This window comes from Loxodonta africana, chromosome 3 (assembly GCF_030014295.1).
Source record: "Loxodonta africana isolate mLoxAfr1 chromosome 3, mLoxAfr1.hap2, whole genome shotgun sequence".
Classification (NCBI taxonomy): Eukaryota; Metazoa; Chordata; class Mammalia; order Proboscidea; family Elephantidae; genus Loxodonta; species Loxodonta africana.
The window spans coordinates 111397378-111685735 of record NC_087344.1 but is presented as its reverse complement, the minus strand read 5'-3'; the positions used below and the strand labels follow the sequence as shown (position 1 = coordinate 111685735).

The window sequence follows — 288358 nt, the reverse complement described above, 5'->3', positions numbered from 1 at the left end:
CAGCACCTTTTAGCCAAGCTGACCCCACATGAAATTGTCACTGGACAGCTTTTGGCACTTCCCTATGGGTCAGCCTGGGTTGATTCCAACTTCATACAAGTCACTTTTTAAAATACTGTAAGGCATTAATGCATTACACCCAAGTTCATAAAAATCTCATTAAAGAAGCTTATAATCAGAAAAAGCCTGTGAAGCCCACTGAAAGGGTTATCCAACCAGAAGATTATGTATGCTGAAAGAGACTCCAGCTAAAGAATTCTCTGGAACAATGATGGAAGGAATCCTATTCTACTTTCAAAAGCAAGCTTCAGAGTCTCTTCTGACATCCATTTTGGTCTTTTGGTTCTTTCCTGTCTTTTTAATGATCTTTTACTTTCTTCATGTATAATGTCCTTGATGTCATTCACAACTCGTCTGGTCTTTTGGTCATTAGTGTTCAATGCATCAAATCATTCTTGAGATGGTCTCTAAATTCAAATGGGTTATACTCAAGGTCATACTTTAGCTCTCCTGGACTAGTTTTAATTTTCTTCAGCTTCAGCCTGAAATTGCATATGAGCAATTGATGATCTGTTCCACAGTCAGCCCCTGGCATTGTTCTGAGTGATGATATTGAGCTTCTCCTTTGTTGCTTTCCACAGATATAGTCAGTTTGATTCCTGTGTATTCCATCTGGTGCGGTCCGTGTGTACAGCTGCTGTTTATGTTGTTGAAAAGAGGTCTTTGCAATGAAGCAGTCACTGGTCTTGCAAAATTCTGTCACACAATCTCCAGCATCGTTTCTGTCACCAAGGCTTTATTTTCTAACTACTGTCCCTTCTTCTTTGTTTCCAACTTTCACATTCCAATCATCTTGATTGCATGTTTGATCGATTTCAGGCTGCAGAAGTTGGAAAAATATTCAATTTCTTCATTTTTGGCAAAAGGGCTTGGTGTGTAAATTTAAATAATAGCCTCATTAACTGGTCTTCCTTGTAAGTGTATGGATATTATCGTATCACTGACAGCGTTGTACTTTAGGATAGATCTTGAAAAGTTCTTTTTGGCAATGAATTCGATGCCATTCCTCTTCAATTTATCATTCCTGGCATAGTTGATCATATGATTATCTGATGCAAAATGGCCAATACCAGTCTACTTTAGCTCACTAATGCCTAGGATATCGATCTTTATTTGTTCCCTTTCATTTTTGAAGACTTTCAGTTTTTCTAGACTCATACATTGTACATTCCACGCTTCAGTTATTAGTGGATGTTCGCAGCTGTTTCTTCTCATTTTGAGTCATGCCACATCAACAGAGGAAGGTTCTGAAAGCTTCAGTCCATCCACGTCATTAAGGTTGGCTCTACCTTGAGGAGGCAGTTCTGCCCCAGTGGTACCTGGAGTGCCTTCCAAACTGAGGAGCCTATCTTCCGGGACTATATCAGACAATGTTTCATTACTATTCATAAGTTTTTCACTGGTCAAATTTTTTTTTTTTTTTCTTAGAAGTAGATCGCCAGGTCCTTCTTCCTAGTCTGTCTTAGTCTGGAAGCTCCCCTGAAACCTGTCTACCACAGGTGACCCTGCTTGTATTTGAAATACCAGTAGCATAGCTTTCAGCATCACGGTAACACGCAAGCCACCACAGTATAACAAACTGACAGACAAGTGATAGATGGTAGAAGTCCAAATTCAGGGCACTGGCTATAGGAGAAGACTCTTTTTCTTTTGGGTCTAGGGGAAAATTCTTGTCTCAGCCTCTACAGTTGTGGTGTTCCTCAGTTCCTTGGTAATCTCCACGTGTTTTCTATCCCCCCCGCTCCACTCCCACATTTGTGCTTCCCCCGGTATCTAATTTGCTCTTTTCATCACTCAGAAGTGATTGGATTTAGGACTCACCCTACACTAATATGGTCTCATTAACATAACAAAGAAAACCCTAATTCCAAATGTAATTACATCCACAGGTATAGGAGTTAGGATTCCAACACATATTTTGAGGGGACACAATTCAATCCATAACAAGTAGAATAGTTTTTATTTAAAATAGTCTGAAGTTGTGTTCCCTTATTTATGACTCTATACTTACCTATTAAAAATTTCTTTAATTTTTGCAGAAAATATTTCAAGCACAGATACTTCCCTTGAGATATTTCTTCCCTAAGCAAAAATTCTAAGTCCATTCCCTTGCCTCTAGCTAAATGTTAACTTATTAACAAGCCTTAATGAAAGTTTTATGAATTACAACTGTTAAACTGGCTAATATCACCATCCAGTCATTCATGCAATATTTATTGAATGTCAGTCATATGTCAAACACTGTGGTAGATGCTGAGGCCATTGTAGTCAACAAGGCAAACTTAGTCCCTGGCTTGGAGGATCTTACATGTCTCCTTCTAAGGAAAAATTCCTTCTAAGTGTTTCTAAGTTGGGGAATTAGACCAAACAAATGACTATAATATATGATGTCCTTTTTAAAAAGAACTGCATTCTTACTCATTATGTTATTATATCCAACTGGTATTACCCTTGATTCTTCCATTTAAACCCTGAAAGGCACAAACACCTCTGCTGCCTTCCACCACTCTCTCTCTCGCAGATTGCTGTGACATACCTAAGTAGCCTTTCTCTTTCCCCTCTGTCTTCAACACAGCAGCAGCCTGAGTGATCATTTTAATATGAGTCAGACCATGTAGCTCCTCTGTAAGACCCTCTAGTGGTAAAATTCAAAGTCCTTAAATTGTCCTACAAGACCTCCCTGATCCGCTCTCCTACTATTCTGCCCTCCATTCATAGTGGCCTACTTTCTTTTTGAATAAACCAGGCATGCTCTTGCCTTAGAGTCTTTGCACAGGCTATTCCCTCCTTCCTTCTTGTTCTGTATGTTTCTATAATTGTCTCAAATCCGATAAGTTATAAGTCACTATTATGCTTTCAAAGTACCCTGCTCGTGAAGTGGTTCAAAGCTCGGCTGTTAACCAAAAGATCAGCGGTTGGACTATATCAGCCGCTCCTTGGAAACCTTATGAGGCAGTTCCATTCTGTCTTATAGAGTCACTGTGAGTCAGAATCAACTGGATGGAAGCAGGTTTGGCTTTTTTTTTTTTTTTTTGGAGAAGCACTCATATACTTAGAAATGGGAATATGTCTACCTTTGTGAGGCTGTCTAATATTGACTGTAGGTCATTAGTAACCTTAAGTCATAAGAAAGTTGTTTAGAATATTTCTGAATTTAGACACAGAAACATAGAAGCATGTGATGTATGTAAAGGATGTAAAAACCTTTAAGTTCACTTTGACCCTGCATGCTGTGACATAAGAAAACATAACAGAAATCTAAACAATCTCCCTGATTTCTAACCTTGAAGAAAAGATGTGCTTTTCAGCTACTCTCTGACCCTGGAGATAACACATAGCATACTACTAGCCTTTGACTTCATACTGGCCCTTGTTATGTGGCACTAAGGTAATAAATTCATATATAAACCCTAAATCTTTGCTCATTCACTGAGAGAAGGCAGTTGGAACTGAGATTCTGTCTGCTGCTGCCAACCTTGAACCCTAGCTACGAGGAACCTCTGCTGAGTTCCGAGCCATGGTTAAGCCTTCCTTTCAAGACCTCTTGTTAAAGGTAAAAACCTGAAGTCTAAAGATTTCTACTCTGACCATTGAACTAATATTGTAATAATAATCATTGATTCTAATTCTCTTGTTCTACATGAATGTTGTAAGGTCTTACTTGTGTGCCTTGCCATGACTTTGTTTTGTTGTTGTTAGGTGCTATTGAGTCAGTTCCGACTCATAGCAACCCTATGTACAGCAGAATATGCCCAGTCTTGTGCCATCCTCACAATCCTTGCTATGTTTGAGCCCATCGTTGCAGCCACTGTGTTACTCCATCTCATCGAGTGTTGCGGCCACTGTGTTACTCCATCTCATCGAGGGTCTTCCTCTCTTTTACTGACACTCTGCCTTACCAGCATGATGTCCTTCTGCAGGGACTGATCCTTCCTGATAACATGTCTAAAGTAAATGAGATGAAGTCTCACCATCCTCATTTCTAAGGAGCATTCTGACTGTACTTCTTCCAAGACAGATTTGTTTGTTCTTCTGGTATTTTTTGCTAACACCATAATTCAAGGCATCAATTCTTCTTTGGTCTTCCTTATTCATTGTTCATCTTTTGCACGCATACGAAGTCATTGAACATACCATGGCTTGGCTCGGGTGCACCTTAGTCCTCAAAGTGATGTCTTTGCTTTTCAACACTTCAAAGAGGTCTTTTGCAGAAGATTGGCCCAATGCAATACGTTGTTTGATTTCTTGACTGCGGCTTCCATTGACATCGATTGTGGATCCAAGTAAAACGAAATCCTTGAAAACTTTAATTTTCTCCACCTATCATGAAGTTGCTTATTAGTTCAGTTGTGAGGACTTTGGTTTTCTATGTTGAAGTGTAATCCATACTGAAGGCTCTAGTTTTTGATCTTCATCAGCAAGTGCTTTAAATTCTCTTCACTTTCAGCAGGCAAGGTGGTGTCATCCCCATATTGTAGGTTGTTAATAAGTCTTCCTTCCATCCTGATGCCACATTCTTCTTCACATAGTTCAACTTCTTCGAAGATTTGCTCAGTATACAGATTGAATAAGTGTGGTGAAAAGATACAAGGCTGACAGACACCTTTCCTGATTTTAAACCACAAAGTATTCCCTTATTCTGTTCAAATGACTGCCTTTTCGTTTATATTTAGGTTCCTCATGGGTACAGTTAAGTGTTCTGAAATCCCCATTCTTCACAATGTTATGCGTAATTTGTTATGGTCCATACAGTCAAATGCCTTTGTACAGTCAATAAAACTCAGGTAAACATCTTTCTGGTATTCTGTTTTCAGCCAAGATCCATCTGACAGCAGCAATAATATCATGTCCTCTTCTGAATCCAGCTTGACTTTCTGGCAGTTTCCTGTCGATGTACTGCTACAACCATTCTGAAATTATTATCAGCACAATTTTACTTGCATGTGATATTAACAACATTCTTCGATAATTTCCACATTCTGTTGGATCACCTTTCTTTGGAATGGACAGAAATATGTACTGTTCCAGTCAGTTGGCCATGTAGCTGTCTTCCAAATTTCTTGTCAGAGACAAATGAGCACCGCCAGTACTGCTTCCGTTTGTTGAAACATCTCAATTGGTATTCCGTCAATTCCTGTAGCTACCTTGCAATAAACTAAACAAGCTTATGCATGCCAAACTTGAATAACTATCAATTTTCTAAAATAAAATTCTTCACAACACCTCTACACAGAACACTCTTCCCCCAATTACCATATATCTTATTTCTTTGACTTCCCTTAGGTCTTTGTTCAAGTGTTACTTCCTCTTGACTGAGACTACTCTGACCAGACTGTTTAAAATCTCAACCCACTTCCTCCCAAAACCCTGCTTTCTCTTATTTTGCCCTAGTTTCTCCAAAGCACTTGTCATTTAGTAACTATGTAAATTACTTGCTTGTGTGTGTGTGTGTGTGTGTTTATTAGGTGTTATGTTTCTCCACTACAATTAAGTTTACCGGGTACAATACTTTTTATTTATTATGTTTACTCATACGTATTAAGCACCTAGAACAGACTCTACTACATGATAAGTGTGCAATAAATATTTGTTAAATAAATGAACATAGAAGAACCTCTAGCTTCAGGTTGGACAAAAGTTAGGCTTATGTTTATCCATTTACTGAGCACAAGCTATGATTTAGACACTCTGTAGAAGATGAATAGAACCGTGCCCTTGCCCTGAAAACATCTAAGACTACTGTGTGCCGTTGAGTTGATTCTGACACACAGTGACCCTATACAACAGAGTAGAACTGCCTCATAGTGTTTCCAAGGCTGTAAATCTTTGTGGATACAGATTGCCACATCTTTCTCTCACAAAGTGGCTGCTGGGTTCAAACTGCCTACTTTTTGGTTAGCAGCCAAGCGCTTAACCATTGTGCCACCAGGGTTCTTTTTATAGACTAGTTAGGGAGATATATAAACACATAATTTTGTTTTGTTGGGTTAAGTATCATGACAGAGGAATATACAAGATACCATACCCATTAAAACCCACTGCCGTTGAGTCGATTCTGACTCATAGTGACCCTATATGACAGAGTAGAACTGCCCCATAGAGTTTCCAAGGAGCGCCTGGCGGATTTGAACTCCTAACCTTTGGTTAGCAGCCGTAGCTCTTAACCACTATGCAACCAGGGTTTCTACAAGATACCATAGGAGCATAGAATTCAGAGTACCCAAGTTTAGGAGAGATGCTTATAAGATGCAGAGAATTTTCTAGCTCATAATAATTGTAGTCAGGGGGTGGCTATTTGTGGTTGGTAGTAAAAGTCTTGCTCTAGAGAGGCTAGATAGAATAGTGGTTAATCTACTGAGTCATCAACACACCTGGATTGAAATTCTAATTCTACGCTTACAACAGGTGGTCCTCAACTTACAACATATTCGAGTTACAATGATCCGCACTTACAGCCAGCTCTTTTTGTTTTGTTTTGGGGCATCCTATTGTACAATATGTACAATATACAACATGTACAACATACAACATTGTGGCACATAATTTGCTGATGTTATCATCCTCAAGATGTTCAAAGATTGGATATATAAAGATACTGACAATGAAAGGCAATAATAATGAGAACAAAAACAAACAAAAAGATACTTGACTTACGTCAGAACTGACTTAAGATGGAGTCGTCCAAACAGAACCACATCGTAAATTGGGGAACTACCTGTAGTTTGTGATGTTTGGCAAATTACTGAACTTTCCCAATTATAAAATGGGAGTACTATTATTACCTATCTTTACACCATAGGTGACGTTACAAAGATCCTTACATATTAATCAAAAATAAGGAATCTATCAAAGTCATAGATTTGCTTTGCCTTTATGCAAAAAAGATAAATTCCAGGACGCTTCTATCTGTAAAAGCAAGTAGACCAGTATTCATTCCTTTAGAAATTGGAGATGTTCGTTTGAATATTATTACCCAAGATAACCAATTAACAAGTGAAAGTGCCAATTCAATAAAGCAAAAAAAAAACTAAAGTCAAACTTTCCAAAATAAAGAATACAGGTTTACAAGATGAAGCAATAATCTCTGAAGTGCAGGTGTCTTGAAATAACTTATTTTGCTGTTAATAACAAAAGGAGTCTTTATATATATATATATATATATATGTATATATATATATATGACTTAAAACAATGACAACAGTATTTATTTTGCTCACAAATCTGCAATTTGGGCAGGGTATTTTGAGGATAGATCATCTCTGCTCCACATAGTTTTAGCTGCGGAGCCTAAAGGCCAGGTGCTACAATCACCTGAAAGCTTAAAAAAATACTCATAAATCTGACTGTTGACACTGCTTGTGTGTTAGGATCTTAGCTGGAGCCATCAACCAGAACATCTACATATTGCCTCTCCATGTGGCCTGGGCCTCCTCAAAATTCAGTGGCTGGGTTCTGAGGCAGTGTCCTGAGTCAGTCTGAAGCTGTATTGTCATCTCTATACCATCTCAGAAATCACAAAGCATCACTTCTACTGTTACTGATAGCTAGAAGCAAGTCACTAAGACCAAAGGGACATTTTCAAAGTAACAGAAAAATGAACAAAATGGTTATAGGTATAAATGTGTCTATATTAGAGGAAAGAAGACTGGAGTTCTTGAGAATGTTGTCAACTTCATACATTACTAGAATAATAGGCAGTTTAATTTTTTTTAAACTAGCTTCATTGCTTAGAATTCTCTCTGCTCTCTGCAGCCTCAAAAAAAGTAGCACTCTCTTCTATCTCTCTATAAATTCCTTTCACTATGGTCATTGTCATGGATTGAAATTCCAAAAATATGTGTATCAATTTGGCTAGGCCATGATTCCCAGTATTGTGTGATTGTCCACCATTTTGTCATCTGATGTGATTTTACTGTGTATTGTAAATCCTACCTCCATGATGTTGATGAGATGGGATTAGCGGCAATTATGTTAATGAGGCAGAACTCAATCTACAAGGTTAGATTGTATCTTGAGCCAATCTCTTTTGAGATATAAACAAGAGAAATGAGTAGAGAGACATGAGGGGCCCTTATACCACCAAGAAAGCCTTTGGCAAAACACACCCTTTGGACCCGGGGATCCTGCGTGGAGAAGCTCCTAGGCCAAGGGAAGATTGATGAAAAGGACCTTCTTCCAGAGCCAACAGAGAGAAAGCTTTCCACTGGAGCTGGCATCCTGAGTTTGGACTTCTAGCCTACTAGACTGTGAGAGAATAAACTTCTGTTTGTTAAAGTCATTCACTTGTGGTATTTCTGTTATAGCAGCACTAGATAACTAAGACAGTCATTCACTAGGATGTCTTGTAATCTCAAAGGCCATGTATAGGAATTCCCTTTGTACTGGATGAAAAGTATAGACTTAAAAAAAACTGATGCCCCAAAAAATGGCAAAAAAAAAAATTTTTTTTCCAACTTTTAATGGTTGGAACTTGTGGCGTATAATACTTCACTTCTATACTGAGTTGTTGTATTAAATGCATTAATTCAAAAAAATTAAAAGAATGAAGCTTTTGGAACAGTAACTGGGATAGAATATATGTTCAATAAATGTTACCTATTGTAATCTGGGAGCCCTGGTGGCATAGTGATTAAGAGCTCAGCTGCTAACCAAAAGTTCGGCAGTTCAAATTCACCAGCTGCTCCTTGGAAACCCTATAGGGCAGTGCTACTTTGTCCTATAGGGTCATTATGAGTCAGAATCAACTCAACAGCAATGGGTTTGGTTTGGTTTTGGTTTATTTGCTTCTATAGTTGTACTTACCAAACTGTATTATAATTTACTTGTTTATACATATACCTTCCCTATTATATTGTGAGATCAAGTTGAAGTGCCAGGCCTTCCTTGGTATACTACAGAAGAAGGACTCAAAAGGCTTAGGGAAACTGGCATGTTAGAATGGATATATCAGGTTAGACCCACAGACCCACACATGGAGTGCCCAGAGGACACACCTTTTACCACAGTGGTAAGGAACAAATTTGTGAAGAGAGTCCCAGCACTGTTAAAGACTGCTGTGATTGTTATTTTATGTAAGCCAAATTTGACAGTGGGAACTGCCGTAACTGAATTAAAACACCTAACTATAGTAGGACTGATCGAACCCCATTATAGGGACCAAGTGGCCTCACTCAATCAACAAAAACAAGTTGGGCATGGTTACCATAAAGGACAGCAGAGTTAAAGCAGTGATCAGAATAGCCTGACTCTTATGGACTTATGCCTCTGGATCAACAGGCAAAGAAGGGAGTTATGGTATTGGCTTGTGTGATTGATCTTGATTACCAAGAGGAAATTGGATTAATAGTACATAATGGAGGTAAAGAAGAGTATGTCTGGAATACAGGAGATTTCTTAGGATGTCTCTTAGTATTACCATACCCTGTGATTAAAGTCAATGGAAAACTACAGCAACCCAGTTCTGACATGACTACTAATGGACCCAACCCTTCAGGAATGGTTTGGGTCATCCCACTAGGCAAAGAACCATAATCAGCTGAGGTGCTTATTGCAGATAAAAGGAATTTGGAATGAGTGGTGAAAGAAGGTAGTTCTAAATACCAGCTATGACCATGTGACCAGTTGCAGAAATGAGGACTGTAATTGTTACGAATATTTCTTCCTTGTGTGTATATAATATTTTTGTTTTCTTCACTTACATAATATAAGATGCAAAGAGGGCTAGTGGATTTTCATTTGTACACATTGGTTGTATCATATTAGGTGCAAGTATGACTGTATAAGTTTTTTTATTTAGAGATACGTATGGGTGTCAAGTTGACAAGGGGTGGACTGTGATGGTTAAGGTTGTGTGTAAATTTGGCTGAACTATGACTTTCCGTAGTTTAGCAGTTATGATGTAGTTTGGCAGCTAGGAATGGTGTAATCATCTCCATAATGAGATCTGATATAATGTAATCATCTCCAGGATGAGATATATTATGAGCACCCAGTCAGTTGAAAGGAAGTTTCCTTGGGAGTGTGGTCTTCATCCAATATAGGTGGACTTTCTGGCAAAGTTCATGGGCTTCAGCCTGCTCTGGATCTGCAGCTGGCTCCTGTTCATCTGACCTCCATTTCTTGGAACTGACTTGAGCTAGCAACTCACCGGCCAATCTTGTCAATCTTCACAGCCTGTGAGCCAGAGGCCTGCTGTCTGACCTGCCGATCTTGAGTTCACCAGCCCCTGTAGCTACATGAGTTAGGACAAACCTACAGCCTGACCCACAGACTTGGAACTTTCCAACCTCTACAACTGCATGAGCCATTTCCTTGATAAAAATCTCTCTCTATATATATTTATATGCTTCACTGGTTTTGCTTGTCTAGAGAATCCAGCTTAAGACAGCAACCCTATAGGACAGAGTAGAATTATCCCATAGAGTTTCCAAGGTTGTAATATTTATAGAAATAGACTGCCATACCTTTCTCCCACAGAGTGTCCAGTGAGTTTGAGCCACTGAACATTCAGTTAGCAGCCAAGCACTTAACTACTGTGCCACCAGGGCTTCTTCTAAAAACAGCATATTTCTGGAAATATGGTGACTGGAATGGGGTTCTTGACTCCCACTCCCAATTCCTGTCCATATTCTTCTCCTGAACCAAATGGTGACATGTGGCCTACAGGAAATTGGAAACCAAAGAGGGAGTGGCTGGGAGAGTGTGGAGATCAGGGATCATAAAGGCAGTCAGCCCACACCAGGTACTGACAGCTTACTGCCAGTACATGCAGGTAAAGATAGTCTTGCCTTCCTCTACCTGCAGTATTGCAGTCTCTCAGACTACCATTACATCTAAATCTAAGGCCCAAAGCTTACAAAGAAAAACTCAACATATCCAAGGGGCCATGGTATGTCAAATTCCCCAGAAAACAGTCTCTGAGACTCTGAGATTCACTTATGTGAGTGTTCTTGGGAATAATACTTGTGACAGATGAAGAAAAAGAATTAGACAGAAGAAGTTGAACTGCTATGCAGTTGCAACAGATACCTTAGCAGTACCTATGGTGCTCACCACCAAGAGCCTGTCAGTTTGTTATATTTTGATGGCTTGCATATTGCTATGATGCTAGAAGCTATGCCACTGGTATTTCAAATACCAGGAGGATTACCCATGGTGGTCAGGTTTAGCAGAGCTTCCAGACTAGAAAGATAGACTAGAAAGGCCTAGTGACATAATCCCAAAAATTAGCCAGTGGAAACCTTGTGGGTCACACAATAACATTGCCTGACTCACTTGCTTTGGACATATTATCAGGATCAGTCACTGGAGGAAGACATCACGTTTGGTCAAGTAAACAGCCAGCGAGGGTCAGAGAGACCCTCAGTAAGATAGATTGCCACAATGGCCACAACGATGGACTTGAACATGCCAGCGATCATGAGGATGATGCGGGATTGGGCAGTGTTTCCTTCTGTTGTATGTAAGGCTCCTATGAGTTGGAGGTGACTTGAAGGCAGTTATTTATACATATGGAAGTCCTCATGATGCAGTGGTTAAAAGCACTTGGCTGCTAACAGAAAGGTCAGTGGTTCAAACCCACCAGCCACTCTTCAGGAGAAACATGTGGCTGCCTGATTCTGTAAACATTTACAGCCTTGGAAAACCTATGGGCAGTTCTACTCTGTATTACAGGGTCACTGTGTGTCAGACTCAACTTGATGGGAGTGGGTTTGGTTTTTGTTTGTTTGGTTGGCTATACATACATGTGAAAGGAGCTCCAGTGGTGCTAATGGTTAAGTGCTCAGCTGCTAACTGAATAGTTGGTGGTTTGAACCTACCCAGCAGTCTGAGGGAGAAAGAACTGGTGATCTGCTTCCATAAAGATTATAGCCAAGAAAACCCTACAGGGAAGTTCTACTTTGTGACATTGGGTTGCTATGAGCTTAAATTGACTTGACGGCACCTAACAACAACAACATATATACATATACATGAGTGCTCAGGATCTGGGATGGCCTTTCAGAGTTGTCCTACCTTAATGCAAGAGGGTTGCTTTTACACACACCCCTACCCAAGCACCAGTCACTAAATGTTGTCTGTTCCCCATGGAGGAGGTGTCGCCTTGGGTGAGGTGCTTTTATTTGGCTAGGTGCAATTACCAGAGAGAGTCTAACTTGTGAATCACCAGCCAACACACCTAGCAGCTGGGAAGTGAGTGCCTCAGGCCTCTAGGGGCACCTGGGTAGTGCATCATAGCATCCACTTCAGGGGCCAGGGAGATAAACAGAGCAAGATCAGTCTGATCAAATAGGCTGTTTAGTGAGACAGAGTTGCTAAAGAAGCTAGGTATCAACTTAAATGATAGAACTATAACCATAAATGTAGGAGAGGTTAAAATAATTGTAAGAGGATGAGAACAGTAACTATGGCAACAGACATGATAAGACAGAAGAAATGGATAATATCCTAACAAAATGTGCATTACTAAAATTAACTTAAGGAAAGGGGAGAAACTTGAATAGACCAAATAAGAAAGAAGAGATTAGAAAAGTGACTAAAACTCTACCACTGAAAAATGATCAGATACCTAGCAGGTCAGATCATTTCAGTGTTATTTGAAACAGTGCTTCTGAAACACTAGTGTACCTATAAATCTCCTAGGGATCTTGTTAAATGCAGTTATTGATTCATTAGATCTAATCTGAGGTCAAAGTTTATGTACTTCTAACAAACTCCAGGGGATGCTAATACAGCTGGTCCATGGCTCACACTTTGAGTAGCAAGGATTTAAATTACTGTAGCTCATGAAGGCAACATAACTTTAATATGAAAACCTGACAATAATAATACAAAAAGGAAGGAAGAAAAAAAGAGAGAGAGGGAGGGAAGGAAGAGTGAGGAAGAGAGAGGAAGAGAATAATCTCTTACTTGAAAATAGGCTGCAATATATCAAAAGAAAGATACAGTATGACCAAGTGTGGTTCAAGATTAATCAACCTAATCTATTAAAGCATATAATCATAAAATCTTTGATTATAACAACAGGAGATGAAAAGGCATTTAATAAAATATAGTAGTTATTCCTAATAACAACTCTAAGTAAAATAGGAAACTAAGGGAAGGAAATAAGGAAAATACTTTAATAAAGAATAGATCCAACGTTAAATTCAATTATTAATGTTATCTTAAATGGTAGAACATTCAAACCATTATATTAAAACATATTCTAAATGGTTAAACCTTGAAATCATTTTATTAAAATTTATTTTGGCAGTTTTAGTGAAAATAAGAAGACAAAATCAAACAATTACATAAATAACATTGAAAGAAAAGAGATAACAATATGTCTTTTGGCTCATAATCTGATAGTATTCCCCAAAACACATAAGACTGGTTAAAAACAAAAGCAAACTTCTAGAATGAATATTATAAATTAGCAAGGTGAATGAATAGAAGAAAATGCACAAAAATCAATACCTTGCCACCTAGATAAGCACCTATGGAGGACATGGGAATTGTTCCATTCACAATATGAACAACCATAAAACATGAAATGTTTAGGAGTAGGTAAGATAAGAACAGTAGAGGAAGAAAAAAATGTAAATATTTTTGAAAAAATGCCATGTTCTTGGATTTGATTTCATAAAAATGTCACCAAATTAATATTGCATTTTAATTCAATCCAATAAGAATCCCATTAGTGGTGTTTTTTTTTTCTGTTTTCTTTTTTTTGGGTGGGGGAGTGGGAGAAAATTAAAATAAACTTAAAGGAATAAGTACCTGAAAATAACCAAGAAAACTATAAAAAAGAACAACGAGGAGACATTATTAGATATTTGAACACAATTTAAATCTAAATCTATAGTAAATGGAAAAGAATGTTAAATTTTACTTAGTCTCTATCTCAAAGGTCCAAAATGATAGGTGCCAGGTCTATTTATGCAGGACAATATAAGAGGCTGTAAAATCAGTTTTGCAAACCTGTAGTCCACCTCCCTGCTTGTAAGAGGAAGTGCAGACATTGACCTAGAGGCAGGTAGTAAGGCGTTTTTTGAACAAAATGTCAATGTGCTGTGTATTCATGGTCCCCCTCCTTCCTAAAATGGAGAAGAGGCAGGTATTTCCTGCATTTTCCATGCCTGAGCCAAATAATTGGGATTTGAGAGATTTCGACATGGGTCCCCTGGAGTTTAGGGAATACAGGGACCATTACATGATACTACCCGAAAATTTTTAAAGAGAGTGGCTGGTTGGTATTGGACCCAATGGAAGAACAAAGAAAGAAGGCAACAGTTCAAGCAAAATGCATTTTTATAATAGACAGGCAAAAGTAAATATTTCTCAGAGCCTGATGTAGCCCGCTTCCCCAGTCCCTGGGTGGTGCAAACAGTTAAAGTGCTAGGCTGCTAAAGGAAAGATTGGAAATATGAGTCCACCTATAGGTACCTATAGGGTCACTATGAGTCGGAATCGACTCGACAGCACTGGGTTGAGAAGAAGGCCTGGCAATCTATTTTCAAAACTATAGTGACACACATGGGGTCGCCATGAGTCAGAGCCCATTCATCAGCAGCTGCTTTGGTTTGTTGTTGTTTTCATTGTTTCATTTTGTTTTTATGTAGTCATTACAGAAAGGAATGATAATAAGACGTCTTGAAAAAGAATCCCACCTAAGAAGCCTTTCTAGAGGTATGAGAAAGAGCCTACGTGTAGGTTGTACCACCAGAATCCGCAAGCTGAGAAGTCCTAAGTGGCCAACAGAGGATTGTCTACATCAAGGAAACTTAATTGGACAATCTTTAGTGATGTGTACATTGGGACTACTGATAAAAGATCCTTGGAGACAATTAACATTTGGAAAACTACCAAGACTGACTACATTTGAAAGCCAAGAGAGGACTGTAGATGGCAGCATTTACATAAGGCCTTCCACAGCCCCTCCAACACTGATTATGCTCATCGACCCCAGAGGAGCCGGAATTGGCAAGTGAAGAAGAGACAAATGCAGGGCTCAGAGGAACAGTGATAAAGACAGAACATGTTCACCCCGACCCCTCTGACTTCCAAGCCTGAGTCAGGCTTCAATTAAACATTGTATCTGACCTAGATTTCATGAAGGTAGGGGGGTAGAAGTGGGAGCTGGGAAGGGCACCATTTGGCATAGTGGGTTTAATGGCGTAGAGATGAGAAAAAATAAATTTGCTTCAGCTTGCACCTTACAAATCCAGTTCGTTCAATAAATTGCTTATATGATTATATCAGTACGGTATTGGTTTCATTGTTAAGTGATATCTCACAACCCTGTGTGTTACAGAGTAGAACTGCCCCATAGGATTTTCTTGGCTGTAATCTTTATGGAATAAGATCACTAGGTCTTTTTCCTGCAGAGCCACTGGGTGGGTTCAAACTGCCCACCTTTTGATTAGCAGCTGAGCTCTTAACGGTTTGTGCTACCAGAGCTCCTTTTATAAAATGCAAATAGATCAGTGGGCAGAAGTGAGAGTATAGAAACAGATGTATGGTAAAATGATGGATTATTTAGTAAATTATGCTGGAGTACAATCTAGGAGACCAGAAATACAGTCTTGGAGTCAGAGAATCCTCCATCACTAACCTGGAAACTCAGAAACTAAAAATATATTTGACTATGTATATAAAAAGAAAAGAATTTGGTATGGCAAAAGAAATTACAAAGGTCAATAGACGAATGTTTGGGAAACAATTCTCAGAATACTGCCAACAAGGGCTTAGTATCTATAGTCTACAGCGAGCTCTTATACAAGTTGGTCAGAAAAAGGAAAACAACATCCTCCTCCTAAAAAAAAAAAAAGGACAGAAATACTGACTAGGTAATTCATTGAAGAGAAAATTCAGAAAACCAATAAGTACATGAAAAGTTGTTCACATTTTTCACTAATGGTCAGAAATTTTGAGTTACAGTGACAACAAGGTATCATTTTACACTAATGGAGATATCAAAAGCCAAAAAGAAGACAACTTTTGGGGAATATTGACTACTTACTTTATACCAGACCCTGTTCTTTGTGATTTGCATGTATTGGCTCATTTAATCCTCAGGACAACCCTATGAGGAAGGTACTAGTATTAAGATCCTCATTTTATGAATAAAATAACATGGGCATAGAGAGTTCGAGGAATTTGGCAGTGCTCACCCAGCTAGTCAATGACAGAGCAAGGATTCACGCTCCAGCAGCTAACTCTAGTGTAAACACTGCTATCCACTACACTATTCTGCCTGGCCCATATGGGAAAGGGCAACCACATTACTCACGTAAATGCGATTACAGCCTTTTTGGAAAAACATCTGGCAACACCTGTTAAATGTAAAAATATATGTAGCCTTTGACACTGCAATCCCACATCTGAGAATCTATCCCATTTAAGCAGCCATCACGTAAAGACATATGTACAATATTTATAAAGCCTTGTTAGTAAAAAAATTTTTTTTTTGTTAGTAGTAATGAGGCCTGGCGGTGCAGTGGTTAAAGCCCTCAGCTGCTAAATGGAAGGTCACCAGCTGATCCACAGGAAAAAGACATGGCAGTTTGCTTCCGTAAAGATTACAGCCCCCAAAACCCCCTGGGGCAGTTCTACTCTGCCCTTTGGGGTTGCTATGAGTCAGAATCAACTGGGCAGCAAAGGGTTTGGTTTGGTTTTTTTTGGTTGTTAGTAGTAGCAAGGAAACCCTGGTGGCGTAGTGGTTAAGTGCTACAGCTGCTAACCAAAGGGTCGGCAGTTTGAATCTGCCAGGTGCTCCTTGGAAGCTCTATGGGGCAGTTCTACTCTGTCCTATAGGGTCGCTATGAGTCGGAATCGACTCGACAGCACTGGATTAGTAGTAGCAAAACAATAACAACAACAATGGAATGCTCATCAGATGAGAATTGGTCAATTAGATGACAGTATATCCAGACAATGGAATACTATGATCACAGTAAAAAACAATGGTCTGTCTCGGGGGACATCTATGTCAATTGATCTAACACAGTTCATAAAGAAAATGTTTTATATCTTACTTTGGTGAGTAGTGTCTGGAATCTTAAAAGCCTGAGAGTGGCTATCTAAGATACAGCTACTGCTCCTATCCCAAAGGAAAATGAAAAAGTCCAAAGACACAAGGAAAATATTAGTCCAAAGGACTAATGGGCCACATGAGCCACAGCCTCCACTAACCTGAGCCTAGAAGAACCGAATGCTGCCCAGCTACTACCACCAACCCCTCTGACAGGGATCACAATAGAGGGTCCTGGACAGAGTGGGAGAAAAATGCAGAACAAAATTCAAATTCACACAAAAAAAACCAGACTTACTGATCTGACAGAGACTGGAGGGACCCCTGCAACTATGGCCCCAGGACACCCTGCTAACTCAGAACTGAAGTTACTCCCAAGGTCCCCCTTTCATCCAAAGATTAGACAGACCTATAAAACAAACAATAACACACATGAGGAAGCTGCTTCTTAGTTCATTCAAGCATACAAGACCAAATGGGTAACCTCTGCCCAAAAGCAAAGACAGGAAGGCCCCGTAAGGGACAGGAAAACTGGACAAATGGACAAGGAGAGCCCAGGGTTTTCAAAAGAGAAAGGAGGAGAGTGCTGACACATTGTAGGGATTGCAACCAATATCACAAAACAATTTGTATATAAATTTTTGAATGAGAAACTATGTAGTAAACTTTCACCTAAAACAAAATGAAGTTAAAAATTAAATAAATAATGGTTTAAGCTATAGCAATTAACTTATAAAATGTCTTTGAGGTATTGTTGAATGACAAAAACAAGATGGAGATAAGTATATATGTAATATAATACCATACTTTTAAAAACTGACAAATAAAATCTATATGTGTGTATGTATATGATAGGTAATAAAATCACAGGAGCCTGGAAAAAAAATTAACCAAAGAAAGCCATATAAAGTCGTTGTAAAATAATGGCAAGGAGCTTAAGTTTAGAACCAAACTTTTTGAGTTTGAACACAAGATGTACTGCTTAATGGCTATGGTGCCTTAGGCAAGTTACTTAACCACTTCGTGCCTCAGTTTCTTTACCTGTAAAATGGACATGATATTGGTATTATTAAATGAGTTAATGCACATAAACAGACAGTGCCCGGCACAAAATAAGTCATCAACAGAGGTTAGCTATGTTACATTCTTATTATATTGGATTGTTAACGTGGGCAGTAGGAGGGACAGCTGATGTACTTTAAGAGAAAGAAGACAAGCTAGCCAAAGGGAATTTTTTTAAAGGCTGACCTAAAAGCAAAAGTATGATACAATTGAATTTACATAAAATTGTACATGTATACATGTTTTTAAATTGTTTGATGCTATTTTTTCAAGAGCCATGTTATATTTAAATCTATTTCTTGAGAATTTCTCTCTCAAATTACAAAGAATTATATAAAACTTTGAGTTTTATATAAAATTCCAAATGTTCATCAATTTCTAATCTTAAGAAAAAGTCACAGTAGAAATGGGCCACAGTTAGATGATAATCATTTAACGTTGATTGCTCAACCTGACCAGCTCTGTCCCATGCATCTCAAAAGAAGGCTGGATGTGGGTCAATGACAAAAAAAAAAAAAAGATAAGCTTACGTTTTCTCAACATTTACTAATATGAAATTACATGATATGCTTCATATTTTCCAAGGGAGAAATAATTTAGGTCATTGCAGAACTCGTTGTTCTTGTCAAATGAGTCAGTAGAGATGAGCTGTTAATTTATTTGAAAAAATTTGTGTCAGCATCAACCTGGTGTCTATACTGATACATACAGGGTTTTTGTTGTTGTTAAAGCGCTGTTCATTAATTGCAATAATAACTTAAAGACCTAGCCTTGTGTATAGTACTCTCAATTTTCAAACAATTCTTATGCACACTGTTTTATATAATTCTTACACCAATCCGTTGTTATTGTTGTTAGGTGCCATCTAGTCAGTTCTGACTCATAGCAACACTACGTACAACAGAACTAAACACTGCCTGGACCTGTGCCATCCTCACAATCGCTGTTACACCTAAGCCCATTGTTGCAGCCACTGTGTCGACCCGTCTCAATTGAGGGTCTTCTTCGCTGACCCTATACTTTACCTAGTATGATGTCCTTCTCCAGGGCCTGATCCTTCCTGATAACATGTCCAAAGTATGTGAGACATAGTCTCGCCATCTTTGCTTCTAAGGAGTATCCTGGTTGTATTTCTTCCAAGACAGATCTGTTCATTCTCTTGGCAGTTCACAGTATATTCAATATTCTTCTCCAACACCACAGTTCAAAGGTGTCAATTCTTCTGCGGTCTCCATCCAGCTTTCACATGTATAGGAGGCGATGGAAAACACCATGGCCTGGGTCAGGCACACCTTAGTCTTCAAGGCGACGTCTTTGCTTTTTAACACATTAAAGCGGTCTTTTACAGCAGATTTGCTCAATGTAATGTGTCTTTTGATTTCTTTTTTTTAATAATTTTTATTGTGCTTTGAGTGAAAGTTTGCAAATCAAGTAAGTCTCTCACGTAAAAACTTATATACACCTTGCTACATACTCCCAATTACTCTCTCCCTAATGAGAAAGCCCACTCCCTCCCTCCACTCTCTCTTTTTGTGTCTGTTTTGCCAGCTTCTAACCCCCTCTACCCTCTCATCTCCCCTCCAGGGAGGAGATGCCAACCTCGTCTCGAGTGTCCACCTAATCCAAGAGGCTCACTCCTCACCAGCATCCCTATCCAACCCATTGTCCAGTCCAATCCATGTCTGAAGAGTTGGCTTCAGGAATGGTTCCTGTCCTGGGCCAACAGAAGGTCTGGGGGCCATGACCACGGGAGTCCTTCCAGTTTCAGTCAGACCATTAAGTATGGTCTTTTTATGAGAATTTAGGGTTTGCATCCCACTGCTCTCCTGCTCCCTCAGGGGTTCTCTGTTGTCTTCCCTGCCAGGGCAGTCATTGGTTGTAGCCGGGCACCATCTAGTTCTTCTGGTCTCAGGATGATGTAATCTCTGGTTCATGTAGCCCTTTCTGCCTCTTGGGCTTGTGATTACCTTGTGTCCTTTGCATTCTTCATTCTCCTTTGATAGAGGTGGGTTGAGACTCATTGATGCATCTTAGATGGCCGCTTGCTAGAGTTTAAGACCCCAGGCGCCACTCTGCAAAATGAAATGCAGAATGTTTTCTTAATAGATTTTATTATGCCGATTGACTTAGATGTCCCCTGAAACCATGATCCCCAAACCCCTGCCCCTGCTATGATGGCCTTCGAAGCATTCAGTTTATTCAGGAAACTTCTTTGCTTTTGGTTTAGTCCAGTTATGCTGACCCCCCGTATTGTGTGTTCTTTCCCTTCATCTAAAGTAGTTCTTATCTACTATCTAATTAGTGAGTACTCCTCTCCCACCCTCCCTCCCTGCCTTGTAACCACAAAAGAATGTTTTCTTCTCAGTTTAAACTATTTCTCAAGTTCTTTTAATAGTGGTCTTATACAATATTTGCCCTTTCGCAACTGACTAATCCACTCAGCATAATGCCTTCCAGGTTCCTCCATGTTATGAAATGTTTCACAGATTCATCACTGTTCTTTATCGATGTGTAGTATTCCATTGTGTGAATATACTATAATTTACTTATCCATTCATCTGTTGATGGGCATCCTGGTTGCTTCTATCTTTTTGCTATTGTAAACAGTGCTGCAATAAACATGGGTGTGCATGTATGTTCGTGTAAAGGCTCTTATTTCTCTAGGATATATTCCGAGAAGTGGGATTGCTGAATCATATGGTAGTTCTATTTCTAGCTTTTTAAGGAAGTGCCAAATCGATTTCCAGAGTGGCTTTACCATTTTACATTCCCACCAGCAGTGTATAAATGTTCCAATCTCTCCATAGCCTCTGCAACATTTATTCTTTTATGTTTTTTGGATTAATGCTTTTGGGTTGTTGGAGTGAGATGAAATCTCATTGTAGTTTTGATTTGCATTTCTCTAATGGCTAATGATTGTGAGCATTTCCTCATATATCTGTTAGCTACCTGAATGTCTTCTTTAATGAAGTGTCTGTTCATGTCTTTTGTCCATTTTGTAATTGGGTTATTTGTCTTTTTGTGGTTGAGTTTTTGCAGTATTATGTAGATTTTAGAGATCAGGCGCTGATCGGAAACGTCATAGCTAAAAACTTTTTCCCAGTCTGTAGATAGTCTTTTTACCCTTTTGGTGAAGTCTTTGGATGAGCATAGGTGTTTGAATTTTAGGAGCTCCCAGTTATCTAGTTTTTATTCTGCATTCTTAATAATGTTTTGTATACTGTTTATGCCATATATTAGGGCTCCTATTGTTGTCCCTATTTTTTCTTCCATGATCTTTATCATTTTAGATTTTATATTTAGGTCTTTGATCCATTTTGAGTTAGTTTTTGTGCATGGAGTGAGGTATGGGTCTTGTTTCCTTTTTTTGCAGATGGATATCCAGTTATGCCAGCACCATTTGTTAAAAAGACTGTCTTTTCCCCATTTAACTGTTTTGGGCCTTTGACAAATATCAACTGCTCATATGTGGATGGATTTATGTCTGGATTCTCAATTCTGTTCCATTGGTCCATGTATATGTTGTTGTACCAATACCAAGCTGTTTTGACTACTGTGGCAGTATAATACGTCCTAAAATCAAGTAGAGTAAGGCCTCCCACTTTGTTCTTCTTTTTCTGTAATGCTTTGCCTATCCGGGGCCTCTTGCCCTTCCATGTGAAGTTGGTGGTTTGTTTCTCCATCTCATTAAAGAATGTCATTGGAATTTGGATCAGAATTGCATTAAATGTACAGATCTCTTTTGGTGGAATAGACATTTTTATAATGTTAAGTCTTCCTACCCATGAGCAAGTTATGTTTTTCCACTTATGTAGGTCTCTTTTGGTTTCTTGCAGAAGTGTATTGCAGTTTTCTTTGTATAAGCTTTTTACATCTCTGGTAAGATTTATTTCTATTTTATCTTCTTGGGGGCTACTGTAAATGGTATTGATTTGGTTATTTCCTCTTCGATGTTCTTTTTGTTGCTGTAGAGGAGTCCAACTGATTTTTGTAAGTTTATCTTGTATCCCAATACTCTGCTGAACTCTTCTATTAGTTTCAGTAGTTTTCTTGAGCATTTCTTAGGGTTTTCTGTATATAAGATCATGCCGTCTGCGAATAGAGATAATTTTACTTCTTCCTTGCCAATCTGGATGCCCTCTTTTTCTTTATCTAGCCTATTTGCTCTGGCTAGGACTCCAACACAATGTTGAATAAGAGTAGTGATAAAGGGCATTCTTGTCTGGTTCCCAATCTCAATGGGAATGTTTTCAGGCTCTCTCCACTTAGGCTGATATTGGCTGTTGGCTTTGTATAAATGTCCTTTATTATGCTGAGGAATTTTCCTTCTATTCCTATTTTGGTGAGAGTTTTTATCAAGAATGGGTGTTGAACTTTGTCAAATGCCTTTTCTGCATCAATTGATAAAACCATATGATTCTTGTCTTTTGTCTTATTTATGTGATGGATTACATTAATTGTTTTTCTAAAGTCGAACCATCCCCGCATACCTGGTATGAATCCCACTTGGTCATGGTGAATTATTTTTTTGATATGTTGTTGAATTCCATTGGCTAGAATTTTGTTGAGGATTTTTGCATCTAAGTTTATGAGGGATATAGGTCTGTAATTTTCTTTTTTTGTGGTGTCTTTACCTGGTTTTAGTATCAAGGATATGCTGGCTTCATAGAATGAATTTGGGAGTATTCTGTCCTTTTCTGTGCTCTGAAATACCTTTAGTAGTAGGGGTGTTAACTCTTCTCTGGAAGTTTGGTAGAACTCTGCAGTGAAGCCATCTGGGCCAGGGCTTTTTTTTGTTGGGAGTTTTTTGATTACCTTTTCAATTTCTTCTTTTGTTATAAGTCTATTTAGTTGTTCTACCTCTGTTTCAGTTTAGGCAGGTAGTGTGTTTCTAGGAAACCATCCGTTTCTTCTAGGTCTTCAAATTTGTTAGAGTACAATTTTTCAAAGTAATCTGATATGATTCTCTTAATTTCAGTTGGGTCTGTTGTAATATCGCCCATCTCATTTCTTAGTCAGGTTATTTGCTTCCTGTCCTGTTTTTCTTTTGTTAGTTTGGCCAATGGTTTATCTATTTTGTTGATTTTTTCAAAGAACCAGCTTTTGGTCTTGTTAATTCTTTCAATTGTTTTTCTGTTTTCTATTTCATTTAGTTCTGCTCTAATTTTTATTTTCTTTTGGTGCCTGAAGTTTTCTTTTATTGCTTTCTTTCTATTTGTTCAAGTTGTAGGGATAATTCTTTGATTTTGGCCCTTTCTTCTTTTTGGATGTGTGTATTTATCGGTATAAATTGACCTCTGAGCGCTCCTTTCTCTGTGTCCCAACGGTTCTGATAGGAAGTGTTTTCACTCTCATAGGAGTCTGAATTTCTTTATTCCATCCTTAATGTCTTCTACAATCCAGCTTTTTTTTAGCAGGGTATTGTTCAGTTTCCAAGTTTTTGATTTCTTTTCCCTGATTTTTCTGTTATTGATTTCTACTTTTATGGCCTTATGGTCAGAGAAGATGCTTTATAATATTTCGATGTTTTGGACTCTGCTAATGCTTGCCGTATCACCTAATATCTGGTTTATTCTAGAAAATGTTCCATGTGCACTGGAAAAGAAGGTATACTTTGCAGCCGTTGGGTGGAGTGTTCTGTATATGTCTATGAGGTCAAGTTGGTTGATTGTGGCATTTAGATCTTCTGTGTCTTTATTGAGCTTCTTTCTGGATGTCCTGTCCTTCACCAAAAGTGGTGTGCTGAAGTCTCCTACTATTATTGTGGAGCTGTCTATCTCACTTTTTAATGCTGATAGAGTTTGTTTTATGTATCTTGCAGCCCTGCCATTGGGTGCATAAATATTTAATATGGTTATATCTTCTTGGTATTTTTTTTTCTTGATATATCGTCCTTTTAATCATTTTATAGTGTCCTTCCTTATCCTTTATGATGGATTTAACTGTAAAGTCTATTTTGTCAGAAATTAATATTGCCACTCCTGCTCTTTTTTGATTGTTGTTTGCTTGATATGTTTTTGTCCATCCTTTGAGTTTTAGTTTGTTTGTGTCTCTAAGTCTAAGGTGTGTCTCTTGTAGGCAGCATATAGACGGATCTTGTTTTTAATCCATTCTGCCACTCTCTGTCTCTTTACTGGTGCATTTAGTCCATTTACATTCAACATAATTATGGATAGCACGAATTTAGTGCTACCATTTTGATGTCTTTTTTTGTGTGTTGTTGACAGTTTCTTTTTCCCCCTTAATTTTATGTGCTGAGTAGATTATCTTTATGTATTGTCCTTTCCTCATATTCATTGCTGTCGATTTTTTTTCTGCTGAGTCTCTATTTTTTATAATATTTTATTTTGTTGAGTAGGACAGTTTATCTCCTTTGTGGTTACCTTATTATTTACCCCTATTTTCCTAAATTTAAACCTAACTTTTATTTCTTTGTATTGCCATATCTTCCTCTTTTTATAGAAGATCTATGATTACATTTCTTAAAAAAAAAAAAAACTCCCTCTTTATTGTTTTAATGTTATCTTCTTTTATATAATAACAGCACTGTTGCCCTGTTTTGAGCTTTTTTTTTATATATATATAATCTTTCTTTGTTTTTTTAATTTCCCTCTCTGGGTTGACTTCTGATTGCTCTGCCCAGTGTTCTAGTTTTGGGTTGATACCTGCTATTATTGATTTTCTAAACAAAGAACTCCCTTTAGTATTTCTTGTAGCTTTGGTTTGGCTTTTACAAATTCCCTAAACTTCTGTTTATCTGGAAATGTCATAATTTCACCTTCATATTTAAGAGATAGTTTTGCTGGATATATGATTCTTGGCTGGCAATTTTTTTCCTTCAATTTTTTCAATATGTCATCCCACTGTCTTTTTGCCTGCATGGTTTCTGCCGAGTAGTCCGAGCTTATTCTTATTGGCTCTCTTTTCTAGGTGACTTTTCGTTTATCCCTAGCTGCTCTTAAAATTCTCTCTTTATCTTTGGTTTTGGCAAGTTTGATGGTAATATGTCTTGGTGACTTTCTTTTAACATCTACCTTATGTGGAGTTCGAAGAGCATCTTGGATAGATATCTTCACATCTTTCATGATATCAGGGAAGTTTTCTGCCAACAAATCTTCAGCAATTCTCTCTGTATTTTCTGTTTATCCCTCCCTGTTGTGGTACTCCAATCACTCCTAGGTTATTTCTCTTGATAGAGTCCCACATGATTCTTAAGGTTTCTTCATTTTTTAAAATTCTTTTATCTAATTTTTCTTCATATATATTAGTGCCAAGTGATTTATCTTCGAGTTCAGAAATTCTGGCTTCTACTTGGTGAATTCTGCTCCTCTGACTTTCTATCGAGTTGTCTACTTCTGTAATTTTATTGTTAATCTTCTGAATTTCTGATTGCTGTCTGTGTATTGATTTTTCCAGCTTATTACATTTTTCATTATGTTCCTGAATAATTTTTCTAATGTCTTCAGTTGCTTTATCTGTGTGTTCCTTGGCTTGTTCTGCGTATTGCCTCATTTCCTTCCTGATGTCTTGAAGGGTTCTATATATTAATCTTTCATATTCAGGCTCTGGTAATTCCAGGAAGGCACTTTCATCTAGAAAATCCTTGGATTGTTTGTTTTGAGAGCTTGTTGAAGTAATCATGGTCTGTTTCTTTATGTAACTTGTTATTGACTATTGTCTCTGAGCCATCTATAAGTTATTGTATTAGTTTATGCTTGCTTACTGTGTCATAGCTTCTTGCTTTATTTTGTTTTGGTATACCCAGATGGGTTGCTTGAGTGAGCTAGCTTGATTATTTTCACCTTTCGAGTTCTGACATCCTGTCCCCAGATGGCTAGAGCTGTTATCAGGTATATCAGTATAGGAGTCCATTCACTTTTCTTGTATGAATTCAGCTCAGGTGTCCAGGTAGCTGATCATCAAGTGTGTGGTACAGGCTCTGTGCTACAGTCTTAGAGGGGCAGGGGAGAGTCATGTATGTACCAGTATCTGATTGCAGCAGGAGGTCACCCTCTGAACAAGGCAGGGGGCTGAGAACCAACCCTCGAGAGTGTCTCTGAGGAAAGCAAGTCCCTGTTCCCTAAAGCGTGCAGGTGGGTGGGTTCTGCAGATGGACCATGGGCACCCAGTGTTTTTGGTTGTAAGGACTGGGAGGTACCAGTCATCCTTAGACCCCTGTCGTGGGTGGTTGGGTGACCTGAGTGAAGCTACCAATCCTTAGGTCCCTGATGTGTGTAGGTGAGGACCTTGTTTAATAGGGAAAGCAATGTCAAACATCATGTACCCACCTCTCCACCACGTACCTGAAATGGTTGGAGTCTGCCAACAAGGGCCTATTCTCCTGAAATAGGTCTACACAGGTCTGTGCAGAAAGGAAAGGTGCTCAAAGTCCATGGACTGTTTATGCCTGGACAGGAGCTGCTTCTGTCCCAAGCTCCCCAGTTAGTAGAGCTGGCAAATTATGTTTTTCCCGAATTGCAAATTTTTTCCTTCTTCAAGGCCAGAAGGGTGGCCCTAGGTGCTCAACAGGGCCTATCTCAGGTCCAGGGAATTCAGCCACTGAAGCTGGCTTGGGCTTGCAGGGGTGCGGTAAAATGTACTCAAGTACTTAGGTTTGGCCGTGAGCTCTGTTCTTCTAGGTTCCGGAGGTGTGAGTAGCCTGTGTGGCTGGATGCTTCTCCCTGAGGAAACTGCAGCTGAACACCAGTACCAGCCCGCTGCCACTGCAGCTCTGGGAATGGTGCCTGAGTGCTCCCCGTGATTCAAGTCTGGTAACTCCTCTCCACTTCTGAACAGTTTCTTCCTCCCCCTGCCCCTCAGTTCGTTTTCCAAGCTTGCCTTTGAAGCTCAGGGCTCCCAGCTTGTCATAAATGTAGTTGTTTCACTTGTTTTTTCGGGTCTTTGTTGTAAAGGGATCTCACCGGAAGCATCTGTCTATTCCTCCATCTTGGCTCCGCCTCCGTCTTTTGATTTCTTGACTGCTGCTTCCATGAGTGTTGATTGTGGATCAAAGTAAAATGAAACCCTTGACAACTTCAATCTTTTCTCCATTTATCATGATGTTACTTATTGGTCCGGTTGTGAAGATTTTTATTTTCTTTATGTTGAGCTGTAATCTATGCTGAAGGCTGTGGTCTTTGATCTTCATCAGTAAGTGCTTCAGGTTGTTTTCACTTTGAGCAGGCAAGATTGTGTCATCTGCATAATGCAGGTTGTTAATGAGTCTTCCTCCAATCCTAATTCCCCATTCTTCTTCGTACAGTTCAGCTTCTGAGATTATTTGCTCAGCATACAGATTGAATAGATATGGTGAAAGGATACAACCCTGACACACACCTTTCCTGACTTTAAACCATGCAGTATCCGCTTGTTCTGTTCAAACACTAATCCTACGATGTTAATATTGTCATGATCCTGTTGTATAGATGAGCCTTGGTGGTGCACTTATTAAGAGTTTGGCTGCTAAGCAAAAGGTTGACAGTTTGAATCCACCAGCCACTCCTTGGAAACCCTATATGGCAGTTCTACTCTGTCCTATAGCATCACTATGAGTCAGAATTGACTCGATGGCAATGGTTTTATTATTATCATTATATAGACAGAGCCCTGGTAGCACATTGATTAAGAGCCTGGCTGCTACCCAAAAGGTCAGCGATTTGAATCCACCAGCTGAGCCCTGGAAACTTTATGGGGCAGTTATAGATGGTATAACTGAGTTTGAGAGTAGTTAAATAGCTTGCTTGAACTTATGCAACCAATAAATAAATGAATGTGCCTGACTCAAAACCAGGCTTTTTGATCCCAGATTCTAACTCTTACTCATTAACTTCTGATTCGTCTGTAAAAACATTATAGAAAAATAGAAAGAATGAAGTAGAAAAGCATTCTAACAAAATGTATAGGTAGAAAGTGGAGGTTTCTATCTTCTTCTTACCTTAAATGAAGACATCAGAGGAGAGTGGATGGGAAAAGGAGCAGGACAGGGATAGTTTAAAATACGTCTGCAAATTCTTTAACACTCCTCACTTCAAGAGATGGAACTTAATTCCTCCCCCCTTGAGTGTGGACTGGATTCAATGACTGGGTTTTAACAAATGAGTAGAATGGTGTTGTATGACTTTGAAGTACTAGGTTATAAAAGACACTAGGGCTACCTCCTTGCTCTTTCTCTCGTTTGGATCAGTTACTCTGGGAAAAGCCATGTGCCATATTATAAGGATACTTTGGAGTCTTATGGAGAGGCCTCCATGGTAGGGAACTGAAGCTTCCTGACAACAATCAGCACTAACCTGCCAAATATGTGAGTGAGTCGTTTTGAAAATAGATTCTCCAGCCCCAGTCAAGCCTTCAGATGATTGTGGCCCCAGTGACATCTTGACTCCAAGCCAAAACTACCTAGCTAAACTGCTCCCAAATTCTTGACCCACTGAAACTGTATTAGATAACACCCACTTATAGTTTAAATCACTAAGTTTTGGAACAATATTTCACACAGCAATAGACAGCTAATACAAGGATTTTGGCATCAAAAAGTGAAAGTATAAACTAGGACACCAAAATGCTTCTAGAAAATCAGAGGGGCCAAGCCAGAGGCTATACAGTAAGAAAGATGTTGTTTAGGGTTCATATCCTACTTGTTAGGGCTGCTATGAGTCAGAATTGACTTGAGGGCAATGGGTTTGGTTTTTTGTTTTGTTTGGGTTAAGAGTCAGCAGGAAATTATATATGTTGAAAATAGCATGTGAGTCAATTTCATAGGTCACTGGGATAGCTATTCATCACATTCCCTTCTGGTTGCATGCTATGAGTCATTGTCCAACAAGCGCTGGCCTCTTTCCAGTCTGGAAACTGAATTACAAAACCATGTTAGTTATTTGCTCTTTTCAATGATCAAATGGGCTCTTTAGCCCTAAGCCTCTTTACTGCTTCCATGCATTCCCTACATCTCTATTCAAAGCATACTAGAAATAAAGGGTCACACTTTCAAAAATTGGCAAATACTTGGACCAAGCTGAGAAAAAAGAGGTATGGTAAAACTTTCAAGGGTTCTTTCCATTTATCTAGTCTAATTCATTGGGTGAGTGTGGAGAAATGGCAACGGATGATAATGGGTGTGGTGTTCCTCTGTGGAGAGTCTGTTAATTATGGTGATGGCTGCACAATTCTGTGAATATGCTAAAACCATCAAATTATGCACTTTAAATGGATGAATATATGGTATGTGAATTACATCTGAAGGCTGAAATGAAGGAGGAGGAGGGAGAGGAGGAGGAGAAAGAGGAGGAGGAGTCAAAAGGACACAATCCTGAATACCCAGTGGTCAAAAACCCTACTCTGACTTTGCAGTGACTTCATTGCTGATCTAAGAAGGCACAATTTTTGAAAATATACTCTTAGTTACTATCAATAAAGACTCAGCTAAATTTATTTATAGCCCTGAGAAACAAATAGACACCTGAATGATGCATATGTTACTATTTGAGGGAGAGAAGGAAATGAATATTTATTCAGTGACTGCTATGGATCAGGCAGTCTTTGACACAGATTATTCATTTAATTACTGTACAAACCTATAAGTATTATTATTATTCCCATTTTAAAGCTGAGAAAAGTAGAGCTCATAAAAGTTAGGTGTCTGTTTATAGGTTTAGTGTTCTTCCTACAAGATTATAAAAGTACCATACAATTTGTTTAGCTGTCATATTCGGCTAACTTCAACAGCATTGCTTTTATTTATTTATTTTTTTAATGTATGTATTCTCTCTCCCTTACTAAATTTTAAGCATCTTTATTGGAAGAAACCTTTTTTGTGTGTGTGACTTTTATAACTCTTTTTATTCTAAACAATTATCCCAATGTCTTGACCACATAAATATTGACCTATGATGATGAAAACTCTAAGTTTGGAACAATGATAATAAGTTTGGGATGCTGATTTACATATGTATTGTTACGGATTGAATTGTGACCCCTAAAAATGTGTGTCGGCTTGGCTAGGCCATGATTCCCAGTAACCCACTGTCGTTGAGTGGATTCTGACTCATAGCGACCCTATGGGACAGAGTAGAACTGTCCCATAGAGTTTTAAGGAGTGCCTGGTGGATTTTAACTGCCAACCTCTTGGTTAGCAGCTGTAGCACTTAAGCACTATGTCATCAGGGTTTCCGATGATTCCCAGTATTGTGTGATTTTCCACCATTTTATCACCTGATGTGATTTTCCTGTGGTATAAATCCTAGCTCTATGATGTTAATGAGGTAGGAGTAGAGGCAGTTATGTTAATGAAGCAGGACTCAATCTACAAAATTGGATTGTGTCTTGAGTCAATCTCTTTTGGGATACAAAAGATAGAAGTGAGCAGAGAGACTGAGGGAACTCATACCACTAAGAAAGCAACACTGGGAGCAGAGTGTGTCCTTTGGGTCCAAGTTTCCTGCACTGAGAAGCTCCTAGACCAGGGAAAGATTGATGACAAGCACATTCCCCCAGAACCAACAGAGAGAGAAAAACATCCCCTAGAGCTGGCACCCTGAATTTGGACTTCTGGCCTCCTAAACTGTGAGAGAATAAATTTCTCTTTGTTAAAGCCATCCACTTATGGTATTTCTGTGTATATGTAAAACCAAAAAACCAAAACCGTTGCCATCAAGTCAATTCCAACTCATAGTGACCCTATAGGACAAGGTAGAACTGCTCCATAAAGTTTCCAAGGAGTACCTAGTGGATTTGAACTGGTGGCCTTTTGGTTAGCAGCTGTAGCTCTTAACCACTACGCCACCAGGGTTTATATATCTAGATCTAGATATACATATTGGTGATACATAAAAAACCAAAACAGAATCTGATATATCGATACTGAGAACCTTTACAATCTAAAACATTGTGCCATAAAAATAAAATAAGATTGGGTAGATGACTCAAAATTTAAGCAAATCTATGACCAGAGTACTGTAAAAAATACAATTGGTCCCTCAAGAGAAACTTTGGACAGCCGAGACTGTCAACTCAGTGTGTCTGGAGGATGGCTACTTCAGGGGACCTTGAGAATGCAAAGGCACTATAGAGTAAAAATGCTGGCATGAAGGTTCAGAGATGATGAGAATAGAAAAAAGAGTTCTGAGCTGGAGGGGTTGCCATTAAGGTGGGCAGAGGAGAGAATTGAACTTGCCGTTAGTTGATATCTGAGCAAAAATAGAGATGCACCTCTCTGGGAGGGAGCTATGGGAACAATACAAAAGAGAGCTGAAAGGGCTTCTGCCTAAGTAGTGGCCAGGCTGAGGAAATTTCTCTTTCTTGCTGTAGGTTATAATTCTACTAATGTTATCCAGCTCCCTTGCCTAAGAAAGTTGCTCCAAACAAACCCAACTTACAGTTTATACTGATGATATTCCCTATGTACTAAATGTATAGATGCTATATAAATACATGCTATAGCAGAACAGACTGTACCTTGCTGGTATAGAGACAATTATCAGCACATGCTCTGAACCCAGGCTGCCTGGTTCCAAACCTGTATCCACCATTTATACCTTTTTGACCTTGGACAAGTTACTTAATTCCATGGAACCTCAGTTTACTCAACTGCAAAAGGGGCTAATTCTAGTACCTGACTCATAGGGTTGTTATAAGGATTAAATGAGTTAATATACGCAAAACCTATATCCCATTACCCATTTTGACCATAGCCACCCTGTAGTGCAGAGTAGCATGACCCCACAGGATTTCCAAGGCTGTAAATCTTTACAGAGCAGACTGCCACATTTTTCTCCCACAGAGAAACATTTGAACAGCCAACCTTTCGGGGTAGCAGCTGAGAGCTTAACCACTGTACCACCAGGACTCCTCAAAGCCTACATAGTAAGATCTAAATAAATGTTACTAGAGCCCTGGAATAACTGTTAAGACCAGCCAAAGATACAGAACCTGAAGTAAAAGCAGCACTTTTCTTCTGGGCCCTGGATGAGGGTAGGCTCCAGAAACAAGTGGAGAATAAGAATTTGATCTAAAGTGGAAGGTCTTTCAGAGAGAACAAGCAGGTTTGGGAGACAGATCCTGGAAACATTCCTATAGGCAACAGTAAGTTTTAAAATAGAGCTTTTGGGATGTCAGTGGGAATGAGCAAATGAAGGGAATTTTATTCTTAGTTAAACCTTCTATGTGTATTTAGCACAGAATCCACAACCCAAATTCAGTAAACAAAGATTGGTCAATAGCTGAATGAGAGTAATATTTTTATTTCTACAAACAACAATAACAACAAAATTTCCCATGTTAAAGAAAGGCTAAACCAAAACAAAAACCAAAAAAAACCCAAATCCCTTGCTGGTCCTGTGTATTCTGACTCATAGGGATCCTATTGGACAGGGTAGAACTGCCCCATGGGGTTTCCAGGGTTACGTTCTTTGTGGAAGCAGAATGCCACATCTTTCCCCCAAAGAGCAGCTGGTGGATTTGAACCGCCGACATTTCATGGCAGCAGCGGAGTGTTCAACTACTGTTAGGGGTTTCCATAGTCCAGTCTTTTTGGCATGGTTTCATTGAGAGTCTATCATCACTTTGTTTCCTTTAAATTCCTGCAATTAAATACTACTGGATTTAGGGTAAAGAATTTTACCCTGGAAACCCTGGTGGCGTAGCAGTTAAGTCCTACAACTGCTAACCAAAAGGTAGCAATTCAAATCCACCGGGAACTCCTTGGAAACCCTATGGGGCAGTTCTACTCTGTCCTATGGGGTCGCTATGAGTCAGAATTGACTCGATGGCAATGGGTTTGGTTTTCTTAATTTTTTTTTTTTTATTTTACCCTAATCTGGTAGTTTTTACTCAGATGAAGAACTCTTGTCAAGGTTAGCTAAATTCACTGTATATGTGGTCCGGAGTTTCTGAGTGTGCAGAGGGATGGGGGAGCTAATTCCTGAGAAAGTAACCCAAGATAGGGAAAAACCTCCTGAAGGGACAACCTTTAACAGGCATACCAACAGCTTTAAAAATTATATTTGCCCTCTCAGTTGGCCCCTAGTGTTGGATTTGGGGATGCGCTATGCACTGAGTCCATTCAAGCAACAGTTAGATCCCAGAACCAAAAAGTGAACCCAATTCCTATTTTCACACTGTCTAGGGTTGCAATAACCTTATATTCCTTTTCTTTCCTCACACTGCCAAACTCCCAACCCTCTAAAGGCCTCAACTTCCTGTCACAGGATTTAGGTTGTTGAAGGATTGTTTCTTGGTCAAGATATGGAATTTGGTTGTATAACCCAGGGGAACTCATATCTAAGCTATGGTTGTTAGACAGCAACCCTTTTTAACAATAAAACTTCATATGTCACCTTAACGGAACTTGCAAGTCTACATCTTTCACACAGATTTTAGTCTTTCGTGAAACGAAGTGTTTCCCAGAAATTACAATCATGGGCTAGGCACTGTTCTAGGTGCTTCACATTTATTCATTTATTTAATCCTCTTAACAGTCATATGATATGGGAACTATTGTAACTCACATTTTAGCGAAAAGGAAACAGATACTGACCTGAAATAAACTGCCTAAAGAAAGTTATTTTGAATCCTAGCTGTCTGACTCCAGTGTCTTCTTCATAACCACTAAGCAACCACGCTCTTTGACATGATGATGTGGTGATAGTAGGTCTAGTCTGATACTAATACTGGAAATTTTGTAAGTCATACGAGAATCTCATTTATAAGTAACTGAGTAGAGTCATTTAAAGGTTTTTTTCTACAAGGATATCAGTAATCCACTCTTCAGTTAAATTTTACATTTAGCATAGTTGGTTGTTTTATTATTTTAACATATTTTGAACTTTCTTTAAATGATTATAGTATATATAACCAACAGTGGGAATCAACTGCTAAATACTCTTTCTGGTTAATTGTTATATATGACTGATGGGGCCAATCAGTCTGTTCAATTCTGACATGGAACCTACTTTTTCCAGAAGCATTTGCTTCACTTAATATTCCCTATGTATGTTATGTCCTGCTTATATAGACAGAAAACAAAAGTATATTTTTATATACATATATTTTTATAAAAAGACACATACTTAACACAGTAAAAAAATATAGCTATATTAACATCTATACATCTATTTATATTACAATCGATAAAAATTGAACATGTCCTATTATACACACCCTTTTATATTAAAAGTACCTTTTTGCACAAAGTATATTAATCTTTCTTTTTTAGTATCATTACTGAATTCATGAGCTTTCATACTCAATTTGTTCCAAATAATAATAATGTCTTAGGCTGGGTTCTCTAGAGGAGCAAAACCAGTGAAGCATATATATATTATTTTATATATACAGAGAAATTTGTTTCAAGGAAATGGCTCCTGCAGTTGTGGAGACTGGCATATCCCAAATCTGTGGGTCAGGCATTGGGTTGGAGGCGTCTCTTACTCACATGGATACAGGGGTTGACAAGCGAATCCAAAATTTGAAGGTCAGATGCCAGGCTGCTGGCTCATGTCCCGAGAACCGGAGGTCAGAGGAAGACAGAATGTATGTGGGATCTAGAAAGAGGGAGCTTCGCCAGAACATACATATATATTGGATGCAGGCCACACCCCCAAATAAACTCCCCTTTCAACTGATTGTCTGCTCACATCAGATCATAAAATGGAGGGTGATTACATAGTATCTGCCAAACCACTAATAATCATGACCTAGCCAATTTGACACATAACCTTGATTGTTGTTGTTAGGTGCCATCGAGGTGGTTCCAACTCACAGTCACCTTATGTACAACAAAGCAAAACATTGCCTGGTCCTGCACCATCCTCACAGTTGTTGTGGCCATTGTGTCAATCAGTCTCTTCAAGGGTCTTCCTCTTACTAAGCACATTGTCCTTCTTCAGGGACTGGTCCCTCCTGATAACATGTCCAAAGTATATGAGACAAAGTCCTGCCATCCTTGCTTCCAAGGAGCACTCTGGCTGTACTTCTTCCAAGAAAGATTTGCTTGTTCTTCCGGTAGCCCGTGGTATATTCAATATTCTTCATCAATGCCATAACTCAAAGGCATCAATTCTTCAGTCTTCCTTATTCATTGTTTAGCTTTCCCATGCATATGAGGAGATTAAAAATATCACAGTTTCAGTCAGGCTAACCTTAGTTCTTAAGTAACATCTTTGCTTTTAAACACTTTCAAGAGGTCTTTTGCAGCAGGTTTACCCAATGCAATATGTCATTTAATTTCTCAGCTGCTGTTTCCATGGGCATTGATTGTGCATCTAAGTGAAATGAAATCCTTGACAACTTTAATATTTTCTCCGTTTATTATGATATTGCTTATTGGTCCAGTTGTGAAGATTTTTGTTTTCTTTATGTTGAGGTGCAATCCATACTAAAGGCTGTAGTCTTTGATCTTCATCAGTAAGTACTTCAAGTCCTCTTTGCTTTCTGCAAGCAAGACTGTGTCATCTGCATAACACAGGTTGTTAATGAGTCTTCCACCAATCCTGATGCCATGTTCTTCTTCATATGGTCCAATTTCTCAGATTATTTGTTCAGCATACAGATTAAATAAATATTGTGAAAGGATACGACCCTGACACACACCTTTCCTTGTTTTAAACCATGCAGTATCCTCCTGCTAGGTTGGAATGCCTGCCTCTTAGTCTATGTACAGGTTCCACATGAGCACAATGAAGTGTTCTGGAATTCCCATTCTTTGCAATGTTATCCACAATATCGTGTTTTATAACACACACAGTCGAATGCCTTTGCATAGTCAATAGAACACAGGTAAGCATCTTTCTGATAGTATCTGCTTTCAGCCAAAATCCATCCAACATTAGCAATGATATCCCTCATTCCACAGCCTCTTCTTAACCGTCATAAATAATAATTTGGATACTCTAATTGTTACAACTTGGTCAGTAGGAACCCCTTTAAGATGGCTCTGTTGTCTTATAAAAAATTGCCCCAGAGTTCTTGAAATTATCCTTGTTTTCTGATAATGACAGATGTTCTAGACTCATTTTAGGTTTTTTTTCCCCCATCCTTAAAGTCAGAATCAGCCATCCTTTATTATTTCATTATATATGATGTATTGGAGGTATCATATATACAACACATGTATATTGCATTATTATAAAAATTTTATGTATTTTTTCCTAAGTAGCCTTAGAGACAAAAATCTGAGCTGCTAGGGGTGCACAGGAATTTTGGTGATAGGCAAAGGGGCTACTGCTGCTATTACCGCTGGGCCACTTTTAGTATAAAAATGAAAAAAGCTTTGTTTTGCAAGTTTATGAATCCACATTGGTTTTTCCAATTCAACATTTTATGGTGTGGTATACTATTTTTTGGAAACCCTGGTGGCATAGTGGTTAAGTGCTATGGCTGCTAACCAACGTATCAGCTGTTCGAATCTGCCAGGTGCTCCTAGGAAACTCTACAGGGCAGTTCTACTCTGTCCTATAGGGTCGCTATGAGTCGGAATTGACTCATTGGCACTGGGTTTGGTTTTTGGTTTTGGTATACTACCTTTTATAATACCAAGTTTCAACAACCACTGAGACATTCTACTTTGCTCTAACACTCTGAAGCCTCAGTTGCTTCAAATCCTTCATTTGTAAAATTGGCGCCTTCATAGTACCTACTTCAAAAGATTATTTGGCATACTGGATGAGATAACACATGTAAAGTAGTGTACAAAATGTTAGGTAGGTAGCGAACATGCATCAAACGTTGACTATATCTATAGCTGCACCCTCACAACTATTTCCTCTTCCTTGTAACTGCCCTTCTCCTGCTCTGCAGGGTGTGCTACAAGCAGCCGTGTTAGTACAATGTGGCCTCACCACTGACTATAGTTGTTTGAATTGGGCTGAATATTGTAAGATACTTTTTATCAAATTCTTTGTTATGGGCCTTAATGTTTTCTTTTCTCTTGAGAAACAAATGGTATTAGTGAATTCTGAATGCTTGCTATTTCATCAGTGTAAGTCATTTTAAGACCTGTGTGCACCTTCTTCTAAAGAGAGACATTTATCTGGTTTGGCTTTAGTGAGAAGCCCACAGCTGGTCCAGTGGCCATGTCTGGAGTGGTCAGTGCCATGAAGGATAAAAACTATCTTGTTTTGTGGATCAGGAATGAGGGGCCAGGTCCTTGAAGAAGGAAGGAGGAGGTTATTGAGTGCCAAGCAGGCAACCCAAAAGTGTCTAATGCTAACTTAGAAAAGAAATAAATGATATCCAAGAGGAATTGTTGAAATTCTAGAGCAGCAATCTTCAATAGAACTTTCTGTGATGATGCCAATGTTCTCTCTATCTGTAGTGTCTAATATGGTAACCACTAGCTACGTGTGGCTTTTGAAGAATTTGGATGTCAGTAGAGCAACTGAAGAACTGAAGAAATAAAATTAATTTAATTTTAATTTATTGAAATTAATATTTAAATAGCCACATGGGGCTAGCAGCTACCATATTGAACAGTACCATTTTAGAATTTTAGCTTAACCACAATGAGACGGTATATCTTACTGATTTAAAACTTCAGAATTTGGAATCAATCCTGAATGCAAATTTGGTGTTTACAAGTAATTACCTGCATGACTTCAAATAAGTTATTTTACTTACCTAAGTCTCAGTTTTTTTTAAGAGTAGAATGGGAATAATAATGCCTATTATAGGATAGTACTTTCCTTCAAAATGTGGACTGTGGATCAGTGTCAGTTGGTGAATATTTGTTGCCAGTCAGAAATTAGGAGTCAATGTTTAAACCTTTTATAGAAAATGGACAGAGTGATTTTATATATTTTGAATCTAATAGTAAATATAATGATGAAATAATCTAATAATAAAATTTTGTATGACATTTAATATTTTCATTTTCCTGCCAATTTGTTTTTATTATATTTTACAAAAGTATTAGTCTGCAAATATGCAGATTACAAATTTAAAAAAAAAGCTGGTTTTCACCACAGATGGTTTGAGAAGCACTGTCAGAGATTCGCTGTGAAGGTCTGGAATGTTATGTAGCAAGGACTGGTAAGTGACTATTACCATTAAGTCAGCTTTGTAATTTCTCAGTGTCTAAAGCCACAGAATCAGCTTCTCCTTTGGGCTGCTCAGAATACAATCCCATTGGTTCATTCTGTGAGCTGGCTAATCACATCCATGCCTATGTGTCTCAGCTTCTCTGAACACCAATGAGGCACAATGAATTAGAGCCTCTGTGAGTTAACAGGGTTCTGGTGACATAGTGGTTAAGAGCTCGGCTGCTAACCAAAAAGGTTGGCATTTTGAATTCACCAGCCACTCCTTGGAAATCTATGGGGCAGTTCTACTCTGTCCTATAGGGTCACTATGAGTTGGAACTGACTCGGCAGCACCTAATAACAACATGAGTTAGTAGCAATGTATTTCATTCTAATGATTGATTGCTCTTTTGATTTAAGACTGTGTTGTTAATAAAGTATACAAGAAATACTGTTTTTTACTCCTCATGCTCAAGGAACAATATGTACTTGAGTGAGTAAAATAGATTACTGTAACTGTATAAATGAAATATATCCAATCAAGAGGTTTTGATTATAAAACAGTCACTCAGAGAGCATATGTGCGTGATAAAATGCTTGAGTGAAGAATCTTGGAAAATAAGGAAATGCTGAAGTAACTTAATTTGTAGATAAAAAAACATGTACAGATATACGAAACAAAACATATGATAAATAGTCAAAGCATAAAAAAACTGGAATTAAGTTCAAAATTAAATAATCTTTGCACAATGAACAATAGAGCATTCAAACAAACATAGCTCTAGGACTCGTTGAAAATTTAGGAACACATACCAATAGGAAATGCCTGCGATAGCAAAGGATACAGAAAACATGTTTAAAAAAAAAAAAAAATAGGGAAATTAGAGACTGTCATCAAAATGAAGCTTCACATATGTTGCAACGTGTTTTGTTTAAAATTAATCTGAGTGATTGAGTTTTTACTCTTTTCCCTCCCCCTTCTCTCCTTCCTTTTTCTCTTCCTGCCTAAGAAAGCCAAAAACCAAACTCAGTGCCAGCGAGTTGATTCCGACTCATAGCGACCCTATAGGACAGAGTAGAACTGCTCCGTAGAGTTTCCAAGAAGCGCCTGGCGGATTCAAACTGCTGACCCTTTGGTTAGCAGCTGTAGCAGTTAACCACTACACCACCAGGGTTTCCATAAAGTTCCCAAGGAATGCCTGGTGGATTTGAACTGCCAACCTTTTGGTTAGCAGCCTTAGCACTTAACCACTACACCACCAGGGTCTCTTCCCGCCTAAGAGTATTTAAAAATGATTAGAAAAGCTTAAAGATCTAAGTATAATTTTCCAGACTCTGTATGTCTGTGTGTATACATGTGTACATGTGTGCACATGCAGAAGAGTGATTTATAATGTCTCATAAATATTTCAGTTGGTAAATCACATTTGTAGTTATCCTAATTCCTATGTCTAAGATGAAACATTAAATTGTTTTTCCTTTTTATTTTATGTTTTCAGTATATAGACACCATAAGAGGCCTTCCCGAAGCATAATAAAATAAGCAGCTATTTGAAAGTCAAAGTTTAAAATCACCACACAGTACATTGGAGTTGTTGTTAGGTGCCATTGAGTCAATTTCAACTCATAGTGTCCCCATGTGACAGAGTAGAACTTCCCCCACAGGTTTCCTAGGCTATCATTTTTAGAGTAGATTGCCTGGTCTTTCTCCTGTGGAGCTGCTGGGTGGGTTCAGACTGCCAACCTTTTGGTTAGATGTGCAAAGCCACCTCAAGAGGCATAATGGCTTCCTGGGTCAGACTTGGCAATAACCGTGGTGAATGGTTTAACACATCTAAAGGAAAATAAAACTAACAACGAAAAGGAATTCACATGGAGGATAGGGATGTTAACAATCCAAGAATGCACAGTAAAAGGAGTCACTGCAGTTCCCATGCAAGCACGATGTGATAGAACTGGCTGGTGCTCCTCAGCTCTTGTGAGTCCCCATCTGCCTCACAGAAAGAAATTTTGCTCCTGTGGAACAAGACACACCAAGCTTCCCAAACACGATGCCGTTAAACATTAGAATCAAATGACTGACTCGCTTCCTCTGGTTCTACGCTCCCCAAGCAGCCTTCTGTTTATTTGGCTTTATTTGCAGTTTGTGTGAAATTATTTTGGCTTTATTTGCAGGATGTGATGATGGGTAATTCTGTCCACTTGGCCAATTATATTTTTTGTTTTAGAGTAATGGATTGGAATTTCGATATTTCAGTCTTTTATCTTTATCTATCTGAAGTCCATCACTGGGAAATTGACCTACTATCACCGTGCTGACAAAATTAGATTTCTTTACTTGTATGCCTGAGGACCAGCTCACCGACTATGCTAAGTGTCACCATATAAGCTTCTTGACTGTTAGCACTCTCCAAGCAATACCTTTTTGCAGTCCTGGGACAAATGGGACGAGTCAAGGAAACACATTAGGTTTAGATTTTAGCAATAGTTGGTATCAATAATTATGTGATTGCTTGGTTTATTTTTACTTTTTACTCTTACTATTGCCTCAACATCTGGGAGATGATACTATTTTGGAAGCAGGAGAAGTATAACAGGAGAATCAGGATCACCTAAGAGAGCTGGAGTTAGAAAGTTGGAGAAAAGATGGCATCCTCCTTATACCTGTCTCATGTACTCTGTTCCTCTCTGTGTCAACTGCTTCAGCCTCAACTCTTCTCCAGTAGAGGATTCCACTAAAGAGAGTAAGGAAATGCTGAGGGGAAAGCAGATAAACAGGAGAAAACTCAAGGAGGCAAACACATAGAGAGGAAATTTGTATTATTTATTAAGGTATAATGTTTTATTTTTATTTTTTTATTTTGGGTTTTTCATATGGGGTTAGGAACTGTTAGCAAATCAAAATATTTAGTTAGCATCACGTGGACTCTAAAGGAAATGAAGAAAAAGCAGACTGTGAAGAAAATATCGGATACAATGAAATTTTTATTATATTCCATGAATGCAAGTGGTATCAGCATATAATACCATATAATAAAATTATATATGCTGTAGTCATCAGATTTGAACTTAAGAAGCAAAAAGGCAATTTTAAGAACTTTGTTTACTACATATGTGGAAGAGTGGTTTGTACACGCTAATGAACTTGCTGTGTGTTCATCCCAAATAAATCCTGCCCCCCTGAAAAAAAATCAAGACCTAGTTTCAACATTGACGTACAATGTTGAATGCAAAATTTGCAATATGAATGACTGAAGAGAACTTCTTTACAGGCAATGACTTCTAATCTACACGCTATGGGGTGGTAAGAGTTTACAATTTCATCTAAACACTGATTATAAAACAAGGTTCACAGTAAAAATAAAATTATAGCATATCTCAAGAATGTTAAATAAAAAAGTCCGTCATTAATTAACCAATTAATTCCTATGGCAAAAATTTAATGAGTGTCCACTAGTACCAGGCAAATAGCCAGAGATATTAGGGTGATTATGACATAGTCTCTATAAAAAAAAAAATACTTTTGGCATTTCTAGTATATGTGTTCGCTATGAGTCAGAATTGACTCGATGGCAGTGGTAAAAGTATATACGGATGTACAGAGAGAGAAGTAAGCAATTACAATGTGGTGTAAGTGGTAAATGATGAGAGAAGTACTACATGTTCTAGAAGTACATAGGAGAAGTATCCAAATAAGGTACCAGAGAATTTTTGCTGAAAAATTGACAATTAAATTGAGACTTAATAACAAGGGGAAGGAATCCGGGTGGGCGAATGGATGTTCTAGAGAAAAGGAATAGTATAAACAAAGGCTTGGAGGTCTTTTCAGGAAAATTGGTCAGCATGGCTCGACTGTTTTGTAAAAAGGGGAAGTGGAAAAATCAGAAAAGGTAAACAGAGAAACCATGAAGGTGTTTGTAATCTATTTTAGCTTTATCTAGAGGTCTACTAAAGGTTTGAAAAATATTTACTACAATAAAGCATAGTAATATAATAAACATCTACAGGTATACCATCAGTTCAAGAAATAAAACAGATATGTGCTTTTAAAAAAGGAAGGGAAAGCCCCAAAAGCAAAAATTAAAAATACTTACATAATACAAACACATATATGGCTGTATTTTCCTGTATAACTCTAACTGACGGCATTTTTCTCCTTCCTGTTCCATAGGAGCCACTCTTGGGTGTTATTATTCCTACAAATTTGGCTCTATACTTTCACTACATATATAACTCTAAAGAACATAAATAAATGGTTGAGGGCAGAGTAGAATTGTCTGATAAAATATAAGATGCCCAGTCAAATTTGAATTTTAGACAACAAATACTTTTTTAGTATAAGTATGCCCCAGATATTATATGGATATTTACAATATTGTCTCATGCAATATTTGGGACATACTTATACTAAAAAATTATTTGTCGTTTATCTAAAATCCAGATTTATTTGGTTGTCCTGTAATTTTATTCAATAAATCTGGCAGTCCAAGGGCTGAGTATCAGGATATGGAGTTCTGTGTACACATATGTGAGTGAAAAATGGGATCTAGAGACAGAACAGTTTGGAGGCAGTTTCAATAACCTAGTGAGCCACAATAGTATGGCCAGTTGAAAATCAAGAGAAATGGTTCAATTTGAGAGCTGTGTAGGAGTTAGAAAGGTTATAATTTGGTAGCTGGTTGAATGTAGGTCTAAAGGAAAGCGAGGAGTTAAGGATAATGAAGGAGTCCCTGGATGGTACAAAAGTTTAAGGGCCCAACTACTAGCCAGAAGGTTGTTGGTTCATAACCACCTAGAGGTGCCTGAGAAGGCAAGCCTGGTGATCGGCTTCTGAAAGGTCATGGCCTTGAAAACTCTATGGAGCAGTTGTATTCTGCATGCATAGTGCCTCCGTGAGTCTGAATTAAGTTAACAGAAACTGACAACAAAAAGGATAATTAAAGTGAAATACAGGTTTGGCGAGTTGGATTACTGATTAGGATGATTCCATTTTGGACATATTGAGTTGGATGTTTTTGAGAAATATCTCAGATAATTGATCTGCCCATAATTGAATGTATTCTGGGCAAGGAAGTTGTAATCTACTAGCGTCAGAGCCAATCTACATTCAGGAGGAGGGATGAGAATCAAGATCAGCATAAAGCTGATTCCTACAAGGTGGAGTTCAGACATACCTCTACTCTCCGACTTTTTCACTATTTCTGACACTAGCTGTCCCTGCCATGGTACTCTCTACTCTGCTGGCTTCAATTAATTTGTTGCAATGGCCACAGAGAACTCACAGATTATGTGGTTTACAAGGCTTCAAACCAGTTTGTTCTGGTTTGAGCCCTTGCTGAGAATTTGCATTTCCACTCCAGATATACTGAATCAAAATCTACATTTTAACAAGATTCTGAGGTCATTCTGACATATAATAAATTTTGAGAACCACTGCTCTAGTAGTGGTTCTCGGAATTGGTCCCTAACCAGGAGCATTAGTATTGCCTAGGAACTTGTTAGAAATGCAAATTCTCATCAGGAGTTTGAACCTGAACAAACAGGTTAGAAGCCCTGGTGTTTTTTTTATTGAACTAACAGGCTACAACTAGGGATTAGGATCAACTTGGAAGTAACAGGATACAATTCAGGAGACAGGATACAGTTCTTCGGTCAGGGCAGCTTACAACCAAGACAGCTCTCAGTTTCTTCTTGGCAGTGCCCATAGGCAGGTAGCCCTTCTCTCAGCTGTGCAAGCTGATAGGCCCTTCTCTGGGCCTCTGCTCTGTGTGGGCAAGGGTTACAGCTGTTTAGCTCCACCAACCAGTGCTCAGAAGGCACTCAGCTCTTTCTCTCTCTCACACTTGTTCGCTCCATGGGTTGGCAAACCCACTGGAGCCACCTTGCACTGGTCTCCTGGTTTCCACCGCTCATACTGTGCTGCTGTTTCTCTGCCACTGGGCTCCCTGCTGTGGTTGCTCCCATTTCTTGCCATCTGCTGCCATCTTCAGTGTTACAGTTCTCTCTGTCCTGTGTCTAGGCGGTTCTCAGCACAGGGACACCAGGTCCAAAGGACATACTTCATACCAGGCTCTTCTTGGTAGTAGTAAGGTCCCCCTAGACCTCTGTGGGATTGGCCCTTAGATTCAATTTCAAAGCGTAGTCCACCCAGCCAGACCACAAACTGACCAATTCCCTTAAAAAAAAAAGTAGACGACAATTGCTTAATTTGCATAGTAATCAACCAATCCCCTCTAGATCACTTAATCTTATTGAGTGGTTTTCACACCTTATTTGCATAGTAGACTAAGAATCCCTTGCAAGATTGTGCCCCAGTTAATCATGTTTAGGGTCAATCACATAGGGTTTCCAAGGAGTGGCTGGTGGATTTGAACTGCTGACCTTTTGGTTAGCAGTTGAATGTTTAACCACTGTGCCACCAGGGCTCCATATGTGAAACTATAAAAGCGATTGAAAATAAAACAGAAACCACTGACATGTGTACTGACACTTACCCATACACATACACCATTTAATCTCTTACATACTTACCTATTGTATCTTAACCTCTTCTTTCACTGAAAACTCATTTTTATCCCTGTTCTAATTCTCTTGTTCCAAACCTTTGTAAGTGATCTAAAAATAATTGCATTTATAAAGGTTGTACTTTGTGTTTTCATTCAGCCTCATATTGACCTCTCCTCTCATTATGTTTCTGCCATCTTTTTTCCCTATTCCCTCGTATCAATCTGTGTTTTATCTGTCTCAGAGGAACTGCTTCCTTCTAGAACTTCTGAAGCTATTGGTTTTGGTTTCCTTGGCAACCCTTTTCTCTCAGTTTTTTTTTTTCTTTTCTGATTACTGAAGAGAAACCTTACTAAATCACTAATGAGAAATTGTGGAGGTAAAGCAAAGTGCTCAGCATTGCCTCTCAGAAAGGAAGTGAGCAGATTTAGACGGAATAGAAAATCATTAAACCTAAGCAGATGGATGTAAATTGTGTGAAGAAGGAATCGATTGACATGGTTTGTTATTTTCATTTGTCAGTGGACTGTTGTGAATGTTGTCAGGGTATGTTGAAGAAGATAACCTCATCAGCCCCGCAGCTCTATCACCTATTCAACCAAAATGCTCCTAGGCCTGGTCCTACCAATATGGAGTGTAGGAAACATACTCTAGATTATTGTGATAGTATGAAATACAAACCTTCAGAGAAGGAAGAAAAAAGATGTAGGCTAAATTTGCATGAATGTTTACATTAGAAATATGAGTATACAATGTAAGGAGAATTAGATTAGAAATTCTCAACTTTAATGGTAGGTCTGTTGATGCATTTATAAAACATAACTAGTGAGATTTTACTATTTTGTAGAGTGTTGCTATACTTTATCACATACTATGATATTCTTGCTTTTACTAAACTAGTAAATAGAGGCAGAAATTAGGTGCTTTGTCTAAGGAAAATGCAGATAAATAAATTTCTTCTAAAATTCAGAAATACTAATTCTTAGAACCAGGCTTAATCTGTAAGTCAATATTGGGTGTTAATGAACACATAATTCAACAAAATCCTCATTAGAAAAAGTTGAAAGGCACCAATTTACCAGAAGGCACTTCTTTCTGCTATTAAAGCCCAATCAAACATTATTTGGATTCTTACCCACACTAGAACGGAAAGTAAGATGTGTTTCTCTATAGAACCAGACCTAATAAATACTGTAGTTAAGCTGTTGTTGGTACATTGAATAAAGAGTAAATATGTTGTTTGTCAACGAATTATATGTCATTACATATTGATATAATTGATAATCAGTACATACTTCGTTGGAAACACTGGTGGTGTAGTGGCTAAAAGGTACAGCTGCTAACAAAAAGCTCAGCAGTTCGAATCCACCAGATGCTCTTTGGACACTCTATGGGGCAGTTCTACTTTGTCCTGTAAGGTCACTATGAATCAGAATCGACTCAATGGCAATGGATTTACATTTAATCCATGACACTGGTATGAACAGGAAAGCTTTTTTGCGCCCCCCCCCCCACCCCCAGGAAATATCACTAAGTCTCTGGATGCAGTATTTTTGCAGACCCTTCTTGTATGTGTCTTCCCAACATCTCTCCTACCTCATTGCCATTACGAATTAGTTTTGCAGTTTGGAGGTATTTGCCTCACCCCTGGCTTAGAGATGAGTCCTGATTAGACAAAACTGGCAGGGCAGTCACTTCCTTCACAGGGATAGCTCAGGTAACCCACCCTGAGTCAATTAGCATTCTCCTGGGTCTTGGACAAGGCTGTTTTATCCATGCCAAGCTCCTGACTTCTTTGGTCACAGGGTCTCTTCAGGCCTGAAGGAGAAAGCACAGTGACCCACGTTACCGCTGGTAGTCATTCTGTGTCCTTGAGGAGGACACTTCAGCGGGGAAATATATACAGAGAGTCATGAAGAAATTGAAATAGAGTCTGGAAGGAGAAGTTTTATCTCTGTACCTTTTTGATATGTAAGTCAATGTTGTTGTTACTCTCATTAGGTGCCATTAAGTGAGTTCCAACTCATAGCTACCCTATGTACACCAGGAAGAAACACAACTGGGTCTGGTGCCATCGTCAAAATTGTTGCTGTGTTTAAGCCTGTCGCTGCAGCCACAGTGTCAATCCATCTTATAGAGGGTTTTCCTCTCTTTCACTGACCCTCTACTTTACCAGGCATGATGTCATTCTCCAGGGACTGGTCCCTTCTGTTAACATGTCCAAAGTAAGCAAGACAAAGTCTCACTATGCTCACTTTTAAGAAGCATTCTGGCTGCACTTCTTCTAAGACAGATTTGTCCTTCTTCTGGAATGCACTGTATATTCAATATCCTTAGCCAAGACCATAATTCAAATGCGTCGATTCTTCTTCTGTCTTCCTTATTCATTGTGCAGCTTTCACATGCATATGAGGTGACTGAAAATACCATGGTTTGGGCCAGACACACCTCAGTGCTCAAGGTGACATCTTTGCTTTGTAACACTTTAAAGAGACTTTTTTCAGCAGATTTGCCCAATGCAATATGTCATTTGATTTCTTGATTGCTGCTTCCATGGGCATTGATTGTGGATCCAAATAAAATATAATTCTTGACAACTTCAATATTTTCTCCATTTATTATGATACGGCTTATCCATCTGGTTGTGAGGATTTTTGTTTTCTTTATGTTGAGGTGCAATCCATATTGAAGGCTATAGTCTTTGATCTTCATCAGTAAGTGCTTCAAGTCCTCCTTGCTTTCAGCAAGTAGGTTGTGACATCTGCATATCGCATGTTATTAATGAGTCTCCCTCATATCCTGATGCCATGTTCTTCTTTATATAGTCCAGTCTCTAGAATTATCTGCTCAGCATACGGATTGAATAAGTATGGTGAAAGATACAACCCTGATGCACACCTTTCCTTATTTTAAACCAGGCAGCATCCCTTTGTTCTATTTGAATGACTGCTTCTTGGTCTATTTACTGGTTCCTTATGAGCAGAATGAAGTGTTCTGGAATTCCCATTTTTCACAATGTTATCCATAATTTTTATGATCTACACAAATGCCTTTGCATAGTCAAATAAAACATAAACATCTTTCTTGTATTCTCTGCTTTCAGCCAAGATCCACCTGACATCAGCAATGATATCCTGGTTCCATATCCTCTTCTGAATCTGGCTTGAATTTCTGGCAGTTGCCTGTCAACTTACTGCTGCAACCATTTTAAAATTATCTTCAGCATAATTTTACTCGCATGTGATGCTGATGATATTGTTTGATAATGTTCACATCCAGTTGGATCACCTTTCTTGGGAATAGGCATATAGATCTTTTCCAGTCAGTTAGCTAGGTAGCTGTCCTCAATATTTCTTAGCATAGACAAGTGAGCACTTTCAGCGCTGCATCCGTTTGTTGAAACATCTCAATTTGCATTCTGTCAATTCTTGGAGCTTTGTTTTTTTGCCAATGCCTTCAGTGCAGCGTGGACTTCTTCTTTCAGTACCATCAGTTCTTGATCATATGCTTCTTCCTGAAATGGTTGAATGTCAAGCAATTCTTTTTGATACACTGACTGTGTATTTCTTCCATATTTTGTGTATGTGTGTGTGTGATTTAGGTGGAATTTTACAGAGCAGATTAGTTTCTCATTAATTTTCTTTTGATGCTTCCTGCTTTGTTCAATTTTTCGTCCACAGAATTCGTCAATATTACAACTGAAGGCTTGAATTTTTTCTTCAGTTCTTTTCAGCTTGAGAAATGCTCAGGGTATTCTTCTCTTATGGTTTTCTAACTTTAGGTCTTTGCACATTTCGTTATACTTTACTTTGTCTTTTCGAGGCACCCTTCGAAATCTTCTGTTCAGCTCTTTTATTTCATTATTTCTTCCATTCGTTTTAGCGACTCTACAACCAAGAGCAAGTTTCAGGATCTCTCCTGACATCCATTTTGGTCTTTTCTTTCTTTCCTGTCTTTTTAATGAGCTTTTGCTTTCTTTCTGCATGATGTGCTTGATGTCATCCCACAACTCATCTGGTCTTCGGTAATTAGTGTTCGATGTGTCAAATCTATTCTCGAGATGGTGTCTTAGTGATCTAGTGCTGCTATAAAAGAAATAACATAAGCAGATGGCTTTGATAAACAGAAGTTTATTCTCTCACAGTCTAGTAGGCTGGAAGTCCAAATTCAGGGCATCAGCTCCAGCGAAAGGCTTTCTTTCTCCATCAGCTATGGAGGAAGGTCCTTGTCATCAATCTTCCCCCGGACTAGGAACTTCTTAGTGCAGGAACCCAAGGTCCAAAGGATGCCCTCTCCTCCCAGTGCCGCTTTCTTGGTGGTATCAGGTCCACCTGTCTCCCTGCTCACTTCTTTCTTTTATATCTCAAAAGATATTGGCTCAAAACACAATTCAGTCTTGTAGATTGAGTCCTGCCTCATTAATGTAACTGCCTTTAATCCCATTTCATCAACATCGTAGAGAAAAGATTTGCAACACATAAGAAAATCACATCAGATGACAAAATGGTGGACAGTCGCAAAATACTAGGGATCATGCCCTAGCCAAAGTGATACACATATATTTTGGAGGACACAATTCAATCCATGACAGTGTGTAAATTTGAATAATAGTTGTATTAGCTGGTCTGGCTTGTAGGGGTATGGATATTGCCCTATCACTGACAGTGTTGTACCTCAGGATACATTTTCAATTTTTTTTTTTTAATGATAAATGCGACACTGTTCCTCATCAACTTGTCATTTCCTGCAGAGCAAACCATATAATTGTCTGATTCAAGTTGCCAATACCAGTCCATTTCAGCTTACTAATGACTAGGATACTGATCTTCAAGTATTCCATTTCATTTACGACAATTTCCTGTTTTGCTTGTATACTTTGTATGATTCACCGTTTGCGTGTCAGTTCGTTTCACTGTGGTGGTTTGCGTGTTACTGTGATGCTGGAACCTATGCAACTGATATTTCAAATACCAGCAGGGTCACCTATGGTGGACAGGTTTCAGCAGAGCTTTCATACTAAGACAGGCTGGGAAGAAGTACCTGGCAATCTACTTCTGAAAAAATTGGTCAGGGAAAACCTTGTGAATAGCAGGAGAAAATAGTTTGATAGTGCCGGGAGATGAGCCCCTCAGGTTGGAAGGCACTTAAGACACGACTGGGGAAGAGCCGCCTTCTCAAAGTAGAGTCGACCATAGGGATTGCATAGAGTCAAGCTTTTGGAACCTTCATTTGCTGATGTGATACAGCTCAATGCGGGAAAGAACAGCTGCAAACACCCCTTAACAATTGGAACATGGAATGTACAAAGTATGTAAGTCAATAAATTCCTTTCATTTAAGCCAATTTCAGTTTAACTTACTGTTATTTATAAGTGGAAAAAATTATAAATTCTTCTCCTGCGCCTCACGTAAGAATCCAAGAACGTATAGCTTCAGTGTCATCAGATTAGTTTTATTAAATTCATTTAGCATCTCAACAGTAAATTTGCAGTTGTCTTATTACATCGTAGATACTTTGGGGTTTTATGTCCTAACTGACCGATTAATGCAACAACTGTTCATTATTAATATTAAGCATTCACTATCTGTAAGACAGTGTGCTTGTTATTCGGGATATAGCAGGAACATAGTCCCAGGCCTGAGAGAGCTCAGGGTACTAATTGAGGAGGAGGAGAACAATATCAGGAAGATGTGCAGAAGTTATAATGGGAAATCAGAAAGAGGGTGAAGGAAGGACACCTAATTCAATCTGGTGGGTGTGGGATAGGAATGCTGGGAAGGAAGGGGTATCTGTCATTAAAGACTCCTAAGGAAGGGTTTACTATTTTGTTTTTGTATGTTTGTTTGTCTGTTTGTTTTTTTGGTGCCACAACCTTATTGGCAGTGTGGTGAGGCCTGGGACCCATTTTTCAGTACAATGTTTTTAAATGCGTAAAATAAAATACTTTGTATTACAAAAGAAACACAGTGTACTGAAATAGCTATCAGAACATTTAAAAAACAAAGTAATATTTGTACTTCTTTATTAACACATTGAAGAACAAGGTCTAGCAGTGGGCATAATTCTTAACATGATTTTGTGGTAGTGATGAGTGTAAATAATATTTTGGATTTTCTGTAGCAACTCTAAAGTGACATGAAAATATCTGTGGTTTCTTTTGGTTGCAAAGTCACAGGTACTGTTAATACTGTTGTGGTTTGTGGCCTATTTTTATAATAGAAGGATGTACTAAATTTCATTTAGAGGTTTACTTTGATATAATTTCTTGGACCTCTGAATTCTATGCCAAGTAAAAACTCTTGTGCTAAGAGATACAGTTTGAACTGATCCTTGATGGTTTGAAGGGGTTATCTAGGTGGATGAAATGGAAATGAGTTCTGAACATATGGAACAGTATGTACAAAGGCATAGAGGCATGAGAGAGGATAAACAACTGCTAACAGGTTAGAACGAAGAGTGAATTTGGCAATGTGGTAGGATGTGAAGCTGGAAAGATTCTGTCTCTCCTGTATCTGAAATCTGTTCGCAAACTTCTATTACTTAGCATCTATAGTACGAGTTTCTTGCAGTTGCTTGTTGTGATTCAGCTCCTGCATTCCTTTCTAAGTCTCATTCGCCCCATGTGCTGTGATGATTCTCATATACCATGCTATATTTATACATACCATTCTCTGTACCTCTACTTATTACCTGGGTGATCCCTTATTGTGTCTTGGTTTTCTCATTTGTAAAATAGGGACAATAAATACCTCATAAAATTTTGAGGACTAATTCAAATAGTTCCTGAAAAGTGCTTGGCACAACACCCAACAGATGATAAGCTATCAATAAATGATCGTTGTTATTACTCTTGTTATTATTATTACTACCTATAATGTCTTTTTCCCCTTTCCAATTGGCCAACTGTTATATATTCTTTAAAACTCACTGCAGATATCACCTTCTAGAAAGATTTCCTCATCACCTGACTTTCACTTCCTCTGAATAGAATTAATAACTTCCTTACATATCCTATATTGGGATCTTACAAAATTTCAGTTCTTGTATTTTTCACAATGGTACTGTGGTCATTGTAGTCTTACATTTCTATATTATCTTTCCCTGTTACACTGTAAGCACTTTAAAATTAAGGGCTTACCCACTGCCATTGAGTCGATTCTGAAGTAAGGGTTAGGTATTATGATTTTTGCCCTTGGTATTTATTTATTTTGGTGAAAATATATACAGAGAAGCTTAGGGGCAGTGAGTTTATGTCAATGGTAGTGAAATATTTTGGAAAAGGATAATGAGAATGGTTTCACAACTTGTAATCAATGTCACTGAATTGTATATAGAAATCATTGAATTGATGTATGTTTTGCTAGGTATTATTTTTTACATCTATGGTGTTCGATTTTACTGAGGGAATATTTAGGTGCTTTAAATTCATCCTTGGGTGGTAGACACTAACAAAAAACCTAACCAGTTGGTGTGAAGTTGATTTTGACTCATAGCAACCCTGTGGGACAGAGTAGAACCGCCCCCATAGGTTTTCCAAGGAGCAGCTGGTGGATTCGAACCACCAACCTTTTGGTTAGCAGCCAAGCTCTTAACCACTGTATCACCAGGGCTCCAGACACTAATAAAGTACTTTAAAATCTAGATCTCATGATAAGGTACTTCACAGGTGTAAAGGTAGGATATTTGGTGTGGGATTGTTGATAACAGGATGACAGCTAGTCTTCCTATACACACTTTAAATACTGGTATTTTCAAGGTTTTGTTCTAGACTAGAGCGTCTTAATTTCTTACTCCTTGCACTCTTCCTTTGGGAACTCAACCACTTCTGGAACATCGATTATTGTGTAATGATAACTCCTGACTCTAGATTGAACCCAGATCTTTGTCTTCTAACATTTATTTCCAAATACTCAAAATTTATACCATCTAACTTCCTCTGGATGAACAACAACCTGAAACTCAAGATGCCAAAATTAAACTCATTGTTTTTAACTCTTAAAAGTTTTCCAGCCCTACCCTTAGTAGGTTGTCTCTCACGTGAATTACTGCATATTTCTTTTAAAAATTAATCTATTATTTTTTTCTGCTTAATGAAAAATTAATACTTGCTCTTTGTAAAAACAAATTCAAACAATGCAGGGAATATGATTTAGCAATTCCATCTCAGAGAGATAACCACTGTTAACTCTATGTGGTGTATATTCTACCAGGCTTTTATATGCATATATTTACACTCTCATTATTTAATTATGCAGCTGTCTCTTAGTGTAATTCCTTGTATCCTTGTTACATACCCAGAGCGAGTTACTTTTCTAAAAAACCAATCTCATCCTACTATTCTCCTGCTTAAAATCCCTGGAAAGTCTAAATTTAAAATGACAAATGAAGACCTGCATGAACTGGTCCTTTCCTATCTCTCTAGCCGTGGAATCTGATAGACATAACTTCGCCACATCCTAGCTTTGAGGCATTGGGCATGTTTTTTTCCCTGTCAAGTGAATATAAAAATAATACCTATCACAAGGAGATAACAGCATATAAAACGCCAAGAACAGTGCCTGGCTTAGAGTTAACAATAAATATTAGACACTGTTGAAGAACAAAATGTTATACAATGTGTTCAATCACTCCTGCTTTCTGAGAAGCTTCATTTGATGTGCTGATTTGGTACTGTTGGAACATAGTTGGACACCCTCTCCAGCCTTGTCTGCCCACCCAAACAAACCAAGAGCAAGAAAGAAAAGAATGAAAGGAAGAAAGACAAACGGATTGATTTGAATAGACTGGGAAGAAGATGGGAGGTGAAAACCTGTGTGACAGGAGAGGATGAAGAGAGGCCAGTTCCCACAGATTATTATTATTTTTTTGCGGAGGGGGATAAAGCCTGAAGAAAGATTTGAGAGAAGCAGCTATCTAGTAAATGGGTCTTAAGGAAGATAAATGGTGAAGATCTTTGGGAGTTTTATAAATGCTCTTCCCTCCCCTATTCCCTGCAGCTTTAATTACTTTATCAAGCTTTACGGATATCAGATATAAGTTTCTTTAGAATGTAATACTGGATTGAGGTTGGCCATGAAGGGTCCAGTGATACTCCAGTTACACAGTTATTTGCCTTCCATGAGCACACACTCCCCTACATCTTATCGTAACCTGACCTTACTAATGACAGTAAATTTTTATTGGTTCTTGAACTAGCTCAAACCAGATTCGGCCTCCACCGCATGCGAGAAGGGCCAGCTGTAACTGCTAATTGACCTCCACAGAAGACCCAGCAACAGGAGGAAGGAATCGTAAGGAAAATCACAACCCGGACCCTATTTTGAAGCAAGAGGTCCAACAAGATCCACGTTATGTCCTGTTTTCTGACCACCTTCTACAGTTTTCCCTCTCCAAAACACCTGTGCGCTGCCATTTTGCTGCCCAAATCACTTAAGCCCGGCCTACCCATAGCTGGAGGAGCCCGGATCCAAGGAACTTCCTCCTGACTCCTTGTTCTGCCCATTGCAGTACTTCCTTTGTTAAAGACCAGTGTCCAGATAATTCGCAAGTCTGAGTGCTCCGGACGGTGACCCCCCCCCCCCGCTTTCCAGGTTCCGTAACATTAACTCTGACATCTGTTTGAAATTCATTCATTCAGCGAGAATATTTGAGTGCTCTTCTCCCCATGCCTGCTGAATAGCCCATCGTTTTCCAAGGTCAACCCGTAAACTCTTCCATAATGACTTTTCTGACATCCCAACAAATATTTACCCCAACTCTTCTTTTTCTTTTGGTGCAACCTGTATCCATTTCATTCGTTGCAAAGTTAAATATTGTACCCAATTGTTTGTCTTCTCTACTGACTCCTTGGAATCAGGGGTGGTTTTTATAAATCTACTGGCTCAGCATATGGCACGAAGTAGATGCTTAGTAAATATTTATTGAATGAGTGTCCCGTGTCCCTCAGTGACAACACATCCTGCGTGCACTGGCGTCATTCTGCACTGGGAGGCCCAGGGGACACAGGGTTTAAGTCATTGTTTATAACGTGCACCGAATATCTCCAACGCAGCCTGAGGTTTCAGTCCGCCCACCACAAACGCATACACAGGGAGGGTTGGGTCTCCGTCCTTAAACAGTCGTCTGAAATGCAGACTCCAGCTGCGAGCGGAAGCTAGCTGTCTAGTAGGCACCAGCACTCAGTTACTCTCTGGGAATAGAAGGAGCGAGAGTGGGGAGCCCGGAAACTCACTTATCGCGGTGTTTCTTCCCTCTTCACTCCCGAGGGAACTCTCGCGAGAGGAGCTTGGAGAAGATGGCGGTCGCCTGTTTTTCGGAGTGAGGTAGAGGTGGTGGTGGCGGCTGCAGGAACTGGGATCCTGGTGTCGTGGGCACTTGAAGCTCTAGCTCCCTCCAGCGAGCGCGCCTCCCTTCGTGCCTAGGCGAGAGCCTGCTCTTCTTCCTCTGGGAGATGCGTTTGTCCCGGGCTAGGGGACGCTCTGGGAGTTCATGCTGCGCTGGAGGCTCCTGGCCGCCGCTCTAATCGTCTTGTGCCGCCGCAGCGCCAGCTCGGTCTCCGGCGGTGAGCCTCCCGGATACTCCCCCTGCCCCTGGCGGAGGCAATGACCGGGGAGAAGATCCGCTCATTGCGGAGGGACCACAAGCCCAGCAAAGAAGAGGAGGGGGACCTTTTAGAGCCCGGGGATGAAGAAGCGGCGGCTGCCCTCGGCGGCACCTTTACGGGAGGCAGGATTGGCACAGGCGGGAGCGGCAAGGGCGGCAAAGCCTGTCATAAGATCTTCAGTAACCATCACCACCGGCTACAGCTGAAGGCAGCTCCGGCCTCCTCCAATCCCCCCGGCGCCCCGGCTTTGCCACTGCACAAGTCCTCCGTGACTACCACCTCCCAGTCCCCGGCTGCTCTAGCGGGCACCCATCCCATTGCTGTCGTCGCAGATGGAGGTAGTTGTGCCGCACACTACCCGGTGCACGAGTGCGTCTTCAAGGGGGATGTGAGGAGGTTGTCCTCTCTCATCCGCACTCACAATATCGGGCAGAAAGATAATCACGGTGAGGAGCTCGCCCCTCTCCACCTCTTCCTCCAGCCTAGTGTTTGCCCACCCACGCCTCTGGTATCCTAGGTTTCCCTCCAACAGACCCTTCTTTCCTTCACTTTGTTCATGATTCGGGCCAAATGCCGGATCTTCACCAATTCAATAATAGCGTGTTTATTGGTTGGGGCCGGGGGTTGCGGGGGGAGTTGATTCCCGTGGGTGCAAAGGAATGTTTTCTTTCTTGTCCACTTGAAAGTTTCCTGTGAGCAGCTGTTTTATCTTTGAGACAGGCTTTCAGTGTGCTGATTCTCGACTGTAAGAAATTTTAGGTTTTCTCTTACCCAACCTAGCCTTCTTCCTTTGTTTATGGAAGTGTTTCTTTTCATCTTCCTCCTCCCACCCAGGAATGTTTAATTTTGAATACATACATTGCCCTCTTCCCTTTATTACTCACGCTCAGATCCCAACCTGACTGCAACTGGTTGTGATTTCCGCTTGCCATCAGGTTGTCTGTTCCTTTGCTTGCAGGAAACTTAGTTCGATACAAGTGCCTGCAATTTTCATTTAAGATGAATTATAGGATGCTTCAATTTCTGAAAGCCACACAATAGAAATTTGTTGGTGTTTGATATCTAGGACAACTAAATGATTTCTGAGTAGCTAAATTTTTGTTGAAGTAGAGTTTTGAGTTTTTTTTGCCTGTTTTGGGTAGTTAATTGGCTAGTAGTAATGTCTTGATGACTATGACTAAAAATAGTAACTTCATCATAGTTTATGTGACAAGGTATAGTATCAGTTGTTATTGAAGGACTGTGTTTCTACTTTTTGTTTTGTCTTAATATAACAGCTGAGTTTTTCCCCCGTTTCTCTGATTCTAATAACATGTGATCAGGTTGACTTTTAAGCAACAGTAAACTTATTAATGAAAACTAATTTGAACATACGACTTATTTTCAATATTTAATAGGCCATGTTAAACTGAGTAGTTGGCAGATATTGTTGATAGCTGTGCTTTTTAACATAATTATTGTATACCCAAAAATTATTGTATACATTCTTTTAAAACCCTGTGCTCAAAATGATGTAAGACATTGATTGAAATACTTGCCTATGGAATAAAAAAAAAAAAAATAAGCTCCCTTAATTCCTTTTGATTCTAGGTTTTTCTTATAAAAAATTAGGACACAAATTGATATTTAGGAATTGAGTAAGGTTCTTATTGGTTACTTAATAACTGCCTTGTTTTCTGAATTTACAGTATTGTGATAATTGTAATACCTGTCATTTATCACTATTCCCCAAAAAGTTCCTCAAAGCTCCACACAATTTTTCATCTGCTTTTTATTTGTTTCATCATTTACTTTTGTCATAATAAGGATAACATTTATTGATGGTAATTGTATTCTAACCTTTGAGAAGCAGTCGTTAGTAGGATGTGGGTTGTAGCCTACAGTTATTAGTCTATTATTAGGAAGTTTTTCAATTTTGTCTGCATAGTAGCTATATATTTTATTTTATGACCATTGCCTTTAAAATATAGAGTTATATTACCTTGAAATATTCCTGAAAACAGACAAAATGCTCCTTTTGAGAGTAACTCTCTTTAAAAGAGGAGAAAAGTGCGTATGACTGACAAAGTACTAATAGGAAGATAGTTTAGAACTGATTTTCTTGGCTGATCACAGAAGGTGCTTTTCATATTTGTTAATCCATGGACTACATGTGTTAAAGAAGAAATTCTGTTCAGTGTAATCAGAGTCTTAAATATTCTTAGTTCTCTGAAATTTATGTATTTAAACGACTCTGATATACCAAATGTTTACATTGTACTTAAAAAAAAAAAATTAGCTGCACTTAATATTGCCGATACTTCTGATAAATGTACCCGGTGGTTCACATACCTGTGGAAAGTGTAATTGGAGTTTCCCCCTCAGTGTACGTTCTCATCTCCTACACTGAAGTCTCCTGTGAAGAATAGTTTCTGTTGCAGGTGCTGCTTCTTTAGGCCCCTCTTGTCCCCTGTAGGAGCCTTGGTGGCACAGTGGTTAAGAGTTTGGCTGCTAACCAAACAGGTCAGCATTTCAAACCTACCAGCCAGCTCCTAGGAAACCCAGTGGGGCAGTTCTACAGGATCGCTATGACTTGGAATCGACTTGATGGCAGTGGGTTTGGTTTTTTGGTTTTTCCTCCATAGGAGCCCTGGTGACACAGTGGTTAAAGCACTCGGCTGCTAACCAAAAGTTCTGTGGTTCAAACCCACCAGCTGCTTGTGGGAGAAGGATGCGGCAGTCTGCTTCTATAAAGATTTACAGCCTTGGAAATCCGATGGGGCAGGTCTGCTGTGTCCTGTAGGGTTACTATGAGTCAGAGTCAGCTTGACAGCAGTGGATTTGCTTTGGTTTTTTCCCCTATTGCTTCATATTTTCCCCATTACATTATATTGCTTTCACTCTTCATATTTTACTAACCTGGATGTTTTCTTTAGATTTTTAGGATATTTTTCCGTTCAAATTACAAAAGACACATATTTTTAAATCACCCAGACAAAAACAGATTACGTATTATATTTGGATTATTGTAACTTGATAGGTTCTTAGCAAAATTATATACTCAAAAAGGTTCACAACTGCCGTATAGTCATACCACATCATATCACATAGTTTTGTATTCACTGTAGAAATTCTTTCCACAGCATGATGGAATATCATTTTTCCAAAAAAACAAAAACATTGCTTTTAAGTCGATTCTGACTAATAGCAACTCTATAGGACAGACCAGAACTGCCTCATAGGGTTTCCAAGGCTGTAATCTTACAGAAGCAGATTGCCACATCCTTTTCCCATGAGGTATCGTTATAGATACAATTTATTGACTGTGTCAGCGTTATGATAAGTAGTTACATAGATTATCCCATGTAATGCTCGCAGCAACCCTGCAAAGCAGGTGCTTTAATCTTCATTAAAGACAAAGAAAGTAGAGCCCAGAGACACAAAGAAAGTTTGCTAAAGTTGTATACTTAATATAAGTGACAAAGCTAGGAATTGAATAATGGCTAGGACTCCAAAGCCCATGATCAACCTCTTTGTAAATATTTCTGCTGATGAGGATCTACTGTATTGTAAGGCATCAGTTCTAGTAATGTATGAATGTTGTGGTTTACAGAAAACAAGGTTGTTTTATGCATTTTTCTTATCAGTCCATACATTAGCCTTGTAGAGAGATTCTGTCCTTGCACAGCTATCAGTTTTCTGTAGACCCCAAATCTCACACTCTGTTTTGTTCCATTTCTGTTTTATGTAGTGGCATGAATAAGTGGGCTGTGTTGTCCGCACAGTAACCCTTTAGATATTTGACAAGAGCTATCACGTACCTCTTACCTTCAAATTAAACATTCCTAACTTCTGTATCCATTCTTCATATGACATGGTTTATAAAATGTTTAGGATGTTTTGGAGAGCATAGTAAATGCTATATAAGTGTGTTAAATAAATAAGAATATGAAAATCTTAATTTTCTCCTTTTAGTAAAATTCTTGTCAGTTCTTTGCTTTGTTGGATGGTGCCCAGAACTAACCCTAGGGCTCAAGCTATATAGTAGCCTAGTAAGCATAGACAACAAGGACACTATCTTCATTTTCTAAAGTTTACCCATTTAATACAACAGTGCAGGACACTGCTAATGTTTTCATGTTTTTTCTCAAATGGTAGATTGTCTTCCCGTTCTATCCCTTTTTGCATTTATTTTTCTAAACCTATTTTAAACTGTTTTTTCAAAACAGGACTTTATATTTAGTAAATTTTATCTTGTTGGATTTTGATCTTTCATTTTACCTACCTTGAGAGTTTACTGAATCCTAATCTGGTTACTATTGAATTTATTAATCACTGGCTCTTTCGGTTTTTGGTGATCTCTGACTTGACAGACTTGCATATGTGTATGTGTTTGCACATTACTGATTTCAGTTGAATAGGAGCAAGGACAGAGTTTTTTCTTTTATAATAAAATCTTGTATGAGTAGGAATTCCTTTTTTTCAACCATCAGTTATTTTGAGAAGTGTTGTATCCTGGGTGCAAACACACCTCCTGAAATGTGGTTTAAATACATTAACAGCCTGGTCTCACATGTATTTACTGTGTTCATGTGTGCCAAATGATTGTGATTCATCATTTATTTCATCGATTTTCTTTGAGTATAGAAAAGGGAACATAACATTAAATGCACACAGGTTTATTAAGCTTTGTATCTGTAATACACCTTTAGTTACTTACCTTTTTTTCCCCTTTAGTAATTGAAATTTGAGTCTAAATCTTTTTTTCACATTCATCATGTAAAGATTTTTAAAAAATTTTTATTGTTTTAATTGAAAGTTAATCAAGTCAGTCTCTCATACAAAAATTTATGTACATCTTGTTGTATACTCCTAGTTGCTCTCCCCCTAATGAGACAGCCCACTCCTTCCCTCCACTCTCTATTTTTGTGTCCATTCGGCCAGCGGCCAGCGTCTGACCCCCTCTTCCCTCTCATTTCCCCTCCAGACAGGAGCTGCTCTGTCATGTGTCTACTTGATCCAGGAAGCTCACTCTTCACCAGTATCATTTTCTATCCCATAGTCCAGTCCAATCCTTGTCTGAAGAGTTGGCTTTGGGAATGGTTCCTGTCCTGGGCTACCAGAGACCATGACCTCCGGTGTCTTTCTAGTCTCAGTCAGATCATTAAGTCTGGTCCTTACGTAAAGATATTTTTATGAATCACTTTTGCCATTGGTGGTTAGGCATCGTGATGACATGCCGTTTTTTAAATAATTGATACTACTTATTTTTACTTTAGGATTAAGTATGAAGTGCACGGAAGGCTGTTGGTTTTTACTGCATTTCCTATTTGTAAAACTTTTTATTTTTTTCCTTAATTAAGTAAAATACCCTTAGAAGTTAAAAAGCTTCTTTTGGACATTAGTTAGAAGCGTTTAGGTACTGGAGTGATGATACTCCTTCTTGATATGTGAATTGCTAGAACAGTCTTTCTTAGATATGAAAAATTTCTGACCTATTGGGAAAGATTCGGCAGTTTCTACTGCCTTCAATTATATTGCCAGGCATGTAACAAGCCATCTTCTACATACACAGTTATTTTTTCATTTTTACTGAAACTTCTTGAACCTATTTCTTAAAATGATCATTAGAGATTTCAAATTTAAGTTAAGTTCAATGGAGGGTATTCCTGGCAATGCAGATAACTCAGTGAAGTGATGTGAAATGGTTAATATGTGTAACATATGTGCCTGGTGGCTAGCAGGTTTCTTTAGATAGAGATTTTAAGGCATACTTAATTTCAAAAAGATTGAAAATGTGTATCTAAAAGTTGAGGAAATAGGTTTATCTGTTTGGTGACCATACAGTATTTTGACTTATTCAGTATAAATCTTTTAAGTTTTGATATTATTTTCTCTACCCACTGTTTTGTCACTAAAATCTTCATGATAATTGTTAAAAAGAATAATATATAATAGGTCTGTTTGAGAAGAGGCAGATATAAAGCTAAACTCTGAATGGGAAAAACAATTTTTAATTAATTCTCCATTGAACAGTTTTAGCCAGGAGAGAGTTGAAATGATGGTTAGCCTTTAGAAGAACACTAGTAGTTTTATATTTGTTTTTCTCATATTTTGTCATCTTTCAGTACTTTGTTTTTGAAAGGTAGACTTTAGTTTCCCTTAGGAAAAAAGGGGTATCTAGAGGCCCAAGATAATCCACTAACATGTGTTATGCACCTTTGCTGGGTGATCTGGCAGAGAAAGGTATCTCACTCCATGAATGTACCAGGGTTGATTCAGTTGATCTTTATGACTATATGAATGAGATCTTCCTTGCTTCTTTTTTGCTCCATGTGCATCTCCAACCGAGTAGGACTGTCCTTAGGTTAAGTGGCTGTGTTTCTGGATGGCATAGTTATTAACACTATAGAACTTGACCCACTATTATAATATTGAGATGTAAAAACATTGACAGAACTGCCTCATAAGAAGAAGGAGGTCCTCTTCTCCTCTTTCCTGCATTGAGCTAAAATTGGAGTAGGAATTCTGACTTACCAACTTTGGCAGAAAGGCAGGAGAAAAGGGTAGTTACTGATGATGGTGAGCCCTGGACATCTTTAGGCAGTATAATTTTGAAGGACTCATTTGAGAATTGAGTTTTAGGCAGTATGGCTGCCCCAAGTTAATATCATTCTGAAGTCATGGGCACTCCACATTAATACAGTGTGGTTGTAAAGATGCTTTGGGTCATAGAAAATAAGTGCTCTTGAAAATATGAGAAAAACAAATAGTTATTAACACTATAGAACTTGACCCACTATTATAATATTGAGATGTAAAAACATTGACAGAACTGCCTCATAAGAAGAAGGAGGTCCTCTTCTCCTCTTTCCTGCATTGAGCTAAAATTGGAGTAGGAATTCTGACTTACCAACTTTGGCAGAAAGGCAGGAGAAAAGGGTAGTTACTGATGATGGTGAGCCCTGGACATCTTTAGGCAGTATAATTTTGAAGGACTCATTTGAGAATTGAGTTTTAGGCAGTATGGCTGCCCCAAGTTAATATCATTCTGAAGTCATGGGCACTCCACATTAATACAGTGTGGTTGTAAAGATGCTTTGGGTCATAGAAAATAAGTGCTCTTGAAAACTGGGATGAGAGCAGGGCAGATAAACATGTTCCTATTCGTAAGATGAGCAAATGAGGAGAGATGGGAGATCAGTTTTTGTTTTTGATGGGAGATCAGTTTTAAAGCAAGACTGAAGTGTGTAAAATGTGGTAGGAAGATGGGAAAAGGTTGTTTTTCTGCTTGAGGATTATGATTGGTTTTTATTTATCAGGATACGTGAAGTTTAACTGTTGAATTTCTTCTGTTGAGCCTGTTATTCTTGTTGCAATCCCAAAGATCATCTGCAAAACTAAAATGCCATTTCTGTGTTTGGAATGAGATCTGAGCTTGACACCATGTTGTTAGGTGCCTTCGAGTTGCTTCTGACTCATAGCAACCCTATGTACGATAGAACAGAACAAAACACTGCCTGGTCCAGCCTCTTCCTCATAATTGTTGCTATATTTGAGCCCATTGTTGCAGCCACTGTCAGTCTGTCCCCTTGAGGGTCTTTCTTTTTCTCCCTGACCCTCTACTTTACCGAGCAAGATGTCCTTCTTTAGGGAATACTCCCTTCTGATAGATAACATGTCCAAAGTATGCGAGACAAAATCTTGCCATCCTCACTTCTAAGGAGCATTCGGACTGTACTTCTTCGGAGACAGATTTATTAGTTCTTCTGGCAGTCCGTGGTATATTCAGTATCCTTCACTAACACCGTAATTCAAAGGCATCGATTCTTCTTAGGTTTTCCTTATTTATTGTCCAGTTTTTGTGTGCATATGAGGTAACTGAAAACACCGTGGCTTGGGGCAGGTGCACCTGAGTCTTCAAAGTGACGACTTTATTTCTAACACTTTGAAGAGGTCTTTTGCAGCAGGTTTGCCCAGTGCAATGCATTGTTTGATTTCTTGACTGCTACTGCAATGGGCGTTGATTGTGGATCCAAGTAAAATGAAATCCTTGACAACTTTAATATTTTTTTCCGTTTATCATGATACTGCTTATTGGTCCAGTTGTGAGGATTTTTGTTTTCTGTATGTTGAGGTGTAATTCATACTGACGGCTGTAGTCCTTGCTCTTCATCAATAAATGCTTCAAGTCCTCTTTGCTTTTAGCAAGCAAGGTTGTGTCATCTGCGTATTGCAGGTTGTTAATGAGTCTTCCTCCAATTCTGAAACCACATTCTTCTTCACATAGTTTAGCTTCTCAGATTGTCTTCTCAGCACACAGACTAAGTCTGGTGAAAGGATACAACCCTGACACACATCTTTCCCGATTTTAAACCACACAGTATCCTTTTATTCTGTTTGAAAGACTGCCTCTTGGTCTGTGTACAGGTTCCTCATGAACACAATTAAGTGTTCCGGAATTACCATTCTTCCAAATGTTATCCATAAATTCTGATGGTCTGCACAGTCAAATGTGTTTGCATAGCCAGTAAAACACAGGTAAACATCTTTCTGGTATTCTCTGCTTTCAGCCAAGATCCTTCTGACATCAGCAGTGATATCCCTTGTTCCATGTCTTCTTCTGAATCCAGCTTGAATTTGCTGCAGTTCCCTGTTGATGTACTGCTGCAGCTGTTTTTGAATTATCCTCAGTAACATTGTATTTGTGTGTGATATAAATGATATTGCTCAGTAACTTCTGCATTCTGTTGGAATGGATACAGACATGGATCTCTTCCAGTTGGTTGGCCAGATAGCTGTCTTCCGCATTTCTTGGCATAGATGAGTGAGTGCTTCTGGCGTTGTATCTGTTTGTTGAAATATCTTAATTGGTATTCAGTTAGAGCCTTGTTTTTTGCCAGTGGCTTCAGTGCAGCTTGGACTTCTTCCTTCAGTACCACTGGTCCTTGATCACATGCTACCTCCTGAAATGGTTGAACGTCAACCAGTTCTTTTTGATACTGACTCTGCATTCCTTCCATCTTTTGATGTCTCTTGCGTCATTCAGTATTTTGCCTATAGAATCCTCCGGTATTGCAACTGGAGGCTTGAAGTGTTTCTTCAATTCTTTCAGCCTGAGACGTGCTGAGTGTGTTCTTCCCTTTTGGTTTTCTGACTCCAGGTCTTTGCACATTTCATTATAATACTTTGTCTTCTCGAGGCCTCTTTGAAATTTTCTGTTCAGCTCTTTTATCTCATCATTTCTTCCATTTACTTTCGCTACTCTGCATTCAAGAGCAATTTTCAAGTCTCTTCTGGCATCCATTTGGGCATTTTCTTTCCTTCCTGTCTTTTTAAGAACATTTTACTTCCTTCATGTATGATTTCCTTGATGTCATCCCACATCTCTTTGATCATTAATGTTCACTGCATCATATCTGTCTTGAGATGGTTTCTAAATTGAGCTGGAATATACTCAGGCTCTTGTGGACATGTTTTAATTTTCTTCTGCTTCACTTGAATTTGCAAATGAGTAATTAATTGTCTGTTCTGCAGTCAGCCCCTAGCTTTGTTCTGACTGATGATATTGAGCTTCTCATCGCCTCTTTCCACGGAGACAGTTGATTCGATTCCTGTGTACTCCATCCAGCAAGATCCATGTGTATAGTCTCCATTTATGTTGTTGAAAAAGGTATTTGCAACGCAGAAGTCATTGGTCTTGCAAAATTCTGTCATCCGATCTCAAGCATCATTTCTATCACCAGGGCCATATTTTCCAATTATTTATCCTTCTTGTTTCCAACTTTTGCATTCCAATCACCAGTGATTATCAGTGCATCTTGATTGCATGTTTTATTAATTTCAGACTGCAGAAGTTGGTAAAAAATCTTCAGTTTCTTAATTTTTCACGTTAGCAGTTGGTATGTAAATTTGAATAATAGTTTTATTAACTGGTCTTCCTAGTAGGTGTATGGGAATTATTCTATCACTGACAGCGTTGTACGTCAGGAGACATCTTGGAACTATCTTTTTGATGTCGTCTGTGACGCCATTACTCTTATATTTGTTATTCTCTGCATAGTACACCATATGATTGTCTGATTCAGAATGGCCAGTATCAGTCCATTTCGGCTCACTAATACCTAGGATATCGATCTTTATTCATTGCATTTCATTTTTGATGGCTTCAGTTTTCCTAGGTTCATACTTTGTTCATTCCATGTTCTGATTATTAATGCATGTTTACAGTTTTTAACTTCTCATTTTGAGTCCTGCCACATCAGCAAATGAAGGTCCCAAAGGCTTGGTTCCATCCACGTCATTAAGGTCAACTCTACTCTGAAGAGACAGCTCTTCCCTAGTTTTGAGTGCCTACCAATCTGAGGGGCTCATCTTCTGGCATTGTATCAGGCAGTGTTCCACTGCTCTTCATAAGGTTTTCACTGGCCAGTTTTTTCAGAAGTAGATTGCCCTGTCCTTCTTCCTACTATTAGTCTGGAAGCTCCACTGAAATGTGTCTGCCATCCGTGACCCTGATGGCATTTGAAGTACTTGTGGCATAGCTTCCAGCATCACAGCAACATGCAAGACCACCACAGTATGACAAACTGACAGATGAGTCTGAAATAAGTAGATATACTAACACCTACCTCTTGGGACGTTATGGTCTCATAGGAGAGTGAAGTTGAAAATATTTTATTAACCTTGAAGGGTGATACAGTAATGCTAAGAGTATTAATATCTTGCTCTCACCTTTCGTATTAAGTACCTTCCAGCCATTCTTGCTGCTGAGGTTTAGACAGGACTTTGATTAAGGTTTTATCTGATGCTTGAACTCATACTATCTCTGTTAGGTAGTTAGGTTTAGGGTTAGGGTTAGATTTAGTTGACTTTCCTGTAAGTCACTTTTAATCTGCTAGTGATCAATGCATTTGAATTCTTGGCTGTAGATATCTATCAGACTTGTTAATGCATGTTCTCTCTTACTCAGCACTGCACTGAGTTCTGTAAAACCGTTCATGATGTGGTGCATATCCTCTTATGCATATGTATCTTTTGGCTGGCTCTCACAGGGTATCATGTGGAGACCTGCATTGTCCTTGGGTGAAATGGTTTCTGGGAAGTAAAAACAAATTTTGGCATTGTTCTTCTGGTTTTCTATAGCTTTATTTTCTTTTTTCATTCATTCGTTTGTTTAACAGATATTTACCGAGCTCGTAATATGTGATAGACACTGTTTTAGGTGCTGCATTATAGCAGTGAACAAGATGGACCAAGTCCCTGCTCTCATGGAGCTTATGTTTTAATGGCAGGTAGACATAGTAAACAAACAAATATACGGTATGATTAACTGAAAGGTTCGTGGTTTGAATTCACTCAGCAACGCCTCAGAAGAAAGGCCTGACAGTCTACTTCCATAAGATTTCAGACGTTGAAAACAGTGTGGAATACAGTTCTACTCGGACACATGGAATTGTCAGAATCGACTTGATGACAACTTTTTTTTTTCCCTAAATAGACTAAAATAATGCAGGGTAAGGATCCCTGGTGGCGCAATGGTTAAGTGCTTGGCTGTGAACTGAAAGTTCGGCACTTCAAACCCACATCCTGTTATTTATCAATCAAACCCATATTTATCAATTGAAGTAAAAAAAATAAACTTTTGAATCTTCTTTTGCAAAAGGAAGCTCGTGCTTTTATTTCTCCTGTATACCTGCATTTCTGTTTCATCAGTTTAATCAGTGGTTAAAAGTCTTGACCTCTTTCTAAGAAATGTCTTTATATAAGAAATCTTTTTCAAAATTTGAGGCAAAAAAATTGGCTTTTGAAAATCTGCTCTAAAGATTATAACCATATTTGTTATGATTATTGGATTTATCTCTGGCATATTTAACTAGTTTCCATGTTCACTATCAGCCCTTTTGTGTCATAGCTTCTTTCCTGGGTTAAATTCATCTCTTATGACATGGGAGATACTTTGAATAATATTTTTCAGGAAAGCTCCATGTGGTAAGAAGCCCTGGTGGTGGTCCAGTGGTTAAGCATTTGGCTGCTAACCAAAAGGTTGGTGGTTTGAACCCACCAGCCACTCCGTGGGGGGAATGATGTGGTAGTCTGCTTCTGTAAGAATTATAATTTTGGAAAATCTATAGGGCAGTGCTGCTCTGTTTTATAGGGTTGCTGTGAGTCAGAATTGACTTGACGGCAAGGGGTTTTGGTTTAGCACTATGCCTAGCATAATATCTATGAGTGAAAATGAATGGTAAGATGGAAGAGAAATAACAGAGCCTACAAACTCTTTTCTAACTTTATGTTGAAGTACTATAATATGCTAGAGTTAAGTAAACTAGATTATGAACATTTTTAATAATAGTAAGGCAGTGTAATTATATATAGAAAGTATATTGATGACTGACAGGTGTTCTGCCCTCAAGGCAAGATAATACAACATGAAACCCTTACTCGTTAGGGCATGGATCTGCAACATTTTATTAAAGGGCATGATTGTAATTATTTTAGGCTTGCAGGCCATACCATCTTTTGTGTATAAGCAGCCATAAACAATACATAAATGAATGAGAGTGGCTGTGTTCTAATAAAACTTAATGTTGTATGTAGGTCCCTGAATTAGAGAATGAGAAAGCTTCTAACATGAAAAACAGATGGCACGAGCAAGTTCATGTTCTACAGCAAATTTACTCTTTCCTTTGGCCTTATTTATTGGTATCATTAGAATTTTGGTATACATAAAACTAAAAATAGAACTATCATATGACCCAGCAATTCCACTCTTAGTTATATACTGATAAGACTTGAAGGCAGAGATTCAAAAAGAGTCTTGTAGACCAGTATTCCTTGTAGCAGTATTCACAATAGCCAAAAAGTGGAAACAACCTGAATGCTTATCAGCAGATGCATGGGTAAACAAAAGGTGGTACATGCATACAATGGAATACCACTCAGCCAGTTGGAGAAATGAAGTCTTGAGACATGTTACAATATGGATGGAGCTTGAAGACATGCTGAATGGAATAAGTCAGTCACAAAAAGCCAAGTACTGAATGATTTCACTTACATAAAATGACAAGAAAATGCAAATGTATAGAGACCAAAGTTTATTAGTGGTTACCAGGGGTAGGAGGGAGTGAGAAAAGGGGAATTAAAGTGATGGAAGAATCCCATTAAGCATAGCGTTGCATAGCCGATTATTGTAATTGCTGTCAATAAGTTGAACACTTGTAAAAAGTTGATTGGCAAAAGTTGTGTGAGAGATTCATTTACAACAATGACAAAAAGAAAAAAAATGTTGAGGCTGCTTATGTGCAGTCAAATACCTTAGGGGATTTGGTTCCTTGGTTTGGAGGTTTAGGGTCATGGTTTCATGGGACATCTCAGTTAATTAGCCTGCTAGCCTGTTTGGTTCTTTTGTTTTACCTCCTAGTTCATTGTGTAGTGCCTGGAGTCTTAGAAGCATGCAAGCAGCCATGCAGGGCACAGCAGTTGGTCTCTTCTCCTGGAGCAATAGAGAAATAATGAGAACCAGGAATAGGAGGACGATATGGAATGTGTGGCTAATTGCCTCAGTGAACAACTGCCTCCTTTGCCATGAGACCAGAAGAACTGGATGGTGCCTGGCTGCAGTTACTGAACATTTTGATAAAAGATTCCATAGAAGAATCCTCATCAAAAGAGGGAAAACACGCAACAGAATTACAAATTCTCATCCACTCCAGACTTTTTGGAGCCGATGAGGGTGGATAAACTCCTGAAACTCTTGTCCTGAGATTAACCCTTAAACCAAAAATATCCCCTGAAGTCGTCTTTAAACCTAATAATAGTTAGCTTAACTTCTAAAAAATGTCTGCCCTTGATCATTATGCTCTTTTAAGAATGATATAGGATCAAATTGAAGACAGCAACTCAATAGACAGGAACCTTAGGAGTTAGTGAGGTTGTGTAATGGGGGAGGAACGTCTTAGAAAAGGAGGGTGAGAATGGTTACACAACTTGAAGAATGTAATCAATGTGTCACCAAATTGTACATGTAAAACTATTGAATCGATGTATGTTTTGCTGTGTATATTCTCAACAACAAGAAAGTAAATTTAGAAAAAAAAAATTCTTTCTAGGCAAGTATTCATATGTGAAAGCAATAGTGATGTTCTGGAAAATACAAAGCCTCAGAAAATACACCAACTACCCTGGAGTTGATTCTGACTTACGATGATCTCCTGTAATGTCAGAGAAGAACTGGTTTTTCGGAAGTAGGTTGCTAGGCATTCTTCTGAGACACCGCTGGATTGACTCTAACTTCTAACCTTTTTGTTGCCAGCTGAGCATGCTAGCCATTTGCACCACCGAAGGGTGGTTGTGTGTCCCTTTGTTTTGATTCTGAGTTATAATGACCCTATAGGATAGAGTAGTACTGCCCCATAGGGTTTCTGAGGCTGTAATCTTTATGGAAGCAGACTGCCACATTTTTCCCCCATGGAGCGACTGGTGGTTCTGACAGCTGACCTTTTGATCAGCAGAATGCTTAACTACTGGACCACTAGGGCTCCTTACCAATTTTTCAAGTAGCCTTCCTGAAAAATATTATTCAAAGTATCCCCCCATATTGTAAGAGATGAATTTAAAATAAATAACCCAAGAAAGGAGAAGTTGTGACACAAAAGGGCTGATAGTGAACATGAAAACTAGTTAAATATACCAGCGATAAATCTAATAATCATAGCAAATATGGTTATAATCTTTGGAGCAAATTTTCAAAAAAATTTTTTGCCTCAAATTTTGAAAGACAGCCTACACTTTTTTTTTTCAATTGTGCTTTCAGTGAAAATTTACAAATTAAGTCAGCCTCTCATACAAAAACTTTTACACACCTTGCTATGTAACCCTAGCTGCTCTCCCCCTAACGTGACAGCGCACTGCTCCTCTCCACCCTGTGTTCCCTGTGTCCATTGAACCAGCTCCTGTCCCTCCCTGCCTTCTCATCTCACCTCCAGACAGGAGCTGCCCTCATAGTCTCATGTGTCTACTTGAGCGAAGAAGCTCACTCCTCACCAGTATCGTTTTCTGCCTTACAGTTCAGTCTGACCCCTGTCTGAAGAGTTGGCTTCAGGAATGGTTCCAGTCTTGGGCTAACAGAACCTCCAGGGTCTCTCTAGTCTCAGTCAGTCCATTAAGTCTGGTTAAAGACATTTCTTAGAGGTCAGGATTTTTAACTACTGATAAAATTGGTGACACAGAAGTGTGAGTTATACAGGAGAAAATAATAGCACTGACTTCTTTTTGCAAACGAAGAATCAAAAGTATTTCCTTTTTTTTTTACTTTGATAAATATGGGTTTATAAATGTTTTTTACAAAGTATTAATTTGCTACAAATAGAATTTAAAATACACCTACATTCTGTATTTTTGTGTAAGATAAAAAAATAATCCAAATAAGAAAGACTAGAAAGAAAAAGCAAAAGCACTTAAAAAATGTGAATCCTCCAAAGTATGATAATGGCAGATAAAGCTTTATATTCCTGTATTGTATTAGTAAGAACTTTTACAGTTATAAGTAATAGAAACTCATTGTAAACTAGCTTAAGCCCAAAAGTGTTTATTGATTCATATGACTGGAAAGAGTAGGGTAGGAGCCAGTATTGGCTGTGATTGTACTTGGAGCTCCTATAGTGTGGTCAGGACTTTGTCACAATCTCTCAGCTCAGCTGTTATGGAGAGCTTTATTTGTTCTTACTGCAGCTGGGCAGAGTATGCCAGAGTTTTTCAGACTTGCCACTTGACATTTCGGGCTGGTTAACTTTGTTGTGGCAAGCTGCCCTGTGCATTGTAGAGTGTTTAGCAGCATCGCTGCCCTCTACTTGCTAGATTTAGGGAGCGTTTCCCACCCCCCAGCTGTGATAACCAAAAATGTCTCCAGACATTGCCAAATATCCCCTGGGGGACAAAATTGGGCTGATTGGGTACCACTGGCCTATGTGATAGAGAACATAGAGCACCATACTCAAAACTTTGGGGCACTGGGATTCCAGTGGCAAGAGCACAGTGGTCCTTACCAGCTTAACAACAAAAAAAATACCCTGTTGTCGTCAAGGCGATTCCAATTTACAGCGACCTGATAGGACAGAGTAGAACTGCCCATAGGGTTTCCAGGGAGTGGCTGATGGATTCCTATTGCCGACTTTTGGTTAGCAGCCGTAGCTCTTAACAACTGTGCCACCAGGGTTCCCACCTTAAGTACTCCCCCGTCCAAAAAAATGCAAAGAAGGTCCTTTCTCCAAAACCAAACCAAACCCACTGCCGTTGAGTGGATTCCGACTCATAGTGACCCCATAGGACAGAGTAGAACTGCCCCATAGAGTTTCCAAGGAGCACCTGGCGGATTCGAACTGCTGACCTCTTGGTTAGCAGGCCTAGCTGTTAACCACCATGCCACCAGGGTTTCGGGTCTTTTGTCGGGGCGGGGGTGGGGGTGGGGGTGGGGGTGGGAGGGATGGGGAATTGTGCCCTTCCCTGAAATGATCTTGTGGTCAGGTATCAAATGGCTGAGTTTGAGTCATGTGTCCACCTTTGTTCCTGTACTCCAGGTATGGGTTTTGTTACTAAGAGAAAGGAGTAGGGAAAAAATGCACATGGCCAAAAATAATAACTGGACAGGACTTTCATGGATAAACCTGAAGCAGAATGGTAAAAAGTAAAATGAAAATTTCATTCCTGAGTCAGTGATGGAATGGCAGGACTAATGACTGATAAAATTGAATTTAAGGCAAAAATGATTTAAATATGCTAAGAATAATTTTGGTAATAGGTATGATCATTAATACTTACGAAGTTATCACATCTTTATGCACGGGATAACAGAATCAAGAAATAGAAAGCAAAATATTACAGATATGGAGAAAAGTTAACAAAATTAATTAAGATTTCTGCCTTCAGTGATGGTGGACTCTAAATCATTAGGATCGGTCTTACTTAGTAGAGAACAGGAATAAAATTTTTTTATTTAAGGCTTTGGAGAGCTGACAAGGTAGGAAGGAATTCCTGGGCCAAGATCTGGCAGAAGATGATACTTCAAAGATGTGAACCTAGCCTTTTTTTTTTTTTTTTGTTCTAGTAGCTTTTGCCAACCCAGAAGTCGCTGAGGCAGCACTTTTTTTTTTTTTATTAACTTTTATTGAGCTTCAAGTGAACATTTACAAATCAAGTCAGTCTGTCACATATAAGTTTATATACATCTTACTCCATACTCCCACTTGCTCTCCCCCTAATGAGTCAGCCCTTCCAGTCTCTCCTTTCGTGACAATTTTGCCAGCTTCCAACTCTCTCTATCCTCCCATCCCCCCTCCAGACAAGAGATGCCAACACAGTCTCAAGTGTCCACCTGATATAATTAGCTCACTCTTCATCAGCATCTCTCTCCTACCCACTGTCCAGTCCCTTTCATGTCTGATGAGTTGTCTTCGGGAATGGTTCCTGTCCTGTGCCAACAGAAGGTTTGGGGACCATGCCCGCCGGGATTCCTCTAGTCACAGTCAGACCATTAAGTATGGTCTTTTTATGAGAATTTGGGGTCTGCATCCCACTGATCTCCTGCTGCCTCAGGGGTTCTCTATTGTGCTCCCTGTCCGGGCAGTCATCGATTGTGGCCGGGCACCAACTAGTTTTTCTGGTCTCAGGATGATGTAGGTCTCTGGTTCATGTGGCCCTTTCTGTCTCTTGGGCTCATAGTTATCATGTGACCTTGGTGTTCTTCATTCTCCTTTGCTCCAGGTGGGTTGAGACCAATTGCTGCATCTTAGATGGCTGCTTGCTAGCATTTAAGACCCCAGACGCCACATTTCAAAGTGGGATGCAGAATGTTTTCATAGAGAGGCAGCACTTTTGATAGCCTTACAGAGCTAAGAGGATAAAAGATGGAGATCAGGGCCTCCTAGGTGTGGGAAATCTGGTAAACACACTGCTCTTTGGGCTAGAACCTTGAAGGGCTGAGTCTTAGGAATACGGGTGAATAGAAGTAAATCATCTCTGGTATATACAGTAGTGTAGCTCTGAGTCATTTGTGAGGTCCAGAAGCAATATAAATCCCTAGATTAGGTGATCCTGGAGTCTAGTACACCAGATACATGGCAAAAAAAAAAAGAAAAATTCTGAGGGATTTATTTCTTAGGCATCAAAATTTTTATACAAAGAGTTAATTAATGGACAGCCTCATGTGGAAACTGGGCAACATGAATGAGAACCAGGGAGAAACAAGAGAAAATGGGCCCACTAGGGCTTTATTTATTATACTTACTAGACAAAGACTTAAAAGCTCATGTATACTATGATTTGGGGGGTAATTTAATATTTTAGCAGAAAACTGGAATTGAAAAAATTGAAATTGCAGATTGGAAAAACAACTAAATAGAAAATCTCAAAAGGAAAAATACAATAACTAAGTAAATGGGCTTTGCAGTTTAGACCCTGCAGATGACAGAACTTACGATCTAGGAGATAGGTCAGAAGAAAATAGTTATAGTGAATGATACAGAAAGGAATTAAAACAAAGCCAACAAAGAAAATAAAAGGGAGAGAGGGTAAGAGAAGTTCTACATTAATTAAACCCCAGGAGAGAAGAGAGAGAATGGGTGATAAAGCAGTATTTGAAGAGATAATTGCTGAGAATTTTCCAAAATTGTCGAAAGACACTAATTCAGAGATTCAAAAAGTCCAACCCAAGCAGAATTTTAAAAAGGAATCCACATTGGAGTGAACTGACTGAAAAAGTTAAAAAGAAAATCTAAAAAGCAGCCAGAAACAAAAGTCACATTACTTTCAAATGGATCAAGATAGAACTATTGCTGACTTCTCAACAGAAACAAAGGAAACCATAGACCATCTAGAATGCTCAAGAAAATAGCCAACCAAGAATTTATATATCCAGTGCAAATACACTTCAAGATTGAAGTTGAGATAGACATTTACAAACAAAAACCTGAGAAAATTTATTAGTTAACAGACTTGCACTAAAAGAAATATTAAATAATGTGCTTCAGGTAGAAGGAAAATGATTCTGAAGGTTAGAGATGTAGAACATCAAAAATGGTGGGCAAACCTAAATGAATTATTGACTCTATAAGACAAAAGTAAAAGCTTATTGGGACAAGATAACTATAGCATGTAAGCCTGGATGGAGGGAATAAATTTAGTGTTCTAAGGTGTTGCATTGCTCCGGGAGGAGGGGTAAAATACCAGTTAACATTAAACTTTAATAAATCATGGACGTGTGTTGTAAATTCTAGAATAGCTCTGTATAATAGAAACATAATGCAAGCCACATATGTAATTTAAAATTTTCTAATAGCTACATAAAAAGTGAAAAGAAATGGGTGAAATTAATTTTAATAATGTATTTCATTTAACCTAACATATCAAAACACCATTTCAACATGTAATCAATATAAAACGTTATTAATGAGATATTTTACATTATTTTCATACTAAGCCCTCAATCCTACTTACAGCACATCTCAATTTGGACTAGCCATGTTTCATATGCTCACTAACAATATGTAACTACCATGTTAGACAGCGCAGCTCTTGGGTGACCACTAAAAGATTCGGTATCTTCCATCTAACAGATGAAAAAACAAATGAAATGATAAAAATAATCTAGAAGAATGTAAGAAAGGTGAGAAAAGGAACATAGGACAGAAAAATTATAACAAACAAAACAGGATGGTGGGGTTAAACCCCAATACATTGGTAAGTACGTTAAATGGAACTGGAATAAATGCAGAGCCCTGGTGGCACAATGATTAGGAGTTTGGCTACTAACCAAAAGATCAGAAGTTCAAATCCACTAGCTGCTCCTTGGAAACCCTGTGAGGCAGTTCTACTCTGTCCTGTCTGGTTGCAGTGAGTGGGAATTGACTTGATGGTAATGAGTTTTTTCTTTTTTTCCTTGAGAAATGAATGCTCCAGTTAAAAGACAAATATTGTCGTACTGTATGGAAAAACATCCAAACTATGTGCACCTAAAATGGTACAGAAAAATTGAAAGTTGTTGTGGTTGTTAGGTGCCATTGAGTTGGTTCTGACTCATATTGACCCTGTGTACAACAGAGCGGGACACTGCTCGTTGTGCACCATCCTCATGGTCATTGCTATGTTTGAGCCCATTGTTGCGGCTGCTGTGTCAGTCTGTCCCCTTAAGGGTCTTCCTCTTTTTCGCCGACCCTCTGCCTTACCAAGCATGATGTCCTTCTCCAAGGACTGGTCCCTCCTGATAACATGTCCAAAGTAAGTGAGACAAAGTCTCACTATGGCTTGCTTTTAAGGAGCATTCTGGCCGTACTTCTTCCAGTACAAATTTGTTCATTCTTCCATTAGTACGTGGTATATTCACTATTCTTCACCAGCACCATAATTCAAATGCATGAATTCTTCTTTGGTCTTCCTTGTTCATTGTCCAGCTTTTGCATGTGTATGAGGCAATTGAAAATACTGTGACCTGAGTCAGGCACAGGTTAGTCCTCAGTGTGACATCTTTGCTTTTTAATACTTTAAAGAGGTCTTTTGCAGCAGATTTGCTCTATGCAATATGTCCTTTGATTTCTTTTTAATTTTATTGTGCTTTAGATGAAAGTTGGAGCCTTGATGGTGATGTGCTTAAGAGCTCAGCTGCTAACTAAAAGGTCAGCAGTTTGAATTCACCAGCAGCTCCTTGGAAACCCTATGGGCCAGTTCTACTGTGTCCTATACCAAAAAAAAAAAAAACAAAAAAAACCCAGTGCCATCGAGTCGATTCCGACTCATGGCGACCCTATAGGACAGAGTAGAACTGCCCCATAGAGTTTCTAAGGAGCACCTGGTGGATTCGAATTGCTGTCCCTTTGGTTAGCAGCCGTAGCACTTAACCACTACACCACCACCGTTTCCCTGTCCTATAGGGTCACTAAAAACCCTATAAAAGAAACAATAATGTATATGTGAGGAACATGCTTCTTAGTTCAATCAAGTATCCAAAACCAAATGGGCAACACCTGCCCAAATGCAAAGACGAGAAGCAGGAAGGAACTGGTAAACTGGATGAATGGACACGGGGGAACCAGAGTGGAAAGAGAAAGAGGGAGAGTGCTGACACACTGCGGGGATTACAACCAATGTCACAAAACAATTTGTGTATAAATTTTTGAATGAGGAAATTGAAATTTGCACTGAAACTTTTACCTAAACCAAAATCAAGCCAAACCCATTGCCATCAAGTCAATTCCAACTCTTAGCAACCCGATGGGAAACCCTGGTGGTGTAGTGGTTAAGACCTACAGCTGCTAACCAAAAGGTCTGCAGTTCAAATCCCCCAGGCATTCCTTGGAAACCCTATGAGGCAGTTCTACTTTGTCTTGTAGGGTCTCTATGCGATGGAACCAATGGCAGTGAGTTTTGATGGGTTTTCTGTGTCCTATAGGGTTTGTTTGCTTTTTTAACTTTATTTTACTCAAAAGTAGAAGGAAGGATATAATTAAAGAGCAGAAATTATTGAATTATGAAACAGAGAGCAGCAAAGCCAAAACTTTGTTCTTTGAAAAGACCAGTAAACCTCTGATAAGAGAAAAAGGAAAGATACGACCAGTCAGGAATGAAAAACAGGATACTAGTACAAATGTTTATGTCATTAATAAATTGTAAAAGGATATTGTGAACAAAATGTATGCAAATAAGTTTGAAATTTTAGATGAAATGGAGAGAATATTAGAAAAATATAATTTGTCAAAATGAACACAAAAAGGAATTAGAAAATATAAATACTCATAATTATTAAAGGCAGTGAATACATAATAAAAAATTTTGTCAGTGGAAAGTTCAGGACTAGATGGTTTTACTAGTGCAGTCTTATAAACATCATGGAAAAATAACATGAAAACCATCCCACTTCCATGACCTAACTTGTGAAGCAATTGAGTTTGTAACTTTTGTCTAAGAGAATTCCTGTTGCATTTAATTATCAGGTTTATGTAATTATTGTTCAGATCGTTTAATATGATGAGTCTTAAAATGAGAGTTTTTTTCTCATTCTTCCTTCATAAATGCTTATTGACTGTCTTTTGACAGATGCTGTATATGAAGCATTTGGTATTCATAGATGAACAAAATATGTAACTTGTCATCTTGAGTTTAATATTAATGAAGGAGGCAATTGTTTATGCATAAAATTACAACTACAGTTTAGTCTGAAAAGTGCCGCAATAAATAGACGGAAATAGAGGACTTTGGGAGCAAAGAATGGGGCATCTGATTGCCCTAGGACAGGCCAAGGAGGACTTCAGAGAGAAGGCGATGTTTAATTTGAGCCCTGAAAAGTGAATGTTGATGATACTGAGCAGATGGCGACTAAACATTTAGGTAGGGTTAACAGTATGTGTAAAATCATGAGAACCTGACTTATTGGGGAATTTAATTTTTAGAGTCAGTATAAGAGCCCTGGTGGCGCAGTGGTTAAGAGCTTGGCTGCTCACCAAAAGGTCGGCAGTTTGAATCCACAAGCTGCTCCTTGCCTATGGGGCAGTTCTGCTCTGTTCTGTAGGGTCGCTAGGGGTTGAATTGACTTGACAGGAACATGTTATGAGAGGTAGGAAGAGGCAGGAAATAAGAGAGGAAAGGAAGGTAAGGGCTCATCATCAAGAACTTTTTATACCATGTTGAAGAAAAAATATCTTTAAGGCTATGGAGAGTTTCTAATCTTTTAAAAGAGTTGCAACATGTTTAAGTTTTTATTTTAAAATGATTATTCCAGTAGCTTTAGATAGGAGATTGAAATGGGGGCATGACTGGAGGCAGGGAGACGATTAGAAAGATGTTGCGATAGATATTCAGGTAGGAGATGATGGGAACTTAAACTAGGACAGAGGCAATGGAAATTAAGAATGATGTCCTAAAGTAAAGGCATCGATTGGTTTCTGACATTAGTCTTCAACAAGTTTACTTTTTATGACTACTTTTTGATCTTGGTAAATTGTAATGGGATATGCTGTCATAGAAGGTGAATCTAAACTTATCTAAAAGTTATGAAGCTTAGTTCAATATTTTGAACAGGGAGAAGACTTTATTCTAGACCAGTTAAAATTGGGTATTGATACTTATCCATTTTTTTTTTAACCTTAATATTATGGTGAAGGCTTCGAAGACACTGAGCAGTTTATTAATAAGCTGACCCACAGATGGTTCCTAGTATGATGTCATTGTATGACTGAGAGTCGGTTAATTCTTAACTCATTATTCAAAGTTTAAAGTTCGTCATAAGCATTTTCATTTAATGTTTGAACTGAGCATAATATTGGTCAATAGTAGAAAAATTGTGTCTTACCAAGAATTCTTTATGCAGTAAATTCAATTGAGAGTCACCCTACAGGTTTTTTTTTTTTTTTTTTTAAAGAAAATAGCTGACATAGAGTTTTTTTTTTCCCCCACCCAGGATTTTTCTTTAGTGTCTTTACGAGATAGGTGTGTGATTTCAGCATGGGACAAGGAGGAAATCAGTTTTACTATCTTTGTATATGAAGATATCTGCAGTGAAAAATACTTTTCTTTATTGCATATTCCATATTAAACTAGCTATCTACAATGCTTTTCTAAAACCAAAGTACTTTTTAAGTCTGCTTTGTCATTTTTATACTTATCCATGTAAGTTTTATTAGCATTATGGCATAGAATTTTGAAGAGACAGCTAGATCACGAAAGGTTCTGAAATTTTGGGAGGACCAAAGATTGTCTTTTTGGAAAATATCTTGTACCAATAACTTGGCAACTATTGAGGCTCGCTTCTTAAATATCATGGGAAAAACTTTTCTGCCAGGTAGATGAAGTAGAAACATTTAGATATGGTTTTTTAAAGTATGATTATCAACAATGTGTATTGTAGTGGTTTTCATATCTCAACTGGAAGAATTCTGAAATCTGAAAACTGTGGATATGTGTATATATCCCAAAACCATAGGATTAGCAGTTATCATTTGTCAAGTCACTAATAGAAATTTGTACTTACAAATTTTGAATTCTATTTCTGAAAAACATAATGTGAGATTATATCCCCAAATCTGTCTGGCTTTTTTGTTCCGAATAGTTAAGCTCAAAAGATTTACTGTAACCTAGATTTTTTTTTTTTTGTAAAATTATTCTTAGAGGGAATTTAAATTTCATCTGTTTATTTGTCTTGTAATTTTTGCTCAAAATAGTATTTTACTGGCTTTGCAACAATCCCCATTCCATTTTGCATTTATTGAGTAAAGTATGTGTGTATGTGTATCTTAATCATCTTGGTAGGTTTTGTCAAGTTAAGAGATTTGAGTAGATGAAATACAGGTTTCTTAGTAAATGTAATCAGGTCTTATTGTAGCCTGCTTATGATCTCTTGTTAAGATTATTTTATTGGCCAGGAATGTTGATGTGGTGACATACTAATATTTCTAACCTGAAAATTAGTGTATATATAGCTTGCATTTTTTCAATAACTTGTTTTCAAATATTTTTATAAGTTTGTTTTCTTTTATAGTTTAAAGGCTTTTAGGCTATAAGTGGACACGCTGGTGGCGTAGTGGTTAAGTGCTATGGTTGCTAACCAAAGGGTTGGCGGTTTGAATCTGCCAGGTGCTCCTTGGAAACTCTATGGGGCAGTTCTACTCTGTCCCATAGGATCACTATGAGTTGGAATCGAGGGCACTGGGTGGTGGTGGTGGTACGCTATAAGTGTGACTTGAGGTATTCTGAAATGAAATTAGTCATTCTAGAATATCAACTATAGGTTAGAGTCCAAACTCTATAGCATAGCCTACAAGTCCTGTTTAATTTGCTTTTGCACATCTTTCCAATTTCATTATTTACCATTCTTCTACAAGCTTTTTTACCCCCAATAATCATAACATTTATAAAAAACAGACTTTATATTTTAGAGCAGTTTTAGGTTTGCCAGAAAGTATAGAGTTCCCATATATCCTTCTCCCTAGAGTTCCCGTATATCTTTCTCCCTCCGTGTCATTTCTCCTATTAACATCTTGTATTCTTGTGGTGTATTTGTTGCAATTGATGAAACAATATTTATACTATTATTAACTAAAGTCCATAGTTTACATTAGTGTTCTCTGTCTTTGTCGTATGTTCTATGGATTTTGGCAAATACTTACATTAGAGTTCACTTTTTGTGTTGTACAGTTCTTTGAGTTTTGACAAATGCTTAATGAAAAATTTCTTTTTTGTGGGGAGGAGGGGAGGCTTCCCAAATATAATACTTCTTACGTTTGAATGTGATTTTGGAATTGTCCCTCCGCCACCCCGCCTCACCCACCACCACCCTCACATTTGGATGCAAATCAGTGTTGCTTTGCTCACTTACAAATTCCTCACTTATTTTGCCAGACTCATTTCAGTGTGGTCCATCCTTCAATATTTAACTCTGTCCCCTCAGGCAAAATTAGGAGCCCTATGCTCTGTGCACCACTATGCTGTACCACTTTCTATTCTAACAAGTGATAATTATAACTTTATTTCTGTGTCAGTCTCTAACAGAAGGCTTCTGAATAACTTCAGGGCTGGGATTGAGTTTCATTGATTTCTACCCCCAAGGCTTAATCCATAGTTGAATCAACAATTTATAGTAGAGAAATAAGCAACAAAAAGAACCTTTGAAATCTGTTTGGAGGAGAAATTCCAAAAGCAAAATGAGTGCCCATTTTTGAGGGGAGGGGAAAGGAATGGGATACATTGTGCTTAGAAACCATGGCATCCTGTAATTTAGAATTTGCCATGTAAGTGGTGCATTTTGCAGTCACGTTAACTTTACTTAAAACCTGCCAGTGAAATTTCTGAAGGAGTTGAAACCACTTAAAAAATTTTTTTTCTTACACCTACTAATTTAATTTTTTTAATTTTAGGAAACACTCCTTTACATCTTGCTGTGATGTTAGGAAATAAAGGTTAGTAAATATTTTCTTATTTATGTTTAATCTCACTCATGTATAGTAAATTAAAAAATTTGAAGATGAATTTTGTCTTTTGAGTCTTTTTAGATTAGCCTGGTTATTTTATTTGCTAATTGAGCTTAGGATTCAGTATATTAAAACTAACATGTTTTCTCATTTTCCATTGCACTTTTTTTTTTTTTTTTCAGAGTCAGAGGAAATTTGGTACTAACTTTCATGCCTTTTAAAGCTATGTTTTTTACTTATTTGGTTATTTTTATCTAGAAAGTATTTATAATTTCAGGGGACTCTTATTTCTGGATATTAAGGATTCTTAATTATGATCTGTAAATACACGTAGTCCCCCACTTTTGACGTATTCGAGTTATGACGAATCGTGTTTACAACTATCATTTTTTTCGATTTGTGTATTTTTTATGTTTATGTGTAATGTTTCCAACCCTTAGAGACAAACATTGGATTTATAAAGATACTGATAATAAAAGGCAATGATAATGAAAACTAAGACAAAATGACGTACTGATTTTTGGGTGTGGTTGGCAAACAAATGTAGAAGGTGCACGTTATGTGTTTAAAAACATGGTATTTGAGCTATATCAGAACCGATTTATGACTGAGTCATCAGAACAGAACCCTGTGGTAAGTCAGGGTCTACCTGTATTAGAACAGTTTTATAAGATTCTTTCGTATGGAGTAATTTGCATATCTAAACTCATAAGTCTAGCCTTTTTTATGGTATAGAATTTGAAAAATTTTATACCTTTTTATTCTTTTATAATGCTTTTTTGTTCTTAATTAAAAAAAAAAGACTCATAGGTAGGTAATATAAAAGATCTACTTTTTGGGTTATTCCTAGATGCAATAAAGTCTCAGTTATCTGGATGCCCAGTTATTTTGGAAAGTGAAGGTTGTAGATAGCTGATTAGTAACCTTTTGAGTGCCAGATTTTTTTTAGAAACATATACGCCTGCATTTTTAAACAGGGTAGTGAATTTATGTTAACATTTTTCTTTCTGTTGATCTAGAAGTATCATTATAAACATCTTTTATTGTTATATGCTGTAATGTAGCTGTATAAATGTCTGATGTGAATGTATACTAATCCCAGGGGTGCCACTAGAACTTGTTTAGTTGGAAAACAAAGTTCTGCTAGTTTGGTTTTTCAGTTCACATGCTTAGGTGAAACATATGATCTATAAAATAATATAATTGCAGTTGCATTTCTATATAGTTAATTTGGTGACTCAAATCTTCAGCGTTCTGATTATGCAATTTTTTTCTCCTTTCAAGGAACAGACTCACTCCAGTAACTTCTAAGTAAAGAGAGAGTCTTTAAGAAATTACATATTACAGAAACTCAGGAAATGAAATTAGCCAGGTCTCAGAAAGGGCAGGAACCCAGACAGTTTGGGGGATCAGCCATTCCTCTCTCCTCTCTCTCTCTCAGTGTGTCTACTATTTTTTTACATATGTGTGATATTCTTTTAGAAACCCTGGTGGCGTAGTGGTTAAAAGCTGTGGCTGCTAACCAAAAAGTTGGCAGTTTGAATCCACCAGACACTCCTTGGAAACTCTGTGGAGCAGTTCTGCTCTGTCCTGTAGGGTCACTATGAGTTGGAATCGGCTCGGCAGCAACGGGTTGGTAATATTCTTGCCTTTCTAGACTGACTTTCTCTCTTTATTGAAATTGAACATGACCCGAAATAACATGGCAAGCTCATGAATTATCTGATCTTGGCATAGGCATTCACTTCTGTGAAATTAGCTTTGGCTAGGCTGGCTTGGGTTGGGAGTTGGGTGTAGGAGAAGGAATTATGAATACACAGAAAGTATAGCAGAAATGTGTTTAGTTTAGCAGAAATATGGGCAGGGCAAGGTATGATAACCATCTCTAATACAGCTACCCTGGGGACATAACTATAATACATTATCATGCCTAAGAAAATAATATTGTTATAATATCATCTGATATCCAATCCATATTTAAGTTTCTCTAGTTGTTTCCAAAATGTCTTTTATAGTTATTTTATATTGAATGAGGATTCAATCAAGGTTCATTACATTTGTTTATGTCTCTTTAGCTTATTTTAATCTAGAATAGTTTGCCCACTTATTTTTTTTTTTCCTTTGTGACTTTTTCAAGAGTCTTGGCCAGTTAACTTGTAGAATGTTTCTTATCCTGGATTTGTCTCATTATCTTCTCATGATTTTTTTTTTTTAAACTTATTCCTTATCCTCTGTCCTTTCTGAAAGTCAAAAGTTATCTATAGAGGCTGATTAAACTCAGGTTAAACATTTCTGGAAGGAATACTTTATAGGTGATGTTATGAGCTTTATATTGCATCTCATTAGAAAACACATAATTCTAGGCTATCCTACTGTTTACAAATGCTAAGTTGGATCACTTATTTAAGGTGATGATCTCCAGATATTTCCACGTAAAGGAACATGGTTTTTTCTTTGCAGTTATTAACTAATCTTGGGATGGTACTTTGGTGCCATGTAAATATCCTATTTTCTAGCACATAGTCTTGTACCTGATGGTTTTGACATTTATTGAGGACCTTTGCCTACATGAGTTATTATATTGAGTGTTGTAATATATTACAATATTATTCCCTCTATATTTTTAGCTGGTATTTTATAAATTAGAACTCACATCCCATCCTTCCTTCAAATTTTTGATGCCATTATGAGCTTATTGATTATTTTTTTCAATGTGTTATGGCCAGTCTTTTTGATGCTCAATTTTCTAGTTTCGGCTAGTGGCTGACCATACAAGCTGGCCTCTGTGTGCTTTTGATATGACTCTGTTCTTCAAAAATAGCTGCTTGTTACTCCAGTGATGTAGATGTACCATAGCCTATAATTCCCCATGATTGACATTCACTTTCTTTCTCAAATTTTTGTCACTACAAACAACATTACGATAAACATCCTTGTACATCTTTTCCTATCTACTACTAGCAGACTTTCTTAAACATCTTTGTGAAATTTCTATTTATTTTACTTTAATAAAGATCCCTGCTAGTATAGATATTCCTTCTTTCACTAGGAATAATGACACTACTGACTAGGAATATTATACTGTCTTAACACCCTTGTTTCCTTCAGAGCACTTATTATCTGAATTTCTCTTTTTTATTAGTTTACTTATTGTCTTCCAGCATAGGATATAAGCTCTGTGATACATGTTGCTGTTGAGTTGATTCTGATTAATGGCAACCCCATGTGTTATAGAACTGTTCCATAGTTTCTTGGCTGTAATCTTTATGGAAGCAGATCTCCAGGCTGGGTGGATTTGAACTGACAACCTTCTAATTGGTAGTAAAGCCAAAGCTCTTTGCGCCTCTAAGGGACCCTTAAGCTCTCTGATAGCAAGACCTTATCTTTCTTTTTCATTTAAAGTTTTCTCAACCTGTAGAAGGGACTATATACCTTAAACTTATTTTGATTACTTGAAGACTCTCCGGGTTTATCCTTATAATATAAACAGATTCTTGCTCCTTTTCTGAATTAAAAAATAATAATAATAAATTTGAAAAATAATGGTTTATAGAAACAACATTACTGATATTTTTTTTGAAAACACGTTTTTAAATGTCTGTATAATAACCCTTCTATTTGACATTATAGAAGTACAAATGCTCTTTCATATCTTACTAGGTGGTAGATATTTTGATGTAAATTACTCTTGATGTTATTGGGTTTTCTTTTAGAATACGGAAACACTCTCAAAATACTCTTTGGAATAATTATTAGAGAAAAAATATTTTCTTTGAAGACAGATCCAATTTATTTTTAGGTAGCAGAATGGATACTTATTGAATCTGGGGATCTGAAACAACCTGGTTTAGATACACAGGAATTTTAAAAGTTTAATTCTATAATTAGCACACTGTCTCATAAATCTGTTTATATTAATTTTGTTTCTTGTCTTTTTACGTGATTTTTGTATTTACAGATTCTAAAAATTGAATGACATTTGATATTATTACCACTTTATGTTGCAGAATGTGCCCATTTACTTTTGGCTCACAATGCTCCGGTAAAAGTGAAAAATGCTCAGGGATGGAGTCCTCTGGCAGAAGCCATCAGCTATGGAGATAGACAAATGAGTAAGCATTATAAATCACTGTTGTTAATATGTATTGTAAAAATAGGAAGTGATACTTTTGAAATGTTTTTCATTTAGTATAACTTCCCATACTATGAAACTTTGAGGTTGTTCATAAACTTACATATTAATTATTCATGATTTAGGAACTTGAACATTGAGTAGGGCACAAAAAGAATTGAGGAAGCATGTTTAAAAGTATGTTTATTATTTTTTCTGTTTTCAAAGCATCTGCCTTACTAATATTTTTAGATTTTTTTTTTTATTCATCCAGAATAAAGTTGGTACCTGTCCCACTTCTGGCAACTGCTTAATTATTTGGAATGGGAAATAATTACAATGTGTTACAACAAATATCTCTTTAATTGATGGCTATAGGTTTTATTAGATGTGAGGAGCAAATCTGTTTCTTTTGTTTTAGTCTTTAAATGAGTATTTCCCAAAAATGTCACATACTTCTTCACAATATACAGTGTGTTCAAGTACTCCACTCTCCTTCCCACTAATTTTTTTCCAATTTCGCTTTCAGGCCTTATTTTTGTCAAGCACATCTCAATATAAAAAACTTGTATCTGGATCTGAATCTTATATTATCAATATTATCTTTCTGACATTATTATTTTACCTTTTTAAAGTTTGAGCCTGAAAATAATCAATTAAATCTAGACTTGTAGAAGGAACAATAAAAAATCTTGGCAGTTTTATTAAAGAAATGTGTGGCATTGAACATTCCCTGCATGTTACAGGGATCTATCTTATTATTTTGATGCTAAGTTTTGAGTTCTTCTGGGCTGTTTCTAATGTTTTAGTTTTGTGTGTAATACATGAATTATATTTTTGTGGATTTTCTGAACATATTTGATAACTTAATGGTGAAGTTAAATTTAGTATTAAATACTAAGATTTAACATGAGATAAAATGATTTTTTTTGAACAGCTGTATGAGTGTATATATATATTATGTTATTCGTTGACAATTAGGGAGCCAGATGCTGAGGAAATTAGATGGACTCCTGGGTTTCTGATGCACAGTGAGGCTTTTGTTACTTTCAAGAATTCTCTTTTTTACTGAATATTTACTGAGCCCTTAATATAAGGCATGTGTATATAATAAGGTGTAAAGAATAAAGACAGTCTCTGTGCTTTAGGAGTTCGTAATTTATTGGGAAGGCCAAGAAACAGTTTTCCTGGAAAATCAGTTACAGGATATTTAGCAATACATTTTAATGTAAAAAAGTGAAGTCCCTAGTGGTTGAGATATGGTCTTAAAGTGACTTTCCTGTATTGGGTGATATTTTAGAAAAGTATCCCATTATCAGCTATGTATCCATAATTATTTAGTGCTTATATTTTCATTACTTCCCAGCACATGAAACAAAACTATTCAACCATTAATTTAAAAGGTAATTAATGCAACAACTCTTATGATACATACTTAGAAATGTTAATGTAAATGTATTTATGATGGTGTTAAATGTCTATACTTTGAAATTATATTTTAAATGACTGTGATTTAAGTTTTTGATTGTCTAGCTTGTGTTACATTGAAATATTCTGGACAGAAGATTACAAAAATTGGAAAATCAAACAATCTAATATTGTAGATTATTAATGAAAACTTTGTGAACTATTTGTCTTTTTTTGTCATATTTCTGACAATTTCATTAGTGTTCTTATGCTACAGAACAGTGAGATAATACTAAACTACTCATCAGACACTATTTAGAATTACTTCACTTTAATAAAATTTCAAGATTATGTTGCTTTTTTGCCTTACAGTGGTTACCTGGTGGACAGAGATCAGCTCAAGCCAGGGAGAGATATGGATAGAACTAAAAAGCCTTTCCCCAGCCTGTTCCTCACCATGGGTCCCCAGTTTTGCTCTGATCTATACAGCTTTTTTTTTTTTTTTTTTTAAGTCTACCCTGGGATCTAGCTATATTTTGTTTCCCAGGAGTTGCTCATAGTTTGTACAGATTTATGTTATGATAGTTTTGGGAATTCTGTCAGCCTCTGTCTTATTTTTGTGGTGCCCTTTATCTCTGGCTCCTAGAGCAGTATTTGGCACATTATTATTTGTTTAGCACATCAATGAAGAAATGAATAAAAAAGGCAAAATTTGAGACTACTTATTAAGAATTAATTCTTTATTAAAAGTATTGTATCAGAATATTTATTTACCACAACTCACATGAGTTGTTCAAAACTGTTTTGGATTTCACAGAAATCCAAAGAAAAAAATTTTATTTGAGGATTGACGTAAGGTATTCACCTTTTCTCATTTTAACATGGTTATCATTTCATTTAAAAAAGATATTTTGAAACTAAAAATAGTAGGAATAGTCTTTAAATTGAAAATTCAGCAGCCCTTATATTGAAGGAAAAAATCTATTTCCTAATTTTCCTTCATATCAGGGGAAACTTGAACAATTGGGCACTGAAGTATAGGCTAGTATCTGGGAAGTGGAGCCCTGGTGGTGCAGTGGCTAAGAGCTTGGCCGCTAACTAAAAGTTCAGCAGTTCAAATCCACCAGCTGTGCCTTGGAAACCCTATGAGGCAGTTCTGCTCTGTCTTTTAGGGTCACTGTGAGTTGGAATTGACTTGATGGCAACAGGTTTGGTTTTTTGGTTTTACCTGGGAATTACAGATCTGGGTCAAAAAGCTAGTTAGTAGGATAACTGAGACTAGGCCCCAAGTTTCCTGACTTTTAGGTCTCAGCTTCTTCTACTGTTTTAAAACACCTTTAGTAATTTGAACATTGCTACTCAGATTTTTGGGTAATATTTAAAAATTATTGGAGTTGTAGTGACACCTATGGTTTAAGATTGGAATAGATCCTTCTGTTTTTCATGTTCTTTGGGCTTTTCATCATTTGGCCTATGTGTACAAAACAATCTGGCACGGTATTTCACTACCATCTTCATTCCTTTTTTTTTTTTTTCATCTTCCACTTGTATATTCCACGTGGAGCTTGAAGTGGTTTATGAGAATGCTAATGTAAAATAATTAAAATAATAATAAAAAGAACTGCAGGAGGTATATATATATATGTATAGGAAAAACACGTCAGGTCCAGAAGAAAGTCAGCATACATCAGTGTATGCCTTTCTTTTCCTACAGCAAACATTTTGCATTCTCTGTCTTATTTTCACCAAGTCTAATGTTTTTCCGTATTTTGATTAATGTTAGGGATTAATTGATTGATTTTTGACAGCCGATTTTAGACCTTCACTCTAGTAGATAAAAATTGTATTACTTTATTGCAGCCATAGTTATAAGCACCTTATATTCAGTCTTTACAAAACCCCTGTGTAGTAGATTTTACATTGTTATTACTTGCCAAATGAAACATGAAACCCAAGTTTAGGGAAGTAACTTATCCAAGGTTACACACAGCTAATAAGTAGCAAAACCGGGGTCAAAACTCAGGCACTGTGTCTAAAGCTCAAGCTCTTAACTATTGAGAAAGTACTATGGAAGGCTTTAGGTTTTCTTTTAAAAGTTAGAAGTTCTTTCAGTTGATCCAAATAAGATTCATTTTTGTATTGTTTAATACTGTGTTGGTTTGTGAGGGTATAACCTCTAGTGTAAAAGGAACAGACATGCCTGATAACAGCTGCAAGGTAATTGTATGTTTTTTAGAAAAGTGGTATCCAACGGGACTTTTGAGATCACTGTCTCATAGTCTTCTCTGAGATTAATGTTACATCATTGGACTGAGATTAGTAGATCTTGGCACAATCAGGCAAATTAAAAACTGGGAAAATGGGTGTGAATATGTTATCAGTTGATGTGAAATATCTTTTCTTAATATTCCTCGGGGATCATATCAGTTTTCCTAAATAACTTATTCACCATATTGCTTTATATGTATCTGTCAAGCCTATGATATTTTTTAGCATGGTGAAAATGACTTTAATTTTTTTTTTCCTTTTAAACTTTAGTTACAGCACTTTTAAGGAAGCTTAAGCAGCAGTCCAGGGAAAGTGTTGAAGAAAAACGACCTCGATTATTAAAAGCCCTGAAAGAGGTAGGCTATACTTCTTTACTGATTGTGTATCTAAAGTGTAAGTTTAAGCATTTTTTATGTAGTCTAAATTCTCACTGTGTGCTATTGTAATGTTTTAAGTAATAACCATATTATTGTTCTCTTTCTAAAACTCCAAACATTGAGATTAGTTTTTTTAATACTTCCTACCTGTCTGTAGACCTTTGATAACATTTTTTTTAAAGATATTAAAAAGATATAAGAACTGTTAACTAAAATACATATAGTAATTATTCACATTTCATTTCTCAGCTAGGTGACTTTTATCTAGAACTTCACTGGGATTTTCAAAGCTGGGGTAAGTATGCATTATGTTTTACTATAAGATATGTATTCATGCAGAAATGCAAGTACAAAAATAATTATGTAGAAATATTAACATTACAAATTTGACACTGGGCCTAAAGAAATTGAAATAGTTTTTATAATGTTGAATGCAGTAGTTAATTAATTATCCGAACTTGATTAGTAATTTTCAAAATTTTTATTTCTAAGGCTGGAAACGGCTTTTTTTTTTAAAACAAAAATCAAATTAAAAATTATAATAATTTAACATAAGGCATTTTTAGAAGGAAGAATAATTATGAAATTACTGAACTACTGAATTTAAAGGAGTTTGAAATATAGTGTTTAGATCCCTGAATGTGAAAATTAACACCATTTGTATATATTCATTTTATTATCTTTCAATCATTTTTGCCATTTTTTGGGCATACTTCGTAGCCACTGTCTTAAAACACTATTTAGTTGCAAACTGTTAGTAATTTATGAAAGCACTTAATTTCTAGATCTTCGCAATCACTTATTAATTTACTTTGGCAAAATAAGTTTCTCTCATCTTCATTTTAAACGTGAGATCACTTAGGGCAAAAACCTTCATGTCCAAATAGGAAGTTTGATCCTTGTGAACTTTCCTTTAGTAATCTTTATACTTTCTCCATAGTTCATAATTTAATCATCTCTTTTATAACATATTAACCTCTATTATATATCACTTACTTCCAATGAGAATGTAAGGAGCCCCAAGCCAAGCCCAAATGTAAGGAGAGGAGTATATAGTAACTGTCATTATATTTTTGATATATGATTTAATCATTATACATATTCCTAAATAACTTAAAGATAAAAAATTTAGTTATAATTTAACTTATTACCAACAGAAGAGAACTAGTTTTCATTGCAAAATATTATATATACACCTGACTAGATTTTATTTTTTAAAGTTTTTTTTTTACTGTAATACATAAAGGTTTGCATATAATGAGTTTACATGTGTTTTTAAAAGCATCTGAAATCTGAGTTAATTTTTATGATATGAAAGTGTTTGAATGCTCATTGATACTTATCCCCAAAATAATCATAAAAACAAATCAGATGTTGGACAACCATGTGAAGTATATTGCATTTTATATAATTTTTTAAGTTATATGATTGTGTGCGCATATGTGTGCATAATTATACATTGTATACATTGGACTGTTGCAATTAGGCATTTCTAGTTCCTACCACTTAAATAAAAATATTAATTACTATTAAAGAGTTAATAGAAATTTCACAGTTTTTGGCCCACTGTAGGTAAAAATCTTGGTGGCATACAGGTTAAGTGCTATGGCTGCTAACCAAAAGGTTGGCATTTCAAATCCACTGGGTGCTCTCCTTGGAAACTCTGTGGGGCAGTTCTGCTCTGTCCTATAGGGTCACCGTGAGTTAGAATTGACTCAACGGCAATAGGTTTGGTTTTTGATAGATTAACAAATGCACCTTAATGTGAAACAGATACATCCTGACATTCGTTGACCTGTAATGAAGTTATGATATTCTCAGGTTGTTACTGTATGCACTTGGGTTTGCAAATTTAGCTTCAAAATAGAAAATAGAAGTTGTATACTATAAAGTTTTATACTGTACAACCTGGCATGAATTGCTTGCCAGGTTACCAGTTTTAAACTTTAAATAGCTGGTCATACTTGTCATTTATTTCTTCTCATTCTTTCTTATGTCCTCTGATTTCTTCTTCTGAAAAAGTAAATCAGTCTGAAGTCCACTAACACGTTTCTCTTTACCATATTAAAAGTTAGTAATTTCATGCTGTCTTTAGAAGGAAGTTTCTGTCCTTTTCTCAAATAGTGATATCTACTTTTTCTAAAAATAATATTTTTGATAGACTGCCTTTTTTATTTGGAGTTTTTAAAAACATATCAGACTTCTTTCTAAACTTATGTAAATTAGAAAGTTACTGTTTTTAAACACCAAAAGATTTTATAAAGCTTTTTTTTTCAGTTCGTATATACTTCTAAAGAATTTAGTACCTTTTTTAGTAATCTTTGACTAATGTAATTCATAAGTTACTACTAATGTCAGTCTCAGGTTTCAAGATGTTTATTTTTTATAGAAATACTATAAGAGTTCTTGAACATTGTAGGAAATTATCAAGTATTTTTAAGTTTCCTCATTACTACTTTCCAGAGGCAACCACTGATTAAACATTTCATGTGAGTACTTTCAAACCCTTTCCAGGGTTTACAAACATGTGTGTGTACCTCAGCTTTAGTTTAAAAAAATTTTTTTTTTATGGAATTAACTATTATGTCATTATGCAATTTTTTATTTTTACTTAATATAGCGTGGACATCTTACCATATTAGTCCATTGTTATCTCAGTAATTTTAACAGTTCATAATATTTTATAGTATGGATATTTAGAGTATTCCTGCTGTGTTTAATCCTCCCATTTTTCCCAGTTGCAGTCAAGTTGATTCTGATTCATGGCAACCCCACGTGTTTCAGAGTAGAACTATGCTCCATAGGGTTTTCAGTTGCTGGTTTTTTTGAGCTGGAACTCCAGGCGTTTCTTCTGAGGTGACTCTGGGTGGACTTGAACTTTTAACTTTTTGGTTAGCAGCAAAGTACGTTAATCATTTGTACTACCCAGGGACTCCATTTAATTCCTAAGTGTAGTGTTTTAATTCGTAAAGGTCATGAATTTTTAAATATATTGTTAAAACTCTAGCTCATTATGCTAATTTTGGCCCTATCAAAATCATTCATGGCCTCATTACTCTGATAGTCCTGCTTTGCCTAATAGATTATTCGGAATGCCTGATGTCCTAGAACGTAGAGAGAAAAAGAGGTACCTGTAGGGTCGCTATGAGTCAGAATCGACTCAATGGCAACTAGTTTGGCTTTTTTGGGTTAGTAGCTCTGTATAATTGAAGAGCTCTAAGTCCCATTCATCTAAAGTCTGAGTGTTATTTTTCCCCTGGTTTATTTTTTATTTTTTCCATCTGCAGAGACCCCATTCCTTCTTTGATTTTATCCCTTGAATATATTTGCTCTTTAACTGATTCTCCTAGTATTTATTAAAAAAAAAAAAAAAAATTATTTATTTATTAGTTTGAATTAAAAAATAGTCCATTTTTCTTGCTGAGCTAAATGTTTTAAAATATTTTAAAAAGGTATTTCAGTTACATGAAGAGATAGAAATAGACGTAATCACTCTTGAAATTATGTATATACTTACAGTTAAAAACAAGACATTATAAACATCACGTAATGAAATTCGTGAGGCAGCCACTGAGGTACTTGTTAAAAGTATTCCTGCTGTCAAACTCGAATTGATGCAAAACAAAAAACAAAAAAAGTCAGCACATCTGTTTCCTTGTTGATAAAGGATTTTACTGATTTACAGTCAAAATTATCAGCATCTCTTGGTGAGATGTCATATGTAAGTCTAAAAAAATAAAACTCATTGGTTTATATTTACCCTGGACACTTGGATTAAAAAAAAAAGCAGTGAATAGTATCTATTATTAGATTTCATTATCAAGCTTTTTTCTCTAAAGGTTAGGCATATTCCTCCCTTTTGTCAAGATCCTTAATATTAAAAAGAAAAAAGCAAATCAAAAATACGAATATTGAGACCCAGGGTAAGTTGAATTTATAGGTAGTACTCTTCATTCTCGTGTTCTTATAGTCCATCTCTGGCTGAAAATAGCTTCAGATTTAGAGTCTGAAGGCAGCTAAACTATTGCAGCCTGGGTTTTTAGGTATAGAAGGCTTTGAACTGGAATCAGAGTACTGGTTCTTAACTATTTAATAAGGCAAATTATATCTCTTCTGAGCTTCAGTTTTTGTTTTTTAAATTTTTTAAAGTGGAGGTAATAATGACTGCCACATTTATTACCAAGTTTTGTTAATGAAATCATGTTTTTGAAGGGAGCCCTTTGTATACTGTAAAGTGTTAAATAATTTATATTTCAATCATTACCTCAAGTTAGCATTGTGCATATAGCACATTTCAACTGCAAAACCAATAGTTTTTTTTTTTTTTATCTTTTTATTCACAGAATCTGTCCTGTATTAGGGACTATTATTTGCATATTATAGATGGAAAACATTAGGCTCAGAAATTCTTCATAGGATCAGGGAGTTAGTGGTAGCAAAATAAAAATTAAGGTACAGGTGACTCTTCTCATTACTTAGTTCAGTGAATTATGCTACCTCTGGAATAATGTCTTAAATTCTCAGATTATGCTGAGATAAGATATAGAGAGCTTAATTGATCAATTTACATGAGTGAGAAAACAGTCATTACAGAACTGAAAAAATGTAAATTGATATATTTTTGGAATGCATTAAAATCTAGGAGAAATCTTTTTTGCTCATGAGGATTTTTCTTTTTTCCTTTTGTTGGTAGCTTTTGCTCCTCAGTCCCAGTTTCTTATCTTCTTTCTGCATTCTCGTCTTCCTCCTCCTCTAATTTATTTACTGCTTGGGTATTGATATATGATTCTAAATTTTAGTTTTGTAGGTTATTATAACCACTTCATTTGGCTTTAATCATTTTTGGCTCATGGTTTGCCAAATGCTTAACTACAGGAAAGCTGTGTGTCAGGTAATGAGCATGGAGGAAGATCTTTGATTGTTTATGTAGTTTGACACTACTCTTGCTTATTCCAACTTGCATTGTTTCTTATAAGGAAAAATTTAAAAAGTAAATTATTTCTTATGTTCTTTAACTAGGCCAACTCTTAGTTGATATTCCCTCTAGGCAATACATTTTTCTTTTTTTTATACAATAATATGTCATTCTAGAAAACTATTTTCAAGGGTGGAATTTATTTTGGATTGAATGACTTCTGAAGCTCTGGTTGCATAGTGGTTAGGAGCTCGGCTGCTAACAAAAGGTCAGCACTTCAAATCCACCAGCCACAACTTGGAAACCCTGTGGGTTGGCTCTACTCTGTCCTATAGGGTCACTATGAGTTGGAATTGACTATGAGTCAACTATGAGTCGGTATCAACTGGTCTGCAATAGGTTTTGGAGTCCTGGCGGTGCACCGGTTAAGAGTTTGGCCACTAACCAAAAGGTTGGCAGTTCGAATCCACCATCCACTACTTGGAAAGTCTATGGGGTAGTTCTACTCTGTCTTATAGGGTACCTACAAGTCGGAATTGATTTGACGTCAACAGGTTTTTTTTTTTTTTTAAGGATCTAAACTAAAGGTTGGTGGTTAGAACCCACCCAATGCAGCCGCAAAAAAATAGGTTGGCAGTCTGCATCTGTAAGAATTACAGCCCAGAAGACCCTGCAGAGCAGTTTGATTCTGTAACACATGGGGTCACCATGAGCCAGAATTGACTCGACGGCAGTGGATTTGGGTTGTTTTGAAGGATCTGAAATAGACATTGATGATTTGGCATACCTTTAAGTGTTAATTAGAAAATATTGATGCTTATGAAAATGTTAACTCAAAAATTAGCTTTTAATTTTCTCGAAAGTTTTTGTTTCTTAAGTTAATTTTTTACCACCCATTTTTAAAACAGTTTTGTAAGACGTGTATCTATTTTAGACATACCCACAAACATGTACACATGTATTCATAATACACATATACGAGTGACATGATCTTAATTCCAAGAATTCTTAACTTTACCTTTTTTTGGTAGTTTATTATGACCTGTTATGCAGATTTATTCATCCATAGAATAACTCATATTCTCCAAAACTCAGCAGATAATAAATAATAAAAAACCATTAGAATTTAGCTTGTGCTATGAATATGAGTTATAGCTAGTGACACTGCAATGTAGAAATCTATAGGTAAATAGTATGATTAACATTTTACAAATTTTGAAGCTTGAGGTCCAGAAAGCTTAAGTAAAACTAAGGTCATATATTTGAGATTCAAACTTGAATATCACTATCTAGCTTCAAAAATTGTGCCCTTTCTATTATACATTACTTTTCTGCCATTTTATTAAATTATATTTAAAGGATCAGATAGGATGCAGGTCCATTTGGTTAACCATTCAGTACAGTTTTGTTACTAGAGGGCATTGTTTTCTCATCTATAATAATATCCTGTAATTCGTACCCAGGAGTGGCCTTGAATTGACTTTGCTACTTTGTATGTGGTGAGGGTGGAAAAGAGGGAGATATAGTTTACTATACAGCAATTACAATTATTTTAAGATGATAAAAAATGCTTTATATATTATTTTTTAATTGGAAAATACCATTTTAAGGGAAATTATTACAATTCAGGTCAATTAGTGACTTACTTTACTGTTCTTAAATTTTACAAGTTTGTCTCAGAACTTTAAGTAGTTTTTTTTTTTCTTACCTTTTAAAAAATGCAGTGCCTTTACTTTCCCGAATTCTGCCTTCCGATGCATGTAAAATATACAAACAAGGTATCAATATCAGGTAAGATGATTTGATTCTTTTCTGAGTAACAGAAAATTGAGATTTAGAGGAAGCTTCTTTCTGTAATAATAGCTTACACTTATATGAAGTGTTTTATAATTTTAAAATGCTGTGATATAGTCACCGTATGTTATCTCATTTGGGACATACTCCGTATATGGAACCAAAGGCATGAAATTTTGACTAAAGCAAAGATATTATTCTCATACAACTACAGGCAAACAGTGAGAATCATGGTATAATACTAGGAAGAGTTAAGATGGTCACATTCCTGATTTTGGATTTATTAAGGAATAAGGGACTCATAGGGAAGACCCAACTCTTATCCTTTTTTTCTACCTCTCCTATACTCTTTCCTCCCGTATTCATCCATCTCTGTATCCAGCCATTCATTTATTCAGTTTTCTATCCACTCTGATGAGCACCTTTAATTTTTTTCTGTTCCCTTTTATAACTAAGGTTGAATGTTTGGATCTGATGGGAAATTAGCCTATTTATTTTACTAATTGCAGAATTTTACTTTTTATTCTTTTTATCTTTACTTTATATTAGTACAGTTATATATTTAAAATATAATATGAGTGACTATGCCAATAATATCTTTATATTAATATTTTTATAAATTATATATGTTTTGTATATCTATATATATCTCTAGAATTTTATTTTGAATATGTAAGGCTCTAGAACTAACTTGAAAGATTATCTCATATAAACTCTTCAATTCAATAGATGAGAAAGCTCAGAAAGGTGAAGTAAGTTTTTAAAAGAGCATATTGTAAATCAGTAGCTGAGCCAGGACTTCTGACTTTCAGTCTTTTCTTTTTACCATGTCACAAGGTGGAATTTTTTAAAAAATTAACTACTTATAAGAAGATTTATTATACAACATGTTGAATTACAGCAAAGAGATAACTTTCATTTGGAAGCAAGCCTAGGAAAATTATCCTCACGCAGTAGAATTTGATTAAGGTGGAAGTTTCTGAGTTTTTTGTTTTTAAAAATAACCCCGTCAAGTGTTTCTCATTATGAAAGTGCTTGTGGACATATAATGCATGTTTATTATAGAAAACTTGGAAAATAAAGAAGAAAATTAAGTAGGAAAGAATTTGATACAGATGTAAACTTAATTCAGCAGTCATTTTTAGGAGTATATTATGATTTTATCATTAAAACCATTAGTATAGATGTTTGCCAGAGGTAGTCAATGATTTTGAAGAATGAAATAATAGTATTACTTTCCCTGTGTTATTTTTAAAAAAGGTTAATTTTAGTTCTTTTTTCATTCTTAGGTTTAGGTTTTACTTAACCTAAACTTCTTTCTGTTAAAAAAAAATGGTTTCACATTTGTACTTAGCTTTTAAAATTAAATGGTCTGATCATATTACATAAAAATCGTAGATAATAAAACCCCGTAATGGTTAATACAGGGGCACAAGAATAAGAACCTGGGGGAGAATAATTGCTTAAGGTAATATAGGTTAAAGAGAAGCTACTGGGTCTCTTGTCAGCTGAGGGTGAAGGCAGGAAATCATTAAAGTTTACTTTATCATGTCAGCCATATGATCATTTAGTATATCATCTCTGGTGTCAAGAAAAATTTTATATTTCAGTAGAAACAGGAGAGTATGAGCAACATTATTGTTTAGAGTATTAGCATGAACATTTTCACTATTAATAACTATGAGGTAATCTATAGCCACTGATTGAAATATTCATTGTGAACTTTGCCTCATTTCAGGCTTTTCCTGTCTGAAAAGAAAAAACAAAAAAATCTAAAACCCGTTGCCGTTGAGTTGATTCCGACTCATAGTGACCCTATAGGACAGAGTAGAACGGCCTCACAGGGTTTCCAAGGAGCAGCTGGTGGGTGTGAGCTGCCAACCTTTTGGTTATCAGCCGAGCTTTTAACCACTGCACCACCAGGGCTCCTTCCTGTCTCAAGGGAAGGCTATATTTCCTTTTTTCAGTGTTACTTGGCATTTTTCAAACTTCTATCTTAAAGGAGTGTTTTTTATTAAAATCTTCTCATTGATATAAAGAACTTTTTGTTCTTCATGGCTGATTGCATAATAAAAATTAAAAATATTTTGACTTATAGACTTAGAGCCAAGGGCTAATTAGTGCATTAAAGTACCATCATGAAGAATTATATCATTTATAAAGCATGTATGATATAGCTTACTAGGCCACTTAATGTCAGGGAAATTGCAGAAGCTGTGCTAGATAGTCTTCTTTCAGTTGCAAATTATAGAAACTCAGATGAAATAAAATTGACTATATTAACTTTTATGTTAATTTATATAATTGGGAAGTTTCTATGACTGATTTTAGGTTTGGCTAGATCTAGGAGCTCAAATGTCACCATGTCAGTCTGTCTTTCTCTTTCTTTGTTTCTGTCTCTCTGTGTACCTCCTTCCTCACTATTCCCAACCACTACCCCTGTCAGCTCAACACCACTGTCACCTAGGATGGGCAAGAAGTGAGTGAAGGCAGAAGACTGTTAATGGCCTATTGCTTGTTTTATGGGGAGCATAGAGTTCCTTAGTAGCTGAAGTTGGGAGCCCAAATAGGCCACTTATATATAAAAGGATCTGTTCTTTTTGATAATACCAGGAGCCCACATCTTATAGAGATAGGGAATGAGCCCCTGTTTTGATGGCATTATTTCCTCTTAGACCACAGGCATAATCCATAGGCCAAAGATGTCAGTCATAGGCATCACACCACTGGGAATGTACCAGGAGCTAGAATTTAGCTGTATGGCAGTAGGCTGGGTCCACACTTACAGGAGTCTATGAGCTGCTTTTCATTCTGAAGACATGTATATATTTTATGTGGCTTAGAAAAGAGCTCCTTAATACATGAGCTAAAAGTTAATAATTGTGGAGATAGATTATATGTAACCCTGGCATGTGAGATATGTTCCATTTCTCATCTTGTCCTGTGTACGGAAACCAAGGATGCCCTTGTCCGTAATGAGAACTGAAAAACCTGTAATGAGTTCTTATAGCTATGTTAGAAATTCTAAGTAGCCAGGGTGGATCTTTCATAAAGGCTTAAAGAAACTTTCTGCGGTGTGATCAGTGTGACTGCTGGGCCAACCACTTTCTTGGATTAAGTACTATGTGTTTTGAGCAGCAGCCAGTTAAGGTGATTCTGATCTGGTGATCTACAAAGCCTTGTGTAAGATTGAAACACTTCAGGAACTTGTGAACTTTTACATTACTGTATTCTCCCAAATTACAGCAGGTAGTGATTTGTGGAATGCTATTTGAGACCAGCTTATTGGGCTAGATCATGTCAGGTTTGTGTTACTAAAGAGCACAGTAAACACACAAGGGTACAAATCCATGAGTATTTGGCACAGAAAATGATCCCTAATGTTTTCAGACTGTGCAGATATTGGCTGGAAAGAGAATGCTAGTCTTGAATCTGGAAAGTCAAATAGAATTTGGAATAAGTTAAATGGTTTGTCAGGTTGAAGGCTTGGTACTGAATGGTTAGGCCTAAGGCATGGAACAAAAGGGCAGTTCTAAATCTGAGGCTGTGGTCCAACCATTACGGTACCCCACTTATACTTCACTGAGCTATCAACATACCTTAAAGGGTCAAAGAGTATTAAATAGATCTGCTTTCCTTTTCTGAGCTTTCCTGCTTGAGTTAACTTTTATTGAGTAGCCATAGTAAAGAAAGTGGCATACTTCAGTAATGGGAAAACTTTTTTTTTCTTGCTGTGATAATGAAGTATATGTTCAGAAAAGTGAAATATTGGTAAAAATGGAAGAACATATTTAAATATTGTTTTGGTGTTTTTTAATAAACTATTTTAAATATTGCTTTTATCTATAAATTTCACTTTGACATGGTATTAGCATCTTGGTTTGAGTTTAGAAGGAACAAAGCATTTAAAATTATTAATGGAGTTTTATTGAAATTTTGTGAGAATTTCTCATCTACCATTTTTCACAGGCTTGACACAACTCTCATAGACTTTACTGATATGAAGTGCCAACGAGGGGATTTAAGCTTCATTTTCAATGGGGATGCTGCACCCTCTGAGTCTTTTGTAGTATTAGACAATGAACAAAAAGTTTATCAGCGAATTCACCATGAGGTGAGCATGTGTCTTGTCAATATTCCTCTGAATGGTTAAAAAAAAACTGTGTATGAAGCCACACCTCAGTGTAAAGGTTTCCCCGCTATCCGAAAATAGATTGTTCCTATGGAAACTTTCATAAGCCGAATGGCCATAATGTGAAGTAATTATCATTAATTTATAAGGGAGAATTTTTTGAGTGTTCCTAGACCCAAAATATAACCTACCAATCATACCAAATAACATGTAAAACCCAGGTGGGAGCTAGGGAGGATGGTCCCGGCGGGCAGGGGCTATCCTGCAAGGATCGGGCAGCCACTGCTGCCTCATACTGTGTGAGGATGAGGAGCCAGAAGAAGAGGAGGAGGAGATGGTGGCATTGCAGGAGGAGCTCCTGGGCTTTCTGACTGAGCTGGCCCCTGGCCCCACTGGCCTTGACTGCAGCATCCTGGACCATGACTTGGACCTGCCACCCCCTTCGGGTACATTACGCTTTGAGTTCCCGGATTACTGCACCTACGGGGTCACCGAGATGAATGAGAGGGACTGGCACTCAGCTAGCACCGCTGACCTGGTTTTCACTTACTGAGTCGACCATCACTGGGGCATACAGGCCCCTCAACCAGCTGTTTACATACAGGAACACTGTTTTCCGCTTTTCGTCTTTTTTCGTAAGGAGATCTGTCTGATTGGAGTGAAGATTACTCTTATTGAGCAATGGGAAAGTAGTTTATGGAAGGCCTTAAAAGTCAGGTAAGATAATTTAGGATTCTTTGCCACTGGCAACAGAGAATCATAGATTCTTAAACAAGGTATTGATGTGATGCAAAAGTAGTTTAAGTGAATTAATCTTACGTGTTTCTTTTACTTTCCCTCCCTTTCTCCCTTCCTTCCTCAGACATTTATTGAAGAACCTAATAGAAGCTAGACACTGCTAGGTGCTGTGAATTGTGGTATTGTAGTAATTGTTATTGTTGCTAGATATGGTTGCGCCATCCTCACAATAGTTGTTATGTTTGAACCCACTGTTATACCCACTGTGTCAGTCCATCTTATTGAGAGTCTTCCTCTTTTTCACTGACCCTCTACTAAACATGATGTCCTTCTCCAGGGACTGGTCCTCCAGAAAACACGTCCAAAGTACTTAAGATGAAGTCTCACCATCCTCACTTCTGAGGAGCATTCTGGCTATACTTCTAAGACAGATTTGTTGTTCTTCGGGGCAATCCAGGGTATATTCAGTATTCTTTGCCAACACATAATTCAAAGGAATCAATTCTTCGGTTTTCCTTATTCCTTGTCTAGCTTTTGCATGCACACAGGGCAACTGAAAATACCGTGGCGTGGGTCAGGCATACCTCAGTCCTCAAAGTGACATTTTTGCTTTTAACACTTTAGATTTAGAGGTCTTTTGCAGCAGATTTGCCCAATGTAATACATCATTTGATTTCTTGACTGCTGCTTCCATGGGCCTTGATTATAGTAAAACAAACAAAAACCAAACCCGTCGCCGTTGAGTCGATTCCGACGCATAGCCACCCTGTAGGACCGAATAGAACTGCCCCATAGGGTTTCCGAGGAGCAGCTGGTGGATTCAAACTGCCAACCTTTTGGTTATAGTGAAGTTGTTAAGAGCTCAGGCTGCTAACCAAAAGGTCAACAGTTTGAATATACCAGTTGCTTCTTGTGCTCTTCTCCATGGCACAGTGCTTCCAGTTGAGAAGAGGGGCAGAGGAGTACCCGTGGCGCTGGTACCGCTTCCCCCTTAGGCTATTGCAGTGGTGGGAGCTGAAAGCTAAGCTCAGAGCGAGGGTCCGTAGCCCTGTGATCTGACTGGGCTTCCACCCTGAGACCCCCCACCCCGACTTGGACATGGTCATGGGGTCTCAGGTGTACCCACCTTCATGAGGCCTCGGGGAAGATGGTGGCCCTAGGGGACAATCTGGAGTCCCCTCCTGCCACACTCCCTGTCAGTCTCTCATCACCGGGGACACCTCTGGAGCCCACCACCACCATGAGGCCATGTTTCACCTCTATGATCATCAACATGACACCTCTCCCCACCCCAGCCACAGCCGGAGGAGGAGCTGTCCGACCTGGGTCCTCAAAATGTCCAGAAGTTGAGAGTGAGAGAAACACCACCAGATCTGATTCTGAGTTGGAGCCTGAGAAGGCTTGATCGACTCCCAGCCAAATGTTCCTGAAGTGGGGGTAGGCCAGAATGCAAGGGTGCTGAAGAGCCTGCTGTAGGCTGGTCCCCAGAGGTCCAAGTGTGGGTACAACTTTGGCCCAGTGGCTAGCTTGGAGCGGCTGGGGGGCCAGTCACCAGAGGCTGGATGCTGCATGCAGAAGAGGGGTGCCTGGCACACGCGGGGAGCCCTCGGGGACTGCGGCGGCCCCAAGTGGGCTGAGCTGGGCAGCGGCTTTGGCCTGGGTGTGGGCTTCAGGGACGGGCAGGGTGGTACGCTGGGCCTGCTGTGAGACCTGCCACAGCTGTAAGAGCTTCAGCTGCAAGAGCTTCAGCTATGACTTGTTGCTGCTGAAGCACCGTCACATCCTCATGGGCAGGAAGCCTTACTTCTGCCATGTGTGCAGCAAGTGCTTCCACAGCTGGCCAGTGCGTCAAGGCCTTCAGCTACAGCTCACACTTCATGCAGCACCTACACACCCACAACAGGGAGAAGCCCTACAAGTGTGGCTAGAGCTTGCAGCTCATCCAGCAGCAGAGGAGCCACTACCCGGAGCAGATGGGGCAGCCGGGCAAGGCTCCGAGGAACACTGGCCCACATTAAGGCTCCAGGGGGAAGAGCTCCTGCCCACCCACCCTTGCACGCAGCCGCCCAGCTCCGCATGCCCAATGTCCCTGATAAATCCTTTCTGGTTGCTGAATAAAAACTTTAGGGGCCCACAGATGTATATGTGGTGGGATGTTGTTCCAACGGACATTGTACGTTGCATACCTGTATACCTGAAAGCTCTTTTAAAACTTAACTCATTGTTTTACCCCCATTCCTTCCCGTTTTTCTGCTTTCTTTTTATGAATGACATCATTCTTTATTCAGCCAGAAAGCCAGGAATTATTTTCCTGTACTCTGTGTTTCCTGACTAGAAAACACATCTGGTCATTTTAATTTCCTTAATATCTTCTATGGACTTTTTTATTCTCATTGTTACTGCCATATTTAGGTATTTGTTGTCTTTCAACTGGATTGTATAAATGTCGTAAATGATCTTCCTGGTTCCCTCCTTGTTGACTTGCAAATGACATATTGGAACCAGACTGAACTTTAAAAAACAAGCTCCTGGTGCGCTCTTTATTTAAAGACACCTTAAAAGCCTAAGGGGTAAAATTCCAACTTAATATGGTATGGTTCCTTTTGTGATCTGGCATTTGTTCACTTTTGCAACCTTCTGCTTACCTTGCTATTTTAGATACCCTTATGCTGAACTCTTGGCAGTTTGTTACATGTGCCTTCCTATTCACGCTTCATTCCTTTGTTTGTTTTTTCCACTTCCTAGAATGCTCTTCTTACACCTTCACACCTGTTGGGTGCTTAAATCTCCACCCCTGCCAGGTCAAAGTGACCATTGTGTTTTTTATGCTACCGCAAAATCTGGACCCATAGAGCTTTTAATTCCAGATTTAGCTTCTCCTTCTATTAGATTATGCTCCTCAAGGGCATGGGTTCTTTGAGTTGTATTCTCTTCAGTACCTCGTACAGCACCAGCACATACTAGACCAGTGGTCAGCCAGGATTTTTTGTAATGGGACAGATAGTAAATATTTTAGATATTTAGATATATTTGCAGACCTTTGGCACAACTACTAAACCCTGCCACTATTAGCATAAAAGAACCCGTAGATAATACATAAATGAATGAGCATGGCCATATTCCAATAAAATTTTATTTATAAAAACAGTAACAGACTGGATTTGGCTTGCTGGCCATAGTTTACTGACCCCAGTTCAAGACTCTGATATATTTACTAAATAACGTGACCTACTGCATAACAAATGACAATAGGGTAGCTAACTAGGCAACAGGTAGGTTGAAAATAATGGTACTGAAAGAAACCAGAGATGATGGCTAGTAGCATAAGTATTAGCTAATATAGTATTGATGAGATCACCAAAAGACAGATATTTAGGGTAGTTGTTTGAATTTGTGTATCTTGTAGTGCCTAAACCCAACCCAACCAAACCCAGTGCCGTCGAGTCGATTCCGACCCATAGCGACCCTACAGGACAGAGTAGAACTGCCCCATAGAGTTTCCAAGGAGCGCCTGGTGGATTCGAACTGCCGCCCTTTGGTTAGCAGCCGTAGCACTTAACCACTACGCCACCACGGTTTCCTTTTGTAGTGCCTAAGATACAGAAAAGGTAGATTTTGAGCAGTACTCCTCAGGGCGGGAAATACTTGTTGTTTATCCTAATATGCATATGTAAACAATAACAAGTAAATGTTATGCAGCTTACAGCAGTTCTTTTTCAGTAATGTTAGGAGGTGGTCAGTCTCTGATTTATAGAAGAGTTCTGTCCCCAAAGTTTATTTGAAAGTAGGGTATTTGGAACTTAAGGCAAACTTTGATAAATGGTATTATATGGAGTGTTCAGTTCTCAAGCTAATCCATAAAATCCTGGTTGATTCGTAATGTATTTGAAGTATAATTTTTAATAGTCTGTACAGCCTAATTCAGCCGATGTTTTTCTTCAGAAAATTGTGTACAGAATTAGTTTGGGTTACCAGGAATACAGTTTCACCAATTAGTGCCTTAGGTGTAATGTCAGGATTTTCCATCCCTCACTTGTAATGGTGGAGGAAATGTATCAGTGCAACTTTTGCTGTTTTCTATAGATTCAGAGGTTGAAGAAGGGACTGTATCTAAGTGAAAGTTTGATGGTGAAGAATAGAACAGGATGGGAGAATAGAGCCTCTAGCCAGTGTCAGGCCTGTGGACAGTTCTTTTTTCCAGATTCTGCCTTTTTTCCCCCTCTTGCAGGGTCCTAAAAATTGGAGTCTCTCCTGGCCTATTATGAAATAGAACTATTATACCTGTTCCCGTTACCTTTCTGTACTTGATCATTTATTCTTCTGCCCTTGAAGCAATCACAAAGCTGCTCTTCTGTTTCTCTCTCATTTCACAAATAATTATCGATAGTTATTATATATCAGCCTTAGGGATTATGTAGAGGGTAAACATGCTGAAGTAAGGTTACTCATTAAAGGTTAAAAACTGTGGGTTGATATTCTTTCCTTTCTGTAAGGAATACAAAGAAAATCTTTCCCCCTCCCTACTCTTCCACACCCTTCTCCACTCCTCTCCCCTCTTTTTTCACTCAGAACTTATTTGGGAAAGAAAGGTTCAAGTGATAATGGTGGGTCTTTGGATTGAAAAGAACTAGAGTGAGATTGATCTATGTTAAAAATAAACAAACAAAACACCATGTAGGTATTTTGTCTCAGGTCTGTGAACTTAATTCTTAAAGTAATCTTTTAAAATTGTTCTACAGACAGACTGCGTATTTCTGTAATGGAAGTCTAGTATTGTTTCCATTACAGATCTTTAACGTAAAGGAGTTCTCTGTATTTCATGTGTCCTGCTTTATAGATTCAGTCTTTGAAAGTAAATAAATTCTAATTTTAATTTATGTGAGAAGATACTAGATATGTGAAGTTTAAATTTCTGTATTATTTTTATACTAAGTGGCACTTCCTATTTTTTAGAATTTGTCTTTTTTTTTTTTTTAATCTGTAGCATTTTAATTGTTGGTATTTTCATACATAGCATGAAAAACCCAGATTCATACATTGAACTTTTGCCCCCCCTTCCACCCTAGGAATCAGAGATGGAAACAGAAGAAGAGGTTGACATTTTAATGAGCAGCGATATTTACTCTGCAACTTTATCAACCAAATCAATTTCTTTCACACGTGCCCAAACAGGATGGCTTTTTCGGGAAGATAAAACAGTATGTGCAAATCTAGATTTTTAAACTTAAAAATTTGTTTAGTATTTAATGTCACCAAATAATGTGATGAAAATGTTAGAAGAAGTAGCTTACTAAATTATCAGTTTATTCTCTCTTCCTGGGATTATAATCACAATTCAGATAGATAATTATAATGATTAGGTACAGAGTTGGGATGTATTCTTAGAGAAGCCAAGGGAGAGAGTTTAGCTCATATGAATTCTATGCTGAAAAGGATTCTTGCTGTCACTTGCCTTGTTGTTATACAGGAAACGGTGTCTTTATATGATTCCATTACAGTTCTGACGTTCCATAAGAAGACCCTAAAGAGGAATGCACTTGAATTTATTTTCCTGGACCTTTTTGTATCTCTGCTTTTAGAGTTTTAAGGCATTTATTTACTCAGTATCTGTTTGTCAGTATCCTGTGTATAGGATTCAGATTAAATAATCTTACATTTCTATAGCACTGTCATTAAATTTAATCTCAGTGGAGGTTTCCCCATTAGTGAATTGTAAAATCTTCCCGTAATTCCCATTTATTTCTGTCAGCAGCCGGTTATTTAAGAGTGTTCTAAAATATATTCAAATATTTTTAATTTTATGTATGAAGAAGCATTTTTATAAAATTTTAAAGTCAAGAATAAGTAACTGCATCAGGTAAGGGGCAGGATTTATTGGTGTAAAAAATTATATTTAATAGACATGGTAGACATAAATATATTTCCATTGAAAAAACCACCTTACACATAAAACTAAAAACTACCCACAATCCCAGTGCCCCTCCCAGAAGGTTATCGGTTTGTATATCCTCAGGCCTTTTGTATGCTTTACATACATAACTGTATACCCATAGTAATCTGTATCTTTTTTTGGTTTTTATTTGTTTATTTTTACATAAATCGTGTCATGTTTTATCTACTATTTTACAGCTGGCTTTTTTTCTTTCTTAAGTATGTCTTAGTAGCCTTTTCTTGTCAGTGTATATCTTCTGAGCAACAGCATAGTGTTCCATAGTATGGATATACTGTAATTGATTTACCCAGTCCCTTATTTGTAGACATTTAAATTATGTCCAGTTTTTTTGCCATTATAAGTAATGTTGTGTTTACCATCCTTTTACATGTCTTTGCATGAGATATTATCTGTGATAGATAGCGAGAAATGGAATGGTGGGGTCATAGAGAATACACACTTAAATTTTTAATTTTTATGATAATTCTTAATGTTTTTTCATTGTAAGGTTTGAGAAATGGGTAATTAACAACCAAATATCTCCCAGCCACAGAAAAATTCTGACTATGAGATTTAGGCTTATTAAATTTTGTCTCTAAGCCTATTTGGCAACAAATGGCATTAAAGGATTCCCAGTTGTGAGATCCTACATTGCAATCCATTTGTTGGCTTTGAAGTCTTACTCGTTTGTACTCTATTCTTCTGGACAGCATTAGATGGATCACTTCGAGAGAAGATAAAAATTGAAACTGCTATTCATCTAGTGCTACTGCTAAGCAGCTTAAAGCTCTTGAACAGCATCTAGGTGATCTTCTTAAATCTTTGACAGGTAAGGAGGGAGTCAGTAATTCTTATGGTTCCCATTTTGTAGGTAGAAACAGGTGAAGAATTCTTTACTTTCTGGTGACCTGTACAGAGGCCACCGAAAGCAAGGTAGACATGGAAACAACTCTAAATACGTAGTTTTGAAATGCTAGAAAACAGCAGCAGGATGATAGCCAGGTGATTTGCAGGCAGGTAGAGATGGAAGGTTTTCAGTGAAGTTATTGATGACTTTTTTTCCTAAGTATTTCAAACTCTTACCATTTGTAGGTCTGAAAAATGTTAACATTAGTGTTGAAGAATTAGGAGGACTTTATTGAAAGAAAATAACTATTTTCTTGATACCCTTTATTCCACTTGGGTTTCCCCATGCCCAGCTTACCTCCTCATCCATGAATGTAAATACTTAGTGATATTGGTGAGGAACACTCTTCTCTTGTTCTGCCTTCTTTGTTGAAAGCAGCAAACAACTTTAACTTGAAGTTTAGTCCTATTAGAGAATAGAGTATTGAAACAGGTAATTAACTGTAAATGTAATAGAGATTCTTGTGTAACTTGACCATTTATTTCTATACCATATTTTTTTTTCTATCTATAAAATGGGAACAGTAATTATCCCTGACCCCTCCTTATTACTTGTATTTGACTATCAACTTAATAAGATAGCTTTGTGCTATTTGGGAGTAGATTCTAAAAGAATATTATGTGATATTTTTATTTAGTTCTAACTCACTTGCTGAGTAATTGTCATACTTCTTTGTGCATTTAAAATTTTCCTTTAAAATTTCAAGTGTAAAAACATATGTATATATATATTTTTTTCACTTAATAGAATGCATAAACAATAATTTAAAATACTAAAGAGATATTTCTTTTTACCTAAGTGTTACGTGTTTATGGAAAAATATATTTGAAACTTTTTTTTTTTAATCTAAGGGAAGCTTACCTTAAATTTTATTGTTTTGAAATATTTGATTTTGTTTTAGGAAAGAGTAGGAAACTTTTTGGCAGACTTTTATCTGGTGAATGGACTTGTTTTAGAATCAAGGAAAAGAAGAGAACACCTCAGTGAAGAGGATATTCTTCGAAATAAGGCCATCATGGAGAGTTTGAGTAAAGGTGGAAACATAATGGAACAGAATTTTGAGGTATAATTAATTTATATATGTATTTTTTAACTTCTCCTAATTTATAATGTTGTAAGGAGAGAGGTGGTAGATTTCATTCAGTGCAATTTATATCAGTATACTCACAGGTTTTGTTTACTACGATTACCTTTTATTTTTCTGTGGATCTTTATTTTCTTGATGTCATCGTTATGGAAAAAAAGAAAATAGGGCCTTTTGTGATTTTTTTGTGAGTCAGTTTTTGGTCTTATAGCTTTCATTTATTAATAAGTAGATTAAAGTCATTTTGTAAGCTTGAAATCCAGCATTAATTTTTAAAATCCATGTCTTTGTATTTATCCTTCCTGCTTTACCAAATGAAAGCTGCTCCTGTGAAGGCCCAGCTAAGGATCCACCTGCTTTGTGAAATCATCTCTAGCTTATACCTTCCCTTTTAATTTGCCATATGTTCATGAATTGAATACATCAGCCATAGTTTAGTTAAATAAGTACAGTATTTAAAGTGTTCTAGAAGCTCTATTATGGTAAACATTTATGTTAAAATTGTGATCATGCCAGTTTACAGTAATCTTATCCCCTTCCTGCTGAATTCTGTTTGCGCTTCTCATTTTTTTTTTCTGGCCTTAGGGTAGAGCCCCACCAGACTTCACTTCCTGGAAGCCCCTTGTATTTACTGATCTCTTGGTCGGTAGGAGATATAGGATATGACTGCTCAGGAGACAGAAACAGAGATCAAATTGAGAGAGGGAATGGGAATGTTGAACTCAATCCGTGTCAAAGCCTTTCTGTCTTCCATTGCTGACCAGACAGAAAGACCTTTTTGTAATTCTATTGTGATTTAAGTTTTACTAGTGTTCTTTTAAAAATTATTTTATCATTGTGGTGGTTATTGCTGCCTTTGTCAGTCAACCATTTTGAGTTGAGTACACACAGTTTAAGCAAAACTTTATAGCATGGGTCATTTGTTAGTTGTTTCTAATTGTGTGATGTGTAAATATTTAAACTTGTTAGACAACTTGATTTCTTTAAGGACAGAGATTGAGTACTTCAATTGTGAGAGGGGTCTTTAATATTTTAAGGATCTGTAGTTTTTCAAGTTGAAATTAATCCCAGGTAACTGTATAAATAGAACAAAATAATATGAATTGAAATAAATAAGCTTTCAACTTCTGATCAGAAATTAAAATAGACAGTTCCTTTGTGAATCATATAGCACATTGAACTTTATCGTGTTTGGTGAATATTTTAGAATCAGTTTTACCAATTTCTACTAAAGAAAGAACACCCTGGTGATATTTTGATTAACGGGATGTTGGAGCTATAGATCAATTTCTACATGAAAGCCTACTGGAGTCTTTCTTTTTTCTTTTTTTTATTGTGCTTTAAGTGAAAGTTTACAATTCAAGTCAGTTTCTCATACAAAAACTTATACACATATTGTTATGTGACCCTAGTTGCTCTCCCAACAGTGTGACAGCACACTGTTTCTCTCCACCCTGTATTTCCTGTGTCCATTCAACCAGCTCCTGTCCCCCTCTGCCTTCTCATCTTGCCCCTGGATGGATGTCTACTTGAGCTACGAAGCACACCTCTTACCAGTATCATCTTATGTCTCATAGTCCAGTCTAATCTTTGTCTGAAGCATTGGCTTTGGGAATGGTTTTAGTTCTGGGCTAACAGAGAGTCCGGGGACCAGGTCCTCTGGGGCCCCTGCAGTCTCAGTCAGACCAATAAGTCTGGTCTTTTTATTAGAATTTGAGTTCTGCATCCCACTTTTCTCCTACTCCATCAGGGACTCTCTGTTGTGTTCCCTGTCAGAGCAGTCATTGGTGGTAGCTGGGCACCTTCCAGTTCTTCTGGTCTCAGGCTGATGGAGTCTCTGGTTTCTATGGTCCTTTCTGTCTCTTGGGCTCATATTTTCCTTGTGTCCTTGGTGTTCTTCATTCTCCTTTGTTGTAGGTGGGTTGAGACCAATTGATGAATCTTAGATGGCCACTTACTAGCTTTTAAGGCCCCAGACACCACTCATCAACGTGGCATGCAGAATGTTTTTTTAATACACCTTGTTATGCCAGTTGACCTGAATGTCCTCTGAAAGCATAGTCCCCAGACCCCCGCCCCTGCTATTCTGTCCCTCGAATGTTTGGTTGCATTCAGGAAACTTCTTAGTTTTTGCTTTAGTCCTGTTGTGCTGACTTCCCCTTATTGCGTTGTCCTTCCCTTCATGTAAAATAATTCTTGCCTGCTAATGTGTTTAAACCTTTTTTTTGAGCTCTTATAATAGTGGTCTCATATAATATATGTCCTTTTGCAACTGACTAATTTCATTCAGCATAATGCCTTCCAGATTCCTCCATGTTATGAGATGTTTCGCGGATTCATCATCATTCTTTATCGTTGCGTAGTATTCCATCATGTGAATATACCATAGTTTGTTTATCCATTCATCTGTTGATGTGCACCTTGGTTGTTTCCATCTTTTTGTTAATGTAAACAGTACTGCAGTGAACATGGCTGTGGATATATCTATTCATGTGAGGGCGCCTATTTCTCTAGGATATATTCCAAGGAGTGGGATTGCTGGAGCCTGTTGGAAACCCTGGTGGCGTAGTGGTTAAATGCTGTGGCTGCTAACCAAAGGGTTGGCGGTTCAAATCCTCCAGGTGTTTCTTGGAAGCTCTATGAGGCAGTTCTACTCTGTCCTGTACGGTTGCTATTAGTCGGAATTGACTCGGCGGCACTGGGTTTGGTTTTTTGGTTTTGGTTACACATCAAAATAAAAAAGAGAAAAACATAAAGATGCAGTAAATACAAAATCAACAACAATGAAAAGGATGAAAAAAAACTACGTAAAGAAAAATGACCCAGCACAAAAAATTAAGTGGATCGAACGGTCAACAACACACACACAAAAATACATCAAAATCAAAACACTAAACTCATTTTTCACAATGCATGAACATGCTCCTTATTTCTGTTCTGGCTGTTCTGTTTCTGTTAATCTAGTTTCCCTGCCACCTTACATTCTCATCTTTGTTTTAAACTAATTGTAGATAGAATTTTTTTTTGTTGTTATTCTTTTTTCCTTTTTAAAGAATATTTTACTATGTTTTCGGTGAAAGCTTATATAGCAAATTAGGTTCTCATTTAGCAAGTTTTTGTAAAAATTGTTCCTTAACATTGGTTACAATTTTTGCAGTGTATCAGCATTCTCATTGTTTCCATTCTGTTTGTTCTGTTTCTATTTGTCTAGCTTCTTGGCCCCTCCTTTCCTGCTTATCTTTGTTTTTGGTTAAATGTTGATTGTTTGGCCTTGTATAGTTGATTGTTTAAGGGAGCACATTCCTCATGGTGATATTGTTTATTTTATAAGCCAGTCAGTTATTTGGCTGAAAGGAGACCTCCGTAATTGGATTCAGTTCCAAGTTAAAAGGGTATCTTAGGGCGATAGTTTTGGGGATTCCTTTAGTCTCTGTTAGTTTAGTAAGTCTGATCTTCTTTTAGGAATTTGAGTTTTGTTTTACATTTTCCTCCTGTTCTACCTGGAACCTTCTATTGTGTCCCTAATCAGAGTGGTTGGTAATGGTAGCCGGGCACCATCTAGTTCTTCTGGTCTCTGGCTAGAAGGGGCTGTGGTTCGTGTGGGCTGTTAGTTCTGTGGACTAGTTTCTTCTTTGAGTCTTTGGTTTCCTTCATTCTCTTTTACTCCAGACAGGAGGAGACCACAGCTGTATGTTAGATGATCACTCTCAAGGTTTTAAGACCCTAGCTGCTACTCGCCAAACTAGGATGTAGAACATTATCTTTATGAACTATGATGCACCAGTTGACTGAGTTGTCCCATGAGACTATGGTCCCGAGTCCTTTAACCCAGAGAACCAATCCTGTGAGGTGTTTGGATATGTCTAGGGGGTCTCCATAACTATGTCTCCATGTGCTTTATTATATATGAATGTATATGTAGCAACCCAGACATGTATATACTTATGCCTACAAATATACCTATATATGCACATGCGTGTGCTCACATATACCTTCCTATACACATATTAGGGAAACCCTGGTGGCGTAGTGGTTAAGTGCAACGGCTGCTAACCAAAGGGTCGGCAGTTCACATCCGCCAGGCGCTCCTTAGAAACTCTATGGGGCAGTTCTACTCTGTCCTATAGGGTCGCTATGAGTCAGAATTGACTTGACGGCACTGAGTTTGGTTTTTTTTGTACACATATAGGAGTCCTGGTGGTGCAGTACTTAAATGCTTGGCTGCTAATCAAAAGGTCAGCAATTAGAATCCACCAGTTGCTCCTTGGAAACTCTGTGGGAGAGTTCTGCTCTGTCCTATAGGGTCACTATGAGTCAGAATCGACTTGACAGCAGTGGGTTTGGTTTTGTGTTTTATACACATATGGCGTATACATCTACCTCTGTAGCCACACACGTATTTTTTGGTTGTTATTAGTGTCGTTGCAAAATTGTATATGTTCTAATAGTTACCATAATTGTCCTTTATTCTTGCGTATTTCTCATTTACCTTGGTCAGGTTGTGCTGACTCCCCCCATATTGTGTATTGCCCTTCTCATCACCAGAAAAAAAAAATATTTTTTATTTTTACTGTTTAGCAAGTGATTCCCACTCCCTACCTCTCCTATCCCTGGTAACCACCAAAAAACATTGCTTTCTGTGTGTATACCTATTCTTGACATTTTCTAAGTGACTCCATTCAATGTTTGTACTTTTTTTTTTACATTTTTTTTTTTTATTAACTTTTATTAAGCTTCAGGTGAACGTTTACAAATCCAATCAGTCTGTCACATATAAGTTTACATACATCTCACTCCCTACTCCCACTTGCTCTCCCCCTCTTGAGTCAGCCCTTTCAGTCTCTCCTTTCATGACAATTTTGCCGGCTTCTCTCTCTCTCTATCCTCCCATCTCCCCTCCAGACAAGAGTTGCCAACACAATCTCCAGTGTCCACCTGATATAATTAGTTCACTCTTCATCAGCGTCTCTCTCCCACCTGCTGACCAGTCCCTTTCATGCCTGATGAGTTGTCTTCGGGGATGGTTCCTGTCCTGTGCCAACAGAAGGTCTGGGGACCATGGCCGCCGGGATTCCTCTAGTCTCAGTCAGACCATTAAGTTTGGTAATATTTGTACTTTTGTAGTTAACTTATTTAGTTCAGCATAAAGACCTCCAGGTTCATCTATGTTATAGGATGTTTTGTGGACTTGTTTTTCTTTATAGTTGTGTAATATTCCATCATATGTTTGTACCACAGTTTGTCTTTCCATTCATCCATGGATGGCCATTTAGGTTGTTTCCATCTTTTTGCTATTGTGAATAACACTGCAATGAATATGGAACCTTGGGTCCAATGGACACGCTCTGCTCCTAATACTGTTTTCTTGGTGGAATGAAGTCCCCCTGTCTCTCTGCTCGCTTCTCTCTTTTATATATCAAAAGGGATTGGTTTAAGTTGTAGATTAATCTTGTAGATCTGAGTTTACATAGCTGCCACTAATCCCATTTCATCAACTTCATAGAGATAGGATTTACAACACATAGGGAAATCACATCAGATGACAAGATGGTGGACAATCATGCAATACTGGTATCATGACCTAGCCAAATTGACAGATATTTTGGGGGACACAATTCAATCCATGACAACGCGTCATTTGATTTCTTGACTGCTGCTTCCATGGGTGTTGATTTTGGATCAAAGTAAAATGAAACCCTTGACAACTTCAATATTTTCTTTGTTTATCATGATGTTGCTTACTGGTCCAGTTGAGAGGAATTTTCTTTTTCTTTATGTTGAGGAGTAATCCATACTGAAAGTTGTAGTCTTTGATCTTCTTCAGTAAGTGCTTCAAGTTCTCTTTGCTTTCAGCAAGCAAGGTTGTGTCATGGTCATATCTCAAGTTGTTAATGAGTCTTTCTCCAGTCCTGATGCCACATTCTTCATATAGTCCAGCTTCTCGGATTATTTGCTCAGCATACAGATTGAATAGGCACGACGAAAGGATACAACCCTGATGCACATCTTTCTTGATTTGAAACCACGTAGCATCCTGTCTTTCTGTTTGAACAACTGCCTCTTGGTCTATGTACAGGTTTTGCGTGAGCACAATTAAGTGTTCTGTAATTCCAATTCTTCACATATTATTCATACTTTCTTATGATCCACGCAGTCAAATGCCTTTGCATAGTCAACAATACACAGGTAAACATCTTTCTGGTATTCTCTGCTTTCAGCCACGACCCATCTTACGTTGGCAATGATATTCCCCATTCCACGTCCTCTTCTGAATCCAGCTTGAATTTCTGACAGTTCTCTGCCAGTGTATTGCTGCAACCTGTTTTGAATTATCTTTAGCAAAATTACATGTGATATTAATGTGAGATAATTTCCACGATCTGTTGGATTGCCTTTATTTGGAATGGACACAGATATGGATCTTATCCGGCCAGTTGGCCAGTAGCTGTCTTCCAGATTTCTTGGATTAGACAAATGAGTACTTCCAGCGTTGTATCCGTTTGTTGAAACATCTTAGTTGATATTCTGGTGCCTTGCTTTTCACCAGTGCCTTCATTGCAGCTTGGACTTCTTCATTATCGTCGGTTTTTAATCATGTGCTGCGTTCTGAAGTGCTTGATTGTTGCCCAGCCCTTTTGGTACAGTGGCTCTTTGTATTCCTTCCATCTACTTTTGATGCTTCCAGCATCCAATATTTTGCCCATAGAATCCTTCACTATTGCAGCTTGAGGCTTTTATTTTTTGCTTCAGTTCTTTCAGCTTGAGAAATAACGAGAGCGTTCTTCCCTTTTTGTTTTCCAACGGCAGTTCTTTGCACGTTTCATTATAATACTTGACTTTGTCTTCTCTGCTGCCCTTTGAAATCTTCTATTCAGTTCTTTTACTTCATTTCTTACATCCACTTTAGCTACTGTGCATTCAGGAGCAAGTTTCAGAGTCTCTTCTGACATCCATTTTGGCCTTTTCTTTCTTCCTTCCCCCCTCCCCTCCCCCTCCCCTCCCCCCTCCCCCCTCCCCTCCCCCTCCCCTCCCCCCTCCCCCCCTCCCCCCTCCCCTCCCCTCCCCTCCCCCCTCCCCTCCCCCCTCCCCTCCCCCCTCCCCTCCCCCTCCCCCTCCCCTCCCCTCCCCCCTCCCCCTCCCCTCCCCTCCCCCCTCCCCCTCCCCTCCCCTCCCCCCTCCCCCTCCCCTCCCCTCCCCCCTCCCCCTCCCCTCCCCTCCCCCCTCCCCCTCCCCTCCCCTCCCCCCTCCCCTCCCCTCCCCTGTCCACTAATGCCTATGATATAGATCTTTTTGTGTTGCATTTCATTTTTGACGATTTCCTGTTTTCCTACATTCGTACTTAGTGTGTTCTGTGTTCTGATTTTTGATGGATGTTTGCAGCTGTTTCTTCTTATTTTGCATTGTGCCATATCAGCAGTTGAAGGTCCCGAAAGCTTGACTCCATCCGCATCCTTAAGGTTGACTCTGCTTTGAGGAGGCAGCTCTTTCCCAGTCATATTTTGAGTGCCTTCCAACCAGAGGGACTCATCTTCTGGCGCTGTATCAGGCAGTGTTCCATTACTGTTCATAAGGTTATCACTGGCCAGTTTTTTAGAAGTAGACCACCAGGTCCTTCTTCTTAGTCTAGTCTAAACAAAAAACCAAACCCAGTGCCGTCGAGTCGATTCCGACTCATAGCGACCCTGTAGGGCAGAGTAGAACCGCCCTATAGAGTCTAGTCTAGGACAGCTAAATATATCCAGTATTAAATTCAGTGGAACTAAGAGCAGACAGATTTTATCATCTGCTCTTAGTTCCACTGGTCTGAATGAAAGATTGATAATGGCCTGCTTAGTAGATAGTGATTTGGATAGAGGTGGGATTAGCTTTTGTTCTGGTTCTAGCTTGAAGTAACACTGTTAAATTTTTTAAACTTTTTCCCTAAAATTACACGTGCTGTTACCATATGTCTGCCTTCTAGAGCATCACCAGCTATCCTTTTACCTCGTGTTTTGCTACAGCATTAATGAAGGTCACTAGTTTTTTTTGTCTGCTTGCCATTCTATGATTAAGCCATTTCTACATGTTTTAGGCTCTATTATGTATATAATCCCACCGTAGGTATTAAATTTAATATTGTTTATGATATAAAGTTTGATCACTTGTAAGAGATCCCGAAATAAGAATGGCTTAAACAAATAGAAGTTATTTTTCTTTCTAGTAAAAATCTTGTCTTGTTTTTTTGTCCTGTGGGTTCTTTTCATCCCAGCCTTTTTGTCTTATTTCTCTGCTATTTGTAAGGTTCCTTGGTGGCCATTCTTAGGTTGTAGCCCTCATCTTCATTGTATAAAATGGTTTATCACCAATTTTGTATTCCAATAGTAATTTCTGATAGTAATTAGGAAGGAGAAGATGTGCCTTTTCCATTCAAAACCCAACCAGAAGCCACACATGTCAATTTGCTTACATCCCATTGATTAGAACTTCATCACGTGGTAACACCTAGCTTCAAGAATGGCAAGAAAAGAAGTTTTTATTCTGTGAAGTCATGTACCCAGTCAACAATTTTACAAGAAGAGTGGGAGAACAGATATTGGGAAGATTACTAGCAGTCTCTGAGACCTCAGTTACCACATAAGCACTTGTTACTCTTACCCAGATATATACCTTCAACTCTGATCTTTCTCCTAAACACCAGATCTATAGTGCTTTTGTCTACCTCCACTCAGATAAACACGTTAGGTGCCATCGAGTTGGTTCCAACTCATAGTGACCTTATGTACAACAGAACAAAACACTGCCGCGTCTTGCATCATCCTCACAGTGATTGCTATGCTTGACCCTATTGTTGCAGCCACTTTGTCAATCCAGCGTGTTGAAGTTCTTCTCTTTCGCTGACCCTCTGCTTTATCAAGCATGATGTCCTTCTCCAGGGACTGGGCCCTCCTGATAACATGTCCAAAGTATGTGAGACAAAGTCTCACCATCCTTGCTCCTAAGGAACGTTTAGGCTGTGTGTCTTCCAAAACGGATTTGTTCATTCTTCTGGCAGTCCATGGTATATTTAATATTCTTTGCCAACACCATGATTCAAAGTCACAAATTCCTCTTCTGCCTTCTTTATTCATTGTCTAGCTTTCGCATCCGTGGATAAATATAGGTGTTTAAATTTAGTATGCTTAAATTTGATCAATTTCTCTTCTCTTTCTATATTGTGTTGAGAAGTGGCACTACTCAGTTACCCAAGCCAGCAACCTGAAATTTTTCCTTAGACTTCTTAGCTTTCACTTACTCTTATATCTGACCAGTCGTGAAGTTCTAAGATGCCTTAAATCTCTTTCTTTCCATCTATTTCCAAACAACGTGTTCTTTCCATTTTTCATTTGAATTACTGAGATAGCTTTCTAATTTACACACTGCTGCCAGAATGACCTCCCTGAAATAGATTGAACCATGTAATGGCTCTGCTCAGTAACTAAAATATAGAGTACTTACTGTGTGTAGGCACTGGTTTAAGGATTTTAACAACACAATTTTATTTCACAACAACCCTATTATATTGTTCAAAATATTTGAATGTCGGTTGCTTCCTGAATAAAACACAATCTATTTAGTACACAAAACTACTCTACTGTATCTTCCCACTTACTCTCACCTTTTGCTACTTTTCCTTCATACATTTAGTCATATGAACAGGGTATGCTAAATTTATAGCTCTCTAGTAGACCAAGATTTAAAAAAAATTTTTTTAACCATTGTGCTTTCCCCCCGTTTCCTTCAGCTGGTTATTTTGGCATCTTCTTTTAGGCCCATTTAATGAAGAATCACTATTGTGGGTGCATCTTTCTGGCTCCCCAGTCTGAGTCAGAAACCCCTTGTCTGTGCTTTTATGCCGTCCTCTACATCCTTCTACATCCTTCTATCATAGCCATAGCCCCTGTCATCGTGATTATCATCATTTACTTTCTATGTGTCTCCTTGTAAGCTTCTCAAGGACAGGAATGTTGTCTCTCATAATGCCTGATGCTGAAAAACTGTTAGTATCCTTTCTTCCTGTGTCTTTCTGCTTCTACTTAAAGATCATCACTGGCATCTCATCAACAGGGTTTTGTTTTGCTTTTTTCAGACTTCTTTCTCTTTTTCCTAATGTATGTCGTTTCTGGGACTCAGTCATCAATGCTCTGTTACTATTTTTCCTCTAGTCAGAGAATTCCTAAATCTGTATCTCTAATTCTGATTTCTTTCCTTTTCTCTCTGTAACTGCTTTCTAGGAGTTTCTTAGTGTGTAATAGTTACTTAAAACTTACTGAACCCTTTTTTCTGTGCCACATATTAAGCTCTTTACATACATTATCTCCTTTAATACTTAAAAGTATGAGGTAAGTGATAATTTTCCCATTTTGCAGGTGAGTTAAATTGACGGAATAGAAAGTAACTTGCCCAGACTCAAGCAGCTGCCACGTAGTGGAGCTGGGATTCTGTTTTGTGTCTTCAAAATCCATGATTATTTTTTATTGTGCTTTAAGTGGGAGTTTATACTTCAAATCAGTTTCTCTGCATACAAAAACTTCTACACACGTTATGTGACCCTAGTTGCTCTCCCTGCACAGTGACAGCACGCTCCTTCTCTCCACCTTGTATTTCCTATGTCTGTTCAGTCAGCTCCTATCTCCCTCTGCCTTCTCATCTCACCTCCAGACAGGAGTTGCCCACATAGTCTCATGTGTCTACTTGAGCTGAGAAGCACATTCCTCACCAGTATCATTTTATGTCTTATAGTCCAGTCTAATATTTGTCTGAAGAGTTAGCTTCAGGAATGGTTTTAGTTCTGGGCTAACAGGGAGTCCAGAGGCAATGACCTCTGGGGTCCCTCCAGTCACACTCAGACCATTAAGTCTGGTCATTTCACTAGAATTTGAGGTCTGCATCCCACTTTTCTCTTCCTCCATCAGGGACTGTCCATTGTGTTCCCGTCAGGGCAGTCATTGGTGGTAGCCGGCACCATCTGCTTCTTCCGATCTCAGGCTAATGGAGTCTCTGGTTTCTGTGGGCCTTTCTGTGTCTTGGGCTCATATTTTCCTTGTGTCTTTGGTGTTTTTCATTCTTCTTTGCTCCAGGTGGTTTGGGACCAATCGATGCATCTTAGATGGACACTTGCTGTAGTGTTTAAGACCCCAGATGCCACTCGCCAAAGTGGGATGCAGAATGTTTTCTTAATACACTTTGTTATGCCAGTTGACCTAGATCTACCCTGAAACCATGGTCCCCAGACCCCCACCCCTGCTACTCTGTCTTGAAGTGTTTGGTTGCATTCAAGAAACTTCTTAGCTTTTGGTTTAGTCCAGTTTTGCTGACTTCCCCTGTATTGTGTGTTGTCCTTACTATCTATTAGTAAATACCCCTCTCCCTCCCTCCTCGCCCTTGTATCCATCAAAGAATGTTTTCTTCTGTGTCTAAACCTTTTTTGAGGTCTTTTAATAGTAGTCTCATACAATATTTGTCCTTTTGCGACTGACTAATTTCACTCAGCATAATGCCTTCCAGATGGACCCATGTTCTGAGATGTTACACGAATTCGTCAGTGTTCTTTATCGTTGCACAGTATTCCATTGTATGAATATGCCATAATTTGTTTATCCATTTGTTGGTTGATGGGCACTTAGGTTGTTTCCATCTTTTTGCTATTGTGAACAGTGCCACGATAAACTTGGGTGGGAATATATCTATTCACGTGACTGCTTTTATTTTTCTAGGATATATTCCAGGGAGTGGGATTGCTGGATAATATGGTAGTTCTATTTCTGGCTTTTTACGTAAGTGCCAAATCGATTTCCAAAGTGGCTGTACCCATTTTACATTCCCACCAGTGGTGGATAAGTTTCTAGTCTCTCAACAACCTCTCTAACATTTATCGTTTTGTGTTTTTTGGATTAATGCTAGCCTTGTTTTTTTGTTGGGGTGAGATGGTATATCATTGTAGTTTCGATTTGCATTTCTCTAATGGCTAATGATCTTGAGCATTTTCTCGTATATCTGGTAGCAGCCTGAATGTCTTCTTTGGCGAAGTGTCTGTTCATATTCTTTGCCCATTTTTTTTTTAAATTGAGTTGTCTTTTTGTTGTTGAGGTTTTGCAGTATCTTGTAGATTTTAGAGATTAGACACTGATCGGATTTATCGTACCCAAGCATTTTTTTTTCCCAGTCTGTAGGTTGTCTTTTTACTCTTTTGATGAAGTCTTTTGATGAGCATAGGTGTGTGATTTTTAGGAGCTACCGGTTGTCTAGTTTTTTTCCTGGTGTTTGTGCATTATTAATAATGTTTTGTATTCTGTTTTTGCCATGAATTAGGGCTCCTAGCATTGTCCCCAATTTTTCTTCCATAATGTTTATCGTTTTAGATTTTATATTTAGGTCTTTGATCCATTTTGAGTTAGTTTTTTGCATGGTGGGAGGTATGGGCCTTGTTTCATTTTTTTGCAGGTAGATATCCAATTATGCCAGCACCATTTGTTAAAGAGACTGTCTTTTCCCCATTTAATGGACTTTGGGCCTTTGTCAAGTATCAGCTGCTCATAGGTGGAGGGATTTACATCTGGATTCTCAATTCTGTTCCACTGGTCTATGTATCTGCTGTTGTGCTAGTACCAGGCTGTTTTGACTACCGTGGCAGTATAATAGGTTCTAAATCTGGTAGCGTCAGGCCTCCCACTTTGTGCTTCTTCTTCAGAAATGCTTTACTTATCTGGGGCCACTTACCTTTCCACATGAAGTTGGTGATATGTTTCTCCATCTCATTAGAAAATGTCCTTGGATTATGGATTGGGATTGCATTGTATCTGTAGATCACTTTGGGTAGAATAAACATTTTCACGATGTTAAGTCTTCCTATCCATGAGCAAGGTATGTTTTTCCACTTATGTAGGTCTGTTTTGGTTTCTTGCAGTAGTGCCTTATAGTTCTGTTTTTATAGGTCTTTTTCATCTCTGGTTAGATTTATTCCTAAGTATTTTATTTTCTTGGGGGTTATTGTAAATGGTATTGCTTTGGTGAGTTCCTCTTCAAAGTTTTCTTTGTTGGTGTAGAGGAATCCAACTGATTTTTTATCTTGTATCCTGATACTTTGCCAAATGCTTCTTTTAGTTCCAATAGTTTTCTTGTGGACTCCTTAGGGTTTGCTGTGTATAAATTCGTATCATTTGCAAATACAGATACTTTTACGTCTTCCTTACCATACTGGATGCCCTTTATTTCTTTTTGTAGCCTAACGTGCTCTGGCTAGGACCTCCAGCACAGTGTTGAGTAAGAGTGGTGATAAAGGGCATCCTTGTCTGGTTCCTGTTCTCAAGGGGGATGGTTTTAGACTCTCTCCATTTAGGGTGATGTTGGCTGTTGATTTTGTAGAAATACCCTTTATTATGTTGAGGAATTTCCCTTCTATCCCTATATTATGGAGAGATTTCATCATGAATGGGTGTTGGACTTTGTCAAATGCCTTTTCTGCATCAATTGATAAGATCATGTGGTTCTTGTCTTTTGTTTTATTTATGTGATGGATTCCATTGATTGTGTTTCTAATATTGAACCATCCCTGCATACCTGGTATGAATCCCACTTGGTCCTTGTGAATTATTTTTTTGATATGTTGCTGAATTCTATTGGCTAGAATTTTGTTGAGGATTTTTGCTTCTAAGTTCATGAGGGATATTGGTGTGTAATTTTTTTTTATGGTGTCTTTACCTGGTTTTGGTATTAGGGTTATGCTAGCTTCAGAGAATGAGTTTGGGAGTACTCTGTCCTTTTTTATGCTCTGAAATACCTTTAGTAGTAGTGGTGGTAACTCTTCTATGAAAGTTTGGTAGAATTCTCCAGTGAAGCCATCAGGGCCAGGGCTTTTTTTGTTGGGAGTTTTTTAGTTACCTTTTCAATCTCTTTTTTTTTATAGGTTTATTTAGTTGGTCAATCTCTGTGTTAGTTTATGTAGGTAGTGTGTTTCTAGAAATTTGTCCATTTCATCTAGATTTTCAGATTTGTTAGCGTGTAGTATTTCATAGTAGTCTGTTATGATTCGCTTAATTTCGGTTGGGTGTGTTGTGATATCACCCATCTGACTCCTTATTTGGGTTATTTGCTTCCACTCTTGTTTTTCTTTTGTCAGTTTGGCCGGTAGTTTATCAATTTTGTTGATGTTTTCAAAGAACCAGCTTTTGGTCCTGTTTAACGCTTTCAGTTGTTTTTTTTTGTTCTCTTATTTCATTTAATTCTGCTCTAATTTTTATCATTTGCTTTCTCTGGTGCCCGAGGGCTTCTTTTGCTGTTCGAGTTGTAGGGTTAATGTTTTGATTCTGGCCCTTTCTTATTTTTGGATATGTGCGTTTATTGCTATCAATTGAGCCTTCTTTTTGCTGTGTCCCAAAGGTTCTGATAAGAATGTGTTTTCATTCTCATTTGATTCTATGAATTTCTTTATTCCATCCTTAATTTCTTCTGTAACCCAGTAGATTTTGAGCAAGGTGTTGTTCAGTTTCCATGTGTTTGAATTTTTCCTTGCTTTTCCTATTATTCTGCTTTTATGACTTTACGGTTAGAAAAGATGCTTTGAAATATTTTGATGTTTTGGATTCTGTTAAGGCTTCCTTTATGGCCTAATTTGTGGTCTCTTCTGGAAACTGTTCCATGTGTGTTGGAAAAGAAAGTATGCTTTGTTGATGTTGGGTGGAGTGTTCTGTATATATCTATGAGGTCACATTGGTTGATTGTGTTATTTAGATCTTCCGTGTCTTAATTGAGCTTCTTTCTGGATATACTGTCCTTCACTGGAAGTGGTGTGTTGGTCTCCTACTAATATTGTGGAGCTGTCCATTTCTCTTTTCAATACTGTTAGAGTTTGTTTTATGTATTTTAGAGCTCTGTCTTTGGGTGTGTAAATATTTATTATGGTTATGACCTCCATGTGTGTTGACCCTTTAATCATCATATAGCGTCCTTCTTTATCCTTTGTGGCAGACTTTATTTTGAAGTCTCTGTCAAAAATTAATATTGCCACTCCTAGTCTTTTTTGATTGTTGTTTCCTTGATATATTTTTTTCCATCCTTTGAATTTTAGTTTATGTCTTTAAGTCTAAGGTGTGTCTCTTGTAGGCAGCATATGGATGGATCATGTGTTTTTATCCATTCTGCCACTCTCTGTCTCTTTATTGATGCATTTAATCCATTTACATTCAGTGTAATTATTGATAGGTATGAGTTTAGCTCTTTCGTTTTGATGTATTTTTGTGTGTGTGTCGGTGATGGTTTGTCCCACTTAATTTTCTGTGCCGAGTTGTTTTTCTTTATATATTTTCTTTTCATTGTTGTTGATTTTGTATTTGCTGAGTCTTTATGTTTTTCTTTTTTTTTTTAGTTTGATGTGTAGGATCATTAATTTCCTTTGTGGTTACCTTAAAGCTTAGCCCTATTTTTCTAAGTTTAAACCAATCTTTTATTTCTTTACATTGCCTTAATTTCTCTCCATATGAAAGATCTATGACTACATTATGTGGTCCCTCTTTTTTGTTTTATTGTTGTCTTCTTTTGCATATTGTCATCTCTCTTACCCTATTTTCAGAGTTTTAACTTTGATTTATTTGTGAGTTCTTTATCTAGGTGGATATCTGGTTGCCCTTTCCTGTGTTTTAGTCTTGGGTTGTTATCTGATGTTACTGATTGTCTAATCAGAGGACTCCCTTTAGCCTTTCATGTAATTTTGGTTTCGTTTTTGCAAATTCCCTAAACTTCTGTTTATTAGGAAATGCCCTTATTTTGCCATCATATTTGACAGACAGTTTTGCCTGATATATAATTCTTGGTTGGCAAGTTTTTTCCTTCAAGGCTTTATGTATGTCGTGTCATTGCCTTCTTGCCTCCTTGGTTTCTGCTGAGTAGTCCGAGCTTAGTCTTATATTGATTCTCCTTTGTAGGTGACTTTTCATTTATCCCTAGCAGCTTTTAAAATTCTCTCTTTATCTTTGGTTTTGACAAGTTTGATTATGATATATCCTGGCCACTTTCTTTTGGGGTCTTCCTTGTATGGGGTTTGATGAGCTTCTTGGATAGGTATCTTTTCATCTTTTGTGATATCAGAGAAGTTTTTTTGCCAACAAATCTTCAACAATTCTCTCTATATTTTCTGTTATCCCCCCCTTCCTGGTACTCCAGTCATTTGTAGGTTATTCCTCTTGACAGAGTCCCACATAATTCTTAGGGTTTCTTCATTTTTTTTTTAAATTCTTTTATCTGATTTTTCCACAAATAAGTTGGTGTGAAGTGCTTTATCTTCAGTTTCTCTAATTGTGACTTCCATTGTCTCAATTCTGCTCCTCTGACTTTGTCTTGAGTTGTCTAATTCTGAAATTTTTTTGTTAATCTTCTGGATTTCTGTTTGCTGCCTCTGTGGATTCTTGTAGTCTTTTAAATTTGCCATTGTTCTCTTTTATAACCTTCTTTAGTTCCTCTATTGTTTTGTGTTTTTGTTCCTTGGCTTGTTCTGCGTGTTTCTTGATTTCCTTTCTCATCTTCTGAAGATCTCTGTATATTAATCTTTTGTATTCTCCCTCCGGTAATCCCAAGAAATTTCTTCCTCTAGAAGGTTTGTTGATTCTCTGTTTTGGGCATTGCTGCAGCCACCGTGGTCCTCCTGTTTATGTGATTTGATATTGACTGTTGTCTCCAAACCATCAATAAGTTATTATATTTATTTATTTTATGTTTTTTACTGTGTCCTAGCTTCTTGTTTTCTTTTGATATGCCAGATAGTTTGATTGTTGGTGCCTTTGAAGCTCTCACGTCGTGTCACCAGGTGATTACAGCTGTTACTAGTATGTGAGCCCAGGAGTCTGTTTAGTTTTCTTGTATGGATTCAGCTCAGTTGCCCAGGTAGTTGTTCAACAAGTGTGTTGTTTAGGATCTTACCTACAGTCCTAGATGGGGAGGGGTGATTGAAGTAGGCATAGGTATCTGGCCTGCAGTAGGTAGTCATACAGTGAGCAAGACAGGAGGGTGACAGCTGCCCCTGAGTGACTGGGAGGAAAGCACGTCCCTGTTCCCTAGAGTGCGTAGGTGGGTGAGTTTTCCAGCTGGGACTCTGGACAACCAGTGCTGTTGGCTGTAAGGACTGGGAGGCACCGCGTATTCTTAGACCCCAGTCGCAGGTGGCTAGGTGGCTTGGATGAAGCCACGAGTCCTCAGGCCCCTGATGTGGGTAGGTGAGGACACCCTGCTTAAGGTATAGAACAGTGTCAAGTGCCACGAATTGGCCACTACACGTTATAGCTGATGGAGTTGACAGTAGGGTTCAGGTATATACGCTGTTGTACTGTGCTAATGAGGACCCGTACTGTTGAAAGGGGCCCACACAGGTCTATGCAGGGGTAGAAGGCATTCAAAGTCTGTGTACCCCTTATGTCTGTGCCTAGGCAAAGAGGCTGTGCCTGCCCTGAGTTTCTGGCTTAGGGGAGCTGGCAGATTATTTTTTTCCTGTTTGCTAATTTGTTGCCTCTCCAAAGCTGGAAGAATGGTTCAGGGCACATGATACATCCTACCTCCGGTCCAGGGGATGTGGTAATCGCTGAAGCTGGCTCAGGACCCTGTGCAGAGCAGGGAGGGGACAGGTAGATGGGAGAGAAGGTCTTCTCAAAGGGGGTGTTTTTTGATCTGCGTGGTAGGTTAGGTGCACGCACTTATCTTTTGGCGATTTAGGCCTGCTTTTCACTGGTTCTGGAGGCTTGAGCAGGCTGCCCTCCTCTCGGTCTTTCCTGATGTAGAAAACGTGTCCCGAGCGCCACTGGTTGCCTCACCGTGCACGTCAGCCAGTCCAGCCTGCAGGGTGCCGGTTCCTGCCATGTCACATCTGGCAACTCTTTGCTGCTTCTGAACTGTCTCTCCCTCCGCCTGCCACTCAGTCCAGTTCCTCAACTTTGCTTTTGATGTTCAGGGCTCCTAGATTGTCATATATAATTGATTCCCTTGTTTTTTGGGGTCTTTGTTGTAAGACGGACCACAGGAAGCTTCTGACTACTCTGCTATCTTGGCTCTGGCTCCTTCCCAAAATCCATGATATTTAGTAACTCTGATATTTGGTAGGAAACCCTGGTATCCTATTGGTTAAGAACACAGCTTCTATCTAAAAGGTTGGCAGTTCGAATCCACCAGTCATTTCTTGGAACCTCTATGGGGGAGTTCTAGTCTGTCTTATAGGGTCGCTGTGAGTCGGAAGTGACTTGATGGCAACAGATTTCTTTTTTTTTTTAAATATATTATCTGTTATGCTCATACCCAAACTTCTTTGATGCCCCTCTTTCCTGGTATTACTATGTATCTTGCTGTTTATATCAATTATCCACTTATTGCCCTTTTGCTCCCCAGTCTGTCCTGTTGGTTTTTCCTTAGTAGTTTTCCATTTCTGTTGTCACTCCCTAGTTTAATACCTTATTGCAAATTTATCCTATAGTGATCCAAATTCATATTTAACAAAGACAAAGTGCAAGCTTTTAGATCCAACATGTAAGGTCATTACTATGTATTTTTTGATCTCCCTTTTGAACTTCCCTTCCTAGTTTAAGTAAGTCAGTCCACTTGTGTTTTTTTTCCTTTGTGCATGAAATTTTCCATGCCTTAAATACTTTTTATTTTGTCTTCATTTAAATCTGAGCTCTTATCCCGTAGTCTCAATTTACTGATGTAGATGATTGCTACCTTTTCTGAACTCCTGAGCTATTCAGTTTTTGTAAGCTCATTTGGCCTTTATTCATATACTTCTGTATTTCTGTTTAACAGTTTATATCTGTATGTTTTATTTATTTATTTTTGTTTCCAACTGAGTCACAAACTCCTGAAGTCAGAGTTAGTTTTAATACTCCCCCGTGGCTCCCATGTCTGGCATTTAGTATGATGTGAAGAACATTTTAGATAATTGATATATTGAATGAGTGGATTACTTTGGTACTTGTCTTCTTATTTGGAATTTAGAAAAAAATTGACAAAAAATGTTACTGGTATTGCTAAAATTACCAAGGAACTGTTCTGCAAGGAACCTCTCAAAGTATGATATAGAGGCAATTAAGTAGATTGGTAGTTTAAATAGTTTTTTAAAAATATTTTTAAAGATGTGACATTTTTCTCTTCTTGATTTTGGTTTTTTGGCAGCCGGTTCGAAGGCAGTCCCTTACCCCTCCTCCTCAGAACACTATTACATGGGAAGAATATATATCTGCTGAAAATGGAAAGTAAGTGTTTGTTTATATACAGTTTGTTCTTTTACAAAGAATGATTTGTAAACATTTATATATGAATCCTTAGGTGTAATAAGTATTTTTAAGAGAAAATTATTAGTATATTTTTGGCTGGAGCAATTTTTTTAAAGAACATTTCAAAATATGGATTAAGCATGATGAAGAAGAGGAACCCCAAATTATATATACTTTTTGAGTAAGGCTATAGAGCCTTCTTTTACATTCCTCCTGCCAATTTACACACAGCAAAAACCTATAGGATATTGTTCTCAGTGAGTATATATATGCGTATATATATGAAAAACCCACTGTTGTCAGGTTGGTTCCAACTCATAGCCACCCCATAGGATTCCCAAGGCTGTAAATCCTTATGGAAGCAGACTGCCACATCTTTCTTCTGTGTAGCTGCTGGTGGTTTTGAACTGCTGACCTTTTGGTTAGCAGCTGAGCACCTTAATCACTGTGTCACCAGGGCTTCTAAGGAAATAGAATATGGAGAATTACGCAGTACAGTTGCTTCTTTGTAAGCTTCCATTTATGATGAACTTTTGTATCCCGTGATTATTCTGAGTCTTTAATTGGTATATAAGGCCATTCACTATTTGTCTCCTCTTTGCCTTTCAAAGTTTCTATCCTGTCATTATCTTTGCTTCAGCCTCTGCCACACCCCTTCTCACCATCCTACCTCAGAACTTTTGTTTAATGTTACATTACTAATACTTAGTGGAGTGCCTAGCACATAGTTCATGTTCAGTAGATATTGAATAAAGGGTCAACAAATGAATGAGTGGATAAATGATTTAGTTTGAATGAATGAGTGAATAAAATGCTCTGGTCAACGTGTCAAGGGAAGTATAGACTTTGTCAAAAACATTATTTCCTTCTGGTGCAGAATAAAATATTAATGAACCCCCATTTTAGGAAGTTGTCATGATTTTTTTATTTTTGAAAGGTTCGTTATATTTTTCTAACTTCTCCAAAAATCTTTTCGTGTTAATATTCTGCAATTAACATGATTGGAATTTATGTCTGATTCTTTCTTTTCATAACGCTTCTTATTGATTAGTGCTGAGATTGTAGTAAAGGAGTTTGAATTGAATAAGTGATTTTAAAGATACACAACGATGTTTTTAACATTTATATTTCTAGCAACTTGCTTTGTTCCTAAAAATAGTGATAATTATAATTATATTCAGTGTGAAAGTAGTTGAGTTCTAAAAATTTTTTTTCTCTGAATCTTTACACTTTCTGTTTTCTTATTTTTGTTACTTTTGTCTTATTTTTCATACATGTCTAATTCCTTAGCATAATTTTATTTCTATACACAGAATAAGAAATACTGGAATATTAATAACTGGAAAATGATAGATTCTTCTTTAGGAAGGTGATAGCATGTGAAAAACTTGCTAACTTTTCCTTTTTTTCCCATTTTAGAGCTCCTCACCTGGGTAGAGAACTAGTGTGTAAAGAGAGTAAGAAAACATTTAAAGCGACAATAGCCATGAGCCAGGAATTTCCCTTAGGAATTGAGTCGTAAGTTTGTAATTATTTATACATGTTTATGAAAGAAGCTACTAAACTTACAGGCTAATAATGTTTTCAGATGAGGGGTGCATATGAGGCTTTTGAAATGTGAGGGCAAATAATCATTCCTTTTGATAGTCTGTACACCCTTCTAGACATTTTCTGATTCACAAAAGTGTTACTATTTTTACCAGCTAAATTTTTGAATAGTTTTTTTTTTTTATTATAAAGTAATACATGGATACATGTCTGTTGTGAAAAAGAAGTCTAACAGTGTAGAAGTTTAGAAATTAAAAGTGACAGTTTTTTTTTTTTTTTCCACTGCTTAATAGTTAATAACAGTTTGGTGTACTTATGTCTAGATTTTTATCTGTGCTTTTATAGTTTTTATAAAAATGAGGAAATAATCTGTTTTATTCTGTGAGTTCCTTTTTTTCCTCTTAAACATTTTTATCGGAGTTCTTACCATAATGACATTTTTATCTTTATTTTTCTTTTTTCTTTGATATTTCATAGTATGGATATATTATAATTGCTTTTATTGTTTCCCTACTGATAACCATTTTGGTTTTACAGTTTGTCATGCTTATAAACAATACTACAGTGAACATATTGAATATATCCTGTCAAATCTGTACTTACCAGATGTTTCTTTTTCTAAAGCTTAAATTTGGAATGATGTTTAGAATGAGTAGTATGTAGCTGGTACTGACTCTGATTTGAAGTCCCAGAGTATTTTCTCTCTCTGCATTCTTCCTCTTCCAATATGGCATAATACTTTAAAAAAAAAAAAAAAAAATTCCAATGAAGAGAGCAGGACCTATATTTTTTAAGTCCACACATGGAGCTGAGCACTATCCCTCACCTCTGCTCTGTACCCAAGCTTTAGAAAAGTAGATAGAATGCCCCGTGCAGTCACAAACTATAGCTCAAAGAGGGAGATAGATAGGTCTCAGGAAATGTGGACAGGGAGTGAGCCATACATACAGTCTGTCACAATTCATTATATCTGGCACCCCATTGACTCAAAGATGTATCCGTTTTATATTCTACTGTGAAAGAAGAATTCAGCTAATTATATAAGGTGTCATCAATTTTAGCAGTTATCCCATTTCAGAGATGTTATATGTGAAAAAATGGATATCTTAGAATTGATAAAATGTGGCAATTATAATCATTCTCTCTGAAAAAAAAGTAATTAAAGGAAACATAGCATGTGAAAGCGAGACAAAGAACTCATTTTAAAATAAAACATAGGCAGAAAAGAAAGGAAAATTCCCCTGTAAATGTTATAGAAAACCATGAAAAAAACGTGAAATCAGTAAACTCAAATATTTTAAGATGAACTGATAAAACTGCAGAATGAAATGAAAAGGAGATTGCAAAAATAAGGAGATAAATTGAGTATAAGCAGAATTATTACAAAACAAATACATTTGAAATGACAATGAACAGAAGAGATGTGGCTGAAAATTAAATTTTGACAGATCGTAGTGAAGGCAGAACAAAAAGAGATTTTATAAAAGAATTAGCAGTAATAGATATAGAGGACAAAGATAGCTCAAATTGAGGATCACTGGTGTCCTGAACTAGAAAGGCTCCAAAATGTTAACCAAAATAGTTTTCATAATATCATAAAAGAAAATTTCTCTGTAATAAGAACTAGATCTGTAGGACAACATTAGTTTCTAAGAAAAACTGATACAGAATGATCAGGTATAAGAATTATCTTGGTTAACTTACTAGGCAGAACAAAACAAACACCAAGCATGTTGCCGTCGCTTCGATTCTGACCCATAGCAACCCCAGAGGACAGAATAGAACTGCCCCATAGGGTTGCCAAGGCGCAGCTGGTGGATTTGAACTGCCTACCTTTTGGTTAGCAGCCATATCACTTAACCACCATCCCACCAGTGAATAAGGAGGACCGAGGAAGAATTGAGGCCTTTGAATTATGGTGTTAGTGAAGAATATTGACTATACCGTGGATTGCCAAAAGAATGAACAAATCTATCTTGGAAGAAGTACAGCCAGAATGCTCCTTAAAAGCAAGGATGGTGAGACTACGTCTCACCTACTTTGGACATGTTATCAGGAGGGACCAATCCCTGGAGAAGGACATCATGCTTGGTAAAGTAGAGAGTCAGTGAAAAAGAGTAAGACCCTCAATGAGATGGGCTGACACAGTGGCTGCAACAATGGGCTCAAGCACAACGATTGTGAGGATGGTGAAGGACCAGACAGTGTTTTGTTCTGTTGTACATAGAGTCGCTATGAGTCAGAATTGACTCAACAGCACCTAACAGCAACAACAACAAATTGCTAGACTTCAGCTGTTAATGAGAATATCTAAAGGCGTTCATGTAGAAAAGGCAGATTGGTTGCCAGAGGGATAATCAGTCTGCCTGTACATTTTTTCACGTTCTTGACACTTCTGAGGCAAACAAAGTGTGAGCTGATAGGATGTCTAGCTAAGATGGCATCAAGGCAACTGAAGATAGACACACAAGAATTTAAGAAATATAGCTGCCATTGGCCTTTCTTGTAAGAAAATTAAAATTACTTGAAAATGAAATCTGTCTAATCACAAAGATTAGAAAAGTTGTTTAATGACTAGTGTGAAATTAAATGCTAGGAGGTATGAAATTATAACTTGGTAAGTTTGGAGGGAAATATAGTATAACCTGAAATTTTATGTCAGCCAAATTTCCCTATAAGTATAAAGACAAGAAACACTTGTCAAATGTGTAAGAATTTAAGGATTGCTGAGCACATCAGAACCCTTCACAAATAAAGAAATTGACAATGAAATCCAGCCAACTAAATGATTAGTCCAATTAAAGAAAGCAGGAATGTGTATACTTTAGTAAGAAGACAGGCATAAGCACTGAGTCTATTTAAATACAGAACTAAAACAAAAGACTGGAAATTATGGCTGCAAAATTAAATATAAAAGTTATAAACCTCAACATAGAGGAATAATAAAACAACAACAACAAAATCAGAGGAGGAGGAAGGAAGTGTGTCACTTCCTCATCCTCAGTAGCTAAAAGTCTATAATATTGTCTGAAGTTTGAAATGTAGTTAAAAAATAAGGACACAAAGAAATCAATTTAAACCATGAAAATGTTTTTCTTCCATTTTTCAGATTGTTGAATGTTTTAGAAGTAATAGCTCCCTTCAAGCACTTTAACAAGCTTAGAGAATTTGTTCAGATGAAGCTTCCTCCAGGCTTTCCTGTAAAACTAGGTAAGAGAAGAATTTAGATGTATTTTTAGTCGCTTTGAAATATGGAGCTGTTTATTGTTTAATAAGAAATATGCTTTGAAGGAAAATAGATTTCCTAGTTGCTTACATTTTCATAAAGTTTTTCTGTAATTATATGCGTTAGTACTCTTGTTAAATATATAAGTTGCCTTGTCAGAGTACTGAGGAGCCCTGGTGGTGCAGTCGCTAAAGCACTTGGCTGCTAATCAGAATGTCGGTGGTTCCAACCCACCAACTGTTCCAAGGGAGAAAAACGTGGCAGTCTGCTTCTGTCAAGACTTACAGCCTTGGAAACCCTATGGGGCAGTTCTACTCTGTCTTAGACAGTCGCTATGAGTTGAGATTGACTGGACGGCAGTGGGTTTGGGTTTGGTTTATGGGAGTACTAGTTGTACTTGATTTTAATTAAACGTAAGGAATATGAAAATATCTAACACAAGAGAGTGTGGGTGAACTAATGATGTACCATGATAATGTTTTTAAGGTGAACTAGGGAGATTAGAATTTAGCCATAATTTTCAGAAATCTCTTGAGTTTCTGAATAATAAGAATGTTTCTGGAACCTACCATCATTATGCATGGATAAAGGAATGTCTGTTTATTTTATTTTTCAGTCTTAAGTGTTTAAACTTAAATTTCATTTTAAACAATGTTCTTTAGAAACAGTAAACTGTCATTTTTTGCACATATTTATCTTTCTAATTTGTATTAGAGAACTGGGAACAAGAGAATATTAAAAGGTGTTTTGGTTGTTTAGGCTTAGATTTAACAGTAAGATAAGCTTCAGGACAGTCCGTAAACAGTATTCATCCATCCTGATATTCATCCAGTGTCTTAGTTATCTAGTGCTGCTATTAATAGACAAACCACAGGTTAGTGGCTTTAATGAACAGGAATTTATTTTCTCACAGTTTAGGAGGCTAGAAGTCTGACTTCAGGATGCTAGCTCTAGAGGAAGACTCTCTCTGTCGGCTCTGGTGGAAGGTCCTTGTTCCTTCGTTCCTTGGTGATCTTCATGTGGCTTGACATCTTTCTTCCCCCATCTCTTCTTGCTCATTTTATCTGCTCTTTTATATCTCAAAAGAGATTGATTTAAGACACACCTGACACTAATACTCTTTCATTAACATAACAAAGAAAACCTTATTCCCAGATGGGATTATAACCACAGGCATAGTAGTATTTACAGCATGTGTTTTTGGGAGAACACAATCCATAACATCCGCCTAGTATTTTATCAGTGCTTGTTATGTGCTTTCTATGTGCTAGATGTTCTTATAGGGACTGGAGACTGAGCAAAAGCCCCTGCCCTCGTGGCATTTACATTCTAGTGGGGGAGATAAATAAATATGTAGTAATAGTGTAGGGTATCTCGTAAGTCAGTCTCTTTCGAGATATAAAAGAGCAGATTAAGCAGGTAAGCAGGCAAACACAGAAAGAGGTGAAAGTACGTGCCATGTGATTGCCAAAGAACGGAAGCTGAAAAAAGACAAGGACCTTCCCTCAAAGTGGACAGAGAGAGAGAATGTTCCCCTAGAGCCGGCACTCTGAATTTGGACATCTAGACTCCTGTGAGAAAATAAATTTCTGTTCGTTAAAGCCACCCACTTGTGGTATTTGTTATAGCAGCACTAGATAACTAACAGAGCAATGTATCAAAATTTGTGAACTATAGCTAAATAAAGCAGTGCCAAGAGGAAAATTTATAGCACTTAAATGCATCTCCATCAATAAAAGAAGAATAATCTCAAATCAAGAACCTAGAAAAAGGAGCAAAATAAACCTAAACCAAGCAGAAGGAAGGAAGTAAATAGAAATTAATGAAACTGAAATCAGAAAAAGCATGAAGTCAGTGAAATGAAGAGCTAGTTCTTTGAATAAATCAGTAAAATTGACAAACTTCTAGTAAGACTGATGAAAAAAGAGGGAAAACAAAGATTACCAATATAAGGAATGAAACAAGATAACAACACAGACCCTGCCAACATCAACAGGATAATTAGAGAATACCATAAACATTTCTACACACATAAATTTGATGACTTAGACAAAATGCACCATTTCCTTGAAAGACACAAACTACTACAACTCCCTCAATATGATATAATTTGAATAGTACTAGAGTGATTAAGAAATTGAATTTATAAGTTAAAAACTCTCCAAAAAGAAATCTCTGCCCAGATAGTTTCACTGGAGAATTCTACTAAATGTTTAAATTTATACACTCTTTTAGAAAATGAAAGAGGGGAGGGAACACTTCCTGATTTATTTTGTGAAGCTAGTGTTATCCTGATAGCAAAACCAGTCAAAAAACAGCACCAAAAATGAAAACTTCAGACCAATAACCCTCATGAATATAAATGAAGAGTCCTTAAAAAAGTAATAGCACATAGAAACCAGCAAGGTATACAAAGAATTAACACACCATTATAAAGGAGGCTTATTCCAGGGACGTAAGTTTGGTTCATTGTTTGAAAATCAGTGTGATACATCATTATTAACAGACTACAGAAGAAAAATCACCTGATTATGTCAGGCAAAGCAGGAAAAGCATTTGACAAAATTCAACATCCCTTTATAATAAAAGTCTCAGAAACTTAGGAATGGAGGGGAACTTTCTCATTTTGATAAAGAGCACCTGTAAATACATATTTAATGGTGAAAGACTAAATGCTTACCTCTAAGAGTGAGAACAAAGCAAGGGTGTCAGCTCTCAGCATTCTTACTCAATACAGCTTTAGAAGTTCTAGCCAGTGCATTAAGGCAAGAAAAGGAAATAAAAGGTATGCAGATCAGAAAGGAAGAAATAAAACTTCACAGTTTGCAGATGATATGTCTCTAGGTAGAAAATCCTAAATATGCTACAAAAAACAAAACAAAACAAAACAAAAAACTCCTAGACACTAAAAAGTGAGTTTAGCAAGGTCAGAGGATACAAATTAAATACAAAAATCAATTGTATTTTTATATACTATTATTGAACATGTAGACACCAAAATTAAAATTACCATTTATAATTGTTCACAAAAAAAAGAAAATACGTAGGTGTAAGTCTAACAAAACATGTGCCGGGCTTGTATGCCAAAAACCACACAACACATAAAAGAAATCAGAGAAGATCTAAACAAATAGAGAGAAACACCATGTTCATGAATTGGAAGACTCAACATAATAAAAATGTCAGTTATCTACAGATTGATACATGGGTTTAACATACTTCTTACCAAAATCCCAGCAAGATTGTTTTGTAGATACAGACAAGATTAAAATTTATATTGAAAAGAAAATAGAATAGCTAAAATAATTTTGAAAAAAAGAATAAAGTGGGAAGAATCATTGTACTTGATTTCAGATTTATTATATAGCTACTATAATCAAGACTGTGTGGTATTAACAAGAAGGATAGACATATAAATCAATGTAACAGAACAGAGACCCCAGAAGTAAACCTACACAAATATGTCTAGCTGATTCTAGACAAAGGTGCAAAAGTCATTCAGTGATAGGCTTTTCAAGAAATGATGCTAGAATAGTTGGTGAAAAAAAAATGAAACTTGATCTAAACCTTACTACTTTACAAAAACATTAACATAAGATGGATCATGAACTCAGATATAAAATATGAAACTATAAAACTATTAGGAAGAAAATAGGGGAAAATCTTTGGGATTATATAAAGAGTTATATAAAGAGTTCTTAGATTTCACACCAAAAGGATTATCCATAAAAGGAAAAATCAATAAATTGCACTTCTGCAAAATTAAAAACACTTTGCTCTGTGGAAAGACCTCAGAAAATGAAAACTTAATCTGCACAAAGAGAGAAAATATTTTCAGACCATATCTGAAGAAGGTCAAGTATCTAGAATATATAAAGAAGTCTCAAAATTCAAGAGTAACTAAATAAGCTGTTTAGAAAATGGGCAAAAGACAAAGACAAAATTACACTAAAGAAGATATTGTTGTTGTTAGGTGCCATCAAGTCTGTTCCAATTCATAGTGAACAAAACACCTCCTGGTTCTGCACCATCCTCACAACCGTTGCTATGTTTGAGCCCATTGTTAGAGCCACTGTCTGTCCATCTCGTTGAGGGTCTTCTTTTTCGATGACCCTCTATAATAACCAAGCATGGTGCCCTTCTCCAGGGACTAGTACCTTCTGATAACATGTCCAAAGTATATGAGACGAAGCCTTGCCATCCTTACTTCCAAGGAATACTCTGGCTGTACTTCTTCCAAGACAGATTTGTTCATTCTTATGGAAGTCCATGGTATATTCAGTAGTCTTCACCAAAACCGTAATTCAGAGGCATCAATTCTTCTTCTGTCTCCGTATTCATTGTCCAGCTTTCCCATGCATATGAGGTGATTGAAAATACCATGGCTTGGGTCAGGTGCACCTTAGTCCTCAAAGTGACATCTTTTGCTTTTTAACACTTTAAAGAGGTCTTTTGCAGCAGATTTGCCCAATGCAATATGTCATTTGATTTCTTGACTGCCGTTTCCATGGGCATTGACTGTGGATCCAAGTAAAATGATATCCTTGACAACTTCAATGTTTTCTTCATTTGTCATGATGCTGCTTATTGACCCAGTTATGGGGATTTTTGTTTTCTTCATGTTGAGGTGCAGTCCATACAGAAGGCTGCCCTTTTCTGAATCTGGCTTGAATTTCTGACAGTTCCCTATTGATGTACTGTTGTGGTCATTTTTGAATTATCTTCACCTTTCTGGGGAATGGGCACAAATATGGATCTCTTAGTCAATTGGCTAGTAGCTACCTTCCAAATTTCTTGACAGAGACCACTGAGCACCTCCAGCACTACATCCATTTATTAAAACATCTCAGTTGGTTTTCCATCAACTCTTGGAGCTTTGTTTTTCACCAATGCCTTCTGTGAAGCTTGGACTTCTTCCTTCAGTACCATATGATTCTTAATCATATGCTGCCTCCTGAAATGGTTGAATGTCACTCAATTCTTTTTGGTTGGTACAGTGACTCTGTATATTCCTTCCATCTTCTTTTGATGCTTCCTGTGTCGTTCAATATTTTGTCCATAGAATCGTTCAAAATTGTAACTCAAGGCTTGAATTTTTTCTTCAGTTCTCTCAGCTTGAGAAATGGTGAGTGTATTCTTCCTTTTGGTTTTGTAATTCCATGTCTTTGCACATTTAATTATAATATTTAAGTTTATCTTCTCAAGCCGCCCTGTGAAGTCTTTTGTTCAGCTCTTTTACTTCATCATTTCTTCTGTTTGCTTTAGCTACTCTGTGTTCCAGAGTCAGTGTCAGAGTCTCTTCTGACATCCATTTTGGTCTTTTCTTTTTTCTTGTCTTTTTAATGACTCTTGCTTTCTTCATGTATGATGCCCTTGATGTCACCCACAACTTGTCTTTGATAGATATACGGAGGATATACGGATGGCAAATAAGCCCTTGAAAAATGTTCGGTATTTTTAACCATTATGGAAATGCAAATTAAAACCACCGGACATCCCTGGACACCTACCAGAATGACTAAAATAAAAGTGACAACACCAAATGTTGGTGAGGTTGTGGAGAAACTGAATCGTTCGTATATTGCTGGTGTAATGTAAAATGGTACAGCAAGTCTGGAAAAGTTTAGCAGTTTCTTAAAAACTAAACATGCAGCTATGTATGATCAAGCAATTGTACTCTTAGGTGTGTATCCCAGAAAAAGGAAATTATATGTTCAACAAAAACCTGTATACAAATATTCATTTTATAGCAGCTTTATTTGTAATAGCCCCAAACTGAAAACAACTCAGGTGTCTTTCAACAGGTGAGTGGTTAAACAAATAGTTGTACATTCATGCCATGGAATACTAATTAGCAATAAAGAGGAGTGAACTATTGATACATGTAACAACCTGGATGAATCTCCAGAGAATTATTCTGAGTGAGGAAAAATCTCAAAGGTTATATTTTGTATGATTGCTTTTATATGAAATTCTTGTAATGACAAAGCTGTAGAAATGGAGGACAGATTAGTGGTTGCCAGGGTTTACTAAAAGAATGGGGGCAGAAGGACAGTGAGTGTGGCTATAAAAGGGCAGCATGAGAGATTCTTGGCGCAATGGAAATGTTCCTTATCTTGTCTGTATTGTTATTATCCTGGTTCTGATCCTGTACTATTTTATTTGCAAGATGTTACCATTGGGGGACACTGTTGGTAAAAGGTACAAGGGATCTCTCATTTCTTACAACTGCATGTGAATCTACAATTATCTCAAAGTAAAAATTTTGCTCATCTCCACAGCCCATTGCAGATTCTCTTTATCTCTTCCTGCTCTTACTAAGTTTATTATTGATATTCATAAGGTGTCTTTGTGGCACAGTGGTTAAGAACTTAACTGCTAACTGAACTTGTTGGCTTAAACTCAACTGCTAACTGAAAGAAAGGTTGGTTTGAACTCACCCATCCGCTCTGTGGGAGAAAGACTTGGTGGTGATCTGCTCCTGTAAAGATTACAGCTAAGAAAACCCTGTGGCTTAGTTCTACTCTGTCGCATAGGGTTGCTATGAGTCAGAAATCAATTCAGTGGTGCCTAGCAAAAACAACAAACATACTGGGCACTTTTCTGTCTTTATCTTACTTAATCTCTTCAAGATTTGACCTCTTTTGTGGGGGGGGGGGGATTCATTGTCTCAATGAGTGATAGCAATTTTTCTTCAGATTTTCTCGGACATCTCTGATAGTGTTCTTTCTCGGTTTTGTTTTCTTTCTGGCTGGTCCTCCTGGAGCACATCTTCCCTTCCACACTTATCACTCTATTTTATAGTCTCATTACAGCTGATAAAACTTAAGTTAAATATGTCACGCCTCTGCTCAAAATCCTCCGTTGGCTTTCTGTCTCATCCAGAGTAAAAGCCAAAGTCTTTTTCTTGACCCAACCCCACGTGATCTGGCTGCCTCTGATATTTGCTCATCTTCCATTCATTCAGGTGCAGCCACACTAGCCTCCTGCCTTTTCTCAGGACAAATCAAACCCTCTTTAAGGCATTTGTGTTTGCTATTCCCTTTGAATTATCTTCTTCTAGATAACTGCATGATTTGCTCTTATGTCAGGTCTTGGCTGAAAGGTCACTTCATTCAGGGTTTCCTTTGACCATCGTTTTCAGTAACTCAGTGCAACTCCCTGTTCCCCCAGCATACTGTACTTTTCTCTGTATGCTTTCACCATATTATACTTACTTATTGCCTGTCTCCCCCAACCAGAATGTAATTTCCATAAATGCATGAAGTTTTTCTCTTGTTTGCTGATGCATATCCATTGCTCAGAACGGGAATCAATACACTTTTTCTGAAAGGCCAGATAGTAAAATATTTTACATGAGGCCTCTGTCACAAGTCCTCATCACTTCTGTTGGAGAGTGAAAATAGCCATAGATAAGAAGTAAATTGGGTATGGCTGTGTTCCAACAAAACTTATTTATGGACACTAAGGTTTGAATTTCATGTAATTTTCACATTACAAAGTATTATTCTTTGGCTCTTTTCCGAACCATTTAAAAAATGTGAAATCCATTCTTAGATCAGGGTCCTTACAAAAACAGGCCAGGCAGTAAGCCATAGTTTGGTGACCCTGGATTAGAAGAGCATCTGCACATAGTAAGCACAAATAAATGATTCTTACCCCAGAAATAACTGGGGATTCTGCAATTTTTATGTTTACTTCGGTTTGAGTCTAAGTTTTTCTTTTTTTTTTAACAGGAAAATATTGCTTTCTGAAATAAAAACTAGGATTGTAACAGAAAATAGACTTAACTTATTCTATGTGTTTATCCTAGGCAGGTACTCAGCTTTCATAGAATCGTCTTAGCTTTAAGGGAGCTTCAGATTTTATTTTACAGATGAAGTCTGTGAGGCCCATCGAGGTAAAATGACTGGTAGGAATTAGCACTCAGGTGCATAGTGTATGAGCCTGCGGTGGGGTGGCATTACTCCAATTCTGAGGAGACTGTTTTTATCCTACTTATTTAAGGGATGGATTGTTTTTAGTGTTGTTTTAAAATAAAAAAGGTTTACCGTATTTCATTTGGATTAATTAGAATGAAAATAGAGCTTGGCTGAGAGTCAAAATAACCTGTGCACTATAGTGTGAAGAAAAGATGTCAGAATGTAGAAAGTGCAAAAAGAGCTGCTCTCCTGCCACCCAAGAAAAAGACTGTGGAATCTGACATTATACTTTTAAAATTAAAAAGAAATGGAATTGTGAGCTTTTGATGTCATTCTTGATGCCTAGGTCTTTCCCTCCTCATGTGCAACCAAACCCTCACTTGAAACACACATATTCAGTATTAGACATATATTACGGTTGGTCTGGTATTTGAATAATGCCTTGTTATATTTCAAGTAGTATGGACATATAGTAAAAATCTATAAATAGACCCACATTTGATTTTACAGTGTTATCAATGATTGTTCTCTCTCTGTAGATATACCTGTGTTTCCCACAATCACAGCCACTGTGACTTTTCAGGAGTTTCGTTACGATGAATTTGATGGCTCCATCTTCACCATACCTGATGACTACAAGGAAGATCCGAGCCGCTTTCCCGATCTTTAACTGACCTGGAAAATGATGTCTCTTACCAATGAAAGCAAGAGAATACAGAGAACCCAGAACTGGATCCAAATAGAAGGGATAAATGGTTTCAGCAAAGAAAAGGGAATTACACATTGAATTGATACATCAGTTATATTGTATAATGAAATGGGCATCTAATAAGAATTTCAGCATTTCTTGATGTGCCATTTTCAGTCTTTTTAAAAATATATGTATTGTAAGTATGATAGTTTGACACCTTAATAACCCTAATACCTTCTCATGTAAAACAGCTATGAGTGCTGTGATTTGTTTTTAAAAATTTTTACACTTCTTGTCGAAATATATATGCATATAAATATATATATATATATCTATATAAAAAACACTCCTGGACCATTAACATAAATTAAATGTCTTAAGAGATATGAAGTCTTTTTAAACTTGTCATCTTATATTCAAGGTGACATTTATAAATATTCCTTCAAGCTTTGTTTTCATAAAATATAAACTATGTAACATTATGTATAGTTCAGTAATTTGAATGTTTGTTCAATATAATGAACTAGAAGGAATGCAGTTTTCTGTAGATGAATGAACCAAATGGTAACCATTAAACAATTGCATTTATATGTTGCAATACATTTCAGAAGGAGTGTTCACTCTGCAGGGAATAAGGTACCTCCTTTAGCACCTTAGTGCAATTCATTGTGGTGCTATTTGTTTTTACCTGAATTCTTTATTCAGTGGAAAATGTTTGTTACTAATCTTCCTTTCATAGAACCTCTCTCTTTTTTTTTTAATTTCTGAGTTTAAAAGTCCTTGTTATATGTTCATAAGGTATGGTTAGCATGCTTAAAAATATTTATCATCCAAATCATAGCACTTTAAAAAAAATTCCAAATTTTTTAACTTGCTTCTTAGTAAGTGCACATCAGTCTTATTTTGTATATAGTGGACTGTCAATGGGTTGGTGTCAATTAAAAAAAAAAAACCACATATTTTGGACATCCCTACATATTTAATGCTTTCAAAATAAGGTAAAAAACATTTTATATGCTAACAGAATGTATTTGTTACAAGTTAAATTCCAGAAACCTACATAAGAGTGACAATTCCTATTGTTTATTTTTTTAAGTCACAGGGAAATATTAATTTTAATTGTCTCCAAATGTTATAATCATGCGTTACTAATTTTGCACTTAAAATATTTCATGTTTATTCCAGTATGGTTTGAAGGTCCAATAATGAAAATAAATTAGGGAGAATAATGTTTAACAGTCATTAAGTGTCACGTTGTATTAAAGAGTTTAGTTAATTTTTAAAAAATGTATCCTGATGAGTTGTCAGAATGCATCTATCAAATTTTTTAGAGTGACCAGCAGTTTAAATGGTTCCCAGGATTTTAGAGAATTTGAAATGGGTTTAGAGACCTTTATAGTATCTTTAAATATAACAATTTAATAATAGACGTCTTTAAAGTTGCATAATCCATGCTCATGCATGCTACATTATATATGTTGATATTTTATCAAATACATTTTATAATGAAGAAAAATAATCATAGTTAACAATTCAGAGACCTAAATTTGAGGAAAAGTTGGTAAACTCAGACTAGCTTTTATTGCATAGAAAGTTGGTCCCTATTATTTTGGGAATAGTTGTTAGATCAAGTGAGTTGGAGACTGAATTATCTTTTCAGGGGTTCTGTGAAGTTTGAGACACTGAAAGCCTGATCGCTGTTGCCCTTAGGCTCCCTCTGTGGTAACAGAGGACTAAATCTCCGGACTATACTGCAGATTTTTTCGTAAGTGCTGACACCCAGAGGAGAAAAAACACGGTTAATTGCACCTGAGATTTATTGACTTTGCTGTGATACCCCGGAGGTAGGAAGACTACTGACAACTTCTGCACTTGGATTTTATTTTTCATACCTTTTCTTTCTAAACGAACCTTAGGAAGAGATTACCCATTCCAAAATGTTTTTTCTCTGGTCACAAAGGACAAACAAATGTCAGTATCTCTTATTATGGTGACTATAAGGAGATAATGCAAATAAACTTTTCACATCATTAGATATTTCAAAATGTGCCTTTTAATCCAGTTAGTGAATGAAGCTCTGTCTTGTGTTTCAAATGAGCAGATGGGATGACCATGCATTTTGGTAATCTTACATGAAAAGCTAGATTTTGTAGTGTAGATCATTCTTCCGTTTGTGATTGAAAAAACTAAGTTGGGGGAATCATAAGATCATTTAGTGGCCATTTAGAAATGCTGAATATTCCTGCTGCCAGTATGGGATCAAAAAGATATTCCTGTCTTCAAGAACACTGTTCTGTAGACAGAAGTTGCCTCTGTCTGTAGACATTCATATACAGAGAATTGTCAAACTTGATAAAAGGGAAGCATAAAGCAGATGCCCCAATTATTGTGAATGTAAGTAATATGATGGTCTGGAAATTGACATAGACTTCAGCCCTGGTGCTGTACAGGTTAAGTGCTACGGCTGCTAACCAAAGGGTCGGCAGTTCGAATCTGCCAGGGGCTCCTTGGAAACTCTATGGGGAGCAATTCTACTCTGTCCTGTAGGGTTGCTATGAGTTGGAATCGACTCGACAGCACTGGGTTTGGTTTTGGTTTTGGTTATCACCCTGATAGCTGACAGAAGGTGAAAAAGTAGCTTTCCCATCCGGCTTCAAACTGGTTATTGAATCCCACTCATGCAATTAAAAGTGAGTTTTTGTAATGGTACTCATATATTATTCACACCTCGTGGGAAAGTGGTGGATGACTATTTATAAGGCCTGCTCTCTAGTTTTGCTAATTCTGTAGCAAAGATGGAAGGAAACCCGGTGCCATAGTGGTTAAGTGCTACGGCTGCTAACCAAGAGGTCGGCAGTTCAAATCCGCCAGATGCTCCTTGGAAACTCTGTGGGGCAGTTCTGCTCTGCCCTATAGGGTTGCTATGAGTTGGAATTGACTCGATGGCAGTGGGTTTGGTTTGGGTTTTATAATAAAGACCCTGTTTTGAGGTAATGAAAGTAATGGAGTAAATTCTGTCAGTAAATACAGTAAATGCTTCCCTCTGCTCAGAGCTAGTGGGTAGTACAAATATGCTTGGCTGTTAGCTGAAAGATTGGAGGTTTGAGTTCACCCAGAGGTGGCTTGGAAGAAAGGCTGGTGATCTAGTTTCAAAAAATCAGTCACTGAAAACCCTGTGGAGTGCAGTTCTCTGCACACATGGGGTCATCATGAGTCAAAACTGACCTGACGGCAAGTAACAACCAGTGATAAGCGAGCTTTAAAAGTTGTTACAGCTTTATAGATTTTTTAGCCACATTGGCCCCTAGGGTACATAGAATTACATATTTCATTTTTGCCATGGCTGCCAAAAATATTGAAGCAAATTGTTTAGTTTTCAAGAAAGGTACTTATCAGTCAGTGCTGGTTCTGATCATGGTTTGCAGATGAAAGAAAATTACTTTAAAATAGGAACTATTAAAAAACCAACCAACCAACCCACCAATTTTACCTGTACCTGCCATAATTAGAGTTCTTGGTCACTAAGGGGGAATGACAACTAGGTGGGCTGTTTTAAAGGGAAATAATTAATGCAGGTGGTGCAGGAGTTTTGGGACGCAGAGTGTTGGCAAAACCATTTTGTGGCTTATCTGCTGGCTCACCTCATTGGGATGAGAAAGCAGCTGGGCCTGCAACATTCCACCTTCCCCTGGAACCTCCTTCAGCTTCTCAGACTTCTAGGCTGCCTATTGAAGGATTCCCTGGCCAAAAAGCTTAAAAAGCATCAAGACCTGACCCAGGTTTCAGTCCATCCTTGTGGGCTCCAGCTCGTGCTGTGGTTCCAGGTAACTGTTCTCTCCCACCAATCATACATCTTCCCTTCCCGACTGCCTGTGGACTTCAAGTTCCAGCTTCAGATACAGACTGTTTAACCAGCTCCTACAGTTGTTAATATCAAATCTCTTTACCAGTCTCTCCTAGTGATTCTGCTGCTGCGATGAAACCTGACTGAACAAATTTTGCAGAAAGAAAAACGTTCTCACTGTACATGTTTGTCTACCACAACTTGGCATTTAAGCAAACCTAAGTTTGTGAGCTTGTTCACAGTGAATGAAAAGGTTTTACATTTAGTGTATCATTAAAATTAACATGTTTCTGCAGAAAGCACATCTGATTTACTCAGGATACTAGGCAGAAATATTCTTTAAAAATTACATCTTGGGGTAACTGAACAATAATATTAAACATCCTTTGGAACATTCCATTTGTGGCCATCCAAAGATCTTAAATATCTCACGCACAAAAACTTTTAGCTAAGTAGCTTTTAAAAAAAATAAAAGGCATCATGATACTATAAATTTTAGCGGCTCTGCACTGGGAAAATGATTTTTGAAAAGGAATTGTTTCACTTCTCTTGTTATTTTTGTGAGGACACTACTGGTTATTTTAAAAGGTTTGGTTAATTAGTTCATATCCATTCTCTGTGAATTGTCTTAGATTATTAGTAATTATGTTCAAAGAAACACCCTAATATATTCTTAAGTATATTCCCAATGGTAAAAAATAGCAATGGTCAACATCTTAGTCTGCTAAGTAACATCTAAGTAAATTTTACATATACTTACTGTGACATAACAAAATGTAAATGCGAATAAAAATGAGAATACCAGAGTACACATTCACAACTTCAGAATTAGCTCTACTTAGAAAATAGTTAACTATGTCTACTAATAAAGCCTTAATAGTAAGACATATTCTGGATGCTCTTCAAGTATCAGTAACCACAGTATCACATCCACATTTAAGTAAAAAACTACATATACTTGATTAGAGAAATATTTTAAGTAGGGTAGGGATAAAATACATTAGCTAGATTTGGGAGAGACTGAGGAACAGGAATTTCAATTCCAGTTTAAAAGATAAACGTATCAATCTTCAAAGACAGACGAGGAAGGGGCCCTAAACACTTCTGGTGCCCAACTGAGGAAAGTGATATTGCGTGATATTATGTGGGCTATATGGTGCCCACATGACCCAGTTGTTAAGGAGCAATATCAGGTTAAAATCAGTTTTTACCTTTCTAATGGAAGACTAGTTTCTCTTCCTCCAAGTGCTTACTTCTCCATGTTTCTACCTCCATATAATTACTAGTAGGAAACTTATTACCAAAAACAGTCTTCACAAAAATGTAAAGGACAACATAGCCTTCTCAAAGCTTAATACGCACACAATTTCCCTTAGTGCTTTTAACATTACCCCAACAAATTGTTTTAAAAAGCCCCACAATCCAATAATAGCTACCATTTATTGATTCAGGCATCGTTACATTTTTTTTTTTCCCTAACTAGCAAATTGCAAAGTAGGTATCACATTTTGCAGACAGGAAACTGAAGAAACACGTCTCTCAGCTCTAAAAACCCAAACTTAACTTCCAGTTTAAAAAGGCTTGTTACCTGGCCACTACCTCTCGTTCATTCCTGAAGCATTTAAGCAAATAAATAGGGCAAACGTTTTTCTAACAAAACCACTTTTATTTTTATTTTTACTACCAAATACAGAACAAAACTCATTGTGGAGGCAGTTAACTTGATTTCAGCTGGTTACTCTGTATGTGTTAAAAGCTTGTGTCCCAACGCAGCCCTACCTTTGTGCAGAAAATGTTCACTGAAAATACCCAAAGTATAGATTCCCTTCACTGCAGCATTTTAAGTCAGTGGACTATTTTACAACCAGTTTTTCAATTCTTTTTAAAAAGTATATTTGTAGTCAGAGGTTACAAGTGAGAGAACAGACTAATAATAGGTTTAACCACATGAAATTGCCAATATATTCGATTTTGACTTACAAAAATGGCAATGTTGTATGGTCCAACCTTTTATCTACTAAAAAAGCTTAAGTTCAAATAAATGTCATTTGTGTTCAACTTCGTTTTTACAATGCAGTGATTATTAGGACTATTAACTTCTTATACTATATAGACAAAATTCCTTTTGATAAAATCTCTAAAAAGTTACTATAAACTGTAAAAACACTGTTACTTTTGTATACGGCGTTTCAGTTTTAAAAGTTAAAAAAAAAAAAAAAAAAAAAACTGTACTCAAACCTGGATAAAAGCTGCAAGTTCCAAGTCTTATTTTCTCTTAATCCCAAGTATCCAAACACTACTCATTTCATAAATGAATAAATATACTATTTAGTACTTTACAGTAGATATATACCATTGACAGCTTTGATACTATTCCAGAAAAAGCATTTATATTTTGATGAAAATATAAACTTACTAGATATAGGTGGGGTATTTCATTTATCCTAAAGTTTATCACTTTATTCAACCCCATTCCCACACCCGAAATATAAAATTGCACTAAAAGAAAAATTAGAAATGAAATCAACTTTGACAGTTTTGATGGCAACTCATCACTACAGTGATGGATTTCATCTTGCTACCATATTTAAACGTGGATAGAACGGGGAAAGAAAAATGAGGTAAATGCCATACATTCAATAGCGTAAATAAATACAAGTAGTTTTACAGAAACATGAACATAAGTTTAAGGGTTTTATTATCAAAGTCTTGTAAAACAATTTCAGAAACTGTACATCAAGATGGCACAGACCGTAGCCTACTTTTGTTTTCACTGCACAAAAGTGAAGCTTGAAACTCCTGTAACTAAGAAAACAGTTGCCTACTTTGCATATAACATGGAATCACTGTGCATTAAGATTACTACTGCAGTAACACAAATTTATTGGTTTTATACAACTTGAGATCAAATAAAAAGTACATTATCAAGTCGATTTGTCTTATTTTAAAAGCATATGAAGGTCAATTTAAAATGCACTACCGCTTTTTTCTAACACTGAGCTTAAAACAAATGAATAAAAGTGGAAAACTGAAAATCAGGACAAGATATAACTTTCTTTTGCAGAGGGATTAAGGAGAGGCAGGCAGCTTTCACTGATGTTGATGTGGAATAAGTCATTGCAGGAAAAAGAAAATCCCAAACATTTTATGGAAAAGCATACAATGCTTATTTCAAAATATGCTGCTACTCAGCTCACTGCCAAAAACATTTTGTTTGAAATCTTGTGTTTCTGTAATTAAAGTCTAATTAGCCATCAAAAATGGTTAGTGCATTTATAACCTTTCGAAGTTAAACAAAAGCCACAAAAATTCAGCCACAAGGCTTAAAAGGATTATCTATTTCAAATGTTCATTTTCAGATATAACTATAAGAATGTTAATTTGTCATGTCAACAAACAAGACCATAAATAGATCCATCATGTTGAAGGATTTTAATGACATTTAGGATATTCCTGCCACAATTAACATGCAATCAGTGCATTCCCTACATGGCTCTATTACGGCAATGAATCAAGTTCTAAAAATACTATAAGTGAACTTACTTAATAAAGAAGATCATACAACATAAACAATCCATGCCTGCTGTAGATGCATGCAGCTTTTCATTTTTGTTATGAAGCAGCACCAGAATAGTAAGACTGCTTATTTACTCAATCAGATTTCACCATGAGAAGAACTGGTTACCCATGTACCATTTTCTAAAAGCTTTTGATGTGAATAAGTATCAGTATCAGGAGCTTTATATAACCATTTATAACTCAGAGCTGTATACATCTAGATTTGAGATGAAGAAATACAGCATTAAGAAATCACACAAAGGAATGACACCGATGCATGTATACAGTTGGATTCCTGTAGAGGTGATACTCAGTCACTCATATCCATGTCTTCTTCATGATGATCATCCCCGTTCACTTTGGATTCTCTTAATGCATCACCAGTTCCCTTTTCCACAGAACACTCCTTTGTTTTAGGGGAACCTGGTTCTGTTGGCTTTTCTTCTTTTTTCTCTTTCTCGCTGTCATACCCCTGTTCCTCTTCATCGTAATCTCGTGTAACCTGCTTTGCCAAGGAGAATAAACAACGTAAACTTCTTCAAAGAAAAATGACTTCTTATAAGTACCAACTCACCCAAAATACCAAAATAAGTTAGTTTGTAAACATACTTTTACATCTTTATCACTCTCTGATTTTCTTTCCCGATCTTTTTCCTTATCTTTACTCTTCTTCTTCTTGCTTGTTGATCGTTCTCTTTCATCTCTACTTCTCTCTTTGTCTTTCTTCTTCTCCTTTTTATGTCTAGGAGGACAATAAAATGTGCTCAAAAAAAGACGCTTTAAAGAAATTTCTCAAGAGGTTTCATTCTGAAGTGTAGAAATAAGTTTTGACTTGTTTAGATGGAGAGCTTGCCCCAAGTTCACATACTATAAGCAGGACAGCAAAGATTAAATCTCAAAACAATGGACAATAAAGGTACAAGCTGTGCTTGAGAAATACAGGCAAGATCCTAACTTGGGTAATCCTAAACAGTTTTTATTAACAATGTCTCAAATCGTAAAGGTAATGTGTTAATATACTCTTAAGCACTTTTATTCCTGAAAAGGAAGACAAAGTATAGAGCAGTATTTAAAATATAAACCCACAACTTCTGAAAAACGAAAGGACAGATCTGAACGGTTAATGTTCTTACCTCCTAGGTGATGGTGAGCGAGACAACTTTCTTTTAGGAGACCTGGGCTTCTTAGGAGACCTTGTTCCACTCCGGCTTCTTCTTCGTCTTCTTTCTCTAGAACCACAAAGGAGCAAACTGGGCTTTAAAATACAGCATCATCTCAAAAATGCAGATACATGGTAACATGGTAAAGAAGCACCACGTGGAACTCCCACAACATTCTGATAATGAAAGACCTGTTTTCACAATATTGCTCTGAGCTAAGAATCAAATGTATAATGAAGAAACAACTGGAAATCGCTAGCATAGTGTGCCTTTCCTTTATTGCCCTAAAAAAAAAAAAAAAAACAAAAAAAACCTGGCAATTTTTCTTAAAGACATTATGATGACATCAGGACATCAGAATCAAGACATTAGAAATACTAAGCTTGAGAGCAAATTGATTAACAAAAGCGCTCTCTAATGCAAGAGGAAAAAACAGCTTGAAGTATATTATTTAAGAAGCTGGTTTTAGATTTAAACATTTAGTGGCCAGAACAGATACAGGATAATTCAGTAATTCTCTGACATGGAAGGCATTTATTAGTAAGATATCCAGAAATAACTTCTTGATCATTAGGCAAAATACAGAGAATGAGTGTTAGTGTTAAGGTAGAAATGAAACAGATTCCCTATATTCTAGCAAATACATGCCCCTCAATCATGCTGTGAGCAATTTAGTTTTAAGAGATAAAAGCCTCTCTATCTTTAAGTTATGCATCTTTTTGTTTTGTTTTGTATCCTGCTTTGTCACTTATTCTCAAAAGTTCTTAAGGACCTGCAAAATGACCACTATGATTTAGGTGCAAATGAATCAAATAAATAAAACCCTAAACACATATGCACATGTACTTTCAGTTGTCCAGTTTTCAAATGAAGCTTTTTTCTACCCCTGCATCTGTCTGACCTCCTCTCCTGGAAATCTCAGCACAGCAACACTCTTCATCAAATTTTAAGTTTGTCAAGACTGTATTTTATACTTTTTGCTACAGTTTTGTGTGACTAATGCTGCAAATTCCCTAGATGCAAAGATGTTTTATACTCCACTTCTATACCCCTCCAAAGAGTGTATCACAACTGCAAACACAAAGTAGTTATTCAACAAAAACCCAGAGAACATGCCTTAATTTTGAATGAGCCAATAATCCAGCAGGTGCATGTGCTCATAAATAGGTACTTTAAAGCAACAAGCATGAACATGACTCCAGTTTTTAATGTTAGGAAAATATCTGTCACATTTCCATCTTTCATGCCCTTTTGCCATCTATCCCTCAGACCAAGTTTGGTATTCTGTTCAGTATGTATACCTGGATTCACTTTATTTCTTAAACGCTTACTTAAAACTTTTCTCCTGGTGATCTTCCCACCCCCAACTCCTTTAACGTATGGTACAATTCATGCATTATATAATTCGCCCATTTCAGTGCTACACTTCAAGGGCTTTTAGTATACTCTGGTTGTGCAAACATCACCACAACCAACTTTAGAACAATTTCATCACTCCCCCAAAAAACCCTGTGCACTTTAGCTTTCACCCTCCAATCCCTCCACCCTCCCACCCCTCACCCATACCCCAGCCCCAGGCAACCAGCTAATCTACTTTCTAGTCTACAGATTTGCTTATTCTGGACATTTCCTATAAATGGAATCACAGAATACCATCTTCTTTCAGTCAGTATGTTTTCAACGTTCACTCATGTAGTAGCATATGTCAGTACTTCATTATATTGCCAAATACTACTACCTTGCATTTTATTTATCCATGTATCAGCTGATGGAAATCTGGGTTGTTTTTGACTTTTTGGCTATTCAGAACATTGCTGCTACTGACACTTGTATACAAGTTTTTGTGTGGACATGTTTTAATTTTTCTTGGGCATTTACCTACAAGCGACATTGCCGGGTCAAATAGTAACTCAGTTTACTTTTTTGAGGAACTGCCAGACTTTTCAAAAGTGGCTACACCATTTTACATTTCCATCAGCAGTATAGGAGGATTCTAACTTCTCCACATACTCAATTAAGACTTACTATGTATCTGAATTCCTTGTGGGCATGAAATGGTCTCTCATATTGGTTTTGATTTGCATTTCCTTCACGACAAATGATGCTGAGTATCTTTTCATGTGCTTTTTTGCGATTTGCATAGCTGTAGTGAAATGTCTATTCAGACCCTTTGCCCATTTTTTAATTGGGTTGTCTTTTCATTATTGTAAGAGTTCTTTATATATTTCTGTTCCTTATTAGACATATGATCTACAAGTATTTTCTATTGCTCTGTGTCTTTTCAATTTCTGGCTAACAGCCTTTGCAGCAAAAGGTCATAATTTTGATAAAGTCCAATTCACCTGTATTTTTTTTGTTGTTGTTGTTGCTTGTGTTTTGGTGTCATATTTAGGAAATTGTTTACAAATCACAAAGATTTATTCCTATGTTTTCTTCTAAGACTTATATAGTTTTAGCTCTTTTAGGACTTGTATTCATTTTGAGCTAATTTTTACAAATGGTCTGAGCCTCCCAGTGAATTTAAACATGCTACATAAATAAATACTGCTGCCAAACATGTATAAATAAGATTGAAAGAAAATGGAAGTAAGTATGGTCAGCCCTTACATCACGAATTTCACGTTAAATATAAAAGTATTTTTTCTGTGGAGTAATGCTTGCAACACTGTTTGAATTTTACTATGAAAAATTAAAGACAGAATTACTACTCTAAGGATGACACAAATCAGAACTTGAATTGCTTCCCATTAATATATGAATAAACCATAGTATGGAAATGAAAAATTATTCTGAATATTAACATGTGGATATGTTAAATATAACTTACTACAATAAAACCAATTTAATGCAACAATTCAGTATGCTTTAGCCACCAAAACTTAACTGTTAGAATAGGAAAAAACAGAATGTGGGAATGCATATAGCAAAAACAGAAACTGACCTCGGTTGAACTCCGTGTTGTTTCAAATACCCTCTACACCATAAAATACTAAGTAAAAAGAGAGATGAACCTCAGGTTATTCTTTACAAATTGCCTTTAAAAAAAACTTTCAATGTAACGGCAAAGACTAACTTCTTTCAACACTGAATTATGTATCTATGTTCTGGAAAACACTTCATGTTCACAGGCTATCAATATTCTTGCAAAGTTTAAAAAAAAAAAGCTGAGAAGTCATGATGCTACCTTACCTGCTTGCACTTCTAGAACGTCTGGCTGTGCTATAACTTTTTGGTGGTGTTTTGGAACGTTTCTTTTCTTTGTCTTCTTTCTTTTTGTCTCTAACAAATGAACACAACTTATGAATTAAAAGACTCAGATAATATAAATTTATGTAGTGCTACAAATAAAAACAAAAGTACAGTTAGATCTAGTTTTATACTTGAAAACACTAACGTTATCCTGACATAAATGGTTTAGATATAACAATGTTGTTTGTTGTTAGGTGTTATCGAGTCAGTTCCAACTCAGTGACACAACAGACGCAACAGAAAGAAACACTGCCTGGTCCTGCACCATCCTCACAACTGTTGGTTTGTTTGAGTCCACTGTTGCAGCCACTGCATCAAACCATCTTATTGAGGGTCTTCCTCTTTTTTGCTGATCCTTTACCAAGCATGATGTCCTTCTTCCAGAGACTGCACCCTCTGGATGGTATGTCCGAAGTATGTGAGACGAAGTCTCGTCATCCTCTCTCCTGAGAGTATTCTGGTTGTACTTCTTCCAAGACAGCTTTGTTCATTCTTCTGACAGACCACAGTATATTCAGTATCTTCACCAATACCATAATTCAAAGGTATCAATTCTTCTTCCATCTTCCTTAATCATTGTTCAGCTTCTGTATGCTTATGAGGTGACTGAAAATACCACGGCTTGGGCCCTGCGCACATTAGTCCTCAAGGTGACATCTAATGTTATTCTGACAGAAACGGTTAAGCTCAAGAGGCATATTTGTGGTAAATGACTTCTTTAAAAGTCCTATTTTCCTAGTACGCCATATAAAACTTCCTCCTGTAGAGCAAAGTAGACTATGTAATGAGAAAAGAATTACGATGTTGGCCAGTTTCTTGGTATGTTAGGTGGTGAACATCAATAGGTTTAGTAACTGTCTCTAGGCCTTGAACACTCTTTTTTCCCTCTCAATTGATTATCAGTTTCCCAACTCACGATGGTCAAAATTACTCATCAGCATCACCCTAATTATTCTTCCAAAGGAAACATTCCAAGTTAACCAGGCCACCTTTTTACCTTTTATCTGTTGCAACATATTCTAGACTATTCAATGTTATTAGAACTGTATTTCATCATGATGGACTGATACTACGACCATAGCTGAGCTCTAAATCTTTTTAGATTCCTATAAAATTACTTTTAGTACCCAGAGCACTTTCCCAAGATTACCATTCTCCTCAAGATCCTAGGCAAAAAGTAGGTGATCAACATGTATTTGCTGAAGGAGAAGTCCCTTCATCCACAAATATATATACCCCCATCTATCCTCAACCATTCTATAATTTTAGGACGCTTTTGTTGTTCTAAGCTAAACCCTCTACCCCATGTTCTCTACTCTACCCCCCGCCTTCTCTCATCAGCCTATTCCATCAGTTATCCTCCCTCTTCATTAAGTCTTTATCATCTAATTCCTAGCTTACTGTCATCAGCCCTTTAATGAGTCTCAGTCGTGTCTTCCACAAATTAATTCTGAACCCTCTGTCAGAAGTTTTTAAAGTGCAAACCTGAAAATATTCCCCCTTTCAACATTTTTCGATGCCTTTCCATTGCTTCCTGGATCAAATGCAAACTCCTTAGTATGAACTACAATGACTCCTGAGATCCATTTCCTTTTCTGACCTCATTTTCCGGCACTCCTACATCAAAATGTAGAATTCATGCTAACGTTTTTTTTTTTTTTTTTAATTGTGCTTTAGGTAAAAGTTTACAGCTCAGTTTCTCATACAAAAATTTATACACATATTATTATGTGACATTAGTTGCAATCCCCACAATGTGACAGCATACTCCCCGTTTCCACTCCAAGTTTCTTGTGTCCTCTCCATCAGTTCCCATCCCTTCTTGCCTTCTCATCCTGCCTCCTAACAGGAGCCGCCCATCTGGTCTCGTGTACCTGCTTAAACCAAGAAGCACACTCTTCACGAATATGATTTACAGTCTAGTCTAACTTTAGGTCTGAAGAGTGGGCTTCGGGAATGGTTTTAGTTCTGGGTTAACAGAGCATCCAGGGGCCACGGCTTCGGGGCAAGCTAACTTTTGTAAACACCATTCTCTGCCTGAAACCATGTCTTGACTGAGTCTAGTCAAATCTATCAAAAGACAGCAGTCAATTCTCAATAAGTCTCTTCCAAACATAAGTGGTAAGTCAGGTAACAATGGTCCTTCCCTTGTAACCACATTCATCTCTCTCCTATCACACAGAATGAGAGAAGGAATGCCTGATTCCTCTTTGCATGACTCATTAGCACACAACAAAACAGATAATCCATTGAACAACCTTGTTTGTCTGATTAACTGGTGATTTCCTATGCAAATCATAATGACTAAAAGCCCCATAATAGGCTGAATACTCACAGACAGCAAAGCTACCCGAGTACCTCTGTTCCCATCAGTTGAGTTATATACTTGCCAAGAATAAATTTTGAGTTCCAGCTGCACTTATTTTAACTACATAATAAAATAAACGGACAAGCTAAAAGTATAAAGCTGCTTCTAGAAAATAAGATATTAGAAATATTAGAGACAAAGGGTAACTGCTAAAGAAAATATGCACTGTTAATATCCGTGTGTGACAACTGTAAATAACTGGGAAAAAATAAATATCTAGGTAGGTACTGCTTAAATGACAAAGTTCCCAGGCCACTTTAAAAATAGACTAAGCGTACTAATTTAAAAGATTTTGGACTTATAATAAAAGACTGGGTATTGAGTATATGTTTAAGTTGAAATAAAATATGAACCTGTGTTTCAATTTTCAGGAATACTCAACTTTTTAGTTGTCCCAAATCATGGGACAAAAGCCCCTCTTGGATGGCTCTGAATGTGGCATATAAAATCCAAACCAACTGCTGTCAAGTCAATTCCGACTCATAGTGCCCCTGTAATACAGCCTAGAACTGCCCCATAGAGTTTCCAAGGCTGCAAATCTTTACAGAAGCAGGCTAATACATCTTTCTCCTGTGGAGTGTCTAGTAGGTTTAAACCACTGATCTTTAGATTAGCAGCCGAGCGCTTAACTGCTGTGCCACCAGGGCACCTGGGTGGCATACAGTGATCCTAATAAAGACTTGTTAAGTTACTTATAAAGAGAAATATAAAGTGAATAAAGCATGGTTGTCTGCCTTACATTCTTTGGCATACCATGAGAAATTCTTAGCAGTGGTTGAGGGAAAGAATTTATACTTACTAAAAATTTTACCTAGGCCTTCAGCTTATAGCTGAAGATTCAGTTTACAAGGGAGGACAAGAAAACAACCCCCGAAAATTTCAATTAACTTCTTCGCAAGTCCAGCACTATCCACCAACCGCCCCCCGCCCCGTCCACCTCTTTCATCATTAAGTAGCAAAGTGTTTGGGGTCATAGAAGCTCTGAAATTTGTCTCCTCACTCAATGTTAAAAATCTGCTATACCTGGTTTTTGATGTACTCCTTGACCTTCTACCTCTTTCTCTGGAATGAGATCTTCTCCGTCTTGGACTTTTGGATCGTCGCCTACTCCTTGACTTAGAATGTGATCTCCTCCGTGATCTGCTTCTTGATCGCCTAATGATGTAAAAGTGCAATACACATATATAAACATAAAAAACCTGTATCTCACTTAGTATCAAATTAAGAGAAAAGATTCAGATATACAGGCTAGCCACCAATAAACGGGAAAAATTTCCTTCCAGTTGCTACCACTGTTCATTTATTCGATATGATAAAAACCTTTGATATTCTAGAAACTAGCAATACTTTTTAACATCTTTATTTTTTTTTACCTCTTAATCTTCTGCTTAACCTGTCACACCAGTCCTATGTCCACTCTCCATTTATACATTTCTGAATTCTAATTCATGTACTACGTTACAGCACTGTTTACTAAAATGTTTTTTATCTAGGAACTAGTGGATTAACAGGTAGCAAATTAAGGATGTGATAAACAGAAATTATCTTTGTCTAAGGTACAAATGCATACAAAAAGTAATCTAACCTGTGCCTTGAAGATGAGGGAGTCCTCCTTCTCCTAGAACGTGATCTTGACCTTGAATGTCTTCGTTTTTCTTCTTTTTTATCTGGATTTAAAAGAAATCTGGATTTAGAAATCTTTGAACAAATAGGAAGATCATTCCAGTTCAGGAGTTATTCTAATAGTTCATTTTATTTCAGTTTTTACATATTTCCTTCAACATAAGAAGTGATTATTTTCCCTTCAGAATGTTCAAGTTACTGAAGTGATACAAATCATCCAGGCTTTCAGCAGACTCAAATTAGACTTCTGATTCTCAGCTAAAGGTTCTTTTCATTAACAAATGGTGCTGGCAAAACTGGATGTCTATCTGTAGAAAAACGAACAGGACCCACATTTCATACTACACATAAAAACTAGCTCCAAACAGTTCAAAGGTCTAAATATAAAACCTAAAACTATAAAGATAAGGGAAGAAAAAACAGGGACAATGCTAGGGCCCTAATATATGGCATAAATCAAATACCAAACATAACTAAAAATATACAAACAGCAGAAGATGAACTAGATGAATGGAACCTCCTAAAAATTTAAACACATGCTCATTGAAAGAATTCTCCAAAAGAGTGCAAAGAGAAGCTACAGACTAGGAAAAAAGATTTTGGCTACATGTAAAAGACAAGGATCTAATCTCTAAAATTTACAGAAAACTTCAACACATCAACAATAAAAAGACAATCCAATTAAAAATGAGCAGAGGATATGAACGGACATTTCACCAAAGACATTCAGGAGGCTAACAAACACATGAAGAAATGCTTGTGATCATTAGCCATTAGAGAGATACAAACCAAAACTATAATGAGATACCATCTCACCTGGACCATATGGCACTAATCAAAAAAACAGAAACAACAACAAATGTTGATGAGGTTGTGGGGAGACTGAACTCTTAGTACATTGCTGGTGGGAAAGTAAAACAGTACCACCACTAAGGAAAACGATATGGCGCGTCCTTAAAAAGCTAGAAATAGAAATGCCGTATGGTCCAGCAATCCCACCCCTAGGTATACACCCTAAAGCAATAAGAGCCATGACATAAACAGACATATGCATACTCATGCTCATTTGAGCATTATTCACAGTAGCAAAAAAGACGGAAACAACCCAAGTGCCCGACCGTGGATAAATGGATAAACTGTGGTACATACACACAACGGAGTACTATACAAGATGAAGAATAATAACAAATACATAAAAACATCGCACAACATGGATGAATTTGGAGGACATTATGCAGAGTGAAATAAGTCAATCACAAAAGGAAAATACGTTATGAGACCACTATTATAAAAAACAAGAAAAAGTTTACACACTGGAAAAAAAATTTTTTTTTGATGGTTACCAAGGATGAAAGGGGTAGAAGGGAAAATTACTAACTAGATAGAAACACATGTTAACGCTGGTGAAGGAAAACAATACACAATCTGGGGGGAAGCCAGCACAATGTGACCAAGGCAAAGGAAGACCCCGAGAGGAACACAAGAATAAAAGGCAACCATGGTAATTATTTTAACACAGACAATTCTGCAACAAGAGTATTAACAATTTATGAATGGATACATAGGTAGATAAGTACGTTAAAGAACTGTGGAAAGGTATAAGGGAGCATACCTACCTGCTGCAGATAGAGGTTTTGCTGAAGGTATTTCTACATATATAATTGTAGGTGCTGCATGTATATTAATAGAGATAATACAGCACACCAGGGGCACAGCCATGGAAACTTCTTAGATACAACAAAAAAGCTCACAGGACAATGTTCCCAGGCTCAAAGGCAAAGGACCATAGACTCGGGGGACATCTACATCAACTGGCACAATATAGTTCATAAAGATAAAATTTTACATCCTGCTTTGACTTTGGAGAGTAGCGTTGGGGTCTTAAAAGCTTGTTAACGGCCATCTAAGATATAACTATGGGTCTCTTCCCATCTGGAGCAAAGCAGAGTAAAGAAAACCAAAGACTCAAAAAGGACTAATGGACCACATGAACCACAGCCTACACAATCCTGAAACCAGAAGAGCTAGATGATGCCTGGCTACCACAACAGAGGGTCCCAGAGAGTGTGAGGGGAAAAATGGAAAAACAAAAAATCAAATTCACAAGAGACTGGACTTATTGGTCTGACAGAGACTGGAGGAACCCCTGAGACTATGGCCCTAAGACACACTTCTGACCTGGAACTGAAGCCCTTCCCGGACACCTTTCAGGCAAACAATAGACAGGCCAAAAAAAATAAACAACAGTACCTAAGAGGAACATGCTCCTCAGAACAATCACTTATATGATTGATCAAAAGGACAACATTTGCCCAAAAGCAAAGATGAGAAGGCAGGAAGAGAAAAAAATCCATACAACAGGAAACATGGAAACTCCCAGGGTGGAAATGGGGAGACTACTAACACATTGTGGGGAACGCAACCTATGTCACGGAACACTTTATGTAGAAACGATGGAATGCTCTGTAAACTTTTACCTTAAGCACAATAAAAAATTTAAAAAAATAAAGGTTGCTTTTACTTGCCAGGCTAGGGAGACTATGAAAAGTTGCCTATAAAACAACCTATGAAAAGGAGTATTTTTCTCATTCTTCAGATCTGATTTATCCTTCAGAGGGCTTTAAAGAAGGAGTCACTTTCTCCTTTCCCAGGTTCTGTTGTTGTTACGTGACACTGAGTCAATTTCGGCTCACAGTGACCCATGTGACAGAGGAGAACTGCCCTGTTTGGTCTTCTTGGCTGTACTCTTTATGGAAGTAGATCACTGTATCCTTCTCTCACTGAGCCACTGGGTGGTTTCAAACAGTCAACCTATCCGTTAGCAGCTGAAGATTTAACTGTTTGGGCCACCAAGGCTCCTAGGTTCTACCTTCCCAAATGTAGCTACGATTTAGCAAGATTGACTTTTAATTTTTATGATGATGTATTAATAACATCTTTCCAGTCAGCATTTAACCATAAAATGTATAATAAGCTTATAATAAATATTACATTCAGCTGCCATCCAGCAGGCCCCCAAATCATGGCGGCCCCGTGCACAATGGAACAAAATGCTGCCTGATCCTGCATTATCTCCATGACGGGTTTGTGGATTGGACCATTGTGATTCATGGGGTTTTTACTGCCTGATTTTGGGAAGTAGATCACAGGGCTTTGTTCCTAGTCTTAGTCTGGAAGCTCCGCTGAAACCTGTTCGGTATCACAGCAACATGCATTCCTCCACTGACATATGGGTGGTGGTGCGGGCTGTGCATGAGGTGCAATGATCAGGACTCAAACCACGATCTCTTGCATGGAAGGTGAGAATTCTACCACTCAACCAACCAATCCTCCAAATAAAAGCAAATTTTAAACTCTTGGTCATGCAAAATGTTTCTTACCATGCATGTATTTGTGTGCACATGTGCATGTCTGGGGGCAGGACAGGATAAGTCTTCTGTGTTCTAATAAAGAGGCTCAATATTTGGCCCCCAAATTCCAGAAAGTCTTAATTCATTCACTGTTTACTGTACTTCTGATACAGAATTAGCTTTAAGTACGCCAGCTCTCTTCTTGAAATCTACCTCTTGTTGTTCTTCCCTGCACAATTATCAACTGTGTTAAGGACCAGATCTAGAACTGAATTCTTATTTCCTGGGTTTTAAACAACACGGAAGAAATTCCTTTAACTTAGGACCTAATGAAAGAAATAAAGTCACTGTATTCTTCATAACAGACTATGATAAAAATGAGATTGAGTTTCTTTCACATTTAGATCATCTCATTAATATGATTCAATTTATTGTGAATGTCATCATCGTTAACAAAAAACTCGAAAAACTAACAATTCATAAACTACTTTCAGGCAAGAGTTTTCAATGAAAATTAAAAAAAAAAAAAAAAAGGCATAGTGCACTGGCTTTGGAATTACACAGATCTAGTCAGGTATAGTTGCTGGAGCCCTGGTAGTGCAGTGGTTAAAAGCTCAGCTGTAACCAAAAAGCTGGCAATTCAAATTCACCAGCTGCTCCTTGGAAACCCTATGGGGCAGTTCTACTCTGTCCTGTAAGGTCACTATGAGTTGGAATCAACTCAGTGGCAATGCGTTTGGTTTCTTGGTTTTAGTTGGGTATGTATTTAAGTTTAGGGTCACTGTGAATCGGAACTGACCCAATGGCAAGGGGTTCAAAGAGTTCACGTTAGGCGTTTGGAGCCCTGGATCTTGGCTGCTAACCAAAGGTCAGCAGTTCTAATCCACCAGCTGCTCCTTGGAAACCCTACGGGGGTAGGTTCTGTCCTATAAGGTTGCTGTGAGTCAGAGTCGACTTGAAGGCGACAGATAGTTAGGTACTTAAAAGCTTCTACCACTTGCTGGTTATGTGACCTTGGGCAAATTAAACTTCATTAATTAAATGAGATAACACACATAAACCATTTTTTTTATTAGTTCATCTAAAATTATAACCTAAGATTATTTCCCTAATGCTATATATATAGGGCCCTGGTGGCACAACGGTTAAGCGTTTGGCTGCTATCCAAATCATAGCCAGTTCCAACACACGCGCGTGCGCTCTGTTAACCGAGAGGTGAGCAGTTCAAACCCACCATTTGCTCTCTGGGTTAAAGACGTGGCAACCTGCTTTAGTAAAAATTACCTACAGCCTTGGAAACCCTGTAGGATAGTTCTACTGTCCTATACGGTCACTATGACCTGGAATTGACTCAACTGCACACAACAAACAACATATATACCCTAAAAACAGTCCAGTTTATTAAGAAGAGTAAATCAGAACACTTAATGGGAACAAAAATCCAAGACCCAAAATATGCAGATAACGGGATAACCAAAGACAACATGCAAATGAAGTGTTTGCTCTTCTTAAACAAATGGCATTAAGAGAAGCATCTTTACTAGCTTCCCTAGGCCAAATAAAAGGCAAAAATCAATCAGGCTATCTCAACTATGCAAATACGAATGATTATAAACAACCAAAATATCATCCCAAGTATTAAACAATCCTAGGCACTACTGACATTTTGTGCTGGATTGTTTTTTTGTCGTGGGGAGCTGTTCCATGCATTGTAGGATATTTAGCAACATCCTTGGCCTTTACCTACTAGATGCAGTTGGTACCAGTGTAAGAACCTAAAATGTCTCCAGACATTTCCAAATATGTCTCTGTGGTAACCCTGCCCCAGTCCAACTGAGTATCACTGCACCATGTGATTTTTATATATTGGAATTTAGAAATTCAGAAAATGATTTACAGTATTTGGTAATACATCTCCTCATGCACGTCAATCATTTTTTGCCAAGAATCATACTTTAATTTAACACAATTGCATGAACACATTTTACCTGGTTCTATAGCAGCAGAAATTAGGGACTGTGCTTCTCGTACTCTTTTCATGGCTTCCTCTATTTCTTTACTAGAGGTATCTGATTTCAGACTTGGTGAAACAAGACCAGCAGCTACATGATTCAACCTGAAACAGAACCAAGAATTGAAATGTGAAGTTTTTTTTTTCAGATACCAAAAAAACACACCCACTGCTATTGAGTCGATTCTGATTTACAGAGTAACATGCCCCATAGGGTTTCCAAGGAGCACCTGGTGGATTTCAACTGGTGACCTTTTGGTTAGCAACCTTAAGCTCTTAACCACTATGCATACCATGATTTCTAACGTAACATAAATACAGGATATTCAAAGAACGTCAAGAGTACTGGTGATATTTTACAAGCTAAGTGGTGGCTACAGGCTTGGTTTTTATCTTAATTATAATATAAAAAAGGGCTACTAACTATAGTTGAATGATTTTGTCCTTCCTGCACCTGCCTGGCCCCTCCCCAACTTATCGATAATGACTTTCATCAAGTTAAGGGGAAAAAAAGCATAAAGTTGAATATACCAAGGAATCACCTATTCAAAAATATCATGAATTTATTATATATTGAGTAGGAGACAGTTTTGATTATAGCATAAACAACACTTATCATCAAAGCACCTAATAGAATATGTTGGCTATTATTTTGTAATATGTACTACACTTTCCCTCACCTCTGACTAGCTCTTATTTATCCTCCAGAGCTCAGCCTCTTTGATCCTCATACTGATTTCCATAGTTCTTCTGTACTTTCCCTGAGTATACGTGCTTTACTATACAGTAGTCCCTTGGAGCCCTGGTGGCCTAGTGGTTAAGAACTTGGCCGTTAACCAAAAGGTCAGCAGGTGGAATCCACCAGATGCTCCTTGGAAACCCTATGGGGCAGTTCTACTCTGTCTTATAGAGTCACTATGAGTCAGAATAGATGGCAACCTCTTATCCATGGTTTTGTTTTCTCTGGTTTCAGTTATTCTTGGTTAACTGCATTTCGAAAATATTCAACGGAAAACTCCAGAAATAAACCGTACATAAATTTTAAATTGTGAGCCGTTCTGAGTAGCATGATGGAATCTTCTGCCATCCTGCCCAGGATGTGAATCATCCCTTTGTCCAGTGTATCCATGATGTATATGCCTCTAGCCTATTAGTCACTTAGTAACTGTCGCGGTTATCAGATCGACTGTGTATCCCAGTGCTTGTGTTCAAGTTAACTCTTATTTTACTTAATAATGGCCCCAAAGTGCAAGAGCAGTGATGCTGGCAATTTGGATATGCCAAAGAGACACTGTAAAGTGCTTCCTTTAATTGAAAAGGTCAAAGTTCTAAAAATAAGGAAAGAAAAAAAATTGTATACTGAGGCTGCTAAGGTCGGCAGTTAAGAAATAATCTTCTATCTGTGAAATTGTAAAGAAAGAAAAACAAATCTGTGCTAGTTTTGCTGTTGCACCTCCAACTGCACAAAGGTAAATACAGTACAGTAAGATTTTGAGAAACTTCGTTCACATAACTTGTTACAGTATACTGTTATAATTATACTGTTTTATTGTTATTATTGCTAACCTACTGTGCCTAATTTATAAATTATACTTTATCATAAATATGTATGTATAGGTAAAAACATAGTATATAGAATTCAGTACTATTCTTGGTTTCAGGCATACACTGGGGGTCCTGGAATGTATCCCCGCACATAAGGGGAGGGGTGCTAGTGTATTTAAACTTTTAATGTTTTTCTTTCAAAGTATAAATCATGTGGTGGTAAGGACTCATAAACACTCGATATATGTATTTTTTAAAATGAATATACTAAAGATAATACTCTTTTCCTGTCATCCTGAAACAATGTATGTACAATTTTTATAAAAACCCCAAATTACATTAAAACAAAACCTTTATAGGTGGAATTACTTTTCCTTGTTTCCAAAGACAGAAAACAATATATTGCATGCTTAAGACTAGGTAAGTTTCTTTTTAGTTGAAAAAATAATTGGCTCTCGAGATACTGAACACCCATATCCATGTAATCCCTGGAAACAGAGAAAAACCCTTACTTGGGATCGACAGTACTCATAAGCTTCAATAATTGATCTGCGGCAAGAGACTGCAAAAACAAAAATACAAGAACAGTAATAATACATAAAACAATATATGACTGACACTTTATTTCTCAGTATGGTGAAATGTCTGTAGACAAGCTGCTGAATCTACAAAAAGTAGCATACTTTAGAGTGCAACACTTTCCAAAGGACACATAACAGAAACCACACTTGTCATACTGAATTTTCCAGTAGCCACATTTTAGAAAGTTAAAGAAAGAGATAACATTAGTGGCTATGGTACTGGACCATCTCTATTAACTTACATCTGAACATTATGAGGCTGAACAGTCTAGATGTTATAGAACAATTACCTCTTGCTTATTTTAAGACTTTCTGAAGATGTTTGAAAAAAATGTAAAACAAAAATACGTAGCCAGTACATCAAAAGGCCTCTACAAAGACCACCTCCCCCCCCAAAAAAGCTAAATTGCAACAAAAGAAACATTTCCAAGTGAGTCAAAGATAGGAAAACAAATTACAAACCTGCTTTTCCATCCTTTCATGCCTGTTTTCTCTGACTCCATGACATACTGATGTGCAACTTTTATATCTACCGTGAACTACATAAAACAAACTCTTTAAAGAGAAAATGACTAATAATTCAGCCACCTTTTAAAAATTCTTTTTAACAAGTTTACAGTAGAATAAATTACTTTTCTTGAAATGAAAAAGAATAGTTATTAAAATCTACTCTTTAATTATACAAATGCGCTCAAAAGTTGAAGCGTAAAAAGTTATACCTGAGAGTTCAAGTTTGCTCCAGGAAGCCCAAGTGCAGCAAGGGCAGGATCAAGAGTAGGAGCCCCCAAAGCAGCCAATGGAACAGCGCCAATCTGTGAAATTTCACATTTATTAAAACTTCATTTCTATTCTCTACACCAGAGGTCAGCAATTTTTTCTGTGAATGGCCACACAGGAAAGTTTTTAAGTACGCATGCCACGCAGTCTCTGTTGCAGCTACTCAACTCTCCCATTATAGCTCGAAAGCAGCCACAGACAATACATAAATGAACACGCACAGTTGTGTTCCAATAAAAATTTATTAACAAAAGTAAGTGTCTGGCCCCTAGGATGTAGTTTGCTGACCCTTGATCTATACAGTGGAAGCCCCATTTTTTTCACTCACTGGAGAACATTTTATCCCTAAAACTAGATTTAGGACAAAAAAAAAAAAAAAACTTCCAATATATTTTTGTGCCAATTATAAATATTGCTTTTCACTTCCAAATACACCCTCTTTGCCTTGCTTTGTGATACTGGAGGAAGGACTCTATAAACATTTTTCCTTTGACAGCTGGCATAACGATAAGCTTTGTCTGGTTCCTGTGTTCCATTTCGGTTTGTTCCTGAAGCAACAAGTGGGACACTCGGTAGCCTTCACCTCTCAGTGCTTGCCAGTGACATCGTTTGGGCAGCTTCCTAGCAAATTACATGGACATCCTGAGAGCTTTTCCACTATCCATTCTGTCAAAGGAGATCTAAATTTAAGCCTTGAAGGAGAACTTCCTCATCTAAATGGGTTTCTTCCTTGTGTTCTTTCTGTCTCAGCCCTAGAGACAGTGGTTGCTTTCTGTAACTGCTATTTATATATTCTTTAGCATTCCCGATAGTTAATATTCTGTTAACCAAAAACTAAACTCACTGCCATCGAGTTGATTCCGACTCATAGCAACCGTTTAGGACGGAATAGAACTGCCCCATAGGGTCTCCAAGGCTGTAAATCTTTACAGAAGCAGACTGCCACATCTTTCTCCCCCAGAGTGGCTGGTGGGTTTGAATTGCCAGCCTCTTGGTTAGCAGCTGAGCACTTTAACTATACCCTGTTACTAGTTTATAATTCTTTATATATCACACTTTCCGTGTTCAAATTACTATGCCGTTGTCTTCTGATACAATTCTTGTTAATGAATAATTAATTGGTATAAGCCATGTAAAATCCTAGCTTTAATAGAGACAGTCTGCCGTACTACACAAGCACTTTTTCAATTAGTGTAAGATACTATAAGGTATCAAAGTTTCTGTGATTTAACTATTAACTGATTAGAAGAAAAATACTGTGGTAATACTACTATAAAAATGGCTAAGACTATTTTATAGTTATTATACCATTCTATACATCAAAGTATCTAGAAATCATCTAGATCTTTATTCTACAGGTAAAACACTAAAGATTAAGAGATAATCAACCTCATACCCGAAAACGTGGGAACGCCTCACCTCATGTTCTAAAAAGCTTGGGAACCCGATGTCACGCTTTTTCCATTATATTGCATCCTACCATTCACTTAAGAGTTAACATAACTGATTATTTACACAGGCATGATGACATGATGAAAACAATGCTGTTATAAAATTCTAGTTGAGGCTCTTTATTCAATATATTTATTTCACTTTGAGAAACCTCTGACCAGTACCACTTATAATCTCTTCGACTGGTTAGAATGGATGATATTTAAAATGCTCTTTTGTTTGAAAATCATACATTCCTTACATTTTCAGGGTTAGAAATATAATCCAGTAGTAACTTCCTCCAACTCTATTTCCTCTCTCCATATCATATACACCCACCAAGAATCTATCTTTATTTTAAAGCCACATACTTAATTCAAACCCCAAGATACAGCTGAAGATCAAAAGGCTCGGGGGGAGGGGGAGGGGAAAAAAAAAGGCTGTATAGAAAGCATTCACTTAAGGTCTGAACTTCACCTTTATTTACTTTCATGGTCCTAATGAGCATGTTATTTTTAACAACCGCAAAAAGTGCAAAGTTCCAAGAGATTTTAATTATTTATGACTATAACTGTTTATAATACTGTGCACATGTGACATTGGTCTATGAAGAACCAGAATCACAATAGCAACTGAAAAGCTCAAACAGGTTTAGCTGTATCCACAACTTAAAAACTTCATAGAACTTATACCTGGGTAAGTGGGTTAGGAGTAGGCAGGAGTCCACCACCAGGCAGAAGACCTGCCACTGCATTAGCTGGTGCCAACAGAGACAAAGCCTTAGTCTCATCAGGAATAACTCCTGCAGAGAAACATCCCTGCATTAGAACACATTCTTTTGCAAGACAGAAAACACACAAAAACACCCAGAAAATGTCTCCCTGATACACCACCTGAGTTTGCTGAAAGTACTTATGTTCGCTAAAATATAAAGCTTGATTTCTATGATTATTTATCATTAATTTTATGTCAGAATGAAACTTCAATGTGTGAAAATTTGTTTCCTTTTTCTCTACAACGGTTAAGTTTCTAGAGTAAAAAAAATAGCACAATACACACTACTTTTTTGTTAACACTGCCAAGATTTCATCACCTGTACTCGATTTTTAAGTCATGAACCAAACGTAAGCAAGCACAGTCGGTTCTCCAGGGGTGTGCTCTCAACTTTCAAAAGCTGTTTTATGAACAACGACTCGTGTCGGCTGCTTCACTATAAAGCACACAGAAAAATCAAGATACACAAGACAAAAAAAGTTTGATTTAGGGGTTAATAATATGGTACAATAACTATGATTTTTTTTTTAAACCTACCATATAAATTTTGTAAAAATTAAGAGAAGAAAAGTATGTAAAGGAAATACTCTGTTGGAATCAAGCGTAGGGCTTTTGCTGACTCATGAAAATGAATTATGAATGTTTCTGAAGGTCTCTGAATACACTCGGGATGCGTGTGTGGGAGTGAGAGAGAGAGAGAATAGGTAAAACAACATGGCACATTCCTTACCTGTACAGTAAAATGCATTATGTTCCATTATGTGCCATGCTAACCATACCAAAAAATGCTGCTATATATAGTCAGTTCAAAAGCTAACTCAGCCAAACTCCTTAAGCCAAAAAAGACATGTATGTCTGTTTTTAAAAGCCTAATGCTGTGTGTATTCAGATAAATCTAAGGGTCCTAAGACAAATATTTATGCAGACAATTTAAATTCTATCCAATAGCAAAAGCCCTATACAGATGGATTAATCTGTTAATGTGCCCAAGCCCCCAAAATGAGAGTTCATAATACAATTAAACTACATATTTGCAAATACCAGTAGTATTTCTGTAATACATATTAAGAAACTGCATCTCATCATAAAACATACAATATGTACAGGGCACTTAAGAGAAACTGGATAAGCTGCAGAAGAAAACTGTTGGGTGGTATTTTCAGCAGGGCCTGGTATATAGTTCAGGCTGAACCAGGGAAAAGAACTGTAAAACACAACAACAAAAAAGAAAAACCACTGTTAAATAAAGGTAATGGTTCCTTCCACCTATACTGAGAAGTGCCGATAATATAAACAAATGTATACTACACAGCACTGTTATCTTGCTTGTGTCAGAGCTGTCATCAGTTTAGATACCAAGAGTTATGGAGGGGGAGAGGGGAAAAGATAATTTAGATACAGGGCATTAATGCATCAATATTAACAAACCTACAAAGATTATGGGATAATTTTGCATGCAAAATTATGTCAAGAGGATATATCAACATCTTACTCAAATTAGTGCATTTGCAACATTTCTGACAAACTAAAATCCTCTTGAATTTATTGTGAAACACTTGATAGAAGATCTGCATCCATTAAAAAAATCATGCATCTGATCCTCTGATTAAAAAAAGACTATTTAAAAATAAAACTACAATTTAAAAAATAGCAATGAGGCCCCTCACCAGTTAATTTTCATGCGTCAAGAGTATTTTTTTTACTGCTGCTTTGATAGAACCATGAAATACTGCATGAATGTGTAGAAATGAAAGGAAAAGAAACAGACAAAAGAAACAAACATTAACCAAGGAACCTAAATCACCCCCAAATCCATTACTATTAAGAGTTCCTTCCAAATCCAGCTATCTCAGTTAAGACTATTCTTTACCAGATACTTTGTGTTTATTATTCTAAAAACACTAACCAAGAGCCAACACCAAAGTGTAAAAGAGCTAAAATTTAGTGAATGGGTGATAAAGGGACTGAGTATATTATTTAGTAGATACAACATTAATACAGCATATCATACCAGAAATTAAATACATGAAAGCAGATTTCTGTACTAAAGATATCTGTAATTCTCCATTTACTCCCAAATATTTCACTTTCATAAACATATCTAGAAAATTATAGTTTAAAAATATTTATGAAAGTCAGTTATGATATACTGTACTATGTTCAAGGTATGTGAACTATGACATAATACTTAGCCAATACAAATTCTTTAAACTTAAAGGCTAAAATGTTTTGCACATTATTTATATGATCTGACCCTTTTCCCAAGACCTATCGTCAATTTTACTCATCCTGAATTTAAATTTTATATATTTTTTCTTGGTGACATGTCTTATCCTCCAACAAGCATACTAGTACAAAAGAAACTGCTTAATCAAAACACATTAACTCAAAAGTTTGTTTTTTCTTTTTTTAACTTTAACGCTTGGCCCATACACTTTAAGACGGTGGAGACAGATGTAGTTACTCTATAGCATGCCTTAACCACTCTACGAATATTAACTTCTTAGAAAACCACAGAGGCAATTTCTCTACGTTTTAAGGACTAGACATTTCACAACTTTTACAAGGCATGGTGTTTAATGTTCACATTGGTATTCAAAGATCTATGATAGCATCTAAAAACAGTAAGTATCGAGATTCAGCTTCCAATGACCAGTTCATTAAGGAAAAGGAAAAAGCATTTAAATCCTGGTCAGTATATTTATTAAATTAACTTAAAATCCAGTAATTCCATCATAGTTAAGTGATTTCTTTGATCAAAATTTATAGTTACCAAAGAGCAAATCAAGTAACAGTACATTGGGAACAAACTAATTATAAAATATGCCTTAGAAAATTTTACAAAATGGCATTAAAATAGTGCTGTCTTGTCACAGTGGCTTTTTAGATCCAAAAAACCTGCTCATTTTTTTTCTGTCAAATTACTTTAACAGCCTAAAATGTAAAAAGAGAGAAAATGTAGTTAACAAATGGTTACACCAGGAAAACACTTGGGGGGACTTGAGTGCTTGCTGGCCTTTAGTTAATGTCTAGAATCCCCTGTAGCTGCAGAGGACCCACTGTTTTTCAGTCATCTGGAAGGGTTTTGCATTTGCCTTCTCCACTACAAAAATCACACACACAAATAACAGAGAGAAGAATTTATTATTTAGAGATTCTAGAAAATATAACAAGAACGAACAAGAAAATCTGGCATAAAAACAAAATACCCAGTGCCCATCTGGCACCTAAGCTATAGGAAATATTGAACTTTTTGCAGAAACAAAAACATTGCAACCCTTGGTATACTGGAAAAATTTAATGCAGGACTTTTTTCTTAAGTTATTAGGGAGAGGGTATGCTAAAAAAAAATGAAACTAACTTATTTATTTCAAACAGAGAAAACAGTCATGCATTTATTTGAAGGTTTCTGTATATGCAAACCATCTGTATGGAGTGAACCATTTGCCATCAGGACTTATTTCATAAAACTCAACATTAAATTTACTAAATTGATACATCTTAAAGAATTACAATTAGGGACATGGTTTTAGTGAACTTAAAAAATTTTAAAAGAAAGCAAAAGTTAAGTATCTTATAAAAGCAGATCTGATTTGTAGTTTTTAGAATTAAAAAAAAAAATCTGCAGGTAAAAATTACAGACCACAGTATAACAAGGGTTTCAAAATGTTAATAACTTAGATTTTTAACATGTGACTAATGCTCACTCTATAACTATACTGAGGTAGATTAGATGGTCATCATAGGATGCCCACATAGGTAGTTAAACAAAGCACAAACCTTCTGCATATGGTACGACTATCAAAGCTCTGTCAACGAATACAGTGTTTGTCAGATGCTGTGCCACAACTGCTGAGTCGGGATCATGGAACTTAACAAAGCAGACGCGGGATGAGACTGGCAAAGGTGAATCACTAAAAAATAAACAAATAACATGAAAGAGAAAAAGAATTATCAGCTATAACACAAACCATTAATTCACAAACTAACACTTGCCTTCCAAAAGTAGAATGGACTGATAAAAACACATAATTGCACATATAATAATGTAATTAATTAGATCAAAAGAAAATGGCATTTCAAGTAAGGTACTGTGCACTGAACTCACGTAGAAATTACAGCATAAACACTTGTAATTACTGTTTACAGTGTATCAAGTCAAAAAGAGTTTGAAACTGAAGTCTCATAGTTTGCACAAATTCTAGGTATTTATCACCAGATGGTCAACGTTTTTTTTTCATAATACTAATACCAAACATTTTAAAACACAAGTAACTAGTAATTAGTTTTGGCTTAGAAAACTTACTATAGCTCACTTTCGTCCTCTCTGCCTTGTGTATTTCCCTAAGTTCTCCAGAAATATTCCCTAAGTGGAAGCTGTTGTTAGTTGCCACGGAATCAATTCCTACTCATGGTGACCCCCATGTGCGTAGGTAAGAACTGCACTGCCTCAGATGTATTACAGCTAACGTTTCAGAGTTAAAAACATGAAGAGTTTTCCACTTCAGGGACAAAAGAATACCCTAGCAAAGTGCATTTACTTGACAATCAATGAGTTTTCCTGACCTGCATACTAGAACTCTTTCACCCACAGAATGTAAGAACTCCTAGGCTTTGAAAATAATTAAGGCTTTCTGACTTAAAGCACTTTCAGAGAAAAAAAATTAAGCACATATGGGGATACTACCCCATACCCCTAGTACTACTTTGTAGAATTCCGAAAGCAAAAGAGCCACTTCCCTCAGCAAATTGCTTCTTTGGTTAAGACAAAAACAAATGGACGACACGGCAGTGTAAGTGGATAGACAGTGCGGGGAGTCGGGATGTTTATATGTGGCAGTGAAAATTTCTGCCATGAAACTGTGAAAAGAAAACATTAAATAAAGGGAGAGCATGGGCCCTAACACCTCACCAAATGTTATTTGAAAATCAGTGCCCTAAGGTAGTAGTAATTACCCCTAGTTGTACATTTTAATTATCTGTGGGAAAAAAATATCTAGGCTCTCTAAAAAAGGCTCTCTACTCCACATCAATTAATCAAGATCTCTGATGGATCGGAGGCCAAGCAGCAGCTTTTCTTAAATTCTCCGACAGTTTTTATATGCAACCAGGGTAGAAAATCACTGCTTTAAGGAGCTTGAAAGCCTTATTACAACAAGCCTAACTGTTAAGCCTGAATAGTGAAATGAGAAATCCAATATTTTAATGCCATTAGAATGAGGTTTCATTGATAAGTTTTCTAACAAATAAGACATTTTCACATGTACATAAAAATGTAATTACATCAGATTTGGTTCACTAGGTTATTTCAGAGATACATATTTGTTGATACAAAGATACAATTTTTTTCATCATTTGGGTACTAACTTGAAATTTTTTCCTCATAACCCGAAGACTAACAGGCACATATGGCCTGAGAACTCAAACTCCTAAGAACGTCTAATGCAAGTTTCTCTAAAGACATCTCCCTTAATGAATACAGATTCTAATCTAATTTCAAACCAAAGGTGACAATATATCCAAGTCGGATTTAAGCCACTTTGTTACAGATGCTTAGTAATAAATTATTTGAAAAGATGCAGTGTGGTATATATACATACACATTTTTAACGTGAAGCACTACCCATCTAAAATTGAAGAATATTACACCCTGAATTAGAGATACATGAAGTAGTAGGAAAAAGGCTGTTTTAGCAATTCCAGTACTAAAGCTATGGCATTGTTTATTTCTTTTCTGACATCCACTTTTTACCACTAAATTAAAAAGTCCTTTTTTTTTTTTTTTTTAAATGTGAGTATCGTCTTACGTTCTTATTACCTAACACAATGCCTTGGGAAATAGTATATACCTAAATTTTTTTAAAGAAGTGATCTCTACCAATTCTTTGACATTGTCTATTGTTATATGACTGCAATAAAACATGACTCAAATGTAAGGTTCTTCAAGACTATAATGAATAGCTCTTTCAAAAAATTTTAAACACACCATCTTCAAATAAGTCATGTGATTACAATGTATTTTCATTCACTTGGGAAGATTAAAATTAGTTCATGTTTTGTTCTACTCACTCATGTCGTAGGAATGCTACATTATTACTTTGGCTACATAAAAACCTAGAAGTAGCATGCAGGTGGCAGAGTTAAAGAGAAAATATGAATAATTTAAATACTATGGAAAAATTAGTGACAGAATAAATTCATATCTTTCACCTCACTGCAAATGGTCTCATTTAAACAGGTTTTTAATGAGGATTTTTTGTTGCTGTTTAGTCCAACACAACTATATTTTTATAATTTCTCAGTTAAAAAGATTTGCTAATGAAAGACACATGCTAATATAAGACAGAAGATTGTTGCATGAAATCAATTTTCATACCCCAGAATTTTGTGCAAGTAACACTTCTAAAAATGTATATTCTATACTCCCTATCTTTAAAAATTAAGAGATGAGGCAGGGCAGTTGGAAAGGACTGCTGAGTAATACAAGGAAAAAGGGTCCCTGAACGACACTTTTGCCCTCCGCTTAACGTGTGGTGGTATTATTTCCAACGTTTCTTAAAGTGTCCTTTGAGAGCTGTCTGAGACTTCTATCTCAAGCCTACTGAATTAGGATCCCTGATTCTTAACAAGATCTTCAGTTGATATTTATGCCCACGAGAATCTCTGGTTTACGCCACTGATGATCACTTTCAGCTCCCATTTTAATACTGTGCCAGTAACTTCTAAGAATTCTGAGCTTTTAATCAAATATATACCCTAAACTCAAATATGCAGCAACTGTATGACAAAGGAGATTTTCACTGATAATTTGACTTGGTGTACCTCACATGTTCCCTCCCTCACTGTGTTGTGTTCTCTTTATTCAGTCCTAAAAAAACTGCAGTAAAATGTTACATTTATTTTTAAAAATATTTTTTAAAACGTGAACTGAGGTTCTCCCTTACCTAATTACACTGCTATTTATACATATGTGACCATTAAAGTCTCTATTTTTTGTCACTGAAAAGTTACTAAAGAATTTTATTTATACTCACACAGTAGATTTCAGTTACTGTGTAACTTTGACATATGCTTTACTGGGATCATTACTGGATGAACAGTCCAGTTAGTCTCCATTCTGAAATCCCATTAAAAACAAATGTTTGAAGAATACTTACTAAGCGTAAAGCATAATGCTACTTAGGAGTTGGTTAGCTAAACTAAAAAACTCAAGTGGTAAAAGAGAATCAGAACACAGGTTCAAATACCAGTTCTGACACTTACTGGTAGTGTGGCTTGGGCACACAAAACCACCTATGTGAATTTCAGTTCATGATTCGACACCACCTAACAACAACAATAATCTGTAAAATGGGGTCAAATACACTCTTCCTCCAAATTTGAAGAATTGGATAAAATAGGAAAGCACCTATCCTAATAATGTTGACTTTCCAATATTTTTTAAGAACGACTATAATCAAAATAACTATATTTTTTTCTTTAGAAGAGAATAAATGTGAGGGACACTGTTAGCTGCTTTCAAGTACATGCAGGGCTATCACACTGAAGAGAAGGTTAGATATATTATGTAGTATGAAGACAAACAACACCTACACTACTGGGTGAAATTACAGGTTAGCATATTTGTATTTAAAAGAACCAAGAAATAGATGAATTCAATGAAACAAAGGTGGGAATCCTCTTGAACAGACTGTCACCGAAATATCTAGCATAATTTAGGGGATGTTTCCCCGCAAAACACACATTTAGAATTGAGACCAGAGATTCAATAGGTGTTGGGTGGGGCTCAGACATACAGGTAACTTTAAAAAACACCCTTCACGTGATGCTGATGCCCCTAAAATTTTTTTTTATATTCTGCAGAAGAGAGGGACTTAACCTGTCAGTTGGTGACAGGCACTACAGAGAAAAACAAAGCAATGTAAGTATGCTAGAGAAGGCAAGAAGTAGATATGTTTTATTTTTATATGGGGTAGCTAGAGAAGGCTTCTGTGATTAAGGTGACATTTAAGCAGCAAAAGGAAGCAAGCAGGTCATGCAGGTATCGAAGGAAAAAAGTGTACCAAATGGATAGGAATGCCTTTTGAGGTAGGAAAAAAATTCAGGTGGCAAACGTATTTAAAACACAATTTTATGTAACCCGATCCATTCAAATCTTGTGTAAGAGGGCAGTGTTTTTGGAATGACGAACCTTTTCTGGACCACTAGAGGTCCACAGCACATTTTTCCTGGCAAACTAATGCTGAAAACTAGAGTTTATAGAAACCATCAATAAGGGAATAATCACAATATTCCCAAATTGTGTAGGTCATATCAGCTATTGAGATTTAAACTAGTAAAGATCAACATTAAATGAACAAAATACACATTCAAGTAAATACTGTTCAAAACTACAAGGCCAGTAAAGGTACTGTAACATTCACTATACTGTAACCTTGTTATACTTTCAGAAGAGAAAATGACCTGTACGTGGTAACACAGACGAAGAAGCCAAAAACCAAAGGGTGTGGTAATATTTATCTCCTCCTCCCAATGCATGGAAAGAACTCCTCTTAATTGTAGATCATGTATAAGGACGAGCAGTTCTCCAGTGCACATCAGATATCCTGGTTATGAACGAACTACTCTGACTACAAAGCTAAAAGCCAGACTCTGATTAATAACTCTCAGATACTGCCCACGCGTGACGTAAAGGATAAATCACTAAACTGCCTACGCCTCTCTGTCTCTTTATAAATGCATCATAAAGAGAGATCTTCAGAGGATAAAAGCAACATTTTAAAGTCAGCAACTGCAAGAATAAAATTCTTAATTTGTGGGATTGTAAAGAATTATGTCATAAATCTAATCTCACTTAGGGTAATAAAATGATTTCAATCAACAAATGTATCATTGAGTTGCTCTCATTTTCTTCTATTTTATTATGTATTAATTTTATAGTCACTTAATAAAGAGTATCTTGTGAGAACATTGAACAGCACATCTACTTCTGTATGTTCATATCATGCAAGCTATTTCGTCTTTTATTACCAAAGCAAGTCATATATCTGTTCAGAATAACCAAATTAACACAGCTGTTTTTGCCAGAACTCTACACCAGATGCAAACAGTATCTGAAACTTCTCTCCCAATGCATGTTTCCTTAAAAATTAAATACAGCATACCAATTTGAAAACATTAATCATTTAAAAATATTTTAAGTGAAAATGACAAAATATGCTAGATGTTTATTAACCAACTTTTAGAAAAACAGACTAATTAAATGATTACATCTACCAACAAATCCTTTAGGATTTCAATTTCCTGTTTTGTACTTAAGTGACATCATAAAACTCTCAACATACAGTGGGCAACCAGTTGCCATCTAGTTGAAACTTATAGTACCTACTGAGAATTTTCACCAAAAGTCTTCCCAAAGAACACACTAGTATTTTATTATTTCAATAAGGTTACTCTAAAAATTTATTACGCTTTATCTTTTACTTCATAACTTCTTTATTTTTTCTTAAAGTTTAATTCACTCATTCACTACTTTTACAATAAAAATAACTTTTAAGATGAATGTAAGACAGGATAAAAACAAAAACCATACACTCTAGCTCAAAGTTTAACATTCTATAAAATTCCTTCTCAAAAACAATAGTGAAATAGGATAAATTTGCACATTATTTTAAAAAAGGAAAAACCCATGTTTCAGCTATAACCTGTTTTTGTCATTACAAAAACCAAGCATTCAGATTCATTGAAGAGCCTGTCAAAAGAGAGAAAGATCTCTGAATTGCATTCCACGGTCCAGAATCATTGAAAACAGTATTTAGCAACAAGTGAACCACCGCCTACGTTAAACACCAAATTAACAAAGAAGTGGATAATTCTGTTATTTTTCGTTCAAAGAAGGAAAAGAACATTTGATTTCTTTCTAAAGGGGTTAAGCCTACATACAAAATACAAAAAGTGCAGTTTTTAGTTTTACCTGCCCAGAGTTAAACGACCACGTCGACACAATTTTGAGAGAGGGGGAAAAATTTCTGACATCAAGAGCCAGTGTCTGCTATTCCCCAAAGGCCCTCGCTCTGCCTTTCTACATGATTTGTAGGCCTAAGACGCAGACTGTTGCAGAAGTAAACGAACTAGCCTCAAAAAGGCAACCTGGCACAGGGGACGCAAAGGCAAGGGCCTAGTGAAATGGTGTACGGTAGGCCCAGGCTGGGGCGACGTTAGCAAAAACGGTGATGGTGGGCCATACTCACTCCGGCGGGAAGAGGCGCAGTTCGTCGATCTTGCCTAGGAAACCGAAGAGGGTCCGCATCTGCTCAGAGCTAGCGCTCGGGGAGACATTAGTCACCTGGATTACCTCGGTGCCGCCGCCTCCGCCGCCGCCACCTCCGCCACCAGGCCCGCCGCTGGGGCCTGGGCCCGCCGTGCTGGGGACGACGGTGGTGTTGCTCATGGCGCTGCTCGCGTTCTCGCTCCTGCTTTAACACATCAAAAACACAACAAACAGTGAGAGGGAGAGGGAAGAGGAACCCGTTCGCGGGAGAGAAAAGAAAAGAGTGTCCGCTGCTAGAGCCGCTACAGCCGCTGCCGCCGCCACCGCCGTTTTTCCGCCCCGCCGCTCGCTGGGGGGAGGGGAAGAGAGCGCGCGAGTTCGAGATGGCGAGAAAACAAACGGCCGCCCCCACCTAACCTACAACCACCTCACTAGCGGGCCCGAGCTCCCCACAATGCCTTGCGGCACAAGGGCGCGTCACCGCCGGCCCGGCCCCGCGCAGGCCCAGTTGGCCTCGCTGCAGCCACAGAAACGCGCGGGCCACAGCGGTGTGGTGAAAGGCGTCATTCTCCCCTCCCTCTTTTTTTCACTATTATACAATTTTCTGACACTTTACTATACATAGATTTTGGTAGCATTAACCAATATGTTTCTCACTAAAGCCTTCGGAAAAGATATAAGTTTTTTTTTTTTTTATTTCACAGTAGTTGACTTTCAAAAAGCACATTTTACAGCAGCCTGGAGGACATCCTGCTTAGTAATGTGGAAGGTCAGCGAAAAGGAGGAAGACCCTCGAGGAGATGGATTGACACAGAGGCTACAACAAATGGGCTCAAACCTAACGATTGTGAGGATAGTGCAGGACTGAGCAGTGTTTTGTTCGGTTTTATGTAGGGCCCCTATGAGTCTGCACCGACTTAATGGCACCTGACAACAACAACGAGTATATTAAAGTACATGATCTGAACTTTTCTAGAGAAAGGTTTGCTTTATGTGTATATTCTTGCTTAAAATAATTTTGAAACTTGGGACTATACAAAATTGATGCTTGCCTATTCAACCTCATCTGAATGAACTATTCCCACACCTTCATCCAGTGTTATTCAATGACATGTAGTTGTCCAACAGGACAAAAACCTTCCATTTCGTTGTGCAGACAAGTTACCAAAGCCCTCCATTTTATCCAACTGACATCCTCCCGTGGAGCTTTCTTTCACTGCCACCATTCTCAGGTAGAGTACATACTACCATGTAGAGTTAGAACTTCCTCTTCTCTGCAGGATAATAGGTGATACGTGTATGTTATATTGACCTCAAAAAACCGTGAGCTTTCTGGGTCAGTCCAGAACCTGGCATAATGTCACACAGTTAGTGCCCAATAAATGTACTGAATACATTGCACAAATAGGCCTTAATGACAGTCATTTATTCTAAGATACTTGCTAAATAATTTACTTCACCCCATATATTTTTTGGGAGCCCTTGTGACGCAGTGAGTAAGCAAGCATTTGACTGCTAACCAAAAGGTCAGCTGTTGGAATTTACCAGTCACTCCTTGGAAACCTTATGGGGCAGATCTACTCTGTCCTATAGGGTCGCTATGAGTTGGAATCCACTCGACAGCAAGTTTTTTTTTGATGTATATTTTTGGAGACTAAAACCTGAGGCCTTGTAGAATATCTGTGATGTGAATTCCTCTATGGCATAATACAGTAAAGAGTGTAATTTTTGAGAGATTAAAGCACATAGTTATTGAGATTTGGGTGTGAAGCTAATCAGCTAGGTTGTGCAAATGGTGGACTACTAGTTGAAAGGTTGGCAGTTCAAACTCACCCAGAGGTGCCTCAGAAGACAAGCCTGGCAATCTGCTTCTAAAAGGTCACAGCCTTGGAAACCCAAAGAAGCAGCTCTTCTCTGGATACGCAGGGTTGCCATGAGTTGGAACACAATGGCAACAAACAACAACAATCTATTAGCTAAGTAACTTGTTAGTTCCTATACAGAAGAGGGATGGGGGTGACTGAATGTAAGCCTCAGCAAAATTACAAATTACTAGTTGCTTGCCAGTCATAAATGTGTATCTGTGAATATAAAGAATGTCAGGTAATTTATTGTCTCATTTTGAAATCAAACGTGTAACAATCAGTTAGGCACTCCTAATAAATACCCAACTGTGAAAATATCAAATTAGAAAAGCCCTGAATTTATAAACAAGTTTAGAGTTTTTAAGAAACATTAAGAACAACATGGTTGAATGAATGATTTCCAGGTTATAATTCAGAGAGGGACTTATAAAGAGTTCCTGTCAATATAATATAGAAAATAAAGTGAAAGTGCACAGGGATGGGTCATTTAGCTCATCCTGGGGAGTTATATCTTGAATGGTAAATATTATCAGTGTCATGGATTGAATTATGTCCCCCCAAAAATGTATGTATCAATCTGGCTGGGCCATGATTTCCAGTATTGTGTGGTTGTCCTCCATTTTGTGATTATAAATTTGTTAAACAGGATTATGGTGGGATTGTAACACCCTTACCTTTCCCTAGGGTGTGCCTTGCACCACCTTTTATCTTACAAGAGATAAAAGGGAAGCAAGCAGAGTTGGGGGACCTCATACCACCAAGAAAGCAGCACCAGGAGCAGAGACCGTCTTTTGGATCTGGGATCCCTGTGCTGAGAAGCTCCTAGATCAGGGGAAGATTGACGACAAGGAATCTTCCTCCAGAGCCAACACAGAGAGAAAGCGGTCCCCTGGATGTGACACCCTGAATTTGGACTTGTAACCTACTAGACTGTGAGAGAATAAATTTCTCTTTGTTAAAGCCATCCGCTTGTGGTATTTCCGTTACAGCAGCACTAGATGACCAATACAATCAGTGTTACTAAATACAATTTCTAATCCAGAAAAAAACCCCAACCGTCATTTTGGCCTATATAGTTATATTACGGGAAGTTAAATTATTTCTGATAGACTTTTTGAAATACAGAAAACAGCTAACAGGCCCTCCACAGTACTTTAAAGATCCACAGGGTCCTACTTATCATAGATACTCTCAGATTAAAAGGACTAACAAGAATCTAAACTGGTGCTTGATACTGACAGAAAAGTCTGTCAGAGAATATTAGAAAATAATGCTTCATACAAATCCTCAAAAGTCATACCAATCCTCTCAGTCATAAAGGGAACAAGACTTAGTTCTTTCCAGTCTCAAGTTTCTAAAAGCTCTCATACATTTAGACAGAAATCCTTCAACAAAAGAATGGGCACACAATACAATCACTCTACCTAAGAGACACCAAGTTTTTGGTTGGATATGGCAAGTCACCGTGTTTTTTTTTGGCCATCTTTATTCACACTTACGGAAAAGACGGTGGAGTCGTCTCAGCTGATACAATTGTGCAAATCTACACAAGCATCAAGCTTCTGTCAAATTAGCTGTTAAGCAACTCTTCAGCCAGTATATCAACTTTTTGAGGAAGGGAAAGGAATGTATTAATCTTTGTATTTCTAATGTCAAACAACATTATATTGAAACAGTCAGCATTCTGACAAAAATTTACTATCACTTATGCACAAGAAACTTGACAAATGCCTCATGTAATCTTCTCAACTCTGTAAGGCTATTACTGAAATATACACCAAGGTATGCACACAAGTGGGCAGTGGTGGTTCAGTGGTACACTACTTACCTTTCATATGGGAGCCCAAGGTTTGTTTCCTGGCCAGTGCACCTCAAGTTCAGCCACCACCCCTCAGTAGAGGCTTGAGTGTTGCTATGATGCTGAATAAGTTTCAACAGAGCTTCCAGACTAAGCAGACTAGGAAGAAAGGCCTGGGGATCTACTTCAGAAAAATCACCCAAGGAAAACCCTATGGGTCACAATGAACTCATCCTGTTGTGCACGGGGTCACCAAGAGTCATTGGCCCATTCAAAGGTATAACAACAACATGCATGTAAGAAATGCTTGGAGAATGAAGACAGCAATGTATTTGTTATATCTGCAGGGAATTTGTTTGAGGTAAACTCTCAAAAGTATTTGGCTTTTTTTTATCCTCTATAGCCAGAGGGAGCAATAAGAAAAACTTAGAAAATAAATTGCTGTTTACAAATATACATCTTTTAAAATATTTATCTGCAGATCTGTTTTAATTTCCTATGTGTTAATTACCCCACGTGTCTGTCAGTTTGTCATACCGTGGGGGCTTGTGTGTTGCTGGAAGCTATGCCATCGGTATTCAGATACCAGCAGGGTCACCCATGGAGGACAGGTTTCAGCTGAGCTTCCAGAATAAGACAGACTAGGAAGAAGGACCCGGCAGTCTACTTCTGAAAAGCATCAGCCAGTGAAAACCTTATGAATAGCGGCGGAACATTGTCTGACATTGTGCTGGAAGATGAGCCCCCCAGGTTGGAAGGTACTCAAAAGATGACTGGGGAAGAGCTGCCTCCTCAAAGTAGAGTCAACCTTAATGACGTGGTTGGAGTAAAGCTTTCGGGACCTTCATTTGCTGATATGGCATGACTCAAAATGAGAAGAAACAGCTGCAAAAATCCATTAATAATTAGAACCTGGAACGTATGAAGTATGAATTTAGGAAAACTGGAAATTGTCAAAATTGAAATGGAATGCATAAACATCAATATCCTAGGCATTAGTGAGCTGAAATGGACTGGTATCGGCCATTTTGAATCGGACAATCATATAGTCTACTATGCTGGGAAGGACAACTCGAAAAGGAATGGTGTTGCATTCATCGTCAAAAAGAACATTTCAAGATCTATCCTGCTTGAAGTACAACGCTGTCAGCAATAGGATAATATCCACACGCCTACAAGGAAGACCAGTTAATACGACTATTATTCAAATTTACGCACCAACCACTAGGGCCAAAGATGAAGAAATAGAAGATTGTTATCAGTTGCTGCAGTCTGAAATTGATCGAACATGCAATCAAGAAGCATTGATAATTAGTGGTGATTGGAATGCAAAAGTTGGAAACAAAGAAGGATCAGTGGTTGGAAAACATGGCCTTGGTGATAGAAACAATGCCGGAGATCAAATGATAGAATTTTGCAACACCAACAACTTCTTCATTGCAAATACCTTCTTTCACCAACATAAACGGCGACTATACAAAAAAAAAAAAAAAAATTTTTTTTTTATATACACATGGACCTCGCCAGATGAACACACAGAAATCAAATTGACTACATCTGTGGAAAGAGACGATGGAAAAGCTCAGTATCATCAGTCAGAACAAGGCCAGGGGCCGACTGTGGAACAGGACCATCAATTGCTCATATGCAAGTTCAAGCTGAAACTGAAGAAAATCAGAGCAAGCCCACGAGAGCCAAAATATGACCTTGAGTATATCCCATCTGAATTTAGGGACCATCTGAATAACAGATTTGACACATTGAACGCTAGTGACCGAAGACCAGACAATTTGTGGAATGATATCAAGGACATCATCCATGAAGAAAGAAAGAGGTCACTGAAAAGACAGGAAAGAAAGAAAAGACCAAGATGGACGTCAGAGGAGACTCTGAAACCTGCTCTTGAGCGTCGGGCAGCTAAAGCAAAAGGAAGAATTGCTGAAGTAAAAGAACTGAACAGAAGATTTCAAAGGGCCTCTCAAGAAGACAATGTAAAGTATAATGACATGTGCAAAAAGCTGGAGATGGAAAACCAAAAGGGAAGAACACGCTTGGCGTTTCTCAAGCTTAAAGAACTGAAGAAAAAATTCAAGCCTCAAGTTGCAATAGTGAAGGATTCCATGGGAAAAATATTAAACAATGCAGGAAGCATCAAAAGAACATTAAAGGAATACACAGAGTCATTATACCAAAAAGAATTAGTCAATAGTCAACCATTTCAAGAGGAGACATATGATCAGGAACCGATGGTACTGAAGGAAGAAGTCCAGGCTGCTCTGAAGGCACTGGCAAAAAACAAGGCTCCAGGAATTGATGGAATATCAATTGAGATGTTTCAACAAACAGATGCAACGCTGGAGGTGCTCACTCGTGTATGCCAAGAAATATGCAAGACAGCTTCCTAGCCAACTGACTGGAAGAGATCCATATTTATGCCTATTCCCAAGAAAGGTGATTCAACCGAATGTGGAAATTATAGAATATCATTAATATCACATGCAAGCAAAATTTTGCTGAAGATCATTCAAAAGCAGCTGCAGCAGTATTATCGACAGGGAAGTGCCAGAAATTCAGGCCGGTTTCAGAGGAGGACGTGGAACCAGGGATGTCATTGCTGATGTCAGATGGATCATGGCTGAAAGCAGAAAATACCAGAAGGATGTTTACCTGGTTTTTACTGACTGTGCAAAGGCATTCGACTGTGTGGATCAGAACAAACTATGGATAACATAGCGAAGAATGGGAATTCCAGAACACTTAATTGTGCTCATGAGGTACCTTTACATAGATCAAGAGGCAGTTGTTCAGACAAAACAAGGGGATACTGACTGGTTTAAAGTCAGGAAAGGGGTGCATCAGGGTTGTATTCTTTCACCATACCTATTTAATCTGTATGCTGAACAAATAATCCGAGAAGCTGGACTATATGAAGAAGAACGGGGCATCAGGATTGGAGGAAGACTCGTTAACAACCTGAGTTATGCAGATGATACAACCTTCCTTGCTGAAAGTGAAGAGGACTTGAAGCACTTACTACTGAAGATCAAAGAGCACAGCCTTCAATATGGACTGCACCTCAACATAAAGAAAACAAAAATCCTCACAACTGGACCAATGAGCAACATCATGATAAATGGAGAAAAGATTGAAGTTGTCAAGGGTTTCATTTTACTTGGATCTAGAATCAACACCCATGGAAGCAGCAGTCAAGAAATCAAAAGACGCATTGCATTGGGTAAATCTGCTGCAAAGGACCTCTTCCAAATGTTGAAGAGCAAAGATGTCACCCTGAAGACTAAGGTGAGCCTGACCCATGCCATGGTATTTTCAATCGCATCATATGCATGTGAAAGCTGGACAACGAATAAGGAAGACCGAAGAAGAGTTGACGCTTTTGAATTGTGGTGTTGGCGAAGAATATTGAATATACCATGGACTGCCAAAAGAACGAACAAATCTGTCTTGGAAGAAGTGCGGCCAGAATGCTCCTTAGAAGCAAGGATGGCAAAACTGCGTCTTATATACTTTGGACATGTTGTCAAGAGGGATCAGTCTCTGGAGAAGGACATCATGCTTCGCAGAGTACAGGGTCAGCGGAAAAGAGGAAGACCCTCAAAGAGGTGGATTAACACAGTTGCTGCAACAATGAGCTCAAGCATAACAATGATTGTAGGATGGCTCAGGACCGGGCAGTGTTTCGTTCTGTTATGCATAAGGTCGCTAGGAGTCGGGACCAACTGGACGGCACCTAACAACAACATCAACAACAACAACAATCTGTTAACTAAAAATGTAAGTCTCATGTCCCCCTGTTCAGCCCCAATTTAAATGAAGGAGAGAGACTAAGGAATGAGTTAGCACTAGGAGACATGGGACACATAACCTACACCAGGACAGAGAAGAGTCTATTTAAGGTTATTTTCAAATATTTATTTTGTATTGTTTAATCTATATTGTCTGTCTATAGCAGGGATTCTATACCTACTTTTTAACTAGATACCAAATGATCTGTGAGCACCTTGAAATTATAAGCAAAAATCTATAGGTGCCCATATTTATTTTTCTGGGGACATTCTCTAGCTTTCATTAAGAGTCTCAAACCTAAATCTAAAAAGAATTAGTATCTAAAAAGATTAAGAACACACTGGGTAAGGGGCAGTGTTGGTTTAGTGGTAGAATTCTCACCTTCCACATGGGAGAGCCAGGTTAGATTCCCAGCCAACGCACCTCATGTACAGCAGCCACCTTTCAGTGGAGGCATGCATGCGGTTATGGTGCCGAACAGGATTCAATGGAGCTTCCAGACTAAGAAGAAAGGACTTCCAAACTCAGCCAATGAAAATCTTACGCATGATCTGTAACTGACTGATCATGAGGATGGATGGTGCAGGACCAGGCAGCATTTTGTTCCACTGTGCATGGGGTCACCACGAGCGTAACTATGTGGCAGCTAGGAACAACAACAAGGTGGAAGGCCTAGGAAGACAAAGTTCCTTTTTCAAAGTTTTGTTTTTATGATTAACAGAGGAAAAAAGCAGTAGCTTGAGCGTTCAGTGACTGTTGCCTATATCCACATGCACAACATCCTTAGCTACTGTACATATGTATCACTTGGAAAAATCAGTCCATTTATTTGTACAGATTTGTTAGGCTTTTGGGATTCAACGGGGTCAACAGAAAGCTAGCTGGGAACATCAGAGGCACAAGTATTCAATATTATTCTCAATGCTATATAATGATTATTTTGCAGTCTCAATTGAGAAAAGGCCATTTGAGTCAACAGTTTACCACCTTTTTAAAAAAAAAAAAAAATCAAGTTGAAAAAAATCCAGTAATCTATTTTTAATACTTTAAAGCACTTTAATATTTTTTTCTTAATCAAGAAATTAGCTATTTGTAGCACTTCAGCTTTAGCTCTTTTTTCTATGTTGTTACATTAACTTTTTCATTATAAAAGAAAATTATTTTCAAAGAGTCATAAAACTAGAAAAAATGAACATATACTCAAATCAGAAATACATATCTACATTAACTGAATGCTTCAAAAAGTCACATTTAATCCTTACAATACTTAAAAGGTGCTGGAGTGATTGAGAATGCTGGCCCTAGAGTGAAACTGAATGGGCTCTACCACCAGTTAGATAATCTTGTGACCTTTGACCTATCACTTTATACTTCAATTTCATCATCTGAAACAGTAATTCTCAACTCACTAGATTGTCGTGAGGACAAAGAATATTAACACAATTGCTTAAAAAGATAAACATTAGCTACTACTATTATCCCTGCCGTACAAAAGGCTTAGACAAGTTAAGTAACTTGTTTAAGGTTATAACAGCAAGGAATGGTGGGGCAGTCTGGGGTTAAAAAAACAAAACTGGGTGTCTGACTCCAAAGCTCAGATCACCATTGTGCTGACATTGTTTTCTACTATTTTTTGTCATAATAAATCCAACACAAATTAAACTTGTAAAATGGGAATGATAAATCTCAGGTTCTCTATTATTTGATCTCCTTTCATTTTAAAACTAAGCTCCATTTCATACCATTATTCTATTTTAGATTAATACCCTGGACTAATTCTATTTCATCGTTCACAGTAAAGATATGAATCAGAAGAGTTAATTAGTGAGAAGAGATTCTTATCTTAGATAGTATACCTTGACATAGGTTTTCTGTGACTTTTTACCATTTTTTATTATAAAGTAACACACCCACTCATTTATCGACATGGTTAGGTTCCAAACCAGGTCATTATGTTAAAATCGGCATTATGCAAAAATGGAGAACGACCACATCAGATCACAAAACACAGAATGGCTACAAATCATTACCCGAAATCAAAGAAACCCACTGCCGTCAAGTTGATTCTGACTCATAACGACCTCATAGCGTTTCTTAGGCTATAAATCTCTATGAAGCAGGCTGCCATATCTTTCTCCTGTGGAGCCGCAAGTGGTTTCGCACTGCCTACCTTTCAGTTAGCAGTCAATCGCTTTAGCCACTGCGCTACCAGAGCTCCTTATATCGTTACATAACCATCAAATTATATCACTACGTAACTGTCAAATTACATCATTACCTAACTGCCAAACCACTAAGAATCATGGCCCAGCCAAGCTGACACATAACCTGAACCATCACAGCCAGTATTACTCTCCTCATGTGTCGGTGTTCGTCACTGCCAGACGTACCATCGTTAATGTAAAAATAGTCGGACAGTAGATTTTTTACTATTGCCGTAAACATGAAATGTCAGATAATGAGATAGCCAATAAGTGAGGAGTAGGTATAAACGATTAGTGTGAAATATTTAAACTATATATGTGGAAAAAAATAAGTAGATGCCTCCCTTTCTACCCCCAAACCCTGGATTAATCCTGACAATAATATTTTTGTCTTTTCTCATAGCATTATTGTCAAAATTAAATTGTTAGGTGCTGTCAAGTTGATTCTGACTCATGGCAACCCCACCAGTGTTAGAACTGCCCCATCGGTTTTCCGTAACCGGCAGCTTTGCCTTTTGTTGTACACAGGGTCACCATCAGTTGGAACCAACTAGAAGGCACCTAACAATAACAATCTTTACAGGAGTAGGTTACCAGGCCTTTCTTCCATGGAGTCGCTGAGTGGGTTCAAACTACCTACCTTTTGGTTAGCAGCCAAGTACTTAACCATTGTACCACCAAAACCACCCACTGCCACTGAGTCAATTTCAACTCACAGTGGCCCTACAGGACAGAGTAGTACTGCCCATAGTGTTTCCAGGGAACAGATGGTGGATTCAAACTGCCAACCTTTTGGTTAGCAGCCAAACTCTTAACCACTGCACCACCAGGGCTCCTTAAAATTAAAGTATACTTTGTAAACTGTTAGTAAACATGTGAATTATACTACTGCTAGATGCTCCTTCTCCTTTAAGAGCCCACTGCAATGCAAATATGACACCAATGTGAGCATACTTCAAATTTCTTAGTCATTTTTGACCCTTAGGTAGCATGTTACCAATAGCATACATAGATGATGGCTCTGCATTCTTTTTTTGATAAAACACAAACGTTGCCATGGAAAACTCCTTCTAGGAAGGCTAGCAATTGTTACCTCAGTCACTTGAAACTAGGAACTGCAGTTAGTTTCAAGCCATGATTAACTCATATTGACATCTAAAGCACTTTGAGACAATAATCAAGTAAATTTTTTTACGGGCGGGGGTAGAGGGGAGTAACATTTCTAGAAAATAGAAAAGCAAAAAGGTCAGTACCTCTGAAAAGAAAAACAATCAAAGCTGTATTAACAGCAGATAAATTTAGTGCTAAGCACAAAACATGTACCTCTTGAATGATAAACATGGCTGGGTTCACAGATTTGCACCACAGGTACCAAGGATTTAAGTGTTCACTTGCGCTTCAACACCTTCAAAATTTCTTTCGAATTATGTAAAATGTAACTGTGATATTTTAAAGGATGGGGGGGCCCAAGTAGAAAAAAAAAAATGGCGCAGTCTGGAAGGTATTAAGATAAACTACCATTTATCTTAATTGCAATTCAAAATATAAATATTCCATCTCAAAATTTAAGTAGCAAATGCTCCATTAACAATCTATTGATTATCAATAAATGTAAATTTTTCTCCTTTAGCAACTTAAGTTGACATTAAAGATAAAGTCTCAAGGACTGTATGGTGTCTTACTAAAACTGCAGGGGAATTTTGCCCACACAAAACAATTATTTGCCACTTTAAAGTACTGAATAAATGAAGTTGCGAGCTGAATCCACCTCAACAAAACTGTTGGGGATGGGGAGTGATATAATGTAAATTTTTAAAATAGTGAATTTTGATTAAAATTTATTTTTAAACATTTACTTGATTATGCTTTTTTATGTGTTAGCACAATTAATGATAAAATGATATTCTCAGGCGTATCCTAGGGTTTGGTACACTAATTTTATCTTTGTGTTACTTTACTAATTTAAAGTAAAAATTTTCATAAAATATTAAAATGAAGACTTTAAGTCACAGAAAACATTAATCTTAGGAAAAAAGAGTAAGGAAAACTGCACCAGCTATTAAAAAATAGGAGTAAGAATAGCTGGGAATGATAGGAGACATTTTCAGCTTATCTTAAACAATAAACAAATCTCAAAAGCACAGCATTTTTTATTTTTAATGAAATAAGCAAGATTGCTTTATAACTACTCCTGTTGCAGCTTTCTTTTCCCAATGGAAAGAAAATAAATGAAAAATAAAACATTAAAGCACTAGGTATAAAATCTTCTTTACTAGGTGCCTCCACTTTAAGTGAAAACCACTAGTATGTAAAAGTATCTTTTTGGTAGAAGAAAATGAAAATGAAATGTCCCTAATGTTAGTGGACTAAAGTTCTTTTGTATTCAAAGTAGAGAGAAATATAAGACTCAATATTTGAATCAAGTGTTAAACCTCTTAGAGCAAGGTCACTGCTTCGTGATTCAAAAGCTTGATGAGAGAAGTGAATTTTTCAACCACAGAGAGCTGACAAAGAATACACTAATAAGTGCAAAATTATATACTGTCCTCACAAAAATAGTATAGAATGTTTTGTCAGTTACATGCCTGAACGGAAACCTAATGTGAAATTGCAAATTGAAATTTTTGAAGAAAACAAAAGACGCGTGGGAAATACCTTCAAGGTTGAATACTTAAAACATAAAAAGCCTGTTTCCTGGTAATTTTGCTCTAATTCTGATAATTTAAAGTAACATATTGTTGATACAATAAGGGACAGACATAGAAACGTTATTTGAGTAATAAGTGGGAACGTAAAAAAGTTCAACTAAAAAATGATTTAATAAGCATTATATGTTGAGTCCAACAATTCCAGTAAAAAATGCGCGTTAAAACATAAAATTGATTCAAAATAGGCTGTTACTTTATATAGAAACCTAATGTTTGCATAACAAATTCACTTTGCTTTTATTCAATTGTTTTTAAACAATTGTACTTAAAAAATAAACTAAGTCTACTTCCATATATTACAACTTCTCACAGGTCTCCTTCAAAAAAAAATCTTTCGGCTTCAGAAAAAAATCTAACAAGAAACAATGTTCCTAAGAGTAATACAGCTATGTTTGAAAATGACTTATTTTAATGATAGCCAAGCTACTCTAACTTTGATAACAGTCTTACTTTCTGTTATGAGACAGAATAGCTTTCTTTGGCTGATTTAATAATTAGGCTCGACTTTCTTTTTTTTCTTCACTTTCTTTTTCATTTAATAAAGAAGCTGTTGTTGTCGTATATCTTCCAGTCAATTTCAACTCATAGCGACCCTATAGGACAGAAGAGGACTGCCTCATAGGCAGGGCTTCAAACCAATTCAAACTGGTCCAGTCAGCCAACGAAAAGAAAGGAACAGACCCAAATTTTTACAGTTTGGGTGATCTGGGACGATAACCGGAATGCGAAAAATTACGGGTCAATTCTCTGGAATGGGGGACTTAGAAGATGCATAGTAAGCCCCTTCAGCAGCCTCATGCGTGAGACCAGATTATTGGCAGGACTGTAGAGAGTGACACACACTCAAAGCAGTTCCGGTCGGCCACCATCTTTGAACAGAGCACTGCTGTTTCCAACTCAGCTCAAAATTCCACAGCAAGAGATTAACTGCTTTATGCAACACGTATGCTGCCCTTTTTTCTAAGACTAGGTTTCCAGCAGGGCTTCAACCCATAATTTTTCCCATTCCAGTTATCACTCAGTTCACCCAAATTTTTAAAAGTTGTGTCCGTTCCAGTTTTCTTGGCCATGACTGAACTGGGAAGAACCAGTCCGAAGCCCTGTCCATAAGGCTTCCTAGGTTGTAATCTTTAAGAAAGCAGATGGCCAGATCTTTTATGCTGTGGAAAGGCTGGTAGGTTCAAACTGCTGACCTTCTGGTTAGCAGCCTAGCACTTAACCACTGCACCGCCAAGGCTCCTTTAGCAAAGAAGCTAGAAAAGCTAAAACCTTCTATTACATAAATAAAATGAATGTAACAAAGAGCTAGACAAATTCAGTTATACAGGCAGCCTTAGTCTCCAGATTCTACACATGATACGCTCAACCATTTTATAGTGTTTTAATAATGTATATCAAGTCCATTTTTTTAAAAAAGCAAATCCTTTGGCTTAAATGTCAGTGTTGAAAAAAAATTTTTTTTAACGCATTCTTCTTAAAGTAATAAAATTGACCTAATAAGCTAATTCACACTAATATAACTCCTATTTCATAAAGAAGTTCAATTGAAGTTGATTATCTTTTGGAGCTCCCCTCAAATTAAGATATAATCAAAACCAAACCTGTTGTCATCAAGTTGACTCCAACTCATAGTGACCCTACAGGACAAAGTAAAACTGCTCCAGAGGGTTTCCAAGGAGTGGCTGGTGGATTCCAACTACTGACCTCTTGGTTAGCAGCTAATCTCCTAACCACTGTGCCACCAGAACTCAGTAACCATTAAATACTTGGCCACCATGGAAGCTTGTATTCATTAAGAAAAAAATATTTAAGCCTCTGTGAAATCTCTAATCCTGGGGAGCATTTTTTTTCTTCATTTTCCTTCATGCAGGGAGGTTTGCACTCCTCCAATTTGCAGAGTGCTTAGTAAATCGTGAAATAATCAAATACTACTGTTTTTAAATAATTCAAAGATTTATTTTTTAACAATTGAAACTAGTCCAGTTTGAGCCACTTGTTTTCAGAAACAAAGTAATCTCCCTGAATGCATATAGAATGACTGCTTGGAATAAACATCATGTTTTAATTCCTTTGTGTTTTGATTATTTTTAACAAAAGAGAAGATCACAACAGCTTTTGCAGGGTCACCAATGAGACCAGTCAATTTGTCTAGACAATAATAATAGCTACCTTATTAAGCTCTACGTCAGGCTCAATACGATTAATACCTGTATTTGTGATCTCTTATTTAACACAATTACCCATATTGCAGATGACGAAACTGAGGCTAAAAGGGGTTAAGAAACTTGCCCAAGGTCACAAGTGTTTATAAGGGGCACCACCAGGTATTTCATCCTAGGTCTGTTGCCAAGACCCTTCTTGTTAAGCACTGTAACTTGTGTTAAAAAAACAGGTTCTGTCTAGTTGAGTTCAACTTGACTCTGACTCATGCAAACCCCATGTGCATTAGAGTAGAAGTGCTCACTAGGGTTTTCAGTGGCTGATTTTTTTGGAAATAGATTACCAGGCCTTTCTTCCAAGGCACTTCTGGGTGGACTCAAACCTCCAACCTTTCAGTTAGCAGCCAAGCACGTAATGCTTGTACCACCCTGGGATGCCATGATTTGTACAGTGGCTTTTATTTCATAAATTTCAACTTGCTTTTATCCTGGGAACCATTTTAAGGGACAAATCAACTGTGTTTTTAAGGAGATTAGAGAAAAAACTTTTCTCTTTCATAGGAAACAACAGTCTACCTTTGAGGGGGAGGTAAATTGCCCAGATATCAAATTTTACAGTAGGTCTTTCCCTACAATGAGTTCGTTAAACATTTTTAAAAATAACCTTAATGTGTAATTTCCCTATTCAGTGTGCTTCCACTTGAAGTTAAATATTTCATTAATAATGTTTAATTATAATATTACATCAAAATATTGGTTTATTTTGTATAAGGGAAGCATATCCTGTTTAATGGCAAAATTCTGAAAAAATTCAGGTGGCCATATACTCTCAGTGAACGTCAATAAATACAGACATATGTAAGAATGTTACTAGTACATATCAACAGTACACTGTATATTCTATCTATGTAGTAAGTGCAGATGGAGCAAGCGATGGTGAAAAATACTACCTCATGCAATTAGGAAACTTAGACGATTCATCTTAATTTAAGGAGCCCCAGTAGCACAAACCCTGGTGTCACAGTGGTTAGGAGTTCAAATACTAACCAAAAGCTCGGCAGTTTGAATCCACTAGGTGCTCCTCAGAAACCCTTTGGGGCAGTTTCTGCTTTGTCCTATAGGGTCGCTGTGAGTCAGAATTGACTCAATGGCAACAGGTTTTGTTTTTGGTTTGGTGGTGAAGTGGTTAAGAACTCGGCTGCTAACCAAAAAGTTGGCAATTCTAATACAGTAGCCACTCCTTGGAAACTCTATGGGGCAGTTCTACTCTGTCTTATAAGGTTGCTATGAGTTGGAACTGACTCAAGGGCAGGGGGTTTTTGGTTTTTGAAGTTAACACTAAGAAGTAACTGCTGAAAATTTAACCCTTTACCCATTTGTAGCTATGAGACCTCTTGAAATTAAATTAAGGAAGCACACACAGTCTTTTTCTTTGGATGAAAGTAATGCCTTTGTTACTGATTTTTTTTTTTTTTTTTTTTGCCATAAACACAAATTTACATACTGCAGAGCAGTTCCTGTCAGGTTTTTTTTTTGTTTTTTTCCTTATGGCTAACTTTTGGTTTCATGAGTAAGAAAAACCTCTTAAATATCAAAATAAGACGTCTGCTATTAATTTTTTTTGCCTTTTAAAACCGCTCTTCCCATGCTTAGTAGGGTAATACTGGTACTATTCTGTTCACTTCTAGTGTAAAGGATTTTACATATCCAAGAAGAAAAAAAAAAGAGAAGAGGGTGTTAAAAACCACATTTTACAGGTATGAAGAACCTGGACTCATGCAAAACTGTGCAAGGCAGGATTTTTCAAAGGATGGTCATCCTGTCTTTCAAGTATCCTACCAACTCCCACCAGACTTGATGAAGATTCCGACGATATTTCCTGGTATGCACATGTTTTTTAAAACGAAATCGCTTCGAGCAAATTTGAGCATCCCAGAACCCAAGAACTAAAGAAGGAGAACTCCTCAAGATTTGCTGAATGAATCAACTAACGTATACGTTTCAGAGTGGGACTGTAACTTCCAGGCAACACCGACTCATTGAATGCAATTTTGATTTTCTCTTCCGAACTTAAGTCCAACCCCTCCGCCCCCGCCAGCAAGATTTAAAGGCAATTTTTATCTTCACTTAATTACTTCAAAAACCTTATGAGGTAGGAATTATTATCCCTAAACTAGTGAAAAAGAAGTGAACTGTAAAAGCGGTCGAGAAAATTGCCTAAATTTACAGTTCGTAAAGTATAGAAATAACTAGAATTCAAATTCACATCTCTAGGGCTCCAAAGCCCAAGCTGTTTACTCTAAAGTCGGTGCTTCCATGTGTCTTCCTAAATCGTGCAGTAGAAAAAATATTTATTAAATCCTACGCTTTTCTCCCCCCTTCTATGTTGCCAAGCCTTCTATTTCACACTATCTTCTGCGCTGGGCTATAAATTCAACACAACGACGGGGCAAGGTGCATAATTCTAGGAGTCAGAGTATAGGCTAGAAGAACAGGAAATCTGTTTTACTCCTCTACGTCTGAAAATCTAGCGCCACCACCACAAACGACAAACACAGGCTCTGGTCCAGAGAGGCTGCAAACCGCGCCCAGGTCTCAAGTTAAGGCCTGGGTTGAGGCCAGGCGAGGAGAGACGAGAGGGTTATCCTTTTCCCACATCCTCGCCAGGGCGGGAGCATGGAGAACGTTGGTGTCGCAGTAACAGGACACAACATACACTCTAAAGCCCGCCTTTTGCCCGTTAAACGCACTTACTTGAGCGAATTCCAGGACACAGGACCGGCACCGGCAACCGGAAGGCCTCCTCTGTCCTCCAGCTTCAGGCGCTCACGATGACGATCACTGGGCAGCGCCGCAAATAGCGAAGGCCCAGCGCTGGGCCACCAGCTCTGTGCACGCGGGAGGGGCGGGGCGCGCAGCGGCGCTTCCCTTAAGCGTCATGGGCTGGGCTGTCGCCTCTGAAAGCTGAGGTTTGAACATGTCGCGCCTGAAGGGAGCCGCGGGGCGGGATACCCGGGCAGGTTTCAGAACTGAGCCGAGGGACTGCACTACCTCAGTACCCCAGGGGCTGTTAAAGGCGGCTAGGAAGAGCGGCCAGTTAAACCTGTCTGGTAGGAACCTTAGTGAAGGTAAGATCCCTCTTCCTGTCAGAACCCCTGGCCCCAGTTAGCCTCCCTTTTCTCTGGCCATCTTTGTCTCAGGATCCTAGCCGGTATCGCTGCGCTCTAATCCAGGCTTTCATCACATTTCACCTGGCTTGGTCGTCCGGTTTCGATCCTCCTTCGCTTCAAAGTTTTCTGATCAAGGGACCCTGCTGGGATTATGGCCAAAATTTAAACGGGTAGCTTTCTGCGATTCTCTTAAGGGATAAACAACATAATGTGTAACTAGTTATCAGATGCTAGGCAAATTCTTTGTTTCTTCGGCCCTCAATTTATCCTCTCAATTTTAGAGGCTTGGACTGATCCCTAAGAGCACTTACCAACGCTAAAGTCTTATTTTAACTGCCCCTTTGTTAGCTCTGAGTGAATGCCAGATATTCTCTGCCGAGACGTTCTTCTGTATGCTACTGGACAGAGTCCTAATTAAAAGAATAATAAGTATATTTCCTAAACCGAGGCTCCGTATAGATGCAGTACAAAGTATTTGAATTTCAGGCCTTTCTGGAAAACCTGGTAAATACCATGAATGAATGACTAGACGCTCTTCTGATCATCTGTTGTGTAGGAAAAAGAGAGAATAGCATTCTTCTCTAATGTTTTCCTCTACTCATATTCAGGTTTTTAGACTATCTGTGATTAAAGCTTTCCATTTTCCTTCTAATATATCTAGTGATACTTTTTTACTATGCCATGTGTAAAGTACTTCATGCAAACAAATACTGGTTGAATGAATGAAAGGATATATATGACATAAAATCTCAGCTCTACCTTGAAGAGTTTTGTTTTTGTTTCTTTTTTAATCAATGGGAACATAGATGGAAACCCTGGTGGCGTAGTGGTTAAGTGCTACAGCTTCTAACCAAAGGGTCGGCAGTTCTAATCCGCCAGGCGCTCCTTGGAAACTCTTTGGGGCAGTTCTACTCTGTCCTATAGGGTCGCTATGAGTCGGAATCGACTCGACGGCACTGGGTTTTTTTTTTTTTTTTTTTGGTTTGGTGGGAACATAGATATTTAAAACTACAGATGTGCATATGCACTTGCCTTTCGCAAAGCCTGGAACACTTTTCCTGAGATACCTTCAAAAGGCTCACTTGTTTGCCTCCCTACGGGACTCTGCTTAGGGAGATTCTTCTTAACTACCCTATCTAAAAATACCATTACTGTGTCCTCTTATCTGTTAAATTATTTTAATAGCTTTTGTCACTGCCAGAATTTGTTGTTTGTTTGCTTATTGTTTTTGCCGTCCTCTAATTTGAATGTTAGTTCTAGGAAGTCAGTTCTTTGTTTTGTTCATATTCCTAGCACCTAAAATAGTGCTTGGTATATAACAGTTGCCCTCAAGTTGACTTCGACCTATGGCAGCCCCATGTGTGTCAGAGTAGAACTGTGTTCAATAGAGTTTTCAGTGGCTGTTATTTCAGAAGTAGATCCACAGGCCTTTTTCCGAGACACTCTAGGTGAACTTAAAACCCCAACTTTCTGGTTAGCAGTTGAGTGTGTTAACTTTTCACCACCTAGGGACTCCGATTAGTATATTAAAAACAACAACAAAAAAAACAAACCTGTTGCCATGAAGTCCATTCCGACTCATAGCGACCCTATAGGAGATGGTAGAACTGCCCCATAGGTTTCCAAGGAGCACCTGGTGGATTCAAACTGCGAACCTTTTGGTTAGCAGCTGTAGCTCTTAACCGCTATGCCACTAGGGTTTCCTGGGCAGTTAGTACATAGTCAAACCCAGTGCCCTCGAGTCGATTCAGACTCATATTTGTGGACGGAATAAGGAAATGAATGAATATTCCCAAATGCTAAATGGTGTATGTGTTGGAGTATACTTACAGACTGGACCCAGGTGATTTAGTCTATTAAAGTTTTAGGAAGCAAATGAGTTTTGACTCAACTCCATGACAACACGATCAGGGCTATTTAGGTTATTACACTATAAATAGCCCAACACAATACCCAGCACATCCTAGGAACTCCATAAATGATCTTGAATGAGTGAATACACAGTATTTCACAGGAGGGAAAAGATGTAAATTTGAGAGATTTGTGGTATTTGTAGTTTATATATTTGTACATTTTTTCAGTGTCATTTGAAAAAGCTGATTATTTTTAATGGCTGTCTAATATTCTATCATATGACTACTATAATTTACTTAAACATTCCAGTATTGTCAACATTTTTTAAGGCATCATTTTGAGTGTCAGTTCCACAATTTATTTAGAAAGGTGTACCGAAAACAGAAATAACTGTTAATAATCAACTTCAAGAAAGAATATTGTAAATATTCTGGAAATTTTAAGTGACAGCTCATTTTATGAGCAGCAACATGAAATATATTACCCCTTGGGTTCAATATAAATATTGTAGCTTTTTTTCATTGAACCAGATAAAATCAAGATTGCATAGAAAAAGAAGCATTAATTGTTGTTCTGTGGTTGCCTGACCAGGGCAGAACAATAATATAGGAATATTTCTGTATGATTCATCAGAAACTGAAGAAGAGTCAAAGGTGTCAGAGTATGGAACAAAACCAAAACCCAAACCCAGTGCCTTCGAGTCGATTCCGACTCATAGCAACCCTATAGGACAGAGGTAGAACTGCTCCATAGAGTTTCCAAGGAGCACCTGGTGGATTCGAACTGCCAACCCTTTGGTTAGCAGCCATAGCACTTAACCACTACACCACCAGGGTTTCCATGGAACAAAAGAATGCTGTAAATTCTAAAGAAGCCACACTGTTGAAATGGCAGGAAAAGTGGTTAAGTAGATAATTTGTTAAACATGCCAATTAAATTAGCTTGGAAACAATATTATTTGAGAGAGAAATTTTTTTCCCCTTTCTATTTATTTATTGCTCTTTAAGTGAAGGTTTACAGTTCAAGTTAGTTTCTTATACAAAAATTTATACATACATTGTAAATGTGACCCTAGTTGCTCTTCCTATAGTGTGACAGCACACTCCTCCTTTTCACCCCGGATTTCCATGTCTCTTCAACCAGCTTCTGTCCGTTTTTGTCTTCTCATCTCACCTCTGGACGGGAGCTGCCCATTTAGTCTAATGTATCTACTTGAGCTAAGAAGCACTGTCTCTACAAGTATCATTTTATGTCTTATAGTCCAGTCTAATCTTTGTCTCAAGAGTTGGCTTTGGGTATGGTTTCAGTTATGGGCTAACAGAGAATCCAGGGGCCATGTCTTCCAGGGTCCATTCAGTCTCAGTCAGACCATTAAGCCTGGTCTTTTTATGTGAAATTGAGTTCTGCACCCCACTTTTCTCCTGCTCTGTCAGGGACTTTCTATTGTGTTCCCTGTCAGGGCCGTCATTGGTGGTAGCTGGGCACCATCTAGTTCTTCTAGTCTCAGGCTGATGGAGTCTCTGGTTTATGTGGCCCTTTTTGTCTCTTGGGCTAATATTTTCTGGTGTCTTTGGTGTTCTTCATTCTCCTTTGCTCCAGCTGAGTTGGGACCAATTGATGCGTCTTAGATGGCTACTCGGTAGTTTTTAAGACCCAGACACCACTCACCAAAGTGGGATGCAGAACATTTTTTAATAAACTTCATTATGCCAGTTGACCTAGAAGTCCCCGAAACCATGGTCCCCAGACCCCCACCCCTGCTACTCTGTCCCTTGAAGTGTTTGGTTGTATTCAGGAAACTTCTTAGCTTTGGTTTAGTCCAGTTGTGCTGACTTCCCCTGTATTGTGTGTTGTTCTTCCCTTCACGTAAGATAATTCTTGTCTACCGTCTAGTTAGTGAATGGCCCTCTCTCTCCCTCTCTATCCTTGTAACCATCAAAGAATGTTTTCTTCTGTGTTTAAACCTTTTCTGGAGTTCTTATAATAGTGGTCTCATAAAATATTTGTCCTTTTGTGACTAACTAATTTCATTCAGCATAATGTCTTCCAGATTCATATGTGTTATAAGATGTTTCGAGAATTCTTCATTGTTCTTTATTGTTATGTAATATTCCATTGTGCGAATATACCATAATTTGTTTACCATTCGTCTGTTGATGGGTACCTGGGTTGTTTCGATCTTTTTGTTATTTTGAAAAGTGCTGTAGTGAACGTGAGCAGGCATATATCTATTAGTGTAACGGCTCTTATTTCTCTAGGATATATTCGAAGGAGTGGGATTGTTGGATCCTATGATAGTTCTATTTATAGCTTTTTAAGGAAGCACCGAATCAATTTCCAAAGTGGTTGCACCATTTTACATTCCCACCAACAGTGTATAAGTGTTCCAGTTTCTCCACAACCTCTCCAGCATTTATTGTTTTGTGTTTTTTGGATTAATGCTAGCCTTGTTGGGGTGAGATGGTATCTCATTGTGGTTTTGATTTGTTTTTCTCTAATGGCTAATGATCGTGAACGTTTCCTCATGTATCTGCCTGTTCATATCCTTTGCCCATTTTTTATTTGTGTTGTCTTTTTGTTGTTAAGATTTTGCAGTACCTTGTAGATTTTACAAATTAGATGCTGATCAGGTTTGTTGTAGCGAAACATCTTTTCCCGGTCTGTAGGTTGTCTTTTTACTCTTTTTGGTGAAGTCTTTTGATGAGCATAAGTGTTTGATTTTTAGAAGCCCCCTAGTTTCTCATCTGGTGTTTGTGCATTGTTAGTTATGTTTTGTATTCTGTTTATGCCATATATTAGGGCTCCGAGCATTGTCCCTATTTTTTCTTCCATGATCTTTATCATTTTAGATTTTATATTTAAGTCTTTGATCCATTTTGAGTTAGTTTTTGTGCAGGGTATGAGGTATGGGTCTTGTTTCATTTTTTTGCTGATGGATATCCAGTTATGCTGGCATCATTTGTTAAAGAGACTGTCTTTTCCCCAATTAATGGGCTTTGAGCAGTTGTCAAATATCAGCTGGTTATACGTGGATGAATTTATGTCTGGATTCTCAGTTCTGCTCCATTGGTCTACGTATCTGTCGTTATACCAGTATCAGGCTGCTTTGACTACTGCCGTAGTCTAATAGGTTCTGAAGTCAGGTAGTGTGGGGCCTCTCACTTTGTTCTTTTTCTTCAGTAATGCTTTCCTTATCGGGGCCTCTTCCTTTCCATATGAAATGGGTAATTTGTTTCTCTGTCTCAGTAAAAAATGTCATTGGAATTTGGATTGGAATTGCATTGTATCTGTAGATTGTTTTGGATAGAATTGACATTTTCACTATGTTGCTTCTTCCTATGCATTAGCAAGGTTTCTTTTTCCACTCACTTAGCTAGTGTGTCTTGTCGTTTTCTTTTTATAGGCCTTTTATGTCTCTGGTTAGATTTATCCTTAAGTATTTTCCCTTCTTGAGGGAGTATTGTAAATGCTATTGATGTGGTGATTTCTTCTTAGAAGTTCTCTTTGTTGGTGTAGAGAAATCCAACTGATTTTTGTATGTTTATCTTGAATCCTGATAATTTGCTGAAATCTTCTGTTAGTTCCAGTAGTTTTCTTATGGGTTCTTTGGGGTTGTCTTTCTATAAGATGATGTCATCTGCAAATAGAGATACTTTTTCTTCTTCCTTACCAATTTGGATGCCCTTTATTTCTTTTTCTAGCCTAATTGCTCTGGCTAGGACCTCTAGCACAATGTTGAGTAAGAGTGGTGATAAATGGCATCCTTGTCTGGTTCCCATTTGGGAGAGAAATATGGATGTAAGGTTATCTTTCCTTATCTTGAAGAGAGGGGTTTGGTTAGTTTCCACTTGTGGAATTAAGTACCTGAATCTAGGGCTCCTAGGCCTCAAGAAGGCATGACATCTGTTTTAGCGTAATAAGAGTTTACCTTATTCAGTTTATACTATTTGTGATGACAATAAAAAGTGTAACACAAACCATATGTTTACTAGAGCTTTAACTAATCTTTAAATCTGTATAAACCATGTTCTGATTTACTCTGTAACTTGATTCTGTATCTTGACTGCTGGTTGTCTGAATGGAATTCATTGTGATATTTCTAAACAAGTAATTAGAATTAACCAGCCAGAGTATCCAGATTATTTTAATAATAAATAATTCCAGAAAAAAAAAAAATGCTTCCAGGTGAGTAGATTTGTCAAAACAAGCTAATCCTTAAGACAATTCTTAGAAATGGAAGCAAAAAGAAAGTGCCTTAATCTGTTTTTAATGACAAAACCTTGAGGTGAACGTTTAATTTTTAGTGTATGAAATCCAAGGAGGTCTACTTGTGTGGATTATAAAACAAGGAAGTAGATAATTGAAAAATCCCATTCCTGTTTCTTGATCCATTAAAATAGTAGTTTTCTAAACTTCATTGTCTTGATTTTTTGTGATGTATATCAAACTTATTTATTATGAATTCCAGTTATTTTAAAAATTGCTTAATGAATTAGGGCAAATATAAATATGAATTGAGAAGTGAATGTCATCTGTCAAAAATGTTGTCCCAGAAAAAATACAAAGGGTGAAGAATGGCGTTACAGTTTCGGTGAGGTATATAATATTTACTGTAAAGCTGAATGTACTCTCAAGTTGGAGCAAGAAATTCAGATGTATTTTTCTTTCAAAGAGATTGGTAAAAATGTTTCCCTTTCATTTCTTAAATCTTTTATTTTCCTTATAGTATTCTCACTGGGGAAACCCTGGTGGCATAGTGGTTAAGGGCTCCGACTGCTAACCAAAAGGTCGGCAGTTCGAATCCACCAGGCACTCCTTGGAAACTCTGTGTCTTATAGGGTCACTATGAGTTGGAATTGACTCAACAGCAACAGGTTTGGTGTTTTTTTTTTTTTTTTTTTTTTTAATTCTCATTGGACTTCAGGAGAGAACAGTTCCCTTTATGCTTTCTAACCTAACACTGGTTTTCTAACCCACAAAGATATACCCTTTGAATCAACTTCAAGCTGCAACTGAGTTGTTTTTGTTAGTTGCTGTCGAACTGAATTAATGCCTTCCATATAATTCTTTAACTTTCCTCTGGTGTGTGTATATATATTTTTCTTATTAAACTTTAAAGAGAATTGAAAGTGACACTGCAGTTTGTGGTTTGTCATTATGGAGGCTCTTGGTCCTCGGGTGGTATAAGAGGTTTGCTCTTGACTACTAACATAAAGGTTGGCGGTTTGAACCCACCCAGCAATGCTGCAGAAGAAAGGCCTGGCAGTCTGCTTCCATAAAGATTACAGCCAAGAAAACCCAATGAAGAGGTTCTACCCTGCAACACATGAGGCCACCATGAGTCGAGCCAACTTGGTGGCAATGAGTTTGGTTTGTTTTTTTTTTTTTGGCTTTATTTAGTGTACAGAGGCTATTGTGGTCATGAATAAACTACTATGAAGAAAATTGAAATGTTTTCCATGGAGCTTTTCCTGGTCCTTCACATGGTACCTTATTTCTTGGCTCATGCTTTTGAAGTGCTCATAATTAGATAGACAGTTCAGTGGATGTTGGATAGACTTATAAAATATTACCCTACACCCAGTATATAGCATTTTTGTATTACTGTTGTTGGATGCTAGCATTCAAGTGATAATAAGGCCCTCTCATTTAATCAAAAAGGAAATTGGGGACTAGGGATACTAGGTTACTGGCCAGTTTGATTAGTTGGACAGCTTAAGCCAGAGCCTTAGATTTCTGACTCTTAGGTCAACGGTCTATCCATGATGTAATACTGTGTATCATAGTTTTAATATTTATCGTTTTTTAGAAGACAGGAGTTGACTAGGATACAGACCTTAATAGAAATGATGATTTTCTGCCTTAAGGAAACAATTACTACTGTATACCTTGAGTGATCAAGTGGTATATCTGTGTAGCTGGTCAAAACAGTCAAAAAATATTTTTAGATCACATGTTTTATTGTGCCTATAGCTTAATGACTATACATTTTTATCCCTCCATGTAAATTTTTAAATTAATATAACGAAAAAAAATTCCATAGTAATTTTTTTTATATTTGCAATACATATTGAAATTCATTTTTACTTAACAGTTTCTGTCTTATAGTTTGGTAAACTACTTTTAGAAAGATTCCACAGAAATCCTCAATAATTAAGATCATATTTATACCTTTTAGTTGTTCTGCAGATTTTTATAAGTGGCAAAGATGACATGAATCTTGATGCTATGAGCTCTAGAGCAAATTGGGATACAACGATTAGTGAAGAATGACCAATAAGTCATTGCCTAGGGAAAAGCAAATTGGTACCTGTCCAATAAAAGTATATCAGCAGTTCTCCATCCATTGATAGTTCCCACTGATTTTGTTAACAAAAATATATGAATAGTAATGATAAAATGTTAACATTCATTTAGTGTGATTGATGGGTACCAGGTGTCTGTATTGTGTCCTGTATCAATGTCTCTTGCTCCTCACCTTCCTTTCCCCAAAAGAGGCAATTTGTTAGATTGTTATTTAAGTGTAATCACCTCTATGTACCAAAATTTAGGTGTTAGAGAAAAATGTGTGCAAAAATTATCTACATATCTTCTTTTGAAGCAGAATTAAGCATATCAGATAGTTTCTTCCATACATATTCTTTTTCTATTTTGTATTGTCTTTTTTGTTCTGGAGCCTTTTGTTGGTGATGACACAAAACTATATGGCACACTCTTTTATTAAAAACAGTAACATTGATTTTTAGTCAGATACATTAAATGTCCCCATTTCTACTGATTTCTTTGGTGTCAAGTTCACATGGCAATTGCTAGGTTGGTCTGTGTTTGTCATTTCTACTGACCCATCCATACCTATACACCAAAATAATAAATATAATAATAACAAATTTTATGGTGCTACCGTTCTCAAGAGTTGAAAAGAGTGAAGTTTTTGTTTTGCTTTGCTTTAAAAATAAGCCTCCATCACAAAGAGAAACACAGGTTGATTCACAGTCTGTGTATTTATATTTGCTGGAGATTCAGTGGTAGGAGAACAGAGAAGTGGAGAGTACCTGATCAGGGAGAAAAAGTGAAAGAGAGGTCTTATATTTTATCCTCATATGAATATAGATACCTCGTTTTTTGTTTTTTGTTTGGAACAAGTGTAAGTCACATCTTAGGAACTTTGCTTCTGTAAAACCATTCTAATCAGATTACACATCCTAAATTTTACTTCAGCGTTCTAAACCTGAAACTTTGACCACACCTTTCCATTTCATCTCTGATGGTTTGGAAATGATATACAGTGGCAGTGGACTATAACCGATGATGGCCGTGCTCACAATTTTAAATCATACCTCTGTGTAGTCATATTTTAATCAAGGAATTGAAGACTTTTTAAAAAATAGTTTTGCTGCAACATACTAACTAGTAGCTTTTGGAGCTTCAAGTTTTACAGTGACAACATGGACTGACCCTGTTCAATTTATATAGTCTTATTTGCCATGTTACAGGAATTGCTGTCATTTGCTTCCTAGAATAACACAATGTTGTATAGTGTAGTAAGAAATAAAATTGTGTAGCAGGGAAAATACAACAGAGTAGCTACCAGAGTCAGATATTCTTCCTAAATATTATCTAAGAGTGATGGTAATATAGCATTACTAGAATTTGAATCCCATTTTCTGCTACTTAGTAGCTGTATAACCTGGGGCAAATTATATTCTCTCTGTGCCGCATTTTTCTCATCTATAAGATGGGTGTAGTTATAGTACATACTACTTCACAGAGTTATTATAAGGTTTAAATGGGTTAGTATGTTAGAAGATTGCCTGATATTTTTGTGTTAGCTATTTTTTTTTATTATTAGCTATTTTTATTATTACCAGCCCTCTCTCAGTCTTAGTGTATATTTCTGTTACAAAAGTTATGCCATTACATTATAAATGTTGATTTCCATGCCGTCTTCATCATTCTGTTAGCTCCAGGGTAGAGTCCATGTTTTATTTGCTTTGTATGTTTACCACAATGGGCCATGCAGAATGCATACCTAATGTAGTTGAATGAAGTTGAAAAGTGTGATCTATTATGTAAAATGCATATTACTTATTTGGTTCTTTTAAATAAACTTGCATTCTGATCTAGCCTTAGTTCATTGCTGTTTGATTTATTGACAATTTTAAAAAAATGTTTTCAGTAACATGAATTCTTTCAGTAGATAAGCAATGATGTTTTAAATCACTATTATCAGAGTATATCACTTAATATCTCACTTCTTGTTTTCATCTTTTTTGTGGGGGTGGTGATGGTGGAAATAGTGCCTCAATGTGTCTGGAGAATAAATGTGGATATCCCTGAGGAAGCTAATCAGAATCTTTCATTTGGTGCTACTGAACGATGGTGGGAGCAGACGGATTTGACCAAACTAATCATATCAAACAATAAACTTCAGTCAATTACAGATGACCTCAGACTCCTGCCTGCACTAACTGTTCTTGATGTAAGTTGACTGATAATAAATACGTATCATTAGTTTAAGAGACTCCAAAAGTAAATTTAGACTTCGATAAGCAGAAAACCTTCAAAGTTCAATTGGTAGAATGCAAGGGAAAAAAAGGCATAGCATAATGGTTAGAAGTGCAGAATCAGTGAAAACACCAGGGTTTAACTTCTAACTTTATCAACTTGAAAACAGCTTGAGTCTGTGAAGATAAAAACGTTCCCTTCTTCCTTTTCATATATATTTTTTTGTACGTGTTGGCAAAAAGCATACCACGAGTGCTGTTGTTAGTTCCTAAACCCCTCATCTCTCATTTGAAGTAAAAATTTCACCCAATGAGGTACATTTTTTTTTAACTGTAATATTTAAAATTGATGACTTATAGTTTCATGATTTCTGAACAGCAGTTTTGTCACGTTCAAACTCCTTTCATCTTCTATAGGCAGAACTAATTACCAGTAGTAGTCCAACTCGTTACCAGTGAGTTCAAATAACAGAATTATTGTTGAAGAATTTGGTCCAATACAAAATACAAATATTGTTAATTATAAGAGTGAGAATTTTGACTTTGTCTTTTAATGATTTTTAGATACATGATAATCAGTTGACATCCCTTCCTTCTGCTATAAGAGAGCTAGAAAATCTTCAGAAACTTAATGTCAGGTAAATTTTAAGCTTACTTATTTCTACTATTGCTATTTTAAGAATGTAAATCTAATATTCTTTAAATGTTTTTTCTAGCATAAGAAAACACCTTCATATTATCTCTGAAAGCATTTAAAGCAGAGTAAGAATTTTAAGTTTTAAATCACATATTATTTTTGGTTTTAGAATTCTCTACATGTTTTCTGGTCTTGTGAATTTAGGGCCGGTTGATTTTTTTAAAAAAATACTTTTTCTTTCATTTTTATGGAATACTTTTTAGTGGTTCTTATTTTAGAAAACATCTTTTTTGACATCTCAAATTTTAAGTTACATTCATCTTCTAAAAGATATCTAAGTGTTTTTGTTGATAATGAAAAATTTTGTAGTTTTTATATTAGTAGTTTTTAGACTTTTCCAAGGGTTCCTCGGGTTCCATGGATTTGCTTCTAATGCTGTTATGGACAGGCACATCAAAGGCCAGGTGTCTAGGCTCTAGGTGACTGTTTCTGCCCCCAATACACACTTAGATTTTCAATAAAGATTGACTTTGTCTTCTCTGTATTATACACTGGGGGATTAGGAAAGATTTTATTTAGGAAAAAAAAGGTTTAAATGCTTTAAACATAGTTTGAAAAACCTTGGCTTATAAAGTAGATATATTGCAGACCTAACAGTCAAATCTCAATGTCCTGGAGGCGAGTTAACTGGTTTGAGGGAAAACAGTCCCTCAAATAACAGTTCTCATTTGATGAAAAACTTCACAGTACCATAAATCAGCAAAAATATCTATACATAAAATGGTGCTAATTGTTTAGAGCTGTCAGAACTTCTTTCCTTTCCAAGTCAGAGCTACACGTGTGGCCTGCAAAGGCAAGATCGGATAAGGCTGAGAAGAGAGGGAGCATGAAGTGGATGTGGCTTTAGTTTTAGATTCTAACACTTTGACCCAAAAACCAAACCCATTTCCTTAGAGTCGATTCCGACTCATAGCAGCCCTATAGGACAGAGCAGAACTGCCCCTCGGGTTTCCAAAGAGGGGCTGGTAGATTTGAACTGCCGACCTTTCGATTAGCAGATGTTGCTCTTAACCGCTGTGCCACCAGGACTGCCCAACTAGATCCCTATTAAAAATTTCAGCTAAGTGATAGACAGTAGTAAACAACTTGTAACGACTTTTAGTGGTTCTTATTTTAGAAGATATCTTGGCTTTTTTGTTCCAACTAACTGTATTTTAATGTAATTTAGGGTCATTGTAAGCCCACCCCACCATGCCCCATTTTTTTTCCTGCTATTTGTGAACTGTATGTGGCATGAAAATAGAGGGTAGTTGATAGGTGAATAGTTAAGCTGGGATAAACCTAAAAACACATTCTGCAGTCTCTTAATTTTCATCCTCAGTGAATTGAGACTTCCCTTGAACCGGGGTGCTGAATATATTAACAGAAGGGCTGAGTTTTTTGAAAAGTTAAGGCCAAGTACAAAAAATAATGAAGTGGCATATTACATCCAACTCGATATGCCATGTTCTAAAACAGAAATAGCTATTTGTGCCTTCAGTACTAAGTTTAGAACCTAATGCCCGCATAAAATGTGACTCCATTGTAGTGTGTACGTACATATGTTTTTGTCAAAATTCTAAAAGTCGCATAGGATTAAGAGTTTAGTTTGTTCTTTCACATTACACAAAAAATCAAGAATTGAGTATAAGCAACCGATCGCAAATTCACAAATTATTTCTGTTTGATTTAAAGCCTTTTTTTCTTCCCTCCCTCCCTTTCTTCTTTCATTTTTCTTTGAAATTATTAATTTGATTACTCTAGATTACCGTCATTTTCATGAGTGTATACTTTTGGGGTGTGAAGTTTGATAAGTACTTAAAAATTAGTAATCGTATTTCATTTCTTAAATGAGCCCATGTAGTTGGTTAGCAAAAATGCCTCTATGACTTTGATAAATATTGTATTATCACCAAATTATTCAACTTTTATTTTATCAACCAATAGCCATAACAAACTGAAAATACTCCCAGAAGAAATTACAAATCTAAGAAACCTGAAGGGCCTGTATCTCCAGCATAATGAACTAACTTGCATACCAGAGGGATTTGAACAACTCTCCAGTTTAGAAGATTTAGTAAGTTGTGGTTTTCCAATTTTTATGTAATTTAGGGCTGGTGAGATTTCTCATCAGACTGAGGAATCAAATCCTAGGAACTTGGACAGTTGAGTTTATAACTAGCTTATCAGAAACTTAATTTGAATTAGATTGCTAAATTAGCAATTTGAGATTTCTTGTTATTAAATCAATTTAAGTTTTAATTCAGGAATAGGGTTGGGGAAAGGGCAGTGAGGATGACTTTGTTATTCAGAGGCTTTTACAGCATAGCAGGGTAGAGGAAGTTGTCTTTAGCATATAGCAATTCTCTTTTCTATACCCAGTTTCATTTTCTCCCTTGAGGCATCTCTTGCCTTGTTTTCTGAGTACTACAAGGCCTGCCTTTTCTTCCCTATTTCCCAAAATGGCCACATTTCCTGGCAAAATTTTCATTTTGTTTCTATTAAATAGAAATAACTGTAAAGCAATAAAAATATTATTTCAATCATATTTTTAAGAATAATAGGAGCCCTGGTGGCACAGTGGTTAAGTGTTGGACTGCTAACTGGAAGGTTGGCAGTTTGAACCTACCAGCCACTTTGTGGGAGAAACATATGGCAGTCTGCTTCGGTAAGGATTTACGTACAGTCTTAGAAATGCTGTGGGGCGGTTCTATGCTGTCGTATAGGGTTGCTGTTGTTGTTAGGCGCCGTCAAGTTGGTTCCCACTCATAGTGACCCTGTGTACAACAGAACAAAACACTGCCCAGTCCTGTGCCATCCTCACAGTCATTGTTGTTCTTGAGTCCATTGTTGTGGCCACTGTGTCAGTCTGTCTCATCGAGGGTCTTCCTCTTTTTTGCTGACCCTCTACTTTGCAAAGCATGATGTCCTTCTCCAGGGACTGGTCCCTTCTGATAACATGTCCAAAGTATGTGAGACAGAGTCTCGCCATCCTTGCTTCTAAGAAGCGTTCTGGCTGTACTTCTTCCGAAAGAGATTTGTTTGTTCTCCTGGCAGTCCCTGGTATATTTGATATACTTCACCAGTACCATAATTGAAACGCTTCAAATCTTCTTTGGTCTTCCTTATTCACTGTCCAGCTTTCACATGCATATGAGGTGATTGAAAATACCATGGCTTGGGTCAGGCACACCTTAGCCCTTAAACTGACATCTTTGCTTTTTAAACTTTAAAGGGGTCTTTTGTAGCAGGTTTGCTCAATGCAATGGGTCTTTTGATTTCTTGACTGCTGCTTCCATGGACATTGATTGTGGATCCAAGTAAAATGAAATCGTTGACAACTTCATGAGTTGTCATGAATAGGAATTGATTTGATGGCAATGGGTATCAAGAATGGGTATAAAAACAATAGACGCTTTACTTTGTGGTTTATTTATCTCAAGTAGTTTTTGTTCCCCTAATACATATAAGAAACTAAGGCTTATAAAAGAAAAGTAAGTTATATGAAGGCATGCAACTAAAAAATAACAAAGCCAGGATTTGAACATAAGTCATTTGGAGCCCATCATGTATCCTTTTTGTTTTCACTTAATCACAAAAAGAGTAGGATTCCACTATGTGGTATCCCCATCTAAAAGGCTTTAGCTGTATTATATCAAAAAGATTAATGATCTGTGAAATTGTCAATGAGTGTAACTTATAAAACTCAACACCTTTGAAGTTTTGTCTTTTTTAATGTTGCCATTCCTTCAAAGTTGTGAAATGTGGAATACCCTTTAGAGAGATAGAGAGAAGAGAGATACCATTCAATTGACTGATTCATGACGACCTCTTGTACAACAGAACAAAATGTTGTTTAATCCTAAGTCATCCTCGTGATTGCTGGAATGTTCAAGTCCGTTGTTGAGGTTATTGTGCCAAAAATCTCACCGAGGGCCTCCCTTGCTCTTGTTGGCCCTCTGCTTCACGCAAATGATGTCCTCTGCTAGCAATTGATCCCTCCTGATGACGTGCCCAAAGCAAGGAATACAGACAGTGCCTTTTTGTGATATATAAGGTTTGCATTGACTAATACTCGGTAGTAGATCATCAGGCCCTGCTTTCTAGTCGGTGTTAGTCCGGAAGCTCCATTGAAACCTGCCCATCATGGCTGACCTGGCTGGTATTTGAAATACCAAATACTGGTGGCATGGCTTCCAACATCATAGCGACATGCAAGCCACCACAGTATGATAAACTGATGGATGGGTGGTAGAAAATACCCCTTTAGGGACAATTTATTTATTTATCTGTTAATTCATTCATTCTTTCTCTCTCTTTTTAAAGGATCTTTCCAGCAATCGTCTTACAACTGTTCCTGTTAGTTTTTCTGCTCTGTCCAGTCTGGTGCGGCTCAATCTTTCCAGTAATCAGCTGAAGAGTTTGCCAGCAGAAATAAGTAGAATGAAAAGTAAATCTTCTCTATTTTTAAAAATATACAAATTTGAAATTGGTACTACTTACATTTAGAAAAATACTTTTTAACATAGTTACAGAGAAGTGATTGATTTTATGGTAATAAGTGCAAACAATAGCAACTAGTCAGATTTTTTCCAGACCATTATTATTTACCTGAGAAATCGATCAAGGTTTTGAGCCAGCCTTCCTTCATTCCTTTCTTCTACCCACATTCACCACGAAATTATTCCCCTCTCATCAGTGACAGTTTAGATAATGTTCGTATTTTATAGTGGTTATGTAATAGCAATAGCCTCCTGTGGTCTATTGTAACAACGTGAAGAGATAGTCTTTTTTTATCTGAGGGCCCAGATTGTCAGCACTTACTGAAAAATTAAAATGTCAAAGTTTAGTGGATTTGTATAAGTTTACTGTTGAAGTATCGTATTCAAATTATTGTAGAACTGATATTAAGAGATTAAAAATTATTAAGGTACATTTTGGTTATTTTTAAGTAAATATATTTCATCATTTTTCTTAGAGTCCAAAACTGTAGTGATTTTTTGTGTAAAGGCCAATTGTTATTATCTCTTGGTTGATGGCTATACTCCGTGTCAGCTGTAGACTATCAATTTGCCTTACCTTTGTTTTTTGCTAGTAAGGTCGCTTCATTTTTTAAACCTTTCTTCTGTAGAGGAAGCCATAGAAGTGATTTCCTGCAGTTGATTGCAAGATTATCATGGGGTGGATTTGTAAACTCTGTTGTTTTATTTTAGATTAATAGTTGTCATTTATGAGTAAATCTGTCATAAATTAAATCTGTCACAAAGCAGCTTTACCTGGGGAGCCTTTACCTGGATACCAACAATTAAAACTGCTTGTCTTTGCCATTTTTCAATAAAGATGCCAGAAACTACAGCTAAACATAAGACGTGATATCTAGAATGAGGATATAATATGAGAAGCATGGCCTTTTTTTCCTCCAAATAAATTGAGCAGTGATTTTTTGAGAGAGAAAACATATACAGAAATCAATAAAAATAAGTTTACAGCAGTTTTTATAATATACTTTATAATTAGCGATAAGATGTTTTCTGTCCCTCAGCCATGACAGTGATAGTTTTAAGGTCTCAGCATTAAGACATTTAGTTGTTATTTCACTACTAAGGACTAGGTTCTAAGAACAATGTCTTAGGTTTCTATGGTCTTTTATAATGCAAAATGGTTTTATGTATACTATTTTACCATCACAAGGGTTCTGTGAGTTTGTTGCGATCCTTATTATTTACATTTTAAAGATTCATAAACCTGGGCTTAGAAATTACATAATAAATTATAGAGCTAGGTCTTGAATCCTTTTTACTCTATTCCCATTGTTCCTTCTAGTACATACTGCTTGTATTCTCAATCAATATTCTTAAATGCAAGCAATTGCAAAAATTATAGTTTCTAACTTTATGATGAACTTTTCTTTATAAAATTTATTGGATTTGGAGTTGGTCAAATCATGATATTTTTTTCAATGCAAAGTCAAATAATATGTTATACTATTAATTAAAAGTAATACTAAACTGCATTTGTTCAAAAGCAGTTAGGTACTTCAAATACTAAAAGAAGGCAGTATGTTAACCCAGACTTAGATTACATTAAAGTTGACAGATTTAGAGTATAGGGGAAAAATGTAAAATGCATATTCCTTATTCAAATTAGATGATTGAGAGTAATTTTGTGGAAAATATATGGTGGCTATGGTAAGTGACACCACTTTTCTATTAGTTTTTCGTACTGTGATGCTGGAAGCTTTGCCACCTGTATTTCAAATACCAGTAGGGTCACCCATGGTAGATAGGTTTCAGCGGAGCTTCCAGACTAAGACAGACTAGGAAGACAGACCTGGTGATCTACTTCTAATAAAATTGGCCAGGGAAAACCTTGTGTCTAGCAGTGGAACATTGTTTGATACAGTGCCAGAAGATGAGCCCTTCGAGTTGGAAGACACTCAAAATACAACTGGTGAAGAGCTGCTTCCTCAAAGTAGAGCTGACCTTAATGACATGGATGAAGTCAAGTTTTGGGGACCTTCATATGCTGATGTGGCACTACTCAAAATGAGAAGAAACAGCTGCAAACATCTGTTAATAATAGGAACGTGGAATGTACGAAGTATGAATCTAGGAAAATTGGAAGCCATCAAAATGAAATGGAATGTTTAAAAGATCGATATCCCAGGCATTAGTGAACTGAAAAGGACTGGTATTGGCCATTTTGAATCAGACAAATCACGTTGTCCACTATGCCAGGAATGGCAAACTGAAGAGGAATGGTGTCACATTCATCATCAAGAAGAATATGTCAAGATATATCCTGAAGTACAAGGCTGTCAGTGATATAGTGATATACATAAACCTACAAGGAAAACCACTTAATATAACTATTCAAATATATGCACCGACCACTAATGCCAAAGATGAAGGAATTAAGATTTTTACTAACTTCTGCAGTTTGAAATTGATCAAGCATACAATCATGATGTGTTGATAATTACTGGTGATTGGAACGTGAAAGGTAGAAACATAAAGAAAGATCGGTAATTAGAAAACATGGCTTTGGTGATTGAAACAATGCTGCAGATCGCATGATGGAATTTTGCAAGACCAACGACTTATTCATTGCAAGTAACTTTTTCAACTGCGTAAACTATAACTATACATGTGGACCTCACCAGATGGAATACACAGGAATCAATTCAACTACATCTGTGGAAAGAGAGGATGAAGAAGCTCAACGTCATCAGGCAGAACAACAAGGAGCTGACTGCAGGACAACCATCAATTGCTCATATGTAAGTTCAAGTTAAAGCTGAAGAAAATTAAAACAAGTGCACAAGAAAGTATGATCTTGAGTATATCCCATCTTAATTTAAACACCATCTTAAGAATAGATTTGATGCATCGAACACTAATGACCAAAAACCAGACAAGTTGTGAGAAGACATCAGAAACATCACACATGAAGAAAGCAAAAGGTCATTAAAAAGACAGGGAAAAAAGAGAAGACCAAAATGGATGTCAGAAGAGATTCTGAAACTTGCTCTTGAACATAGAGTAGCTAAAGCGAATGGAAGAAATGATGAAGTAAAAGAGCTGAACAGATGATTTCAAAGGGCAGTTCAAGAAAACAAAGTAAAGTATTATAATGAAATGTACAAAGATCTGGAGTTAGAATATCAAAAGGGAAGAACACATTTGATATTTCTCAGAGAACTGAAGAAAAAATTCAAGCCTCAAGTTGCGATGTTGAAGGATTCTGTGGGCAAAATATTGAATGATATAGGAAGCATCAAAAGAAGATGGAAGGAATGCACAGAGTCAGATTGTACAAAAAAGAATTGGTTGATGTTCAGCCATTTCAGGAGATAGCATATGATTAATAGTTGTTGGTATTGAAGGAAGAAGTCCAAGCTGCACTGAAGCCACTGGAGAGCTGCAAGAATTGACGGGTTACCAACAGATATATTTCAGCAAACAGATGCAACGGTGGAAGCACTCACTAGTCTATGCCAAGAAATTTGGAAGAGAGCTACCTGGCCAACCGACTGGAAAAGATCCATATTTGTGCCCATCCCGAAGAAAGGTGATGCAACAGAATTTGAAAATTGCTGAACAGCGCTATTAATATCACAAACAGTCTTGCTGAAGATAATTCAAAAACAGTTGCTGTAGTACATTAACAGGAAACTGCCAGAAATTCAAGCTGGATTCAGAAGAGGACGTGGAATGAGGGATGTCAGATAGATGTTGGCTAAAAGTAGAGAATATCAGAAAGATGTTTACCTCCTGTTTTATTGACTAGAAGAAGGCATTTGACTGTACAGATAACAACAAATTATGGATAACATTGTAAAGAATGGGAATTCCAAAACATTTAATTGTGCTCATGCGGAACCTATGCATAGACCAAGAGGCAGTTGTCTGAACAGAATAAGGGGATACTGCATGGTTTAAAATCAGGAAAGTATGCATCAGGGTCATAGCCTTTCACCATAATAATAATATAATAATCCAAGAAGCTGGACTGTATGAAGAAGAACGTAGCATCAGGACTGGAGGAAAACTCATTAACAGCCTGGGATATGCAGATAAAACAACCTTGCTTGCTGAAAGAGAAGACTTGAAGCACTTACTGATGAAAATCAAAGACTGCAGTCTTCAGTATGGATTGCACCTCAGCATAAAACAAAAACAGAAACCCTCACAACTGGACCAATAAGCAACATCGTGATAAATCAGAGAAAATATTAAAGTTGTCAAGGATTTCATTTTACTCGGCTCTCTAGTCAACACTAATGGAAGCAGCAGTCAAGAAGTGAAGTGATGTATTGCACTGAGCAAATCTGCTGCAAAAGAGCTCTTTAAAGTGTTAAAAAGCAAAGATGTCACCTTGAGGACTAAGATGCACCTGACCTAAGCTATGATATTTTCAATTGCCTCATATGCATACGAAATCTGGACAATGAATGAAGAAGACTGAAGAAGAGTTGAAGTATTTGAAATTTGGTGTTGGCAGAGAATATTGACTATACTGTGGACTGCAAGAACAATGAACAAATCTGTCTTGGAAAAGGAGAGCCAGAATGCTCCTTATGTGCGAGGATGGCGAGACTTTGTCTCAAGTATTTTGGACAAGTTATCAGGAGGGGCCAGTTCCTGGAGAAGGACATGATGCTTTGCAAAGTAGTAGGTCAGTGAAAAAGAAGAAGACCCCCAACAAGATGGATTGCCTGTAACAATGGACTGTAACATAGCAATGACTGTGAGGATGGCATGAAATCAGGCAGTGTTTTGTTCTGTTGTACATAGGGTTGCTATGAGTTGGAATCAACTCGACCGCACCTAATAATGTAGCAACATTAATTTAGGAATCTGTGATATGGATTAGGGAGAAAACTACTTGTTGAAGTCATAAGAGAAGGAATACCTTTACTCTTTTTCCATTTTTATTTTGTGTTCTGCCTTTAAGAAAGATCCACAAGGTAAGGACATTCTATTTGAGCTATAGTAGACAGTCTCTTCGAGAGTGTTAGTTTAGGCATTAGGGAAAGCATGTAATTAAAAAAAAAGGAAGGAAGTAAGACAGGGAAGGAGGAAGATCATATGGAAAGATGGAAGAATGGACAATGCATAGAAATCCAATGCTTTTTGGCAGAAAGTCAACTTGCCTGGAAATACAGATGTTTCTAAGCTACTACTAGCCAGAGTTACTAGACATCGATTTATACAACTAGTGTGCATGTGTGTTTATGTGTCTCCAGCTACATTAAATTTTTTCATTTTAAAGATGCATAATAACTGAGAGAATAATATTTCAGACTGTATAGTTTATACATTTCAAAATACTTTAACAGAGTACTGGAGTCCTTTATTTTTAAATCTACTGCAAAGATGACCTGGACTATTAAATATTAATTTTAGTATCATTATTTCTCTGTAAGTATAATTAAATATAAAAATACTTATTTTATGTTTATTTAGTTTGATGGTATTGTGGTACTGTTGTGTTCCTGATTATTAGCAGTATACAGTGGCATAAGTTCATAAATCCTTCTTGATTACTTGCACAATCTTAGAAGGTATATATGACCATAGGCCATTATTTTTTCTCTATTAAAGTATTTTTATTTTCCATTAATTATATATTACAGAGTTAAAGCATTTGGATTGCAATTCAAATCTCTTGGAAACTATACCTTCTGAATTGGCTGGCATGGAATCACTAGAATTGCTTTATTTGCGGAGGAATAAATTACATTCCCTGCCACAGTTTCCTTCTTGTAGACTACTGAAGGTACTAGTTAGTTGATTATTAAGTTACTGTATATTTTTCAAAAGTTAATTATGAAAATGAAATTTTTAAAGTTAATCTTGTTTAACTTTGGGAATATGTATTAGTTATATGTACTGTATTTTTTTTATCATAGTATTTTTAAGAATTTTACTAAAAGTATGATATTAAGAAAAGCTCTTGTGGCAGAATGGTTAAAGCACTTGGCTGTTAACCAAAATGTTGGTGGTTCAAACCCATCAGCTACTCTGTGAGAGAAAGATGTGGCAGTCTACTTCTGTAAAGATTTACAGCTTTGGAAACCTTATGGAGCAGTTCTACTCTGTCGTGTAGGGTTGCTATGAGTGGGAACTGACTCGACAGTGATGGGTTTGTTTGGCTGGAATATTAATGGCACTATTAGTTTTTTTTTTTTTTATTAGTAATAGTTATTTTTAAAAGAAATTATTAACTTAAGAATAGGAAATTGCCCATTTGGCTGATATTTGTTCTGATGAGTAGTTTATAAGTGGAGAAATTGTTGATGATACAATTAAAATGGTAAGTTGGGGCCATACTCTAGGGGACCTGGAATACCAGTAAGGAATATGTATCTAATTCTATAAGTGGTCACCTCTTACATTTACCTGATCATAAGCAGGTCTGTTTAAAATCAATTGCTTTCCTTTGTTTTTGAGTATATAGCACTAATATTGTCTTCTAACTTTGCTGTGCTTTGCTTTCTTTCATATATACCTTTATGCATCAGTGTCAAAAGAGTTTCTTTTAAACAAAATGATGACCAACCAAAAACCAAACCCAGTGCCATAGAGTCTATTCCGAATCACAGCGACCCTATAGGACAGAGTAGAACTGCCCCATAGAGTTTCCAAGGAGTGCCTGGCGGATTCGAACTGCCGACCCTTTGGTTAGCAGCCATTGCACTTAACCACTACACCACCAGGGTTTCCCAAAATGATGACAGTGAATAAAAACTGAATAAGTTATCCTTTACAGAGTTTAATGATCAGTCTGATAATAATAGATTCTGTTAATGGGAAATCATTATAATTTTCAATAAGTAATAAAATGTTGAATAACAAATTGGTATAAAATAAAATAAAACAACTTTTTAACTGATAGTGTCTTATTTTGAAATTTTAATTTCTCATCAATATAGTTCTTGGATTTGTAGCTTTTTAAATTCTGTACATGACCACTAAATCATTTCCCTTCTCTGCCCTGGTTTGTAAGCTTGAAATTTGTACCAGATTAAACCTTTAATGATTTTTAAGTTGCCAGGAATTCCTGATTTTTTTTGTCGTATTTCTTTAGCTGTAAGATAGCTTTAATGTTATTGAAAATTTAAGCACAGTAGTAATTAGGAAGTTTTTTTTTTTTTTTTTTTCCCCGTGTGTTTTGAATGATTTGAAATTAAGAGTATCAACGATTCAATTTTTATTACCTGGTATAAAATTGAATACAGGAATACATCTAACTGATCTTTGGTTTTTTAGGAATTGCACGTAGGTGAAAATCAGATTGAAATGTTAGGGGCAGAACACCTTAAACATCTGAATTCTATCCTTGTGCTAGAGCTGAGGGATAACAAATTGAAATCTGTTCCTGATGAAATCACACTACTGCAGTCTTTGGAAAGGCTTGACCTAAGCAACAATGATATTAGTAGGTAAGTTTAAAGGTCAAATGAATAAAAAATGCTGCCTGTATTCGATTATAATTTATAAGTTAAAATAGTTCTAAAAAGTATGCAGAGACCTCTTTTTTTAAATTGAATTCTATAAATATATGTTGTATGTTTACATGTACAGACATAAAAGATTAATTAGATTTTGTCCTTGGTAGCTAGCTTAATATGCTACTAGAATAAGATATATTTACAAGTTACTTTAACCCACTAGAACATAAACTCTAGGAAGGCTAATTTTTATCTGTTTTCGCTACTCTATCTCCATCTCTTAGATCAGTGCCTGGCACATAGAAGATGTTTGATAAATACTTGTTGAATTTATTAAGTGAATATAAAGCCATAAAAGAGATATAAAATGCTTTGGGGGCTTACTTGAGAGGAATCAGGAAAGACTTCATGGAAGAAGTAATATTTTTAGACCATCTTTAGGGCTGGGACTAGGATGAGTCAGGTTAATTGCCTACAGCACGAAAATTGCGAAGGCATCACTCTCAGGGTTGTCTCCCTAGTCCGCAGAATGGTAATCTTTAAAAGATGATAAGGATTTGCAAATGCAGAGGTAAGGTGGTGAGAATGATCTACTAGATCCACTCTGTAGGGGGAAGCAGCACAAACAAAGCTTTAGGAGTTCAGAAAATTGCAGGGTATATTAAGAGAGGAGCAAGCAGTCGAGGTGAACTGGTAAATAGGGTGCAAATAGGGAGGTTGTGAAAATTTAGGGCTTGAAAGGTAAGTTGAAGTCATATGGAAAAGACCCTTGAAATGCTTGTGAAGAGAGTTTTCATTAGTTAAGAACTAGGGAGCTTTTGAAAGACTATGAACAGAGCCAACTTGATCATCTCATTAAAAAAAATAAATCTGGTGGTAGTGGGTTGCATACATTGAATTGGGGTGGTTTTGTAGGTGGGAAATCTAAATAAAACTTTATTAAATCGACCTAATAATATTTATCACTACAAGAGAAAAGACCTGGCAATCTGCTTCCATAAAGATTGCAGCCTCGAAAACCCTGTGGGGCAGTTCTACTTGGTCATATAAGGTTGCTCTGAGTCGGAATTGACTCACGGCACACAACAACAACAAAGCTGTTCACTGTCATAAAATTTAGTCAAAAAGACAGCTAGGTCAGGAGACATTCCACTATCATGGTTCATAATATTCTCTAAATGCTAGGGAAAAACTGGCTCCAGTATCCTTTAAATTCCATGCCTGAAAACCACTGCTGCATATATATTTTGTATTTTGTAGTCAACTGTTAATTGAAGCTTTAAAAGCATATATGAAATGTATAAATTTAAGATGTATAATAAAATACACTGTTGACCCTAAAAATAATATTTATCACTAAGAAGTACTTGTTATATCCAATTCACTACATTGACAGCTTTGCAGATTTATTTCTTATGTGATGAGGACCTGTACTGTGGTGACAAGGAGAATGGAAAGAAGAGCACACATGTGAGAGGCATGATGACTTAGAATAAGTAGCAATTTTGCAACTGATTGGCTGTGTTGCAGATGGGGGGCAGGAGGGTAGTGATCAAAGAATCATAAAAAATTATATAACCATAATATTTAGAGGTGGAATTATTTTACTGTTACGAAAATTAAACTCAGACTTACGCAGGTTTTGAGCTTGGATGCCAGAAAGGTAGAGTGCTATTCACAGAAGGAGAAAAGTTAGGCAAGGCAGAGTTTTTTTTGCATGTATATATGAATAAATATATTTTTTAATCAGAATTGTTTTCACACTGTACATATTGGATATGTTGTCTTGACCATAGCTTTGAATACTCCTATAGCAGCCAGTCTTTTCACTCACTCTTATGTATGACAGCATTAGTAATTGACCTGGATGTCCCTAAAAGTGCTTTATTTAACAAGTAATGAATGAAATAGTGTCTTGCCTGTTATAAATATTTACATACAAAATTTTTCCCCATGGAAGTTTTATTAATTGTACTGAATGAAAGCGGTAGAAAGCAAACATTTAAAATAAAAATGAAACTCAAAATTAACTAAATAAAGTAACTGATATCGAAAGAGGAAGACCCTCAACGAGATGGTTTGACACAGTGGCTGCAATGATGGGCTTAAGCGTAGCAACGATTATGAGGATGGTGCAGGACCAGGCAGTGTTTCGTTCTGTTGTACATAGGGTCACTATGAGTTAGAACCAATTCGATGTCACCTAACAATAACAGTATCTCACAAGGCCTGGAACGTAATTGCACTTAGTTTCTTTCCTCTTCCTCAGTCCCCTACTGCCTAGATACTAGATAATTTGAGCCATTTTGCACCCCCTCTAGGATCTTCTGTAACTAAAATATTGGTTCTCCACATGCTACCAGATTGTTTTTATAAAATATAATTATCAGGTACTCTTCTACTTAAAAAGCTTTGTTGGTTTTCTATTGCTATAGCACTATATCCCAAATAAGGCCGTAAATCACAATCACTTGAAAAGCTTTAAAGAAAAACAAAAAGTACAGGTTCTGAGGCCCCAGTGAATCAATGGGGCCCTAGAATTTTTTTTTTTTTAATAATTCCGAGATTTTGATGCCTCTGGTGTTCCAAAGAGCAATTGGTAACCACTATCTTGCAAGATAAAGTTCACACTTCTTAGCCTAACATTCAAGGTCATCTCACAGTCAGACTTCAGTCATTCTCTCTTTATCATCTTTCACTTTCCCATAGGCATCCTGCTTTTTGACTACACTGAACTATAAAGATACTGAGTCTTTGTTTTTTTAACCCTAGAATGTCCACTTCCTGCTTCACTGTCTAATGGAATCTCATTTATCTTTTTAGATCCAAATCCAGGCTTTGCTACTCTACTCCTCTACCCGTCATTTCTACATCTTTACTCTAAAAGCAACTTTATTAGTTTACCCTTTATCTTATGTTTTTATGTCATTTTATTTGTTGATGTGTAATTTACATACAATGGAATTCACCAATTTCAAGGATACAATTCGATGACTTTTGACAAATGTATACATTAATGTAAATCTTGCCACAGTCATATAAAACATTTCTATCTCCTCAAAGTTTCCACATGGCCTTTGCAATCAGTCCCTTCCCCATACCTCAGTCCCCTAGCAATGTGCTTTGTCACTGTAGTTTTTGCCTTTTCCAGCATTTCATATAAATAGGCTCACACAGTGTATAGATTTTGTATTTGGCTTCTTTCATGTAGCATAACGCTTTTTAGATTCATTCGTGTGGTTGTGTTAGTATATTCATTTTTATTTCTGTGTAGTATTCCATTGTACAGGTAAACCACAATTTATTGATCTTTTCACTAGTTGAACATGGACATTTGTGTCGTTTTCAGTTTTTTGGCTATTATCAATAAAGCTACTATGAATACTTGCGTATAAGTCTTTGTGCGGGCAGTATTTTCATTTCATTGGGTATTTACATAGGAGTGGGATTGCTAGGTTATATGGTAAGTGTATGTTTAACTTTAAAATATACTGCTTTCCAAAATGGCTATATTATTTTCTGTTCTCACTAGCAATGTATGATAATTCTTGTGTATTATATGCTAGTTAGAACTCTTTGAAGGCAAGGACCTTGATATCCCTACACCAATGTCTAGTGCATTATAGGTGCTTAATAAATTTTATTGATATTGAATATACTTATAAACACAGGTTATTTTTTTTTTTGTCATCAAGATAAAAAATGACTCTATTCAATGAAAACATGAATTGGGTGATTGAAAATAATTTTGTTCTTTTCTCTTGTCATCTTTATTCATTTACAAAGAATTTTGTTTGCTCAAAAGACAAAATTAAAACATTTAGTGTCAGTGGGGCATGGCCATCTTGAATCACTGATTTGTTCAAAATTATATTTTAGAACATTTATTTATTAGCACTGAATACAGTTTAGCAAGTATTTTACAGCTCAAATGCTCTTAGCAAGTCAGTATGACAATTTCAAAAACAAATCAGATTTTTCTTTTACATGTTCAGCATTCATTTACAAGAGAAATATTTTAGGACTACTTTATCTGCGCCCCCTTTGAGGCTATTACATGATACATAATTTGTTCTACATTGTTAGTTTTATAGTCAACAATTTGGTTGAATTATATCTAATGTTTTCCTTCAAATGAATTTAATCTTCTGAAGTCTGCCCTATTCATTGGGAAACCTTCACTTGAAATTCTTGGCGCTAGAAGGAAATCCTTTGAGAACCATTCGAAGAGAAATTATAAATGTAAGTATATTTAGAATTCAGCTCTTTGTTTTTAATTCAAAATCCAGACATGCATATTGATCTTGGTGAATATGTGTCTTTTTCTCCATCCTTCCAGAAAGGAACCCAAGAAGTCCTGAAATATCTACGAAGCAAGATCAGAGGTACTTTTTTATCTTACCCAATATTTTGAAGGATAACATGAAGGCTGGTAAAATGTTAATAGTAAATCAATTTAAATGTACTTTGAGTATAAATATTTAGAGGAAATGGTCTGTGAAAGGTGTGGCTCTAATTCTGAATTCATCCAGGCAGTAAGTATACTGAAGTTACAAAACATCATTAAATTCACAATGATAATGTTCTATATTTAATTTCTTAGATTTGTGTTATAGTACTTCTCACTTATCTATATGGTATCAACACGGTTAGGTTCCAAAGACTAGGTTGTTGTGTGAAAGGGCGTTATGTGGAAATGGAGGATGACCACATCAGATTACAAAATGGAGGATGATCACGCCATTACGTAACTGCTGAATTACATCATTGCATAACTGCGAATCATGGCCCAGCCGAGTTGACATGTAACCCTAACCATCACAGCCAGTGTTACTCTTCCCTTGCATCTCAGCATTTGTTACTGCCAGAAGTACATTGTTAGTGTACAAAGTAGTCAGATGTTATATTTTTTAGTATTGTTATAAATGCGAAATGTCAGATAAGGAGATAGTCGATAAGTGAGGAGGAGGTGTACATAATAACAGATTGAATAAGGACCTAGTGCTTTGATTTTGAAAAAGGAGCAAAATTTGACTTTAATGATATATTTATGGGTTCTATTAACTGGGCAGAGCCTTGGTGGTACAGTGGTTAAGAGCTTGGCTGCTAACCAAAAGGTCAGCAGTTCGAATCTACCAGCCACTCCTTGGAAATCCTATGGGGCAGTTCTACTGTATCTATAGGGTTGCTGTGAGTCAGAATCGACTCATCAGCAATGGTTTTGGTTTTTTTGGATTATTGACTGGGCAGCGTAATAACAGGTATTTAGCATGAGCATGCAGCAAAAGTGAAAATAATACTATAAGTTTAATTTTTAATACTTCCCATATATCCCAATTCTTACTTCATGTTTATTATTATAGTATAAACTAAAGCATTAAGACAAAAAATTAGTTACACCAGTATATTGCTGCTAACAAACCACTCTAAAACTTAGCAGCTTAATACAATGGCTGTTTACTTAGCTCACAATTCCAATGATCAGTGGTTTGGGCTGGATTCCACTGGACAGTTATTCTTCTGGTCTGGGCCAGACTTCACAGAAGTTTACGTATACATCTGTGGTCATTTGGTGTTGATGGCTTCATTCACATGTCTGGCAGTCAACTGGCCATCAACTTGAGTGTTGAGATACATGTGTCTCATTATATAGTCCTAGCTTATTCATGTACAGTGGTCATAGAGCCCCCAAGAGCAGCATGAAGGAGGGCATGTATCAATGCATAAGCACTTTTCACATCACATTTGCTAATTTGGCCAAAGTGAGTCATAAGACCAACCCAAAGTCAGTGTGGGAGAGCAGGGTGGAAGAAAAATAAGCAATATTTTTATTATTTGTTTTAGAGATAAATTGTTAGGTGCCTTTATTTTACAGAATTCAGTTGAGCTCATCTTTCAAATTATTGCCTTGAAGCAGGTTATTGGAAGTACTTAAGTATACTCTATTGCAGTTTGATCTTACTTGCCAGAATATAAGGGCCTGGCTCATCTTGGGCATTTAGTAAATACTTACTGATTGATTCATTAGATGAAGGATAGATGGATATTGCTCTGGCTTCAAGAACGTCTAAGTTCTTTTAAGTTAAGGAAATTAAATCCAAAACAAGCCTGTTATACGTATTATTTCACCAGCGTATGTTTTTATTATTTTTTGAAAATTTTGAAGTTTAATTTTAATAATCTTCCAAATGTATGACCCCTTTTTTTATATTCATGGTATTAGCATGGAACAGTATCATTCTCCTTTTTTATTGTAAGATTTTTGGGGGACTTTTTCGAGATAGTAAATTACATGCTATCAGTTTTTCTTGTAAGGGTATTTTTTGCTCCTGACCAGTATTCCTTCATCTTCCTTGGCCTTCAGATTTTTTTTTTTTTTTTTTAAATAAAAATGTGATGATGTCAGTTCCCCTGCTTAAAATCCTTTAATGTTAATGCGGCACAAAGAGAGTACATTTAAACAACATAATGTAAAAGCATCAGGTTCTTACCTTTTTAACCTCTTTCCTCTGCCAGAGCTGTATCTGACTACTTACAGTACACTATACAGCTATGCTCTGAATTTCACCTCTACCTGAAATAATTCCCTCCCTGCCTACTCATTCTTTGAAAGTGTTCAGAAGCTGTAGGTATTTTCCCTAACCTCTTTTCCATTTCCCTAGCACAGTTTATTTCTTCCTCTGTATCCACTTTGCTTTGAAAGTTTCTATTACTGTTTTTGTGCAGTATTCTAATTATTATTATTTAAACTTGTTTCTCTCCTCATAGGCTTGTCAGGTTCTTGATGGTGCCATCGTTATATATCTACCACCTAGCCTAGCACCATATTGTTGGTCTGTCAGTGTTATATGAATAAGACAATTGCAAGTTCAGAAGTTTTCATTTTTTATCTTGCCCTTCAAATATATTGTCAGAATGATTTTTTTGAGACTTATTCCCTATCAATGCAAGTTTTCTTTCTTCTCCAGAAATTTTGATTATTCTGACATGAATTAGTTAGAATAATCAAATTCTCATGGACCCCAAAAACCAGGATGAACTTCATATGTACAAACATTTCTGCTACACAACCTCTGTGCAAAGATGGCAGGTTGAATTCATGCATCTAATTTCATTCGTTCCAGAAACCCTACTAAATCTTATTAAAGGGCCCAAGGATTTTTCCTTATCAAGGCATAATTTTCTATAAGCAACAAAGCATTTTCTCAGTGAAAAGATGGTCAGTGAAAGAGTATCCTGCACACATCCTGAGAGGCCCATAAGAATCAACTGTTGAGCTTTTAAAAAATACAGTGTCCAGGCTAGACTTTAGATCAATTGAATCAGAGTTTCTGGGGCTTGGGGTTTATGATGGTTAAGGCTGTGTGTCAATTTGGCTGGACCAGGATTCTTAGTGGTTTGGCAGTTATGTAATGATACAGTTTGGAAGTTATGTAATGATATAGCTTGGCAGTTATGTAATGAGGTCACTTGGCAGGTGTGTAATGATGTAGTTATCCTCCATTTTGTGATATAATGTTATCACCTCCATGATGTGATCAGCCAATCAGTTGTCAGGGGAGTTTCCTCAGGGGTGTGGCCTGCATCCAATATATGTGGACGTTCTGGCAAAGTTCGCTTTCTTTCGTTTGCTCTGGATCCTATATCTGGCTCGTCATCCTCTGACCTCCAGTTCTTGGGACATGAACCAGCAGCTTGCCATATTGCCTGGGGATTTTGAAATTCATTGGCCTCCACAGCCTGTGAGCCAGCAGTCTGGAATCTTACTACCAGTCTTGGATTCATCAGCCCCTGCAGGTACATGAGTCAGAAGAAGCCTCCAGCCCGATACCTAACTCATGGACTTAGGACTTGCCATTCTCTACAACTGTGTGAGCCATTTCCTTGAGATAAACCAATCTCTCTCCCTGTGCCTTTGTCTCTGTCTCTCTCTCTCTATATGTGTGTGTGTATATACATATGCTTTACTAGTTTTGCTTCTCTAGAGAACCCAGCATAAGACAGGGTTCAAGCCTTTTCAGCAACAGAGTAGAATTGGGTTTAATTGCTGCTATATCTCCTAGAGCTCTGAAGACAAAGTTGGACCACTTCATTGCTACCTTTTTTTCCTCTTCAGCTCTTCTCTCCTTGTTCTTACTAACTTCTCTCTTTGAATTTTAGAGGTAGAAATTGAGTAAGTGGAAACTAAAAACATACTGATTATTTTATTCAAGCAAAATTAGTAGATTAAGATAAAAATTTTATACTGAAATGAGAGGACTTGACAGTAGAAACTGATTATTTATTTTGAGAACACTGAACAATCCAGGAGCATGAAATTACTTACCATTTTAAAATAATCTTAGAATATTTGAAATTGACTAAAAGGCAGCTGTTTGTGATTCTTCTTGTCTGTGATGCCTCAGATATAGAAGAGTGGTGTAGGACAATATGTCCTGCTCAACCTTGACAGATCTGTAAGACAACACTCCAAATCTGCATGGTGCTCACAGGTTGTACCCAAATCCTAGATAGCCAGGAGGCCATTAGAAAAAAGGCACCACTAACTAATATGGATTGCTCTGTAAATATTACATCCTTCCTGTCTATCAGAGCCTGAACACATCTTAGCATATGAAAATCGCTTTTATTACTTATAAGAATCTGAGAGCGTACAACCAGAAAAGTTCTGCCACGAGTCTTACCCCCTCGAAAGCTTTCTGGGCAGAATGACAACTCTTCCTTGCATACCCTACTTTGTACCGTGGATGAGGGGCTTAAATGGGAACCTACCTACTGTCAGTCACCTGCTGGCCAGGCATGCCTGCTTAGGTAGACTGTTAGCTTATACTATATAGGCCTAACCTGCAACATAGCTGAGGATACTCAGAAAACCTCTTCTCCCAGCTATTTTATACTCCAGCCTAAGTGACTAATTGCATCTTTTTAACCCTGGTAACAAACATCCTACTCCATCACACCCCCCTGACTTCCTGAGGAGGGGGGATGGTTTAGCCCAGAACTGTCTTTCTAACCCTGCTAACAAGTAGCAGGCCTCAGTGGGAGTGGTGGTTTGTTCTGAGGCCCAGCAAGGAGAGGAACAGAAAACCATGGCTGTCTGGCTTGTCCGAAGGACTATATTCCTCACAAGTCAATTAGTTTGTATTCTTCCTGGAGTTTATGCAGAAGCCCAGTAACTCACCTGGAATTAGGATAAACTTTCTGTAAGGTGCTATTATTTATTCTTTGGTAGGAAGAATAAAGTAAATGTACAAATCCCACTTGCTTTACAAATATAATTATGAAACTAAAATCATTCTTTTAAAAATCAATGTTTTTAAAGGTGATATATTTGTTACGTTGAGCCTACATTTCTCTGTCTATAAAATGAAGATAAAACTCTCTTTGAAGGCCTGTTTTTTTTTTTTTTTTTTTTAATTTTTATTGTGCTTTAAGTGAAAGTTTACAAATCAAGTCAGTGTCTCATACAAAAACTTATATACACCTTGCTATATACTCCTAGTTGTTCTCCCCCTAATGAGACAGCACACTCCTTCTCTCTACCCTCTATTTTCGTGTCCATTCAGTCAGCTTCTGACTCCCTCTGCCCTCTCATCTCCCCTCCAGACAGGAGCTGCCCACATAGTCTCATGTGTCTACTTGATCCAAGAAGCTCACCCCTCACCATTATCATTTTCTATCCAATAGTCCAGTCCAATCCCTGTCTGAAGAGTTGGGTTTGGGAATGGTTTCAAAGGCCTATTTTTAAGGGTCAAAATTTCTTGAGGTGGCATGTGTGAAAATACCCTACGATGTCCTTTACATGTCTAGATACTGTTTCACATTCTTATTGATAGATGACTCCTGTTATTACAGACTTTTGAATAGCCCCAACATCTGTTTACTTTAAAAAATGTTCATTGTTCTGCAGGTAAAAATCAGTATCCTAAATATATATCAGTAGGCTATAATTTTTTTTTCATTGTTTATAAAATACCTTCTTGGGGATTAGGCTCAAGGCTTGCAAAATTAGCACTCTTGACATGCAAACCTTACACTAGTCACAGTTTGTAATAAGCTCAAAGGATGTATTTTAAGTAAGGATATCAGAAGACCTCAAGCTAGAAGATGTTAAGTGAGTGCAGCTTCCATAGTCTCCTCAGTTTATTGATGGGAGATATGTTTCAGTGGTGGTGATATTATGCCTGCCCAGGGTGAGGTCCTGCTAAGTCACTAGAGCTTTCAAATGGATGCTTACTACAACTATGTCATCATAAAACTTAAGCTTGTTTACTTAATTTGATTGCAAAAACTGCCCTTGCCCAAGCTGCATGACCTGATTCTAATGTCAGGGCTCTGTGTTAAGTTTCTTTTTGTGCTACCAAGGCCATCTTGCTTTGTTACCTGTGGTAGATAGAATAATGACTCCTTCAGCCTAAATTCCTACAATCTATGAATATATTAAAATTAAGATTGCAATGGAATTAAGATTGCCAGTCAACTGACCTTAAAATAAGGACTTTAACCTGGATTTAGAAATTCCTAGGTCGCACAAATGGTTAAGTGCTGCACTACCAACCGAAAGGTTATTAGTTCAAGCCACCCAGAAGTACATTGACAGACAGGCTTGGTGATCTGCTTCCGAAAGGTCACAGCTTTGAAAACCCTATGGAGCAGTGCTACTCTGTACACATGGGATTGCCATGAGTCAAAATGGAACTAACTCAGCAGCAACTCACAACAATAACAAAGCCTGGATTTATAAGTGGGCCCAATGTGATTACAAAAAAAAATAAAAGGACCCTTAAAAATGGCAGAGAGAAGAGGAAATAAGCATGATGCAATCAATGTGAAAAGAACTCAGCCCACTATTGCTGGCTTTGAAGATGGACGAAGAGGGCTGAGAGCCAAGGAATGTGAGTGGCCTTTAGAAGCTAGAAAGGGCAAGAATATTGATTCTTCCCTAGAGAAAGGAATGCAGCCCTGCCAACACTTTGATTTTAGCCAATGAGACCTATTTAATGCTTCTGAACTATAGAACTGTAACAAATTTCTGCTGTGTTAAGCCACTACATTTGTGGTAATTTGTTACAGCAGCTATAGAAAGCTTATACACTGCCCATAAATTATATAATAATGAGTTGGTATCATATGGAGTTGTTTTGCAAAGCAGCTCTGGCTAGAGTCTACCACAAGGTCTCTTACTTATTTCTCCATCCCAAACCTGGAGTTTAGTGACTACCGCAGATGCACAGTGACAGTTGGTGAATTAAATGAATAAATTTGTTGTGTGTAATTAGATTTAAATCTAGGAATGACTGCTGGTTATGTATCATCAATTTATGGTTATCATCTTTTGTGTGATAAAAGTACAGGTCTTCACTAGAGAAATGGTGAGTCTCAAACTTTAGTGCGCATTATAATCACCTGAAGGGCTTGGTAAAACTCAGGTGCTGGGCCTCACTCATAGTATTTGGTTCAGTAGGTTTGGGATTGAGTCAGAAAATGTACATTTCTAACCAGGAAGGCTGTTGCTGTTGTTCTGGGGACCACGCTTTGGGCCATTTTACTCCTAAGCCCCTCTGAGGTGCCCTCTTAAATACCAAACCAGTCCCACATGTTCTGCAAGGGCTTGGCCAACTTTTCTCTCCCTTTGTAGCCACCCATTCTGTTCTTCAAGTTTGTACTCCTGATAAGCCTGGCTGATAAATGAAGTAATTACCCTAAAGCAAGCTCCCTTCCCCAGCAGCTCCCAGCTTTGTTTACCCATAAAATAAGCAGTTAGTTCCTTTCATTCTAAGAGTAATAACCCGTTGCCGTGGAGTTGATTCTGACTCATGGCTACCCCATGTGTTACAGAATAGAACTGAACTAGTCTGTTTTCTTCATTGTAATCTTTATGGAGGCAGATCCCCAGTACTTTCTTCTGCAGAGCCCCTGGCTGAGTTTGAACCACCAACCTTACAGTTAGTAATCAAGTGCAGATTGTTGGTGCCATCTATGGGCTTTAAGAGTAATAAAACCCCCACTATTAAGAGTAATAGTGGATGGTAAAACATAAAAATGTTAAAAAATGAAATGGAGAAATTTTAAAAAGTGACAAAACATTATAAATTCTTTCTATTATTGATAAGAACCTTCTGAGGTGGTTACTCTCTTGGCCGCTTTACCTGACACTTCTAGATTGTATCATCCTCCCACCTACCTTCAAACCCACCACTCTTAACAAATACCTTTAATATGCCTCTATTGTCATACTTACCATACTGTTTTGTGATATTCTGTTTATTAATGTCTGTGCGTCTTATGTCTCCAACTCTTCCCACACTACTGCCAACCAGTTAATATGTGTTGGATAAATGCTGTAGAAAAAAGGAACAGACAAGTGGACTCTAGTCCTTTGCTTTTATTGCTGAGTGACAGCAGGACTCATCAAAGTTTCTGGCCCTGTTCTCTCTTCTACTATACAAAGTTACTGGCGATGCAGAGTAATAGGTCTGTTTGCTTCAAAGGGATAAATTGTAGCTCTGACACTTCCTGACTGAGTGATACTCATTCAACTAAGTCACTCACCATGCTCTGCTAACCAACCAAATGAATATATTTGAGATTTCTTAAATAGTACAATTGTTTTTTAAGGTTTTATCACTTCCTGCTTTATGTGATTGACCTCATGTTTGGCTATGTTCCTGTCAGTCACTCGCACAGTCAACATGTGGAAAGTGTTTGTTTCTGTCTAGAAACTTATAGTATCTTTCTTTGTTACAACTCTGAAATTTCATAACGTACCTCAGTGTGGTTCCACTTGTGTTTGGTGCTCATTGGGCCCTTTTAATTTGATTTATTATTATTATTTAAGTTTTTTGATTAAAAAGGTAATAAATGCACATGGTTTAAAAAAAAAAAAAAATCAACCTAAGTAAGAAGATATGTAAGGAAAAGTAAATCTCCTTTCACGCCAATACCTTTTCCAGAGCTAATAGTTTCCCTCTTTATATTCTTCTTGATGCTGATTATTAAAAGTATCTCTTTGGAAAAATGAGAAAAATTCTATCTTAGTATATAATCATGGCAATATTCAGAGCATCATGTTTACTTACAATATAATGCTGAATTTTGTTGTTAATTTACTAATGTCCCTGTTTCTATGATTTAAAATAGTCAAACTACTAGGAAACTTCTAAATATCAAAGCTTTCACTTGATCTTAGTATTTCCCTTTATGTCTTTTATTTTTATTTGATATTCTGCCATTTATTCTGTCCTACTTCTGTGATTAAAGTATTCATATAATATTTGCATCGGGAAAATAGTTTAATCGTTATTGATCCAATGAGCTGAATGCAAGAGAAATATACTCAGATATAGTCAACAAATGTTTATTGGATACTTGCTGGGCCTAAGCAAGATGAGGGATATTACTACTTCTTTGTGGTCTTTTGGCATGCTCTCGTCTATGAATTCTGGGACTGTTTCATCTTTTCCACATTGCTTAAAATTAATAGTATTATTTTACTTCTCTAGAATGTCGAAGTCTTTTTTTGTAAAGAAATCACAAAGCCACTTCCTTTAAATATGTATTGTGTTTTGTTTTTTTACACCATACGATGGCAGTATTAAACAGTCTCTGGAGATTAGTAAGGGGATTGATTGTCTCTGTGAATGTGGTGTGTAAACGTGTGGGTATACAGGCATGTTAAGAAAATGTCTATTAAAAATAAATTTTTGCATTTGATAAGAAAAATTTTTAACATGCATAAGCACCAGAAGTTCACTTGATTATGCAAATTGCCGGATTTTTAAGTGTTTGGGAATAATCAGCTTCATTGTATCCTAAACTGAAAAGATAGGCATATGCCTTTTCGGTAGGCATCTGTGGGAAATAATATATTGTTCCTTTGCTAACAAATTCCTTCTAATAGACCCTATTATTTTGTTTAAAAGGAATGATTGGTTATCATGTTTTCTTCTAAGAAATTACTGTTATTATTTGAATGTTCTTTCCTACTCCTAAATTTCCTTACAGCAGGATTCAATAAAAGGGCTTGAAGCCATAATATGATATTATTTATTTTCTCAATTAAATATTACATTTCAACTCAGATTTATTGAAAATAATGCAAATGACTAAAGGTTTTCTCGCTGGTAATATCTAGAAATCGTGTGTACTATTTATACGTATTATCAAGAACTCAAAAAAAATATTTTATAGTATAAATATTGGTTTTATGTAACTTTTTCTCTTGCCAGATGATAGGCCTACCCAAAGCGACTCTGTTACCGAGACTGCCATGACGCTGCCAAGTGAATCAAGAGTCAACGTACATGCCATAACCACATTAAAAACACTAGACTATAGGTATGTTCTCTATGGGGGCAGTTCTACTCTGTCCTATAGGGTCGCTATGAGTCAGAATTGACTCGACAGCACTGGGTGTTTCTGGGTATAGGTATGTTATTCATTTTTTAAAAAACATTACACAGAATGTGAGAGACTTTTCTAGAAATAATCTTTCAGAAAAAGGACAGTTGGTGAGAAAGAATTCATCAGATTGCAGTAGAACTTGATTTAAAATAATAGCAATTGCAAAAACAATAAGATAAAAGCGTACTAAAAGTACAGTGAGCTTAACCATTCTTTAGGTGATTTGTATTTATTATGCTTACTAGATGGACGGATGGTTATTAATACTATGATTTTTATAATGAAGGGCATTTATTATGAAAATGAAATCTTACTGGTAATAAGATTCTTTGAATTAGTGATCAGCACTCAGAAAGAATTTTATATTGGGGTTCTATGTTAGTAAATAAGAAATTAGTATTATTTAGTTAATGAAAACTTGAATAGCAGGCAAAGCATAAGAGGTTATACCTTGCCAATTTATCTAAATACAGAGTCAGATAGTATAATAATAATGCATTCTGATAGCAAAATATATTAAAACTGAAACAACTACAATATTAGTACGTAAATTAAGACAAAAGCCTAAAACTTTCATATATCATGAAAGTGCATTGGACTGGGGAAAGAAAATGCCTATGCAGAGATTGGAGGTAGTTGCCAAGTGTTCTTTCGGTACTTTTTGAGGCAACAATAATAAAAGTAACAGATATTGTCAAGGCTCTTTCAATGATTTGGTCATGTCTGGATGTTGTAGCGAAAATACAAAAGAATGCAAACTCAAGTTAGTTGGCTAGATTTATTTAAGAATCTGCACGCCCAGCATCAGCATCTGGCCTCTGATCCTTGGTGTGTCAGTAGGAGCCACTTCTCAGCAGCCTGAATACAGTCTCCATTTCAGATTGGTGTGTTTCATTCACATGGTTTTCACCTCTTGCCTGCTACCCTTTCATCTATATAGATATCATCTAAGCTGGGTTACTTTTGCCACACTGTAACACAAAGTGGTATCCTTCTGAATTAATATTTTTATCCTCTCCCCTCCAGTACAGTATGGCAGCTTGATATATCTTCCACATAATATGTCCGTTTATTCAGTAGATATTTTTGGAGCCTACTAAGTATCAAGTTTTATGCTAGTCATCATAAGTACAGTGATGAGACCAACTTGATTCCTGTCCTCATGGAGTTTAGAATTGTTTTCATTCCTGGCCACCATTCCTTCTACCCTGAATGGATGCCACTTATTTAATCCCTGTTTTGTTCAGGGTACTGTACTAGGTGATTTACCTGTGCTGTTGCTTTTAATCCTACAGACAATCTATGAAGTAGAATTAATCTAACTTTATTTGAGATAACCATTCCTACTCCTTTTAGACACAGATATCACAAAAGCATAATAAAGATAGCTCTTAAACCATGCATCTTAGGTAGTTCTGATTCTAAATTTATTGTAATTTGTTTTTCTCCGAGACATTAATTGAAAAGGCATATCCTATTTAAAATACAAATTAATAGCCAACCTCAAAGCATAATTGCCTTTGACTAAACTTGAAAATTAGCATGAATGTTCCATGTTTGATTAGGGTAAATCAGTTTCCCAGGACTTGGTCATTTCTGATTGAAAAGATAAAAATGCTACATCTGAACTCTAGGAAATAGAGCCCTAAAGCAGAATTTGAAGGCATAATAACTGTGAAATCCTGGGAAACAATCCTTTTGCCTATCTGCATTATTCTGCCTGTCATACATAATTTCCTCATGTTATATATTATATGTAGTACTGTTTTCTTAGTTGTGCGGTCATTCATTTGCCATCTCACTGATGTTTCCCGTGAATGAGTGACACTGTGTTGAGCATTAAAAACAGTAAAAAAAGAAAAAAGAATGTAAGGATTATTATAACATCAAGAAAGTGTTATATCTGCAAATGTCAAAGTTCAGTTATATTTTGTGTAAGATTAAGTTTATATCTGATTGAAAATATTACTGAAAATGTTAATGAAAAGAGATTTATTTATATTTACATTTGCAAAAGATGTGGTATAAATTCAGATCCTAATTTCACAGAACTAAGGTTTAAAAAAAAAATTTTTTTTTTTACCTTGTTATGTGTTAAGTAAGGGAGAAATTGGCTTAGGTTATGAGATAAAATTAGCTTAGTTTGGTATAATGTTGAACTTTCAAAAATTGTTGTTATCTGGCAGTATACTATATACTGCCCAAAATTGACTAATAACCCCTTTTAAAGGTTTTTACAAGAAAAGGGCAATATCCAGCTTTTAAAAGTATAAATTTGTCCTACTCAGAGATAGAAGGATGGTCTGTCCATGTACTGTATTACTTCTAGACACCTCTGAATGCCAAGAAGTGGTGGCATAATGTGTTATGGCATAATATGTTGTCTGAATTCCTAATGGTGAACATTTTATGGATTGGTGGGTTTGTATGGTATTTCACAAAACTTAATAATAATTCAGCTGCTTTGAAACTTTCCATATAAAATCTTTAAAGGCCTTTACAAACTAATAATCCTATCTTTCTGGACTGCTGAAAATGATGCATTTTTAACCACTTTTCATTTAGTGATAAACAGAAAACTTCGATTCCTGATGAAGTGTTTGATGCTGTAAAAAGCCATATTGTTACATCTGTTAACTTCAGTAAGAATGAGCTGTGTGAAATTCCAAAAAGGTAGGAACTGTTGATGCTGCCATTTCCATTAAGTTGTGACTCATTTTCAATTGTATTGATATGTTAGTTGCAATAATAATTATTTTCCATGGTTTTTACATTTTGAATAATGTAAAATAATAGTTGCAAAATTTCTTGTATTATGAATATTAGAGGGATTTGGCAAATATCATTAGGTATTCCTGACACAATTTTAACATTTGTTCTAAGCGGTACATAGTGCTAAAGAAATTTTGTTTCTTTTTCTTTTACACTTTTAACTTAGAAAATAGATATTAGGATATTAAATATATTATTTTTCCCATATATAATTGAGTTTTAGAGGAAAAATTTTAAAAGACTGTCTAGAACTGAGTCTATGTGAATTAATAAGAAATTTTATTTTGGGTTTTATATTAATGAATTGCCAAATCACTGAATTTTTCGACTGATAATGAAAGCAAAAAAAAAATTTTTTTAGTTGAACCTTGTTAATATTTTCCTTCCAGAAAAGGGTTCTGCACTTGCAATGATTAAAAATAGTTTGCGTTATACCTTGTACTATTTAATACGTTTTTGTTGATGCTAATTATAGTAAAATTTTACCTTGTAATTGAACAACTGTATGTGAGACAGGAAAGGATAATGATGAAGAACTTAGACACTAGAGTCAGTTGCTTACATTTATATCCCAGATCTACTAGCTGTGTGATTATGGACAGGTTAAGTATCTGCTGTTAGTTTCTATACTTGTGAAATAGAGATACTAATAGTACCTATTGATAGGAATTAAATTAAATGACATAATTCAGATAAAACATTTAACGAGTGCCAGTGCTTCCAGTCTACCCAGAGGTGCCTCAGAAGAAAGGCCTGATGATCTACTTCCAAAAAGTCAGCCATTGAAAACCCTATGGAGGGCAGTTCTACTCGGATACCGATGAGGTTGCCACAAGGTAGAGGAGATCTAGTCCATCTCCTAGTTCTCTGGGCTTAGAGAATATTTGATAGAATGGTTAACTGTTCAGATTTGCTCTTAGATAAGTTTGTCTTGAGGGATCCTGTATCAAACCAGATATTTAGGATCATCTTAAAAAGTACCTAATCTCTTTGAAAATGACTTAATGCCTCTGGACATTTATAATTACCCTATCCTGGAACAAATATTTATCGCTGGACCTATTCTGAAGTTCCTTGAGGTTTTCTCACATAACTAGGTCCAGAAGCTAGTTGGGAATGAGGATAGAAATCTTAAGAGACATTGCTTTATTTACTTTATTTTTATTCCCACAACCTGGTTCTTCTCATGCAAAACCATTCGTTACTCTGTTATCACAGCCATTACACCATATTTCTAGCAAGTTAGGAAGCCAGAGAAGAAAGATATTAATGAAATACCTTGCCAGAGAGTTTCTAAACAATTTTTCCTCTTTCTTAAATTTTTTATTTCACAAGTTGTATGTACTTTTCACCACGTTATTTTCTGATTATAAAATAATACTTATTCATTAAAAATCTGGACTGTATGAAGGGAAATATCACTTTTAGTTACATCACTGAGTTGTTTTATTAACTTTTCGGCATATTTTGCTTCAAGGTCTTCCCCACTGGAATTACACCATACATAAAATTTTGTTTCTTCACTTGTTTGTCTTTGGTATTTCCCCTCCTTTTTAGGCACTACTCTTAAAATCTAATTTAATATATGCCATAAAGTTGATTATGGCAATAAAGTCTTCCCTGTATTTTGTATTGTTTCTTGAGGCCAGATTTCCAGAAGAGTTACTAAGTCAAAGGGTATGACTTGATACATATAGCCAAAAGCTTTCCAAGAAAGTTTTATCAGTTACATAAACTTGTTGTGTCTTTTACTGCATCTTCTCCAGCATGGTATTTGATACTCTTTTTCTTGCTAATGCAATAGACTAAAAGATTTATTGTTATAAATTAATTTTCATTTCTTTGCAATTCAGACATTAGCATTTCTTGTTCTCGTAGTTAATAACATTCTTAAAGCTATGAAGCTTGGTTAGGCTTTGTCTTAGACTAGGTTCTTTAGAGAAGCAAAACCGGTAAAGCATGTAAGTATACATAGAGATTTATATCAAGGAAGTGGCTCATGAGGTTGTAGAGGCTGGAACATTCCAAGTCCTTGGATCAGGATAGAGGCTTCTAATTCATGTAGCCATAGGGGCTGGGGAACCCAAGATGAGCAGGTCAGAGAGCAGGGCTCTTGCTCACAGGCTACGAAGACTGACGAATCCCAAGATCAGAAGGCAAGACTACAGGTAAGCTGCTAGCTCAAGTCTCAAGAACCATAGGTCAGACAAAAAGGAGCCAACTGCAGAATCTAGAATGAGCAAAAGCCCACGAGCCTTGCCAGAATGTTTGCTTACATTGGATACAGGCCACATTCCAAGGGAAACTCCTTTTCAACTGATTGGCTACTCACAGCAGATCCTATTATGGAGGTGATCACATTATATCAGATCTCATCATGAAAGTGATCACAGCATCATATGACTGCCAAACCACTGAGAATCATGGCCCAGCTTAAAAAAAAAGTTTTCCTCAAGTTGATTCCAATTTGTGGCAACCCCACGTGTGCCAGAATAGAACTGTGTTCCAGAGGATTTTCAGAGGATGATTTTTCAGAGTTAGATTGACAGAACTTTCTTCCAAGGTGCCTCTGGGTGGATTCGAACCTCCAGCCTTTCAGTTAGTACCCAAGGATAAGAACCATTTGTACCACCCAGGGACTCATTTACTTCTTTAAGTCTTTACATAATCTACTTAGTGGTGACATTTGCCAAATCTAGTCATGCTTTAATGCAATAATAATTTGGATAACAAATAGTATGCTTTACTTTGAAAAGATTGACCATATCATAGTAACTGAAAAACATTTTAAAAGTACCTAGATATACATGGTATTATATAGTCTAAGTAGAGACCTGTTACAGGATATATGTCTAACTATTTATTTTATGGCTTTAAGTCATTAACAGAATTAGTTATAAACATTGCCTAAATTTTATTTTTCTCCTTTGTGCCTTAATTGGTTTAAATAAAAAGTAATGTGGTTGCTTTTTTTTTTTTAAATCAAACGTCAATATATATTTAAGATCAAAAGAAATTTTTGAACAGATAATAGCAAGGCTATTTTGTTTAAAGAACATTATTGGCATTTTTGTGGAAAAAGTAAAAGTTACAGAAAATCGAAACTAGAAGAATATAGGATTTTTCCCCTTATAGTCTGCTTATGGAAACCCTGGTAGCATAGTAGTGAAGTGCTACGGCTGCTAACCAAAAGGTTGGCAGTTCAAATCTGCCAGGTGCTCCTTGGAAACTCTATGGGGGCAGTTCTACTCTGTCCTATAGGGTCGCTATGAGTCGGAATCGACTCGACGGCACTGGGTTTGGTTTTTTTGGTTTTAGTCTGCTTATAGTTTTGAAGTCCTGACAGTGAGTTTAAGTGCTAACATCTTAAAATTATATTTGTTTCAGGATTGTGGAACTGAAGGAAATGGTTTCTGATGTCAACCTCAGTTTTAATAAGCTTTCCTTTGTTTCCTTGGAATTATGCATGCTTCAAAAATTGACTTTTTTAGATCTCAGGTATTTACTCATACTATCACTCAAGTTTTTTCGTTATAACTTCTCTTTGAATTTGCCTAACTTTTGCTCTTTCCTTCATATTTTTCTAAGTAAATAATATTTCAGGAGAAATGTAACATTAAGCATATAGGAAATATTTTAATCAGACATTGTGTATAAGCAGTTTATAAGTTATGTGATAAGGAGACAAAAATTATAGAAAATATTAGAAATTTGAAATACTAGAAAATACTAATACATTCATGCCTAAGCAAAATTACAAATAAACACATCATAAGCATTTAGGGTAAATTACAAATAGTTCACATTTTGGGTGTTAAAGCTGCAAATGGCAGTAGTATGTTATATAGTTGCAGCTCAGTAACTGATAGGGTTACTTTAGAATAGGGGAATAGTATTATTCCTTATGTTTTGTGCTGTTTATGTTTCCTTAAAGAACGTGTTTGTTTCATGCTGTTTTTTTCCTGAAAGTGAATAGGATAAAACTGTCACAGTCCTTTGCAGGACCAACAGCTTACATGGCTTCTCTTTAAAGAACGTACGTAGTTTCAAAATATTATATTAAACATGCAAGGCAAGAAGGAAAGAAACAGAACACTAAGAGGGCAACAGAAAGAAAGGAATTTGTGTTTACGGCTCTGCAGACATAATAAAAAGTTTAAGTATGTCCAAGTTGAAGTGACAGGATCAGACATTTCATAGTTCAAGGGTAATAGCATTTGTCTCAGGGTTAGGGTTATTTGTTTGCTTGGGCTTTAAAATTTTGTCTGTAAACTATATCTACTGCCGGGGCTTCGTAGTGCTTACATATTGTTACTAGGTATGTTTTTAGATTATTTAAAGTATAACTCCTCTTGCCTCTGTTCAGACAATAGTCAAATGGCATTAAGCTAAGGATTTGTTTTTCCCGTAGAGACAAAATTTTTTCACTTATGGAATTAACGCATATCTACTAAAACCCTTCTCCTACTAATATGAAATTGCTTCTGTTTTCAGGTGGCAGCTATACTGACAAAGCAGTGTAAAACCACATTTTAGTTTAGCACTAATGGAGCAGAGAAGATGAATCCATGTCTCCATTTCTGCTGTTTTATTTCCTTTTGTCCCAGTCTCCTCTATATATATGCAGGCCTCTATCTATAACTACACCTGGGAGTTTCTAAGTCAGTGATCAAAATCTGCTTCCATGTCTATTATTATTAGGTTTAAGACTTTTGAGGAAAAGAATGGAAACCAGCAGTAGGTGATTCAACACAACTTAAGGATAATAACTGAAACAAAGCAGAGAAAAGTAAAAATATATATTACACTATAGAAAATATGACCCTTACATATTAGACTTGATATCTGAACCCAAAGCAATAGGGTAGAGAAAATTATTCAGTCATTAAAATGTTTCATTTATAAGTAGCCATCTAGTTGGCAATTTTCTCACAAATACATTCTATTATTAGGTAGTTGTATTGCCTCTAGAATCTTTTTTGCTTTATTGTTAATCTTTCTTCTAACATTGCTCCCAGATCCTTTCTGTGGTAAATGAGATTGTGTTCACTTCCATGTCTCATTGTGTGATCCAAAAAATATGCGTTGTACTAATTGAAATTCTAAACTTAGAGTAGAAATGAACTTGTTTAATACCTTTCAAGTAGAAAGCTCCAAGTTTCTAAGCATACGAAGGCTCTTTACCTTCCTGTTTCATTTTTGTCCCTGTAATTTTAAAATTCTACTTGGAGTAGAATTTCATGTTTATATGTGAGGCATATGTACTGACACCAATTGAATATTTAATGTAGTATTATAGACATGATCTAAAGGCCCTGTCCTAGAAGTATTGCTGAGCCAGTTTGAAGGAGGTGTGGGATTTGTTTACAGTCTTTACCTTGTTAAATCTACTATTAAAGAGTTGGTTTCATTACCAGTTGGTTGCATATTGGTATTGTCGAGGACTTGGCATGCTAATTAGATTCTTGAGGCAGCTGACTTATTCAGGATTCTGAGAACTTACCCTTATTGAGGTCAGATCAAGGATTGAAAAACCAATTTAAATAATTTGTGTTTGTTGTATAATATTTTAATAACAAAATTATAAAAATTTTCAAACTTTCTAAATCATCTATTTTTTCCCCAATTTAGAAACAATTTTTTAAATTCTTTGCCTGAAGAAATGGAATCATTGATAAGACTACAAATGATCAATCTTTCCTTTAATAGGTAAGAGACAGAAGAGACAATTCTCTGTTAAAATCTTTCTTACTAGAGAAAAACAATGAAAAGAGCCAGATAAACAATAAAAAAAAAAAAAAAAAACCCATTGTTTGGACCCTACAGTGTACAAGGTACAGAAGCAGAAGTAACAAATGCGGTTGATCATGTATGCAGTAGCTGGCCCTTTCTGAACTTTCTATGCCGAATGAAACACCAAAAGAAAGCAAACCTGTTGCTGTCAAGTTGATTCTGACTCATAGTGACCCTGTAGGAAAAGTAGATTTTATTCTGCAAACCCTATGAAAATACTGCAGGTAATCAAAAGTATCTAATATTTATTGGGCAGTTACCTACTGACATTATGGTAAGTACTTTACATGTATTATTTAATCCTCACAAAAACCCTAAGTGGTAGGTTCTGTTATTATGTCCATTTAAAAATTGAGGATTAAAAGTTAAGTAATTATGGTTCAAACTCATTCAATTTGGTTCCAGAGTCTGTGTCCTTAACCATTGTGCTGTCTTGCGTCTCAGAGATGAAGGATGGATTAGAAAGTTTTATGACTAGGCAGGAAGGCCATTGAAGAGATTCTAGCAACACGGTGCCAATTCTCTCTTCCTATAAGGCAGCATTTGCTGAAACCAAACCAAATAGAGCTGGGACCTTTAGCTACACAGTTTATAGCCAAGTATTTGAGCTGTTAAACACTGTTTGTGCTATACATTCCTATAAAATCTAGACAGTGATCACAATTCAAGCCCCATTTAATTTTAGTCTTTCATTCAAACCTTAAATGGTCTAAGCTTATTCAGTTTTAACTCCTGCAAGGATTAACCTTCCCATCCTTCAGTTCATTTTTTCTAAGCTCTCTAGAGTCTCCTTTACCTGGGAGACAACTCCTTCTCATATCAGTGCTACAATGTACCTTCTGTACTTCTACCAGGGAAAGTGAATGTTAATCTTGAATATTGGCGTCGGTATAAATTCTTGACACCCAACCTCAGTTAACTCTCTAGTGCCAGCCTTATCTTGACCCTCTTACTCACCATAGCTGTCTGTTCCTTCTCTTGTCATCCTGTCTTCTGAAAAGACTAAGAATCTTCCTGATCTACATCTTTATCCCTCATCTGCTTCCAGACCCACAATTATCTGCTTCCCACTTGAACTCTTTATAGTTAAACTCTAAAGTAATATGTAGATATCTTTTGGAGTACTTTCCCAATTCTTTTTTTTTTTTTAATATTGTGTGTTAGGTGGAAGTTTACAGAGCAAACTAGTTTCCCATTCAAAAAATTGTACACAACATGTTCCATGACATTGGTTGCAATCCCCACGCTGTGTTAGCATTCTCCCAATTTCTGCTTGGGTTCTCCATTTTCTTTCATCTGGTTTTCCTACCTCTTCCTGCTTTCTCATCTTTGCTTTGGGGCAAATGTTGCCCTTTGGTGTTGTATAATTGTTTGTTCTATGAAGCAAATTCTTTTTGGGCATTATTGTTTATTTTATAGGCCTGTCTATTGCTTGGCCGAAAGGTTGTTCCCAGGAATGGCTGCAGTTCCAAGTCAGAGAGGTGTCTTAGGGTCATACTCTTGGGGGTTCTGCCAGTCTCTATCAGGCCAGTAAGTCTGGTCTTTTTTTATGAACTTGATTTTTTGTTCTACATTTTTCTTCCGCTCTGTCTGGGACCCTCTATTATGATGGGTTATGGTAGTTGAGCACCATCTAGTTCTTTTCGTCATGGGTTCATGGAGATTGTTGTGCATGTGGTCTTTTAGTCATTTGGACTAATTGCTCCCTTGAGTCTTTGGCTTTCTTCACTTTTCTTTTACTCCAAATGGGAATGGGAAGAGACCACTAACTGTATCTTAGATGACCGCTCACAAGCTTTTAAGACCTCAGACACTACTCACCAAAGTAAGATGTAACCCAACCACTGCCGAACCAGTAAGTAAGATGTAGAACATTATTTTTTTTAATTAATTTTTATTAAGCTTCAAGTGAACATTTACCATTCCAATCAGTCTGTCACATGTAAGTTTACATACATCTTACTCCCTTCTCCCACTTGCTCACCCCTTATTGAATCAGCCCTTTCAGTCTCTCGTTTCGTGCCAATTTTGCCATCTTCCCTCTCTCTCTATCTTCCCATCCCCCCTCCAGTCAAGAGTTGCCAACACACTCTCCAGTGTCCACCTGATTTAATTAGCTCCCTCTTCATCAGCATCTCTCTCCCCCCCGCTGACCAGTCCTTTTCATGCCTGATGAGTTGTCTTCGGGGATGGTTCCTGTCCTGTGCCATCAGAAGTTCTGGGGAGCATTGTCTCTGGGATTCCTCTAGTCGCAGTCATACCATTAGGTGTGGTCTTTTTATGAGAAATTGAGGTCTGTATCCCATTGGTCTCCTGCTCCCTCAGGAGTTGTCTGTTGTGCTCCCTGACAGGGCAGACATCGATTGTGGCCGGGCACCAACTAGTTCTTCTGGTCTCAGGATAATGTAGGTCTCTGGTTCATGTGGCCCTTTCTGTCTCTTGGGTTCTTAGTTGTCATCTGACCTTGGTGTTCCTCCTTTGCCTTTGCTCCAGGTGGGTTGAGACCAAATGATGTATCTTAGATGGCCGCTTGTTGGCATTTAGGACCCCAGATGCCACATTTCAAAGTGGGATGCAGAATGTTTTCATAATAGAATTATTTTGCCCATTGACTTAGAAGTCCCCTCAAACCATGTTCCCCAGACCCCAGCCCCTGCTCCGCTGACCTTTGAAGCTTTCATTTTATCCCAGAAACCTCTTTGTTTTTAGTCCAGTCCAATTAGGCTGACCTTCCTTGTATTGAGTGTTGTCTTTCCCTTCGCCCAAAGCAGTTTTTATCTACTGATTGATCACTAAAAAACCCTCTCCCTCCCTCCCTCCCTCCCTCCCCTCTTTGTAACCACAAAAGTATGTGTTCTTCTCCGTTTTTTCTATTTCTCAAGATCTTATAATAGTGGTCTTATACAATATTTGTCCTTTTGCCTCTGACTCATTTCACTCAGCATAATGCCTTCCAGATTCCTCCATGTTATGAAATGTTTCAGAGATTCGTCACTGTTCTTTATCGATGAGTAGTATTCCATTGTGTGAATATACCACAATTTATTTACCCATTCATCCGTTGACGGACATCTTGGTTGCTTCCAGTTTTTTGCTATTGTAAACAGAGCTGCAATAAACATGGGTGTGCATATATCTGTTTGTGTGAAGGCTCTTGTATCTCTAGGGTATATTCCGAGGAGTGGGATTTCTGGGTTGTATGGTAGTTCTATTTCTAACTATTTAAGATAACGCCAGATAGATTTCCAAAGTGGTTGTACCATTCTACAATCCCACAAGCAGTGTATGAGAGTTCCAATCTCTCCGCAGCCTCTCCAACATTTATTATTTTGTGTTTTTTGGATTAATGCCAGTCTAGTTGGTGTGAGATGGAATCTCATCGTAGTTTTAATTTGCATTTCTCTAATGGCTAATGATCGGGAGTATTTTCTCATGTATCTGTTGGCTGCCTGAATATCTTCTTTAGTGAAATGTGTGTTCACATCCTTTGCCCACTTCTTGATTGGGTTGTTTGTCTTTTTGTGGTTGAGTTTTGACAGAATCATGTAGATTTTAGAGATCAGGCGCTGGTCTGAGATGTCATAGCTGAATATTCTTTCCCAGTCTGTAGGTGGTCTTTTTACTCTTTTGGTGAAGTCTTAAGATGAGCATAGGTGTTTGATTTTTAGGAGCTCCCAGTTATTTGGTTTCTCTTCATCATTTTTGGTAATGTTTTATATTCTGTTTATGCCCTGTATTAGGGCTCCTAGGGTTGTCCCTATTTTTTCTTCCATGATCTTTATTGTTTTAGTCTTTATGTTTAGGTCTTTGATCCACTTGGAGTTAGTTTTTGTGCATGGTGTGAGGTATGGGTCCTGTTTCATTCTTTTGCAAGTGGATATCCAGTTATGCCAGCACCATTTGTTAAAAAGACTATCATTTCCCCAATTGACTGACACTGGTCCTTTGTCAAATATCAGCTGCTCCTACGTGGATGGATTTATATCTGGGTTCTCAATTCTGTTCCATTGGTCTATGTGCCTGTTGTTGTACCAGTACCAGGCTGTTTTGACTACTGTAGCTGTATAATAGGTTCTGAAATCAGGTAGAGTGAGGCCTCCCACTTTCTTCTTCTTTTTCAGTAATGCTTTGCTTATCCGGGGGTTCTTTCCCTTCCATATGAAATTAGGGATTTGTTTCTCTATGCCCTTAAAATATGACATTGGTATTTGGATTGGAAGTGCGTTATATGTATAGATGGCTTTTGGTAGAATAGACATTTTTACTATGTTAAGTCTTCCTATCCATGAGCAGGGTATGTTTTTCCACTTAAGTGTGTCCTTTTGAACTTCTTGTAGCAGAGTTTTATAGTTTTCTTTGTATAGGTCTTTTACAACCTTGGTAAGATTTATTCCTAAGTATTTTATCTTCTTGGGGGCTACTGTGAATGGTATTGATTTGGTTATTTCCTCTTCGGTGTTCTTTTTGTTGATGTAGAGGAATCCAAGTGATTTTTGTATGTTTTTTTTATAACCTGAGACTCTTCCAAACTCTTCTATTAGTTTCAGTAGTTTTCTGGAGGATTCCTTAGGGTTTTCCATGTATACGATCATGTCACCTGCAAATAGTGATAGCTTTACTTCCTCCTTGCCAATCTGGATACCCTTTATTTCTTTGTCTATCCTAATTGCCCTGGCTAGGACTTCAAGTACGATGTTGAAAAAGAGCGGTGATAAAGGGCATCCTTGTCTGGTTCCCGTTCTCAAGGGAAATGCTTTCAGGTTCTCTCCATTTAGAGTGATATTGGCTGTTGGCTTTGCATGAAAAAAAAAATTGTAGATGCCCTTTATTATGTTGAAGAATTTTCCTTCAATTCCTGTTTTGGTAAGAGTTTTTATCATAAATGGGTGTTGAACTTTGTCAAATGCCTTTTCTGCATCTATTGATAAGATCATGTGGTTTTTGTCTTTTGTTTTATTAATGTGATGGATTACATTAATGGTTTTTCTGATATTAAACCAGCCTTGCATACCCGGTATAAATCCCACTTGATCAGGGTGAATTATTTTTTTGATGTGTTGTTGGATTCTATTGGCTAGAATTTTGTTGAGGATTTTTGCATCTATGTTCATGAGGGATATAGGTCTATAATTTTCTTTTTTTGTAATGTCTTTACCTGGTTTTGGTATCAGGGAGATGGTAGCTTCATAGAATGAGTTGGGTAGTATTCTGTCTTTTTCTTTGCTTTGAAATACCTTCAGTAGTAGTGGTGTTAAGTCTTCTCTGAAGGTTTGGTAGAACTCTGCAGTGAAGCCGTCTGGGCCAGGACTTTTTTTTGTTGGAAGTTTTTTGATTACCGTTTCAATCTCTTTTTTTGTTATGGGTCTATTTAGTTGTTCTACTTCTGGATGTGTTAGTTTAGGTAGGTAGTATTTTTCCAAGAATTTATCCATTTCTTCTAGGTTTTCAAATTTGTTAGAGTACAATTTTATGTAGTAATCTGAAATGATTCTTTTAATTTCATTTGGCTCTGTTGTGATGTGGTCCTTCTCGTTTCTTATTCGGGTTATTTGTTTCCTTTCCTGTTTTTCTTTAGTCAGTCTAGCCAATGGTTTATCAATTTTGTTCATTTTTTCAGAGAACCAGCTTTTGGCTTTGTTAATTCTTTCAATTGTTTTTCTGTTCTCTAATTCATTTAGTTCAGCTCTAATTTTTATTATTTGTTTTCTTCTGGTGCCTGATGGGTTCTTTTGTTGCTCACTTTCTATTTGTTCAAGTTGTCGGGACAGTTCTCTGATTTTGGCTCTTTCTTCTTTTTGTGTGTGTGCGTTTATCAATATAAATTGGCCTCTCAGCACTGCTTTTGCTGTGTCCCAGAGGTTTTGATAGGAAGTATTTTCATTCTCGTTGCTTTCTAAGAATTTCCTTATTCCCTCCTTGATGTCTTCTATAACCCAGTCTTTTTTCAGGAGGGTATTGTTCATTTTCCAAGTATTTGATTTCTTTTCCCTAGTTTTTCTGTTATTGATTTCTAGCTTCATTGCCTTGTGGTCTGAGAAGATGCTTTGTAATATTTCGATGTTTTGGATTCTGCAAAGATTTGTTTTATGACCTAATATGTGGTCTATTCTAGAGAATGTTTCATGTGCACTAGAAAAAAAAGTATATTTTGCAGCAGTTGGGTGGAGAGTTCTGTATAAGTCAATGAGGTCAAGTTGATTGATTGTTGTAAGTAGGTCTTCCGTGTCTCTATTGAGCTTCTTACTGGATGTCCTGTCCTTCTCTGAAAGTGGTGTGTTGAAGTCTCCTACTATAAATGTGGAGGTGTCTATCTCACTTTTCAATTCTGTTAAAATTTGATTTATGTATCTTGCAGCCCTGTCATTGGGTGCGTAAATATTTAATATGGTTATGTCTTCCTGATCAATTGTCCCTTTTATCATTATATAGTGTCCTTCTTTATCCTTTGTGGCAGATTTAAGTCTAAAGTCTATTTTGTCAGAAATTAATATTGCTACTCCTCTTCTTTTTTGCTTATTATTTACTTGATATATTTTTTTCCATCCTTTGAGTTTTAGTTTGTTTGTGTCTCTAAGTCTAAGGTGTGTCTCTTGTAGGCAGCATATAGATTGATCGTGTTTCTTTATCCAGTCCGTGACTCTCTGTCTCTTTATTGGTGCATTTAGTCCATTTACATTCAGCGTAATTATAGACAAATAAGTTATTAGTGCTGTCATTTTGATGCCTTTTCATGTGTGTTGTTGGCCATTTCATTTTTCCACATACTTTTTTGTGCTGAGACGTTTTTCTTAGTAGATTGTGAGATGCTCATTTTCATAATGTTTAACTTTATGTTAGTTGAGTCGTTACGTTTTTCATGGCTTTTTTCTTGAGTTATGGAATTGATATTCCTTTTTGTGGTTACCTTTTTATTTACCCCTATTTTTCTAAGTAAAAACCTAACTTGTATTGTTCTATATCGCCTTGTATCACTCTCCATCTGGCAGTTCAATGCCTCCTGTATTTAGTCCCTCTTTTTGATTATTGTGATCGTTTATCTATTGATTTCCATGATTCCCTGTTATGTGTATTATTTTGTTTATTTATTTATTTTTTAGAATTAGTCTTAATTTGTTTGTTTTTGTGCTTTCCCTATTTGAGTTGTGTTGATATCAGGACGTTCTGTTTTGTGACCTTGTGTTGTGCTGGAACCTGATATTATTGGTCGTCAGGCCAAACAATCTCCTTTAGCATTTCTTGCAGTCTTGGTTTAGTTTTTGCAAATTCTCTAAACTTGTGTTTATCTGTAAATATCTTAATTTCTCCTTCATATTTCAGAGAGAGTTTTGCTGGATATATGATCCTTGGTTGGCAGTTTTTCTCCTTCAGTGCTCTGTATACGTCGTCCCATTCCCTTCTTGCCTGCGTGGTTTCTGCTGAGTAGTCTGAACTTATTCTTATTGATTCTCCCTTGAAGGAAACCTTTCTTTTCTCCCTGGCTGCTTTTAAATTTTTCTGTTTGTCTTTGGTTTTGGCAAGTTTGATGATAATATGTCTTGGTGTTTTTCTTTTTGGATCAATCTTAAATGGGGTTCGATGAGCATCTTGGATAGATATCCTTTCGTCTTTCATGATGTCAGGGAAGTTTTGTGTCCGGAGTTCTTCAACTATTTTCTCTGTGTTTTCTGTCCCCCCTCCCTGTTCTGGGACTCCAATCACTCGCAAGTTATCCTTCGTGATAGAGTCCCACATGATTCTTAGGGTTTCTTCATTTTTTTTAATTCTTTTATCTGATTTTTTTTCCAGCTATGTTGGTGTTGATTCCCTGGTCCTCCAGAAGTGCCAGTCTACATTCTAATTGCTCGAGTCTGCTCCTCTGACTTCCTATTGCGTTGTCTAATTCTGTAATTTTATTGTTAATCTTTTGGATTTCTACATGCTGTCTCTCTATGGATTCTTGCAACTTATTAATTTTTCCACTATGTTCTTGAATAATCTTTTTGAGTTCTTCAACAGTTTTATCAATGTGTTCCTTGGCTTTTTCTGCATTTATCCTAATTTCATTTGTGATATCTTTAAGCATTCTGTAAATTAGTTTTTTATATTTTGTATCTGATAATTCCAGGATTGTATCTTCATTTGGGAAAGATTTTGATTCTTTTGTTTGTGGGGTTGGAGAAGCTGTCATGGTCTGTTTCTTTATGTGGTTTGATATGGACTGCTGTCTCGGAGCCATCACTGGGAAACTAGTTTTTCCAGGTAATCAGCTAAAAAAAGATGCAGTCAGATTCCTATCTGAATTCTCCCTCTGGCTCAGGATATTCGGATGTTAATGGAGCTGCCTGGGGAGGGTGGGGGAGGGATCAGAGAGCTAGGAGTGTAGCACCACAGAATATAGAGCTGATACCCGCGTTCACGCCCCGCCCGCGTCTGCTAAATACCTGGCGGGACGGCTCCCCGGCTGGGACGCTACTCTCCCCGCTCCAAGACCTGTCACTTCCTCTCAGGGACTTCTCCCTCCGGCGCGCCGCTCCGCTTGCACGTACGGGTGGGCCCGCCCCCGGGGTCAATTCAGGGAAATATAACTGGTCCCTGCGCTAACGCCCCACCCGCTCCCGCCAGAATCCCAGCGGGACGGCTCCCCGGCTGGGACATTGCCCTCCCCGCTCCGAGACCAGTCACTTCCTCCCGGGGACTTCTCCCTCCGGTGCGCCGCACCACTCACACAAACTGGGTGGGCGTCTCCTGCACGAATGGCTGGGCCTGCCCCCAGGGTCTATTCAGGGGGATATAACTGGACCCCGTGCTCACGCCCCACCCGCTCTCGCCAAAATCCCAGCGGGACGGCTCCCCGTTTGGGACGCTGCTCTCCCCGCTCCAAGACCAGTCACTTCCTCCCGGGGACTTCTCCCTCCGGTGCGCCGCGCCGCAAGCGTGAACTGGGTGGGCGTCCCCCGCACGAATGTCTGGGCCCCCCCCAGGGGTCGCTTTAGGGAAATATAGCTGATCCCCACGCTCGCGCCACGCCCGCTTCCCCCCAAACTCCCGGCGGGATGGCTCTCCGGCTGGGACGCTGCTCTCCCCGCTCCAAGATCTGTCACTGCCTCCCGGGTGCTTCTCCCACCGGCTGCGCCGCTACGCCGCCTGCGCCAACCGGGTAGACTCCCTACCGGGATGGGTTTGGGGGAGTAGGGCTGGGCCCCTTGTCTGTGCCATCTGCCCCCCGGGCTCTGCCCCAGATCGGGCTCCGAAGGTCACCTGCCTGGTACGCTGGCTCCTAGTTCTGAAAACGATCGCTGTCTGCCCGTATTTGTTCGTTCTCCGTCTTGAGGTCTGTGTTTGTTCTTCAGAGTTCGTAGATTGTTATGTATATGATCGATTCACTTGTTTTTCCGAGTCTTTGTTGCAAGAGGGATCCGCGGTAGCGTGCACCTAGTCCGCCATCTTGGCCCCGCCTCCTAGAACATTATTTTTATGGACTATATTATGCCAGTTACCATAGCTGTGCCCCAAATCTATGGTCCTTAGACTTCAAGCCTAGTATCTTTGTGCCAGGAAGAGTTTGGTTGTGCCTAAGAAGTTTCCACCATTGTGTCCCTTGTGTGTTTTATTGTCTGTATTAGTATATATGCAACATCTACAAATATGTGTGTGGAGATATCCACAACCTAACCTGTATCTTCAGGTGGGTGCACTCCCTTACATCCTCTCACACTTCTTTAGCATACCTATCTACCTGTGTATTCCTTTGTAAATTACTGTTTGTTGAGACTGTTATTGCAGAGTTGTCTCTGTTGTAGTAATTGCTGTAGTTGCCTTTTGTTTTTGTGTTCCTCTCAGTGTCTTCCTTTGTTTTGATCATGTTGTGCTGACTTCTCCCAAATAGTTTATTGTCTTTCCCTTTACCATATTACTGTGTGTCTTCTATCTATATAGTACCCTCTCTTCCCTTCCCTTCCCTGCTAACCATCAAAGGATTTTTTTTTCCTTCTATGTGTAAACCTTTTCTTTTTTTATAATAGTGGTCCCATACAATTATTTGTTCTTTTGTGATTGCCTTATTCCACTCAGCAAAATGTCCTCCAAATTCATCCAAATTGTGAGATGTTTTGCAGATTTGTCCTTATTCTTCGTCGTCGTGTAATATTCCATTGTGTATATGTACCATAGTTTATCCATTCATCCAGTGATGGGCACTTAGGTTATATCCGTCTTTTTCCTCTTGTGAATAATGAACATAGGTGTGCATCTGTCTATTTATGTCACGGCTCTTATTTCTCTAGTGTATGTACCTAGGAGTGGAATTGGCGGATTTCTGGCTTTGTAAGGAAGCGCCATATCATTTTCTTTAATGGTTGTACTATTTTACATTCTCACCAGCAGTGTATAAGAGTTCCAGTCTCCCCACAACCATACCAGCATTTGTTGTTTTCTGTTTTTTTTTAATAGTGCCTTTGATGGTAGGTTAAATGATATCTCATTGTAATTTAAATGTGTATCTCTTTTTGAGCTAATAATCGCATTTCTTCATGTGCTTGTTAGCCTCCTGAATGTCTTCTTTGGTGAAGTATCTGTTCATATCCTTACCCAGTTTTCAATTGAATTGTTTGTCTTTTTTGGCATAAGGTGTTGAAATTTTTATAAATTTTAGAGATTAATCCCTTGTTGGATATGTCGTAGTCGAAAGCTTTTTCCCTGGTTTGTGGGTTCTCTTTTTACTCTATGGAGAAGTCTTATGATTAGCTCAAGTGTTTAACTTTTAGGAGATCGAATTCATCTAGTTTATCTTCTACTGTTTGTGCATTTTTAGTTATGTTTGGTATACTACTTATGCCATATATTAGGGCTTCTAGAATTGTCCGTATGTTTTCTTCCATGATCTTTATAGTTGTAGGTTTTATATTTAGGTCTTTGATCCATTTTGAGTTGGTGTTTGTGTATTATGTAAGATATCCTGCTTCATTTTTCTGCAGATAGTCATCCAGTTTTGCCAGCACCATTTGTTAAAGAGATTGTTTCTTCCCACATTTAATAGTCTTTGGCCCTTTGTCAAAAATCAGCCATCCATAGGTGGATGGGTTTACTTCTGGGTTCTCAATTCTGTTCCATTGGTCTATGTGTCTGTAATTGTACCAGTACCAGACTGTTTTAACTATCGCGACTATGTAGTAGATTCTAAGATCAGGTAGTGTGAAGCCTCCTCCTTTGTCCTTCTTCAGTAATGCTTTATTTATCCGTGGCCTCTTTCCTTTCCATATAACGTTTGTGATTTGTTTTGCTGCTGGAATTTGGATTGAGATTGCAAGGAATTTGGATTGGGATTGCATTATATCTATAGATCACTTTGGGTGGCGTGATAAAGTTGTATGTCAACTTGGCTGGGCCATGATTCTCAGTGGTTTGGCAGTTATGATGTAGCTTTGCAGTTGTATAATGATGTAATCACTTCCATGAGATTTGATATAATGTGATCACCTCCATGAGGGGATCTGCTGTGAGTAGCCAGTTAGTTGAAAGAAAGTTTCCTTGGGGGTGTGGTCTGTATCCAATATGTATGGGCTTTCTGGCAAAGCTAGGTGGCTTTTGCTCTGCTCTGGATCCTGTATTCAGCTTGTCAGCATTTGACCTCCAGTTCTTGGGACTTTGCCCAGCAGCCTGCTATCTTATCTGCTTATCTTGAATTCCTCACGCTTCGAAGCTATGAGCCAGCTGCCTGCTGTCTGACCTGTGGATCTTGGGCTTGTCAGCCCCTGCAATTATATGAGTCAGGAGAAGCCTCCCAGACTGATTGATGTCTGACGCCTGAACTACGGACTTGGGACTTGCCAGCTTCTACAACTTCGTGAGCCATTTCCCTGAGATAAATTTCTCTCTATATATAGTATATTCGTATATATATATATATATATATATATATATATATACACACACAAATGCTTCACTGGTTTTGCTTCTCTAAGAGAACCTAGCCTATTACAGGTAGTGTTGACATTTTCATAATGTTAAATATTCCTATCCATGAGCATGGTATGTTTTTCCATTTATGTAGGACTTTTTTTTTTGTTTTTTTGGCTTCTTGCGGTAGTGTTTTGTAATTTTCTTTGCGTAAGTCTTTGACATCCCTGGTAGATTTATCCCTAAGTATTTTATTTTGGAGCAGGTGGGTGTGCTACTGTAAATGGTATCATTTTCCTGATTTCCTTTTCAAAGTTCTCTATGTTGGTTTAGAGGAATCTAACTGATATTTGTGTGATCTTGTATCCTGTTACTTTGCTGAATTCTTCTGTTAGTTTCAGTAGCTCTCTTGTGGAGTCTTTGGTATTTTCTATGCATAGGATCATATCATCTTTGAATAGGGATAGCTTGACTTCTTTCTTGTCAATTTCAGTGCCCTGTATTTCCTTTTTTTTGCCTAATTGCTCTAGCTAGGATTTCCAGTACAGTGTTAAATGGGAATGGTGATAAAGGACATCCTTGTCTAGTTCTTGTTTTCAAAGGGAATGTTTTCAGTCTCTTTCCATTGAGGACAATGTTGGCTATTGGTTTTGTGTAAATAATAAATATACAATAAATATATAATAATAATAAATATAATAAATTCCCTTTATTATACTGAGGAATTTCCTTTCTGTTCCTATTTTACTGAGAGTTTTTATCAGGAATTGGTGTTGAACTTTATCAAATACCTTTTCTTCATTGATTGAGATGATCATGTGGTTCTTTTGTTTATGTGGTAGATTACATTGATTGACTTTCTAATGTTGAACCATCCTTGCATACTTGGCATGAATCTCACTTGGTCATGATGTGTTGTTTTTTGATATGTTGTCGAATTCTATTGGCTAGAATTTTGTTGAGAATTTTTGAATGTATATGCATGAGTTATATTGATTTATAATTTTCTTTTTTGGTGATGTTTTTGCCTGGCTTTGCTTTCAGTGTTATACTGGCTTCAGAGAATGAGTTTAGGAGAATTCCTTCCTTTTCTACGCTCTGAAATAGTTTGAATAGAATTGGTGTGAGCTCTTCTGAATGTTTGATAGAATTCTCCAGGGAATCTGTTCCGGCCAGGACTTTTTTTAGTTGCAAGCTATTTAATTACCTCATCAGTTTCTTTTTTTGTTATGGGTCTTTTCACACTTTCTACTTCAGTTTGTGTTAGCTTAAGTAGGTAGCTTGTTTCTGGAAATTTGTCCAATTCATCTATGTTTTCATATTTGGTGGAGTATAATTTTTCATTGTATTCTGTTATGACCCTTTTTATTTCAGTTGGTTCCATTGTAATGTCACCCATCTCATTTTTTATTTGGGTTATTTGCATTTCCTCCTGTTTTTCTTTTGTCAACTTGGCCAATGGTTTGTCAATTTTATTGATCCTTTCAAAGAACAAGTTTCTAGTCTTGTTGATTCTGTTTTTCTGTTCTGTTTCTTTCATTTCTGCTGTAATCTTTATTATTTCCTTTCTTCTGGTGACTAGGCTTCTTTTGCTGCTCTCTATTTGTTCGAGTTGTAGGGTTAATGCTTTGATTTTTGCCCTTGTTTTTTGATGTGTGCGTTTATAGCACAGCTTTTGCTGTATCCCAGAGGTTTTGGTATGTTGTGTTTTCATTTTCATTTGATTCTAGGGATTTTTTTTTAATTTCATTTTTGATTTCTTCAGTTACTCAGTGGTTTTTAAGCAAGGTGTCACTCAGTTTCCATTTATTTGGTATGTTTTCCTTGCTCTTCCTGTTATTTCCCAATTCTTTTGCCAGCTTCAATGAGAAGACCCATGAAAGTGGGTGAGATCCCTAAGAAAGAGTGTACACAAGAGGGGAAATAGTGAATAAAGGATAGACACTTAGAAAACACTCACGTATCCAGAATGAGTATAATAGGAAAAACCCCTGAGTGATACTAAGTAGAAACAGCAGAGGCATGAGTAGATCTAGAAGAGCATTTTTCCATGGAATTTAATGAAGAGAAAGCTACAAGAAGATAGATACTAGGTGTGTTAAATGCATCAGGAATGCCTGGGAAAATAAGGCCTGAAATGTGCCAGGTGAATTAAGAATTAGGATGTTGTTTTCTAGACATTCATGGGTATAGGTAACAGAATTTTATCTAATCTAGTTTGAGCGGGAGCGATAGATTCATAGTCTAACATGATTTGATTTGAAAGCAGGTCTTTATTATTAGAAAATCCATAGGTATTACTGGTTGATTGAATAAAGGAGGTAAGGAAGAAGAGGGAATTAAGAACAGATTCTGGGTTTTAGGCTTGAATAGATAGATGACAGCGCTTTTCATTTATATGGATATATGGCCCAAAGGTTCGGCAGTTTGAATCCACCAGCGGCTTCTTGGAAACCCTCTGGGGCGGTTCTACTCTGTCCTGTACAGTTGCTATGAGTTGGCATCAACTTGACAACAGTGGGTTTGGTGTTTTCTTTTGGTTTGTGGCCAGAACCTTCTGTTGTTCTAGATCAATTACTCTTCTGCAACAATTTTTCAGTATTATCCAGACCTACAGTTTACTGATGCTGTTACATTTTCCTGTCCATCACTTCCTTACAGTCTCTGCTTTTTTCTTGTCCAGTTTAGACTTCATGGTCCATCATCCAATTATTCCATTAGCTTCATCTCTCTTGTCCCTCTCTCCATCTGTCATACTCTGCCAGAAAAACTCCAGTCATGATGGAATCCAACTATCAGTATTTCCATACTTGAACCTGACTTGCTCAACATCGTTGAAGATATTCAAATATTTGTTACTGGTTTCATTTCAAAATCATGACCACAAACCTCAGTCATATACTCATCATTGCCTTCTGCTTTTCCATAGTAAATTTGCTTTCCTATTTTCTAATACTACTCTTAGATCCCCTACATTTCTGTCAGTTTGTTGTACTGTGGGGCCTTGCATGTTGCTGCGATACTGGAAGCTATGCCACCGGTATTCAAATGCCAGCAGTTTCACCTGCGGTGGACAGGTTTCAACTGAGCTCCCAAACGAAGACAGACTAGGAAGAAGGACCTGGCAGCCTACTTCTGAAAAGAATTAGCCAATGAAAACATTATGAATAGCAGTGAAACGTTGTCTGATATAGTGCCAGAATATGAGCCTGCCAGGCTAGAAGGCACTCAAAAGAGCTGCCTCCTCAAAGTAGAGTCAACCTTAATGATATGGATGGAGTCAAGCTTTCGGGACCTTCATTTGCTGATATGGTACAACTGCAAATATCCATTAACAATTAGAACGTGGAATGTATGAAGTATGAATCTAGGAAAATTGGGAAATTGTCAAAAATGAAATTGAACACATAAAGATTGATATCCTAGGCATTAGTGAGCGGAAGTGGACTAATACTAACCATTTTTAATCAGATACTCATATGGTCTACTCTGCCAAGAATGACAACTTGAAGAGGAATGGTGTCGCACTCATTGTCAAAAAGAACACTTTAAGATCTATCCTGAAGTACAGCGCTATCAGTAATAGGATAATATCCATACACCTACAAGGAAGACCAGTTAATACGACTATTATTCAAATTTACACACCAACCACTAAGGCCGAAGATGAAGAAACTGAAGATTTTAACCAACTTCTGCAGTCGGAAATTGATCAAACTTGCAATCAGGATGCAATGATAATTGCTAGAATTCCAAAGTTGGAAACAAAGAAGGATCGGTAGTTGAAAAATATGGCCATGGTGATAGAAACGATGCCGGAGATCGCAGGATAGAATTTTGCAAGACCAGCGACTTCTTCATTGCAAATACCTTTTTTCACCAAAATAAATGGTGGCTATACACATGAACCTCACTAGATGGAATACACAGGAATCAAATTGACTACATCTGTGAAAAGAGACGTTGGGAAAGCTCAATATCATCAGTCAGAACAAGGCCAGGGGCTGAATGCAGAACAGACTATCAATTGCTCATATACAAGTTCAAGTTAAAATTGAAGGAATTTAGAACAAGTCCATGAGAGCCAAAGTATAACCTTGAGTATATCCCACCTGAATTTAGAGACCATCTAAAGAATAGATTTGATGTGTTGAACACTAATAACTGAAGACCACATGAGTTGTGAAATGACATCAAGGCCATCATACATGAAGAAAACAAGAGGTCATTAAAAAGGCAGGAAAGAAAGAAAAGGCCAAAATGGATGTTAGAAGAGACTGCTTTTGAATGTCGAGTAGCTCAAGCAAAAGAAAGAAATGATGAAGTAAAAGAACTGAACAGAAGATTTCAAAGGGTAGCTCAAGAAGACAAAGTAAAGTATTATAATCACATGTGCAAAGAGCTGGAGGTAGAAAACTACAAGGCAAGAACACACTCAGTGTTTCTCTAGCTGAAAGAACTGAAAAAAAAATTCAAGCCTTGAGTCGCAATAGTGAAGGATTCTACAGGGAAAATATTAAATGACTTAGGAAGCATCAAAAGATGATGAAAGGAATGCATGGAGTCATTGTACCAAAAAGAATTGGTTGACGTTGAGCCATTTCAGGAAGCAGCATATGATCAGAAACCAATGGTCCTGAAGGAGGAAGTCCAAGCTACACTGAAGGCATTGGTAAAAAATAAGCTCCAGGAATTGATGGAATATCAATTGAGATGTTTTGACAAATGGATGCATCGCTAGAAACGCTCACTCCTCTTTTCCAAGAAATTTGGAAGACGGCTGCTTGGCCAACTGACTGGAAGAGATCCATATTTTTGCCTTTTTCCAAGAAAGGTGATCCAGCCGAATGCGGAAATTGCCAAACAATATCATTAATATCACACACAAATAAAATTTTGCTGAAGATCATTCAAAAGCAGCTGCAGCAGTATATCGACAAGGAACTGCAAGAAATTCAAGCTGGATTCAGAAGAGAACGTGGATCCAGGGGTATCATTGCTAATGTCAGATGAACCCTGTCTGAAAGCAGAGAATACCAAAAAGATGTTTACCTGTATTTTATTGACTATGCAAAAACATTCAACTGTGTGGATCATACCAAATTATGGATAACATTGTGAAGAATGAGAATTCCAGAACACATAATTATGCTCATGAGGTACCTATACACAGATCAAGAGGCAGTTGTTCCTACAGAACAAGAGGATACTGTGTGATTTAAAGTCAGGAAAAGTGTGCACCAGGGTTGTATCCTTTCACCGTACCTATTCAATCTGTATGCTGAGCAAGTAATCCGAGAAGCTGGACTCTATGAAGAAGAATGGGCATCAAGATTGGAGGAAGATGCATTAACAACCTGTGTTACGCAGATGACACAACCTTGCTTGCTGAAGGTGAGGAAAACTTGAAGCACTTCCTGATGAAGATTAAAGACCACAGCCTTCAACATGGATTACACCTCAATATAAAGAAAACAAAAACCCTCACAACTGGACCAATAAGCAGTGTCATGATGAACGGAGAAAAGATTCAGGTTGTCAAGAATTTCATTTTACTTGGATCCACAATCAACACCCATGGAAGCAGCAGTCAAGAAATCAAAAGATACATGGCCTTGGGCAGATCTGCTGCAAAAGACCTCTATAAAGTGTTGAAAAGCAAAGATGTCACCTTGAAGACTAAGGTGTGCCTGACTCACGCCATGGTGTTTTCAGTTGCCTCATATGCACAGGAAAGCTGGACAGTGAATAAGGAAGATGGGAGAAGAATTGACACCTTTGAATTGTGGTGTTTCCGAAGAATATTGAATATGCCATGGACTGCTGAAAGAATGAACAAATCTGTCTTAGAAGAAGTACAACCAGAATGCTCCTTAGAAGTAAGGATGGCAAGACTATGTCTTGCATACTTTGGACATTGTTTCAGGAGGGATCAGTCCCCGGAGAAGGACATCACACTTGGTAAAGTAGAGGGTCCTCAAAAAAAGAGGAATACCCTCAATGAGGTGGATTGACACAGTCGCTGCCACAATGGGCTCAAGTATAGCAACAGTTTATGAGGATGGTGCAGGATTGGGCCATGTTTTGTTCTGTTGTACCTAGGACACTATGAGTCGGAACTGACTCAATGGCACCTAACAAGGACAGGAACAACTGTTTGATGCCTTGTCTGCTCCATTGTCAAATTTTCCATACCATCTTCCCCTGTCTCCTCAGCTGATTGTATTTCAGTGAAAAGATAGAAATCTTCAAAGTAGAACTTCCTTTTATTCCCACTACCAAATCTAAATACATATTATGGCTATAGACATCTTTTCTACCTTTCATTCTGTAATTGTAGAAACAAGTCCCTGGTCATTTCAAAAGCTAGTCATGCCAGTGGTTTTTCAATCCTAATCCCTCTTGTCATTTTTTCCTTTATTCTTATCATCTCTCCTGTAAGATATCTCTTCTATTAGATTCATCTTAGCCTTCAAACATACCATAAGATTCCATTGTAGGGTCAACACCACATCCTCTTTCAGGTATATTTTGCAGCTCATGTTCATAAAGAACTTTAATTAGTTCTTTACACTCATTGTCACCATGTCTGTACTTTCCAGTTAGTTCTTCATTCTGTGCATCTGGCTTGCAACTGTTTTTATTACTAAATCTATTGGCTACATATCTATTCTCATTTTATCAGCCACTCAACAGTATAGCTGACCACATCTTACTTTATAAAACACTTTCCTCTTTAGGCTTCCTTGACACTGCACTTTGCTGATTTCTTTTCTACCTCAATGACATTTTCAATTTTTTGTTTTGTATTTTGTTTTATGTTTGGATTCACTTAATACTATTAATGGTGGCTTCCATTTCAAATTTTTCATTTTTTAGTCTTGATACAACTATTGCAGTTTTTCTTCCTGTAATCTATTAACCTCATCACTGGTTTCTACATTTTTAACATGTGATAACTAAAAGTTATTATTATGAAGTTCAGGTATATAAGAAGGTATACAGGATAATATTACACCTCTGTATACACCATCTTGGTTAATAAACCATATCAAGCCTGTGTGCATGAGAGTGAAACTGTGCTCCATAGAGTTTTAATGCTGTAATCTTTTGGAAGTAGGTCACCAGACCTTTCTTTTGAGGTACCTCTGGGTAGATTCAAACCACCAACCTTTTGGTTAGTAGCTGAGTGCTTAACTGTTGGCACCACCCAGGGACTCTTAGATTAAGAAATATAATATCATTAATTAAATGCTTTTTAGGGTTTTTTTTTTTAATGTAATTCCTTTTATTTTTGTTGTTGAGAATATACACAGCAGAACATACACAATTCAACGATTTCTACATGTACAATTCAGTGACATTGATCACATCCTTCCAGTTGTAGAACCATTCTCACCCTCCTTTTCCAAGTTGTTCCTCTCCTATTAACGTAAATTCACACTGCCCCCTATATTTCCTATCTGATCTTTTGAATTGCTGTTGTCAGTTTGATCCCATATAGACAGATCTTAAAAGAGCACAGTGCTTATGGCTGACATTCTTTATTAGTTAAACAGGTTTTGTTGTGGTGGTGGTAGTTTTTTTTTTTTTTCCCCCCTGGCTACTTTCCCTCTAGCAGTTCTCTAGGTATTGGAGTACTCAGGGCTGTTTTGAACCTTCTGCATCATCTAACACGTGTTCTCTCTTACTGTGTTCCAGCCAACTGGCCACCTCACTATTCCCAAGTATGAAAAGCCGTTTCCTTTCTAGGGCCTTTTGCACATGCTTTTCTGTGCCAGGAATGCATGAGCTGGTCTTCTATTCACATGGCCACCTCCTTATTATCCTTCAAGTATCACTTAATTGTAACTCCTCAGAAAAACTTTCCCAGACCATTTTTTTAGAAGTAGCTGAAAATTCTACTCCTTTTGCCTCTTGGTTATTCTCTGTGACATTGTCCTATTTTTTTTTTCCTTCACAAGCTATAATTATTTTATTTGTTTATGTATTGTCTTTGTTGTCATTAGGTGCCATTGAGTTGATTTTCAACTGATAAAGTATACCTCCCATTAAATAATAAGCTCCATGAGGGCAGGGACTATGTTGTTTTTGTTCACCATTTTATCCCTGACACTTCTGTTGAATGAAATTTAACTATGAAAGGAAATAGAGGTATACACCTAAGCTAAAGGAGGACATGGATCAAGCGGGTGTGGGGAGAAAGGAGATGTGTATATTAAAAATGGAAAAGGCATATATTTATATGCTGCTGGCAGTCCAAATAGAATGAAAGAGGATGAAGTTACATGATAGAGGATAATTAATACAGCATTGTCATTTCGTAGATTGGCAGTAATAGAATTTAGAGCATCAGCCTCAGATAGAAGGAAGGATAATTTTTACTTTGAGCCAAGTTCAGAAGACATAATAATGATAGGTGCAGATGCAGATTCATTATGGGTAGGAACAAGAAATTAAGGGAGTGGATGCCTAATGTCCTTTAATTTCTTGGTACTTAAAAGAAATAATGTTATCTTCTGAGGAAGAAAGGGACAGGAGTTAATCAAAACTAGAAAAGACTTGTGAACCTTTGGTAAAGTGGCTGAGGAAAAATGGAAGGAGGAGCTGACCAAGCATATTTAATTGAATTGCTGTGTGATGTTAAAGGATCTGCTGAGATGGGAAATGAAGAATTATAATTTTGTTCATTTATTTGTACTTTCATCATGTATTTATTTAGTGCTGTTTTTAGACAGTTCTTTGTGGGTCACTTGCATTTCTGCACACCTTTGAGTGAGGCATTAACTGCCCTTTCTTCTGGCCTATCTTTTCAAGCATGCTTGCATTGCCAGCAGACTTGGAAGATAGACTTATGTCTCCCTACAGAGCAAAGAGCAGGTTTGCCTTGAAGATACAGGGGCAGGCACGCCTACTGCCCATTATATAAAAGATTTCTTAAACTCAGGGTTTCTCACCTATGACATAACCCACTATGTGTTTAGGCATTTACCTGGGTGATCCACATCCTGATGAAACTTGGGGGCAAGGGACTCTGATATAAATATACTGATGCTCGTTCTGATTACTATGCTGGGGATAACGAAGTCCTTTTTCTCTAACTGAGGAGCTTCATGTCTTCTGCCACCGTCCACGAAACTGTGGCAGGCTAACTTGTTAGCATGAAAGAACCCTTCACAGTTCTTGACAAGAATGTGCTATATGCCAGGCCATGACACCAGTCAGTATTGATGGTTAGCTAGAAGAAATCTGAGAAAAAGATTTTCTCAGAAATTGAGAAAAGAAACGGCCTCCACTTGAGAACACTGCAGTGATTGGCAGCAGGTATCTTCAGGCAAGAGCCAGCTTTCAGTTAAGACAAAGATCCCCTGTGTTTCTTCTGCCTCACATTTCTTTTCCTTCATTCTTTCATTTTTATAAATAACTGTAATCTTATCAAGTTAATCTCTTTGTCAGAATTCTTTATACTTACTCATCACCAATATCTGCCACATCATTTGTAAATAAGGACAGTTTGCCTCTTCAAGTCATATGTCTCATTTCTTTATTATCACTTTCTCTAGTACTGTATTGAATTATGTAATAGTGGTATCCTTGTCTTAATAATAATTTAACATTTCTCCTTTATGTATGATGATGGCTGTAGCTGTTTAGCTACCAACCTTTATAAAGTTAAGGGCTATATAATATATTCCATCGAGCTCTAAATAGTTTACAGTTTTAGATTTCCTCTTTAAGTGTTACTTAGTTTTGTGGGGTTTTTTTAACTTCCAATTTTTTTTGTTGTTACTGATAGCTTTTTGTTACTGATATCTGATTTTACTGCAGTACCACTATAGAATATAGTTTGCATGATGTTGATTCCTTGGAATTTATTGAGATTCACTTCATAGCCTATCAAAGAATGTCTGTTCTCTATTTGTTCAGTATAATTTCTGTCAGTGTAACAGATCAGATTACCTCAAATCAAATCTTAAATTTGGTCAACTTTTTGCTGCTTTTTCAGTTTTTGAGCAGACTGTTAAAATCTCCAGTTACAGTTGTAGTTTTATCATTTTTTTCTGTATAGTTCATAGTTCTGTCAAACTGTTGCTTTAGATTATCTTGAAGGTTTATTGTAAGGGTGTATGTGTTCCTGATTGCCACCTCAGCTTGATATTTTGCATGTATCAACTTTGTCCCTTATTAAGTTTTTCACTTTAAATTCTATTTTTTTTTTCTTCTGATAGTCAAATGACTATGCCAGATATCTTTTGGTTCATATTTTCCTGATGTGTCTTTTTTCTATTCCCGGATTCTTAACGTTTCTAAATTGTTTTGCTTTAAATATAATTCTTGCAGTTAATATATTGTTATCTTGCTTTTTAGCCTAGTCTCAGAATCTGTATTTTGGGTGGTTAAGCCCATTACATTTAATTATGTCTATGGAAAAAAAAAATTTTTTTTTTATATGATACTACCCATTTTTACCATCTTATTTTGTTTCATAATTACCTTCTGTGTTTCTTTTTTCTCCCTTTCTCCTTCTATTAGGTTGATTGAATATTCTTCTGCTGCCTAGACACAGTAAACTTTACTAACTTCTTTCTTCATCCTTACTTCTATGTTTCTTCTTTCTGGATTCATTTTTCCTTAGCTGGAAAACACCCTGTAAGTAGTCCTGTGAAAGAAGTCTTTGTATGGTAAATGTTCTGAAACCATAAATCACTGAGAATATCTTCTCTTTGCCCTTTAATTTAAACAGTTGAGTTCTGTGGTCAAAATCATTTTGTTTCCACATACTTAGATAGTTCATTATTTTGTTGCTCTAGAGAAGTCTGGTAACCTGATTATTATTCCCTTGTAGGTAGTCTGTTTCTCTGGAAACATTGGTAACAGCAGTTAATAGTTCACACAAACTTTTTAAAAGGACCTTAGATGTAATGTGTCTGCCAATTTTTTTTTTTTTTTTTTTTGTAGTTGTTTAATCCATCCTATTGGCACACTAATTAACCTTTTCAATCTTCTTTTGTAATTCTGGAAATTTCTTGATCATTACGTTTTCAAATCTTTCCTTATTTATTGACTTATTTATTTATTCTTTCCTTTCTTTATGGGAGTCCTTTTAGTGAATATTAACAGGCCTACTTTTCTCATCCATTTCATTGACATTTCTCATTCCTTTCACCCTTTTTTCTTTTTCTGAAGCAGTCTAGGAAAATTTTTCTACCCAGTTTATTCTTCAGTGATGTCTATTATGCTGACCAACTTTACTTTTGAGGTCTTTATCTCAACAATTTTATTTTTATGCACTAAATCTCTAGTTAGTTCTTTTTATAATTGCTTGTTTCTGCTTTGCGTTTGTCAAATTGTCTTATTTTTCTTAGGATATTTACTATGCTTATTGTAATTCTCGTTCTGTCTGCTCCATTATTTGTGTTTCTTGTGCATAGGTTATGCCATTGTTTTCTTTAGTTCAAGATATATGCGCTTCTCAGATCTCTCCTCATTTTTATTTGTGAGTTCATCTATTTGTCTATTGACCTATCAGTTGCTTTGGTAAGTAATGTCTTTGGGTTGGGGGCAAAAGCTAATCATAACTTACGTTTTAACAGCTGAGCCATATCTTTTAAAATTACCCTGGAAGAGGGGAGAAGAGAAGAGAGTATCTAGGGGCCGTTCACCTCATCTATACTCCTGATTATTGGTGCTTCATTCTCTCTGGAAAGTCAGAGCTGCCTTGAGTTTACCTTTCACTATTGTTTTTGTGCCAAGGAAGGGCAGCGTGAGGCAATGAAAAGGCCACAGCTAAAAGGCTCTCTTTTACTCTATCCTTATCTTTTCTACTCCAGGCTACAGTTTACCTCACACTGAAATCTTGCCAGCCCCTGTCCCCCAAGGGGTCCTCACAGATTTTGTGTTAATTTCCAAGTACTGCTCTGAGAGCCATCAGGCTTCCCATCTCTTATGGCATCTTCAGGGTCACTTTGGACAAGCAAGCTGGCAACCTGCGCTAGCTTGTCAGCTTTTTAAGAGCCAAAAGTACATTCATTTTGGAAGCTTCAAAGTGAAGTATAAAACTCTCATTTTACTTATTAAAATAAAATAATTCGGTTTCATAAGAAGTAAGAGTGAACTGAGAAAGAATACATACAAGGAGATATTACATAGAAAATCTCAGGAGGATTTCTTATCTCCTGAATGTGAACAAAAAAGCATGGGAGAATTTAAACTTTTGTTTTATTTTCTAAAGTAAATAGAATCTATTAAAAGTTTGTCCACTTAACATATATTTCAAGCTTTCCAAAATTAGTCCATTTTCTTTGTTTTCTGGAAAATTTGAAATACAGGACTTATAACAAATATAAAATAATGTACACTAAAGAAAACGTTATCTCATTATATCAAACTAAAGATTATCTATTTTAAGAAATTATTTTGACCTCTGATTCCAGTATATTTAGGTGTTCTGTTTATGTTTTAATAGGTTCAAAATACTGCCTGAAGTTCTGTATCGTATCCCCACGCTTGAAACAGTTTTGATCAGTAACAATCAAGTTGGATCTGTGGACCCTCAGAAGATGAAGATGATGGAAAATCTGACCACGCTGGACCTTCAAAATAATGACCTCCTACAAATTCCACCAGAGCTTGGTAATTGTGTGAATTTAAGGTAACTATGCCTTCTGAGTTTTTCCTTTTATTTGATTTGTTGAAAGTGTTTTTTGTTGTTGTTATTTGTTTGTTTCTTGTTGAGGTGATGTTGTGGGAATTTGAAGTAACAAATTTAAGATCATATTAAAAATAATAGATAACAAAACCTAAAATCCCAATTCTGATTTTCAAATTTTACCAAATATATTTTTTAGCTTTGTTTATATGATATATATGTAAATACAGTAACTGGTTGTTTCTACCAGTATTTTTCTCTTCACTATATATATCTGTATATATCTGTAACATGAAACTCTACTGCATAAAATCATCAGGAAATATAAACTCCTTGGCTTTTCCTACAGAGTTTTTCAAAATATGATTATAGACCACCACCATTCCAAGCCCAGCATGATCTTTCTTGTGCTTTGAGTTTGCTGTCCCCTCAACTCTGCTTTCATTAATAATGTACTTAAATATTACCTTTGAAAACTTTCCTGATTCTCCAGGCAGAGTTAGTCCCCTTTTGATTTCCCCTCATTTTTTGTTTGGACTCATTTGTATTATCTTTTTTGTCTTCCTTTAGAAAAGTGTATCCCAGTGCCTGGAACATAGTAAGCACCCAATAACTGCCTGTTAAATGAACATAAATTATTTCACATTTTCTCCTTTATGGGGGCAGCGCTGGCATCAGCCCTGGTACCTTACAGTAGTAAATTATAGGAGACAAATAAATAACTCCTTTTTTCTAGAAATTAAGAAAATCAGTCTTTAAAAGAATTCCCAAAGGCACATAGAAAGCTGTGAAGATATCATTTAGATGTAGTGTATAACAGGGTGTGAGTCCTTTGACTTTCATTTAAATAAACACTTAAGCTATTAAAAATTAATGTAAAAGTATCTTATAACTGAAGATATTTCATTAATTATATAAAGAAACAAAATAAGCTGTTAAATCTTAAGTCGAACCTCATTTTAGAATGCAGATAGATTTATACATGGATATCTGGTCAGGTGAGGGAGGCAGCAGAAGTGTGTTAACATTTTCCGGGAGAGGGGATACATGGATCACATTATGACCCTAGCACTGATAATTCTCAGTTCGCTCATTCTAATACTTGTGTAAACCTAATTCGGTCACATTTAATATGTGGTCTTTATAAGATTGAGAAAAGGCTGGGTATAAAGGTGATTCAAACCACAGCTCCACCATTTAGTAGCTATGTGATCCAGGAAAGTTTTCTTACCTTCTTAAGTCTGTATTTCCTCATCTGTAAAACAGAAATATTAATGGTACCTACATGGTACTGTTGATAAGAGAATTAAGAGAAACAATGAATGTAAATTACTTAGCATTGTACCTTTCACATAATAAGCATTCAATTAATGTTGTTTTGGTTATTATTGTAGCTATGATCCCAACTGTTTAAATGCTCAGATTTGAAAAGAATAGAGAAAAAAAAAATTATTTTTCATATTGCAAATGAAATTAGAAGAAAAGCTTCTCTAGCAGAAAATGTTTAAATTCTTAATTTCTCTCTTTTGTTTAGAACATTACTACTAGATGGAAATCCATTCCGAGTTCCTCGAGCAGCCATATTAATGAAAGGAACAGCTGCTATCCTGGAATATTTGAGAGACCGAATTCCTACTTAAATTGGAGTTGCTTTGTAATCCTGGCCAAGTTAATTGTTAGGAGGATTTAACATTTTCTTGTAGCATCATCCTAAAGCTGATTGCTGTAATTGATCTTAGTTTCCTAATATCACCCAGCCATTGGTATAATTGGCCTGGCCATAGTCACTGCCAGGGAATATTTTTACATTGACAACTATTTAACATTTTTTCTAAGATACTGCGTACATTTATAATGGTGATCACCGTGTATAGTGTCCATACTCCATACGTTTGTTCTGAGTATTTTGCACAGGATTTATCTTCCTTGCTTTCATTCCCTTATAACATAGCAAGCAGTTTCTTCAAAAATGAATTTTTATTTAATGTGAATATTTTTATAATTACAAAGGAATTTTGTAGAAGTGGGTTTTTTTTTTTTAATTTCTACTTTTTTTTTTTTACTTGCATTACATATAATATGACCAATTGACTTGAATGTGACTACCCAATTTCTACCTTTTTATTAGATATAAAATTGAATTTTACTGAGTACTGTCCTTTGACACAAAAAAATAAGACTTTTCATTATCCATGATAGAACTTTTGTGATGTGGTTGGTCTTGGTACAAGTTTTTAATCAACATTCACTGTTTTGTTTTAATGTATTAAGCTGTTTCTTTTCTAGCTATTGCGTAGGTCTTTTTCCCCTAGTTTATGAAATCATTTTATCAGGACTGCTAATATCACAGAAAAGCCATACAAGATAAAGTTATTGAAGGAAAAAATAGTGAAAATGTTGTTATAATTGCTCTCACAATTTTGAATTTAAAACTTGACAAGTTTTATGGTATCTTAGTATTAAGTTTCCATGTGATAATCTAATACTTTTAGATTCAAGAGCATTAAAGAAATTGGATCTGCATATTTTTCCCTCAGCTAGAATCTGAGCATTTTAAATTCCTTTTATTCCTTAAAAAAATGTGTTGAAGACTTTATCTTACTAATTCTATAGGTAACAGAAACTGACAACAATTAATAACATATATTGCCTAGAAATCTTGAAATGTACTGTGTTTAAATACTTATTAAGCAGGTATTTGTATACCTAATCTTCTGTTTTAATCCAACCTGTGTGTCTTTTTATTTCTAGTATCTTAATTTAAAACTTGCTTGCAGTCTCAATAAGGCCAAACTTGTAGTCATATAGTAATTTTCTAAAATTACTTGATTTTAAAAGTAAATTCGGAATTTGATATAGGTAAACTTAATTTAATGAAAACCAAATATAAAATTTTTTGTTTATGCCAAAAATATCAGAAGTAGGCTGATTAGTGATTATAAAACTTATCATTAAATTCTATTAAGTAGTCAATTCAGTAGTACGTATATCAGTAGTATGTATATCAATTTAGATGGCTAGCTAGATAGCTTTTGGATGATTGACGCATGCTTATATTATGAAAAAATCAGTGCTAATAAAGATAAATATACATGGTCATAATTATTTTCAAATATTTGATTCCAATGTTTGTTTTTGAATAAAAGAAACATTCCCTTTTCATACCACAGCTCTGTGATGGATTAAGAAGTCTGCTTTGATAATTAAACAAAAGACACTTTACAATAAGGTGACATTTTATTATTTATACAATAAAGAGACTTTTATGTTATTCAAAACACTTTTTTTTAAATACTGAAAAAGTTGAGTACACCAAAGCCGAAAAATGGCTCTGCTATACACTGCACAGCATTATTTTAGTCCCTGTGTTTTGTATCTGTACAGAAAGCATCTTCAAAATGCATTCTAATCACATTGTACACCTTTACCAATTAGTGTGAATACAGAAAATAAAACTGGAAGAGTACAGCTTGCATTTGCAAATTAACTGACAAAGTAATTAATTCCACTGATTTGGTCAATTTAAAATATAGATTCATAGGACTTCTTTGCACATAAAATGAAGCAGCTTTCAAGGTCATTATGGTCTCATACTGCAAAAAAAACCATTAAGTACATTCACAACCTATGTTAATAAAGTAGTAAATATGTCTTCATTCAGTTTTATTTACATCAATATGTAGTTCAACTAAAAAGTACTATTGTGATACAGTAGTCTTTAACACATACAAAAATGACATTTCTTTATATATAATTTAAGCTCAAAATCACAATTATCTCAAAATATTACTTACAATACAGCCATTTCAATTAAACATGTCATGATTTAATTTTTCTTATAAAATGGTAAAATTTTTTATTAAAGTAAGCAATTTGTTTTGAATTGGCTAGAGTACACCCAAGTAGAAAACCTTAAATGTTAAGAGGTGTTTCCCGCCTCCTCCCACTCGAATTTCTGTATAGCCACCTAGGCTAGCAAAGAGACAGAAAAGGCCCCAATTTATAAAGATTAAGTCTCTTTTGCTATACTGCTGTGGCTTGTTGGTAATTCCATAAAAGCTTTACACGGGGAGTGTCAACTATGCAGTGAAATGCATGCATTAATTTACAATATGTCTATGTAAAATGTTAGTGTTTCCTAATGCACATTAAAAATGTCCACAAAAACTGCGAAAGAAGTCTTTAATAAAGAAGCACTTATCAATCAGAAAGATCTATCAATCGCATATTGTAAACTTGAAAACTACTTGATAATATAATGGACTTTCTTTGAGACGAGATCCCAATTCAAGTTCTTTCTCTAGCTAAAGGAGCTCTGGTTACTTGGCCTTAAGATGTCACTGTTGTGCTGCACATATGGTAGTAAAGTCAGATGTTAAAAAGAATAGGAGTCCAGAGACTGTCTTCATTTTTCAAAAACAATGGCCCGAAGTTGCATTACTGCTTAGGAATTTTACCTAAACTTACGGGAGAGTGAAATATTTCACTGAATGAATTATATGACTTCAGATGGGCAATTGTGTGTTTAGCATACGGGAAGAAATTTTACATAGGTGAAATTAGAACTTCTTTATATAGTAATAAAAGGATCATGTCCCAAAATAACTGAGGTCAAAAGTAATCAAGTATCAAATAGTTTAGGATGAAAGAATAGTTTTCATGGGTACTTTAAAAAAATAAACTCGAAAACCTAATATCTAGTATCCTTTTACCTGTAATTCTAAACAAATCAATTAAAGATCTATCACATTCTTGGTTTAGAATTGCTGCTGTTAGTTTAATGTATCTTTTCGGAATAGAAAGACTACAGTTCATCTTATGGTTTACTATATACATCTGGGTCGGGGTGTATAAAGTGAGAAAAATGAAATTACAGTACTTACAAACCTTACTCTTGCAAGGTTAATTGTGGTGGTCTTTGAAATTTACAGACAGAATTCAGTAGCTTTATTTTTGATTTTCAACTAAACTTTAGAAAAATTCTCTCTCATTTGAAGACAATGTCTTAGTCCTTAAGCTACCTTTTAGGCCATTATATACACCGAGAACAAAGAGAAACTTGATTGGCTCTTCAAACAAAAAGAACCTGGTTTATCTGGCTGTCAGATATCGTTTTCTTCATTCCAAACTGAAAATAGTAAGGCTTGCATTTTCAAGAAGGAAACTATAGTTGAGGATGTTGAAGGGAAATGCCTAAACGTCATAAAGCATTAGGTATTTAAACATTTATTGCATTCCACTGACACTAGGTGTCATCAAAGCTAAAACAAAATTTCCTAGAATAAAACTTTAACATACAACATTCCTTACAGACCTGAACAAGACGTCTTTCCACATTCAAGGCCAGTAAGAATCCTCTGAGTGGACAGACTCTTCAAGTATTGAAAATAAAATTTATTTCAGCAATGCATTCTGAAAATAAATTTCTTTTTTAGGAAATATGGTAGCTGCTTTATGCTCTGTCTGCCTGAGAGTTTCATCTTGATTTTTCCATGGACTTTCCAAAAAAATTATATCAGATTTCCTAAGAGCTGTTTTTGTTGTTGTTGTTGTTGTTTGTGTGTTTTTTGTTTTAGTAGAGGGCTGGGGTAAGGGAAGAGAGTCAGAGAATCAAAGAAATATGTGATTTCTTTTGCCCATTTGTCAAATGCTTTCCTTAAAATCTAACTATCAAAAAAAGGTCAGTTGACCTGCATACCTGGGCATTGTTTAACTTCATTAACTGTGCAAAACAAATGTGCAAAGAAAAACACCTATGTCTGTTGTGTCTATATAGACACAGAACCTGAGTTACAATAAAAGTTTTCAATACACAAAAACTTTTCTTAATGTAGGAAAATAACCTTTAAAGGGCCAAAAATACCTTTGTACAATATAAGCAGCTAACTTTAAAACTTCAGTGTACTTAAGTATGACATATTTTATGAGACCCAGCAAAAAAGGGACATTTACATTTGATAATTTAACAATAGCTGAAATAACCAGATTCTTACTTTGAGTATCTATTATTTTCATTCCCCTGGATTCATTAACTTTTCTAAAACAAAACAAAAAGCACATTCAAATATGTGTCTGCTTTTATTTCTGATGAACAGTTTCTGTTTTTTTTCTAAATATTGAGGACAGAGGAGATTTGGGGTTGCTAGGCATATGACTTAGTGCCAGGCTATAATGGAATTCTAAAATTCAAGCAAATAGAATATATAATCTATTATTAAGAGAAATATTACTTAAAAAATATTTGGTAGACAAGTCTTGGGTCAAGGCCTGCATGAAGCTAGTCTTTCATCTGCAGGCTCCCCTTCTGCAGAATGTTAACTATTAAAAATTTTCTCCACACTTCATTTCCTTAGTTTGTGGTAGGTTTCTTAACCTTTTCATATTTGAATTGTCCCAATTGAAGCTCCCTTGCTTACATTCCACTAGTTATAATGTCCTTTTTGTATCTTTCCTATTGCTTGTTTTTCTTCAGGAGCTTAGTTTTCTGGGATGACTTCTTGGTCTCCCCTCATAAGCCCCATAAATACTCGTTAGGGGAAAATCTACTTAAATGTTTCCACTCTCTTCTTAGACACTGATTGAAGGCAGAATCCAGGACACATTTATTCCCTGGGCCACATCTTAGATGCATACTGAGGAAATTTTATAGAAAAAGAGTGCAAGTTGCTTCTCTGTGCTGCTCAGGTTGGCTCTTGTAATTATGCATTTATGGCAGTAAAGTCGTAGCTGCTTAGAAAGAAGGGAAAACCAACTGAACCAAAATGTTCAATCCTTGCATCTGCAGTTGGGTTGGAGAGCCCCTTGACTACTTGTATCAGTGGTGGAAGGGAGTCTGGTCATTGTCTGAATGCTGTTTTTCCTCACTGGGGTCATGAGCCTGGTTTGAGAATAGGTTTAGGTGTTAGAGTCATCAGCCAAGGGAACTGCAGTCTCTTCCAACCTTTTTATATGATACTTGTCTGAGGATCACTACAAGGATTTTGTATTGTGCAGAAGGCTAAAAGAGTCACGTTTTATCTGCCAACAGATTTGTTGCCATGGGAACCAATGCAGGAAAAAACGGAAATATGACAAAAAGCTGAGGATTAAATGTGGAGAATATTGATAAGGAGTTCTTTTCTACATGGCAATTTGAGCATTTGGGATTAAAAATATATATATATTCCTTATGTAGCCAGATCAGTGAAAATGGACAAAATGACTTGCTGGCGGCAGCTGATGTGGGCAATGCAGGGAGAAAGTAGTAGTTTTGTAGTTTAGATGAGTGGAATTCTGGAAAAGTCAGCCCTATCCCTGGTAAGATAGCTCTTCAATTCCAGGTGTTAAATTAACCATATGGGCAAAGGTGCCCTTTGGAAAGGTATGTCCATGCTTTGCTTGACAAAAGCAGTCTGTTGTAATTACTCTCACCCCTCCAGAGGTGGGAGACACCACCTGACAAGATTATTGCACACATAGTATATTATTGCTTGAAGCATCTTTCTGATAATTCCAAATAAACCCCACATCCTGCATATATGCATCCACCCTTTCCCCCCTTTTCTCCCCTCAAAGGCAGCTACTGCAGGTAACTCATTAGGAAATAGTTACTTCATTGCACCAGATACAAGTCTTCCCTGTGTACTCTTTTCTGCCATTTTGGAGTTGATAATAAATTGATGAAACCAGAGTGTAGGATTCCAGGAAAATCCTTAATCTGAGAAAGGTAAATTTACACATTTATTTTCAGATGTTCCAGGGAGAATGCACCCACCTTATCCACCGAGCTTCCCAAAAGGCTGTTTCCTGAAATCGTACAATTAATGTCTAGTTCCTATGACTTTTGGCAAATACATAAAATGCAATTGCCCTGAGGAGATAGGGGAAGGTCACAGTATAGATGCCTACTACATTTGACCATTCCTGGAGAGCTATTTTTCAAATAGTAGTGACACTCTTCACCTGCTATTCTTCTCCCACCCCTCAAATATGCACAAAGAAAAAACTAGAAACACACAGGTATGGGGCCCTGGTTGGGTTGAAGGCCAGGAAGTGGGAGACACAGCCATGTTGGGTAGTTCTCTTTAGAGTACGTCTAACTACAAATGATTTGAATAAAATAATGTCCTTGTGCAGTGTTAAGAACAGTGGACATTACAAGTGATTTCACTAGAAATGCTTTGATTTCACTAGAAATGCTTTGATTTCACTAGAAATATTTATTTCCTTTTTTCACTAATGACTTCTTGTTCTATTAGAGTTCCTTACTGAATCCTTTGGCAATCCCAACAATGACTTCTTGAAATACCAAAAGCCCATGAATTGCTATTCTCTGGAGTGCTCAGGGAGTTCTGGAATCCAATAAAAAGGCCACCTGACACTACTTAATAGGTTTACCACATCCATTCATTCCTCAGGCAAGAATTTGGAAACTGTTAAGGCAAAGTTCATAATGTATTGAGAATTTAAATTTGGCTTCTTCGAATTTTCTAAAACAATTTGATTCAACCTCTCGACCTTCCGTGGGGTTGTATAAGTGATTCCCTGCTACATCAGGTATACCTTAAGGAATTATAGACATAACTTTCACCTGGTTTTCTCTAGTTGATCAGATAGCACAGTATGCAATTCACAAAAGAACCAATCTTGCCAATATTAGGGCAATTACTGCCACCAGCTACTGTCTGTATTTGGAAATCAGAAAAATTAACTTATGGAATAAGGATGTCTGTGTAGTATGCATTATGCTTTGCAGAACTGATTTTAGGTGTTGGCCATTGAATATAGGTAGATGTCGGGATTTTTTTCAATACGTTTCAACCTTGATCTGCTGCAGTATGCCCGAAATGACCTTTCCCTCTAAAGTATTTAAAAAGCACAACCTCATTTTGAAATGTAAGCATGCTGCACAACCCATTGCAAATATTTTTTTTAAAACTCACATTTTTTTAAGCTGATGCACAAAGACACTAAGTTGCTCCGAGATAAAATCCACCACCTCATCACAAAGTGGCAACTAATTTTCCAGACTAAGGTTGAACTCACACATTTTTTAAGCCCACCTTTATTATACTGTTGCTGTTCCACCTGCCTCTATGCTAATCCTAGCCTGAGTAAAAATCCTTTTAACTTCAAAGAGCAAACAAAAACTCTGGGGTTTTGTTGGAAATAAAACCACATCTGCTATTTCTCCTGCCAGTGGACCCTCTGAAGAAATTCTTCCCTTGAATTAATTTCTGGGATGTTACATGGCTACCATTTCTTAGTGCTTAGTGATGTTGCTAGGAGTCCCTGGGTGGTGCAAATGGTTAAATACTTAAGCACTTTGCTACTAACCAAAAGGTTGGTGGTGTGAGTCCACCCAGAGGCACCTTGGAAGAAAGTCCTGGCCATCTACTTCGAAAAGATCACAGCCATTAAAAACCCTATGGAACACAGCCCTACTCTGAAGCACATGGGGTCTATGTGAGGTGAGAATCAGCTCTATGGCAATTGGTTTGTTTTTCTTTTTTTTACTGATGTTCACAGGGAAGGTGAAGTTGTCAGCATTGGAGGACCATTAGAAAAGGGTCTGGTGGGACATACGTAGCCGGTATTTCAGCGGTTTGTTTAAATTGCATGTCGTGAGGCTTGATCTGTGTCTGTATGGTTCCTGGCACTCCTTAGTGTTTCACCTCCTGAAAATTTTGTCTGAGATGCTGTTCAAGTCACATTTCTCACTGAACTCTAATGGGGTTCTGCTCTGTGATTAAACACAAAGCATCCCCACTAGCGGGGCATTTGCTAACAGTAAAGAGTGTGATCTTTTTTTCCTTGCGTGTAGGTGCACGATAAGTATTAGACTGTGCATGTCCAGCAGAAGTATGTACATTTTTCTTAGGTGTTTAATCAAATTAATCCCATTCAGTGGAAGGGTGGGCCTTTGCTATCAAGCCTTGAGATGTCTGCTGGGTCTTCAGGGACCTTCTTCTTGACCCCTGACCTTGACCCCTAAAGGCCAACCATTTGGAAGGACAAATTCAAAGGGAAGTGGAGAGCTAGAGCCTAGCTAGTAATTCTGTCCCTCCCCGATATGGTTCATTCAGAACTACCCTGCAATTATCTATGTCCTCACTGTAATCTGAGACTCGGTCTTTTTTGGAAGAGGACATATATGAGGGGCAGGAGCCTGCCATCCTATAAAAACAATAAAGCCAAAAGGAAGCATTTCCCATTTTATTAGACTATGAGAGAAAGTGGTAACACAGTTTTCTGTGCTCATACTTTGTACCTATACAGTACAAAATACATTACATTTATTGGACTTTCTATGTGTCTGTCCCCCCACTAGACTGTGTTTCTTGAGAGGAAGAACCATGGATTATTTAAATTTGTATCTTCCACTGTTCTCGTAATAGAAAACTTTGAACGTAATCCTATGTGCATTAACAGTTACTGAATAAATTGAATGTACAGTAAGAAATAGGTGAATTGTCTTAATCACTGCTAATTTTTTTTTTTAAGAATAAACAGATTAGCTGGAGAATAAATTTTAGGATGATCCAGAGGAAACTTGGGAGAGAACTATTTAAACAGTCTTGCTAAGTAAACCTACAAGCCTGGACGAATACTCTAAATATGAGTATATGTTGTTCTAAGGGTATAGATGTACATGCTGGGGATATTTATGGAAAGATTTAAAAAAAAAAAAAGACATAATCCTTTACCTTTGAGTAGTTTATGATGATGTAATTCACTAGGTCACGAAGATAGTGACTATCATTTTTGGGAATTATGTGGAGGCTTAAAAAAGGTGATGTTGAAGCAGAGAGAGAGGGAGAGAGAAAGAGATATAGTGATTGGTTCCCAAGTTTGAATTTCTCTGGGAAATGGTCCATAAAATAGATTTGTAAATGTTCTCAAGAGAGTGAGGTGTTTGCTAGCAACACTCACGGTTTTAAAAAGGACATGTCAGAGTGATGGCCTGCTACAGAATCTGTCTTGATCATAAGAAGACTTTGTGATCCCATCAAATGCAAAATATTTAGTGCCAAGTTGAACAGACCACAACTATGGTTGAAGAATAATGTCAAAGATGGGCTATCAAAAACAGATGGTTGAAAACAAACAGAAGGACAGTCAGTAAAGACAAATGTTTCAAGTCGGGAACAGTTTGGATAATGATAACATAGAGGACAAATTACATTTGGAGAACCTGCCCACTCCCTAACAACCTTTTCTCTACAGGTGCCTTCTGGCTGAATGCACACCAGTGGGAGTGGAATCTTGAGTATGACTAGCATTCACTCATTTCGCAGGGAGCTTACACAACTGGACAAAGGCAGTGAAGGAGGACAAGTGGGGGTGCAAGCAGTGTTTCAAGGGGATCCGATGCATTGTCATTAATAGCTCCTCTTCTCCCTCAGCTGCTGAGGGCCTCACATTCCAACCCAACCCAGGTGGATCTTCCCATTTGTTGCACCTTAAAGCAGAGCTTCCTAAGCTTTTTCCGTCTTAACACAGACAGAAAATAATGTTTATTCTGTACAATGGGGTGGTTGAAAGAATAAGGCTGCTTGAGGTCCCAACTGAAAGCGATAAGCCTCAAGTCCCAGCTCTGAGAGGATCAATAATATCTCAGCACATGGGGGAAGAATGCTGGCTGCTGGATTGGAAGCTCTGACCTAGAGATCACCCCCAGGAAGAAAAAATTAAGATTACTTATGTATGACAAAAAAGAAAACAAAACAACCCTTTACTAATAGTTGATACCAAAAATCCAGAGGCAGTGCATGCAGTACCAGCATTAGTAAATAAAAAGCACTATTGGAATGCGTAAAAACAAACGTTCAAGTAGTTTTCCCATCAGTCGCAATACAAAGTTTTCCTAGCTCTCATACTAACAGTTCTAGATTCTCATATTACTATTCAGTTTTAGATTCTAAGTTCTACAAGCTTTCATGAAAAGCTTGGGGAGGTCTGAGAAGGGGTGAAGAAGAATGATGAAATAGAAAATGAGGCAAATAAAAAAAGCCAAAAGCTGTATCCAAGAAAATGAAATGATGGTCTGTAGGTGAACACCCACTGTATTTGCTTTAAAATGTGTGGGCATGTTATGTGCAATTTTAATTTGTTCAGGAGATATGTATCCCTAAAAACAGAGTAAGCAACCACACTTGGTAAGCAAAACAAGATGGTGAACTAAAATTGGCAGGCTTGAAGAAATTACGAAACACCAACCCCCAAAGAAGGTCGAAAGGAATTTGATAAGATCGCACTGTATCAGTAGCTGATGATCATACGGCTAGAAGGAAACTGTTTTGTTTGGAGTAAAGCAGAGGATTTAAATAGTTTTACATAGATTTAGGGAAAGTCTTGTTTTCTCTCCATCTTCTTTTGCTCTGGGTTGGACAAAATGAAGATTAAATGGTTTGGCAGAGAAACACCATGAACTCACAAATAAATAGGACCTTGATTGAATTAGTAGAGAAGAGGGCCAGATAAGGGTGCTGGCTAAGCTGAGAGGGTAAGGATATAATTAGCTTAGAAGTAATAAACAGAAACATTGTAAGCAGAGACTCTGAAATTCCAAATATCTAAGAACCAAAATAGCTTGAGGACACATGTGTGCCTTCAACACCTAGACATTCAGTCTGCAGGAAGGGAGGGGGGATGTAAACTTCCCCTGAAGTCTGACGATCACTTTATGAGATACATTTTGAAATACATTCCTTTTTCACTTCATAATAAGGTAAAATCTGATTATGATACTATGCTGATTACTTGTACACATAAGATAAAATGAAAAATTAGGAGTTTATACCAGACGCCTATTTACTGCAGGATGCCAGCTGGAAATAAAGCTAAACACAGATATACACGTATTCAGATTTGACTAGTTTTTGAATTATATAAGGAAGGTCATGCTAGGCAAACTTAGTTCCAGATGTTTAAGTTTTAAAAAATAGATTTCAAATTGTCGCAAATCTATTCCCGCACCCTCGGAATCTGCATACTGGAAGGAAGCTTGGTTAAAATTGTGGCAGGCACAAAATATTTGGGAAACACAGAAGAGCTATTAAACTGGCTGATGCAATAACTAAACTGAACAATTAGGAAACATCAAAACGTTAAAGCAAACATTCACCCAAGATTTAGAGAGAGCTCTCTCTATGATTGGGTCACAGGGTAGTTGATAAGAGCGAGAGGTTTAGTCAAAAAATACAGAAACTGCTTAAAATAAGCTCAAATGTTCTTATGTTTTTTCTTATATTGTTTAAAATTTAAAATTCTGTTTCAAATGAATTTTTAAAAGTATGGAGTTTTAGTTTTGGAACATACATCGTAGTCCTATGAAAAACTTAATGATTCTTACTCACCAATTAAGTACAAACAGGGTGACCATATAGTTCATTGCCCAAACTGGGATCCTTTTGAGAATGAAAGAGGTGCTACGAACAATTACACCAGCACAACAGGTATAATAAAAATGACTTCTCAAATGTGTGTGGTCACCCAGGCTGGAGAACTGAAAGTCCAGATACAAAGGGCTCCATCTAGTGGTGGCTCTTCCAGACTGTAGACCAAAACCCATTGCTATCAACTCAATTCTGACTCATAGCGACCCTATAGGAGAGAGAAGAACTGCCCCATAGGGTTTCCAAGGAGCAGCTGGTGGATTTGAACTGCCGACCTTTTGGTTAGCAGCCAAGCTCTTAACCACTGTGTCACTAGGGCTTCAAACTATAAATACAGGTTCCTAAAAGGAACTTGCTAACTTATATATGGGGATACTATATGTCAGACTTGGACCCAGTAATTTAAACTGAGGGTTTCATTGTGATGAAACACATAATTTGTTGCTATATAAGGGTGAGTTAGTGAGGGGAGGGGTAGCCTCTTCTCTGGAGGAATTTTAAAAATAGTATTCCTTCCTGAAGGCAGAGACATGAACCAGATTCCCTCAGGGTCCTTTTCTGTCTTATGATAGAACAACAATTTTCCTCATTTTTCTGCAGACCTTTTACCTATGGCTGTACTGTTTGATATTGGACTTTACTTCAGGAAAGTGTCCTGTTAATTTTTGATGTGATACCTTTGAGTGAATTTCCTTGTTCTGAGAAGTTACATGACTAAAATATTACCTACTACATTAAAAAAAAAGTTTCTACAAATTAATAGCAACTGAACAAAGTATGACCCTAATACATGCCTTATTTTTCATTTTGAACTATTTCTGCTTCTGGAAGAACAGAAAGAAGGCCAGTCATCAAGAATTGCTGAAGGATCACTCTTTTGGCCAGGAGAGCAGAGAGGGAGAGGAGAGGGATTCTGGGGCCGTTTTTCTCAGTCAGCAGGGCCAAGCGACCAGAGGATGTGCTTGAATCTAAGTCTGATTTCTTTTACCCAGTGTCTCACTCTGTTCCTCTTTGTCAGTCCTTTGTCCCGTTTCTTTTCCCTTTCTCATTCTTACTCCCTTAAAAACTTACTAATTTCTATCCTTCATCTGGCCTTCAAGTCCATTCTTACTCTTACCCACTTACTCTAAAGTAATGGCACTTCCTTGGTTATTATTTCATTTCATTGTGGACATTGGCATTCTTTTCCTGATGTAAATGTATAGACAACAGGCTGTAAGACCAAATAGTAGCCCTTGAAGTTTAGAACATGACTAGGATCTAGTTGTTTAAAAGTAAAGGTGAGTATGCTAACTATCCCCAGAAGGCATACTTGCGCTGATTTGCTGACTTCCACACATGTCAAATGCTTTATAGTTATGATTTTCATTTCCTATTGTGAAGTTCATGAACTACAGTACACGATAACTAGTACGGCTTTTTGTGAGGTTGACGATGATAAAATTAAACTCCTTGGTAAACCTCTCTAACAAAATGAATTTGTGTCCCTGGAACCAACATTTTACATTTTCATAAGGTTTTCTCCTGTGATGAGTAAGTATTACGCTAAAACAATCGGTCATGGAGTGAAAGACAAGGAGACAGACCAAATGGCAGAGGCGGAACAGGGCATTGAAGAAGCCACTTTTGTGTTCCTAAAACATTTGAGAAAAATGAATGACCAATCACCTAGAGGAGGCTAGTAGGGGTGGTGCATAAATTGTCCAGATGGCTTCAGGTTAGCAGGTGATGCATTTTGATGAAAAGATTAGTTTCTGTTCTCTAGAGGATAAAACCACATGCACCTTCTCAAATTTGAAGGTCCTACGAGCACAGTATTAAAAACCCCAGTGAGTGGGCTTTATGCTTTTTTTAGACATAGAGTGTACTTATATGTAATAAGTCCAATGTTACACACATCCCTCTATGCCATGACTTTTATAAAGGCCCACACCAAAATATTACTTGAAGAACACAATCAACCATATCATAGAAACTAGGCAGACTATCCTGTCATTCAGGAAAAGTCAACACTAGGATTTATTCTGGAGAGTTTGAGGCATCATACCATCAAAGGAAATGATGATCTAAGTTTCCTTCAAGGTAGCCTCATGACTTCTCAATCAAAAATGTAATGTAAAGAAGCCATAATCAGTCAATACAGACAGTGAGACCTCCTTATAGAAAGAAATTCAAAGGCAGAAACAGGGTGGAATAATTAGTATTATTAGAAATCATAAGCAAATAGTAGATGAGAAATGGATTTAATGTTGCAGAATATATCACTCAATTCTGGAGTCAGTTTGCTTTGAAACCTTAATAGAAGAACATTGAGAGATGTTTTTGAGAAAAGATTAAAAAAAAAAAGTTTTACTTGCAAGGCAATCAACAACCCATGAGATATTAAAGGGATTGTTGTTAGAATCTACGATACCATTTTTCTTTTAAGCAGCTGGACTCCTTTTTCTTTTCTCACACAAGGGAAGGGTCTAATGAAGCTAATGCTAATGGCAATGCAAAGAGCATGCCCCCTTTCTTCTTTAAGATCAGCAGGCCAGATTCTGAACTCTATAGAAGTTTGAGAAAGGGCATGTGGTTTTACAAAGGTAACCCTGATTTTCTATGTTCTGTCTCAATAGCTGGAGTACCTGTGTGGTGCAAACAGTTGAGTGCTCGACTACTAGCTGAAAGGTGGCAGTTTGAACCCACCCAGAGGTACCTTGGAACACAAGCCTAGCAATCTGCTTCTGAAAGGTCACAGCCATGAAAACCTTACAGAGCAGTTTCATTCTGCACACACGGGACTGCCGTGAGTTGGTATCGACTCAATAACAACAACAACAATCTAAATAGTCATTTTAATTCTATAGTTTTGCAACGGCTTGAGAATTATGATGGGAGTATATGGCATTTTCACTTTGGGGATATAGGTGATTGGATCTGCTGATGAATTAATGCCAAAATGCTGTCTGTAAACATCGTCATGCTGACTGTGGCCAGTAGCCTATGGACAGACTATTCTTTAGCTAAGAACAGGTAGCATGAGGCAGCAGGTTTGATTAAATTTAGAATAGGGGGTTGGAGACTCTCTCCCCCAAACCAGTGCTCCTTAGCTCCATCCCTCGTACGACACCCTTCACTAGTCCCCATGCCTCCAAATTTTACAGATGGCAGAGACAAACATACCAAATTGCAATGTACAGGGAGAAGACTCTTAAATAAAAAGGGGGTCTAAAACCAGACTCAAACGTGTAGTTTTGCCTCTTTAGTTTACAGTCACTTACTTCACTTCTCCAGGCCTCTGGTAAAACGAAGGGACTGGGCTTGATTATCTCTAAGATACCTGTAAGACCAAAACCATGATTCTGTGAGTTCAGCCATTCATTTCTCTGGGAGATTCTGACATCTGTATGCATGACTTCTTCCCACAAGAGAAACAAGATCCTTACAGATCAGAAGGATAGATATTATGAACTCCAACTAAATGAACAAAATCCACTTCTTAAACTCCTTGGACATTGCTAAGATCCTCAGAAAACATAAAAGGGAACTTAAACACAACTACTAAAGCACAGCATAAAAGACTCAGAAGTTTTAGAAGAAATGCCAAGGAGGGGAGGAGTTTCAGGTGAAAAGGGAGAATTTTTTTAAATTTAGGAATGGTGAATGACACTGAGAGGGTGAAAAACGTTTGTGGTTTAAGGCTATGCCAACTGAACATCAACCTCCTGTTTAATTCAATATTTATTCGGTGTCTTTACATGTCAGGCCTGTCACCCCTTTAATCATTTATTGAGCACCTACTATACTTCTAACACTACAACAGGCACTAGAGATACATGGTAAGCAAAACCAGATGTGCCCTCTTCTGTTTAGATGGCCTCTGTTAATACTGTCTGATCCTCTCTCTCAAGGAGCTTACAACTGATAGGAGAGAAAGAGCAAATACCAAATAGCTATGACTTCAGGCATAATATGAGAGATAATATAAAAATATACAATTAATACAATGATGCTAAGGAAATTTCTTCCCATTAAGATTGGGGTTACTTGAGCTGAACCTTTAAGGGTGCACATGATTTTTATAATATAGAACGGGAATGGGGAGAGGAGGCATTCGGGTAGAGAGAGCAGTGTGGCCAAAGGCTGAGACAGAAATGCACAGGAAGGACTCAGAGAAAAATAAGGCTCTCTATGTGTTTAAGATACAGGGTGTGTGTTTTTACCTCAGTAGGGTGAAGAAAAAACAAGCAATTCCTAGATTCAGAAGATCAAAATTTCCTTGGAAGAATAAATAGATGTTTGTGATAGGTGGCGAGCCCTGGTGGCACAGTGGTTAAGACCTTGGCTGCTAACCAAAGAGTCGGCAGTTTGAATCCACTAGCCACTCCTTGGAAATTCTATGAGGCACTTCTACTCTGTCCTACAGAGTCAGTATGAATTAGAAACAACTTGATGGCATTGAGTTTGTTTTTTTAGGTTATGATAGGTAGATATGTGTGATCCAACCTCATCAAACAGTATTTTCATGTGATGGGTTGAACAGCATGCAGTGACAATGTTCTTCACCCCACTGAAGGAGGTGAAGTAAGCAAATGTGAAATGCAGCCAGTTGAACAACTATTCAACTCACTGCATTTCTGAATGAGTCTTTCTAATATTGAATCCAATGAACTCCCATGCTCTCGACAGTCTACAGAGGCAGTGGTCATAGAATGGACCCTTTCGGGACACTCAAAGTAGGAGAATCTCTTCAACCATGTCTTTTAAACTACTGACTTCCATCTTTGCCCCATCATGTCACAGACACATAGACATGGTGCTGGGCCAGGTGCGGGATACCATTCTTCACCATGTATCCCTCTCCTCTGTAGAACAAACAAACTGTCAAAATTATTGCCCCTTTTCCAGAGCTTCAAGAAATTCTGGTTGCTATTTATCTTGTCCAGTAAGGTATCCACTCTTGCCACTTCTAGTACACGAAATGTTGCCCTAAATCCTAGCAAGATTTCGCAATAGCCAAAGGCCACTAGACCCAATAGGAAGACCTATCTGTAGCTCCACATAGAACCACCATGCTCCGCCCCAAGGAGATCTAACTAGAAAAATATGCTAACTCCTTTGGCAGTAGGGTGGGCTGAGGCCAGGTACAAAGGGACTCACCACATTGCCTCGTACTGCCTTTGTTCTGGAACTTCTCTCATCTTTCCACTTGATTGTGAGGTTCTGTACGGAGCAGACCGTGTAATATCCCTCGAAGTGCTGGGTGAGTAGTTGATGCTCAACAAATATTTATTTTATTATTTATAAACATTCATTTAACATTTTTATTATATTCTTCAATAAAGTCTCCCAGAATGTTTTGAGTTTTTGAATGACATACCTTAGGCATCTGAGATTCAGCTACAGTAATTATTTTTCTGTGGAGGAAATACAGGAATTCACTGATGAAAATAAAAGTCCCTGTACTAACATATCTTACTCTAGGTGTAGAGATACCTGGCTATTTGTAGACTGCTTACTCATGTTATTTTAAAGAAGGAACAAAACTGGCAAAGAAAAAAAAAAAAAAAACCTTGAGCAATAGCGACAGAATTAAGGCAAACAAAATGAGAAAGATTGCCTGATTGACCTAACTTTTTTTCTGAATACCAATTCTTACACCCATTGAAATTATGCCAGCTAAAAAAAAAATTTAAAGGAGAAAAGAAAATCATTCTAGGTTTGAAAATCCCACCTGTGGGAATTTGACCATGGTTTTTTCTTTGGGTCAGGCCTATACTGGTTCCAACCCCAGAATAGCAAGAATCACAGGATTTGAGTGCATTCTACATACACACTGCCTGAACTTCACAACCTTTCATTCTTTCAGTTGCTACTATTAATTAAATTGGGGAGAAAAAAGTGTTCTACAGCCCAGAATCATTTGGGAAGATATTGACACAGCTGCAGAGCTACCCTTCTCATCTGTTCTGCTTAACATTCAGGCCCACTTCTCATCTTGTTTAGTGCTCAGTGTGTACAGAAGGCAGGAGCTGACTGTCTTAAAGCAGAATCCAACTGGAAACAGTCCTGCCAGAGGAAGAAACTGCTTCTACAGTTGGAACGAATAGATTGTTTCCCGTCAGGTTTTTTTCTCCTTACTTTTTTTCACATAGAAACGCTCTTAGCTTAGATGAAGATAATCATATAGTTAAAAGCCCAGGAGATTCAATATTCCTATATTTTACTGTATTTTTAAAAAATAAAAGCTTAGAGTGGATGCTGCCCTCCATTTTTCGGAAATCTCTGTGAATTCTCCAACGTAGAAGTTGGACACTTTATACCCTTGCAAGAGAGTTTCCAGACCATTCTCTCGTAGATGGTGTTAAAGGTAAGGAAGATTGGAACCCATTCCAATCCCACTCAGCTGGGAGGCTCACAGAAATCCCCTCATATGGTGAAATCTAACATTTTAAAAATGGAAGTGGAAACACCATTCTATTCACGCATTGCCACCCACAGCCTTGTACATAAGCTTTGTTCGCTGTTGTCTGAGACCTGGTAAGTGCCCCCTTTTTGGCCCTTGGGCAATTCTACTACTCCAGATTCCCTGATCACTCAAGAAAATTGCACTCAAACTGGAAACTAGAGCCATCAGTTGATACTCAAGGGTCTCAGAATATAGATAGAACTCTAACAGGGCTCTTATCCTTGTCTCAGCAGGATAGTAGTGGACATCCACTGCCTTTGGAGCAGTATGGGGATAGATTTATAGCAGCAACAGCTGCAAAGAAGAGAGGTCAGTTTTACATACTAGAAACAGAAATGCCCCCAGAAGGTTCAGCATATTACTAGGAAGCTTGATTGCATCTGCCTTAGTTTTCAACAGCAGGATGTCTCAGAAAATACATTATATCAACATTTTAGATCAAAATGGAGCTAAGAAGATGCACAGAAGATCTCCTATAATATTAATCCATATGTTTTCTATAGGCTGTATCTTCTATTTTTCCACCGCTCGCATTTTTTTTTTTTCCTATAACGGTCTTGCTGGTTGATGGGAAAATATCCTGGAATGGAAAGCAGGTGTAATGCTAAGGAGAAAAGTTTATACAAGTGATGACAAATCTGAAGATCTCCCTCCATTCCTGGAAGATCAGGTGGCTCCAACCATCAAAGAGGGTATATCACCGACTTGATGTTTGATGAACACTTTATTAGGCCTCACAAAGATTTAGCATTTCTGTGAGACGAACTTTGTTCTCTAACTGGAACTTCAACCCTGCTTTTCTTGACCCTAAAAAGGAACCATCTTCTTAACTTACTGGGTTTTTTTTGCCTTTTTGACTGACTCAGTATTTTAATAACCCTACTGTTTGCTCGTTATGTCAGGAATCAGTCAAACACATTGTATGACCAAATTTACCAGACTTACAGTGGTAGTCCTCTACCAACATGGCTTTTTATCTGGTTATGTTGTATTCTTGCCTCTTGAGGACAGTGTATTCATCTTCATCAGAACAGACACTTTCTAGCTGTGTGCCAACAAGGTGCAGAAGCTTATTAAATGCAACATTAAAAGCCAATGGGAAGTCAAGCTGGCTAGTACACTCTGTTTTCCAAAGCTCTAAACTGTAGTGGAGATAGTAAATAGACTTTTTGGTTAAACATAAAATATTTTTCTGGTTTCTTTCCTCTAAACATTTTAGAAAATTCAGATATTTTTCACTTCATACTTGAATATGGAAATCTAATTTCATCAATCTTTCCCTCCTCTGATTCTTCCCTTTTCTCTTTGAATCCACTAGTAAAAGACATTTTAGTCCTACTTTTAAATAAGTCATTATATTAGTGATATGTTTGTAAGCATCTTTAAGATTAAAAACAAATTAATGTTGGTTTGTCACCCTCTCTTTAAAGCTAATTTGCATTTTGAAGGTGGTAGTCTAAAGTGAGGGCCAGGAACAACTGTGATTGTTTGATATCGATGTGATTACCATTCCAAGGAGCTGGGACACATTTTTTTTTTTTTTTTTTTAATATAGGCTTCAATGAGCAATGAATTAGTATAATGTATATATTGTATATTGTACTGATTTTGAGTATACTTGTCAAAAATACTTTTATAGTTTGAAATTACTATTTTTTTTAGGTGACTCGTATTGTCTGCAAGGCTGGGATTATCATAAAAGAGCCTTTGTGACACAATAATATATGCGTTTTTTTTTTTTTTTTTTTTTGCAAATAATGTGCCCACATAAATAATGCCCATATAACACGAAGCATCCAAAAAACTCATTGCCGTCAAGTCGATTCCAACTCATAGTACCCCTATAGGACAGAGTAGAACTGCCCCATAGAGTTTCCAAGGAGCAGCTGGTTTCCTTCCCAAGGAACTGCTGGCCTTTTGGTTAGCAGCCGAGCTCTTAACCACTGCACCACCAGGGCTCCTAACCAGCAAGGCACAGAGCTTACGAAAATAGTATGGGGGGAGGTAGGCTGCACCACTGGCCAAAAAAAAGCATAATGTGGACATTATTTGCATAAAATTTGCATACAGTAAGCCTTGTAAATAATTCTAAAAATTGTCCACTAATGTCTATTTGGTTTTCACAATTATGAGCAATTCTACTGATAATTTTCTATTCTGCTCTTCCCCTCTCTAATCTTTCTCAGTCCCCTCTGTGGCATCTTACTGATCTACCAGTTATAAGCAACTTCCTCATCGGGAAGTTTCCAATAAAAATCAAAGACCAAGAGGTAGAGTATACTGGAACCATCATGAATTACACTTCTTTTT

The 288358-nt window shown here is 37.1% G+C and overlaps 3 protein-coding genes across 10 annotated transcripts; 2 read left to right on the top strand and 1 right to left on the bottom strand.

The window, feature by feature from the left end:
- The first annotated feature begins 54808 nt into the window (after positions 1-54808).
- On the top strand, positions 54809-143518 carry ANKRD13C (ankyrin repeat domain 13C). Of its 2 annotated transcripts, XM_003411235.4 has the most exons (13): positions 54812-55698; positions 81127-81168; positions 85188-85292; positions 89237-89322; positions 89593-89638; positions 95983-96049; positions 100022-100166; positions 105989-106120; positions 108663-108824; positions 128004-128083; positions 129524-129622; positions 132762-132862; positions 141340-141878. In XM_003411235.4, the coding sequence occupies exons 1-13, from the start codon at positions 55251-55253 to the stop codon at positions 141468-141470; spliced, it is 1644 nt and encodes a 547-aa protein (XP_003411283.2). In that variant the 5' UTR covers positions 54812-55250; the 3' UTR covers positions 141471-141878. The 2 variants fall into 2 exon arrangements, with proteins under 2 accessions (XP_064138196.1, XP_003411283.2); XM_064282126.1 differs by lacking the exon at positions 81127-81168 and having other exon boundaries at positions 54809-55698; positions 141340-143518.
- Positions 143519-149156: 5638 nt separating this feature from the next.
- SRSF11 (serine and arginine rich splicing factor 11) lies at positions 149157-195417 on the bottom strand. Of its 4 annotated transcripts, XM_023549478.2 has the most exons (14): positions 195325-195417; positions 178013-178234; positions 171543-171676; positions 167681-167790; positions 165500-165592; positions 164712-164761; positions 162632-162759; positions 157256-157337; positions 156694-156825; positions 153243-153332; positions 152995-153042; positions 150027-150122; positions 149503-149635; positions 149157-149398 (listed from the first exon to the last, which is right to left on the bottom strand). In XM_023549478.2, exons 2-14 carry the CDS (start codon positions 178210-178212, stop codon positions 149204-149206), a joined length of 1491 nt encoding a protein of 496 aa, XP_023405246.1. In that variant the 5' UTR covers positions 178213-178234; positions 195325-195417; the 3' UTR covers positions 149157-149203. The 4 variants fall into 4 exon arrangements, with proteins under 4 accessions (XP_023405246.1, XP_064138197.1, XP_064138199.1 ...); XM_064282127.1 differs by lacking the exon at positions 195325-195417 and having other exon boundaries at positions 149157-149395; positions 178013-178449; XM_064282129.1 differs by lacking the exons at positions 152995-153042; positions 195325-195417 and having other exon boundaries at positions 149157-149395; positions 178013-178442.
- A 93-nt stretch (positions 195418-195510) lies between these two features.
- LRRC40 (leucine rich repeat containing 40) lies at positions 195511-269334 on the top strand. Of its 4 annotated transcripts, none has more exons than XM_003411237.4 (15): positions 195511-195698; positions 205892-206073; positions 206663-206736; positions 208722-208851; positions 211101-211224; positions 216913-217055; positions 218549-218721; positions 222885-222972; positions 223070-223115; positions 232959-233067; positions 235699-235806; positions 239293-239403; positions 241537-241614; positions 266039-266224; positions 267756-269334. In XM_003411237.4, exons 1-15 carry the CDS (start codon positions 195548-195550, stop codon positions 267859-267861), a joined length of 1809 nt encoding a protein of 602 aa, XP_003411285.1. In that variant the 5' UTR covers positions 195511-195547; the 3' UTR covers positions 267862-269334. The 4 variants fall into 4 exon arrangements, with proteins under 4 accessions (XP_003411285.1, XP_010589497.1, XP_023405244.1 ...); XM_023549477.2 differs by having other exon boundaries at positions 195673-195698; positions 205984-206073; XM_010591195.3 differs by lacking the exon at positions 241537-241614.
- The last annotated feature ends 19024 nt before the right edge of the window (positions 269335-288358 follow it).

What these genes read in the sequence shown, in the direction of transcription:
- LRRC40 (XM_003411237.4), top strand. Translation starts at nt 195,548, where the DNA reads ATGTCGCGCCTGAAGGGAGCCGCGGGGCGGGATACCCGGGCAGGTTTC. An exon ending in CTGCACTAACTGTTCTTGAT is followed by an intron (nt 206,074 to 206,662) that starts GTAAGTTGACTG and finishes AATGATTTTTAG; the next exon opens with ATACATGATAATCAGTTGAC. An exon ending in AGAAATAAGTAGAATGAAAA is followed by an intron (nt 211,225 to 216,912) that starts GTAAATCTTCTC and finishes TATATATTACAG; the next exon opens with AGTTAAAGCATTTGGATTGC.
- ANKRD13C (XM_003411235.4), top strand. Translation starts at nt 55,251, where the DNA reads ATGACCGGGGAGAAGATCCGCTCATTGCGGAGGGACCACAAGCCCAGC. An exon ending in TGTGATGTTAGGAAATAAAG is followed by an intron (nt 81,169 to 85,187) that starts GTTAGTAAATAT and finishes TTTATGTTGCAG; the next exon opens with AATGTGCCCATTTACTTTTG. An exon ending in TTTCCCTTAGGAATTGAGTC is followed by an intron (nt 129,623 to 132,761) that starts GTAAGTTTGTAA and finishes TCCATTTTTCAG; the next exon opens with ATTGTTGAATGTTTTAGAAG.
- SRSF11 (XM_023549478.2), bottom strand. Translation starts at nt 178,212, where the DNA reads ATGAGCAACACCACCGTCGTCCCCAGCACGGCGGGCCCAGGCCCCAGC. An exon ending in CTGCGCCTCTTCCCGCCGGA is followed by an intron (nt 171,677 to 178,012) that starts GTGAGTATGGCC and finishes TTTATTTTTTAG; the next exon opens with TGATTCACCTTTGCCAGTCT. An exon ending in TTCTGCTGCTATAGAACCAG is followed by an intron (nt 157,338 to 162,631) that starts GTAAAATGTGTT and finishes TTTTAAATCCAG; the next exon opens with ATAAAAAAGAAGAAAAACGA.